Raw genomic sequence first — 239,575 nt, 5'->3', positions numbered from 1 at the left:
TCAAGGGCATAGGAACAGATCTGCTGTCAGCTGGATCCTCTGTTCACATACTCCTTCCCCATGGCACATATTACCCTGTCAGCTCAAGAAAGGTGCAGAACTGCTGGGCTACAGACCCAGCTGTACAGCTGCCCCATGGCCATTCTGTCATAGGGCAGGACTGACCGGAAAGCTGCTCCATTGGAAAATGGCACCCTGTTGAAATTTAAATGTCTCATCTGCAATTCTGGCTTGTCCCTGGACTCTCACTGGCATGTCCCTCTGAATGCACATTGTATAAGTACCAAGCTATGGAGAGAGAAGTTGCCTGGGGGAGATGGAGCAGGGAAGGCAGCGAAGGACATGGCCTGCTCTAGCCTCACTTACTTTTTTTGGAGCGTGGCTGCTGTGGCTGTGGGAAGAAGGAGCAGTGGGGAGTCCCACGAAGGGTCAGGACTTGGTGTACACAGCAGAGCAGAAGATTAGTGTGACAGATGTCATTACACCATCATTTCTCCAAAGACTTGTGGTGTTGGTTGTCACTGTCAAATTTTCTGAAAATCCCTTCATCAGGATTTCTTCCCCTGGGAAGTTGAGAAGCCTCAGAGAAAAATGTAAATAATAATTATCTGATTCACTTCTCCTGTGTTTGGCTGCTTTGGAATGTGGTTTGGAGGCTGTTTACCAACTGGTCATTGCTTGATTGGTTTCATGTGAATTGTTTTAACTTAATGACCAATCACGGTCCAGCTGTGTCAGGACTCTGGAAGCAGTCACGAGTTTTTATTATCATTCTTTGTAGCCTTCTATCTGTATCCTTTCTCTATTCTTTAGTATAGTTTTAGAATAGCATTCTCTTATATAATATAATATCATAAAATAAAAAATTAGCCTTCTAAGAACTTGGAGTCAGATTCCCTCCTTCCTTCCAACGTTGGGGCACCTCACAGTTATAACAGTTGGTGTAGCACAAATTCAGAGTCACAGCAAGGCTGTGTTACTGGTGCATCATCTTTTGGTGTCCTTACAAGAACACAGCTCTAAACAAGGCAGGAGCCAGCATGAGCTCCCCAAAATCTCTCTGTCCTCCCTACAACTAATGCTCAATTCCCAGGAATGCAGACATGTCAGTATACCTCTCAGTCTAGCTGCAAACATCTCATTGCTCAGATACAATCATTTTCTAGAATTAACCAAGGTACAGGGTAATCTGGGGATTGTGCAGCACTGCCTGGGTCACAGAACCACAATCAACTATATAGGACAGTGAGGATGCTCCAAAAAGGAGGGCAAGCATGGAAAAATAGCATTTGTGAAGCTTTACAGGGGCTGAGATGCTGTGGTTTTCCATGCAGGGTGCAACTAAAAGAGCTCTCAGAGGAGTTCACTGTTTGTACAAGCCCAGGCTGAGCTCTGTGGGAAGGACAGATCAAGAGGATGGAGTTCCAGCAGCCTTGCTGGACTTCAACCGATGGGCATCATTTTCACCCTTTCTTTGGTGTAGCCCAGAGATGGTGGTAACTCTGGAGCAAGATTTGAACCAGTCCAGCTAATACTTCTCAAATGTTAGCAGGACTGAGGCTTAAAATTGCTTCAGGCAGACTGGGGCTTGAAATTGCCATCCAAAGCAGCCCCTAGGTGGCAGCTTTTACCAGAGGTGAGAAACTTACATTTATTTTAGCTAGATTAGATCCTCCAGATTTGTGCACCAGTTTCAGATGGAGGTATAGTGATGTGAGTCTGTCATGGTACTCCTGATGTGGCTGGGCAGAACTGACAGAAAAGCCAAATGCACATTTCATTACAGAAAAGATCAAGCAGAAAAAGATCAGCACAGGCAGAATCAGCCTGTCCCTGAGAGTGTGACTGTTGGATACTGCTGCTGGGTTACAGCCAGCTGATTTTAACACATCCCGCTCTTTTATTTTCATTAATTTTTCAGTGTCTTTTAAAGATGGGTCTTTTTCACTTTGTCTCTTGCTTTCCCCAAACTGAAGCATGCTATAGCTCAAAGCAAATAGGCAATCCCCCAATCATATTTTATCCTACAAGATGTAGTATATGAAGTTTCCTACATTCTCGCAAGGAGATCCTCTCACTGCAATCAGACTGGACATCTCTTCGGGACTAATCCAAAGACAGTCTATGAATTGCCTCCTGAACAAGGCACAGGTGAAGGATATGTCCTAGTGAAGCACCGGAAGACTTTCAGGAGAAGAACCTCTGTCACTGGAGATGTCTAAGAACAGGCTGAACCTGGGCTTCCTAAACCCACGCATGTGGATGCCACCATCAACACTGACAGCAGTATCGGGTGACACAGAGACAACCTCCTGCCCCTTGATGATCCTCTTTAATTACATGGAGCTATTTTTACTAACACAGCACACCATTTGAGGAGGAAGGTGCTCCCACAATAAATTCATCACTATCCTCTTTCCTGTCTTATTCACTCCCCTCAATTTTTTAGCCGCAAACCTTTTGCCTATAACAACATCCACCAAATAGCTTCACCCCTCTGAACAAGGACCCCACAGGACCCCATCACACTCCCCCACTGCCAATAACCACTGCAGTCACCAGCCTATTCCCACTGCAGCAACAGCCCCTGTCCCTTTGCTTAAAGAAACACCCTCTGTAGGGTAAAGCAGAGATGGCCACAGAGCAACATCTCCCAGCTCTTGAGCAGCCTGGCACCGTCACAGTGCTGTGGTGCAGCTGTGACCAGCACATGTGCTGGAGGGGCAGGTGCAGGCACCATTGCCATATCACCCCTGAGACCTAGTCCCTTTTAGAGGTGGGTTGGCAAACCTCTGGGATAGGTTTTTGGGCATATGTATCTCAGGGTTGATTTTGACAGAGATTTTAAACAGGGAGGAATAACAGACACCCTCCTGAGAACCTTTGTAGTTCCATTTTCCTTCAGATTAATGTCCAGTACAGGCTTCTGTAGGCTGTTTTCACTAGAAACCAGGGTTTCTCTCAGGCACCTTTATGGACCAGGTTAAATCTGTGCCAGGGCTTTAGGTATTTGTTTTACTTTTTAACCTTTGCAATGAATTCGTGTAGTTGCCTCTGTGAGCATGGCAGCTATCACCTCCTTTGACTCTGCCAGGAAAATCAACAGGCCTTTTTTTCCCAGTTAAAAGAAATAAATCCATTACTGAAGATGCTGCAAAAGACATTTCAGTGTTTTCTTTTAGTTAGGTTAAGAAAAGAAGGTGAGAAAGAAGCTTCAGGGATAATGTTCACATGAAGAAGTTTGATTTAAACTATTGCATGGACTCAAAAGTTGACTTTGCCAGGGATGGTAAGAATTAACTTCTCCAACATTGAGCATGCAGTCACAGAGGCTGCTGCAGTCCTGTCTGTTTAAGCAGCCATTTCAGCAGGTAGTCAGCAGGCAATGGGATGGGAAGGATCTAAGGAACAACACAAACTGCCCATACAGCACATAGACACATCCCAGACAGGTCTGAAAAATGGGCCGTGTGTTTGTTTGCCGCTTTTTTTTTTCTGAACCACTGTGTACACAATCCATCACAAAAGCAAAACACTAGCTTGAATAGTCCCAAAGTCAAGACACAGAAACTAACAGATAGTTTTCAGGATATTTGTAAATAAACGCATCAACCCACCTCCACACACTGAGACATTTAATTAAATTACTTGTTTTTTTTTATTTTTCATATCACAGGGAAAAAAATCTCCCTTTGGCAGAGAGTCCTTCCTCCTTAGATCTCAATCTCTACCTAACAGGATTTTTATGCACACAAACCTTGAATTGTCTTGGCGCACACAAATCACGACAGATTTGGCTGCCTGATGATAGGAGCTGCAGTAACTTATTCTCATAAACCAGACATTTCAATGTGTGTAGAGCAACCCTGCGACTGTGATTGGCATGTGGTTACTTCAACCAGCTTGTTTCTCCCATGGCTGGCACAATGCCAAGAGAAGCATTTTAATATTAAGGTGGTTGTGGAAAAGCAGCAGATGCAAAAGCTGAGAAACAAAAAAAATATTGCTTTATGAAGTGTTTTGGCTCATTTACCTGCAGTAACTAATTATTGATGACTAAGTGCCTGAGTTCAGGAAACAAAGGTTGTTTGTCTTGTACAGTTTCATTTGTCCGGTTTGGGATGGATCCACTACACCAAATCCACTACACCAACACCCACATGTAAGGTAGGATACAGAAGTAGTTTTCTTCATATCAGCTAAATGAGGACCAATATGTTTTAACTCTTTTGCCCTACAGTTGCGATTTATTTCTTAAGCCACACTATGTAAGAGGATGAGGAACATCAGCTTCACTCAGGTTGATCAGAGCCCTCCTACCTTCCCCAGATGTTGGTACAGCCAGAGCCCAGTATTGTGCACAGCCTCACTATTCAGTTTTGGGGCTTCTACCATAACTTGGCCATCTATTGCAACAAAAATGCACAAACAATTACTATGGATTATCCCCTTTAACAGGATCCATTCAGCTGCACAGTGATAGCTTTTAAGCTGGAGTAGTTACACGGCATATATTTTTACTGCAGAGGTAGCAGAAGCTTAAAGCCATGGGTGGATGCTTCACCACATGTATTCTCCTTGGCTGGCCTCTCATATCCACAAAGTTGGACCTTTTCTCAAGCACTCAGACTGCCCTTTCCATAAATCTTGTGTCTCAGACTTAGGATGAAGTTATTGCCATTTAAGAAGTTTGTCCTATCCTCCCGAGTCATTAGGGCTGCCAAGGTGAAGGTTCTTCATCCACCTCTTTTTCTCCAAAATGTTTCACCTTTCAGTTGTGACAAGTCAAGAATTGAGCTCCCTGCTGCCAACCCTCACTCAGCTGATGCACTCTGAATTGATGTAGCAGAGCATTTTGCTCAGGACCTTAATGCACTGATTTATCAAGTGTGACATGCTACTGATGGCTTCTTCTTGTGCCTGGGAATCTGGGTGTACTTGTGGCATAAAAAACAATAAAGTATTGCTTGTCTTTGTAATGATTTTGGTCTTAAGAATAAATTATTTCAGGGTAGATGAATTAGGAAAGAGTATTTGCTATTGGTACCCTTCATAGCTGAATGATCTCTGAATTTAAATTAAATTACCATTTTTAAAAGGCAGAACATCAACTTACAAGACCATTGGATAACATATATGTAGTGTTTAAAAATACCTGAACATTTTGCGGGAGAAAAAAAAATAAATCCTTTATCATACAGGATTTATCATATTTTTATCTGCAGAAGGAATGCTGCTTCCAAGTTTATGGCAGTGGAGTTTTAGATGAAAGTCCTGAGTAAAGAAAAGGGAATTGCATCTGATCAGTTACAGCATGAGAGAGAATGAACCCCCACATCTTGCACTTCTCTGAGAGATATGAGAACATCTGCAAGTACGTTTACTGAAATCAACCATCTCCACCCATCCTATTAATGCATCAATTGCAAGAAACTGTCAGATACCTTAAACCAAATTTATAGTAAAGACTCGGGAATGAGCCAAAACTGAAAAATCAAGGCAAAGAGCAGCCTTAAGTTGCATCATTTATCTCTTGAAAATATAATAAAACTGAAACTCTGATATAAAAGCCATCCCAAACCTGGTCCCAAAGGCTGTCCTGGGAGGGTGTGGCAGGTGACTCCTGTGACACTACACCAGACAGACTGGGTCACTCATCAGACTTACGATGAGATGTCCAGGCTTGAGCATGATCTTGCTGGGACAATTTGTATTGGTGAGGGGCTTGGCACATGGCCTGGCCTCTGAGGAAGGGACCTGCCAGTGCACTCCTCTGAGCCACCCTTCTCCTGAAAAACGGGACGTGAGGGAGAAGGGAGTTATTTCATGTGTAGCCTGATTTGTGGGTACTGTGTCAATTCTTACTGGAGATTTGGGAGAGCTGCTGCACTCTGCACTGGGACCAAATGGAGCCTGGCAAGGGACAGGTGCCACGGCATTACCAGAGCGACAGAGCACTGATATATCCTGAGTTCCATAACCCAGCTCAACCTGCTCAGTGGGAGCCTTCCTAGAGCAGCACAGGATTTCCCCCGCCAGGAAACCGCATTACAGAGCGGGACACCATCTCCCCTTTCCCTCTCACTCCCGGCGCTTTTCATCTTCTGGTTGCTATGCCGCTGAAACAGAATGTTCCTCCTGACAGCAGCGCCAAGCAAAGCTCAGTTTCTGCAAGATCATTATTCCAACTCTCATCTTGTCCTCAAACTTCCCGTGGATCTCCCGGTGAGCGCCGGCACTGAGAGCGCACCGGCGCTTGGAGGCAGGCAGGCAGAAGGCAGAAAGGACACGCTGCTCTCCGAGCGCCCCGCTGGCACCCTCAGATCCTCCTGCTCTTTGTCTCGGCCCCAGGCTCCATCTGTGACCCTCAGCACGTCCCTCGCTCCCCGTGCTCCTCGGGCGGCAGCTCGGAGCTGGGTCGGGAGCAGGGCTCTATTCTTAGCCGGCTCCGGCGGCAGCTGCGGCCGTGGGTGCAAAGGCGCCCGTGGGAAGGAGGCCGAGCGCGGCCGCCGCGTCCCGCCCAGCAGGCCCGGGCCTAGGGGGAGCTGGGCGTGCTCAGGCATGAGAGGATGATTAAAAATAAGCTACCTCAGGCCCGGGGGACTGAAACGGTTCGGAAAAAAATCCTATCTGGAAGTGTAGAGGAATAGTCAGTGATAAGCAGCAGCGGAGTAAGCAGTGATAAGCCATGTGGGAAGCCTTCGCCACCAGAAGCCATGCTGCCGGTGGCAGCTGTAGCTCTGGCTGTGCTCGTTTTCCTTCTAGAGCCACAGAAGTGTCAGGAATGAAAAGTGGAAGTTTTATCTTTCTTTGCTTTATTTCCTCTCTATGAAAAGGGCTGCCACACACTTGGTTGGCTCAATAAATCCGGTTCAACTTCTGTATGAAGCAATTCATGAAAACACACATTAGAGGGAAAGCAAGGCAAAAGTCACTAAGATTCACCCATAACCCTAAAGAGATCCCAACTCATGACCAAAGCTTTTCCTAGGAAATCTGTCGCACGCCAAATATGAAACTTCTGTCTGGTATAATTGGCTTCAAATCCAGGTAAAATTGGTGCATAAGCTGTAGGGCAAAAAAGACACTAAAAAGAAGCAAGAGAAAATGCTGGAAAGGTCTCAAAATTTTTTACTGGAATATGTTAACAAATGATGTATTTTTAATTCTTCAGCATCTCTTTTCAATTTCAAACAAAAACTGTATATACAAAAACCAACAGACAGTGACAGATGTTTTCCTTTTACGTATTTGTGCTTCTGAGAAGAAAACCACTATGGAAAATAGTGAGCAAAACAACATTTTATTTTTTGTCAGAAATCACTATTTGTTCCACATGGATTTTAAGCCTGTGCTTTCCTGAGTTCATAGAAGCTGTTCTGTGCCTGAGCAGTGCCACTGGACAGCAAGCAGTGCTGAGGATAACACATTTTTCCTGTTCTGGAAATTTTTCTTGCTTAATAGAGGGAAAATCCATTTAAATGAGAATTTCCACCAGAGGATCTAATAACTTAAGGCACTAGCAGAAGTTTTTTCTGAACTCACTCAGTGCAGAGATCCAACAACTGAGGACACTGCAGGCTGGAGTATATGGCTGAATCCAAAATAATAATTTTACTGTCCTTTGAGTGGACAAGTAAGGCTGCAGTACTCAGTCTCAGAGCTACCTCTGCCTCTTGCCATCCCCTCAGGCAGCTTCCTGAGAAATCTTATTTATTTTATAGGGTTTCATATGGCTCTTTGCTTGTATGAATTTTGTCTCACCTAGTATCTGCTGAGGTACTGCGTTTACATGCTGTACATGCAAAACTAAATTCCCAACACATCTGCAAAACCACTGCCTGCATCTGATTTCCATATAGCACTAGGGCTGCAGGGAAGCCACCTGGCTCATGTAGCAGTGTGACCTGCAAGTCGCTCTTCAAACCTGTCACCCCAAAAGACCTTTTGACTTGTAGGCCATTCCTTGGGGCACTGCTGTTTGGTGTTGAGGGGGGTGAGTCAACCCTCTAGCTGCTACCTCCTGTTGGATAACTCTTGGGCTCAGAAAAATTGGAACATCCTCAAGAAAAAGCAGGGGGAAAAGAAATCCATATGGAGGAGATTAATAATAAATAGCTGCAGCAGAAATGCCTGATTAGTTGCAACTGCAAGGTCCCCCAGTTCTTGAGCACCTGGCTGTGATGTGGAGGGGCCTATAACTACCTCAGAGTCAGTTTTAGTCTTTTCTTTTTCTTTTTCTCTTTTTCTTTCTCTTTTTCTTTTTCTTTCTCTTTTTCTTTTTTTTTTTTTTTTTTTTTTTTAGTTCTCTAAGAATATTAGGCAAATAAGTTTTAGATGTCTTTGTGATGTTATTGCTCATCTGTAACAATTTTTGCCACTTCACTGACTGTTCTTCTATATTTGCATAGTGTCTGGGGGTTTTTAGCATAGCAGGTAGACTGCTCTACCTGTGCAGAAGACAGGCTTCCCATGACAGCATGGTACACAGAGGTGCAGAGCAAAGCTGCTGTGCTCCCCACCTCACATCCAAGCTCTTCATTGAGTTCACCCTCTTTCAGGTTTACATTCTTTGAGCAGGATGAGAAAATAATTGGTTCTCTTCCTTAGTAGTCGTTATCAACACCATTCTCATTCCAAATTCAAAACACAGCTACTGCAACAGGCTACCGAGAAGAAATTAACTCTACCCTAGCTGAAACCAGGACAGGAGCCCAGAAAAATCACATCCATAGGAAACAGACATTTGCTGTAGTCTGACTCAGCAGGAAAAGCAGTAACTCACTGAACATTGGCAGAATACTTAAGACAAGCCATAAAAGTAACAAAAGGTTTGGGTGAGTGTACACGCTTCTTTTTGCCCTGTATTTGGCTGGTGAGTGGAGAATTCAGTCTCTAGTATGGCCAAACCAGCATATTCTACAACTTTAAATTGCTTGGATAAACATCGTCGTCAAAAGAATTAAAAGTTTGCAATAAATTTCAATGTGGTCATGCATTTCAGTTCTTTTCTTTTTGGTCATTAGGTCAAAAGAGGTTTCAAATATTTTGGTGTGAAATTCTGAGAAATATATTTGCAAATTGTAGGCTCAAAAATTCCTAGGAACCTGTACAGGATGCAACCAATCAATTTCTTCAGACAAGCAGAGCATAATTTGCTAACTGCATTCACTAGATCTGATTCTGTCAAACTTGCCTAATTTTTAAACTAAAGATTGCTTGCCTTAAGTAATGTTTACTGCTTTTTGACACTGTTTGAGAGACTCACCAAAAAAAATGAGGGGAAATTACCATTATACAAAACTCCAATCAAATTCTCAAAATAGTCTGATCAAAAATAGGAATAATTTTCTCTAAGTACCACAAGATTAAATAATAATACCACTAGGTTGTTGTCTAATTGCATTCTGCTTCTTTGAACAATTAGATGCTCTTATGTTTTCAAGCACTTCTCTGCAAACATGAGGATTAGAAATGAATGCTTTACTTTTTAAATGCAATTAAGACAAGCAAACAAACAATCTTAGCTTCAGTTGGCATAAATCAGCATAGTCATACTGATGGAATTAGTCTATGCTGAACTGTTTCAGTTAATAATCACAGGTTCTTCCCATACATCTTTTTCCCACTTCATTTATCTCACATGCTGCTTCTTTCCCAGTCCTGTTAAGAATTCTAAAGAATTAAGGTATGAATTGTTGCAAAGAAACACATTTTGCCTCGCACAGCCTGAACCCTTTGCCTTGAACAATAACTGATGCAGCTGCAGGCTAAAATGTTTGTTCCTGCAAGAGGTCTTCTCCTAGTGTCTATAACTACTTGTAGCAAATATTCTCAAAACCTTAAGCCCTTAGGCAGTTAAGTTAGGGTCTCACTGCGGTCTTGCAACACACCAAAGTGATTGCAGTGTAACAGCAGTGTCATAAGACCTCAGGTTAGGTCAAAATTAGCCCTACAAGCTCCAGTGATGTGATGTGATCATTGATATGTTTGCACCTACACAGGGCAACCAACACAGCTGTAGGACCGCAAACACACCCATTTCTACCTCTCTGCTAATTCTGCCTTGGCTTTGGTTGTCTCGCTCTACTTGCTACTTTTCTTTTATGGGTTACTTGGGAGGTCAAGGGGGTGGGGACAGTGCTGGATCCCAGCCTGGGAAAGCTGTGGTTCCTTTTGTGTTTACCTGTTTGGACCCAATGATTCTCAACAGATTTTGAGGACTCTGTGTGCACTTTCCTTGCTGGAGTCCGGACCTGTTCCTTCTTCACTCAGAAAACAATCAAGCGCAGACCTAAAATTGGAAGAACTGAAGATAATTTGTGGCCTTGGCACTCTACCTTTCCCCCATTTTAGGGAGTTTGTTTTTATTTTCATTTCTCTATCACATTTGTTGGGGCAGGAGCAAGTCTGACTGGTATAAGCAGACTCCTCACAAGGTTTGATTTGTTGGTTTGATAGTCCTGTAACATGACTTTATTGCTCATAGCATTTTATAGCCACAAATAATGTAACTGTCTCTTGGTGCCTAGTTGCCAGAATAGCAAAGAAGTGCTAAGTGAAAGGCCTATTTTGCATTAGCCATAATCCCTTTTAAACTGAGTGCTTCAATTTGTAATTTCCTGCCCTAAACTACTGATGTTTCTTTGTGTTTAACTTCTATGTGGAAAATACCTCATTTCAGGTATTTTAACACAGTAATGCTCCTACATAAGTTTAAAAATTCCAATTTTAATATCATTTTAGAGTCCAAAACTGCTTTATGGGCTGCTCACTGCATCTTTTCTTTTCTTCTTCTTTTATTCTTTTATAAAAAGCAAATTCCAGTTGTAAGTTCATGAGCTGTAATAGAAAGAACATGCATATCTGGGCTCAATAGACTACAAGTAAAATTTACAGTTTATAAAGGGGAATTCTTTCCATAGAATTTTTTTCTTCTATTTCACCAGACAGAAGCAATTTTCTGGTTTATTCTTCATCCCATTCCAGAGGTTCTGTTTCAGCAATAGACCAGGTTCCCCTCACTGTCACCCAAGGATCGCAAAATGCTGGCAGCACTTCAGCTCCTGATAATGCTTTTCAAACATGTGCAGCACATTCCAGTATAGAACTGGATGTTATTTATGGGAAGAGCATGGAGGAGAAATAAAAATCTCCTATAAAAATAAAAGAGACGAGAGAGAAGGTGACCATCACTTCATGGTACTGCCAGCCAGAGTAAACAGTGTCTCTTCTACTGTGGCTTTTCATATGCAGAGCGTGGTCTAGGGAGAACCTAGAAATTCTCTGTCTCTGAGGGTAGATATGACTCTTTGATGTCACCTTTCCACCCAACACTGTGGAGGGACTACTACAGAGGGGAGGGGAAAGCTGGGGTTTTTCTAGAAGACAGCCCTGAGTGAGGACTGAGGTCCTGGAGTGGTCGGTCCCTCCCACATCCCTTTTCCTTTCACCATCAGTGCTGATGTATAAAGGCCACAACCTTTGGTGTGGTGTGGTGTATGACAAATTGACAGCATCAGACTGAGAGGCCCTGAACAAGGCACTGATGATTATGTTTTTCACTCTTGCCCTCCAGAGAACCTTGATCTTCCTCAAACACAGAAAAGAACTTCCTAAAGCAGCAAGGGAATATAATAAATACAACTGCAATACAGCATCTGTAGAGCAACACATTAGAGTACTGTGAGGGAAAAAAAAAGACTAAGAGAAAAGGTTAAAGCTTCATATTTGCATAAATAAAATATAATCATTTATGCTAGATTTAGCCACGCCAGTATTAAAATTAATTTCTTGTCCAAAACATAATATTTCGCCTATGTTTCACAAGTTCAGAAGTGAATTCTAAAGAGACTTAAACCATTATTTTTTTGTCTTATGTAAAACAGAAGCATTAAAGTATTTATATATGCTTCTATTCCAAATCTTATTACCTTTGCAACATATCTGAGTTTCCTCTGATTTTTTGATTGCCTTAAGTAAGATACAAGAGAAAGATACAATTATATGTATTGGCCTGTGTTTATATGTATTGTCAGTATTACAGTAGCCATGGTTCAAACATTTTAAGATTAAATTCACCAGTGCAGAGGGATTAAGAAAGCAGAAAACATTTAAAGTGGCTTCATGAATTCTGCATCTCTTCCCAATTTTTCCATTAAAATTTCTAATCACAACAAAATGCCAGACTGACAATTCATCCATCTGTTGTCTGGCCGACAGAAGATATGTACAGGTACTTTGGGAAAAAGAATATAAAACAAGCCATATCAGAAGTGAGTGCTGGTATCCCCCTCCTCCCCATACCCTCTGTGCAATAATCTACATTATATTTAATCTATAATTTTATTCCTCTGTTGCCCCATACTGTGATATCACACTCCAGTTTCCTACTGTCATCTTTCCCCTGAGCATCCCAAATCACCTTCAGGCTTCACCACCTCTGTTGAGCTCACAAATCTTGTATGGGTATATTTAACAGTACAGCCTGCAGTAATGTGTCTGTCATGGGGCTGCATTAGTAACCTCATTCCATTGCTAAAAGTTTTCATTCTCTATCTTTTAGCAGTTATTTCCCCCAAAGGGCCTTCTTTCCTAGTTGGAGGGAGTTTTAAGAGTTTTTGGGGTTTTTAACTTGGCTAATGATCTTGCTTGAAAGCTTGTAGAAAGTCCATATATACTACATGGATCCACATATATTGCTTATTAAGGACTCTGACATCTCTGTGAGGCATAACTGCCTTGATAATATGCATACTGTCTTTTCCTTTTTGTAATGTATTATCAAAATAATGTATTTATTATCAAATATCTGTTTGAAGCTTTTTTACTGATTTTCCAGAATGAAAAATTAGACATGCTTGTCTGCACATTCCAAGACCACTCTTCAGTGACTGAAGTTATCTTTGTCAGCTTTCCTTTCTTTGGCATTTCAGAAGATTTAAACTACGCGATATTCCCATGTGCAATAGTTTAGTAATGTTATGTTTGAGATTCTTCAGAATTCATGGCACCATCAGTATCTAGTCCTGGTGATCTGTGAAGTCTGTCCTTCTTCACTCAAAAGCCTGAAATGGAAATACCTCCAAGACATTCTGTTATGATTTGCATAGTAGCCTGACCTGAAAGATATGTGGAGTTTTCTGCTTTTACGGTCTTTCTTATTGTTTGTGTCTAAGGCATTCTCCAGCCAATGAAAGCAAAAGGCATCATGTCTTTTTCTAGGATCCTCCCTTCCTTCAGGCTGTGCCTCAGTGCACAGACAACATCACCCAGCAAGCAGCTGGCTGCAATGGTTGCACAGCAGCAGTCCATCTCTGGGCCCCTCACCATGTCTGGCCAGCCTTCTCTCCCATGGCTGTTACCTCATGGCATCAGGGGAAAAAGGGTTTAATGATCTCTATTCTAATCTAATTGCTTTTTGTTTGTGGCTACAAGGTACCCCAGGCAGAGCCAGCCATTTAGCATCACACCCCTAAAAATCTATATATAATCTGCACATGCTGCTACTCTAGCCTCAGCATTATCTGTAATGTCAATGAAGTCTGTGCCCATCAAGGTCTGCTACTGGTGCTGCCCCATAGGTGTCCCACAGCTGATTGGGTACTGAAGGAGTCATGCAACAGCCTATCTGAAAAAAAACCCATGATCTTGGCATGTTTTATGGAGTATTTAAGGTAAGAGATATTGAAAAATGAAGACATTTGAGAAGCAGGAGGAAAAAAACGCTTCATTTTTAAATGACAAAGGAAAAGGGAGAATTCTGCTGGAGCTGAACTATGCATTCAGATGCAATGAATTTCCATTTCTTAGCAATTAAGCCTGGATTCCCACTTTCCATTATTATGATTACTAAAAAGCAAGAGGAAGTAATAGCCTCATATATATGAATTTAAGTGAGGCTAGATGAGTCACTAGAAATATCATGAGAGAGCCCTCCTGGAGTGAAAAGTCTGAATTAGATGGATGAACAGGATCATTCTAGCTCCAGCTTCTATGCTTTAACTAAGATTTTCCATAGTTTACTAAGAGTGCTAATTCACAACTTTCCCCCACATGCACACTCTTCTTTAGAAAATCTAATATTGGCTATGCTGGGAGAATGGATGCAGGTTTTCCTGAGTCTTTATCCTCATTCAGGTTCATCCCCTCCCTCCTCCTCAGAGGTGTGTGTAGAGCAGTCTCTAGCTTGACTATAAATGACAAAAAATGCATAATTTTGAACAACACAGGGGAGCTTTTTCTGGACTTTCCTCAGCTCTTTTTAGTGTTTTCCTCAACTTCCTTATCATCCCCAGTCCACGATAATTCGGCTTTATTTTTTACTGCCCTGAAATCCCCCTTACTTGGGGAGAAGAAATAATTCACAGCTGGTATGTTCCTTAGTGCTTTTGCCAATCAAAACGTAGAGCTTGCCTTTTACTGGCAACATGGTAATCATGATTCAAGCCACTTGGCTCTCCTGTTACCTCTCTGGCATGTAAAGGAAAATTCACACCAGTGAAGAAGAGAACCATCCAGTCATTAAATATATTTATTTGAATATTTAAGTCTTTGGCTGCAGAGAAGTGTCTAAGGAGAGCTCCATATTTAACAAGGGGGTTTACTGAAACCATGCCCACTGACAGGACTTTTTCAATTTGCTGACACCTTTGCTGATCACCCTTCTGTAAAAGAAAGGGGCAACTCTGGATTGCAAGAGACACCAAAGAATAAAACCAATCCTTTCTAAGGTGGGACTGCAAGGTGTTACTGGCAGAACGGGAAATCCTATTCCCAGTGATACCACATGTAAGGAAATTATTCTCCTGTTAGTCAAAGAGACTCCAGGTAATAAGCTGGAAGTCAAGCACAATGATCCAGGGCTTGACTGGAAGTAGCGTGTGACCTGTCCTGTCTCACACATCAAGCCTTTTCAGACTTAGACAATCCATCCTCTTTGGGATCTTTAGGCTTGAGCTGAACCTTGCCCGTTCTCAAAGAAACTGTGTTTGGAGTACAGACTCAGCAGCTGAAAGACCACTTGCCCAGAGTGTTCTAAGAGTTACAGCACAAACTAGGAGCTCTACTTGTCACAGATGCAGATGCTCCTGGTAGCATGGTTCCTCCTCATTCCTCCTCCTTCCTGTAACTGCCATGAGCCAAGGCAGCATCCCTTATGTGCCCTCTTAGGACACTTTCCTGTCATGAAACAGAAGAAACCTTACAGGTCTGTAAGTGAGATAAAAATGAGAAAGATGAAAATCAAGATCATTCACTAGACATGCAGAGCAAAGAAAACATTTTTTTATTCTGTTTCTTCTTCCCAATGAAATCAACTGTACTATAAGAATTATTGCACCATTAAAATGAGAACTTAGATAAAATCAAAAGCCAGACAGGAAATACAGTAGAGGAATAATTTTTGATGCTTCCAAAAGATTTCACTTTGAATGAGATTTTAAACACAAAAGAGTAGGCAAAACCCCAATAGTTTTACAGCTGTAATTTTTTAGCAAATCAAGTGGAAAAAACTCCTAAAAATATTATTTTCCTAAGAGATGGTTAAATAAATCAGTCAAATACCTGGAAAAGGAGGTAGTTTATTAAGAATTGGGAAAGTCCTCTGAGAAAGACTTCACAGGATTATCTAGATGAGAAAGAACAGTACTGGGCTGACATAAAATCCTTTATTTTTTCCTTCTGTACACATGTAAATTCTGAGGGAAAAATGTGTTTCTTCTATGACAATGTTATAAATTCATCTATACAAATCTGAACTGACATGAGTGACAGCTGTCAAGGCTCAAATTCATTTTCCTAATAAACCTTATTAATCACAAAGAAACAAGTCTAACAGGAGAGACCTATTCACTAAAACCATCCATCATGATTGGTTAAATTGCTTAGTTGTTCTTAGAAAATTAATCCTGATTTTCTAAGAAAATACTCAAGATGTTGGTCACTGGCACCACTGAGTTGTGGTGACCACCGGCCTCCGAGATGACATTGCCCACAGGAACTGTCAGTTTTGTGCTGCACTAACTGGTCAAAAAAACCCCAAATGCATTATGTTCAAGGACTCATTACCCACACACTTTTTCATATTTATAAGGCCATCTCTATACTAATGCAAATAATGCCTTTTGAAAACTAAGTTAAAAGTAAAATATCCCTAACTCAACAGAAGAAGTATTTTTTTTTTTAATTTGCTTTATCCTCAGCCAAGGTCTAGCCTTTAGCAGGCCAGCAAATAAGTAAGTTTATGTAAGTTAAATAAGCTTTCAGGATCCACCTATTTTCTTCATCATTAAAGGGAAAAACATATTAAATTTGGAAATATTCCCCCATGCCCTAAAACATCTCATCAATCACAGACTTGTGTTTGTGCTGACATCTTTTTCTTTTCCCTCCAAAGAAAGGAAGTTGGCTAAGCAGAGCATCTGCCTAGAGCCAGTCTTTTCCCTGAAGGAATCTGGTGCTTATTTGAGTGAAATGAAACTACCAGTTTCCAGCAAATATTTTTGAGAGGAGAATAGGAATAAAGACATTAAAAGTAATTGCTTGGTCAATTTAAATATTTGCATAAGTAGAGCTTCTTTTTTGCCAAAATGGCAAAATATTAACTTTAGCCCTTTGATAGTAAATCTTTCTTTTTGATGCCTCACAGTTCAATGTAGGGCTGTAGATATGTTTGCTACATGTTCAACGTACATCATGAAAAATTCCATCCCTGAAAAGAATTTTCAAACACTGAGGGACCCAACTTGAAGAAAAATATTGAGAAAAATAGACAGGAAGGAGACATATTTGTGCCATTTCTGTTACCCATTACACATAAAAGAGAAGTAAACACCATTGGAGAAGGGAAAGAAAGGCTTAGGCTAGACTGTATAACAGCATTTAGCTGATTTGAAGGACCAAACCCTTCTTTGTGACTTAGAATCCTAAACATTACTGTCTTCTTCTACAGTGTGTTTTTAGAGTTAATAACAAAATATAAAGTAAAATTTTAGATACGAACAAATCAGGAACGCCTCTGTTTTTGTGCAGGAAAATGCTAAACCATTAAAAATCTTTTTCCATGAAAAATCTTTTTCAGTTGCCTCTGAGAAAAGATAAGAAGTATTTGCAGGTAGCACTGAGCACAGGTGAGACGCATAGAAAAAAACAGAGGCTCAGTCTGTCGTGTTGCATTTCCTTAGCTTTTGCCAGTTACCACCACAACCTCTAAATATCTGCCTCTGGGCAATGCCATGCTCCCAAATCCCTGGTCATATTTAGCTTCCCAGCTCCCAACCCATCCCCAGGTCTCCTAAGGCCCACAAAAGGCTACTTCTGGCCATGAGTAAAAGCAAATTCAGTTTGGCGGTTTAAGCACATGGGAAACATGAAGCTGTTCTTCAAGGTTCTCTTGGCTTGGACAAAGTGAAGACCATTTTTCTTCATCTGAATTCAGCTTCCTTGTGAGCTGTCCTCCTGTTGGCCCGGGCTGGGTAGTTCAAGGGTTCTGTATCTAATCCTACACCCTCCCTATCCAATCTGTCAAAGTGGTTCATGTGCCACTGCCTCCATACTTTTTTCTTTTTCTCAAATCTGTTCCCTTGCTCCATTTGCCTTCTCTCAGTCTCTGGCTACTGTCATGGCTTGCAGCTCCACTCATGACCACTGGTTTAGTTTCAGCACAGGGAGCTGAGGATTGACAGGGAATGAGGAGGGACAGAGATGTACTCTGCTGCTGCTATCAGCAGTCTGGTCCATGCTTTCTTCTCACTCTGTATTACCACTGTCACCTCCACTCCCCTAGGCCTTCTCCTGGAAATCCACTCCAATGGAATGACTGCCAGGGAGCTGAGATAATATTCAGGCTTTCACTTACAAACTGAGGGTCCCATGACCATCTTTCAAACTCTGTAACGGCCATAGAGTCCCAGTGAAAGCTTTGCCTCATGCTTGATGTTGGAGCTGAGCTCTCAGCTGCAGTTAGATGCAAGGAAAACTTTCTTAAGGGGCAGGGAGGGAAGGCTGTGTGACAGGACTGTAATGAAAGCATGAAAAGATGTGATATAATGATTTTGAAGTCTCTGATGCATCAGAATGCAAAGCATATGTCAAACAAGTTTCAAATTAAAAAAACTTAAGGATATTCAGTACTTAAAAAAAAAGTTTGTCTTTTCTAGAAAAAGAAATGTTTTTCCTTCTGCCATCAGTAAAGAACATGCTAATGAAAACAAATTTCCCGTGGACCTTTGATGTCATCTGAAAGCAAGATGAAAAATTGCTGTTCCTCTTTAGACTTTGGTTTTCGTGATGCAAGATGTCGCTAGCAATGATGTCATACCACCACTTCCATGGTCTATATTTATCCAGCACTCATATCCTGACTAGGTTGTACAATTTGATTAATTCCTTCTGCATCCCCCACAAAAATGTCAGTGCCACTTGAGTCATGAGAACACAATGACAATTTCTTGCACAATATTTGTACTTTTATAAATGAAATGCAGTTCCCCACCTCACTTCTCAAATTGTCCACCAAGACATTGGATAGTAAATTCATACACTTAATACAATATTTACAATATTCCAGAATGTCTTATCTAATTCTTATGTTTCAATGAATTACTTACAATATATATTTAATCACAAGCAGTGATGATCACCATTGCAATGGACAGCAGCAAATTAACCCTATGTTATGCCTTATAATAAGGAAAAAATTTGGTGAGCAATGTACTACAGAAGTTAAGTCAGCTTTCAAAATGACATTTTAAAGTAATTCATATAACTTCATGCTCATTGCAGTAGCATGAAAGCTGAGAAAATTTGATAAAATATACTTTGATTAAAAATCACTCTATTTCCCCACTGTATTTTTTTTTCTTATCTACTATTTTTAATGGCTCTGGAAAATATTTCCCTTCTATTTATTTGCATCCTCAACCGTAAACCCGAATTGCTTCTGATATCAGGACAGACTTTGGAACAGAGCTCATTAAATAGTTAGCCTAACTCTGCAGTCCCTAAATGGCTAAAGTTTCTTTTAAAATTATGTGAGGTTGATCTGTGAGAGAACTTAGCATTATTATTTTACTGCACTATGCTTCATTGTTCCAGACATCATTAAGCATGGTGCACTAACGTATGGCAAAAAAAAAAAACTTGAATGAGGAGCAAGTTCCTGGAAAGCCGCAAAAATACTTATTGCTAGCAATGCATAGCTATGCAACTCTAATAATCATCATAATGATAGGTACTTGTTAGAAATTTTGGGTTATAACTTTTATTGCTAGGTTTAGCACACATGTGATGAAGAGTAATTTCTTTCCTTTTTAGAGGAATGACAAAACAAAAAGATAACAAAAATAAGAAGGAAATGCTGTGATTTTAGCTAAAGAGAGAAATTGTCCTTCGCTGCACCATAGCACACAATGGATAGATGAGACTGACCCTGCACAGTGCTGTTAAAGGTTGGAAATATGCAAGTATGACGGGCATGGATATCTTTGACCTGGAGTGTTCACAGTCTGCAGCTTTCCTTCTCCAGTGAAGCAGAAACAGAACTTTTGGTAAGCTTCCAGAGATAAGATGCAGACATTTACACAAACATCCCATGCATTGCCTTACATAGGATAAGCTTTAAAACCAGATAGTCCTGATGTGCCAGAGTTTAAACTCTTTGGATGCTATTTAGGCCTGGAGAATCTGGACCACTTTAGCCAGCCATAAGTTATATGATAAGCAGTGCATAATAAGAAACCAGAATTATTGATGAAAATAACAGCTTGAAGTTTGTTTTATTTGATGATGCTTTTATAAAATGGCAGGTTTTCATGATTTAAATAATTAGAAGTATTTCAGGTGAAGAAATTACAGGACCTACTTCTTCAATAAATAGTCCTGGAACATCTGTTCTAAAATGAGGATGGGTTGAAAACATCTCTAATCTAGAGTGGGCTTGTCAGTTCCAGGCATCACACATTGAAAACTAATTCTAAACCAAAGGAATTTGTACCCCCAGTCATAAACTAAATTTCCATGTATGATTGCACAACTCTGGAATTCCTGAATGCCAGACTTCAAGTTACACAGAAACACTAGTTTCTGAATCACAATCTTAGTTGACTGTGAGGTGTCACAGTGTCACAAAATGTCATATCATAATTAGACTTGGTTTATCTCAACATATTCTTTTCTATGTAAATGTCTAAAGAATCAACAGACACAGGAATCCATGCCAGTTTTGATAAGAAAATCTTCTATTTTAAAATATTGGCTTTTTAAATTATTAGTTGTCCTATGTACCACCACTAAACAGAGAAATCTTCTAGTGACTTGTGTATTAAATTTTGTCTGGCAAACAGTGTTGTTTTGTCTGCATTGTCCTTCATATTCTACTGATTAATTAACATTAATTAACATTAATTGGATAATAAAATCAAGGGGAGTGTGTTTCTAGAAATTATGTTTGCCATGGAATATGGCTGATTCAATAGGTCTAATATGCAGTAAAAAATCTCACCAATCTACACCAAAGTAATCCTTAAAAGTAATCTTCAAACAAGGATAATTTAAAGATAAAATCCTTAAAATTACATAATCCTTAAACTAAAGTCAAGAAAGATGAATAACTTTCTGGTTAATCATTTGAGCTTCTGCGTAGTTCAATATTACCATAGGTGCTGCTTTATAGTATAGGCCACGATGGATTTCCAGCCCTGTTGGAAAGTAATAAAGGTTTATTCTGAAATGTCCTACTGATATATAAAGGGTCCAAGGCACAAGAGAGGAATTTGGCATTCAATATTTTTCCTAGTAAAATTTTTTGGAAACTCATCCAGAGTTGGTGAAGGCATTTGATGTTCTTCCACTGACTGCGTAGGAGATTAGCTTTTAAGAGTGTCATAGAGGTCCTCAGAGCTAAGATTTCTTTCAACTGAAAAATAACAGACTGAGGATTTAAAAGCCTACAATAATTTGGTTCTGCTGGGATTTTTAAAATATGAAAATAGGAAAATTCTATTAATAAATATTTGCTTTTGCATCATATTTTCACATCATATTAGCTTTCTATAATTCTTTTCACTTGGAAATTTTGAACTGCTAGAAATATATTAATCAATATTAAAAGAATAAACAATACAGAGTCTCACTATCTGAACTGGAGTCAAAGATCTGATTGCAAAAAATTGAAAGAAAGAGTTGCAAGCAATTTTCTTCTTTAAGAACAGATGTCTGTCACATTTTGAACATTGACATTACAATTTTGGACAGGTTCAGGGTTATGGTTACATAAGTATGCTAAAAGAAAGGAAAATGCCCACTGTGCTAAAAAGACTGTAGACAGATTGAAAAATTGGTTGTAAAGTAGCCAAATAATAAAATCTTCGACCTTTTCTGGTTTGCAAGCTCACACGTAATGTAAATTGATTTTCATCTGTTTGGAATAATTTTAATTATTGTCAGTTTGAATAGTTACTTTACTACACAGATCAATTTACCAGTACCGAAACCCACCTGTGCGTTTGTGCACAGAACATTTATTTGACCTCGCTTCCAAAGATCTCCTTCTGGGAGAGTGTCTTCTTCTGGGAAGACACTAATGAAAGTCATCATATTATGCAGGTACCCCACAGCTGGACCTGATGGGGAAGCAAAGAGAATTTCCAGGGCCTGTGGCACTAGGATAACCAGCAGTGCCAGGGTCCTCAGGCACTCTGCCATGGAGATAGGTACTTGCAAGCCCACAGAGTTTCCCACTAGCTGGAAAAAAATACCCACATTTGGAAAAAAAACAACCCTCTCCTTTTGGCCAACTACTTAAAATAATGATGAGCCACAAGAGAAAGTTTTCTAGAGGAAATTTCTCCTTAGAGGAATAAAATTTTGGCAGAATGTGAGTGAAAAGGACCAGGCCTAAAGACCCAGAAAAACAAATTTCATTCATCCCCTCAAACTTAGAAAATATGACATTACATCTTTACCTGTGCATGTATTTGGTCTTGTACATCACAATCTGCCATGTGATTCCTGATCTGTGGTTTGAGGGAAAATTGATTTGATAAATAAATCAGTGTATGATTCAGTGGTTTTGGGGTGGTCTTGGTTTGGGGGTTTTGAAGTGATTACTGTCACGACATCAATGCCTATTTGAAGGAGCTGTTTTGAAAATTCTTTAGTAAATCTAAGACTTCCAAGATAATGGATCCGCATGTCTCTCTTTTCTTCCCAGAAATTAAGAGACTGGTAAGGAGTGATATGAAAATTACTGATTAGCCAGCAGTAGCATCAAATGATGGCACAGTCATAGAAGCCATATGGGACACATAAATGTGATAAAATAATATTTAACAACCATGTACCGCTGCAATTTCCCCTCCAAACAACTTTCTGAGTGAGCTGGCTCAGTGGAAGGGAATGCAAAGAAACTGAGCACAGGTTTCTAAAAAAACACTTGTGACTGCCAATGGAAAACCTGGATGGTGGGAACTTCCCCTGGCTGAACCTCTCTGGGTGTACTCTACCAAACAGTATCTCCGGATAGCAGAGCTTCCTGTCTAACTTCACTGTGTAAAATCCTACTCACTACAAAGTGCCTCTTCTGATTTCACTGGAGTTACTGCAGATTTTAAAAAAATGTAAATGCTAGAAGCCATCTGAGCCTACTGGCATGATGCTTCAGAGAGATAATTTTGTGATTTAAGATGTTTGTTCCAGAAGGCAAATGTGTATGAAAAATTGTTTTGCATTTTAATCTCCTGAGCAATTCCCATGAGATTATTGATTGCTGCGTCTCACCGAGCATTGTAAAAAAAAAAAAAAAACAAAAACAAAAAACAACGCCAGAAGGAAGTGGAATTTGCCCTGAGAAAACATAATGCAGACCAAGCGGTGATTAGAAAATGACCAAGGGATGATTAGAAAATAACCAAGGGATGATTAGAAAATACAGCTGGGTTCTAATATCTGTCAAAAGCAAGAGAAATCTAAGTAACAGGTGATTCTTTGGTCTTCCAGCACATGTAAATGTGGAGTGTTGAGTCAGAGAAAAGAAAACAGAAATGCAGAAATGCATTTTCTGCTGCCTCATCTGTAATAAGTTAGATGGGCAGCCTAAATCATTAAATAACTCAACATGATGAGAATTTATGCAATGGGCAGTTGATGTGGGTCTTGAACAGCCACTGCACCAAGCAACATGTTTTGAGCTGGAACAAAACAAACTGTTCTCAAGCACTTTCTTGCGTTCACCTGCCACACTTTTGTGTTCTCTTTACTCCAGGCAAGCTTCCCAATAAATTTCTTTCATAAATGTAGATACTAGTGGCAGAATTCCGTCTATCAAATGCAAGCAAAGTTATAACCTTCACTTCAAAGTAATTGTGATTTTTTTCCTAGAAGTGATGTTGGATTACTGCTGAAGTTTGCCTTTTTTTGCGCTTAGTTGGTTGCTCCTTCTTTTTTTATGCCCAGGGAAAATATTTGCATTTAAAAATTCTTTCATTTTTATTGAAAGTGCATCCTGCATTATTGCTTGCTAAAATCGGTTTTTACCATTTTTGCATAGCCAATTGAAAAAGTGCATGAGCAAACAGAGCTACATAAAACCAGGCTACCAATGCAGAATTTTGGCCTGGCCATGGTAATACACACAGCAGGTCACTGTGCAGATGCTCTGATTTACAGTGCTGAACTGAATGGGGCAAGAAAATGTCACATGTTCACAAGGCAATTATTTGTGCCCAACTGATTCCAGCTGACTGCAAAGTGTCTCTGTCAAGCTCTTTGTCAAGGCTGAGCACTGGTGCTGAAAAATAAAGGACAATATGTGAATAACAACAAGAAGCTTGGTTAAGAATAAACACAGAAATAAGAGATGAAAACTCCTAATTCCCATTTGGCATTGGATTACTGTATAATTTTTGGCAGATATCTTCATTCCAGGCCTTGACTTTTCTATTTGCAATGCTGAGGAAACAATTTTCACCTATTCTATTCCCTTGCTTGTACCAAGGAATGCTTGATGTTTGTATCACACTTGGGAGGCATACTTGTTTTCTTCTTCTTCTTTCTTATTCTCTTTTTCTAATAAATCTTGTGCTCAGCCACGCTGTGCAGTCTAGAATTTTTGAGCACCTTTTTGCTGTAACATGAAATACATAGAGAAGACATCAGGCAGACCCCAGAATCCGGCCCAAATTTGGTCATAAAATCAGCTCTCAAGAGCCGACTGCGCTACGCGGGAGGCAGCCTGGAGAGGAATGACTGTGTTGCACTGCAAAGCTGGACAAGGTGAACGGGCCACTTCTCCCAGGGTGTCCCAATTTCTGTGGCTAGGAGAATGCCATGGGAACTGAGCAAGGAGATTGGTGCCTCTGCCTTGCACAAACCTTATAAAGATGTGAAGATCACAGCACACATCTTACAATTCTTACAAATGCTCTTACCTGACTGCATGTCTGACTGCGTGCAAGAGAGAGATCCACCAGTCTTTCTGAGGCACTGATTTTCTTAAGCACATGTAGCAGAAATCTACCAGGAAATGTATAGTCTGACATTAAGATTGTGTCTTCATGAGCTTTGCACACACTTTAGCAGAGGGAGAACAATCTTAGGTACTTACTAGGATTCCATTGCAGAGCACATCAATGGGAAAATCCTATATGAAATTCTGACAACCTTCTAAAGCAACCATAACATGTCAGATATTAGGGACTTGAATTGAAGCTGCATGGTTCATCTTAGTTCTACCATTTCCTAAATTTTGCATGCTTGGCACGGCAGTCTTACTGTTCCTAATGAAGTTTTCTCATTTGAAATAAATTATTTGCTTAGATAATGTTATCTAGATGATTCATAGCAGCAGAGCCATCATCCATACTAGCACTCAACATTTTGCCACAAGTGCTAGTAACAGGCAACCCTCACTGCCTTAGACACTGAAAGGTCAGAACAAAAGGAAGAGCATTGTAATGGTCTTGCTGGCTGAAGCCAGATTTTATACTTTGCAGCTTCATTAGCTGGAATTACCTCACAGGATACAGACAAGCAAAGCCTGAATTGATCCTACTTGACTGAATTCTAAATGAATAGAAAATGACTGCATGGTTTTGCTAAGAAGCAGCAATAATGGCAGGAGAAAGTTATGATTTCTATGAAGATTTATATCTTTATAGCTCTTTTCAGTTTATGTGTTTCAGCTGTGGTCATGGGACTTGAAAAATGAAGACCCTTTTGCAAGATGTTTTTTCAAGCAAAGCAAAACAATATATTGATTTTTCAGTGTGTAATTTTAGAGTTCTTTCATTTCACTTAAAGAATCTTGCACAGAAACCTCATATATTTTGGAAGCTTATCACTGCACTGATAGCTTTCATTGCACTGATAATTGCCATTTATCAAAACATCCTCATCCATCCCCCTCCTGAAAGAGATTGGAGCAGGAAAAAAAAATGGGCCTATATGTTGTAGGAATGTATCTAGAGATTATGAATCCTTTACTGAGCTGATATTCAGTACAAAGGGTTGGTAATCTAGTCTTGTGGACTTCTCTAATTTTGAGGAATTCATCTCACCTCACTGATTTTACACTTCCCCAGAAATACTCATAAGAAGGATACACTTACAGAAAATGTCTCCAGTAAACTAAAAAAACCCAGTTTATTCCAAGGATGTAGAGAAAATATGACATCTCTGTCTTTTCCATTTCCTGCCATTTTACAGTAGGCGGATTCTGATCATACAAAGTGAAAACAGTGCCCTGAAACCAGGAATGTTCACTTGCAGAGAGTCATCTAAATACTTAGGTCTGGCCACAGAAGAGCAAAATGACCCCCTCTTTTAACAATACTCATTGTCAGATAAAATCCCATCTTTTTGTTTCAAAGCGAAGAATAATTTGTTTTGGAATTCAGGAAGCAATAATTCTCAACCACCTGACATGGCAGAGGATGGTTTGGTAAGAATAAGGCATTAAGGAACCCCTCCACTGCCAAGGTGGGAATGTGCCTTCATGAGCTGAGATTTGAAATTCTACATTTTCTTTGCTGATCTCTCTTCAAATATGTTTTGATTGGACAGGGTGAAAAGAAGGAACAAAATGTCATTTTGTCATGTCCTGTGGGTGTGTTGTGAGTACTGTAGGTTTTGTTAATAGAAAGTTAATGTTATCTCCTGTATTAAACTTTCCTCCTTTTTCTATTTGAGATTTTGTCCATCTCAAGAGCACTACTCAATTAGCCAGATAAGTCTAAGTAGATCAAATAAGAATCTGAGTGCACAAATCTGACTCTGACTTACAAAGTTTATGTCCAAGAATATGTAAGAGTAGGAGTAACATACTAGTAGGGGTTCACACGAGGATGAAGGAATAGGCTTTTCTTGTAGAGTAATTTTGATTAAAAAACAGATTACACATTTCAGACTGATCATATTATTTATTCTGGCCCTCTTTTTCAGCACTCTTCTGGTATTCTAATTCAATTACATGCATTACCAGGGCCTATTTCTGTGGCATTTGGCTGTCTGTTTGTCAATATGCATTTGCAGCAAAGAAGTCTTGAAAGGTTTGGGGACTGAATTTGCTTCAAGCAACCATCCAAGCAGCTGAAAGATTATCCAATTTTCCTGCATATTTCATTTCTTGAAAAAGAGAAAAAGCATTAGAAATTTCAGAAAGACAACCCTTTGATGAGATTTCTACCACTTCTGATTCTACTCACAAATGAAAAACTGGAGGAAGAAACATTTCATGTCAAACACATCAGAAATATATAAAAGTTTGTTTCTTTACTTTTTCTGTAATTAATTCAAGTGAGTGAACTCATTTTCAGTATTGAAGACATGAGCAGATGAAATAGAAAAAAATAACTGTAGGAATGAGGCTGGGCTTTTTGCTGTTTGTCCCCCACTGACAGCAAAGAAGTTCTGCCTCACAAAGACAGCTCTGCTAAACCATTTCCTGATAGAGAAGCCTCTGGCCACCCCCTCCCCTCCTTCTCCCTCCATGAGTGATTCTTCTGTGTTCCCTATCCCAGCTCAGATTCTCCTTTCTGCTTTCTGAATATACCTCAAAACCCTGATTACCAGACATCTCCTTTTACTCCACTGCATAGATACCAGATGGGCCTTTGGACGTCATAATGCTGACATCCAGGTATCCTGCTGATCTTTCTTTCTGTCCAGCCTCTCTATAACCTATCATCTACAGCCATTTGTTTTTATAAAAAAAATCTTTGTGTGATATCCATTTTTTATGTCTGTGACTGGGATGAAAAAAATTCTTGGCTGTTTATCTATAAGAAACATTTCTCCTGAGCTGCCCTGTAATGTCCTGCTGGGTATTAACCATGTATCCCTTCAGTGAGCTCCTGCAAAGCCCATGGAAACAAAGAATGGGGTGAAGAAAGAGTCTGCACCTCACCCTCTGTCACTCTGTACTCTGCATCTTCTGAAATCATGTGCCCTTTCCTTGTGCAGGATTCATTGCACTTGTCTCTGAGCACAAAGATGAAGTACAACTCAGCACGAAGCAAGAATCCTTATGGAGTACTAAAAATATCTGGCATTACAGTATGAGTCTGTAAGATACATGAACTAGTTTTTTAATTATTTCATTTCTGAATCTATGGTGATGTCAAAACTAAGAGTCAGTCTTTTGGGAATTTTCATCTAAAATATCTTTTTTCTTTTGAAGATAATGTTTCCTTGACAGTGACCAGGATTCCTGCCAGAATAAACATGGCCTTTCTTTTTCATTGAACCATCTGTGTGTGATTCAGGGAAATGGATGCTGTAGTCCAAAGAGATGTTTAATACTTCAGCTATTATGCTTTTGGTATTTTACTCTTTTTTCAAACGGAGCTATCTGGGACTTAGGAGGCTATGGCCTAATTGCAAATTCTGGGCAGAAAATAATGCAGAAATTTCTTGCTGGTTTTTGAAAGAATTTTTCAAGTTACAAGTCCTTAAATTTTGAAGGAAATAAGAAATATTAAGTACAATCAAATGTCAGCTTCAAAGGCAGATGGCTCAAGGTGATTCCAGTTCCACCCAAATCAAAATTTTCTGCTGATTCTGGTAGAATAACAAGATTCACAGAACTCAGTTCAGTAAAAGACTGTCTATATAATGTGTAACAGCAGCAAAGTCAATAGGGTAATGATCAATATTGACTGAGCCAATGATTACTGCTTCTTTCCTGTTCAGGGGAGGGAGAAAAAAACATATACATACATACACACACACACACATACACACACACACACACACACACACACACACACACACACACACACATATATATATATATATATATATATATATATATTCAAAACCTCTGCTATGTAATAGAACTTACCACACTATCTGGTAGGAATGCAGCCAGGGACTATCTCACTGAGCAAAATGCAGTAAATACAGACCAAAATAATTACTAAGGGCATGCATCTGGAAAATAAAACCAACAGGAGTGCAAGAGGGAGAACTAAGGTAACTGTTTATTGAAATATAACCTGATCCATATAGTTTAAAAAGTGCTTTACTCTTCCCATGCTTTATAGCACTTATTGATTCACTGATTCAGGTCAGAAAAGATATCGTTAGTTAAAATTTTTCTTCTTCAGTTTGTATCACATTAAAGATCATGTTTGTATTTCTTCTAGCTAACGTTTTTTGTCTGATTAGAGATTTTTTTTTTGTGTCACATTAATTTATGAACAAAGCTCCCATCCAATTTAAAAATAAAGCACTTACAATAATTGGCTTAACCTTTGTGTGACCTTTGAGCTTATAAAGCATTTCTTGAAAAAAATTAGCAGCCTTTCTTTGGATTTGTCAGAGATGATTTATACATTTTGCACTTTCACACATCTGCTTTTAAAATTTTCCAGACAAATACTGATTATGAAGGTCTCTGTGTGTCCTGGTTCCAGCTGGGATAGATTTAATTCCTTCTTATAGTAGATGGTACATGCTGTGTCTTGGATTTAGAATGAGAATAATGTCAATAACATGCTGAAGTTTTGGTTTTGTCTAAGTTGTGTTTATCCTAAGTCAAGGAATTTTTTTTTTTTATGTCTTATGCTCATGACAGTGAGGAGGTACAAAAACTAAAAAACTGGGAGAGGCCATAGCCAGGACAGGTGACCAGAACTGGCCAAAAGCATATTGCACATCACAGAATGTCATGCCCATTACACAAACTGGGGGAGTTACCTGGAAGAGGGTCTGATTTGGGTTTTGGAATAGGACATGGCATTAGATGGTGAGCAATTGTATGGTTTTGTCCTTTCCAATACTTTTTTTTACTTTGTTTTCAATTATCTCAACCTACAAGTTTTACCGTTGACTCTACACCCAATTTCACTGCAGGGGGAGGGGGGAGAGGGGAGCATTGAGACTGTGTGACTCTTATTTGACAGGTGGGCTTAAGCCATGACTATGTATCTGATATTTCAGTACTTCTTCATATAAGATGAGCAAATGAGATTAGCTCCTGTTTTTAATGTGCTATAAACAAGTATGAATATAAACAAACACATATAAATGCTAACCTTGCTGAGTTACTAACAACCTGTAAGTCCAGAGAAAGACTTGCCAATATATACTTAATGGGTTATGGACTTCAGGGACAATCAATAATGCAATTGAATTGCACAAGTTTAATTTTCTGGGATTTTTCTCATACTAGAAATGACAGCCCATGTTACAGTGATCATTTGACTGTTGCATACCCAGGTTGTAAGAGGTTTTCCAACTGCTGGACAGAGATGTCTTCCTGAAAATAATTATTTAAAAAGCTTTAAAACCTATTTTAAATACTATTATAATGGAAGACAAATTTATCAACTGCCTTGCTAAAGCATCCAACAGTTTAATCATCTCCACCGATGGGACACACATCTTATTTCAAGACCAAATATATTTTTGGATTATGATATTTGTATGTCGCTAATAGTTTGTGGTGACAGTGGTACCCAAGGGGAAACTCATCCATCTCCCAAACTCAGACCTGTTTTCTGTGAATAAATTTCCAAAACTTCCTTTTTCAGTTTTCATGCAAAGAAGTATAATGACACCCATGGCTCCAACTCTGTGATTAAACTAAACCAAGAACAGGATGGTGACATGCAAATACAGATTCGGAGTCTGAAACTCAGTCACCCTCTTCAGTGTTTCATTTTTCTGCCTTTTCTGCCTGTAAAATAGAGAAAGAATTTTACAATTGATAATGACCTGTAAGGTGAGATCCACTACAGAGCATCAGTTGTTCAGTACCACAGTAGAAGCAGTAATTTAAATTCCGAGAGGAAAAGGGGAAAAGCAGTAGAATAATTGTATTTACTGAGGGTTCATTGTTCTGGCACAGAGATTTGTATAATCATGCAAACCAAGACACTGGACACAAACCAAACATGTTGGGCAGCTCTTCAGTAAGGCAGACTCATATCATCCCTTAGCTAAAGCAGCTGTGAGAGATTGGGTACCTGGATACACAGTACTAGATGCTCCCAGGTACATATAGCTCAGAGCTCATTTGAATAGCTATAGTTTGTTTGTAGCTTAATTAATCTAGTGGAGAGAACAAATGGTATTTTATTTACCCAAGAAGCTATGTCTACTGAAATAAATCACTTTGTCCTGTTAAACCATTTCACAGTGAATATGCTCAAAGGGGAGTAGCATTGATTCCAAAGGACTCAGCAGTCAGCCAAAGTGACGTCTCTGGCTGGTGACACATTCCTACTTGCAGGTTTAGGAAATTTAACACAGTGCGTAGAATGTTGTTTGATGGTTATGTAATGCTCACAGCTCCTAAGGGAAAAACTAGAATATCACACAGAAGGAAAAGTTCTTCTACACATGAAATAAGCCAATATTCAGATTCTGTCAATATAAATGAGTTAATGTCTGTTTCTTATTCTGTTGTAGGAAAGAAACATTTTGCACACAGCCTCTTCTCTGTCATTTCTAGCCCTCTCTTTTCAGCCAGTCGGCAAACCAGTACCATGCACAGTGACCTGGACTAATTATTTATTTATGGCAATTGTTCATATATTAAGCGGTCAGAATGTTTAAATGGCAATGTTGCTGCTTTTCACAACATATTTACCATCTGAATTAAATGGATTGTAAAAGGAAAGGATAAAGTAAAAAAAAAAAAGAAGCAAGCTTACATAATTTCCCAATGAAGCTCTGATTCTGAAAGACATTTAAGCATCTAACTCCCAGTGAACTAAGTGTCTTCCACTATGTACAGATACAAACCAAAGCTTTGGTCCCAGAATCCACACATACCTTTTTGTTCCCTCACAATATCTTGTTTTTTAATGTTTTAGTCAATGGCAAGAGAGTAGAGGAACTCCGAAGAACAGTTTGGATGAATCAAAGAGGGGTGTTGGTTAAAATAAGCTCAGCAATTCCTGCTGGAGAAAAGCAAGTTAAGAATGAATACATTGGAACATTATGTCCTAAAAAATTGCTTTCCATATATGGTCAAATGTTCTCCTTAAGCTCCAGTTTGTTTCCCATTTCTCACTTCAGCATGGACATTGGATCACTCACTGCTGTCAGGAGGAAGAGCTAGAGCTCGGTTTTCTCTTATTGCAGCTATGGCTACAAGCATATGGTCAATATGAAATGGGGTAGGACTGCTTAGAAATTGTGGCTGACCTTCAGAATAAGTCACCAAGGTTCAGCTGGCCTCTTATAGTTAGGAAATCAGAGAAGTCACCCTGGAAAGGACAACAGCCTCTGTCTTCCTTTTCCTAGTTATGTTAGATATTTTCCATATATCCACACACCACAGTGACGCTAGATTTCTTAGCATCTCACTGAATGAATCATAGAATCATCAGGGTTGGAAGAGAACTTTAAGATCAAGTCCAAACATCCACCCAGCACTTCCACTGAAGTCCCTAAACCACTAAACCATAATCACCCTGGGCCAGATGCAGACACCCCTTAAACACTTCCAGGGATGGTGACTCCACCACCGCCCTGGGTAACCTATTCCAGTGCTTCACCACCTCAACAGTGAAAAAAAAATAGTCTAATATCTAATCTGAATGTCCCCTGCCTCAGTTTAAGGCTATTTCCTCCAGTTCTCTCACTGCAGGTGCAGAAGAAGAGACCAGTCCTGATCTGGCTTTCAGGGAGCCTCAGAGAGTGATGAGGTCCCCCTGAGCCTTCTCTTCTAGTGATTAAACAAACCCAGCTCCCTCAGACATGTTTTCTAGTCCCTTCACAGAGATCCACAGCCAGTCCAGCCCAGCCTAAGGACCGCTGACCAGGACAGTAGCCCAGCTGGTGGGATCCCAGACCACTGGGATCATCCAGGGCTCAAACTGCCCAGATTTAGGCTGTGACAAATATGCTGAATTTACAAGGAGAGGTTCTCCAGGTCAAAATAGTGAGTTCTTAGGCAAAAATAAGGACTGAGATTTTCAGTGATCGAACCAAGTGGATAAATAAGAGAATCATAGAAAGTGGGTCACTCAGCTCATCCTCTTGACAGCCCAGGACATTTGGGACAAGACTGTTGATGTCAATCTCAAAGTACACTGGAATTAACGCAGTACAGGGCAGGCAGATAAGCAGGGAACTAGACTTGGAAGAGTTAAACCTCAGGAACAGCCAGGCACTCAGAAGATTTACTGTAGGTGGAATTTCATTACACAGAGAAGCTCATGGCTAGAATAAGCTGCCAAAGGAAACAATAGAAGCTACTACCTTACTTTAAAGACTTAAGAAAATATTTAAAAGAAATAAATATTTGGTAGTACATCTGCCATCTCAAAGGATACCTAGCTTCCTTTAATCCTTGCAGTGTTCTCTGTTCCAGCTGCAGTATATTTTCCTCATTGCACAACTAATTTTCCTTTTTTTTTCTTTTTAAGACTTAAAAGCAGCATCTGCTACATTTTAAGCTAGTTCTCTCTGCTCACCCAAGCTACTGCCATCCCTATCTCAGCAAAATGGACATAAAAGCAGCTTTATTCTGCCTTTTGGCCTCTCGTCATCTTGAGGATGAAAAAATGGCTGTGTCACTCCTAAGATTATATCTCAGCCAGCTCAGATCTTCTCTACTGACTGCCTGGAAGCCATGGAATATAGGGCACCCCAGCATCTGCTCCAGGCTGGAGAACACTCTAACACAGCCATTTCTTTCTGCTTGCAATTTTGACATGTAACACTGGAGTCTGGCTTATTTGTTCTGCTGTCAGGCAGAACATAAGGCACTTCATGGGACCTGGAAGGAAGACTCTCCAAATCTCTAAACTCAGCTGCAACAGCAAATCAAGAGTTAAAAAAAAAAAAAAAGTTCTGAATTTGGAAGTTATGATTAATTCTGAGTGGGGAAGGAGAATTAGATATGTATTAGTTTCACCATGTGAGGAACATATTTTTGCCATTACCTAAGTAATGAAGCTCCAAGGACAAGGAAAAGGAACTTGGAAGCCCTATTTTTCCCATTTAAATCCAGCTGCAGCGGGGGTCGGTGCCTCCCATGTCAGCTTGTTATGATGATGAGTTACTAAGACGTTTTTCTGCTTGTCAGCTTTCTGACAACTCTTGAATGTGGTAAAGGTGAGCTAAGAGATGATTAGTCACCACCTGCCTCTAACAAACAAGTTCTCTTGAGTAATTCATGTGAAATGTTTAACTATGAATAAACTCATTTAAAGCACCAGATTCTTTAAAGAGCATCTGATGGCCATCAGGCTCTCTTCCTCTTCCCAGGACGTGTCTTGAGCACTGCCCCACGATGCAGCTCCACAGCCACATGCTCCAATTCCGAGTTCCTCTGGGTGCCAGTGGGGAGAAAGCTGGGGAAGAGGCACATGCAGCAGTTTATACTTCATGCATGAAAAGCATTTTGCATTTTGCTCTGTGTCTCACTAGGCATATTTAGACAACACAAGAACATCAGGTGTAAGGTCCTGCACACCATTCCTTGACCCCCAGCTGCTTCCCCAGCAAGGCCAGTGTGTGCACCGTGACAATGATGTGACAGCCACAGCTGGGGCACTGCTGTGTCGGTCGTTTGGTACATCTTGCTCCTTGAATGGTGCAAGGACCTTCAAGTGCCCTTTCTGCATGTTTTTGTGCCAGATAAGTTTCACATAGACATACTCTGTGTAGGAACAACAAACACAATAATATATATTGGTTTATTACTTACTGATTCCATTTTACTTACCCTCACTTGTGTCATTTTAATTGAGTTCCCAGCCTTGTGCTTTGAATCCACTACACTTCTAACCTACTTCTTTCTCTCATCTCCTTTATTTATGCTTTCCAGCCGCACTTTATGTGGCACATATATTCTTCCCAAACCTTAACATTAAAGCCACAGAGCACCTGCTCATCTACCCTCTCACTCACATGGAAAACATGGAAAGACATAATAAAAAGAAATCTTATGTCAGAAGAAGTCAATGCATGTCTTTAAACTTCACACTGTTTTGGCAAAAAATGTTTCCTAATTTGTTACAATACTTGTCTAACAGTAGCACACAGTTCAAAAGCCAACCCACACATAACACCACAGTCTGAGCTGTTGGTACCTGAACTAATCCTTTTGCGTTTTGTGCCTTGGGCTGTAATCAAAACAAGTTTGGCATAATCCTTTTGTCATTTAACTTGGCAGTGTCTCACTGCTTTTCTCTGCTGGACTTCTAAAACACTTCATAAATACTCTGGACACAAGGGGAAGTTGGCAACATTCATTCAAAAGGCCTGCTTGAAAACAAAGTGGAAGACGATAATTGATACCTATGTAAGACGATGAAGAAAAGGCTTGAAGAAAAAACATCATAAGCACAGGAGTAAATGGACCTAGGTGAGGATGCCCGACAGAAAATTGTCTTTGAGGTGTTTACAATTCCCAAGGATTTCATGGTTTCGTTTAGATAAAAAGGCTAGGTGATTTTAAAAGGACAAGTGAGTACAAAACATGATCATTGCACCAATGCCAATTCCTTTTGAAGCATAAAATCCCACAGCTGGTGTTCTAAGTTTTCACACCTGCTCCGGGCTGGGAGAGTGTTCTCAGATCATAAAGGCAAGTGAAACTGCTAAAGAAGAGCAAGTTACATCCTTTGGCAAAGACTACAGGTGCAGGGTGGGTGGAAGCGGGGGCAAGGAGCAGAAAGTGCCATGCAAATTTCACTATCAAGCCTGGGGAGATGCCTGTTTCTCTGCCAGACCAGTCCCTGGAACATTTCCCCATGAAACAGTTTGTCACCCATTTTTTGAGGAGCACAATTATTTGATTCCCACCAAAGTATAGCTAAAAACTTGATGATATAATTTTGCCTTTGTGTAAATTGTCATTGCTCCATATAAAAAATATTTTCAGCATTTTCTGTATTCATTTCTACTATGGAGTGAAGTTTCTGGACTTTGCTGTCAGTGTTTTAATTCTGCAGGATAATTTATTTGTGAATAATCCGTGTTGTATCTGTTTTATAACATGTTGGGGCAGTTATTTATTTAAAAGTCTTTGGTTCCAGTTTTTCTCCCAGAAGAAGATGCAGATGCCATTGAACTATAAAAGCACGTGAAGATCAAATGATCCTGACACCTACTCCTCTGTAATCCATCCCCATCATCAAATACAGGACAGTCAAATAAGTGTTGAGTCTGCTCTCAGATTATTCCTTTCTTGTTCTAATAGGCAAAGTAGCCCAAGTAGCTTTTTCCTGAGACTGGATTACATATTTTCAAATTAAAAAAAAATTCCTTCTGTTCATAGGAAGTGGATCAAAGAGATGAAGAAATCTTTGCATTGATTAAAGAAGAAAACTTCATTGCACCAATCAGATCCCTTTAATTTGCTGTTTATCTGAAAGATTCACAGATAAACTAGATAACATCCAGGATCCTAGTGAGGGTCCACAGAAACATCTCTAAAAGATTCCTTTAACAAAAATATTAGTAACTTTCAGTGCAGGTAAGGGGGAATTACTTTTTGCTTCTGAAAGGATGAATACCTTGCAGAGTGAATGAAAAGGGTAAAGACAGGAAAGAAGAAGCAAACCAAGAAAATCTCAGCTACACTGAATCCAGAAATGCTGTGCAGTTTATGGACATGTGGTGATTGCTGCAGAACTTAAAATTATATTCACTTACCAATCATACTTTCAACTGTAAAGCCCTCACCTTAGTCCTGGTGTCAGTGAACTCTTTATGACAGAAGGCAGAGAATTTGTCCAGCACAAATATAAACCATCACTTTTTCCTTTTCTGTCAATACTTCTAAAGAAAAGAAGATACCCCAACAATCTGGATAATGTCTTCAGTCTCCTCTGTCACCAAAAGTGAAAACTTTATGGAAGACATAACAAGTGCCCAGGAAGACTTGAAAAAGAAATAAAATTTAGAATTTGGGAAGAAAAATGCCATCAGTCCCAATTTCCTCCCCTTCCTCCTTCTTCCCCACACTTTATATACTGAACATGATGTCATATGGTATGGAATATTGGTCAGCTGGGGTCAGATGTCCCAGCTGAGTCTGCTTTCAACTTCCCATGCACTTCCAGCCTCCTCACCAGTGCGGCAGTACTAAAAAAAGAAAAGGCCTTGGCACTGTTTAAGCCCTGCTCAGCAGTAACTAAAACAACTCTATATTGTCAACCATGCCTTCAGCACAAATCCAAAACCCAGCCCCATACCTGCCGCTGGGAAGAAAATTAACTCTAACCAGCCAAAATCAGAACAATATTCCATACATAAATTGAACTACCTGAAGAATAAGAAAAGAGTTGCTTTTATTGAAGGTGAAGGGAGGAAAATCTCTTGCTCTACGGTAATTACACTGTATAGATCTGAAGTAATTTTTGGATGAATTAAAGTAATTTTGGTGTTTCTGACCTAAATTGATACATCTCGTCTGGTTAGCTAAAACCAATACTACCTCAAACAGAGCTAAAATCTACTATTATTGCTGCTGTTAATTGCCAACTGCTTGTTTTAAAAGAATGTAAAGTATTTTTTCTCTTTCTTTACAGTTAGAATATCCAAGGGGATTTCTTGTTTCTGTTAGAAATTTAATTACCTTCAAATGCTCTTCATATCTTGAAAAGTATTGCTGGAATGTAAGAGTAGTCACTAGATGAGTCCAGGTGTCACAGCTGATATGTGTGAGCATAACTCAAAGCCACAGACTTCAGCAATGTTCACATCGGGCCATATAAAAGGACAGATCAGGATACAAAAACTCTGATCTAAACTAAGAGCTGAAGTTCAATGGGCATAACTGCATCTACAGTCTTACATGCAGACTTGTGTTGCCATACTGAAAAAATATAAATACCAATAAATATACTAGAATTCAAATGTCTCTTTTATCTTCAGTGTGCCAAAATGCTGCATGCAGTACACAAAGGTAATGAATCCCTGGTCCTTGATGCTGAATATTTTCCTAGCATGTTCTTGTGGTTTAGGAATGGTACTCCCCAGTTCAGTGCTACCAGTTTGGAGTACTCCAAACCATGTGCCACACACTCACAGCCCCCTCTGCCCTCCCTGTCCCCCTGAAGTAGGAGGGAAAGAGGAATTGGAGTCACAAAAGCTAAGGATCACAGGTTGAAATAATAACAATTACTGGAAAGAGCAATGAGATTTTAAAAAAACCCAAACAATAACAGCAAAAATACTAATTAAAAAGTGTCAAAGAAACAAATCATTCACACATGAGTTCTCATGCCTGACAACACCTGACCACTCCTGTCACCATCCTGAGTGCCCAGGAAGGGACCCCTTCTCCCAGGAAGAGACTTTCTTTACCTCATCCCCCAAAAACATTTTGAGGGGGTATAGAATAACCTCCAAGTGCTAGCCATGACCCCTTCTGGCTAGTGCAAAAATTAACCATGTCCTGGTTGGGACCAAGACACATGACTACATTAAAAGTGTGCTATTCACCTCAGTACTTCTGAAAACTACCAGAAAAGTCCCAAAGTTGGCAAACATGTAAATGAGTTCATTTTATTTCTTCTTGCAGAAAATCACTATAAAGACGATTCAAAGTGATATCCTTCTCCACAAGGCCAGCTTGAACAATGAAGTGATCCAAATTACATATGGTGCAATTTCTAAAGTAGCCACATTCCAAAAGAAGTTACTTTTGGTCCTTTCTGCTAGTTTGCAGATATGTTCAGGATGATGAGGGAAAGATTTCTTTTGCTAGGAGTAAGTAGATCTGAGATACAAGATGATGTGTCTCTGCTATGATAAGACATTTCCATGCTGTTTCTTTCACTGAATAAAAAGGAAGATGGATAATTTTTCATTAAAAATCAAAAGAGTCAAATCCAAGCCAGGTAAGTGGTGATGGACCAAAATTCAATTAATTATTGTGGACACAGTCTATGCAATTGTGGCATGGGAGGCACTGTCAGATCAAAATCCAGTTTAATGACCCACAAGAGAAGCTCTTTTAGAGGTGAGTTGCTGGCTGGAGGGAACTGGGGAAAGGGGATTAGCAGGGACCTGTGTTCTTCCTTCTTCCTTGCTATAACTGTTTTGTGGATCAATGGAAAACCTGTTTCCAGTTTTGTCAGTTTGTAATTTTTCAACCTAAGTAAACAGATGATTTAAAGAAATGTCATTGCATCGCAGGAGCCCAGGACTCATTCTGCTCTGCTAGCTCGCTCCAATGCCAAGATTAACACCTGTGGTAGGAAAAGTAACATAACCACTAACACTGCCTGTTGGCACCCTCACCAGACCGGAACAGGCTTTCACTTGGTATAGCCAAGTGCTCTTTCTTTCCCCTCATCTCCTTCCCCCCAGGAAGGAGAGATTTTTGAAGATTCAGAGATGGATAAGGACCTTCAGCTAAGTGCAAACTGGTGCAGCTTCTCTGACTTTACATAAGAGGCTGATGCCAGAAGCAAAGAATGGTTTTATGTAGGGAAGCAGGACAATATAAATGTAATCCTTACACTGTGTTCCACTGAAACTGGCATGAGCAGCCACTGCTGAGTGACTGCTGTTTATATGTCCCACTTCCAGCTGGTTTTATGAGCATATGTTATACCTACAGGAGATATGTGTAGGGAGCAGAAACAAAGATTCTATGAAGGAATCTGTCTTCATCAATGGGAGAAATGCTTAAGAAAAAAGACTTTTTACACATGAAATCAGAACTGTGCCTGTGCTGAAGTATGAGTCTTACTGGCAAATTTGAAGACCAAGGGGGCACCACTAGCAGTGAAACTAAAGCAGTTCTGCTCAGGGTGATGCAGCAGGGCAGGGATGTGCCAGCTCTGGCCTGTCAGGAGCCTAGGTCCCTCTGTGGAAATGTCCTCCCCATCACTTCACTGAAGGCAGAAAGGACACAGAAGCATGCAGGAGACCTTGAAAGTGCAGGGTCTGCCAGGGTGGAGACCATTTTCACCCTGCAGCTTGCTGTGGGAGTGTGCAGCCCCCAGAGCCTATGCAAGCACCAGAGCTCAGGCTCTAAGTAACCTCCCCGCAGCGCTGCAGAGGAGCCTGGAACAAAAAGCAGTTTCACAGTCTCTGGGGTTGTGAGCAGCCAGCAAAGAGGAAGGTATTCTGCCTCTTTCCAAGGTCAAACCTTGTCTACAGAAAAATCTTATTGAAACCAACACTCATAAATTGTAACGATCATTTTACTTTCCCAAGAATTTTGTTACCCTTACTAGTAACAAGATCATTTAAGGTTTCAAAATGTTTCATGGAGAAACAAAACCTAAGATTTTCAGTGTTATTTGTCATCTGGCAACCAGTTACTCCTTACAATGAGCATTTGATTTATATTGTGACATCATGAAATACTCAATGGAAAATAAGTGAATCACTCAGGATAGTTAATTTTAGATACAAGGGTTCCAGCATACCTTGATAAACCTACATCAACAGTTTCCATATTTCTTTGGTTCTTACTCCAATAAATCAGCTTCACAAGGACACAGAGATAAAGCTTAAAGCAAAAAATTGTATTTATGTTGCAGTCAAACAGTGGAAGACCACCACTGTGAAGCTTTACTAGAATAAGGGCTAAATCCTGCTATCTGATATCCAGCAGAATTTAGGAAGGAGCTTAACTGAACTTACTGACCCAATGAGCAGCTTTAACATTTTTGAGCAGGCACATAAAGCACATTTTCACCTCTTCTTGTCCCCCCTGCCCCCACCAGTGCAAATGCTTTCAAATCTTTTCTCACACAGAGCTAATTCAAGATTTTGGGGAGAGCTACTGAAATGATTCATTGGACAAAAACCTGAACATAAATGCCTTAGTTTAGGACAGATTTATAAATGTAGCCAGGCAACAGCATCCAAATTCCCAAATCAGCGCAGGAAAAGAGTGCAAAGCAAGGAAAAGAGGCAGTTTCTTCTTTCTGACCTTGTTTTCCACTTGGAGGAAAAAAATCAATGCTTCTAAAAGACACAGAACTCCCACTCTCTCGTCAAACAATTAACATAAGAACAGATCTGACATATGTAGAAAAAACTTGCCAGATTATCTCCTGTACCTTTCTAGTAACTGCTTCCAGTTATGTAGCATGGCTGCTGTATCTGGTAAATTAAGTCAAAAGTACTCTCAATTCAACCAAAAACCTTCTCTATTCAAAATGGCTTGTTACATAATCCTCTCGTAGGAAAATTCACATGTCATTTAGTATCAACTCAGATAACTGAAAACCCTGATCCAGGACTTGAAATCCTATAGTCAGACCCTTTCAGTCTGAAATACATACCCATATTCAGCATATTTTCCTTCTTCATAGGAACAACTCCAATATTTCTGTCTACACCTACAATTAACTGAAATAAAGTTCAACATGGAAAACTCATCTAGAAGGGAAGTACGTCTTTAAAATATTCAACTGATTGCCAAATTTCTATTCTCTAATATTATTACATAGTCACAAGGGATGAGACTTTTAAGCTACTTTTAGGTATTTACAGATCAAAAGATCTTTTGGAAAACGTTATTTGGCATTAAAATGCCTCTGAAACTGAATTTTAGAATCTACTTTTCTGTGAGCATGGAGGTGATGCTTTTGCAGGAGGTGGACTAAGCAGCGTCCAAGATCTTGATTTTCTAGTGCACATGACTGACTTTTTCCAATGGAATCCATCTGAGCCAGAGATTTGCAGTGGCAAAAACCAGCTATCAGCCTCTGATACATCAGCATTAGACTGTAGCTCAGAGGAGCTTAACTCTGAAAGACTATACATCTGTTAAACATATTGGCATTCTGAAAAGCTGGCTGAGATTGCATTCCTTGTATCAGTTTCTAGGGACTTGTCTTGAGGCTCATTTAACCCAATCTGGCCAGTGCTCTGAATAGAGCTAATCTTAATAAGGTATGCTCAGATATTTAGGAACCTGATGGCAAGATGTGGGCCAAAGGAAAATAACTTAACCTGCATTTCTCAGTAATTGCTAGGAGGGAAAACAAAATACATTGGAACTCTGTGGTGTTCATGTACTTCCCTTTTGATTCTTTTTCACATGCAACTTGCGTGCAAAAGTGTCAGCTGACATTCTCTAGTGCTTCACAATATGAATCACCTGCTGACTGACTTGGAAAATTTCTCTAACAATTATATGTGAATGATCTCTGTCAGGTTTCTTGTGCTGGGATTCGAATGGTCTTATTAAAAGCAGGTGGAGGGAAAACTTCCTGCTGGCACGACTGGGGCTGGTGCAAGTGTATATAATGTATTGGCTGGTGATGCATCTTTGCAGACCCCTTGTAGATCCACTTATGGTGGTGGTAGGGCTCTATTCAGTGCATTTTTCATCAAATTTTTAAGCACAAACTTGTAATTTCTTTCCCTCAAGGGAGAAAATACAAGTTCCCCAGTAGGTGGACACACGGCTTGTTCAGTTTAACACTCACATTTTGCTGCTCAGCTGATAGCTCTCTGGCCCAGCAATGCCCTTCTTTGCACCCCCTTCCACATTCTGATGAAAAACTAGTTTTACTCAGTCCTGCAGAGCTATCAATATTGAAACCTTCCTCCATTCCAAGTATTTTTCTGGTGCTTCGTTAAAACACATAAGTGGGTAAAAACGTTCTGGCATAAAAACATGGGAAATTCATTAGGTTATGACCTTCAACCCATTCAGTTTTCCAGGTATAAAATACTCTGTTGTTCATTTCTCCAGACCAGAACTTGAGTTGAAAGCCCTTGGATAAGCAACTTTGAGAAAACAGGTGAAATTGTGGTCCTGCAACCTAAGCAGGTCTTCCCTGTCAGGGTAGCCAGAAAATTACCTATTATCTCAGCTTCCATAAAGACACCAGTCAACAAGTCCTTCTTTTTGCTCTGCATTGGAGATTTTTAGCCTGATTTTCGGTACTCTGCCTTTAGAATTCAGGGCAGAAAATTACAGAGAGTGAACTAAGGGGAATTTACACTAGGATAAAGACTCTATTTCCCAGTGTCACCACTCTCAAAAACCTGGCCTAGGAAGAATTAGATACCACCTAATCACAAATCTCCAGTCTGTTGAAAAAGCCAAGAACCCCAGAAGGATGTGTCAAAGAAACTGCACAGACACCACAAAGGGACTTACCTAGGTTCAGTCAGTAGGAAGCGCCAGCCAAGCCTGCCGGTGGAATTTAGAATATCTGAATGTGGCCTAAGCTAGAAGTTGCCTACTCGACTTTCAAAGGGAGTAAGCAAGAGGCATCTAGACTCTGATTCACAGATCAGCTTGTTGATGTGAATTTTGTGACAGAAACAGGCCCTCAGTCTTTGAGAGCTGGGATTGGTGAAAGCTCAGTTACCCACACAGCCACTCTACTCCTGTCTGCAGCATCTGCTCTGGAACTGATGGTGGGTCTGTCCCCAGTGGGACTACTGCTGGTGCACTGCACATGCTTTTCAGAGGCAACAAAACTGCAGATAGGTTGAGGAGGTGTTAAAGAGACTTTTAAACACAAATGTATAAATCAGAAATGGAAGAATCATAGCTGTTTCAAACTAAGTATCTCAAAACTTTGGAGAAGGCCATCCACTGAGCATCTCCTGTGCACAAAAGGGTTATTTTGGTTGAATCCTTCACACAGAACTAACATCTGAACTCCTGCTGGTGTGCTGGTTGACTCTGTTGCCACAACCATAGCTCCTTTGCAGAACCACACACGTGCCTTGCTTCTGCCAGGTTGGAGGGAGAGCATGCTGTGCAGTACCACCTGTACTACCCAGTGACTGCCCTGCCATGCATGGAGATTGGATTAGCAACTGGGGACCTGAGCTAATAAACTGCAGCTAATGTTCCCCTGTGAGCCCACTAATTTGAGTTAAAAATGCCACCTTGCTCGCATTAAGGGCCTTGTGTGCAGAAGGGATTTGCAATGATATCAATACACAGGTTATAACAGCAAGAAATTCTCTGACAGGTATTACAACCTTTGAAGCTCTGAGATAAAAATTTTATTAATAAATTATATAAGCCTATAACATAAATATATTATTATAACAAATAAATTATATTAGCCTATAACACATCTGAAGTAAAAGAGACGATGTGGTACACTTCTGTGTGTCACTCAGAATCAAGGAGAACAAAGCAGAAAATGTCTTCAAGCTCTCATTAGACCTCTCCAGATAAAATGTCTGGTTGGGAAAGAAAGGGGACTGTATAACCTCTGTCAGAGAAGCAGCAGCCCACCTGTACCAGCCTTTCTGTGCCAAACACTGCAGAGCCATGGTGACAGCCACCACTTCTTTCTTACATGCCTGGGACATGAGAAGCCTGAAGATGAGATCCACAGGATTACCCTTCTGGTCTTTTCCTGCCCTGGAAACTCTACACTTGTACACAAGCACAAAGAGGCTTTTTAAAAAGCCTGTTTCAATGTCTAAGTTTCTTTGTATGCAGAAAAGCCAATTTTTAATACTGTTCTCTTTAACTGGGACCAGAAATACTTCTGCCTTCCAGGACCAGAAGTGGATGCCAGAAGACACTAAAAGTTGCACTTCTGGAATGCATTCACAATTCAAATTTTGCTTTAAATTAAACCAGCAGACATGGTCCTATAGGACTGTTCAAGTCTACACAGCACAATAATACACAATATATAGAGCCCTGAGTTGATGCCAACTGAGTCCACAACAGAAGCAAGCAGGGAACCTGTAGAGGCCAGCCCCAGCTCCCCTCTGGCAGCACAGTGCTGCCCTTGCACAGCAGCTTCTAGACCCAACCTGGCACCAACTCACCCCTTTGGGCCAGCATCAGGATGCAAAGATGCAAAAGGTGCAAAGGATGCAGGGTCAAGCCCACTGTGTAGGCCACTTATGGATCACCTATACCTGAAATCTTCCTAAATATTTCTGAACAGATTGATACTGTATTTTCCTGCACCTGGAATTGATATTGCGTCTGTTTGCGATTAGACGATATTGTACAAAATTACAGTTTTTATAGAACTAGGCCATGTAGGGAAGGTGTTTACGATCTTGAGTGAGGCCTATGCTGTTTCTAGGTTGTGATTAAAGCACAGAACTGTTAAAGAACAGGAAAAAGTCCAGCTATCTTGGCATGTCTATCCTTCTTTTACTGAATTTCTCCTACTCTTTCTTGCTTTTCATCATATCCCTCACCTCATATTTTGTTCATAAATAAGCCAGGGTCACTCCTAAGATTATTTATGCTTCTTGCTTCACTTTCATTTCTTAGCAATTTATTCCAAATGTCAATTGAAATAAACCTCTTGGATTTTTGAGACAATTTATAAGATCTAGGTGTTGGCACAGTAGTGGAAGTCTCACCTGAAAAGGGAAAGCAGGATTTGACAGAACCCAAATTATTTTCAATTTGACCTGCCTTCCTTTTGTTCTCCAAGATAAGAAACTTTTTGCAATAGCTATTGTCTATGATGGGCCTATGGCTTTTTCTACATGACTGGTCAGACAGAAAAATACCAATTTGGTAATGAGAGATGCTATGTGGAGACCAGGCTCACATTTTTCATTGCAAACAGTCTTGGGATACCATTCGTGCTTCCTAAAGTGTAACACTGCTAACACTTTCTCATGGAACTATTTATTGTCCAATCAATGTTATTTAGAGGCAGATTCCTCCAAAGGGAACGTAAGATTAGGATTTGAAGATCTCTTAACTTTCCATTCCTCCAGGTCTGATTTCTTAAAGTTGGCTCTTGGACTCTCAAGACAGCTAATCCAAGTACTTGGAGTGATATTTTTATTTCCAGAATTGACATTCTGCCAAACACAGAATGTTTTGTGAATCAGAAAGATTTCCTAGAGGCTATCAGAGAAGAATGCAAAATAGCTGAAAGTGTAATTTATAAGGTCCTCACCTTAGCAGGAGATGTACCAGCTGTTGTTTTCCCATATGTCAGATTAATGCCAGATTCATCTTTTTGTTGTTTTCTCTCTCTTGATTCTTCTCTTAGCAATTTGTTATTCCCAAAAAAACTCTGAAATTGCAATTTTTATTCCACCACATGTGGACCAAAATCAAATTTCAAAACCTCAGAAGTACTCACCAAAAGAAAATGCTGTTTTCTTGCTGGGGTAATCACCAGTCTTAACTACAAATACTCTTAGCACAATAACCCAGTAGGAAAGAAGGGGAAAGCTCACATGGAGCGTAAACAATCTGATGCTTGCAAAACAGTCCCAAATGTATTTTCAAATATATTCCTTCGTCATTGCTCAGGATGCTGCCTAATGAGTTGACAGTAAGCCAGTGACAGTCTCACACAGCAAAAGTTTAGTGCTTCCTTTTTTGTACATTCGAGTATTCCCTATTGTTTTGAAACTGTTAGTAATGCTGCTGCTTTGCCTTTGCCATCAAACAAGCCCTTCTCCAGCAGTGACTCATTCAAGTTCTGGCACTGCGTAGGATAAAGGAGAAGTGTTAATAGGAAACGCTTGGTGACATAGATAGGAGGAGAAGGGGAGGAAATATGCAAAGCAGAGTTCTGGCTCTGTCATGTTTTCTCTAATTTGCAGAGTTTTCCACTCTTTTTGGAAACTAGATGCTGGGGGTCACCACACTGCATTCCCTGGATGTGCAGAATGCTGAAATCCCAAGGAGCATAAGTTAGTGAACACCACATGCTTCCATGCTGTTCCTATTAAAAAGATTGTTTATTTCAATGCTCTGTGTTACTTTTGTTCTCCACAGTGCATGTTGGTTTACTTCACTCTCTCCTGAAGCTTCACAGCCATGGAACACTATGGCTGCTAAGTAACACTGCTCTTCCAGGGATCTATTGGTTATTAGACTGTGATGGCTTCACCTGATGGGGATGGGCAAGAACAATAACATTGGTCTTCAAATGCAACATGACTGTTGCAACCCACAGCATCTACACTTTGCTTAAATCCTCTGACACAAGAAGAAGAGATAACTCCCACTGCATTCATCTGTGCCAGTATTTCACTCCAAAAATGTTATTTCTTTAGAGCTTCATAGAGTAACTGGCATCTGCCCCCTGCAACTTCAGAGTCTTCAGCAAGATAAAGGGGTGTGACTAGGAACACGAACTGACCTCATGAGTTTGCCTTCTTTTCTTCTCATATATTCTCCATGTAGTTTTAAAACTTAGTCCATCATTTCCTGTTCCCATTTCAATTTCACGCAGGACTAACACTTCTGTGTTAAAGAGATACATCTAACCTGCACATTGAAGGGGTTCCCAAAATACCAGAAGGACAGAATTCTTCAGGTAGCATGGACATGGTTCTCCTTCTTGATGTAGTGCCGACATTTTAATGGAGCTCTGTAGGTAATGGAGTACAATAACCCTGACATTGCCAATCTAAAATTTATGCAAGAGGAGAGCCAGGTTCTGTATTTTTTATTAGCTCTTAAAAGTAAAACAGTAAAAGTAGTTTTGAAAACAGACAGAGAGGTGAAGAGTCAATCTCCTCCTGAGAGGAAACTAAGTTCAGTTCATTTGCAATGTATTTCTTGACTGTATGTCACCTTGAACTCCTGTGAAAAGCATGCTTTTCTGTGCAATTGTAGTTTTTCTCATTTCTGCTTTGCAGTCTCTTGGGAGACCCACTAAAAGCATGCCAAAGGGGTGGTGGGGGGGTGGGGACTTAAATATTTTAAATCTATTAAATAAAATAACACTTTTGAAATACCCCAAAACATATGAAAATATGTTTCCCCTCATGTGGGAATTCAGCTGTTCCCAGGAACAGCCTGGGTGTCAGGAGACCAGAGTAGCATATGAGGAATGTATTAAACAAATGATGGAAGAAGGATTGAATAGCTCGGGGAGCTGGAAAAATAATACATAACTTTTCATCTTGAGTCTACCCTGGACTGACAGAGCAAATGAAAATCATTAGACTCTGAAGACAGTTTGGTGGTCCATGTGGAATCACTTGGTGGTTTCTCTGGAGTTACTAATAGACAGCTTTCTACATCACAGAAACTTCCATGCATTTATCACCCTTTTCAGCAGTCCTAGTGGAAGCCAAGAATAAGGGTTTAAGAGAGAAAAGCATTTAAGCATATGCTTAAAATTAAGCACCTGCTCAAGTACTTTTCTGGATGAGAACCTTAAAAACTGCACAGCCAATACATGTGGTAAAAATATGAAGAACAGAAAGGAAAAGGGGCTGTTCATGTGGTACCTGTTCTGGAGAAGATTTTATTTTCATTAAATAGCTTTTAGCAACATCACATTGTATTTTTTTAAAAAAGGAAAAAATAAAAAGTCTCAAGGCTATATTACAAAGGCCATCTGTAATGGTCAATCAGAAGGGAGCAAGTGTATCAGTATCCTGCGCTCTCTCACCAGAGGCTGAGAATGTTAAGTCTTCTCATGTGTTTGCATTTCAATGTGGAATTAATTAACAGAAGCCATCATATTTTCCATTTCTCTGCAGTAGGCAATGTTAGAAATACTGAGGCAACTTCCAGGTAAGTCAGTAAAAGTACCAAACAAAGTACAATACCAAAAATCTCGCTGGAGTCCTGCCAATCCACACAGTTGTGTTAGTACAGTGCAGGCACATCTATGTGGCTTCCAGTTTTGAAGGCAGCTGAAGGATCCCAGATTAGTGTGGCATTGCATGGGACCAACAACCTTCCTTTGTTCCCAGGGCAGACAGTGAGGAGTAGGGGATGACTGTGCAGGGCGTCGCTGCGAGTGTCAGAAGCAAAGTCTCATTGTACAGAGATAACTTTTTTCATTTGTTGACCACATAAATGTAAGGGAGGCTGAATCCATCCTCAGCAGGCTGATCCTACTTGCTCCAAGTGCAGACCCTAGACTAACAGCAAGCTGAGAGAAAAAAACCAAGCAATAAATCAAAATGAAGTTTTGTCCTTATCTCACCCAAAGACTGCACTTAATTACACTCCTTAAATAAAACCGAAGAAAAATAATTACTTAGCTCATGATTATTTTTGACTGCACTGAAGCTTCATCAGGAATACTCGAAAAATGTAAAAACTTCTTTGTAGTAAAATGTTTTTCATTTTGAAATTAGATGCAAACTTTGTACTTGCAATGTTAATTGTGGCAGGGTATTCCTCTGCCTGAACTCTTTCTTTCCACAAATTAACTAGAAACTGAGGAGGTATATTTGCTTCCACAGGACGAAGTTGATGCACTACATTGCACTGCTAAATACTTGTGATAAGACAACTTTAGATCATGTTTCCTTTCATTACCTGACAAAAAGATTTAAAAATCACAGGGACAACCACATTTTATCATTGTGAAATGCATGGAAATATTGAAGCATGTCTTGATCGACTGTTTTTATCTGTGCCAGCTCCTAGAAATTTCAATAAGAAAAAAAATCTGCTACAATTTTAAAATTGTTTAAGAATAGTAAAAAATTGATAAGATAAAGCAAGAGAGCATGTTTAAGTTTATTAAATAATGTGCCATTTCTATATTATATCTTTCTAAAATTAATCTACTCAAATATTTGATGAAATCTATAGACTAATGGTTTAATTATATGGCAAACTAAGGAATTGATGACAAATATTTTGGGCATAAAATGTGATTTTTACTTTAAAATGCATCATGACAAAGCAGGAAAAAACCCCACAAATTTGTTTGCATACATCATGGCTCACCTTTCTGACTTCACTTTTCACCCTACCTAGCAAAGTTATTTTACACCATTTCAGCCAAATTCTCCAAAAGTACACAAAAGAAGCTGAAAACATGTTCCTGAATCTTGCCTCAAAGAATAGGTCTGAAAGGTATTTCCAGACAGTGGTGGGGTCTGCACACAATCCTCTTGGGTCCCATTCCAGCTCAGGAGGCTAGAGCTCACGTGGGTGGGTGCAGAGTTTTCTGTCTCTGTTCATCCCAGTACAACGCCCTTCAACTTTTTTCCTCCTGCTCTGTTTCCTGATCCCTTTCCTGACCAGTGCCATGATCCATTTGCCAGGTTTCTGGATCCTTGTCCTCTTCCCTAACCTGAGACAAGCCCAACCCCAGAATAAGACTTTCTCTCTGGTCCCCATCTCATCTCAGCCTCTCCACACCCTCTCTTCCTGGCTTCCCCTCCCAGTTTCTTTGCCAAGTCCACATGTCCCCACCCCTCCGTCCCCAATGACATTCCTCAGTCCTTAGGTCAGCTTCCCGCTTCCCCTGACTCCAGCCACTCATTTCATTACTCTGTGTCCTTATCTGCTCCCTTCCTCTCAACTTAACTCGCACGGCTCCCTCCTGTCCTGCTGCCCGGACTGCCCGCAGCAGGGGAATACAGGGGCAAAGGGCCAGCGCTCAGGGTTACTCGGTGCAGCCTCCTTGGCAGGGAGCCGTGGGAAGCTGAAGCTGCCTTCCAGAGGAAAGCCCAGTTTCTCTGCTCAGCTGTAGGCGAGGCCTTTCCCTGCTGCAGCCACGATGTGAGCAGCCACAGGCGCTGAGAGGCTCACACCTGCTTCCTGCAGCTGTGGTTTTCAAAGCACTTGCTTGGGTTGGGGAGGTCTGTAATGATCAGGTGTACAGAACATTTCTTCCCCCCAAACCTGTAACTCCATTGGTGTTCATGGGGGTTCTGCTTAGCACTGGGAATGAGCACATCATGACAGGTTACCCACCACAGACATGAGTCATGTCATCATGCAGGTGATGCTGCTGCGAACCCATGGCTGTTCCAGGTTGGCTGGTTATACTTCCTGCTTGAAAAATATTTCCTGAGTTTAAGGGAACTCTGTCAACTTGTCTCCTGCTACACGTGGACCATGTGTCCAAGTGTTCACATAGGTACACAGCCCCCCGTCCTCATCATTCTGCAAAGAGATTCCATAAACACTGCAACAGAGGCTTTATAGATTCAATTATAAAGCATGAAACAAACCAAGTAAAGCTAAGCCATTGCAGAACATTGTGGAGGGGCAAGCTGAAAATGGGAAGTTGCAAAGTTAGGGTAGCATGAGAAAAAGTGTAAGAAATCTAAAAACTCCTTAGAATTATCAACCCTCAGTTCTCTTGCTTCACTGAAATTACTCCCCATTTACTCGTGGCAGGAACAATGGAGCACACAACTGTGCTATTGACCTGGCAGGAGACCCAGGAATTTGCAGCACTGCCCTCTGTGCTACAGGTGCATGAGACCAATACACCTTCCATCTCCAAGGGTTAATATATGCCACTCACCAGCTGATCATACACTCATTTCTATTGGGATTTTGTTCAGCACAGGGAGGTATATATCCCAACTCTTGCCTTCTCTATTCTTCCTCTATTTAATATTAATCTTTGCTGACCTGAACCTGCAGTCCTCCCTCAAAGTGGACTACAGTTCTCAGGAGGAAGATGTTGAAAACAGTAGGGAAAGGATTTTTATTTACACGCAGATGTTTACAGCACTTTAGCTGACAATCATACCAGTTTGCCTACCCTTTCTTTCCTTGCTCCAGGTTTTGCCTAAGGGAACAAAGAGCAGGGCAAGCCTCAGGTGGATAGTTATGAAATACCTTCCACCAATCCAGGATTTGCCTCAAGGACAGCAGCCTTGGTAGGGATTAGCAGCTTCTGCAGGGACCTAATGAGGATGCTGAGAACTTGGTCTCCAAGCCCCCTCCCACTTCCCCACCTCCCCGAGCAAAGCCCTTGAAGACCCCAAATCTTCAGCAGCAAAAAGACACATTCTGAGAAAGACAGAAATGCAGCCCTGGCTTCAGACAAATACAGGATGGTAATTACAGGCCATTCAGGAAAGAGTTAAGCACCAAATACACGAGTGCCCCTACTTTCAGCCTGGACACTGTGATTTTATTACATTCTTCTCTGAAAGTTGTCAGGCTGCATGCCAAGCACTTTTTGATTTGATTTTGTCTTTGCTTTACTTTCTCACACGCAGAAACTGTCCTCAAAACCTCTTACTTTTAAGCTAAGTGCCAAAAAATGCTCAAGTGCCAGCCAATGACTCATCTTTTAAAAGCCTGGCTTTTGGAAGGTGGTTTTCATTTCAGGAACTTAGGATTGCTTCCTGGATACTAAACATTGTGGGATCAATAATTATACTAGAAAAATGTTGAAAAAGAAGTATTTTAAATATTTAAACATCACTCATGTTTGGGGGTTCTGTTAACTAGAGATATGTGGGAGTTCCAAGCAAAGGAAAGAACAGGAAGGCCAAGACTTTGGCTGATTACTCAAAATGGACAATATCCACCTCTTTTTTCTTTTTTAACCCTGAAACATATTTCAAATCATTTTAATATTTTTTTAAATAATGGAACCAGACACATACATCACTTTGCCTTGGAAAGAGTAGAAACACTATCCTTTTTTTATGTTGGTACAAATAGAAAGCACATGATGACATTCCATCTCTTCCTCCCCTGTGCTGTGTTTCACCCATTTCTCAACACACAACAGACATGCAGCCCTTATCAGTGCTGTGGTTACATGTCATCATTTTGCCATCATGCAACCCGAACTTCTGAAGTGCTCTTTTGCTTCTAGGGATTTCCTTGTTTACACACCACATAAAACCTTACTTGCACCACAGTAAAGGCATGTGGGAACACAGAAGCCTGTACAATCAATGTCAGGTGAGGGCATCTAGCAGGAGTCAAGATGGAAGAAAGGGACAGATCTCCTCTTAAGCCTGGATCCTTTCTTTTAGAGGCAGTAGTGTTTATTAAGTCCAGCAAGGTAGTGACTGGATGAGTCAAACAGCTATTTTTCTAGAGGGAATAAACAAAGTGATAAAATAAAAACTAGAAAGCTGAGAAAAACAATTATATATTTATTAGATCCAAAACTAAACATGAACTACCTCTTCCTATGCTTGATGCAGGCTCCAGCACAGTTATTCAAGGTAACTGTCTTTTTTTAAATCCTGCTGAGATCATTCATTCTTTGTATATCAAGGCTAGCAACTATGACTCTCAAAACTTGCTTATAAACACACTTCACATCTTATGCGTAGGACAGTCAGCCAGCACGCAGGTGCCCTTGTCCATGGATGTTGGGTGAAATAAATATATTTATATATAGCTATCTGGTTATTCTGGGATTGGTACCATCCTGGACTGACACTGCAATCTGTTAAGAAGCAGTTTTGAACAAGCCTAATGAGATGGTATAGATTTTTTGGGAACATCAAAGGCTATCAAAATTTTCTCCCACCTAATCTGCTCTTCTGCGTCAAAGACAAACCAGCACTGAATGTTTCAAAGTAAGGTCAAGAGTCCTTGGTTTAGCCTTTAGTCTTTTCATTACACCAGTAGCTAGCACTAGAGAAAAGTATTCCTAACCACTCAGCTGAAGCACATCTATGTTTAGAAATTAGACAGCTCACCACAACTTTGGGCCCTTATTTATCCATTGGCATGTTTTGGAGCAACTGTTAATGGAAACAAAATGGTTTTTCGCCTTACTCAAGTCAGCCAAAACCCAGAAATTTCTCTATCCTGTTGAAAACAAACAAACAAACAAGCATAACAAAACAAATCAAAAAACAAAACCAAACATCCAACTTTACCTAATATCCACTTACCGAATGTACAGTTTTAATCACAGAAATTAAGACTCAAACCACCTTACTGAGAGCCAGAATGAAAATATCCCATGCTATCTTTATCTTCTTAGTGTGTCAAGAGCTGCAAGTTGGGTAGCCTTACTCTTTTTCACTTAAAACATGTGAAAACACAAGCTATGCCATTCTCTCTAAAACCTTTGAGTGTGCCACAATGCAAACAGCCAAGCAACCATCATCACTCAGTGCCATGGTACTCTGGGAGCAGGTTTTTACCCTCATTGGCGGGATGGTTCATACAGAGGCAGATTCTGTTCCTCACCTAATTTCCTGTTTATCACCCTGGCTTGCAGAGCCAAGCCTGGCTAGATGCACAGGTCCTGGAGCTGCTGCCAAGAGCAGGGAGCTGCTCAGCTTCCTACACTAGATGGCATGGAAGGACCAAGTTTCGCCACCCCCAGCACTGCCCGATGGAGAATGACGCTGTAATGTGTCTTGCAATCTCTTTTCCTTGGGCTCTGCAGAAATATCTATTTATTTAATCACCTGGCAGAATTTTATCTGGATGAATGCTGAAGTTCTTCTTGGAGGGGTTCGCTTGTGACTTTTCCATTCCAACAGAGGGGGACCTCTTCAATGTCCTTGGTGACCTTTCCCTCTCAACTTTCCCTTATTGACTTTCAGCACTTTTATAGACCCTTACTCTGTACCTTACTCAGTTAAGTCTCGGGTTTCTCATTAATTCTCGTCATTTCCCCATTACTCTAGATGAAAAAAAAAAAAAAACAGCATTTTGAATCTTGCAGTTCACAGGGCGGCACCCTATGTCTGAACATATTTTTAGCGCTGCAGAATCAGACTGCTTTTGATGTCTGAAATAATCAGGATTCTTGAAGAGGTCAGTTTGGTTCTTACCTTGCTCAACTACTGAGCTGATTACTGCAAATTATTGACCCTATAAAGCAACCAAGCTGGATCCATCAGTGGTGTCGCTGGGAAGGGCAGCATTGCTCAACACTATAATTGCACTAACAGCACAGCATGTGCAGCTACAGTCCTGCTGCAGCCCTCCTAATCCTTACTCCTATCCCACCACGGATACAGCTGTGCAATGAAGAATGTCCCAGTCAGTTCAGGATGCCTACGTGGCCCTAAATCATGTGGATGAGAACACTTGGAGCATAGTCATTAACCTGTATTGTTGCCTCTCCGCCCACTACAAAGTTCCTCATTTCTACCTGGCAGTTTCCAATACCACCTGGACACAACGCCATTCCCATTACTTCACCGTTCTCCCAGCATGTTTCTTCACAGCTTTCCAGCAAATAAACCCTGCCCATGCACCCATCTCCCCACGCCCCAGCCCATACATGTAATTTGCCTTCCATTGCCCGGGGCAACAACAGGGGGTAGATTATCTCTTGAGGTGTTTTCCATCTGTGTTTTCTATGATTCCCTGGGGACAGGCTTATCTCTAAAGTAACATCTTGCAGGATTCCAGGGTAACACCGGTGAACATGTTAAGGCCAGAAACGGGGAGGGAGATGCCTGGTATTAATGGCAGAGGCATGGCTTTTCAAAGTGGAAGATTTTCCCATTATGTGAATGAGGCTGAATAACTCAGGGTTTTTTCAGCTTGGGAATCAGAATTTAGGTCTCAAGACTATTTGCTGTATTTTTTTAAATCTGATTCTGCAGTCCCAGCTATTTAACTCTGTCTTGCCCTGCTTTCTGCTCTCATGTCCATACTGAGGTGATTTTTCTACCCTCTTTTTCTCTCATGTACTGACCTGGCACCCTCCCCCTTCCTCTCTGCCTGTCCTGACCTTCCACGGCCCTTGCCAGGATACCAGAGAGGTATTGCCAGGAGAACCAGAGAGGCCACCTGTATCAGGAGCAGAATAATACAACAATAAAAAACAAAAAAAGCAAACCAACCCTGGAAGCAGGTTGAAACCAAGGAAATTTAGGGTCAGGCACAAAGCTCAAAAGTATGTTTAAACCTAGTTTTGGTTCAAGGAGGTGTCCAACAAATATACCCTCTGGCCATTAGAAACATCTGTATTTCATCTCTTGTTATGCAGTGCTAAGTACCACCAATATATTTCAGTTTCCGTGGCATCTACAAAGTATACTTCCTGAAGGATAAGAGTTCCTATGAGCAGCTATAGACTGTCAGTACTTGGCACAGAGCAGCTCACTGTGCAGCACTGAAGGAAGAAGGCAATACCACCACACAGTTCCTTCCTGGCTGCATACCTGCCTGTGTTTCAAAATAACGCATAAAACCTCCAGGTAGCTTCAAGGAAGACCCATGAACAAACAAAATGAAGCCATGCCTTTTGGGTGACTGTACAGCAACATGTACTATCCTCAGTTTTACCAGTGCAGGTGTAAACAAGAGATAAAAATTACACACAGGGCACAAACACATGACAATGTGAAACACTATAAAGTTTTAATTGCCACTTATTTGGTTAAGCCTTTCATAGCTCTGCTGGTGAGTCTTGAGCAATGTGGTCATTTCATTCTCAGGCTCATAAAAATTTACTGCACGCCTTCACGTGTTCTCCCTATATAGCTCCACTTTATTTCACTGGCAAAATAAGGCCAGCTGGAGCTGCAGCTCTGATTAGCTGAATGCTTGGGATGCAGAATGCAGTCCCCAGAATACATCATATTCATGGTAATATTCTGACTGTAAAAAAGGCTTGACTTTTTAAGCTTCTCCAGAGATGCAGATAAATGTAATGTGTCAGAAATAGGGACCACCTACACATCAGATCACACTTACAAGGATAATGTATGCAGGCATATAAAACTGCCAAGGAACGCGAAGCCACACAGAAAGGGGTACTTCCCCAGGCTACTGACTGGTTTATTCCACATTTCACTGACTTTATTGGGCAGCTGAGTGACCTTTGGTATCATCAGAACCACCTGAAGGGATGAAATTGCACTGTTTTTAGACAGCCAGCACCAGGGACATTATGATTTTAAAATATGCCAGAAGACAAAGTCACAAGCAAGCAGCATCACACATTCATACCTGCTTATTTCCAAATCATAATCAAAACCAGTGAATATAATTTTCCTGGTAAATACACTGGAACAGCTCCATTAATTGTTAAGATTCCAGTTCTTATTATTGCCAAAGCACTTTTACAGGGAGGGATTTGAAACATTTTTCTAAAGGGAAAGAAAAGAAGGAAGAAATGCGGCTCTGTGACTCAGAGGTGCAATTGAAATAAAAATCTAAACATTGTCACAAGTGGCACCACTGAAGCCCAAAGCAAAACACTACATCTTGGAAATTTCCAGAGGATCTTGGAAAAATTCTGTGCATTTAAACAAAGAGCAACAAAATGAAAAGAATGTCAAAAAAAGAACTTGAGAAAAAATTGAGTACTTAAAGCTAAATCATTACTATTTCTACAGCCCAGAGAGCAGCAGAAAATGATTGATACACAGCTTGGTATTGCAAGCTTGTATTTCATTCATACTGCAATTATTCTACACAGCTAAAGAGCAGGATAAAGGAAGAGTGTGGGGCTCTACTATCATCAGCATTCCTAGCAATTTCTCGCTTTCCTCAATAAACCTGAGCAAGATTCTTGTTTGGGTTCCTAGAGTTCATCTGAAGACCCCTTTAAACAAAAGTAGCCATCTTTGCTTAATGGTGCTATGATCCTGTTTTGTAAGCCCTGGGAAGAAAGAGCCTTGGGAATGGAAAAGGTGTAGTTGCACCCCAGCTCCACCTCAGGCGCATCTGTCCACAAGCATGGACTGTTCTGTTCAGATGCAAACCTTGGAGAGTGCAACATATCAAGCTTCAGCCCTGCACGCTCTGCAGTGTGGCTGCACTTCCCAGGTTAGTGTTCCAGTTCCCTGGGCATTATTCTCACTCTTGCTCTCAGCACCTGGAGATGCTCCCAAGGTGCTACCTGGGACTCAAGATTTCCTAATGGTTCGGACACTTTGCTGGTGTGTCGAAGCTCTTTGCTGGTGTGCTGGTGTGTCAAAGCTCTGGTGCATGCCTTAGAAGCAGATCAACCTTGCAGATGAATGTCCTACAAATCCCTATCCAGTTGCTGAATCTCCTTAGGTATTCCATTTAAAGCCATTCTACTTGGAATAAAGTACTTTTAACAGGAGCTGAAGCAGAAAACAAATGTGAAAATGATTCATGCTTCTGGGAAGTGGCTGTCTGGCTTCTAGAGCATGTGGCAGTGAATGTAAAATGCTGCACACGGAGTGGCTGTCTCATCAGGAGAGACCAAGGAGCAATGCTTCAAGGCTTGCATATGCACAATCAGCTTGCAGGCTGCTAGTGAAAACACTGTTCTATTGCTCTCAAATTTCTTCAGAGATGGAAACTGAACTAGTTCTCCTAAAGCTTGATGCATGCTGGTGGCTACTGGGTAATATATCCTCCCATAGCAGCTTTTGTGAATCTAGCATTTCTTTTTTTGGTCTGCAAGGACCTCAATCAAAATCTTTTGAACACTTTAGATGTTCTGATCTTTTGCTTCACCAAAAAATGAAGGTTTTACAATTTTTCAAAAGTTTTTTTTTTGTCTTAGAATGAGGGTGTGAGTTGGTATCTGAGCCAAAAAAATCAGTGAAATGCACAGCTCTTCTGGTGGCAGATTGTTCCCTGTAGGAGGGCTCTGGTTGTTCTTCACATCTCATGGGTGTTACAAAAGTAGTTCTCAGGGAACTATAAAAAAGGAGAAAGGAAGGTTGTTTGGCATATTCAGAATAGCGTGCTAATGTAATCAGAAGAAAATATTGCATAGAGTTCTGTGAATGGTACACAGATACTATGGGCAATTGGAGCTTTATACATTTATGTAACTTGTAATTAATTAATTCAATTATTCAAAGAAAATTACTTCACACCCCCACAAAATACCCTGTATCTTACTAAGGAGACAGATATGCCTGGTTTTACACTCAAGTAATGTCACTTCCAGCAGAAGCTCATTTATTAGAATACCAGAATACTGCTGTATGATGCCTATCGTAACACCCACCTCCCACACAAGCAGGGCCGCATGCCTTGTAACAAAGGAGGCATTCATAGCTATTATCTTGAAAGGTAGTAGGGGCGATGAATGCATTAAAGTGACCTGAGAAGTGTTCACTTCACCGAAGAAAAGCTGAAATAGCTTAGGGGTGTTTGCACTGGAAGTTGTGGTGCCTCCACATTTGCTATCCCAGGACCAACTTTCCCTCCCATTGCCAAGAACTTCATTGAGCTTTGAACTTCTTCAGATTTGCAGCTACCAAGAGCTCCGAGCCTAAACACTTCACTCTGTGCTTTCAAAAGGTCCAAAACGAAATTTGGATCTCAGGTCTTAGGCTACAGTGTTGTGACTAAATTTCTTTGACGCTTCAGCTGGACCGGTTACCCATGGGGCGTCTGCGGCTGGTTTGAGTTCTGTTGCAGGCAGGAGCAGGAGAGGGCTCCTGAGAGCCCCTTTGGTTTGGTTAGACAGGTTTGGGGACTGGATTCACTGCTCCTCTGCAGCAGGGTGCTAGCTGCACTGCATTTTTGTTTTATTATCACTATAACAGCCCCGAGTCTATTAGTACGTATTTTGTGCAAAAAACAGTCTGGCACTTTCAAAAAGGGAAAGGTGGTAATGAAGAGAATCTTAAGCTTCTAAACACACTGCAAACTATTACAAAAATTACACTAAGAGCTGCAAATTCTTGAGACAGAATTAAATGTAAAAAAAATTAAAAAGCAAAACTCAACCTGAGTGCTGTCAGATCACTCTAGGCAAAGTGAAATCTCCAATCTTACCCTCCTCTATTGCTGTTGTTGAATACTCTAAAAAGATTTTCAGTGAAGTGATGTGACAAATGATGCTTTGGTTCAGGGGTCAGCCCTCCACAGTGGCCACCTGAAGTTGGCAACAACCTGTTTGCCCAGCTGGTAGTTGAGGGTGCTCAACAGGTTTAGCTGCAAAGTGGACAGCTCTGCTTTCTTAGCTCAGACAGTGTTATTCAGAGCAACCAGCCCTGCCTCTGGTGTTGAAACTCACCAAGTCCCCTGGGACCCAGCCCGGGCACAAGTGGCTTCCAAGCCGGAACAGCCAGACTGGGGGTTTTTCCATTAGTCACAGGACAGAGATCAGCAGTCATGGGGTTTGTGAAGGTTACACCTTCACCTTTCCTTCGGCGAGTTTAACTCCTGAAGCACAGCCGACGCTTGCTTCATCTCAACGCCTTGTCCCAGCCAGCGCCTGCAGGAAGCAGGAAAACTTAACGCAGGCTATATAAAGCAGCAGAAAGACACACATTGTGTAACAGATGTCTGTTGAAAGGAGATAAAGAGACAGCCTGATTTCTTCCCTTTTTTTTTTGGGGGGGGGGAGGGTTGGGTTTTTTTGTTGCTGTTGTTGTTGGTTTTGGGTTTTTTGGGTTTTTGTTGGGTTTTGTTGTTGTTGTTGTTGTTGTTGGGTTTTTGGTTTGTTTTTTTTTTTTTTGTTTGCCTGTGTCCTCATTCCCCTCCGCCTGTCTGGGGGAGGTTTCAGATTGCATTAGCGTTACCTCCCATGCCTTGGCCGCCCGTCGCAGAGGCTGCGCTGCCAAGCCACCGCCGCTGGCCGCCTGCAGCTGGTGCAGGGCCAGCCTCCGACAGGCAGGACAGGGACAGACCCCCTCAGTGACAGACCTGAGCCTGAGGGGTGCCAAAGGGTCTAGAGGCAGAACTGCTGGGCAGCAGAGCAGCTACACAGCATCGCAGCTCTTCCCATCTCTCGCTGCCACTTGCAGTTCCATAGGTAGGGTAGCTTCAGTAGCTCCCAAAGCCGACTGTTTTAACACTGCTTACCCCCAGTTAGACCTCAGTTCTCAGCAGGGAAAAGGTATCCTTCTATTTTTTTCCCCTCAGGGAACTTCACAGTACTGCGCAATGCCTCTGGTATCTAACCTCATTAAAGGAGCTCATCTAATTCCACCATACTGAGGAAACTCTCACCTCCCTCAAAGGCAATGACTCAAGATACTAATCAGTGCAACGAGGATGTCTGAGGGTTTTTCTATCTACTGCTTCAGTCTGGGCTATATTTTTCCTTCCCCCTTTACTGTAGCCACAAACACTGTGTTCGCCTTGCCGAGCAAAGCATCCAGTCTCTTCTTGCATACAATGCCTCGGGTATATTTAAATTTAAGCCAAGTGCCAAATAATTAAAAGAGGCCCTGAGCACACCCAGAAGAGACTATTTTCTGCTTTTTCATACTCTTCCCTCTTCACTGCTCTCTGTTATTGCTTTCTCTGGTTTCTGTCATCATTTTCCTTCGCAGCTTTTTGGGGTCTGGGCAGAGGAGGACGCCTCTTCTGAAGAAGAACCTTAAAAGAGATATGTTTGGCCATGAAACCTAGTTATAGCTGCTGACCATCACATCTTTTCCCCTGGCTGTTAAAAAGATGAGATAGGATCACCCTCAGGATTCAGGGTATGCCTTAATAAGGTCTGACCTAATACGACACTGGCTAAAGTCTCTCTGTTCACATCTCTGGAGATAAAGTTAGGAAGCTCTGATCTTGAAATTATGAGTCATGAAAGGACTGACAGCAACCACACACAGAATATGGAGATTTTCTGAAAAACTGAGGACACTCCCACTTACTTTCCCTGATGGTGCCTGTCCCCATCCTTCAGGCTGGCACAGCAAACCCTCATCAGGACCAGTGAAAGATCTAGAGAGTCAGTCCTATGAAGAGTGGCTGAGAGAGCTGGGGTTGTTTAGCCTGGGTAAAAGGAAGCTCAGGGGAGACCTTATCACTCTCCACAACCACCTGAAAGGAAGCTGTAGCCAGGTGGGGATTGATCACTTCTCCCAGGTGACCAGAGACAGGATAAGATGTAATGGCCTCAAGATGCTCTAGAGGAGGTTCAGGTTGGACATCAGGAAGATCCTTCTCTGAAAGGGTGGTGAGGTACTGGAATGGGCTGCCCAGGAAGGTTGTGGAGTCACCATCCCTGGAGGTTTCAAGAAGCAATTGGACATGGCACTGAGTGCTATGGTTTAGTTGACATGGTGGTGTTTGGTCAAAGGTTGGACTTGATGATCTTGAAGGTCTTTTCCAACCTTAATGACTCTGTGATTCCATGAGTTATTGCTAACAACACTGAACCACCTCCAAAAGGTTATTATTAAAAGTCATTCATTACATTAATTTGCAACCCTCATTTAACGTCAGCAGACCTTTATCTTTCAGCCTAGGGGGTTATGCTAGCTCCTGCAAGCCAAAGCCCAATCACAACAAGTGTTTCAGGTTGTAATTACAGGGTGATTTCCAATTATACCAACTGCCTATTTTGCCTTCCATACATTTTCAAGTCCAAAGGTTACTTCACACTTTCAATTCCTGTATAGTCTGCACAGGGGAAAAAAAATCTAATAAACAGATAAATTAATGGAAAGAAAATAATAAATTTTGAATAATAAATAAACTAGACAGCCTTTGTGTGTACTCAATGCAGAGGAAAAAATGGGAGCTGAGATGGGCCCAGAGTGCTCTTGACAGGCAAGGAGATCTCTGAGCAGCGGGATGCTCTCTCTTTTGTTATGAGGGGAAAGAAGCGGCACAATTTCAGACTTCATTCCTCATTTCTTTGGGGCTGATAAGTTGAAATCAGTTCATATTCCTCCCACATTTCTCCTCCTCCACAGTGTGTTAAAATTTCTTGACTCAAAAAATTATGCCTGCTACTCCCCCGGCTCCATCCAACACCCTTCAGAGGAGGGGGAAGATAGCTCAGTGAGCCACTTAGGCAGAGGCTTAAAGCTAAATAAGCAGCTAAGTGCTTGGGTTCCTGGGTCAGGAACCTCTTCGTTTGGATAAACATGCTTTTGCAGGAGGTGTTTTAAGAGATTTCAGATTATGTCCTCGCCAAGTTCCTTCACAATTCCTGAGCACATAGCTAGAATCTCTGAAAATGAAATTAGGTTCTTTTTTTAATACTATTTCTAAAAACAAATTGAGGTGAAATTATATTTCAAGAAACAAGCACAGGAACTGAGATATATTTATATTCTTATTTACACAACAGTTAATGAGAAGCAACATAATGAAATGCTAGGTTAATGGAGGAGGACACCATTATGAATATAAACACTGCTGAAACATTTTTATGTATGTTTTCTGATCAGTATGAACAGTTACATTTAACCCAAGACAAATTTCAAGAATGCAATAACTACCATTGAAAATTACATAATGTTTCACATGATTTTTTTATGATTATGTCCTTTTTTGATAAACACACTGCCAAAGGACTACCAGAAAAAAAAATTTTACCTAGAGAAGGAGTGTTGACTCTAAGCCACAAAAGAGACAATGAATTATTATGTCAGAGAATAATTACTTTCCTTGGTTATAAATCAAGAATGATCATTTTTTCTAAAACCTATCCCATATGCTCCTGTACTTGTATCAACTACAAGATAAATAACCTTTTTTTAAACCCAAGCTCTAAGAAAAAAAATTAAATTACCTAGAAAGTGGAAATAATTGCAAGAAATTTTTATTAACTATAGGCCTAAGGAATGTGGTCAGATGTAGGAAACACATCTGACAAGATGGTCCCAGCCTATTTAAAGGTTGTGGAATGCATCTCTCCCTTAGAGAAAATGTTGACAAGCAGCCAAAACTCTGAATTGCAAATCCTCCAGCCATGAATAAATCAAAGGAAATTCCAAGAAATAACTTAAGGCAGCTTAAGTGACATATTTTGCTATAGTAATTGCAAATTCCCTATGAAGATATATGGGATCTGCCACAAGTCAAAGGTATTTAAGCCACCCTCAGTGAGTATTATGGCTCTGCTGGTAAAAACATGTTGTATTGAAACCAAGCATGTCTGCATGGCTCTGATGAGGTTCCCGTTGGAGACTTAATTTTGCTGGAAACTCAATGAGCCAATTAGAGTGTAATGGCCAGTAGGCTGCACTGTTGGTCTGGGAACACCAGGTAATTGTATTTCAGGGGTATTTATGTGGCTGGGGAAAATCTTTTCCTCTTAGGGAAGGGATCTTGGGAGTGCATTCAAGGAAATGCATTCCTTGGAGTAGCACACTTATTAAGCAGGCTTTAGCAAGCTACCACCCTGTAGGGGCTCTGCTTTGCCCTGAGCAGTTAGTGCCTGGAGCCAGGCAGGGAGCTCCGGCTGGGATGACTGGCTGGCAAAAGCCAAGCGTTTCTTGAGCATTGACTGCTTCCTTCACAAAGAAGGTGCAAAGATCTGTTTCACTGAATGGGGAGGGAACAATCCAGAAAGCCTTGTAACTTATGAGAAGAAGTGGGATGTGCCCAGTCCCAAAACCACAGTGGTTCACCCTGAAGACAGATAAGCCTCAATAAACTCTTCCCCCATCTGGTGAGATGCTGCAGTGGGTAGGCTGACAATTCCTTGCAAACTCATGGAATAACTGTAGGTTCAAAACCATCTCTGCAAATGCTTTTATCAGATCTGGTCAAAAATTTTATTACTCTCAGAGTCTCCTGTCTCCTTCTTGGAAAAACTTCCAACCACTTTGTAAGTAGTTGGCTGCTGACAGCAAATACGGATTGCCTACTTCTGCCTCAAGCAAAGGTTTACACACATCAAAACCAAAACAAAACAAAGCCAACCCATGATCCATTGATGATCCCATGAGATATGGCTGCACAAGGGCCACTCTTGTTTTACGTGTATCCTTTTCTGTAACACAAATATCACCTCTGCTGTGCCAATGCTCTTTACCCTGCCTGCATTTTACACAGTTCTTTATGTCAGGGCAAATCATTAAGTGACTGCATCGAGGTCGTGGTCACTGGGGACTTTTTAACCAGAATGCTGAGGGAAGCTGTGGGACAGGGTGAAGTTAGGCCACTTCCTATTTTGAAGGGAGACATTTTTATCTCTTTGAACTTTGTGGCTGTCTTATAAATGGTGATCTATCAAATCTACTGACTCACTTTTTCTTTTGGGTTTGTCATAGTTTTCTTTTATAAAACACATAAAATGTTTGTGTGGATCCAAGATTTGCAGAAACAAGCGGGAATCCATAACCAGTGAGACCCTCTGATAGTTAAAATTTAAAATTCATCCTAACCTAGACTTCAAATCAGATTCAGTTGATGACTGCTTTTTTTTCTTTTTCCACTCTTTGCTAGAACACTATTTCAATATACAATTAATCATATCTTTTGCTTTCTGAAGTAAAGCCATTTTACCACAGCAGGCCATTTGCCTGCAAACTATTTGCTTGATGTTTTCACATAGAAGTCCTCTTTCCTGGCATTTAGGACATGAATAAACAGCAAAGGAATGTGCTGTCCCAGTTATTTAGACATTGTTTTTCTAACTTCAAAACTTCACTTTCTAAATTTCCCCATATCTTAACAGCTGCCCAACTCCATGTGGCATTCTGCACCTAAGACTAATACGAGGCTTTTTCTGGGTCTTTTATCTTCCACTATTGCTCTGCAGGACACTTGTCACTATAGTTATGTCATAGGTAAGCCAATACTCATATTCCTGTGCAATTCCCAGGTGTTACCACTGCATTTCAGTCCTCAAATTCTCATTCTCAGAGTATCACACATCTTACTTCTTTGCCCATTGTATTGGGGTATAATTCCCTCAAGCATCCTTCACTAAACTTTTGGGATCTTTGTTGGAATCTCTGTTGCAAACATCCTCAACCTTATGGAAGTCCTTTTATGATCTTTTTTTCCCTCATTGCACCCAATTGATCCACTTGCTTCAAGTTTCTGAAGTATTGTGTATTTCTGTGGGTTTACTGAGCAAATATAGATTCAAAAATAAAGTCTTCACAACATGACAGCCTAATTTTTGATCCTTCTTCCCCTGATGTTTATTTGATTGAAAGTTGCCAAGTTTGCGATGATGAGCTGCTGTCTGAGCAGGGGCTCCTTCCACTTCCACTGGGCCACTGCAGGGATCCACTGCTGCATTGCACATATGCATGGCAACTCCCCTCATCCCATTCTCACTGCCTTTGCTCTGAAAGGTAAAATCTAGCTCCATACCTAAAAGTCATCCAGAAACTGTTTATCCTGCAAATCCACACTAAAATGGATAGTATTTCGCCCAGCACTGTTTCATGAGAAGTGAGACCCACAGGAAAGCTACATCTTCCTGGCGTCCAGACAGACCTCACAGACTTTCACTTTCCCAGAGTTTTAGGGGAGAAACAAACATTCTGGTTTATGTATTACCTCTTTTTGGACACAGATATGGTGTGTAACCAAACATGCAAAAAGTAGCAGATACATACACATAATTTCTCTGGGCTTTTGTTTACCTTTTATTTTGATCTTCAATTAAGTTCCAAGGACAAACATCTTCACTAAACAGCTTTTGTCTCTAGCCTCTTGTCTCATTCACTCTCTTGGGTGTCCTCAGTAATTCACACACATTTAACAGTGCTGGGATTTCCCTGTCTTAAGGATTTCCTCGTGCAGGCTGTTCCTCAGCTGTATGAGCTGATCGAGCATATGATTCAAGAGGGTAGATTCTCCCTCCTTTGTCAGATTGGTTTCTGATTCAGCTCGTTTGATGACAACAGTCCCTTGCCAGGTGACAGCATTGCCAAACTGAGTTATGCAGCGATGAACCAGTCTGACTTGCCATTGCTCAGCATGTGTGCATTGCAAGGCATCACTAATTATCAGTGCAAGCCCTGTGCCAGCTCCTCCTAGGAACACTAGCTAGTCCGAGTCAGAGGGTGAAAGGTAGAAGTGACACAAGGATCAGCCTTCTATGCAACGGAGTTTTCCATATCATACAAATTTACAAAATCCATACCCCGTAAACTTTTCTTAGACAAACCCCCCAAATCATCGCATCTGCCTCGAGATACCAGCTGACTCCAGCATAACAAAATATTACAGTACTTAATTTCTTGTATGTCCTGACCAATATACCTCACTTGATTCATTAGAGTGTACTGTATATTAATGTGCCACAAGTACAATGCAGAGATGAATCCAACAAAATAAATATTCTGTGGAAGCAACCTATCCTCCCATGATATCAAGAATTCCATGGGAGAGCAAAGACTTACACCTGTTCCCCATGACGTGGATACTTTAGGATATTCTTTTAAATTAATTAATCCTCTCACCCAGAATACATAAAAGGCTGAATTTTCTAGTTTGCTCCTGTTGCACAAATCTCATTTTAATCCTTGAAATTTTAATTCTTCCACAAGTGAGTAAGAGTCTTAAATTAAACATTCTAAACATAGGCTTGGATGTTTTCTTGCTTTTGAGAGTTGAGTTCCTTCAGGAGCATTCAATATACCCATGGATTCCAAAAAAGCAATTCATTACAAGTTAGAAGTTGGTTTCAAATGTCCTTCCTGGCCTCATTCTCAGCAGCAGCCAGGTGCTCACATACAGCTTTTTATTAAAATACCTCTTTGAAAGTTTGGCTGTTTGAACTTGGTCTCCACAAAGACCTGCTGTAATTTCATTGTTCCTGAGAGGGACAGATATCTGAATGTGAACATCACAAACTGATCATGTAATAGGAAGTGTAACCTGCTATAAGAAAAGATACTTCCAGCCTTTTTAGGGCTGTTTGCAGTTTCCTTCACTATTGTCTCTCCCTCTTTTGGTTATTAATTTGCACTTTAAAAAAAAAACAAAGGACCTACCCCTGAGTCTTGGGGAACTGTGAACTTCATCCTTTTTTTGAGCCTTCCTCTGGCCTGGGAGTTTGTTGCCTGGGGCTCTGTCCCCTCAAGCCACCTGGAACAGCTTCCAGATTTCTGTGCTGTTGGGAACAAACAGGTCACAGCTGGTGGATTTTCCTTCCCTGTTGTTGTCAGCTGTCAATAAGCTGTCACTAGACTGGTGATGAAGGGCAACTGTGAAAAATTGTACCACTAAGGCGACAGGAAACTTTTTAAAAGCTGAAGCTTGCTGTGGCACTGTGAGTGTGCAGCAATGAGGGTTACGATAGCAACTCGTCATCACGAGTGCACATTCAGTGAGGTGGAACAAATAGATTTCTAAATACAACTGTCTATGGTTTATTGTAGCCACGTACAATCTAAGGACACATATATTTGGTCTGCAAAAGTACAGTCTGGTTTTGATTGCTGTTAATACATTTTGTACTCACCTGGAAACCTCAGAAAGTCAAAGCAAAACTCAACTCCAGGCATTTCTTTTTCCATGCAGCTGCTCATGAAAATCATGCAAAATTAAAAGCCAAATCCTCTGTAGAATTAAATCAGGGTATCTCTGTTATTGGATCTACATCAGCAGAGATGAGGCACTCTAGGGAGCTGCCTGTGTACTAGGGACAGGCTCAGTCTCCCCAGGGGCTAGGACACATGCTCCATGGGGAAATTTGAACTCCAGTGCATGCTAAAGGGTTATCTAACCTTCAAGCACAGAAAAACTGCTAGGTTTCCTGTGCTTAAGAAATAGGGTTACCCATTACACTGCCACAAGTGTTGTGCTTGGAAGGATGCTCTGTCTGAAACAAAATCTTGGCCAAAGATGCAGACAAAATTTGTGACTAAAAGAGCTTACAAGTTAAGGCAGAGACCATGTGATGATTTTAAATATATTGAATCAATGGAGCCTCTCTGGGTGTGTTAAGCACATACCTCTCTCTTAGTTGGACCAACCCCCTTGATATTTCTGTCTGTGAGAGACTGCTATAGACACAGACTTTTTTCCATTCTCTTGGTCTTTTCTTCTTATGGAGCATTTGCACACAAAACCTCCCACAGCTCTTCCTGAGGTAGGAAGCCTTTGGAGGGTATGATAGAGAGCTCAGTTTTTCCTTCACAATGAGCAAGACTAATAGAATTAATGCACAGAAAGTAAAGCCTTTCCCCTCAGGAGCTGGAAGCTCCTTTGCTGGCACTCTCACCTCTTCTTAGCAAGCACCAAGAATTAGTCATGAACATGAACTCCCAAACCTCCAACCAACTGGGGTGCATTTAATGCTACATAGCACAGCTCTTGTTCATGTTTAATAAACACCCATTCACTTAAGTAATCCCATTGATGTCATCAGCATGAGAAAGAGTTGCAAAATCTATCTGCTTTTAAGTAGTGTTTTGTCTCATGAGGTTGGTTTTAGCACAGGTTTAAATTTTTGTCCATTCATCTTACACAGCCTCTTTCATTGGGTCCCCAGCCAAGGTTACGGGTTCTTGTTCTTCCCAGAGGCCAATGCAGTCTTCTGAAATTCCCTCTACCTTCCCAGAGGATTTCTTTGAATACAAAGCAACAGACTTACAAGTAATTTTCTCCTCAGCTTCACTCCCTGATACCACTTTAAAAATTATTGACACCCAATTCTTCTCTGTCATGATCCCAAACATCAACAGAAACAAGGTACAAAAGAAGGAAATAATATTTCCAACTCAGATAGGCAATCTGAATTCCTAAAGTGCAAAGAGTTACACATATGCTGTAATGCAAACTCTGGGAGGTAATGTCTGCCTGTAGTTTGACTTTTTGCTAAGATAAGAGAGAGCAAGCACACACCTGAGTTATGAGTTGAGCCAGTTCCCCCTCTTCAGCTCAGCCAGCCTGCTCATATGTCAGATTATGCTGTAGCTGGGCAGTAGTTTGAGCTGCAGTGAGAGAGGCTGAAGCTGGCATGATTGTGACTGGACATTTTGAGCAGGCTACAGCCACTGACACCAAACACATTTCCACTCAGAGAAGCAGGTGACTCACCAACCTTGCAGATCAAATGAGGTGAGATGCTGTAGTATCAGATAGCCACTGAGTCAATACAATAGCCTTTTTACTAAGGACAAAGAATGCCTGCCAAGAAAAGTGCAGTGGTTCAAGCTGTGGTTTAAGCACTGACTTCTGAGGTGGGGGATATGAACAAGGCTCAGGGCAGCTCTTGTAAATCCTTCTGGAAGAGGCCACAGCACAAAGCAGGTGCCTCACAAGTTCTTCAAGGGCCTTGTTCACTACTACACAGTACGATACCTCTGAAGAGATATGTCAGGACTGAGCCACAGGACATCTTTGTGTTGCCCTGTTGTTGGAGCAGCTGTGCAAACAGGCCCACACTGGAGGAGCATTGGCAGTGGGATGCAGGAAGAGCCAGGGCTGGGAGAACACATGCAACAGGACAGCATGTTCCAGTGGGGTGTTCACAGTCATCATCTGGTGTCCACCACTGAGTGAAGGAGACTGATTTACAGCCTACCTTACCACCTGGTGTTTGCACCTGCACTGCCTGCACCATGTGAATTGTGTCACTGTTCAAGGGTACGTGGCCATTTTCTTCTACAGGACTTGAGCATGTAAGACATTACTTCCTGTTCTTCCTTCCATGGCTAGTTAGGCTTTGCCCAGCAGGGAGACACAGAGAATCTGTTTTACCTGTAGTATGAGAGGATTTTATGTAGGAACGAAGGGGATCTTGATGAGTTAAATTTGGACAAAGTTCTTGACATACTTCATCAGAAATGGGGAGTGAAGGGCTGGAGAAATCAGGGAAAAAAACAACAGGACTATGTGCAATATGACTGGCAAAAAGAAAATGGTATTTAGGGCTCAAGAGTGAAACTCTTAGAAACTTATGGGCCCCTGTGCTAGAGGCATACCTTCACTCTGGGTACTCAACACATCAATGAGTGTACAGGCAGGTAGTTCTTTTTGTGTTTTCAGAAAGTCCTTGACAGCAGTCCTACAGCAGCAGCCACCAGGCAAAGCTGGGAGGCCTACTAATGGTGCCAAAATGCACCCAGGCTGCCCACCCCCCATCTCTGCTCTGGTCGTCCCCATGTTTACCTGCTGCCTTGCTGCTGGCAGTCAAAGCTCTTGGCAGAAGACAGCCCCGATGGCTCCCCTCTCCTGTTGGTTGTCATTTTCTTGGCACTTGGGTTGGCTGTGTGTGTACAGGCATATGCACACACGCCCTCCCCACAGATATGCACAGGGTGTGGTTACAAAGCATCCGTAGGGTTTCTTCCTAGGCAAGGACATACTTCTATTAGCCTGTATTTACACAGGACTTGGAGAACAAACTAAAGGCCAACCCTGCATATGTTAAGAAACACCCTGAAACCAGGAGAAGAAACCAACAGTGCTGGGAACTGTGTTTTAATAACTCGCAAGAAGAAAACAGCTTGTGTAAGGTATGAAGTAGCTGCATGAGCAGACTCAGTGGACCTGTGCCACTGAAGAGCTTTGAAACAGGCAGCAACCCATAGTGAAAAAAAAAAAAATTGCTCACCAATATGCATGTGAACATTTTTCACAATGAGGTGGAAACATCAGAAATAACAATAGTAGCATCTGTCTGAGGACAGTTCCTACCTTCTTATAACTTTTTTTTTTTTTTTTGCATCTGGTTCCATTTATGACTCATACTTCCCAAACAAGCCATATGTTGCTGCAGAAGGCCTTTAAATTTGCTTGATTTGTATTGAGCTGTATTCCTGGCTGTCAGCCAAGTAAATGTAACAAAACCACTTTTTCCATCAAAAAATAAAAATGAAATCCTATTTGCAGTGAGATTTAATTAGCAGCCAGTAAGTCATTTTGGTGTTGAAAGCATGCACACTCATGTTTTGTTATAGCCTGATTTGCACCTTGAAACTCTATGGTAGCATTTTATTTGTTATAATGCAAAAAGCTTTCCTCTTCCCCTGCCTCAGCCTTCATTCCAACTGCAGATGCTATAGCATTTGAATGATGGCAATTTTTTGGAAAATGTGGTACCCTCTGAGCTCTTCTTTTCAGACGTCACATTGTGCATCATTTATTTAGAACACTGGGGCACTGCAAGGCAAGATTTGGTAGCAGGAGGGCCAACAGGGCTGCCTTCTGTAAGAAGCTGCTGGAAGCTTCCCCTGTGTCTAATGGAGCCAATGCCAGTGGGCTCCAAGACAGAGGTGCTGCTGGTCAAGGCTGAACCCATCAGCAACAGTGGTAGTGCCTCTGGGAAGCTGGAGAAGGGCAGAGTTAGAATCTGTGAGAGAAACAGCTCTGCAGACACCAGGGCCAGTGAGGAAGGAGGGGCAGGAGGTGCTCCAGGTGCCTGAGCTCAGATTCCCCTGCAGCCCCTGGTGTAGACTATGGGGAAGCAGCTGTGCCCCTGCAGCCCATGGAGGTCCATGGTGGAGCAGAGATCCACCTGTTCCATGGAGGTCCATGGAGGACCCCATTCTGGAGCCGGAGGAGGCCTGAAGGTGGCTATGACCCTTTGGGAGGCACACTGTGGAGCAAGCTCCACAGGTAGGACCCATGGAGAGAGGAGCCCATGCTGGAGCAGATTTGCTGGCTGGACCTGTGACCCCACAGAGCATGAGCACTGAAGCTGCCTATTCCTGAGGGACTGCAGCCTGTGGACCCACACTGGAGCTGGGGAAGAGTGTGAGGAGTGCTCCCCATGAGGAGCAAGGAGCAGCAGAGATAGTGTGTGATGAACTGATCACAGCCCCCATTTCCCATCCCCCTGCACCACTGGGGGAGAGTAAATGAGGAGTAGGTGGGGAGTAAATTAAGCCTGGTGAAAAGGGAGGGGTGGGGAGAGGTGTTTTTAGGATCCAATTTTATTTCTCAGTATCTTACTCTGATTTTATTGGTAATGAAAACTGTTTCCCCAAGTTGAGTCTCTTTTGCCCACAACTGGTGAGTGATCTCTCCCTGTCCTTCTCTCAACCCACAACCTTCCATCATAACTTCTCTCCCCTGCCCAGCTAAGGAGGAGAGTGACAGAGTGGCCTGGTGTCCAGCCAGGGTCAACCCACCTCAGACACTGGTAATTTCAGCACCCCAAGCACCAAGCTGAAAACAGTAATTTCTGCTGAAATAGACAGTCTATCACAAAACTTGCGTGTAAAATCAGGAGCTGGCATCCCATTAAACATGCAGAATACAGATGACTAAATTGTCGTCACAGCCGAAGTTTCTGGAGCAAGCAGACTAAAGTTAGAGAAGGAAAGAGACTCTATCCTGTCTATTTAAAACAGTCAGGGAATTTCTTATTCACTGCTCTTTTTAATTTGATGAAATTCTCAGGTAGTATGCATTGTGACAACGTATTTTTGGTTCCTGTCTCATATTCCCCCAGGGAAGAGCAATATTTGACACCACCAGCATTATTTTGAATACCTTAAATTTGAAAAAAACAGAAACCAAACCATCAGAGGGTTTAGCTTGTCCCCTTTCCTGGAAAATAAAGACTGCAGGAGCCAGGAAACTTTGCAAGCTCCAGGATACAGAATTTCCATGCACTTTTTGGGAGCTCCTGGGACACTGACCAGCCAGAGCAGCCTCAAGCAGAGGATTGGCTGCGAAGGCCAGCATCTCTGGAGCCTCCACCAGCTCCCTGACCTGCCCCACGCAGGGGGGCACCCAGCCAGCACTGCTCCACCAGTGGCTTTCACAGCAGTGGCCAAGGCAGCCCACAGCTGTGCAGCAGCAGCTAGAGAGCAAACAAGCCAAAGTTTAGGCTGCCCAGCGCAGCCTTAACTCTCACTTGGACTTCTGCATGGAAATGCAGCAGGTTAGTGCAAGGCAACGCTCTAGACAGTGGCTGATCCTTTGCTCCTGTGGTCTGGCAGGAATCCAGCTCTGCAGAGAGCCAGCAGAAACGTTTCACAGGATCCTGCAGAGCAGGGGCAACACCACAGGGGCGTTATCCCCCTCAGCTTCTTCCTACTTCCTGTGTTAATGATGGACTAGGCAGCAGGACTTGGCTTATAATATCACCCAGTTCCCTTCACCCCCCACCCTGACAGATCAGCTGGATCAGAATCCCTTTTGCTCACAGTAGGGCCAGAGGAAATGCAGATGGAAAAAAACTATTAGACTATTTAGCTCATCTTCTGCCAGAGAAGGACTGCTCCCTGCAGTACTCCATCCCTTTGACTTTCTGATTTTTACCTTTTTTTCTCAGAGTTAAAAGACCCTCTCTCTTCTGTATGTCCAAGGGAAATTTCTGAAAGATTAAAAATTAGTCCAAGATGTGGTGCTGTGCCAGCCCCATGTGTTAAAATGTCATCAAGAAATATGAAATGGAGGGGAAAAACTTTGTCACAAAACTGGTCTGCTTTATCATTTACATTTTACTTGGCAGTAAAAAGGAACAGGGTATTTCAGCCATGAATATTGGTTTATTGTTTCATTAATTTGTTTTTTTCCTCCTTTTTTTTCTGGCTAAATAAAGATGTTGTGGTGGAAAGAAAGATTGTGGAAAATAACAAATGGAGGTGAAGTGCCAGGCATCATTAGGTTAGTCATTAAGTTTTTAAGCCAGATTTTCACATGTGGCCAGAAACCAGCAGTTTCTGCTGATAACAAATGCTCAGCACTTCTGAAAACTCTGACCGCTTAATCTAAGTGCCTCAGTCAAAGTCCAGCTCTTCAGAAAACCTGGCTTTTCTAAGTCGCTCTTTTGAAGTAACCCCTTAGAGATTTTAAGTGTGTATCTGTTAAGGAAAAATAAGCACACAGGTTCTTCCCAAGCCTTCCTTTGCCTTGCAGACTACTGCTAATGGTCTAACGTGCTCAGAGGATTCAGGGTGTTTATACCAGAAACAAAGACATTCAGGGACCACCTCCTCCCATGGCCCAGAGCTGCCCCCCAAAGCCCTGGCAGAGCACAGCTGAACTAGGCAAAGACCTTTGCTTCTCCAGGAACAGATGGGAACGAAAGAGGTTGAAATGGCAAAATGCCAAGTACTCTGACATTCCTCTGCAACTTTAGCAGCAAGATTTCTCATCACCTCATGGAAACAAGCCTTCAGAGACTACAGCTCCTGCTGTTAAAATGAATGTGGAAACTCCATTAGTTTCTATAGCAGGGTGTCAGCCCCTTCTTATATTCTGGCAGGAGATGGGGAAAAAGAAATGCTGTTCTTCAGTACAGAGCTGGATCTGCCGCCACTGGCTTTCTCCAGCTCACTGGGTGCTCATGGGGCTGTGTGCTGCCATGCATATTCATCCCGGCTGTTTCGCTTTGCAGTGCTCCTGTCAGTTCAGAGATGTCACTCATCAGGAAGGTATCCGAAAAAGGCAGTTTATAAAGTAATATTGTTTGGCTTTTTCTTTTATTAAGCCTCCTGCTGACCAAGCTCCCCTCGACATGTCAGCTTCAGAATGAATATTCATACAATGCAAAAAAGCAAGGAAACTCACTAGAGCAGAAAATTTTTCTGGTTTTCAGAAAGCTGTTGTTTTCTTCTTCCACTGTTCCCACCAGCCTGCAGTCCAGCCTACAAGCAGGTCTTGTAGGCTATTTACATGCTTGAACAGACCTTGGAGGTGTTAGGCTCCCAGAGTCCCTTGGCTGCCCTGCAGCAGAGGTGCACTGGTGCCTGATGTGCCATGGGCGAGAGCCTTGCCTATAGGACACGATTTTGCAACATATACAGTGTGGTCTTTGCAGGGCAGCCAGGACAAGGGAAGAGAGGAGAATCTTGATTCCATTTTTCAGAAGGCTGATTTATTATATTATGATATATATTATATTAAAAATGCTATATTAAAACTACACTAAAAGAATAGAGAGAAAGGAATCATCAGAAGGCTAGACAAGAATAGAAAGGAATGAATAACAAAGTCTTGTGACTGACCAGAGAGTCTGACCCAGCTGCATCCTTGATTGGTTATTAAGTAGAAACACCTAACATGGACCAATCAAAGAAGCACCTGTTGCATTCTACAGCAGCAGATAGTAATTGTTTACATTTTTTTCCTGAGGCTCCTCAACTTCTCAGGAGAAGAAAATCATTGCAAAAGGATTTTCATAAAATATGTCTGTGACAATACAGCAATGCACAGTGCAATGAAAGACCATCCATATTTATTAAAGCTCAGGGAAAATGACACCAAGGCACCTTGTGCAGACACTTGCCAATATGGAGAGACAGCAGTCCTGAATGCCAGTTTGTCCTTTATGGGGATTCTTGTGGTTCATGGTCTTTGCTCCCAAGGATGAGTTTCATTCAGTTCTGCCTCCACTTAAGATTATCTTGTATGAAAAGATAATACTTCCTTAACGTCTATCATATGCCTACTAAAGCCCTACACATACGCACAGGCCACCTCTATATATTAAAGAAACTCTCTTAGAAAGAGTTTTTGTCACCAAGCGCAATCACTTGGAAAAGACTTCTGTACGCACAACAAATCAGCTTATTATATCTCATGCAGGCATCATCACAGGGGCAAAAGCCAAACATTTCACAATCAAAGCTGTCTCCCACATTCCTGATGCTATCAGTGGTTCCAAAGCCAGTTAAAAGCAGGCATATTAAAGATAGTTGCAAACACATGTGACAGATGTAGCATATGCAAAGACTCCAAGAATAATTGCAGAACAAGTCAAGCTATCCAGCATTTTCATCCTAAATTGGCCTTACTGTAAGCATATGTTCAGGGTCTGTGTTTAGTGCATGTAATCTGTGTTTGAGAAAAGGGCACAGGAACATTGTCACTGTCATAAACTCAATTAGTACACAGATTGCTGATTTTTTCATGCAGGCATCTTAACTGAGAAAAAACCTCCCACCAAAATAGTGATTAGACTAAAATATATGATGTGGTGTGCAGGTTTTGCATTGAATATCCTGGATTTACTTTAAGGACCTTCTGTAGAGAATATCGATTGAGATTTTTAGGGGTGGCTGGATGACTTAAAAGGATAACTTCCATTGACTTGTTCCACTGGACAATGAAATAAATCATTAAGGCTTGTTGTCCCTGAGCTATTTAGGGCAAAACCCAATAAAGGATTCAGGCACTGTAACACCTAAATTTTGGGATTTGTTCCTCACTCTGAAGCTCAGAATTTTAAGTTTTGGCCCACCTCCATTGGACACAGGAGAGTTGGCCACCTCAGACAGGAGCTGGATGCTAAGTAGAAACATGTTTGGAAAATGTGCTCTCCAAGCTGTCTAGAAGTCTTCAGGCAGGGAGCTGCTTGAACTCAGTCCTTGTCATTCTAAGTTTCTGTCACACCACTCTACTCACCAGCTTTCCAGGCAGCTCTCTTCTGACTGAGCAGGGAACAGCTCTTCCTCTTGGGGACAATAGCCTACAGTATGATGATCCAGTGAATCCTGAATATTTTGTTTCACAGTAGGAGAACTTCAGCAGAAAACAAAAAACTACTTGTGGGGCATTTTAGGGCACTCTCCTAGGAGAGTGGAGGTGTTGATCTAGCCAGTTTCAGCACAGATTTGGGGTGGCTTGGGCTTTTTAGATACCCATAAATGGGGACCAAATCATGAAACTAATCTGTAAGAGGTGGTGACAGCACTTGCCAAAAGTATAATTCTAGAGAGAAGCATATTTCATAATATGTCAGGTATTTTCAAAGACCCATTCAGTAGGACAGGTCCCTTGGAGGACCTAGGCAAGAAATACATACCTTCTGGTGTCCAGGTCAGTGTGGGAGGGGAAGAGGTGTGAAGCAGTTCCAAGAAGAGGAGTTCACCTCATGCCCAAAAGCAGGAAACAACTTCAAGCAAGGCAGGGCACGTTGTAAATTGAGGTGCCTCTAGGGTTAAATGGGAGTTGATCGCAGATTTCTTGAATTGAAATGTTTGTACTTAAGTCCCTTGACTCCATTTGGGTCTGCTATAGTTAACGATGCCCTTTATTGGTGCTTAATTATTATCCACTGCTGGCAGTGTGTCCTGCAGTGGAGAAGTCCACATAGAAGTATTTAACATGCCATAGAGTTACTGTCCTGAGTCAGAATCTAAAGCTTTGTGAGAGGATTGTGCAGGCAGTTATATGAGACTGATACACCCTCTGTCTTGCTGACGTGAGAGTAAGTCCTGAAGTGACTCTAGTGGCAGCATTCTGAGAGAAGAAAATAGAGTTTGCCAGAGCATCTGTATTTCCCTTGTGCTTTACAGAAAAGACATATGGATCTTCATAGTAAATTATAACCTCCTTGAACAATATAATAGGTAATTATATTCCTGATGTAGAATTTTTTTAGCACATTGCATGTAAGGATCCTTGTTTGGTTCTGCAGTTTCTTCTAGAGTGCCCTGTTAAATCTCTTCTTTTCATCCCTTTTAAAAACAGAGCGTTTACATCAGAGAGCTCAGGGTTACACTTTTTGGTCTGAAGAGCCCTCCCTGCATCCACTGCACCGGCTATTGTGGAGAATCCCCCTCACCCCCATCATCACCCTCAGAGGGGCTGCCTCACACTGGCAACTCCAGTCCTGCCCGGAGACCGACATTCCCGGCAGGGAGCCATGCAGCTGCGTTCTCCCAGCACGGAGGCTGAAGCCGTGGGCTCAGCACAGCGGGGCACAAACAGCCCCACACCATCATCTCCGCAGGCAGCTTGGGGAGGGCTGCGCTGGGAAGTGCAGGCAGAGCGCTCAGGGAATTATTTGCCTCCCCAGTCCCCGCTGCTGTGCTTGCACAGTTGATTCTGAAAATTGCTCATGCCCGGGAAATTTTTGTCAGACATGTTTGCCATTTCTACTCCACACCCTCGACAAAGCATGAAAAGTCATCATTGATGTCTATGCCTTGCATGAGGATATGTTTTTTTTCAAAGCACTGTATACACATTATCTCATTAAGAAAATACAATTAAGATTGTAAGTACCTGAAACCTCTTCAGTGTTGCTCCATTGTAACCCAAAAATATCACATGTAATTTCAGTGATACTTGCTCACTGATTATAAAAAAAAATGCCCCAAGGCTCAGAAGGTGGATGGCAAATTGCAGCTGCAAATTAATTAAAATAATCAAACAAGTCAGAGGTAACTCCCACAGTAAGAGGGTTGCTTACAAAGGCAATGTTAATAGAGCATTTACCATCAGGGGTTGCTTGGTTCCCTTTTAATAAAATATCTATGATTACCTGATTAGCTGATCATTGTGCAGAGCATTTTGTTCTCAATACAGCCATGAAGCCCAGGAGGAGAGAGGCTTTTATCAGATGGAGCTTGTTTATTTAAAATGTATAATTGAGTTCTCCTTTTTTTATGGAAGCATGATCCAACAGGCTGCTCATCTCCAACTACATATACTGTTTCTCCTCTCTCCAGTCTGAGATGAGCCAGTTTTCTGGCACATGCTTTTCTTGGCAAGGTTACCACAATGATCTGGAATAAAGGCAGAACATTGCAATGGGTATGAGAAGCTAAGCTTTAATGTTTAGAAATGGTCACCGTCCATTATGGAATTACACTAATCATATGCCATCATGCTAGAATTATGACAACATGCCACCTGTGGCTCTGCCCCCACACAGTATTAGCGGAGAAATAAACTGGTTTAATTTGATAATATGTGAGAAAGCCAATATATGGTCCACATTTTTCAGTACCACTCACATTTTTAAGCGTGCTTCTTGTGCAGAATGCTGGAACACCAATAAACTTGGAAAATTCAAAGAACACATGAAAACTAGACACCTCATGCATGTAACTGTATATTTATTTCTTTTTAAAGAACACTCCTTAGATGTATTTTCAATATACAAACTTGTTTTCACAGATTTATAATCCACTAAATAGCACAAAATATAATCCAGGTCGTTGGTTTCTTTCATCTGTGCGTATGCATGCGTGTGTTTGAGTGTGTGTGTGTGTGCGTGCGTGCAGGCACGCATGCTGCTGGTGGTAGTGGTAACCCACCACACGTGTTCAAACACAAGCCCGGGCTCCTCCTCCCTTCCCTCTGGAGCAAACCTTGCCCAGGTGGAGACCCTACACTGGAAGACTGTGACTTTCTTGCCCATGAAACCCAATTTCAGAAGAGGCCAGGGTGGCGGTGCTCTCTGCCTTGCTGGCAGGGCCACACACCTCCATCCACAGGACAGGACGGAACAGGACAGAACGGGAGCCTCCCCCGAAGCTGGCACAGGTATTGCAGTAGGGAGTGGCCAGCTGTGGAGTTCAAGTGCAAGGAAACACCTTTTTCTCCTCTCCAAACCCCTCTTTGACACTCCAGGGCATTTCTTCATGACACCTACAGCCCCTTGGTCAGCCCTCAGGAGCAGGGGACTGCCAGGCTCGGCAGGGCGCCGTGTGTCCAGCCAGCAGGCCAGCTCCCCGCCCAGCCCCAAGCGGCCGTAGGGGCCTTGCCACCCTGCTGCTGGAGGCCAGGTCACAGGTCAGGACGCTGCTGGACTCTGCCCTCTGGCAGTCAGCAGTGCCCCGGTCCCGTTCCTGGAAGCACCAGCATAGCAAATCCTGCTGGTCCCGGTGAGCTACACAGATGGCACCAGTGATGCACGTATTTACATGGGGTGGAATGTTTTCCCATAGCTTTTTAAGGAGTATATAGATCAACATGTTCACATAAGACCAAATACTTTTAATATATTTATAACTGTTTTATAAAGCTTTGAAAAAACTCACAATAGCACATTGTTTTACTTTAATGCTTTACGGTACTATCAGTTTAAAATCACAATCAGCACTTAAGTTATAGTCAATCCGGCAAACAAGAGACAAAAAAAATTACAAGAGTTAAGAACTGACTGATACATCTTTTATCTTTTTTTTTAACTAATGCATAAGTGCAGAATAATATAAGATACTCTAGTTTAAATATCTTGTTTTACAATATACATTTTGTTCTAATTACGCAACAGTAAATCCCATGCTTCACATAGAAAAGCAATCCACAACATTAAGAAAAAAATTTACAATTTATGAAACAAAGTAAATAAATATTAGTATTACAGAATCAGAGCTGTACATAAAAGCTGTTCAGTTTTAATCATATAAAAATATGTTTTAGTGCAACCTCACATATATTGATGCTGTTCTGTTTTACATCATTTAGATCCAAGTGTCCAAAAAAGGAAAGAAATTACATTTATTACAAAGCAGATACACAAATTCTAAAATATGTACAAATTACTGCTAAAAAAATGCTTATAAGAATATAAGCAAAGTAAAGAAAAGGCACAAACATCTGTACAATTTAAAAGTACCAGACCCAATAAGAATTTCAAATTTAGTTTTGGTCAGGCTCATGATGACTTGTTACTTTATCTAATTCTTTTGATATAACAAAAGTATATATAATAGCAAACTACTGTAACTTAGAACAGGCATGCTGTAAATTTGAATACTTTTTCTATCTCTAGAAAAAAAAAAAAAGTGGGGTAAATGTATGGGTGAAAGTCTCCATGCATCTCAGATCAATGCGGCTTGCTCTTCTCAGATGACGGATCTTTCCTTTCCTGTGTGCTTGATGGGGGGTCGCTCCTGCTGTGAAAGCCCAGCTGCTGGACATCCACAAAGCTCTTGCTGTAAAAGGTGGGATGGGCTGGCGCAGTCTGTGATGTACCAAAACTGTCCTGTTCACCACCGTGCAAGTCAGGATGGGTGGCTGAGGCACAGGGCTGGCCCGGCTCAGATCCACTAAAGTGTTTAATGCTAAAATGTGCACTTTCTAAGGGTTTCTGGTGAGGCTCAGAAGGCCTCTGCAGCTGCTCCGCCCCGTGCAGAACGGCTTCTTCTGTGGCGATTCGCAGAGAGGCTATGGCTTTTGTACAAGTCTGTATGTTCTCCTCCTGCTCCCTCTCGGTAGCCACGACACTGTCCTCGGATGTGCTCTGAGCCAGCAACAGCAGCGGCGAGGAGGGGGCGCTGGGGGGAGCAGCGGGGTGCAAGCTGTGCGGAGAGGTACGTTTCTCATGGTGCTTAGAAATGCTATACGGCTCTTTCGCGAGGGCTTCCGCAGTTCCTCTTTGCTTCTCCTCAGAGACCTCCCTCTGCAGGGCCAGAGCGGACGGAGAATGTAAACCTGAAAGGGCCACGGGGACTGAATGGACCATCTGGATACCCCCAATAGGCATCATGGGGATAGGCGCTCGGATCTGTTGCTGGGAGTGTAGTGGAAGATGACTGAAGACGTAGTCGCTCGGACCTTCAGGGAACAGGCTAGACCTGCGGTGCTCCATGCCTCCTTTTTCTCCATATATGTTGAAATAAGGTGCCTGAGACAACCCCCTCCTCTGTAACCAGAAGAAAAAAAAAGAGATGTCAGCACTGCTACTATCAGAATTCTTGTCTGGCTGCCAAACCACCTATCTGCTTTCCTGTCTAACACAACCTCCCATTCACGAAGAACCTTTCATCCAGATGGATCCCAAAGCATTTGGAAAACTCCACTAATTGCATATCCAACAACAGAGGAGGTTTTGCTTAGCTCAGCCCTACAGGGCTCATGTCTCTGAGGTGAAAGGCAGTGGCTAGTTAAGAGAGTTCAGCAACACAATGCAGCAATTTAGGTCAGGAAGTGGAGGGTATTATATTCAACTGAAACTTTGAACAGAATTTGGGGTAGATAGATTTTCATTCCCCAGGAGAAGTTTGGCCAGGAGATCCATCTTACCCTCTCTTTTGGAAAATTATGCTGGTATTTAAACTTTATTGCAGAGAAGTACACGCCTGAACATCCCCTGCTCAGCACCACTGCTTGGTGTAACAGGGAATATCTATGACATGCATGTATTCACTGCCTTCTGAAAAATCTGCTCTTGAACCCCACAGAAGACACTTGCTGCCTGAGAGCTTTACCCAATCCTTGGTGAAAGCGCAGATGGGTATTTCCATGCAAGTTCAAGTGTCTCTGTGTGATGAAGACACAAATTTTTTTAGTCATTGAGATAATGGAGCATCCCTCTGGCTTATCTGCAGTGTAAACAATAAATAATAACAAAAGCACAGGCATCAGCTGTGAGCAGAAGTGATGATTCTGTCCCAGGGAGACTCACCCACTCATAATGGGATTGAGAAGAATGGAGGATTTTGTGACGGCTAATAAAAGCCAATCTCACAATATTGACATTTTCACTGCCTTCCCATTAGTTCTTGCCTTGAAAGAATAAATAATTCCATCTCCACTCAGTATTAAATATGCCCTGGGCTTTAGGGTTCCTTTTTATTTTCATTCCTAAGTTTTAAAATTTGTTTGCCATCTGATGATTAAGTATCATTTCTTGCTGACCAGAGGAGTAATGATGACAGAAGTGCAGGATGACATTTTCATAATTATATGTGGGATTTGGCCACACAGCTCTCAGGGACTCTCAGATGAAATTAAATGAATGAAAACGCTCATCTCTGCTCTGTAAATTGACCAAACATGGATCGATTGCCCCAGAGCTGTAATGCTACCACAGCCTTGGTGTGGCAGCCCCAGGACTGTGCTGCTAAATGCCAATGCATTGAAGTGGCAGCGCTTCAGTGCTGGGAAATCCTAGCTCTCAAGGCATTAAGCAACCTCTTGATCCCATCCTAGGGAGCTGGTTTAGAGGGCAATTAAAGATTCAGTTTCTGTTCTACCCAAGGGCTCAATCTCACTGTGCTCAGATGCTTTGTCCTGTTTAATATAAATCAATGTCGAGACAGGAAAGGGTGACCCATAATCATCAGAGTCAAACTTCAGAGATATTATTCAGAGACTAATCTATGTTGGGAATTTTCCTATTCAGAAAGTGAGACACTTGAGTCTCATAAAAGAGAAACTGTCATAAGAAACCACAGTGGCAGCACATTATATCGCTGAATGGGGAAAACTATACAAAATAAACTGCAACTGCCAAGCCACAAGACAGTTCACCTACCCTGTCAGTCCTTCCTGTCACTAACTTCACCTCTGTACAGCTGCTTGCCCCCTATTTTTTTCCATCTTTGGTCTGTCAACCAGTTTCTCAGTCATTTTGTCCTTTTGGACATTTCCTACACCATGACATTTCTTACTATTACATCTGATGTGAACTTGGGCTAAGGGAAATTGAGCAAAAAAAAGAGTAAAACTCATCAAAGAATAAACCCAGTCACACACAAATCTCTAATTGAGAAAGACATTGGCTTCATGTTTTACCCTGACAGAGTTTCATAAGGGAATAGAGCACGAGTCTCTCCTTGCTGGATAGAGGTGGCTAACATGACAGAAACTGCTGTGTGCTTCAAGATCCACAGCATCATCCAATATATGTCTTGTATGCCCAATTTTAACACTGACAGCGATAGTGTGTGCATGTCACTGGATACCTTCCAAGCCTGGCTTATTTTTCTCTAGCCCTGGCAGGTGAGTTTGGAAACAGAAAACATGAATGGTTACAATCGCTAGTAAGTGTTCCTACCTCTTACCCAGCTTTTATTTCCTTTACCAATATCTAGCATTTTCATTCCTTCAAGCAGACACACACATTCACAGAGAAAGACTGTCTTTTTTCAACAAGCATCCTGAAAATCTAAAGACTTTCTGCAGTTGACAGGGCAAGTATTAGATCACAGAGCACAGAGCAGGAAGCCACAGCACCTTTTTGCAGTGCAGTCAGAATGGTTTGCTGCCAGTGCTGTGAGCTGAGCTCTTCATCAGGTGATAGGAATCCAGTGTGTTTCCTATTAATTTTCATTTGTGCCAGTTTAGCATATTTCTCTTCAACTCCAGGTAACATATAATTTCCCAAGCAACAGTATTATGTAGCAGCTCTTCACTAAATGCTCTGACCTGGTCACAAAGCTAGACTGCCACATCACACCCCTGAGCAAAGCCATATCCAGATTCACAAGTCCCCCGGAATGCCTCAGGGATGAGATAGGGTTTACCCTGTACCTGCTACATCACTCAAATCAGGCTGTGCGAGATTAAGAGGAAGATCACATTTCAAAGCCAAACACCCTTCACAGACATCCTCTGGGCAGCCCCAGACCACAGCTTGCAAAAACATGTTGGGTGGAAAACAGTCTCTTTGATTAGCAAGTCATAATGCACTTGAGGTTTTTTAAAAGTTAAAAACCAGAAAACACTGAACTCTATAGTGAAAATCAGTAACAGAGCTCCTGTTGGAGCTCCTGTTGGAGCTCTGTTCTTTCTATACTGAAATCAGTAACCAATGTGCCTCCTGAAAGACATGATGCCCAACAAAGTGACTGTAACTCTGTGTGGCCCTCACTTTCAGGATCAGCTCAATTTGCAGCCCAACACAGAATGCACCACAGTAGCCCAGATGCACCAGTGAACCTATTTACACTTTACCTGGAACTCAGAAGTTTCTGGCTCTCTGTACAAGAATGCGCATCACTCAAGATGATAAAGTAGTGTGTGTTTGGAAAGTGATTTAATCCATGTTTGGGATGATCAAAGGACCTTAAGTCCCATCAACTTTCAAGTGGTCATAGAGGTGCCCAATTCCCTTCAGCCCTTCTGAATATACCAAGACAGGCTTCAGACTTCAAAATTAATTAGATGAGCAACAAGATGACAACAGAAGCAAAATCCACTACTGCCTAGAAGCTAAAATAGTTGTGAGACACAAGTCTGTACCACTCACAGCAAGGCACCTTCTTGGTCTCTTTGTGTCTATCCTGGCACTGGAAGAAGAGGCAAAGATTCTGGTCTGCACTAGGAAGTAGCAGGGTGTACTAAGGGTTGGGACAAGCAGGAATAGAGTGAAAACTGTTTGTGCTGGATCCCATACCCCATTGGAAGGGAAGGCTGCTTCAGATTAGCCCTATGTGGCCTCTTTGCAGTCACTTGGATGGCCTCTCACAGTTCAAGGGCACCTGCTGCCCTCCTGGTGCACATTTTCAGTTTAATTCCATCTGACAACAATCCAGGCCACTTGCTCCAAGACTGAGCTGAAAAAGTGAGTCAAAACACAAAAAATGTGACAACAGAGATATATGCCTCATCCAAACTAAAATGCTAGAGGAGATTCACTCAGGGCAAAGAAATGAAGCCTTCCTATTCCTTCTCTTTCTCTCAGAACTGGCAGATGACTTGGAAGAAGAATCTGAGCCCTTTGATAATGGCATCAGCCTCCTCAGTAAGGAAAGAAACCTCTGCCATTGACAGAAGAGATGATCCCGAATGTATTCAGAGAGCAGAAGATACCTGGCATTAATTTTAAAGACACTAACTTAACTAGTCAAAGCCAAGTGTGACCCAGCACACACTACAGACTTAGGCTACTTTAGATAGAGTATTCTGTTGGAAGAGTGTATGCTGCTATTTCTTGCCAAAGGAGGAAAAAAAGTGTGTATTTTCCTGTATTTTTATACAATCTAGAAAATATTTACTTTCACCATGCTCTTTTCCACTTCCCAAACAAATTATTTTAACTGCTTTCTATGTGTGCTTTCAATGCCTGAGCACTTTGCAAGCCTTTTGCACAAGACCATCAAAGTGCATGGACATTCAACAGGAAGCAAGATGAAGAGCAACTAGACCAGCACTGGCCAAAGAGACTAAAGCAAATACATCATTTTCAGTTTAGGAGAAAGAAAAACTGGCCTCTTCTGAGAACTGCAGACACTAGAAGCACAGAACTGCCCTTACTCCTGCAAGGACTGATAACCCAATGCAGCTCTTAAAGTACTTTAAGGATTGTAAGCTGGCATGAGCATCACCAATGCATCTGCTAATGATGCTCTGGTTTGCTGGATTTCACTAATCTAAAAAGTGAAAAACAACCTTTATTCTTTTTTCTTCTCTGACAGCTTTCATTTATAGCAAGCTCAGGTGCTATTTGTCTTCCCACATGCTGAGTATAACAACTTGTGTTTCACTTAAGCTTGTCTAATGTTTGGCTAAAGTACATTTTCCAGAAAGGCATCAAGAGACAAGGAACGCATCTTTCCTTCCTTGCAGTCATTTGTTGCAATGGGCAACCATCCTCACTTGTCATTTTTTTTCATTTAAGTTTGCCTGGGCTCAGCTTCCAGTGATGCCTCCTGTATTCAGGTTGTAGTGACTCTACTGAGGTCTGGCCCTCTCTCTCAAACACTCAACATGCCATCAAGTTACTGATGCTTTCTGTAAGACAACTGATCTTTTACATTGTGTTTTTCACTGCCACATGCCTGACTCTACCTCAATAACATGGTAAGCATTAGAAGTCCATCTGGCGTGGTGGACTTTTCAAAAGAAGGAGTGAGAAGTGCTAAAAGAGTCCTTACAATGTGCTAAATGCCTTGCTGAAAGGTGTGCATAATGCATAAGAAAAATATTACAGCAAGAACTGTCAGGTTCTCAAGGATTACTGCTTTTGCTAGCATCATTACACATCTAAAATCTTTACTACAGGATGCCAGTGTGGGGCATGAGGGACTGGGGCACCCTGCACAATGTCAGCTGTAGAATTCCCATATGATCCCATTCATTTGATACTAAGACATCATGACTAGTTAAACTGGTGACTCTTCACCCACTTGTGCTTCCTCACGTAGTCAGTGGAACTGCTGGTGGGATTTGTATCCTCTCTCAGCTGTGCAGCAATCGGGCCTGTCAGAGTGCAGCAGGGTTTCAGCATGCCCTTTCTCAAGGACCATTTAATCAATCCGTCACCCCTCTCCATGACTTACTAGGTCATGGGGCAATGTCTAAAATGTAGGAGAAGCACCTGTGTTGCTCTCTCCTATAAATACAGCCACTCAAGTTGCAGCTTTCCCTTATATCCCTGAAATTCTGGGAAATCACTTTTGGATCTGCCAGGCTGGCAGCATCTCAGCTTTTTTTGGTCCACCCCTGCTACAACCATCTTTGCCCAGGTGCATCCCTCACTCCATTCCTGGGAGCAGATAACACATCAGCCTGACTCTACAGAGAAAATCACACCAGAGCTGAGAAATGCTGACTGTATGAGCTCAGGGTTCAATTCTTATCCTCCACACTCCTCCACAGAGGTACACTGCAAAGACTACATGGAGAGCCAAGAAGACTGGGAATGGGGAAGCAGATAGAAGAGGCCAGCCAGAAGAAGAGCAGGGAGCAAGGAGCTCTGAGGTAACCTGAGACTGTCACAGCGTGCCCAGGTTGAACCTACACACAGGCACGCAGTGAGAGGGCAGCCACAACAGCAACATGGCGAGGAAAGCATAGTAAATAAGTAAGTAAATTCACTCCTCGCAAGGCCATTCCTTACCTCTGAAGATGTAACCTATTTGTGGAGGGAGTGCGTTGTGAATGCTAGGGTTGGTCAAAAGTGCCAATCAGTTTCTGAGAACTGATTTACCAAAAGGGAAGAGCACAGACAGCAGCTGCGCAAATTTTGCATATTTCCACCCAAACAGTTGCGGCACTTTCTGTGGGGCACACAGCTGCCTGCTCCTCTCACACAATAATATCGTTTAAAATACAGACACAGATCATGATTTCAGTGTGCACTCTGCTTTTCTAAGAAGTTCCATTATCTTAGGATTTTTATTCCATTAAACAATACTCAGTGATGGGCACCATACCACAAGAAGAGGGCTTTAAGCCTTGATTTTGGCTGGATCTTACCTGAGAGTCCAGGAAGTACAAGATTTTTTACAGTGCAGAAGCAAGCCTCACAAACCATGTAAGCTTTCTGGACCATTTAAAAATTATACACACACACACACACACACACACACACACACATATATATATGTATATATATATATAAAAATATATATATATATGTATGTTTGTATGTATGTATATGTAATGAATATGGAGGCAGAAAATGCAAACCAGCCTAATTTCATTGAAGTTCATGGAGCTACTCAGGGTTCTACCAAGTGAACACTTGCCCCTTAGGCTGACTCTAGTGCATCTAAATGAATCAACATCCTGACTTGGTCTCTTGTCTATTCCAAATTTCTTGCATTTGTTCCAGGACTTCCCACCAAGACTCAAAGTTTATGCCTTCTTCTACAAAGCTGCAAAGATTTTTGAAATGCTCAAATTCAATAAGAGCACAGTTTTCGACTAGAGGAATGAAAATATTCTTTCATACTTACTGAATGTCCCACTGGAATAGATTCAGACTGTAAATATTGACCCATGGACAATGCTGGATTATGGTACAAGCCCCTCCGGGGAGATGCCGCTCTAACGGAGGCCATATATCGCCTCTCTCGCCTGGGAGACAAATCTCTTCGAACAGACACATCTTTCCCTGGTGACATTGGTCTCCTTGGCGATAGGTGACGTCTTGGTGACACGTCCCGTCTTGGTGATAACTCCCTCCTCAGCACAGCCTCCTTCCGCGGGGAAAGGTGCCTCATGGGTGAAATATCTCGTCGGGGTGACAGATGTCTTCTGGGTGACAAATCCCCTTTTGGCATTAAATACCTCTTTGGTGAGTTATCTCTGTAGGGTGAAGAATCGTAGCCAGGTGACGATTGTCGACTGGAAGGTGAGAGGTCCCTCGGAGAAGAACTGGGATCTAACGAAAGCGTGTAATCCTCATCCATGCTGCTGGGTATGTCCAATCTGTCTTTATCAGGCTCTGAATCCGTACTCTTACTCTGGAAAAACCTCTGATATTCTGTCATTTGTGTGTCATCACAGGAGTCGCTTGGTGTTATAAGCTGAGTAACCTGAATGCTAGGTAAGGTGACCAAGTAACTGATGAGGGAAGAGTGTCCCACTGAAAGGGAGCCCTCTGGGGAAGCCCCCTGCGATGCCCCAGCCGAGTTCACTGACAGGGAGGAGAACCGAGGGGGCTGCGGGCTGGTGCTCCTTGATCTGGTTTTTGGTGTCGAGTCTCCCTGAGTATCATCAAAATCATCCTCATCTTCATCATCGTCATCATTATCATCGCCATCCTCGCCATCCGATTCCTCCGCGTCAGAAAACTGGTGCTCTGCTGACAGCCCTGCCAGGCTGCTGCTCTTCTCTGCTTCCTGCTGCATGTCCTCCATATTTTCTGAAACAACCACAGCAAGCCCAAGTGATTAGCATATATCGCACCTCTCATGCCACAACCATTCCCCACCCAGCACACTCAGTGCCATGACTGGATGCTCTTCATCTGGAATGGCTGCATAAAGCCATTCCTCATTGACTAACACCATATTTTTTTCAAAATAATACCTAAAATTCTATACTTGAGGTATGAAAGCAAATTCATCCTATACTACCTTGCAACTTCACTATTGTGAACCTCGTATGAGACAGATGACAACAGGTCACACTTTTATTCCTAGCATCTCTTCATGTAAAAAAGTATAACCCAGACAACTGGATAGGACTTTTTTTTTTTTTACTTCCTGTTTGTTAAAACATTGTCTCAATTAAAAAATGCCCCAAATACCCATAATACATTTTCCCATGCCCATCACTGTGCTAAAGTGCAATGAGTCATTTGCAGACTCCATACTTTCTGTACTTTTGTTGGAATGAGGCCATTCCAACTAAATTAAACCATTTTGACATACCTGCTTCTTCAGTTTCAGCATCATCTACAGATGTCATTGATACTCCAAGCTCCAAGCATTTTTTCATGTGTGCTTTAGACTTCATATGTTTTGTCAGGTTTCCTACAGATCAGATTAATGTAATTAATGGACAACAACAAAGATCACTCTTCAAGTAATATTTTGGTGTATCTTAACTCCATTATGCTGCAGATAATGGGATTTAGCTTTAGAAAACACCACAACAGACAGGGCTGACTCATCAAGACCACTGGTCTCAGAGCCTGTTTTAATGAGAGTGGGTTTTTATATCTTTAGAAAATAAAAAATTAAATAAACTCAGGGCCTGAGAGGTACATAGGCATCTCTCCAATTTTCCTCATGATATTTAGGCACCCCTACAAAACTCACTTTTGGATGTTATCTGTTCCTGGACTCACTGTTCATAATATGTACAGACTGCCTAGACATCAGAGTAAGTCCACAGCACAGCAGCCATTCTGGGCTCATGCTCCCATTTACACAGGGACACTTTCCAGGTAAAGGCTCTCCCATTTACTTCGCACATGGTTTCCAAATGCTCCATGTATTTGAAGCATTTGGAAGCAAAAATACCCCACCAAAAAAAAAAAAAAAAAAAAAAAAAAGACAGTTATAGGAGACTTTCTGTGCAAGAAGTCTAGTACCATTTAGCTGCAGTCTCTGAGCTGAGAGGAGCTGTGCTTACAGCACCCACCTGGGATGGGGGTATTCAGGTTCAGCTCCCAGATTTAGAGTACGGATCTAAACCAGACACAGCAGAGATTTGAAAGCATATCTCCCATTCCCCTGAGGGAGCAATCTAACACTAGACTATTGACTTTCTGGAGCGCCTGTCTTGGTCTGTTATTTCATAGATTAAAAAACTGGGTTGAGATTGGCCCCAAGAGACATTTCATGACAAAGAATCTTGAGCACAAAGCACAAGCTGGAGAATATCGCTCTAATCCATTTGCCACTTCAGCCTCATTTGCAACACCCAAAAGGGAAAGCATAGCACAAGCAAACCCAACCCACTACCAAGACATGGTGCCTCTTAGCTCAAGGAAAGCCCTTTGGAAATGCATTTATGCTGCTTCTAGGACGCCAACCAGCATCTCCAGATGGTGTTGTGGTACATGCCATCTTGGGTCAGGAACACTGCACTCCTCTGCTGGATAGCGCAGGAGTGCTTAGAAACTCACAACACTCTTCTTCTCTGACTTTCAGCTCCAGCTAGTTTAAATAATTCCCTTCTCACTAGGAGTTTCTTGATCCCATGCACTGCATGAAAAATCTGACTTGGCCATTGATGCTCCTGGATGGCTAAATGCTCAGAAAAACTGAAAACCTAAGTACTTCTGAAAGTTTGTCCCCTACTGCTCTCAGCAAAGTAGCAACAGTAGTTATGAGGCTGACAACTGCTTGTAATCAGTAATGCATCAGTTAAACACTTTGTGTACTTCAAAGGCTAACCTAGTCTCTTGCTACTCATGCTCTTTCTGTGCAATAGCAAACCACCTCACCCATGTTTCTTATTCTTTGTCAGAAATGCCAGCCACAGCAAGCAATTTCTCTTTTTTTTTTTTTTTCCACGCCACCTCTTCTTCCTGGAATGTCCTCTCTGAGCACAGCTATAAAACCACAATCCTGTCATGTACTTCAAGTCCCTACTCAAGACCCATTCCTCCAGCAATGTCAAATGTAAGCAACGATATGAGAGCAGCTCACCAGATGGTCTACTGGGACTACAAACAAGCAGCTCCTTGTCTTTGTCTCTACATGCCCATGAATGTTCCCATCTTAAATTAGGCTGATGGGTCTACTACCATCCATCAGCTGTTCCCATCTTTGGCACAGGAAGAACTGCTGGAGTCATGGAAACTATTACAATTCTCAATCCTCAAAACAACCATAAAGCTGCACGGGGATCTTGGGAGAAATTTCCTTCAGATTCCTTTCTCCCCCTTTGAGTTAAGTTTCACTGCACTGGGACTAGAATCCATTCTTATGTCTGCAAAAGGGAAGCTAAGAAACTGAGAATGTAAGGCTCATTTAGGCTGTACTACAAAGAAATTATACCAAGGAAAGGATTTTTTTTCAAGGAGATGGTTGCATCACGAATCTGAATTCCAAAGAATACCATTATCTGTGGCCAGAGGGTGACAAATGGAAGCTTTTTTCTGTGCTGATAAATACATGTGAACAGAAGCTCTCAGATCTCTATTCATAATTAATGCCACAGTGGATGGACTGGCCCATCTAGAAGACATATATTATTTATAAACTTGAAACTGACCCACTGTAAAGCCTGTGAAGGCATGTATTCCTCAGCAGCTGATGCTCTGCTTCTACATTATGTCATAAGAAATATGGTCTCCTGGTAGCATTTAAGTGTTGCTGCAATTAAAATTTGCACCATGTAACAATGTTAGCAGAGTATTATTTTTCAGGGTGGCTCTTATGCTACTACATTTTTTTCTGCAGACAGAAGGACCATCCAAGAGCCTCTTGGTCTTAATGAAGCTATCCAAAGAGTCTCAGAGTCTTACAAAATCCCTGGATCAACTGAACAGAAGAGAACAAACTCTCTTATACAGTCCTGTATATATAAACACAGCAATTTTAGCCTGAAGAAAATACTCCCCTTGATTGCAATGGGTGATTGGATCCCAGAGGGTAAAATAGCTCCAGAAGTGGCAAGAGCTCAAATAAAAAGGTCAAGTACCTTTAGTTTTGAAGGCAAAATTGCACAGCTTGCATACATAAGGCCGGACATCAGTGTGAGTGCGGATATGTTTTTTGAGCATGCTTGGCTTTTTACAGCGAATGCCACATTCTTCACAAATGTACTTTCCTCGGCCACGACCTCTGACATAGACATAATCCTCATTTGATTTATACCTGTTGGAAGAGAGCAAGTATTTAAGTCACACAGTGACTGATACATGTACAAACATCACTTCTATGCACCTGATCCTCATAATCAATGCAAACTCACAGAAATCCAAAGGAACTACTGAATTTTCAGTATGGAACTCATAAAGTATTTGGCTTTCAGAGAATGTACTGGTCCCAATGTATTTAAACAATATGAAACCAACAGGCTGCAGTATGAGAACAGTATAAACACCTTGTCAGGAAACCAATGAACAACCATTCCTATAGACACAACTCCAAATATAAGCCTGCTGGTTGGATTTCAGCTCACCGTAGTCTTGTACAGCACAGACATTTACCACCACTGAAAACAGCATTCTTTTGCAGCACGGTTCATTTAACTATTTTAGTGTATTTATCCCTTGGGATCAGATAAATCACATTCTGGAAATGCCCGTTTCTTCCCATTAAGCATAAAGGGAACACGGATGACGAGCAAGGATATATTCATTCACATTACACATGCCTGACACTCCCAAAGATAAATTGTTCCCCAAAGAGACACAGAGTTGATTTCACTCAGGTATGTGATGCTTTAGAAATAAAATGGTATATGTTAAACATGGATACTTTGAAGAAAGCTATGACTGATATTTTTCTTATCATGGCGTAGAACCAACACACAGACATAAGCTTTCTATTTTATTTTTTTTTTTGCTGATCACATAGTGTGAAGTTAGAAAAGAAATAAGATATGAAAATCTATGTAAAGCTGCACATTGTCTTTAATATCACGCTAAATTGTTAACACTGAAATCTAAAGGAGCCTAGGGAATCTACACAAGCTGTTCTGAGGTTTGAAGACTGCTGGGCATTCCTTTGGGGAAGAATTCCATCCTCATTCATTCAAAGTAAAATCCAGGAAGTGCAAGGACTGAGACATAATATTTCTTCTGCCGTCTGTCCTCCATTGCCCTCATCCTAAGCAGCACAAAGCATTTTCAGTCATTCTGTGGATGCACAACCCACAAAATATCGCTGGTACTGACATCCAGTACTTCAAATAAAAAAGGGACTGTGTGAAAGATTCTGTTAATGTGATGACAACTCTACAAGAAAAAAGTGGCAATTTTTGGGTTACAGAGCTGGAACATTTTTCAAGTGTACTGTTCTTAGATGAACACTTTCCCATATGTTTAGCTATATCATGGGCAATATAAATTCTGAAGTTAATATTTTAGAAAAACATAAAACAGTGTCCTGTTCTCAAGTCCATCTTCTCATCTTTTAAACACATTAGCTCCTCTTTCAAATGTGGATGCCTAAATTCAGTTTTTTTTCATCTCATTTCCAACAAGTTGTACCTCTCCCATATCCTTCATTGTCTCTGGCAGCATGGACAAATCTGGAATAATCTAATGTAATATTTAGTCATCCCTCTAGCAGGTTTTCTGCACAATATTTTTGGGATCTTGGCTGCCCCGTTTCCCAGGTTCTCCTTCATATGCACATGCCAATGACTGCTAGTCACCTCTCTATCCACTGCTTCATCAACTTCCTCCAAGCTTTCTCCCACAGACAAAAAGAAAAAGCCCATTGTTATGTGAAGTACTGCTATTTTATCTTCTCTTCATCTCTCCTTACAGTCTGATTTTGCTGGGATGGAGTCTACTGTACCACCCCTGATTGATACTGGTAAGATAAATGCTGTTCTATAACATGTGTTTTTCTGTTGCTCCATCTCTGTTCTTCTTCTGCTTGACCTCATTCCACTGGCTTCTGTCACCTGTCAGATCCCATTGGACATAAAGACAATGATAAAACATGTGTCTCTTCATCATTCATACAGATGGTTTTTGGCCACAACTGACCTTGACTCTTTAAGTATGCTTCATCGTAACAATGACTGTAAGAGAAATGACACACAGAAACTTGACATTTAAAGAAGGGCTGGTGCAAAAACTAAAAGACCAGAAGTCAGAGTCATAGTGATTACCTTTTAGACCTCAGGAATATTTGATCTTACTGCTAACTTGGGCCCCTCTCAAAGCTTTGAGTAATTTCCCCCTTCCTACTATGTAATGTCCATGTAAGGACTCTGGCCACTGCTGCTCTGAGTTTGACGAGGATGGGACTCTTGAGTTAAAAAGCATTAACAAGTCTCAGAGTCCTGCAATTTCTATTCAAAATGTTATTTTATTTGGGTTATTCAATTAGAGTCTATTACTGATAGATATGAAAGTACAAACATAAGCAAACTGTGAATTCTTGCTGTCAGCTGATAATGTCATTAAACTAGGCGTCAGACGAGCAGGCATACTTGTCCTGTCCTTTCTTTCTTTGCACACCATTAGCAGCTAACTGTACTGCAGCAAGGACTGAACTTGAAATTACTGCTTTTCTTTGAGAAATACTACTTCATAGCCCATCAGTCACATCTGCAGTCAGATGATGGAAAGCAGATTTTGTGATTCAGATAATTTCACTTCAATCAAGCCACCTCCCAGTGGTAATAATGTAGTGTTTCGTTTCTTCCTTCCAAACTCCCTCTGCTACTATGCTTATTACAAAAAGCTCTTGATGGGCTTTCAGCAGTGAGGTGGTGATGTGCTATGACATCTGGTGGTACTGGCTGACATTTGGACTCGGTCTTAGAGGTCTCTTCCAACTGTAACAACTCTATGATTCTATGATCTACTTTTTGCCTCAATTCTGATTCTCCTCCTTCAGCCTCTTACTCATCCCCAGCCCCAGCTATCTGCTTTTTGCCCAGCTGCCATACAAATGCCCCACCCCACTGGCACAAGGCAGCTCCAGAGCTCCACTTGCCTGTCAGGAAGACAGGCTTTCACACAAATCAAAATCAGACAACCACAGATCTTTCTCAGCTAATTACCTTCTTTACACCTATGAAACAAAACCAATCACAAAGCCTAAGAAAACCCATTCCCCGTGAAAACCAAAAACCAAAATGAAAATATCCTGCTGAAACAAGATATGACCATCCATGCTTGTCTGTCCAGGGGAGAAAATGTGACACGAAGACAACAGATATTTGCTATTGCACTATGTGCTGAGTGGAGAAGAAGGTGTGCTTGAAGAGAGAAGAACAAAGTAGCTCAACAAACAGCCAAGAAGAAGCAAGCATAGAAACCCACCCATGTCAAAAACTAGCTTTAAGAAGGGATAGACAATAGCTAGCTTTAAAACAATAACTTGAAAAGAAGGAAAAATTCAATAACCAGGACAGAAAGCAGTGCAAGACATGACAATAATATCTAAGGTATATTACCTCAATTTAAAAAATAGCCAAATGAATGCCTAGAATTGAAACAATGAATCTATTCTTCCACAAATAATTCTTGTAAAATGTACCATGAAGTTATGATACATGAGTAAAGAGTGGACCTACTGACACTGCATCACCTCATTTGCTGCAGTTTTGCAGTTTATATGTTTCTATTGAGGAAGTCCCAGTCTATTGCACAGACTATTTGTTCTCCCCACTCCAGAAACTGATGTGCATATCAAGGTTTCTTATGTGTTGTTTTACTCAAAGGGTATCTAAACATAGCCAAGTATTATTAGGAGACATTCCTAAGTGAAGTGTGAATTATATGATTTTACTCAAATAGTTTCATAAACCTTATTGGTGTACAGGAAAACTTAAGGTAGTGCAAGTAACACACAAAATTTATTGACGTAAGCATCAGATAGTAGAAGTTTTTTATAGAGTGATCTGCTGCAGCTCACACTCATCTGAATCCACCTTTAAGTTGCTTTTCTTAACACACTTTTACTCTTCTGACCTCTCGTCATGTAGCTTACTACAAGGCAGACTATCCTCAGCTGGGTCATCCAAATTCAGAAATGGTGCATAGGGGGAAGCAATTTTATACTTCAAAGTGGGAGTGAGTTGAAGCACCAGGTCTTTAAATTTCTTGTTAACTTAGGCTTACCACTGAATTTGGGTCGCTCCTGTAAAGCCAGTCTACTGGCTTAGGTACTAGAACAAGGTACAACTACACAAAACAGTCAGGATAAGGGTGTCTGGGCTAGCACACCTATAAAAACCTCCAAAATAACTTTTTCAGTCATTCAGGCAAGATGTGGGCTATACTCCTTCAGTTTTGCAGACTACAGAGAAATGGCAATGGTAAATTCCTGGAGATTATTCAACCGTAGACAAAAACACAACATCAATGAAGGACAATTGAGATTTTAAAGGGTACAAACTAACAGGAGAAGGAAGTGGACGTATGAATTTCTCACATCTCCCTCCTGACCTATTTAGTTACCCCAATAAAACAGTGCTGTGGGAGCATCTGAGTTTGGTAAGACTGAAAACCACATCTTGTTTAGCCACCTGACTATGCACAACTAAAAACTGGCAAACTAATTGCATTGCGTCAATTCTGTAAACTCAACAGAAACTCAACAATATCTTCCATTTTAGAGAATACTGCAAAGACAAACAAGTGTCTATTTAATTTTCTTTTCTTAACAAGTTTCTTAAGCCTCAAAACAATGTTAATTTGTTTTCCCCTCTTTGTTATTTGTTTCTGTTATCACTTGAGTGATAGATTGCCATAGTAAAATTAAACAATATTTTATCAACCATACATGGCAGATCTATGGATTAGCCTTAGCTACCATAGGTTTCATTTGCATCTTACATTTTATCTCCAAAATCCAAACTCAGTAAATAATTACAATATTACCAGAATAATACTAAGCACACCTGGTCAACTGAGTGGAAGTACACAGTGCCTAAAAATGGAAACACATCCTCATGGAAGTCATTAAATACAAAGAAATGACACAGAAAATATTAAAATGTTGACAGTTCATCCACTTCCTTATGACTTAAGGAATTAAAGTAACAATTTCAAGTGAGTGCTCTCACACAGATGGAAAACAATTGTCTTAATAGCAAAGTAGAGCCCAAAGTGAGTATACAAGTACCCTGTGGTGCATTTTAAGACTGACAAATACACAAAAAAGAAGAAATTTGGGAGCTACAAGACATGGCAAGAATACAGGAGACTGTTCACATTTTAATTCATTCGTATTCACTTTCAAATGTCTTTAAAATGACAGGCTGAGCTTGAAATTTCCAGTTATATTTTCTTACCCTCCTTCAAAGATTTTAATTCGTATCGGCTCAGTTTGTTTGGATGTAATGTCTTTATCTCCATGAATGTCTCCTTTTACTCTTTCTTTTATAATATTCCCCACTACTTTCTTTTCAAGCTTGCTGCCAAACAAGAAGAATGGCTCGTGTTTCATCTGTAGAACAAAGTCAAGCAAGGGTGTTACTTCTGGAGCATACAATAAACACACACTTCATTTCAAATACTTTTAACATACCAGGTCAAAGCCAAACTCTCATTTTGATCCAACTCTGTATGATGAATTAATCTGTCCCATTTAATTTGACAGAGAATAAAAGAGGAGGCAACATGGACAAATTTTTAAGAGAGTCTTGACAGAAAAGACAATACTGTATCTTTCCTCAGGAAAAAAAAAATCATGGAAAATAGATATGGAAAAGCCTCAGAAGGTAGTTTATTGCCATTACAGAATTTCCCCTGGCACCATTAGCAAATGCTTAATCTGTGAGGAAGAGTCAATATGTAAAAGACATTAAATGGATCTGAAGATCCTTACTCAATTTTATCTTAATCTTTTCATACAAACACATGTGGATGTTTGTGTCTGACATGGTTTATCAGGAAAAACAAAGGGCAAAATAAAAGGAGATAATGTGCCAGGCTCTGACACACATGAATGGAGGGCTTTAAAAGCCTCGCTTTTTACATCTGATTTTGAAAATAGAAACAGAGACAGAGACAGTAGCAGTAGCAGAGCTTGCAGAAGGATAAACTGAGTCTCCAAAGTTGTCTTGGGAAGGTGTCACTGGTTGACTTCCCAATACGGAAACTTTAAAAAAGGAAAACTAACTCAAGTTTTATAGTTCACTAGAAATTTTTCACATAAACATATATGAATTTAATTTTTTAAAAATTTCTTATTTACCTGAGCAAACTGCTTCCATGCACTTGATGATGTCAGTTTACCAGTTCCAGGTCTGTGCATAGCAGCCAAGGTGTAGATTTCTGTGGTGTTTTTTTGCTTGGACCTTAAAAGTGCTAAAGTGGTCTTTGTACTTAGCCCAGATGGGTTTGGGTTACATGAACTTATACACCATGAAGCATAAACAGAAGCTTTGAGGGTTGGTTGCTGAGTGTAATTGGGTTTCGTATAGTTTAAGAAACACCAGCTCACAGTAGTCGTAGTACGCAGACTTGGGAACTGAAGGATCTGTTGAAAATCTGCTACGTCTGTCAGGAGAATGGTTGAGGCTGTGACTTTCCCAATAGTATTAGATGACATCTGGACTAACATCCCAAGAGGTAATTTTTGATGTTTCAGCTGGTCTTCTGCCTGAATTTCTCCTGGTGGCAATGAAGACCTCTGTGGACTCATGCTCATATCTGAGGCTGTTTCGTCCACATCCAACTCTTCTGGTGAGTCTCTTCCTTCAGATGGGCCACTGGACTTCTGTCCCGGGGATGCGGAATCAAAACTGGAAAGTTTCTCTCTGCTCAGTGGGAATGCATCAGCTCCCGCCATGCTGACAGGTGGGAAATCTTGAGATGTTGAGGATGACAGCGATGAAGAAGATGACATGGATGGCAGACTTTCTTTTGGCTCAGTAGCACAGCTCTGCCTTACTAATTGAGGCTTCTGCATTCTTGGAAAATCTTTCTTTATATCTGAGTTAGTCAACTCAACTGCACTTAGTTCCTCAACTATCTGCCCATACATTTTTTCTTCTTTGACTCGTTTCTGCTGCTTGGTCTCCATGAAGAGGTCCAAGCTGCTGGCAGGGGAAAGCATTCGTTTGCTACCTCCCAAGGTAGAAGCCATGTCAGAAGTGGAAGGCAAACACAAGGGAATTGGTGGCTCCAGTCCAAGTGGAAGTGTCTGTGGCACTTTCCACAAGGGATATTTTTCTAGTCCTCCATGATGACCCAACATCTGAGCTATGTTAAATCCAATTCCTTGCATGGTTGCATTAGTTGCCAATGTTCTTTGAGAAACTGTCTCATCAACTTTACATATTACAATTGCAGGACTGTTGCTCTGTCCAAGGATCTGGGAAATGCTTGTGTACATGACACTACCATAAGATGGCACGTGGGTTTGTATCCTGACGGGAACAACTGTTCCTGGCAAAGACTGTACAGATCCATCACTTGGGGAGTCAAAATCTGTCTGAAGATGCTGCTCAGAGGAGGTATCTGTTGGTTTAATGCTATGGTCTGACTGGTACTTAGCAAGAGTATTTTTTGAATATGACCCAGATGTTCCTGAGTAATGCTGGTATGCTTGCTCTTTAGCGTGCACATAATCAGCTGCTTTCTTTCCAATAAGCTCAGGTGCATGTTCCAGGTGATAACTTGGAGGTACGTCTATTTGGAAAGCCTGTTTGACATAAGATTTCTGCAGCTGTTGTACAAATGGATGCTGGAAGTGCAGAGGTTCTGTGCAGGACTGCCACAAGATAGGCTGAGATGGTGGTAAGTGAACCATGCAGACAGCTGGATAGGGGAACTGAAACAAGGTGCTATGAATAGGGGGAAACGGTACTTTTTCCTGATGTGCAAATAGCTGCTGCTGCTCTGATGGATGTTTGTTAGGAATATAAGGTGCTTGTTGGATTAAGGGAGTCCTTAACATTTCCGGGCTGTCTGCGACAAGAGCCTGTTGCTGGGCAAGGTGGGATGAGCTATTACTAAGTTGAGCACAAGAGCCAATAGCCTGTTTTCCAGAGTCATCTACCTGAATGGGCTGGAGTACAGAGGAAGGGGAATGATGCCAGACAAGCTGGGAAGAGCGAAGACCAACCTGCGAATGTTCCATCTGCTCCTGTTTTATACTTTGTTCTGTGCTCTGATCAGTCTGAGAAATCTCTGGAAAACCACTGAAGGAAGCTTGGCGAACCAAGAAGCATTTCTTCCTTTCTCGGGATGGAGACAATGCCACAGTAGGTGTTCCAGCTGAAGAGGCATGAGACAGGTTCCCATAATCAAAGGATTTACTTCGGATCTCTGGGATTTCAGCAGCATGAGGACAGGGCATCTGTTCAGATGAGCAGCGTCTCATTTCCCTCTGATGGTGATGCCCAGGGACGGAAAGTGAGTAAGCACCTGCTGGAACTGTTAAAAACTCAGACTGTTTTCCAAATTCATCTTGTTTGGAAGGTGTGATGAACTTCATATTCTCTTCTCTTTCAAAGGACATTGAAAAACTTGAACTGTGGGACAAATTACTTTCTTGGCTAGGGCTGCGAGAGAGACTTGTACCTGTAGACTCAAAGCTAGATTCCCCAGAGGAGTGTTCCATGTCAGCCAGTCTTAAACGCTTCTTTTTGGGTGGTAGCTTTTCAGCTGGAAGTTGAGAAAGGGTTTCACTTCTCTGGGGCCACTGGAATTCTTCAGTGGGTCTCTCCTGCTCTTTACTCTGCACCTCTTTATCTTTTTCAGGCTTATCTGGCTCCTCCGTGACACGAATTTCAGGTACCTGTATGTTGTGCTGGCGAACCAGCCTGGGCTGGATATGACACGGCTGAGGCTGCTGGGATGGGGATGGCTTACTGGTGTCAACATTTTCCATTTGTGGAGCTCGGTCTGGGCTCATCGGGGACTCACAAATCTCACTCTCGCATGTTTCAGATGGTGAATACATCTTTTCCTGCTGGCATGCAATGTGTTCTGTAGATTCCGACCTTTCAAATGAGTTTGGCCGACTCAATGAATTTGTGTGCTGAATGACAGAGATGACATTTCCGGGGGGCTTTCTAACCAGTGATTCTGCAGTCTTTTCTTGCTCTGCAGTAAGGGACGAATCTTCCAAAGAAGCCGCTGGGCTTCCAGACTGCAAGTAAGGCCTGCACATTTCAAAACGTTCCGCATGGCAATGGGGAGCATTCTCCAGGCCTTGAAGGGCAAATCCACTTCTTGGCACTTCCTGAATTTGGGATTTGGGATCAAAGTCCGAAGGTTGAATTCCCCCAGGGGTGCCAGTTGTACTGCTACAAATCATAGGACTGTCTTCCTCATCTCCAACGCTCTCCTCTTTCCTGCGCTTTCTGTTTTCAAAAGTTGTTCCAAGCATGGATGGCACTGACTGAGATTGTCCAAGTGCATCAATAAAAAACTCTCCCCCTTTGTTCATCCCACTTAAGGATGGTGAGTCCCTGTAGTTCTGCTTCTGAGCTTCAAATTCTTCCCACTTTCTGTAGTGCTTTCCACTGGCATCATAGTCATAAAAGGTCTTGTCTCCTTTCTTCTCTTTTAGGGGTGGTCCTTTGTCACCTGCTGTCTGTCTGCTCGAAGCAATAATAATATTTTTCCCTTGTCTTCCATGATAATCTGAATCTGAGTGTCCCTCCTGTACAGATGGCAGTTCAAAGGCAGCCTGCCTTCTCAACATTCTTTGGTGGGATATTCCCACTGTCCCGGGATAAAATACATCATCAGAGCCAGTCATCTTCTCATCGAATGAATGGCTTCCTCTCAGAGATGGGGGAATACTTAGGCTGTTTGCAGAAGAGGTTGGCATGGAGTTACTCCTAATAAGAGGAGAAGAATCTACTGGGGGCTCTAGAAGGACAGGCACATCACCCTGCTGACTGACTTGGTACAAGTTGGATTCACTTTTGATGGATGATGTGGTCTGGGATTGTCTACATTCTGTATTGCTGCCTGGATAAACTTGTGTAGATTTAATAGTGCTCAAACTATTGGAGTCAATGAGTTCCTCTTTATTTGGAGTCAGGTGAGAAATATGTTCCTCAAGCATCTTGATATCTAATCTGTTATTTAAAAGAGGTGATGGGTCTGTTTTGCCCTTTCTACCCATTAAACTGTGTTCCTGATTTGCTGTGGCTACAGTTAGTGCTGTTCTTTGATTAATCCTATAGAACTTCCCAAAAATTATTTCTTCGTAAGACTTTGCGTTAGTATTTGGTGGGCTAATTTGCTGCTCAGCGCTTTCTGAGCGGGAAAAATAGCCAGAGTCAGTGCTTCCCTTACTGTGTGGGCTCAGGAGGTTTAATGACTGCTCAGAGTCTTGTCCTTTTTTCTCTGACAGTCTTAGTGCAAGTCGCTGTTTAACTGTATGAGAGTCATCAGACTTGGTACTTAAGGATGGGGTTTGCAACATATCAGAGCTAATATACGGTGAACTCTCACTGGGTAACTGAATCCCACTCTTAGGGATAATCAAAATGGGGACTTTCATCGGCCCCACCAAGGACTCCTCCATGGAGGAGTGAAAGCCACTCCTGCTAGCAATGTCCAGTGGGAGCTGTGAGACGGGGCTCAGTTTGTCAGACCCTTCCACTAGGAGTGAGGTCTCCTCATCAGTGTCTGTGCTCTGCTCTCCATCTGAATGTATTTCAGCTTCCACATCGATGTAACTGGCATCAAGGTCCAATTTAGAGACTGCTGACTCTGTGAAAGGTACCAACCCTGCCTTAATTGCATGGGCATGTGACTTCCTGTGTTTGTAAAGGTTGCTTTTCGTCTTGAAGGAGAAACCACAAGGGACACAAGGGTATGGTCGCTCACCAGTATGAGACCTAATATGCTTTTTAAGTACACTAGGTTTGGCACAGGCCCGATTACAGTAAGGACAAATGTACTTGCCAGGCTTTTTGGGTTTGTGCTCTTTTTTGTGAGCATCTTCTGATTGTTCTAAAGATTTCTGTGAATATTGGCTGTATGCAGGGTTCAAACTTGAAATCTTCTTCCTGGAGAAACCTCCACTATGGCTATGCATATGAAAAGGAAACAAGTCCTCTGAGGCAACTGATTGCAAGTGGCTAGGAAACTGCCATGGAGGGCCTTCCAAGCTCTGATGTGGCTTTATGTTGTGCAAGAAGCCTTGTGGCAACGAATGCTGTGGAAAGGAAAGTGAATGTTGACATGAGTAAGGGCTTGGACGATGCTGCGGATATTGCTTCTCTGTGACTTGCTGTGCAGCTTCATTTGATGATACCAGTTTCCCAGAACTAAAAAGTTGTGCTGCTGCCGTGTTTCCTACTTGCTCGTGATCTATTTGTGGTTGCCGCTGTACTTCTTGACTGCCGAAAGTGCTCATCTTAATAACAGCTGAATGTTCTTGCCTCCATCTACTTGGTACTTTAGCAGTTTCTCCAGACCTTGAGGTAGCTTTTTGCCCTATAGCTGTGTCCCCAGAGTCCATTTTGTTACGCAAGGTCTTAAGTGCTAGTTCACTTGAAAGCTGTGCAGACACATGGAGTGTGCCCAAATCTGTGCTTTTCAAAGTCTTGTTGCTCCCATTTTTCCAGGGCTGTTGCAAGTTCACAGACTTTTCTTTCTCTTTGGAACTTTCCACGCAGTAGTCTATAGGCATTAGATTTGTGTCTGTACACTAATGAGAGTATTACACAGTTCTGTTCATGGCATGAACTTTCCTAAACAGTTTATTGTACATTTGCAAAGAATTGTTATAGCATTTGGACATGTTCCATTGTTATTAAATACTGAGATGCAGAATGATCCAGAGATTGTGATCTCCTAGAGCAAAGTTCTCGTCATCTCTTCCATGGTGACACAGCTATCTGTACAGAAATATAAAAGAAAAAGAAAACAAACCCGCACACACCAGTTAGTACAGCCATACTAAACAACACCAGTGCAGTCAGTTGCACTTCTATTTAGCCTTACATGGAAATTACTGAGGGATTTCAGCAAAAGTAACTATATTTCACTAAACTCCCTTTTGTGAGAAGACACAGTAAAGACTAGCTCCAGAGACTGCACACAAGCATAATCACTACTCAATAGCAGCTCTATGATTGGAAAATAAAGACCTACACTTTCCAAATTAAACAGTAGTTTTGGAAGGCTTTCAGGGGACAGTTTAAAGGCTTGATCTCAAAAAGTCCACCACATACTTTCAAAGCTCTTTCAGCAAATCACTGCTGAAAATAGAAGCCTAACACTGTGAGTGGGAATTACCTTATCCAGTATTACTCACTTAGGGTTCAGACATGCACTTTAGTCACCTGGGCTTCCTCTCAAGTCAAAGTAGGTTGATCAGAGAAGAAATCTTTCCATATCAGGACAGGTGCTTCTGACATAGAGGCTGTCCATGCACAAGGCCCTCCACTACGGAGATGCTTGTTTCTAACTAGTCAACTTGGGGTATATACTGACTATTGCTTAAAAACTGCTGAAGTGAGGTACTTCTTACCTTAGATCATCTAACTGGTACAAGAAGGTGTTGCTCGCCATTCTAAACTACTTTTAAGCAGTCAAAAAAGAGACATCAAAGAAGCATTTCAAACACAGCACTACTGGTGCCTTTTCCCAACTCCATCTTCAAATCACTGTGTTAAATTCCAGTGAGAATGTCTTGCTAGATGTAAAGGATGTATTAGAGACTGTGTTTATGTGACTTTAGCATTTTAGATTTCACTGTTGAAACAATTCCATCCAGGTATGCATGCATTTTTAATGCTTAAACACAATAGGTTTCCACAGTTCCATTAAAAAGCCCAAAAGCTCAGAGGTATGATTTCCATAGAAAAGTACAGCATTTGAATTTGAAGTAAAATTTCCCCTCTCTGTTTTCATGTTATCCAAACACAAGACATTTTCTCGATAAAATAGTGAGAATTATACAGACAGCCATGATTTAACTATAGCAAGGAAAAGAGTAAAAAAATCAGTATTACAGATACTGGAATACTTTTCATTCCTACAGTGGAGAAAATGAATTTGGCTTAAGGAAACAATAGCAAAGTGCAGGAAAACATACAGGTAATAGGCACATCAGATTTTTTTTTTCAGTGTAATTACCTGCATCTTCTAAACATCTAATAGGCATGACTATCTTCAAATTCCCTGTGGGGAAAAAACACAATTATAAGAAATTTTTGATATTAGGTATCGATGATGATGAACATCTTCTATTCTTTACAGTAGAGGTCTGAAAATTTCATTTACCCTTTCACTAGAAAATTTAATATTATGTCTTAGAGGTCTGAGTAATTACATTTGAAGACTCTAAGCATGAACAGTTTAAAAGGACTTAGGTTTCCAATGTGTAGATGAATAACAGCAAGTCTAAACTAATAAAGTCTCACCTTCCCGAATCAGTGAAAAGAGAGCTGCCAATGTACCTCTTCATTTCTATGCCTTTGTTAAGCCTGGATTATCCCTGAATCCCCTTGGCAAATCCCCTTTCAATGCCTCTCTCCAGCTAATACTTTTAGACTCCAGGCCTCTCATTAAATGTTTCAGGGACCAGCACACCTCCTGGTCAGGGTGTCACCACTCAGAGACAAGAAAATGTAGTAAAACAGGAATAGGTGTCCAAATTAGTTAACACCTGTGTGATAGTACTACAGAATATATGGCTGCTTTCTCAGAGAAGAAACTTACAGAAGAAAATTACAGAATACATGGTTAAGTCATTCTGTGACTGCCATGATTTGCCACCTCTCTGACTGTCACCACCTCTGTACTGTTGAAAAGACCAGCTCAGAGAAGAGGGAGCCTGAGCATCATCTCATTGCCTTAAGACCACTTCTCCCATGAAAGGAGGACTTTCAGTTTTCAACAAATCTTTCTTCAAAAAGATTTCTGCTTTTGTTTCATTAAAAAGGATATATGTTCAATTGTGACAACAAAAACAACAATGACAGCGTTTTTTAATTGTTTTTATTTATGCCAAAAGTCAGAGCATCTCTAAAGAACAGATCTTTAGAAACAGCTGGAACATTAGTTTCAGAGTAGGGATACAGACTATTGTAATGATCCTCAATTAGCAACTATCACAAAGAAGCTAGAGTACTCATGGTTTTTTTCCATTGAATGACACCAAAAAAATTATAAAAACCTAACATCTATAAAGGAAAAAAATCAATAAAAAATTGAAAAATATTTTTTGGTTCTTTGTAATTAATAACACTTTCCAAGAACAAATGGACATTAGCAAAGCCTAATAACTTGACACAAATAGAATCAGTACCATGCCACCTGTTATGAATTAATCATTAGTAGTACAAATAATATATCAGTAGTTAGGCCAGCAATAACTGATGGAATGTTGTAGTCAACTATTTTTTTTTAACTATAGAGAAATCCACCACAGTACAAAATAACAGCAAGTTATCAAATGCAAACCAGAATGTTTTAGATCATAATGTCATTTAGCTTTGATGTGCTAACGGCTTCTTTAAATAAGTCTGTTGTCTTATTCTCAAAAAAAAAAAGAAAAATGCAATCCAAGTATATAGATATATTTTTTAAATTTCCTAATCCACTTCCTCAAATAAAAAAGTGTCAGTCCAAATGGAAAAAGAAATCCTTGTGCACAAGTTACATTATACCAGAAGTGGTTACTGCAGAGCAGCTCAGCAGGGGCTCATGAAGAAATGGCAGGTAAGTGGCCCAGCAGCTCCAGCAGCTGAGCTACACTGACTCCCAGGTGGCTAATAATGCCAATATATGAGCACAGATGTAAAGAAAAATGTAAAGGAAAATGTGTGGCTTAAAAAAGCAGAAACAGGGACAGGAGTGAATGAATGGTCCTCACTGAGAGAGCAAAAAGGTATTTTCCATCTTCAAAGAAAAACACTTTTCTCCTTATTAAGCAATTTTGCAAATGGTGAAGGAGAAATTTCTAGAAGATGGGAGTATCCTTTCTTTCCATATTCCTTTTACTGAGAGCACCTTTATAGAAGAAATCTGCCAGTCGCAGCAATGGCTTTATTTCAGCAAAAGATGATGCTAATATACATCGAAAACTTTTCTGTTCTGGACTGAGAACTCTGTTACAGAGTTAAAGCCCTTCTTCAGTCCTGCAACTTCAGAACATTCTATACAATTTTTCAACCTTCACAATGAAACAGGTAGAGACTAATTACAGGGATTATTGATGGCTTAAGTATGGCAAGAGCCACTCTCCTGGGAAAAATAAATCCCTTTCCAGAACGAACATAATAATTTCTGATTTAGTTTGAGCTGCCATCCATCCTGTGTCAAAGATGGCTTTAATATTACTTCTCTTGTTCTTTTTCCCCTCCCTAATGGGAGACTGGCCTAACTGGAGAAATGTAAGACACTGCAAAGCTAGTTGGCATGGTGTCTGTTTTATCCAGTCAAAACTCTATCTCATCTGGCAGCATCCACAGCCTAGCTTAAACCACCAAAATACTTCAATTTTTCCAAGTGATCAATGTTTCTCCTTTAGAAAAAATTGTAAATACACTTTAAAATATTGCTTTTCATCAAATACATCCTATTTGATAGGCAGAAACTCATTATATTTCAAGTACTACCCATTTAAAACCAAGGCACTAAGGATGATAAAAGGACACAATTTTTTTAATATCTTTGGCACAGCTCAGCTCTGCTGGAGTGAGTAAGAGTAGCCCACCTACCCGGATCAGAAGCTGTATGGGAGTTGCACGGAGCACATTGTTTGACAGGAGCTGCAAAGTCCTTCCTGGCTGGTGGCCAAGCCAGGTTTCCTGGCAGGAATGTGGCCCGAGAGCCAGCTCCCCTAGTCACATTAGCTGTGCTATCTGCCTGCTTCAAAACAGGACATTTCACTTCTATGAAAACTTTGAACATGAGAAGATTACTTGGAAACCAGGAGCTGTATTTATGTCAGATGCACCTACTAAATCAAGACTTTGAAAACTTTCTAGAAAGGAAGATTATCCTTCTGCTCCTTTTATAACGAGAGTGCCTTTGTGAGCTGTATGCAGGGGATGTATATCTGATTGACTGCAGAGCTCCAAGATTATTCCTTCTTTTCTTTTTTTTTCTCTTTTTTTCTCAGACCATTAAAATGGTTACACTCAACAGCTTTAAAATAAAATTTGGCAAAATATTACTTTTACTGCTGCTCAATTTGTAGCTCATATTACACTTCTTGCAAGTGAACAAATTGGAAGCTTATGTCTTCCAGGCTAAATCCTGAGTGCACCATACAGAATAAATATTGACTCTAGCATAAGGACTAAGGGTCAGATCCAGCCTTGTTTTAAATCTTTTCTGTCCAGCTCTGCCAGCACAAAGCTGGCCTAAAACCACAGTAACTGGCCCCTGAAGAATGTGTATTCTATAGGGCAAGTGTTAGCACAGACAAACTGCAGTGGCTCCTATGAAATCCTTACATTCATGCACAGACCTCTGCCAAGACCCTTATTAGGCAAGTCTAGTTTATGTCTGGGATAAGCCCAGCAGCCTTACTAGAGAGGCCACCTCTGAAATCTTCCCCACCTGCAACTGAGAAGAAAATTGCCTTGGCCTTTCAGGAAGAAAGGAAGCATACTTTCAGCTTGCTGTCCTACATGTTTTCCTCTGTCCTACTAATGAGATTCCACAAAGAACTGCTTGGTGTTGATATCCCAGTGAAAAATTAAAAACGACTGAGATCCCTAGTAAAACATGGATTTATAGTTTCTCCTGCATAGTCAAAGTCCTAGGTGGGCAAAGTCTGATGAAGACCTCTCAACCAGCATCCAGTGTGCACCTCTGAACTGAAGGATTTAACTGGTATGAAGACAGATAAGCATTGGTTCCTCCTTCTTTCCAAGGTTATATATTCATTCATGGGCTGAGGATGTTATGTAGCAACATAACAAAAAGAATGCGGTCCTTGGGGTGTATAGTTTTGGCATTTTACACAAATGAAAAAAATGATGACCAACTGAAACTTGGCAAAGTCTGAATTACTGGGGAATGGGAGCATGCTTGTGCTTTTGCTCCAGTTTGGCAGGAGTTGTAAGACATCATTTTACACATCTGAGTCAAAGAAGGCAGCTCTTTTAAAATAGGTTAGATGTATTTATTTCAATCTACCACTTTCTATGGTATAACTGCTGTTGTTACCTCATCAGATTTGAAGATTCTACCCTAATTTGTTAATTTAATTCCACCCCATATGTTCTGCCTGTCCTCTGGATTTCAGTATTGTCACTCTCCAAAATCAGCCACAGAACCACAGTTTTGGAAAAACTCTGAAATATTTAGATTGATACTTATGGGTTTGGTTGGATTTTCATGTGGTTTTTTTGGGGGGTGGTTTTTTGGTGGATTTTTTTTTTTTTTTTAATTTGAGCAGCTGAACTAATTATTACAATATACTTTCTAAAATGTCATTTAAAAGTACCATCCAATACAAACCCAAACACTGCTCAGCAAGTGCACGCAGTACACAATGATCTAACAAACTGTACTGAGTTTACTTGAGGTCAAGCTCCAGGGCAGGATCTGTTCTCCATTGCTATATTGTGCTCACACGGATTCCCCAAGAAGCCAGGAACTGAGGGGACTCACTGAGAGGATCCAGTTACAGATACACCAAGGGCAGACTGCAACCTCACTGTGACCAAACAACAGCTTCAGGTTTTTGTCCTCATGAGGGCACATTTGTGTCCCTGGTAGTTGCTGGTTTCAAGGGACAGATTCTGTGCATGTAAAACTAGAATTGATGTATAACCTGGAATTTTGATTTGTGCACTTTTTATTTCAGTGCTTGAACTGTTTCTGGCATATACTTTGAGAACTGTTCTAGAATCTCAGCCATTGTGAATTGGCATCTAAAAATTTTAGACAAGTGTAGTAGTATTGAGTATTTAATTAATTTTATGCTTTTACCAAATTCACCTTAATCCTAATTATTTAATATAATTCAAAATATTACCTGAGACCATTGTGAGAATATGTTGAAGAACATACTTTAAAAGCACAACTAAGAACACAATCAAGTTGACACCAACTAAGAAAACAATCAAGTAAACAAATCTGTTGCATCCTAACACCTGATAACCTGAACTGTATGATCTTAGACCTGTTCAGACATTTCATATAAATGTCTATGTGTACTTGCTGTGATGAAGACCTAGACTCTGAATGTGACCCTACTGAGTCAGAGGTCAGGCACACACCAAGAGAAAAATCAGTTATGAAACAAGAGCATCACATTACAATATTTGACTCAGAGAGATTGATAGGAGAAAAATTATTCCAACAAGAAGGAGAGCCAAATTTTGCTCTACATTTACCTGGTACAAATCTGAAGCAATGAGCTGCAAATCCAAGGACATCATTCCAGATTTATTCCTCATAAAAACAAACAGAATCAGACCACTTAGGTTTAGGCTTTTATATCCTACATATGAAATACCTGAAGTTATTTGCCACAAGGTGAAAATAAACTAATCCAACACCTCTAAGATGTCTACAAAGAGAATTGTAACATATATTGCAAGAAATGCTCAATTACACAGTAGTAAGAGAACATGGCTGATTTTCATTAAGAGATGCTGGTTTGTATCATAAATGCTTTCAGTATAGCTGCAGCAAAACACTCAGTTTTTGCTATGTTAAGTATCTCAAATATAATTTTAAACTGCTGCTCTCTGTAGAAAAACAGCACCAACCAAAACCCTTAACTTCATATTGAGTGTATTTAAAGAAGCCATATAGGAAATCTAGAGGAGAAATGCTTTAACACAGACCTTTTAACTATAATGACTAGGATTTCTCACTTAAAAGTATATCACTATTTCCTTTTTCAGCATTATACACAATGTACACATTACTATCAGATGGAAAAAAATGTATAAAAAAAGCTTTAACGTTGCCAAAGACCCATTGAACAGTTATTTCCACAGGATGAGTATTAAAAGGAAAAAAAAAAGAGAGAAAAAACTATGCAGGAGCCAAATTAATCTTAAATGCTTCCTTTATAGGTAGGAATTGGAAAACAAATCTCAATTCTTCTCCTTGAACTGAACAAAACCCTACTATCAAAGAGATGCCAAAACAGCCAACAAGTCAAACAATCTTGTCAACCAATTAGCACTTAATTGATCCCTCTGATCCCACTGCTTTTAATGGATCAGGCAAATATTTTGTTTCTGGTTGCCTAATCTTGCTGTGAACCTCAGGAGTCTGACAGAGCATGTCGGATAACACAAAATCTACCTGTTCTGTCTGACTGCCTTCTGACATGGACATTCTGAATCTGCCTCTATACAAAAGCAAAGGATTGGGATTTTTTAGATATGAAACTAAACAAGAGAACTATACAAACTGCTAATCATTTCACACTGATACTTATTTCCCTGGGGAACAAGTTAAAAATGAAAACAGTTTAATAAAATACCAATCATCTCCCATGTGGACCTTAAAATGTAATGGCAGAGCAACGGCAGATCTGACAGGCAGTACTTCCAGGATTATTAAAATTTCAGAAGGCAACAAAAATACCACAATTGTTTTGCCCTGCCCATCACCCCACCCCCACTCCCAATCTTCTTTTGAACTGTAGTACACAGTGATTTATAAGAGTGAGAACAGCTCCCATGCAGAGAACAGTCAGAAACCAATGCCCACCAAGGTCCTCTTTAAACACCATTTTGATGGCTGAAACAAGGTTTATGTGATGCCTAATCCCATTGGTGCTATCTGCAGAACAATGAGTGTCTCTCAAGGGTGAATTAAGTAGTAAGCAACAGCATTTACTAAATACACATTAACAATGTACAGGAGTACCCAAAACACTGCTGAGATACAAATGAGCTCTAAATTCTTGGACTACACTCTGTCAGCAGAAACTCAAATTTATCTTGTTTTCTTCTGAGCCCCAGCAGTTAAACATAAGGATACTGTGCCAAACACCAGAAGTGTCAAATAGTTTCTAATCACCATTTGTAGAATTACTTTTCACCACGTAGAAACGAAATTGAGCTTTGGCCCTGCCCAAAAAGGGCTAAAAACCTCTGCAAAGCAAATGCTTGGACACTAACCAATGATGCTATGTGATGCCACTGGTATTGCAATGGAAGTCTTGCATTTGGAAGAACTGGTGAAAATTACTGAGATTAAAGAATTTTTTTCTCAATCCAACACAAAGGAGCATGTTATTTGGAAAGGGAAATGTCCTCCCAATAAAGGACAGATTAAGTAAACTATGAATTTAGCAGCACTTCGTAAGGATAAAGTGTATGCAAAAAACAAGATTCCCCATGTGGATGTGGTTTGTAGTCATTTACGGACTTATAAAACATCGTCTACAGTAGGAAGGGTAAGAACATTTTCACTGGAAAGTTCAAACTGTTAAAGTTGTCAGATATAAGAATTTTCCTAACTGAAAGATATGCAAAGGCTGAAATGCCTCATCATTTTCACACAAGGATTGCAAATGGGCAGCCACTGGGGAGAATGCAGCTGTACTGGTAAATCCCTGTTAAGATATCATACAGCTTTCCCCCATGTTTTCCCAGAAAAAAAAAAATCAAAATTTGAGTAAATATTGCAACATTTTTAGGTACAAAGTAATTATTCTTCTCATGCCAAAAGGAAATACTAGGCAAATATCAGGCCTTAGCCTAGCATTTTCACCTCAGAGGGAAAATATAACTGAATTTTCTGGGAAGTGAGGTTTTTTAAGTTAAAAAGTTACACAATCCTAATTATGCAACTGCGGCAGATTTTGTGAACAGTCATGCCTCCTTTCACACCATGTCAGAAGAAACCACTTTCATTTCACATGAAAATATCAGTGTCTTTCAAACACCTTTTTGAATGAGCAAATGCACTGCCTCAGACTGAAACTCTCGCCCTGGGAAGAATTACATATGAAGACATTTATAGTACCTGAGCTTGCATTTGTTTTTCACTCACACCAATTATTATACAAGCTTATTTTAAAACCTGTCACTGTTTACTAAGGTCTGTGGTCATCACATGTCAAAACAAAAAAAGACACATACTAAACATCAGCAGTATGTTCTTACTATTTTTTTCCACTTTTTGCCCCTAAAGTAGAATGGGTCTTCACAGCAGTTTTATTTCAATTCATCCTGAATACTATGTAAGAGTTCAGCTGAGATCAGCTATTAAGCCTCAAATCCTAAATATCGCATAGATGTCCCAACAGTCACTACTCAGCAGCCAAAATGCTTCATTTTGACTAATGACTCAATACAGGCATTTTGGTGTAGCAAATCCAGTCACTGAGCATTGCCAAAAGATTCTGATCACTATAGTGGTAATGTAGGATACATTAATTAGACTGCATATTTAAGAATGCTGCTTTCTTTACAACCCTTAGGATGGCCAGCAGAGGAAAAGAGCAATAAAAAACCTCTTTAAAATTATTCTGGTCATATTTTCATTACTGTATGAACCACTGAAGTCACTCCCATCCATGAGAAGCTGAAGTAAGGGCAGCAAAGAATCCTAATTTCAGCCACCAGGCAAGAGCTCAACAGGCTCAAGAGGACATTCTCGCTTAAAGATCCATCAAAAGGGAAAGCAAGTGTAGCTCAGCTTTAAAAAAACTCCAGACAACTTCATAAAGGGTTCTCCTTCTCCTGCATCCTGCCTGGCTCATTCCATCAAGTTTAGTTTTTCTTTCCATCATCAGAAGTGGAAGAGAAATCACCTAACAGTCTGGCCCAAAAGTACCTTAGGTGCTTGCGATACACCAATGACACTTGCACACAACAAACAAAAGAAAGCATCGCCAACATGCAACCCAGTGTTTTGAGTTGGAAGAGACCTTTAAACATCAAGTTCAACTCCCAAACATCCCATGTCTAGCCCTCAACATTCCCTTTATAGACAGGAAAATGATCACGTAGAGTATATGTACAAGCATGCACGTTTGCAAAGCTAGACTTGAACTAATTATTACTGAATGCTCCTTAGGATAGCTCCTAACAATCTGAAATGTTGCACTGCCAGCCAAAAACATATAGGGCTATTTTCCTTAAGACCACATTGCAATGTTTTATCACTCAGACCACCTAAGATAAATAATCCACTTAATCGACTTGCTCACTCAATTGAACTCTTCCCCCCACTTTTCCCTTCCTCCCCCACCGTCAGGGTTTGAGGACAGCCTGTTCGCCTGGAGATGGTGAATCACTACAAGCCAGCAGGCCCACTCGGTTCCTCAAAAGTCACAAAAGGTGTAAAAATAGCTCATACTAATGAAGCAAGTACAGCGTCAGCAGCCAGATGAGCGTGGGTGATCTGATAAGGGTCTGCTGTTGCAAAGGGTAAATTATTAAGAGAATGCTTCTGCCTCTCTCTCTTTTTATTAAGCTTTGTTCTTCCTTTGCTGAAACCAGCCCTCTGCAACGCCTGATAAATGACACCTGACAAGGCTGGCTGTAATTGCCAGTTTCATACCAGTGCAGGAAGTGGTGCCTCTCTACGAGCTGAAGGTACAGTGGAGATGTCACTAAAAAAAAAAGCCAACAAATAAAGAGAGGCACAAATAAAGCCTAAAAATAGCCAGGACTACCCACTGAGTATGACTGTGTGGGTATATTTAGTCTGTCTAACACCAACTCTTCTTGTTAAAAACACAATCTTACCTTCATGCAAAACAGCTTCCTGTTTCTAACTTGAGAAACTTGAGAACACAAGGGGGTAAAAGTCAGATTATGAAATCATCCCCTTTTCACTGACATTATGAGAAGAGTAAAGGTGAGAAGACCAGGCAAATCTTCCATGTGGCTTTTGCATCCTGACATCCCATAACAATTAGTCGGAAGCTATCTATTAAGACCTCCCAATAAACAACCCATCCAACTACGGGAATAGATTCAGAGGCAAACCAGAGCTGTACCAGCAAACTCAGGGGAGCAGCAGGAGCTGAAGGCAGGGGGCAGGTCCCACGCCCTGGAGCGTGGCTGTGCCCGGCCAGCGGCAGTGGGACACAGTGGCTCTCTCACAGCCCAGTCCTGCATGCCGCCCCTGCCCCGGGCTGGTGCACAGCCCCTCCCCGGCACGAAGGCCCTGCCAGGAAGGGAGACATCAGTTACTGCCATTTCAGGCTGCTGCCAAAGGGTCCCCCCTCGGCCAAGAACAGGAGGGCTTGGCCTACTGCCAGTGCTGGCCAGCTTTGGTTGGGCTGCCACACAAAGCATCCCACTGCTCCTCCTGACAGGAGCCCCGAGCCTCCTGTGGGCTTGACTGCAACAGGACGAGCCACAGCTGCACTCAGAGGTGTTCAGCCAAGGCTCTGGAGGAAAACTTGGTGCTCCTGCAGTCCATGCGCTACGCTCCCGGCTTCCCAAAAGGAAGGCACGGACGGTTCCCCCAATCCCCCTCAGAACATCTGCAACTATTTAAAGCCTGTGACTGGAATACCACTACTGGAAGCAACACTCATGCCAAATTCCTAGTGCCGACTAGTGCTCTGCATGCGCTGTGCAAGGAAATGGTCTCTCCCACAATTTTGCTTTTTCTATTTGATATCATGACTCGTTTGGCTGACACGCACAAGAGGGGTTTGTTTCATTATTATGCAGCCTTCCTGTGTGCCTCCAAATACCACCCATCACTTCTACTAGGCTAAACAAAAACACAGCTTTTTACGAGACTTTTTCTCTCATTTACAACAGGGGAAAAAAACCACTGTAACATATTGCCAACTTCACATGGAAGATCCAATCCAAATGATTATTCTGAAATTAGAATTTTTATTTTCCTCTGATTAAACATTAAACAAAAAGTAATTGAAGTTAATAAGATTAAATTTTTAACATTAACTACAGTGAGAAATTGAGACCATGTTCTTTTCTTGATATGCTGTGATTAATTGCAATTGATGCAAGAGCACTCTTTGTGCAGCATCATAGTTTTGTCTTTTCATTCTTTGCCTTAGCAGTAAATTTAATAATCACTGATTTTTTTTTACTAGAATAGATAAACATGATGATGTAAGGCAAATCAGTTGATTATACTATTCTTCAGACAATTTAATTTTCATCTGAAATAAAGAATAGATGTTATTATATTAGAGGAAATACGGATGTAAAAATAATTATTAGTAGGCTTAAATACTGAAGACCATATTCTGGGAGTATATTTCCATAAAGTTAATAAATTTAATAGGAAACAGGACCACATATTCTCAATCACTTTGGGGATCTTAAGTTATAAAGTTAAAAGTACAGTGATCACAGCCTCAGAGTACCTCCCCACTCAGATTTGGAACAGAAATTCTCTCTAAGCAACAGTAGTATATTACTTATCTTTTTAAGATTGCACCTATTTTCAGAAACGTACAAAGGACAAGATTAAACTAAGAAAACCACAGAAAAGTGTATTAAGAAAACATAACATTTACTATTACATTGTGTTTTCTAAAATTCTGTAAAATAGACTGAAATCCCAAAATCAGGGAACCAAATCTTCTTTTTTGGTAAGTTCCTGCCATGGGCTTTCTCCTTTGGCCAGTGTTTAAACAATGGGTGCTGGAACCTTCTTGTCCTAAATATGGAATCACGGAATCATTTAGATTGGAAAAGACTGTTAATATCATTGAGCCCAACCATTAACTCAACACTGTTAAATCCACCACTAAACCACGTCCCTAAGTGCCACATCCACAAAACTTTAAATACTTCCAGGAATGGTGACTCTACCGCTCCCCTGTTCCAGCAGCCTGTTCCAGTGCTATGAAGAAAGTCTTCCTCATACCCAAACTAAACCTCCCCTGGTGCAACTTAAGGCCATTTCACCTTCCCCTAAATTAAGTCTCTAACTCACACCTTCACAGACAGATGGATATAGTGGAGTCCTGCATTTTAGATGGGACAGTAGTACCACAATGGCATTTCCCACAGAAAGAAAGCCTACCATGGGTAGGTGAAAGCACACCATGGGCACATGGAAGCAGTGGACACCTGCACAGGACAGCAGAGGAAGCTGCAACAGGAGCTACGGGAGGCAGTAAGGAAATACGGCATTAAGTAGAGTCTGCACTATCTCACATCATCCTACATCCTGCTGCAGGTTGCTTTTCCTGCCACAGCCTTCTCCCTCCCACCCCTGCACGGTGTCATTTTCCCCAGTGTGCACTCCCCTCCCACTCACCAACATGTAAGGCACACCATGATTTATGTCACCTCTCCAATCTGGCCCAGCATCTCACAGGTGCAAGCAGAGATGCAGTCTACACAGGGTTAGGATTAATGCTTTATTGCCAATTGCAGCATGCAATTGGCTAGGCTCATAATGCAATTTTGTCCTCAGGAAGACCTGTAGGAGGTGGGAGCAGGTTGCCATGAGCCTGCTGCCTTCTGTGCACTGACATATGTCCTTGTTGCTGGGCAAAAGGGCACATCCAATTAGGTGTCTTTTATTATTAACGTTCTGTTGTTTCATCTCTTGATCATGTATCCTCCTCTTGGCCCCTCTGCACCCCAGCTTGTGTAACACACCAACACCTGCAGATACACTGCTCTACGTGGGAAAGCTCAAGTGGAAATCTGGTGGAGACCAGGTATCTTCCTCTTGTAGACCCAAGCAGTATCACAGTAACTAGGACCCTCAAGCTAAAAAGATGAGAAATATGAGGTATCTGCCTTGCTGGGAGTAATAATCACAATGTATTATTAACAAAACTCAGGTTTCATCATTAACTCAACTCAGGTTTCAAGAGCTGATCTCACCCTAATGATCCTCCAAATTACATCCAGTCTTTCCTTCAGACTGGAACCAGTACCAGCAAGGAAGTCTGCTGCTAACTGTTACACTGAAAAGGAAGCACTGGAAAAAATGAGCTATAAATACCACAATCAAACAGGTGTAAAAAATTACAGACATTTTAAGTTGCCCAAACTCAGGGCCATCTCACCACTTGGATCTGATCCTGCCAAAAAGATAGACCGTAACTTCAAAGCAGCTGAGAGGAAAGGGCTCACTGTCAGTGCACGCTGCATATGGCACAGCTGACCTGACCCTCCTTCTGCAAAGGATTGACTCCACTCCCCTCAAAGATGTCAGTCAAGTCAGAACTCCTCTCTTGAATCTCAAAACATGAGAAAGGCCACCTACGTTTTTGCTATAATGAAGTAGCCAACTGTCTCAGTCACAACCCAACTCCTGCCACAAAAAAATCTTGTTTGATTTTGTTCCTCTCCCAAGCTCATCAGAGGAACAAAGACCTTCAAAAGCGTTTTCTCAACCCCTAAGTGAGAGATGAAAATGCGACTTTAATTGTGGATTGGTGAGGTCTCCTCGAGTAAAATAAAACAAATTGCTCAGATGCAACTGCGTAACAGGGAGCCTAATTGCTTTGCTAGCATCAACAAAGAGCTGCTGGTTCATTAGAGCAAGCTGGAGGAGCTGCTCTTTGCATCTTCATGAGCTGGGAGTATTTGATTGCAAAATCACTACGGCTGTTTGATCCAAAATTCAGCCTCTGAGTTCTGATCAGGAAAACTTAAAAGCAAAAAGCCATCACTCTGATATTTTTCTTCACAACTTTCTTCAGGGTAACAATTCATTTTTCTCCTTGATCTGTTCAAGGATGTCAAATCTAATCATAAAATAGGATATAACTTCTATATTCTGTATATACTGCTTAGAGAAAGAACAGAACTGATGTGAACCAAATTGCTGTTTCACATGACAGCTGGAAGATGCTGGCACTTAGGCTGCTATCCTGAGGTCTAACTGCAACAGGACCCCGTCAGAAAGAGCAAAGGGCAGAGGAAGGCCAGGAAAAGAGCCAGTGGAGGTCAAAGGCACTCACATTTTCTGCTGACTGGTCAGAGCAGGTTTGGACAGCAGGCAATCAGGCAGACGGCAAAGGAAGCTTACTTCCATCTTATCCAACAGGGAAATAATTTGCTAAATCACAGTAAAGGGGAATGTGGCAGCTAGTGCCATCAAAATGTTCAGGAGCATTCTCTGCCTGGGGCAGTTCTACACCCCTTTTGGGAGACCACACTGCTCTGCTTAAGTTTGCCTGTCTACCCTCTCCTCATCATAAAGCTCAGATAAACCATGGCCTTGCTTTATACTTTTTCCATCACAACCATCTTCAGACTTAAAACTTGCTGGATGAAAAACACAAACGTAATCTCAGGCAGACAACTGCCTCATCAAGCCTTTTAAGAGCACCTTATTTTCTCCAACTACAACTCCACATGTGAATAGGTCCACATACAGGCTCAGACATATCTGCATAAAGAGGTCCATTTGCCTGAATGTTTACTAATGAATGCTTGGCAGTCAGAGGGACACCAGAAGTGCATCCAGTTGTTTTTTGTTTTTTAAAGAAAAGGTTGTTTACATGTCTAGGAAGAAAGCATTGATGAAGTTGCTTATAAAATGCACCCCCCATGGATTCAAATCTGAATCTTTTCTTTTTTCCCCCTTTTATGCAGTCTGAATCAGCTTGTGGGAAAGTTAATAGAAATATTCCACCAATGAATTGACAAGTGGATCAAACCAGGACAACACAAACCTTTAATAAAGCAGAAGACTCCACATGGGGTGCTCTCAGGAAAATCACTCAAATGCAGAACTACCCATTGTGCTGAGGGCTCAGGTAGGTCAGCTCTTTGCATGCTCTGCTTTTCACTCAAGTTGCCCATCAGGAGTGGAAACTAAAACCTTCTTTTCTGACAGGTTATGAATTAAATAACTACAGCTGGTTTCCAGGATCTCTTACCTGCTGCTAGCAATTTCACATAGAAATAATAAAAGTCCTCCTAGAGTAAATTATTTCTAGAGGTATCCTTTTAATCACAGACTGCTCTAAGATACTTTTCCAGTAGCAGTAAGTCGAGGAAGCACAGAGCATCAGCCAGCATTGAAAGAAGATCACATCTAAAACCACAGCTCCAAGTTGTTAAAATACTGCTTGTTGCAGGAATTTCATCTATGCTAACACTCTGCTAGAGCAGTCCAGATAATAACAGCAATAACAAACAACAAGGAAAAAGTTATAGGCATGCTAATATAAATGGGGCAGCATTGCTCACAGATATTTTTAAGTCCCAGTGGTGTTGATCCACCCATAAGGAGGTCTGGATTTATAGAAAAAGAAAGAGTAAGCGGATGACTACCCCACAGGAAGTTTCTATTTAAAAAAGTGTCTGCCTTGACTGAAAATCAAGATAACACCTCTGAAATTCCCACCTGTCAAATACATTCTGTTTCCTCCTTGGTTTTCTTTTTCTTTCTACAGTGAACTGAACTACTCTAAATTTTTTTCTGTGATTTTCATCTAAAGTAGATACGGAAGGAACTGGAGACAAGTAGTGAGGGCATTAAGCCTACAAGAGACTTAGCCTTTGTCCCCCTTGAGAAATCAATACAACGCCAGCTTGAGTGGACTCTGAATCCAGGTTTTAATTAGACAGAAGGTGAAATCAGTGAAACCTACCTCTTGCTCAAATATTATTCTTTCCTTAGCATCCCACTGTTCTCCAGAAAAAATGCTCTTCTGACCTGTTGGTCGCCTGTTGGTCACCACTTATGCAGGCACAGAATCCAAACTCTGTCCCAGTGTGTCCTCACCATCTGCATGTTGTCTACCTCTCCATCAAGAGCCTCCAATAAAAACTTCCTATAATAGAATTGTCCTGACTCACAGGTGGGGGGGGGGAGGGAAGCTGACCTCGCTGCAGCATCAAGAGTCTCTGACGCATTTTGGGAGGCTGTGGTTTCAGGTCTGAAAGAATTCAGCCTTGTTTTCAATGAGGTTTCATACAATTAACTTCCAAAATATCACCCTATAGCTCCATGTCCATTTGAAACTTGATATTGTTTAGTGGTTCAACTGAGCACTATTCAGGGCTTTAGGCGTGCGCTTGGCGAATTAGCAGTACTCACCAGCAGAAGAGAGTTTCTCAGAAACGCAGCCACCCAGGCTCCTGACTGGCTCCACCTCTTGTCTGCCCACTCCCAGTTTCAGACATTTCACATTCCAAAACTGGAAGTGTCTGTGCAACGTAAGGTCAGATTATTGCACAACATGCTCTTTTCCTTCTAAGAGCCACTGCATCTTCAAAAGTACATCTACTCTAACAGCAAGAGAGCTGTTTACAGCGAATTTCTATCTGAGTGGGAGTATTTTCTCCATGAATCTTATAACAAGGACATGACGTGTAAGACTCTTCCCTACATTTGATAAAATTGTTACTGAGATGGCATTTTTTCAATACTTCCATATCAGCATGCCTTCTCCTTTAAGCTGCCTTTTGAGAAATTGAGAATTCATTTTTACACTTCCTTAAAGTATTTCTGTGCTGGATAATTTTAGGACACACTAAACAGAACAATTTCTGCCTATCTTATATTTAGAACCAAGGCCTTTGCAATGCAACCGTGAAATACAACTGATTGTCACAAATGCAGGTTTTGCCAATTGTTTTTTTCCTTGCCAAACAGTGTGAATAATTGCTGTGATCATTCCTTCAGTTAGTCTTCGAATTGTAACAGGTGAATGAAAACTCCAGTTTCAATTATACTTGAAGAAAACCTCCCTTTTTAGTATAGGGGACTACAAGTGAGGTGGGCTTTATTGTTTTTCCCAAAGAACAACACATGGGTGGAAATGATAGTGATATATTGTGTTCTTTGAAACTGTGTTCAGCTTTCGGTACAATTAAGTCTTTAGGACAAATAGGACAGAAGGCCTATTTGGTGTTTCCTTGAATGCCAGCAGCTTAGGTTGGTATCACCTAAAGGCAACTGTTGACATATTTAAATAAAGATTTAACGACCAGTCCTTATGTGTCCCTTCTTCTTTCTATTCAAATCAGTCACCTTTGTCTTCAGCACCACTGGGGAAGCTAAGCAGTGGGGAAGTGGCTGGGAGGGTTCCCAGCACCACCTGGTATGAATGGGGATGCTGGCAGGATAAATGACTAAGGCAGCTCTCAAAAACCCTTTCTGATTTCACAGTCAAACAAGTTCTCCATAAGCTGTCAGTCCTATCCTCCCAGAAGGAAGAAGGTTCAGATCCAACAGTCAGCACTCAGAAATCTAACTCAGGCTACCCAGCAAAAATTATGAGGGTCAAAACAAACCAGTGAGAGAGTAAGGGGGAATAGGAACTTGAGACAATCCTATGAGAGGGGCAGAAAAAGGGACAGAGGAGGATGCTTTAGATGTGTGCTGGCACCATGCTTTCCTGCAGGTAAAGGTAGCCCAGGATTTCACTCCAAGTCATTAATTTGGAAGATATGATTGAGAGTCAACTGCCCTTCATCCAGTGGAAGAGATACCTAAAATGGAGCTAATGGCCTAAAGTTACTTAGCTCCTGTTCAGTCTGTGAGCAAGTAAAAGGTTAGACTGTAATATTTAACCACAACTCCCATGCCTTTCTGAGAAGCACAGGGGAGGCTGCCTGAAGGAAAGTCAGACATTGGCCATGCTGCTTCCTGTGTGCACCAGGTGAAAAGATCTGCACCTGCCTTCAGGCTCAAGTAGATAGCGAGCTTCCTCTGGTGTAGTGGCTGTCACACTTTCTGGTACAGCCCATTTCCTCCTGGGGCACATTTCCCTCGGGGACAACAGGGGCTAGTACTCTGTGCGTGCCACCGGTCACGATCACCAAAACTGCCAGCCGGTCGCCATGCAATATAACCAAAGTTTTAGTGCTGTGACTAGAACTTGCTCCATGTGTCAATGAGAACAGAATGAAGAATGGATGAGAGACAGCAAGACAAAGATTCACAGAAATCTGGAGGCACAGTACCATAAGGAGAACCCAGCACCTACTCCAAATACTGGTACTATTCAAACCATTAGTTTAAAGAATAAAAGTGGCATTCACACTTTTTTAATGTTCATCCATAAGAGGTCACCGTGTGATATGATGAACACCTTGGTGTCAGCAGCATTCTTCTCCCTTCCCATATGCTCAGCACTAGGTGTCCAGTCACCTACAGTAATGTCTCAGCCATTACCCAGCTGCCCTCAGTAGGGGCTGCAGGGCAGGAATTAAAACAAGTGGAAATCCTTCATCTTGATTGTGTGATCTTAGTCAATATTACAATCACATAAACATACTTTTTATTCCCATTAATCTCAAATGGAGTCCAAGAGTTTTATAACCCCCACAGACATGTTAAATAACCAGTATAATACACTCAAAATTTTGGGAAACTGAGTTTAAACAGCAAAGATATAGGCTCATGAATGAATGAAGCTCCTTTGGTTTCCCAGGGTTTGGGGCCTCTATTTTAGAATTTGTTTCACTTTGACATTGTTTTTTCGGTAGTGAGTAGACTTTTTCACACAAGTTGACTACAACCCTGTGTGGGACACGAAGACTCTCAAGGTGATCTGCCCACAGGAACTTCTTAAGCATAAAATTTTCGTACTACCATTCATAATGAGATGAGAAACATAATAGGCAACTTAACGGCAACTGAAACCATTTCAGCTCAGATCAGCTAAACAAAGATCTTCTTCATGGAGTAAAGCCACTTAAAGGGAAGTATTTAATTCAGAGATTTCCATGGGAAAACAAAAAAATAAAAATAGCAATATGGAAATTTTCCAGTGGAAAACTTGTTCTTGTGGAAATTCCGCTTTCAATTGACAAATTGTTTTTATGGGAAATTCCTAAGCAGCTGTAGGCACAGCCCTCATGCTGAGAAGTTTAAAAGCAGCTCATGTTTGACCCAGCACCCTCAGATTTCCCACATCAGATAAAGTGCAAAAGCAAAGCCCTCATTTTTCCCTTACTCCTGAGCACACCCTGCAGCACACAAGCAGTCTCACTGCGGGCATGAGAGTATACTGACCGCAGTGGCAGCATGCACGTGGTTACAGATGGGGTGCTTTCAGGACTAACCTTTTAATGTCCCAAATCAAGACTAACTAGAGGGTCTTATAGGAGCTGTCTTTAATGCTCTGATAACTCTGATAGAGGTAAAGCTGTCACTGACTCCAGCAACAGGTTTACCTGCACTAGGGATTGCAGGCTTGGGAGAATCTAAAATGAAGCTTCTCACAGTGAACTGCATCAGTGAGAGAGAACTTGGTGCTGACTTTTATGTGCTTATGTGAACAGTCACAAATCACGGATACAAGTCTGACATTATTAAGTGTCTTACACTGGCTTAAACTTGTCAATAAGGACCATGCACCCTACAGATACCACTACAGAGAGCAAGACAAACATTTTTAGCAAGCTTGCTATGGGTCTTCTAAATTTGCAGGTGGAGCATTGAGTAAGTGTCACCTTTACAGAATGATATTAGGAAAGCATAAACCATTCATTATAATGCATCTTCTATCCACCACTTTAGCATGACTCATCATACCGTGTAAACAGGCTAGAAATCATATTTATGTAGGGCACAAAGTATCTCAGAACGTCAGAGGAAGAAAAAAGCTACTACAGGAGGCAGGCATGTACAAAACTTCACAGTCCAGAAAGGTATTAGAAAGGTACTGAACACCTAAATCATTCACCTAAACATTTGCAGTGATTTACAGTGTTTCTGTACCAGACCTGGACATTTCACAGTAATGCATTTTTCACAAAAAATAAAATTTAGAAACCTTTGAGTAAAAAAGTTAATTCTACTGGCTGTACGGGACTGGTCTTAGTAATTTATTCTCAAGAGTGAAACTGTCTCCTTCCCAATCACCTGCTGCCCCATACAGCCTATTCAAGAGCAGAGAGGATCCAGCATACCCCAAACTGAGCTGGGCTGGAGGAGCTCAAGCACAGTTGAGCTTTGGCAGCGGGAACCCCAAGGTGCCATTGGAGGAGGCTTTTGGCAGCTGGCTGCCTGCCAGGGGCTGCGGGCTACAAGGTGAAGGAGTGGGCAAAGGCCACTGCTCAGCTGCTACAGTGACCTTCAGCTATGCTGATCTGCAACAGGAATGCACCCTCTGGCCATGCTCGTGTTTCCACATGCCTTCTTGGCTATCTGCAACACCACATGCACACGCATGACACTGAGCTGGCACGCACAGCTCACGTCCGCACGGCACACGAGGCCAGTGAGTTCCCCTCTAGCTGCACTGCTGCTCTGCACCCACGCAGCACCCAGATGTGCTCACCAAGGCCCGCTGGTGAGCTGCATGCATGGTGAGCACGCAAAGCCCGCTGCATGGCTACGACAACCAGACACACCGAGGCTGAATTGCAAGTAACGTGAATTTCAGAGATGGGCAAAAAAATCACGTGTCTCTCCACCTGAAGGAAGTAAGTCTTTTCTGATGTCACAGTAATAAAATTGCAATGAAAGCCTTATTAATGCAAGCTTTGTTGCTGAAGTGACAAGAAGGGAAGAAGGGCATTTATTTTCAGAGCCAGACACTCAAAGGAATACCCCACATGGTAGATAGCATAAGTATCCCGTATTTCCAGTTTATAACAGAGCTACTTCTACTGCACTGAAGCACACGTGATAAGAGAAGAGGGCCCGGGCCCTTCTCCATATTCTCTGCATACCTGTTACTATCACACAGCTGCTCTCAAGTCTACAGTTTCCTGTGCAGTACAAACTGCATACCACTTCCCCTACGGAAAAAAAAAGGCCTTGCTTGTTCTTAATTGACGATGGAAATACTGTCATATTTTCCACTAGCCAAGCTCGAAACCATTACTGAACAAACCTTCATTAATTTTTCCACAACATTTTGCAGAAATGTCAGGAAACAGCTGCACCAGAATGATTAACTGTCCTTATCACTAAGACTTCATCAGCCAACTTCAAATTATATAGGTTTTCTTCTTTCAAAACTCTACATTTAGTGATATTTTTTGCTATTCTTCAGTTGACTGTTTCAGTACAACACTTTCTCTTCAAAAGTATCTGATTGCACAGGTTCAGTGGCAGACAGACATTTTACGACCAGTGGAAGAATTTGTACAGTTTGGAGCGGCATACTTCTAGGAAAAGATTGCTTCCTGCAGATTGCTCAGCTGTGTCTTTCTTGGATCAAATTCAATGAAATTCACAACTTGCAGTCAGATTGTATTTGCCAGTCAGGCTGAATTCATTAAATTGACATAAACTTCTCTTGCTGCATTTTCTTACTCCTTTCTTTTACTGTCCTCGTCTTTTCCTTGTCCCTTCTCTCTCCCCACACTCTCTTTCTCACCTCTTCTTTGAGCTATACCATGTGTCAAAACTTATCATACAATGCCCTGTATATTTTCTGGCAAAAACAAGTGGAACAGTACACATCACCATCCCAAACATGTAAATGCTGAGATGCTAGAAGGCTTAGTACCAAATGAAAGTGCAGCCATCTGGAGGTAACTGCTAGTGCGGATCTGAGCTTCCCAACTGTCTGAAACTTTGCAGCCTTAGAACTTTTTAGCAAAGTGTCAGTGAGCAAGAGACTCCACTCACACTGATTTGCACGGGGCACTGGACTGTAGTTTTTAAAAAATGTAAATTCTTCAATTTTTGTTTAGACTACAGCCAGGTTCATAGGATTACTTTTAAAGACTGACACTGTAGTATAGCATTCTGCTTATATTTTGAAATTATTTAGGGTTACTGTAGCACGGTGTGTAACAATAATTCTGCATATATGTCATTGAAAATTTAATTTAAAATTGCAGTTGTTCACTCCATGTCTTAATTGAAGCTGCAAGCCTCAAATCTATAACCTTAAGATATTTTTAGACAGAAAGAAATACAGATGCAAATAGGTATATATACATCTTGGAAGTTAAATAAAATTAATGCTATCAAGTGGAGGGTTCAGTGATTCAAGTGTTCATGCTGTTATGACCCCCTATCCCTTAGCAAAAAGTAGGGTACTTGCAGGATTATAAAGAAATTAAACATATAGAGGTTTATCTAGGTCTTATAAAGAATCCATTTGCATGTCTTGCTTTTTAAAAGTGTCTCTCGCACAGCAGTGCGCATTGCAGCACACCATCCCCACACAGCTCTGCTCAGGGAGAGCCAGCCACTGATGCCCTCACCCCGTGCTGGGTCAACTTCTGAACTCCTCCATGGCATTCAGCAGGTATATGGACACCTGGGAGCCCCTGGGCCAGGATGCCCAACACAGAATGCTGGCCTTGTTATTGGTGCAGTGCTGGCTTTGAAAAAAAAAAAAAAAAACAACAAAAAACCAAAAACCCAGCTATGTTTTTAAATTACTCTACCAAGATATCTGCTTAGATGGCAGAAATTGCAGTACACTATATTCTGCTTAAAATACGCATGAATATATATGGGTTCTATTTACGAGGTATGAAATACTGCCAAAAGTACGCAGGTTCTTTAAGGATTCGGTTTTATAATATGCAACGCCAAATTTCTCCTTCACAATATCCTTATCTGTCCCTGCTCTGGTTCGAAAGCAGCAGCTCGCGGTGCCAGAGCATTTCAAGGACCGTGTCCTTCCAGTCGGCGGGATGTCAGCGCACTGCCGTCTGCGGCTGCACGGGCCACGTGTTGTGTGCGGGGGAAAACGAAGCTGTTAGATTTCATTAAGCAAGCGCTGATTTCTATGGCTCTGGGGGTTGGTTCCGGTTCTTTGGGGGTGGGGACGCTGTGAAATGAAGACGAACGCCGCCCCGCCGCCGGCAGCAGGGTGCCGAGGCGGAGGGGCCGAGGCTGGCAGCGGCAGCTGCGCCGGGCGCGGCTTTTCCTTCCACATCCCGCCCGACCCCGCCGGGGCCGCCGGAGCCCCGGCCCGCTGCTCGCCGGTGCGGCCTTTCGTGCCCGGCAGCTGTGAGGATGGAGAGCGCAGTGCCCATTTCTGCCTCCTCTGGACCTTCTCGTGTCTCATCCCCCCCACCCCGGCACAGGCTGACGCATGGATTTGCTGTCCAGCCTCCGGGACGGGAAAGAAGAAACGTGTTTTGGCCCTCTCTGGATACTAGCGGGACCAGAAGCAAGTGCTCTCACTTGCCCGAGTCTGCACATCTTGAGCTCAAACCTACAGGAAGATTCAGCCTCATTCTAGTCACACTGTCAGCAATGAGCAGCAGGATCCAGGGGCAATGTCACAACAAAAAGAGAGACCTTGAACTTGCTTCACCCTTTGCATAGTCATTTATATTTGGGCAAAGTGGATAACAGCTCCTTTAGCACCAGCGTAGTGGTATTTTATGCTCGCTCGGCATTCACTTTACCCAGGTATAAATAGCCAAAGGTTTCAGGCAGTAGAGAATCGGGACCAGTATCTTCAAAGGATTCCTAGCCAAAATAAAGCAGCTAGTCCTCCACACCACAGCTTGCAATCTTGCTCAGCTTCAGGAAACATTCCCTGAAGGATGCCTGAGACTGCTGGTTTGGCAGCGTTGCATGCTCTGGTCGCTGGAGAAAATGTGCCTTCCTACCATCCCGTGCCTAGAGGTGGAATCAGACTGCAAGATTTCACCTGTAAAGTAGGCAGTAATAGGGTTCCATTTCTGTATGGGAGCCTTTTATTAGCTCACACAGCATATTTACTACCCTACCAGTATTAAGTGCTTGCCTTATTACCCTTAGCACACAAGGAAGTGGTACATATCATCATAGTTACAATAACACCGGTTTGAACTACGTTAATTGAGAGCGTCTATTCTAAAATTTAATTGTTCCAAACAAAAAGTGAAGTGTGCTATTTTTCGGCTGACACATTATCGGGGAGAGTTCTCCGTGTACAAGAGCCACAGCAAAAAGGGCCCAATGCACACAAGTGCCATTAAGTTACATGCTAACAAAACCTGAAAGCTGTATGCTAAAACCCCATTTCAGAGGATGGCCGCCATACTCTTGTGTGCCAAAGTTCTGTTTTCCACTTAAATGCTGCCTGGTGAGTCAGGACATGGCCAGGTTTCCATACTCCAGCAGTGTTCCATTACTCCTCCTTATAAATTTCACACGCTGTTAATGCTTTCCAAACTGGCAACACAGCTCAGGGGTGCATGAGGACAGTTTATTTTCCTGCTGAACTTTAAACAGAAATTCCACAGGACCTCTGGCGGGGGTAACAGTCCTGCTGACAGCCATCAGTTCACACCCTCTCGCCCACCCAACTTTGATCCCAGGCTGCGCAGAAACAACTCGGCTGCTCTCAGAGACTGCAGAGGGGAAAGAGAGCAACGCAGATACCCACGACTCCCATTGCAGGGACCTTGAGAGGGATCCGTAAGAAGAGATATCCCATATAGCACCATCCTGGACTGCAAAATATTTGGGATCAGTTCCAGGGTTGAGCAAAGGTTCAAGGAATTGCCCTTCTCAATTTAACCCCTTCTTTCACTGAATTCACATACAGAATGAAGCATAGGTCCAAAACTATAACACTATTTACATAATCCTGAAAAATCTGGAGGGGTTATCTCAAAATATGTTCTGTGCTTTCTTTGAACATCTTCTCCTGTGCTCATGATATCACATGAGAATCTTCAGGGTGTTCCTTATACACCTAGCTTCTATGGCTGAAGATAAATATTGGATAATTTAAAAAAAAACAAAAAGCAAACAAAAAAAAAACCCCAAAAGAAACTCAATGAGAGAGATCAAACTTTTCTTAACCTTTCACTCTTTCAAGCTTGTCTTATTAAATCTAAGGGCTAACAATTCTTTGACTATCAAGGATGTGCCTGTAGAGAGAAGATGCTCAGTGCTTCAGGTCTCCTATGGCAAGAAAAGTTACTTTGTGTACTGCACACAGGCACAGTTTTTGAGACTGTGAATTTGAAAACAGCTTGGGACTACCAACCCTAATAAACCTGGTGTTGCAATCAGTAGCTGAAAATGGACCTTTTCTTGACAAGATAAATTTTCTTCTGAACTATCTGATGCCACTATCCCCCACTGTCTGTTGGGGATTCACTAACTTTAAGCTTGGGTGTTATTGCATACAACAACATTAGCACTTTTATAACTGCAATTTCTACATGCCCAAGTGTTCAAGACCCAGATAAAAAATTAAATCTTGAACAGTACTGTCCATGTTTCACTTGAAATGGCAAGATTGTCAAGCATAAATCACCAACTTATATTTTAAGACAAAGTAAATAAAAACCCCCAGACATTTCAGATATAAAAACCTCACCCACCAAATCTTCTTGTATTTTTACAAGCCCACTTTTCTGCTTGTTTAGTTCAAGAAGTGGAGTCCTTGGATATTTGATACAAGAATTGCATAGGAGATGGGAAAGTGGAAAACCAAATATGCGGAGGACAAAGCAAAGACATCACTTCTAAATTAAAAAAAACCTGCCCCAGAACAGAAATGTCTCTAATTTTGGCAAAAGCTGGTTTCAGTTGTAACAAAAGGACACATAATGAGGAGTTAAATGTGGGTGACTTCCACATGAAGCCTTTTCAGAATTAAAAACTGTGCTCTCAGACCCACTCCCTCAGCTCATGCAAAACCACCCTTCCTTCACTCTCTTACCTGGCTGCTGCCATCAAAGGTGCAAGTGAGTAATGGTTCCAGTCAAAGCAATTTGGTTCACTACTCCAGCAAATATGGCTGCTGACTCTCTCTTCCACCTATTTGGAAAACAAATATTAAAGATTTTTAAAGACTGTGATCAATTCAGCCTGATGTTTGATTTTATAACCTGACTGACTTTATGGTGTTGGCTACATCAATACATGTAAGAACTTCAGAGACTGTCACAGTCCTTCTTGCTGCCTTCAGAGCAATGTGGCACCAGCAATCAGTAGCTCTCCTGTGGTTTCCAACTTGCCGTGGGCTAGAACACACATCAACTAATGCATGTCAAAGTGAAAGCAATAGACATACAAGGCCAGTCGGTGCATACAATGACATATTTTCAAATATGATATATTCAAAAAGCAGGGTAAACACAAATCATGAATTGTCTTTACGTTTAAGCCTTGTCATTCCAAATGTTCTGCCTAATTTCTGTCCAATTTTGAAAACATCATGCCCAAGTCCTAACTTAAGAGCACATAATTTTCAATTAAATGCAAATACTTTCCTTTTATTGAACCAGAGTAATGTGATTATCTTTCATCCTGCTTCTTTCCTATTTAGCACTGTGCTTTAAAAGTGAGGTCACCTCTAGGAATTCCCTTTTCCATATGATGCTAGTATGTTTTAGAAAGTAAGTTATTAGCATACACTGTGAAAAGCAGTCATAATCCTTACATTTCTCCTCACATGTGACAGCACTCTGGGAAAGACCACAAAGAAAGCACTTTCTGCATGCAAAGGATCTGCTGTAGGCATGTGTGCAGGAGTGTATGTGCATCCAAGGCACAGAGCACCAGGAGATCTGTTCATTAATGTGTTAGACACGTTAGACAGCCACAGGCTGCTGTGCTTACACCTTGCAGGGAGTGGGTTATTGAATACCCCTAACTGGGACACACAGACAAGGCACCAGGAACTGGAGACTCAGGTCTAGTTTGTACACAGCCGAGCTGACTGAAATGCCCACCTTGTGAATACCCAGGCAACAGACCTTCAGTGATCTTGTGTTCAGTGAACAACGTACTCCAACAGGCCTGGCTGTTCTGATTTTGCAAATACCACTGTGAACACACAGACAACCACATGCATGCATTTTGCTCAGGGCACTTTCTTTCAGGCTTCCCTGTGTCCCTGAATACCCACATGTGAGATCCCAGGCGATGTGATGGGTAGGCAACAAGTGTGAGCATCCCAGGTGGATATGCTCCTGCACAGGGCAGCACCCCAGGGGTGCACAGGGTCCCAGCAAGAGGTGCAGCTCATGTCACCCCTTCTCCTGCTCTTTTGCTCTGGCTGTGTCACTGGGCGCTGGCTGGCTACCGTCTCAGGTGATCAGGTCACTACAGCAGAAGAAGGTACATGCTCCTCAAGGCCTTACACATCATGGTGGAGGAGCATATCAGAGGACTTAGACATGAAAATCTCAAACTTAGCCCACCTAACTTGCAGATTTGTGCCTGTGGCCTGACCATACCATACCCTGAAGCCAAAGCAAACTTCCCTCTGTTTCCGGCAGGGAACCTGTCCTCTGTAGGGTGGGCAATACATGGTGTTTCCACTGCTAGCAGAGCACAGATGTGAGCTAGTGCAAACAGAGTGCCAAAACATGAAAGGTAAAGCAGGCCTGGAACTGGCTGGCAATAAAACTGACACGCTTATGCTGTTTTTCCCTGCAATGTTTGCTACCAGCAACAAAAACAAATAGTAAATGATAATGTGTTATTGACCAGCAATATCAACAGCAGTCTATACAGGCATCTGAGTATATAAAATAACACAGGCTCTGGCTGCAGCCCCTGGCACTTTATCACACCAATCTACAGCTTTCTAGGAAATGATCTGGGTGTGAAGCCAGGAACCACTTTTGAACCTTTGAACAGACAGGGCCTAATATGGTTTTAATCCGTTGGTGAAGCCTTGGCATGGGCAAGGGCAAAAGGGCAAAACTCTGTACTTAGCAGGGCCAGCATTTCAATCGTTACTTTTACAATTGACCTGAAAAATGTCCCAGGCAAAAAAGCAAAGGAAAGCTATAAAGAAGTCATGAGTCCTTATTCTCCCATCCTTGAGTAGGATCTAGGAGTAGTCTGGATTGTAGCCTCCTCCCTCTGGTGTGGCATGGATACCCTCCAGCCCTAAAGCAGATCCCCTTGTACTTTCACAGGCTGAAGTGGTTTTAGTGCTGTTGGCTACACTTGCAGTTATTTTTAATTAATATGCATCATGAACTTGTTTATCCTATCTGCAACCTAAAGACAAGGGGTTTTATTCTCATTTATACTCAGTCCTGTCTATGGCATCCTGGCAGAAGCAGAGGAGACTTTCAAGAAAAGAGAATAAAGCCATAAGTGAAAGATGTCATTTATAGAACAAAATCACACTTCTGCTGCTCCAGCTTCACAGAGAGAGTTTAAATTGAAATCCATGAGGAACACTATATTCCATTTTGCCAGAACTTATTTTAGCTCAAAACTGATGGGATCCAATGTCTTCCCTCCTGCTGTGGTAACCTCACTGTCTTCAACGTGGTTCCTCAAAGAATAATCTAGCATCTGAACCATTCAATTCAGGCTGGATCAGTTTCTGAGTATTTAAGAAACTTAATCATTACTTACAAGGAGGCAAAATATTCTCCAAAGCAAGATCTGGTTAAGGACAGCAGGGTTTTGTCCTGGCAGTACTAGTGCATCTCCTTCCTAACTTAGCATCCTATAGCAGCACTGTTTCTAGCAAAGAGGACATGGTCTGAAGGAATAGCCAATCTGCAGATTCTCTTAAAAGTCCAGATAACATATGTGTCGTCAAACAGGATTTTGCTGCCTAATTAAAGCTCGAGAGTTATTGTTTGGATAGTAAAACCAGGAACTTTGGGTTCTATCACCGCATTAGTAAAAATTTGAGTGATCCTTTGTTCCTTCGCTGCAGAAGAAAACGAGCGTGCCTCCAATGCCTGCCCACTAAAGACAGAGAGCAATGCAGCCACCACTGCTGAGTATTTTCTAGTGTTTATAAGTTGCTAGGTCTCTTCTTACAACTAACAAATTATTGCGCAAAAGGAATTTACTTCAAGTTGCATCAGAGGAGGTTTAGATTGGAATATTAGGAAAAACTTCTTTGCAGAAGGAGTTGTCAAGCCTTGGAACAGGCTGCCCAGGGCAGTGGTTGAGTCACCATCCCTGGAGGTATTTAAAAGACATGCCGATGTGGCATTTGGGGACAAGGCTTAGTCATGGACTTGGCAGTGCTGGCTTAACAGCTGGACTTCCAACCTAAATGATTCTGTGATTCTATTTGGTCACACCTGGTCATGACTCTCCTAATCTCTTCTGCAGTTGTTTGACAGCTGTTGGGACTATGAATCGACAAGCTCATCAAAAGGGAAATGAGAATATGAAAATCACAGCATGTCTCATTGTTTGGAAGAGCTTTTTCAATTTGAACTTTGCCTCTCAAATGTTCTGGGAATAGCCTTTTACACAGGACCTGGAAACACAGGCAGAGGTGCTCTGATAATGACTATTATACCATCTGCTTTTGAAAGACTCCTAGCAGCCTTGCCAACCCCTGTAACTATTTTCTAGTCATAAAACCACACCTTCAGTGGTGACACAAAAATGCAACAGAAATATCAGCATCATCTGACTGTAAGAATTAAGTAATGTCACAGATCAACAGCAAGATCTTTGCTTTCTATCACTTCTTATATATTTGTTAAACTGACACTGTTAGGTCAGTTGATGGTAGGGGGTTGACAGGGAGATTCCTGTGCACCTTCCAAAGCAAAAAAAAAGTCAGAAATCTCATGTGTATTTTAATCAGAAACTAATTTTTTTTGAAAGCAACTGGATAATATTTTACTGCTAATTGTTCAAAGATTCTGAAATAGTACAGTAAACAGGTGAAATTGCTTCAAGAGTACAAAGGGCAAATAAAGCCACGTCCATGTTACTCCTTAACTGGCTTGCAGCAGATAGCATTCCAGCACAGTCTGTAGCTTACCATGGTTTGGGAATTTACCTAAAGCCTCACTTTGACCAGGTCTGTAAGGTACCATTAAGTTGCAGCCAGGTTCTAGGATTATACAGAATGATCTGTACTAAAGAAGAGCTAAGCAATATGGATAGAAAAATGTGCACACTTGTGCAGTGCATCAACAAACAACTTGAATTCATGGCGGGTAACTAAAAACAGTGGGGCTATATGCAGATCTCCCACTCCAAGCCATCTTGCATGAGTTATCTCTTTATAGATGTTTTCTTACTTAATGCAATGAATTGACCATAAAAACTTCTGTAATATGTAGAGAGCGTGATGCCAGTCAGAGTGGATTTTCTAATATTTGTTTTTAAATTTTCTCGTTTTTCTCTTTTTGCTCCTTTTCTCCTTTTCAAACACAGAAGGTCCATAGAACTCTGTGAATTATCATTGGTTGATAATGGGAGAAATAAGAAGTCTAAAATTTGCTTGATTGCAGCTATGATACATTAAGTTCCAGACATCAATCTCAATCGCAGCACTTCTTCCCTAAATGGGCAATTTTTTACAGTTATCGCTCTCTAAACAAAACACAATTTATTATACACACAATTTGATAGCTATGGCAGCTAGAAGCAAAAAAGTCTTCTGATGAAGAGAAGGAAGGTAAAAGCAATGTCATGCTTTAAATTGACTTCATATGATCAATGCCAGAAGACAATCATCTGTGAAATGATGTTCATGCCTTGATCAAATGCAATCATACCATATGCAATTGAATTTGGAAAAAGTGGAAGAAAATTATTCCCATTAGTTTACTGGTGTTCTTAATATGTTCACACAAATCATCTTTGAATAGATGAATTAAAATACTTAAAGCAACTCTACCTTTGCCCTCTTAATTCCAGGTCATTCTGGCAGCTCCTGATACTGCACAAATATGTTTGCCTACAACCAGTTAGATAAAATTAACGGATCAAATCTTGAACTTCTTCCAAAGTGACAGGTATATAATTCATTTTTTGAATCAAATGTTGCTATGCTGTAAACATTTTTGTCTTCATTATTAAAACAGCAAGAGATTTGAAGCCTGCTTTATTTTTCAGTATATATGCTTCTTTTGTTTTCCACGATTTTCTCAATAGGAGTGTGATAGCCCATTTAATTTTTTTTATGGACAGCTTTTCTTCATTTTGGTATCCTGCTAACACCATATTGCAGATCTCAATGCAAAGAGCACCAAGAAATATTTGTAAAATTTCAGTTTGTTAAAATTTGTACATGCATAAATTTATGTGCATATATATGTGTTAATGTACATAAATTTATGTATATATCCATATGTGCATATTTGTACATATTATATAAATAAAAATTGACATATTTACTAATGCACGTGCGTTAGCAGAGCTGGTTTTATTGTCTCTCAGATTCTGCACTCCAAACAAAATTTAACTAACAAGAACATCTATGAACTTTGTTTACTTTACACATAGGTAATTCACTTTATTAAAACCAAGAACCTAATTTCTTCTTGGGAGCCTCCCTATGTTATCTCCTTTCTGTTCAGACCCCAATCTGCACAGGAGCTTATTTAGCTGCCGCTGTTGAAACTATGATTTTGGGTTACTTTTTTTCACTTCAGCCAGGAGCTAAATTAGCAAGAGCACATCCCCCTAAGTATAGGTCCATAACCTCATTGCAAATAACGGTTTAGACACTGCCAGCTGAGACCAGCATCCTCACTAACCAGGCCTGATGCTTTTAGACAATGGTCAAGCTGACAATTGACACAGTGTCCTCAAACACACATTGCTCAACCCATTTGCCCAGCCTGCTGCTGCCAAGAGGGCTGTTTGTACAGGCAGCTGGCAGGAAGATGGGAGTACATCTGGCGATCCTCCGAGAGTAGGCAAGGAAAATGAAAACATCAGATCTCAGCCAAGCCCAAGATAGGATTCTAGGTAAAGCTCATGCTCTATGGGATCCAAACATGCTCTTTGGCACAACAGACTTTGGCAAAATCATCACAAGGAACCTCCCACACTGAGTGGCCTTGGCTTCCATTCTCTCTTTGAATGACTACCCTGCTACAACACCCATGCTCTGGGGAAAACCAATGCAGCAGGGTGCACAATGAAGAAACTGAGGCAGAGGTACTAAGCAGGTAGTATCCCACTAGACCATGGCAATCACTTGAGCTGTCAAAACCATCTCCATCTGCATGGAAGGACCATTGCAACATCAAGCCCATGGCAGAGTAACAGCCATAGTGATGGACAATCTCAGCAGTAGGTGAAAGCTAACTCGTCCCTGAGAAGCTGGCAACTGGGTCAGCTATGCAGGATAACAGGAGGGAAGTGGGATGTCTGTGAGCAAGAGAGTTTTGTCAGCAGGGAAAATAATCCAAGGACTTAGGGTCTGTTTACAGGGTTTTGGTTGTTACCTGCAAAATCTAAGACAAAGTTCCCTATGAAATTAAACTAAGAGTTCAGTGAGTCTGGTGTTAATTAAAAGTATAGACTTCACTCAAGGCACTCTGAATTTAGACCAGATAAGCTGAGATCAGTCTCGGACAGTTGCAGAGACAGCTTGTAAAGCATAGCATTACACAACTGTTGTTTCAGGTTGGCAGCCCCGGTGTAACACCATCACTGGCAGCTGATCATTTGTCTTGAAAATATGAACGGGCCACCAAACCATCTCTGAGCACACGCTTTTATAGCACTTCTGCTGGACATCATGTGACCTCTTTACAGGGAAACTACCTCACTGTCCCTTGTTATTTCCACATCTAGAGAGGGACTGTTTCAAGTGTCCTCTCTCCCAGTCCCTCCACTCTGGTCCTCCAGGTCTTAGGACTACTAAGAGAAAGGCAGCAGGGAAGACTTTGGTTCTCCTCAGTGAGGCAAGACCCCTCTGCACTGATGTCCCTCTGCTCTTGGGGTGTGCTCAGTAAGTCAGTAATTTGTCATGAGCGTGGGGCCTCTCCATACATGGCAGGCTGGAGGAGGAATGACCTCAAACTCCGCTTCTAATCCAGGGGGTGTTGCCAAAGCACAGTGTTTGAGTTTGATGCATGAAGCGCAGAGATATTTTCAGCTACTGAATCACACTTTTGGCTCCACAGCTAACTTGAACTTCTCCTTAGTTTTGTTTGCAATTTTTCGCATTTTGTGATCACCACTGACTCTCAGAAAAAGAAAAATAGGTGGTGTTTCAAAGAAAAAAACAACAACTGCATAATCATAAATGTGAAGATTTTTTTTAAATATCAATTTTATTTTAATAACTTCTGTTTTATTCTCTTGCATGTGTGGAGGAGTGGAGTTAAACAAATTACTAATAGATTATGGTGCATCACTAATGTCTGGCTTCTTTATTTCACGTTCTAAATATATGCTATTAAATGCTGCCAGTGAATGTTTTCTAATGATTTTTGTGTCCAACACAAGAATGAAAGAGTTTGAAAAACAAGGCAGTGCAACAGCAGTTAGCTTGGACACAGCTACACAAGAACTCTTAGCTATATTCCTACAGCTGACGCAAAAACATTTTACTGTACTTGCCCCATGAAACCATATTCACTTGACCACAACTCCCAACCACAATTTGAAACTGGCAGTAATGAAAAAGCAAAATGTCATTTTACAATACAAAGGGCATAATTCTTAATTGACTTATCCTGCCCGTTACAACTGCATCACCTCTCTGTCACTGTGGCCGGAGCCTACTCTCACTGATTTGGGAGGAAAGCTCCAGCAGAGAAATTATGCAACCTCATTCACAGCTAAGCAAGTCACTTAATTCCATCTCTAATCAGTAAAGTCAATTCAGCAAAGCAAAGCATGTGCCCAAGTCAAAAGTGAATAGGTAGTGTGCATCTTTTTGAATATCAGTTTTTCACAGAGTGAGGATGTTGCACAAAACTTCCCTTGATTTACCTTTGGAGCTCATCAGGCTGGAAGAAGGTAGAATTCAGATGTTAATCAAACTGTCACTCATGCATGTAAAGTACTAGGCTTTTAAACTCATCCATAGATCAGTTAAGCAAAAACAAACTTTAAAAAGGCCATGGGACATATCCTTGGAGTGGACATAGATATATATACATATACCTACTACCCATGGATTGCAAGGACCACAGAGGCAGGAGTCAACACCAAAAAAAAGTGAGGTAAGAAGCTACCATAGGAAATTCTGTACATACATTACTGATAAGCCTCACTGAGCCTTTACACAGAGTGAATTGGGAAATTATCTGCTGGAAAAAGAGTGAAAAATAATGGGCATTTTGACTCTTCATTTACATTTCCCTCACGTGGCAACAAGGAAAGAGTGGAGATAATAAACACACTACTTTGATAAGGAATGTGGGTCTTCCCTTGATGGACTGAAGCTACAGGGCAGTCTCTAACACCATCTGAAACCTATTATTTTCCTTTAAATTTCTTTCAGTCTTCGCAAGCATCATTAATCTAACAGAGACGACTTCCAGTCAAGCACAGATCCCCAGGAGCATTCCCTGACTGCAGGCGAGTGGGAAAGGAAAAGCCTGTTGCAAAGAGCAGGGCTGGAACCAGTCATGGGGAATTTATGCCCAGCAGCAGGCTGCACTATTTGCCTGTCTCTGCCCTTCTCCCCAGATGAAGGAGCCTTATCTACCTTTGCAGATATTAGAATCAATTACAAATACCATGGGGCTGCCCTAAACTATGCTCTGCTGCCTGAGGCTGCTTTCTGCCAAGCTCCCAAGCAACTCCCCGTAGAAAAGGCTGTGGGGAATGTGGGGAAGGGAGCACTTGAGGGCCAGGCTCTACCTGTTCTTCCGCTCCTCCAGCTGCTGTCAACACACTGACTTGTTCTGTGTTTGAGATTGCAATCTGTCCCTACCCCAAAGGTGCTGCCAACTGTACAAATGTTTTCAGAAATTAACTCCAGAAAAATACACATTATGCAAACATGATCTCTCTTCCCAGATGACACAACGTGGAGCACCAAGCATGAACAAAAATGGACCAAAGAAAGCACAGAGGTATTGTGGAAAAAAACTCATTTAGTGAAGGGCTTCTCTGCCCTCTTTACAGCCATTGGGACAGTGATAATGCTGGACTGGCTGGTCGGCCACAAATATTGGATAAATTGAGACACAGAAGAGACAATTGAAAGCAAGGAGACAAACAGCAAAAAGAAGTGAGAAAAGAGATGGAAAGCAGAAATGCAAAGTCTAAACTGCAGCTGCAATCCTGCTGGTAACAGTCACATTTAAGAGTAGTTCAGTTTGCTTTCCAGTTTTGGAGAGGAAAAGAGTTTTCTTATAAAAAACCCCAGCTTGTCAGCTGAACTGCTGTGGGTTTTCCCCAGGTATTTTGTGGGACAGGAAAATTATTTTTCTCCAAGCCTAGGAATGCAGAAACACTTCTAAGAGAGAGCAAAATTCTGACAACCCTCTGGTGTTGTGCTAGGACTGTTGGGAGGGGAGAGGAAGGTCACATCAATAAAATCTATAGCCACAAGTGAAATAGCTATGTTTTAGTTGCTGCTGGCCAGGGGTCAGTCCCTGGCACTGTTCAGAGTTCTCCCATGGTAGCACTACTTCCTTACTCTTTCTCCTTTACTGGCATGACTCTTACAATTAGGCAGGAAAAGGGTAGTTATTGTTGTAGCAATGTTTTTGTAGGTTTATTTGGCAGCTTTTCTAGCAGGATTTTAGTACAGTTTTGATAACGTGCAAGTATGGGAAAGAAGGATTTCCACATTGGCCAAAGAAACACTTGTGGCAAGACTACCTATTTTTAACATGGTTTATTCCTAGCACTATTTCAGACACAGTATTTTCTCTCCCATCTGTTGACACAGTTGTTTTGTTTCTCTAAAGACATAGTTGTCTGTCTCTTGGAGAAAAAATGAACATGAACACCACCGTGAATAGTTGCAGAGAAAAGCATGAGACTGAAACCCAATCAAAGAGTGATCTGGTCACAAGGTAACACTGGCAAAGCTTTATGACTGCAATGTGCAGCAATTCTTCAGATGCCTCTTAAAATTTACATCAGGTATTTCAAGTGTGACTGCGAATCTTTAAAATTCAGATCTGGTATACTCAACAACTAAGATGATTTATTGATCTAAGGGGTCTGACTGCAAAGCTTCTATTGGAGCAATGTACCAGTCTGTTCATGAGGAATGCAGACACAGAGTAAGGTGCAAACACTTTCTTTAATAATGGAAGGAAAATGCAATAAGAGCACAAAAGGGAAAAACATAAACCCCAAAGGCTGATAAAAATTAAACTGGCAAAACAGGACGAAACATTAAGCAATCCTTCTAACACTCAGGTTGCCAGGCTATTTTCTCTGATTTTTAATGATAATTGTTTTGCCTTGCTGGACTGCTGGAGTTCATGATCATAATCTAGCAGGCAATCTGAAAACCTTATCTCCTCTCAAAGGCATTTCAAGCAGCTGGAGAGCTGGTAGGTGGGAGCAAATAAAACTGAAACATGGCTAAGGTAGGACCTCTGCAGACCACTAAAGCACCTCTGTTCTTGTAGAACAGCCTATTTGCTGGAAAAGCTGCAATATGAAAACCTGATATATTAAAGGTCAAGACTCCAATACAGAGCAAACTCATCTGTATTGTGTTTTAATTTCTTTTTATGCCGAGAGGTGCCTAGGGTTCTGAAGAGGTGACAGAAAGATAAATCATGCATGACAAACTGGAGCAGAAGACGAGGCTGTATCCAGAATAGGACAGCTCTGCTGGTGCAGCTGTCCAAGCACACTGTACTGACAGTGTTCCCAGCACAGCCTTCATTCGTACCAGCAAAATTATGTTATTTGCTGGCACAGCTTTTTCCTGAGATCCATCTTCCCTCATCCAACACACTAAAAGTGTTTCAGTAAAAGCTAAGGTTTGTTCTAAGTGTATCCACAGTGAGAGCTTTTGTGTGTGTGTATGTGTGTTAGAGATCAAGTCAAGGATCATGCCTCTTTATACCTTTGGCCAAGACAGCAGAGACAGCAAAAAGCTGTAAAACAGGCATGCTCTTCATTTGACTGGAGTAAGAAGTCCTTTGTAAAGGCTTCAATATTGGCTTCTGCCCCCATTGGAAATCTTACCTACTCATGCACTTCTGCAGAAATGCAGAGATAAAATGTCTCACCACATGTGCCCTTATCAGAAAGGTTACGGTATTTCCACAAGCAAAAGAAGTTTCCAGCACTCCCATGACAGACCCCCAGCTCCTGCTCCACCCCCGTTCTGTAGAAGGCTCACCCACCTGGCCCTGTCCCATCTGTGAGGCTAAACCTGGGCTAAGTACTCTTCCCCAGAGCCATGGGAAGGGGGAAGCAGACAGTGGGCCTGGTGCTGCTGCCTGCTGCAGGCACAGCCACCTTCTCCCAGGATGGAGAAGAGAGGACCATGATGTGCAGAGACATGGGGGAAAATTATGCCAAACTAAGTGCTTGGCACTATGTGGGCAGTTTAAGTAAACCAAATTCACCAAGATGATGAAAACAACTGATTTAAGATGTATTTTTAAAATAATTTTATTAGAAGGTTTTCAGGAGCCGTGTGAAAAGTTGTTTTTCAGGTGTGCTATACGGTATGACCTACTGGTCACAATCATTTAAGTGATTTAAGATTTTAAGACTGTTGCCTGTGATTTTCATAAGTGACTTTAACAGAAAGAAGCAATTAGGACCAGCAAAGGATCTGGCAGCATACTCATACATGGTTTTCAGCCTGTTAAAAGGGCTTACTTGCCTTTGGTTTGACGATGTCTACAGCTGCAGTCATTGGCCACCCAGTATTATCTATTTTTTTTTATAAAACATACAAAACTTCCTATTTCTGGAAGGCTGGACTTACTCCAGGCTACTATGCTTTCCATAGACAGGAAGCTTGAAGGTTTGGGATTAAAACAGCAGGAGGTTGAAAAGAAAATTGAGGACCTGGAAATAACAACTGATAGTCCTGACGCAATCATCACTGAGGACACTGCAGCTCTGAAAAATGTAATCAACAGCCTGGAGAATAATCTCAGATAAAAGGCTAGGTTTTGGAGGCCAGTGGAAAGCTCCTGCAAGGACAGTTACAAGGCAGATTCTGGCATACTTTTCCATAAGAGTTTCAAGACTTTTTCCTCAGCGTCATGTAGGAAAACATGATACAAAAGCTTGTAGCTATCCAAGCTATCCCGGCACGTCTCGTTTAAAGGAAAATGTTGTTGGCTAAGAGCTATGACAGCACGTCTTGCTCTAGCTATGGAAGCTGAAGGTCCTTCTGTCCCTACTTGTTCCATGCAGGCTGAAGGCTCACATTTCTACCTCATTCACTGTGAGCCCTCCACTGACCTTCAACCAAAGCCAACCCAGATGGCTTCGCCTGGAGTAAGAAGCAGAGCTCTTCCACAGCTCTTCTGACAAGGAGGAGGGTGGTGGGGTAGTAATCTCCAGCCTGTAAGCAATGATGATCCATGGGCAGAGGGTCATCTTTAACCTGTGCAGTTCCTTGCAATTCCTGTCCACTATCTGAGATCTGAAGCATAGATGAAGAGTTATGGAAAAGGCAAGATGGAAAGTTTAACTTGCTGCATCACTAAAGTAACAGCTGAAGAAATAAGCTTACCAGAAGCACTACTGAACCTAAAGCCCCAAATAAAAATTATCTATGATGTGGTACTTGACAGAAGACTCATTTCTTCAGGGCAGACACACAGGTTTTATCCTGCATTTTCAGAGCTCATGAATGTTGGTGTAGACAAAGTACCTCTCTTGAATATCATTTTGTGATAGTCAAGACAAGAAAGAATAAAATGCAGACTCCAAATTGTGTACTAAACTCATTCGTCTCTGCCTATTTTTATTATGCCCAGAAAACCCATTAAAAAGCAATACATTTTAAGAAAAAAATTACTGACCTTTGGAACACAAAAGATAATGCAGGTGAGCAGAGCCTCCACTAAATTTGATGCCTGTGTTCCCAAAGCTAGGTGCCAGCTCAAACAGATACCATAACACTAAATGACAGAAAGAGAGTGGCTGACTTAAAGACACTCGCAGGGATTAGCTAAACCTGGTTTCTGAGTATGTTTCATATTAACATATGATATCTTCAAGGCCTGGTTGCCCCAGGAAACAGAGAAATGGAAAAACAGGTTTTTAGGCTACCTTTGCTTTCTCTGCTGCATTCAGCTGAGCTTTGGTGCAGCTGCAAGCAAAGACTAAGGAGTATAAGGTGGCAATTTCACCAAGACTCATACCGTTAAACCCTCAAGGTGTGATTTTATGTAAGGGCTCCAGCTCAAAGACTAGTAAAACCAGAAAAATGGTGAGAGGTCACTCTGACTGTAGAAGCTCCAACCAAGGAAAAACTGCCCCAGGAAAGGAGACAAGAAAAGTGCACGGGACTTAAAAAATGCTTTTGGATAATTGAATCAACATATAAGGCCCCCAAAAAAGGTTTCTACCAGGAAAACATAATGCCACTACTAAGAAACATAAGAAATCAAGCTAAAGGCTTCTCACAAAGAATAAAAGACACAACAAACCATAGTGATCACTCAGAAATTCAGATACAATGAATTGTTAGGAAAAGTGATAAGGTAGGGAAAAAAAGCACGAAACAGATCCCTACTGAATTTTACATCTCCAAAGAATTATTCAAATTCCCACTCAAGCATTTCCAGAGATTAATACCACCATTTTTGATTCAGGCAGATACAACAAATATATTAAATTTAGTCAATCATGTCTCAAACCATTATTGCATTGTTCCAGAACATTTGCGACCACCATAAACTGCTTACACTGCTTACTGCTTCTTGATAGAAGAGCAAGCACTCAAAGAAAAGAAGCTATTTTTTTTTCTGTTAGGACTACTTCATGGGAGACAAGCAGAATAACGAGATCCCAGGAGTAGACTTCAGGCAGAGCCTGATGAACCTTGCATGACCTTAGGACACTGCTCACCACTTCTCTAAGGATTGCTTACTAATACTCCAATCCTACGGCAGTTTCAAATGTGATTAAAAGAGGATAAGTAAATGGAGTCAGAATTAACTTTGCTGGGGCTACTTCATTTCTTTCATTCTGACAAGTCAAAGAAATTCTTAAGTTGAATGGCAGATGTAGGTTTTGGCACCTATGTTCCAATGCTTTTCATACCATTTCATAACAACTAGTCCTGGCAATGAGCAATGAAGTCCTCAGTGGGTTTGCAGATCATACACGGCAACATGATTGGAAAACTTGATCCAAATATCGTAAAAGTCAGTGGAACCTGGATTGAGACCAAAGAGAAATGCTCTTCTGTGCCAGGTGTGATTAACTATGCATCATGTTGCTCCTGTGGATGAAAGTCAATCTTTGCCCATGCACCGATTTTAATTAACACCAGAGCCTGCTTTTGAACAATGTAGTGTCATGCAAGAAAACATAACCTGACATAGAGGAGCCGTGTCTTCAATTAAACATTCCACTACCATCACTGCTACCATCACTGCTGGGTAAGACTATCACACCATTACTTAAGGGTATGCCCATACACACAAACACATGCAGCTTACTGATCTGTAAGTCCTCTGAACCCTTCCCTGCACCACGACAGACATTTGTAGCAGGACAGACGTAGCTCATGTGGTCATGGGGACACAGATTGTATCTCACCTACTGTGTGAGATTATTCTCTAAAATGCTAGACATTTCCTATCTTTTAAGCACAGAGAAATTCCTGTGGAAAAAAAAAAGCATAATTCTAAGGAAAAAAACCCAAATGTTTTAAGTATAGTCTAAATATTTATAAGATATTTTATTATTAATACCAATTTCCAGAGTTTATCCACAAACACACTGTATTATGTATTGTAATACATAACTTATGTAATAATTATTTGGCATTTTTCATCTGTAATGAATGCAAAGCAATATTGGTCATATTTTTATCTTACATGCAGAGTGCTTTTTTGTCAATAGGGCTGTAATGATTCATATACCAACTGGAAGAACAAGTCAGTCTGACAAGAGTTGAATCAGAAGAGAACAAAAATCACAGAAACATTTAGGATGGAAGCCATCTCTAAAGCCACTTAGGGTCATCCTAGGCCACCTATAATAGTCACTTACCTAGTCTAGCTGTGACTGACCCCACACCCTCCCATGGCAGTTTGCTCCACTGACCTAAATGCTGTATAGTAGTAACCCCTTTCCAATATTGAACAGTCTAGAGCAAAGTACTCCCTGCTGTAGTTTAACCACAGTATTTCACCCCAATTTCCCTTCAGCAACATAGGGAAAGATCTTACCCTGTTCATTCCAGCCCTTGCAGATACTTATGTACACCCAAAGCTGTCAGGCACTCTCCAGACCCATTGTACCTAGATTTGTTCTCTCAAACACATTTTCAGCTTGACTTTGGGTTTTCCATCTTCCTGAAGGGTTCTGTGAACTGAGGCTGCCCTTTGGCTCTTTGATTTTGTGACTGAAGAGGATTTTAAATATTTGCACCAAGTCCAGTTAGGAATTTAATTTATGAGGCGTTAAAAATATGTCATTGCACAATTCCCTGCTTTCTAGTGGCATTTGTTCTTTCAAATTTAATATTGTTCTCCCTAGAGATACCTCAAGAAAAGCCCACATACAAGATCGATACTCACATTAATTAGATAGCTGGAATTTAATACCACTCTTCTTCAGCATGTGCCCTGTCATTCCAGAGAACTTCCACCCAAACACCAACCAAGAGTGTTACTTCCCTCCATAAACTTAAACCTCCATTTGCCTCAGAATGAAGCCACATCAACTCCAAGGTTACCTGAACACTTGCACAGAACATCTGGAGGCTGTTGAGGCCATACTAAATTCCAGTAGCAGGAACTTAAAAGCTACTTCTGATATGCCTGGTCTGCTATCATGGTCGATATACTTTGATTTTTAAGTAACACTCTTCACCTGATATATGTGACACACCTGTGATCCAAACACAGAGGAGGTCCAGGAGCACAGGAGAAGCTGGTGACCTCCTGGTGCTTACAGAAAGTCTTTGGCTGAGCTGCCTGGAGTCACACGCTGTGTGTGCAAGGCACGTGCCACCAGACATCCACCTGTCCCACCTCTGCCAGTGCCTAACACAGATCCCTCTGAGTGATGTCTGAGCATCCCATAAAGACAGACTGGGGTGGTCAAGCTCTCCATCTTTGACAGAACACCTGTGCTGGTTTTGATACCTGAGAAAATGCAATTTCCACAACTGTGGATTTAAAAATCAACATTCATTTGGCATATTGTTTTATCATATATCTGGGACTTAAAATCAATTATCTGCCTGTAATATAAAACAAGTCCATTTTCCCAATGAAAACACATACCTAAAGTGCTAAAGACACATGAAGAGGGGACTTATTTTCCTCTGTTTAGACACAAAAATTGGCAGAGCGCATCTGAACAGCTCTGCTCCACTGTTACTTTAAAGGGCTGCAATAGAAGACTCATCCAACTTGTTTTCAGAATCAACACATGAAAGGTTTGGGTTTCCCAGTTTTTCACTGTTTCAACAAAGAGAGGACACCACTGCTGGGACTGCCTTTGCCTAGTGCCAGCATGAGAAGCTGAAAACAGATTACAATAGCATGGCATGAGCAATTTCTGTATTAAAGAGAGAGCTGTAAACTCTGATCCAAACCGACAAGCATTACGTTTTCCAACATGCAGCTCAGAAGACAGGCTTATTGACCATAAAATGAATTATATAACACAACTTGTATTATGTCATCTGAGACCTTGGTTAGGCCACTATCTTTAAGACATATATGTGTATATATATAAAATATATAATATATATAATTATTTCCCCCAGAAATCTGTCAAGTTACATTCCTTATATAACACTGCTGCAGTGCTAACCTGAAGCATAATGACTGTGCTCATTATAGGGTTATTATGAGTTCTGAGATGAAGAGCTGTCAATAATTTATTTTTTTCCATATAAGGTAAAACACTGTCTTTGTTGAAAAGGGAATCCCAGTTATATCTGTTTGAAATATTAATTCCAGTAATAAACAGGTTAAGAGCGGTAACCACAGGTCCCCCTCCAGCAAGACATGCAAACCTGTAACTCAGGGGTTGTGTGGGACAAGGAAAAGGGATGCTGCAACCTCAGCTGCTGGACCTGGCCTTAGAGTACAGTCCTCTTCATCCTTGTACTGAAGAAGATGGTACACAATCCTGCAGTGCTTATGGCCAAAGCGACTCAATATATATATATATATATATATATATATATATATATATATATATATATCAGTATATCTTCTGATAATTCAGTCTAGCCTTTTTTTGGTCATTTTTCGCTGTCAATTCATTTCAGCCTATTAAAGACTGTGAAAAGAAATAGTTTTCAGCAGGGATTTATATTCCAATCACATAATCTCAATTTGTTTCAGAAATTCTGGTTCTATTGACCTGGTTCTTCAGTTTTCAGGTAAGTGAGGTCCAACTTTCAGATGCTACCCTTATGTTTGATTAGGTTTTACCAATGACTTCCTATTTAATATACTGCAAGATAAACTATACTGTGCACTTAGGTTCCAGATGTGTTAAATTAATTTGAAAATGACAGGACAAGCAGGTAAGTCTCTACCTGTCCATTTATACAATAGTGTGTATTTTGGCCATCTTTTCTTTTAAAGACCTGTGATCTAAAGGTCTTTTAAAGGCCCCATCTCTAGTGAACCACCTTTTCTTGCTACAAGTTCTTGCAGTAAAAAAGCATAAGTGTTCCTTTCCAAGGATTCCACTGTATCCCTTAACATCAATATCCAATTGAGTTGCAAAGCATACTTTGGATTCTGTCAACCCCCTTACTGGGGCTTGTCCTGGTTTGTTACTGATGTTTGCCTGCACTGGTATTCCCAAGAACCAGCTGTTCAGTGCAGCTGATGTTGTTCAGTGCAGGCTGATGGATCTGCAGGAGATCACGGACCGCTGCAGTGCTCGCAGCAGCTGCCTCTGCCTGCTCAGTCTCTCTCTCCCCTAAAGCTTGCAGTCTGCTTCAGTGCAGCCAGGGCTCAGGGCCTGGGCTGATGGATTAGACCCCCCTGCTATCTAAAAGAAAGGTTCCCATGACCAGTGTTCATGTGTAAAGGTCACTGAGGATGAAATGAAAATCCTGGGAACAACATGGAATGCAGGCAAGTTTATTTCGGCGTGTGTGTTACCAGAGTTTTTAATTTTTCAACAAACCAGCAAAAAAGAAGAAATCCTGACTTTAGGGTTTCTGCTCCATCTAGTTCATCTCCCTGCTCCGGGCAGTTCATCTAATGCAGCAAAGTACAAACCAGCCATAGTGAGACAGCCCTGTTTCACGACTCACTGATAATGGAAGTTCCATTTCTTAGGCTCAGCCCACCGTCTGGCACCTTACAGAGCCTCCTCCTGACCCCAGCCCCGCAGGGTGAGCCAACATTTCATGCCCTCCACTGTCAGACAAGTGACACAGATTTGCAGCTGGAGGTGAGAGAACGGCTGCAAATAAAGTGCAAACCTTGTCACGTCCATGCTGTCCCTACATATCCCTGCCCTCTCCTAGTGGCACTCACAGCCTGCCCTTTTGAGCTCAGCCCCTACTTCCAGTGGCCCCCAAGCCACTGGGACCAGCGCAGGCTCCACTCCCTGCCTGAGATGCTGAGGAGTGACGACCAAGAGTCTGCTCCTGCACAATCCACCCCAAACCATAACTCTAAATGTATCTTCAATTCTACTCATGTATTTATAGGCCCTTGCATGGGGACAAATTATGCTTTCAAAAATATTACAGGAAAATGCTGCAAGTGGTTGTCATAAAAAACCCCCATCATAATTTCATTAAAAATTAACAAAAAGAAAGCATTAGTGTTGTCCTGCCAACTGGGGGTTGGGGGGTATCTCACATTATTAAATTGAGAAGGCCAGCAATGGAAAGCCTTTTTAGATTGGTGTTTCCATTCCTTCCTCTTTTGCTTGGTTCAAAAGTTCTGCATAATTAATACTGTAGTACTTAATAAATGCTTATGAACCTACTACCTCTGCTTTTTCCATTTAATTAGGTGATTGACTTCAGGCATACTATAAATTATAATGACAATTTAATTACTTTTTTAATGTGCACACTTAAAAGATTTATAAACAGAAATAGGGTAATACAGTGCACTCAAAATTAGAAATACCATGAACTGGAGAACAGCACAAAGTAATGACATCTAAAGTATCTCCTCAGCGGCTGAGCAGCTGCAGTGACTGGGAGGTAGAGTATTTAAAGTGTCTGGTACAAGTAGAGAAAACTGTATATTTCTGTCCAAATGCCCATGTACACAGCTTTTAACTTTTCCTTCCAGCATTTGTGCATCTCACTTGACTTCATGGCAGAAACATAAAGGAGTTTCAAGGGCAAGTCAGGCTGTGCACTGCAGTGTCTCTTAGGTCAAGCATTCACAAAAAGTGGAAGACCCTTTCTCTTCTTTTAAACAAATCATAAAACTTCCGCATCACTTCATCATAACACAGTCATTGTTAAAATTTGCAGGGGGCCAAAATCTCCTACGATATTCCAGCTGACACAGGCAAACTGCCAAAGAGCATGGATTCCATCATCTCATGAACAGACCCTTCCTAGTCAGGAGGGAGAAATGTCTGAGAATATTTCGCACCACATCCTACAACAATCCAAGTTAACTCTTCTGATATTGTTGTTATGCCATCTAGGACTCATTCTCCTGTCACTTACAGGAATGTAAAAGCTAAGAGGATTGCATATATCACAAATCAAGTAAGAATCAGATCCTTCAAATTAGTGCTCAAAAAAAAATCGCCAAACTAAAAATTATCTTTTTAAATGTAAATACTTTTAAGATAATAAAAGATCAAGTTAACCTATACTTCGTTGGCCTGCCTAAATGTCCAGACATTCCCAAGCCCTGGTTGGTCATTACAAAGAAAGCTATACTTTCTACAAGTTACCTATCACCAACAGAGAGAGATGATAGCATTTGTTTTAAATCCCACAGTATGCTACATTGGTGAAAATTTCTCACGTAAAAAAGTCATTAAAATTTGGTCTAGAGGAGACGCTTTCCCATCTGGGAGCTGAATCTGGTTTGGTGTGACTATTCCTGTCTGTTAATTTAGCAGTACAAAGTATAACTCTACATTCTTAGCATACTTACTGGGAATGCTGGCATCTCTGTAACCAGAACTGCTTACAGAGAGGGAAAAAAAAAAAAAGACTGGGCAATTCACAGTGTGCTAGAAAAATTATGGGCAATTCCACGTTTTAAGCATCATCTATCAACAGCGTTGAATAGTCAAAAGGGGAATAAATTTGAATGCATTGCCAAGGCAAATGCTGTGATAATTGTATCTGCTTCTCCTTTTTAATACAGAAAAAAAAATCCCAGACGCTCATCTCATTTGCGCCCAGTAGAAGCTGAGTGGAAAGCGAATCAATCCCACAGCTTCATCGTGTGGCTGCCTGTCCACCTTGGCCAGCACAGAGCAGGACCTGAAAAGGTACAGGTAAAAGAAAAAACACCAGGAGGCTGAGCAGCGCGGTGAATCACAGGGAGCCGCTTTGTCTGCAGCTTCCGTTCTCGGAGGAACTGTGCAGGCTGAAACAATGGCTCTCCTATGGAGCTGCATCTCATCTACCTCATCTACAGCCAGTGATGAATGATGGGTCAAGAGGGCAGCAGACTTTGGGTGCACAACCCTTAAATACTTTATCAAAGATGGCAAAAGGCCATGTGCTTCAATAACACAGCAAATACTTCCTTTTGCTGTATAGCAAATTCCTTCCTCTCTGCTGGCTCAATCTGAAGCTTTTTGGTTCACAGCTCAGAGTGTGTGCAAGTTTTACATTCACAAAACATACACGTAAAAAAGCTTCAGTTTTATTCCTGAGACCATTCAACTGTAAACATTCTCACAGAAATGGAAAGTCAGTCCTATCTGTGCTGAAATCCTATGCTTTCAAAAATACGTAATTCTAGGGATTTGTGGGGCTTATAGACAATAAAAGAAGGCACGTTTTACTTATTTTAAAAAGGGAAGCTGAATAGTAAGAATTGAAAAAAATTCTAAAACTGTAACTCATCCAAATTTTTTATACTGGGGTTTCCTGAAAGAAAAACATACTGATTTGATAGAAAAGTTCAATAAAATATTAAAATTTTGTCCCTGGTTTAAATGAAGATAAATGAAAATAATAGGCCTTGTGATATAACAAGATACTTCAATACTAAATTTTGACAGTATTTTGCTACTCGATGAGTTGGAATACCTTCATGACATAAAAATATGCAAAATAAAACTGAAACAGTATTTTAAATGTTCTGAAGTAAGATGTCTTACTGCTTAAGGGTTGTCAAGGTTTTGTCTCACTTAGAGGAGAGGGAAACTATTTCAGAACCTTCTGCCATCTAAATTTTCTTTCAACCACTTTTGTCTTCTGTTCCTCCTTAGCTGTTTCTTTGTCTTTTTATTCCTCTAAATATCTTTAAAATTTCATCTAACTGCTCTGAATTTGACAACAAAACTCAATGTTCCAACAGGACAGAAAGCTGTGGGCTCATGTTTGGTTTTTAAAGGAAGTGGCAGAAAGGAATCTTGGAAAAAAACTCCAAATCAGCTGTGATCATTTCAGTTCCCTTAGGAAAAACATCAGCAACAGAAGAAGCCCACCTGGCTTCCTGCCCACCCAGCACCAGAAGCCAAGGTAACCCTGTAACTTTGGGATCATTGTTTAATGGCAACAACACTTAGTACTGGATTATAACTTGCCCATTTTGGAGGCTTTGAGGAGTTGGTTGACACCAAAATGCCAATGTGAGCAGTGTCATGTGGGCAGCGAGGCAGTGAGCTGTGCCATCCCACCACCCATCCTGCAGTAGCACAGGAAACCTGAGCCTTTCACCTCCAGACACATTAGGGCAGAAGAAATGGGTGTTTTCCCTCCCAAAGATCTCACATCATTTTACACTACTGCAATGGATTTGCATAATTTCAATCAAACTATGTATTACAAATCTCACCACAGGTTTTGAATTTAAACACTTCAGAACTGAGCCAAATAAATGGTGCTCATGCTCAGAAAATGGAAGGTCTTGGAGTGGGGGTATCTCAACTTCCTTGTAGCCCTGCTGAACCGATTACAAGCAGGCTTGACATCTCTACTTCAGTCAGTGAAAATTTCAGATTAAAAAATGGATGATTTTAATTGATAGCTATAATGTGTACTGAAAACCTTCTAAAACAATAATAACTTTTACGCAACCACTGCTGCCCAGAAAGCAAATCAGCACAGACGTAACTCACCCTCGGAGTATTTTCATTCCTTTTTCAGAGTGTGAAACTAAGATTGGCACCAAACTGCATCACCTTTTTTATGCATTCTCCATCCAAACTGAGAGGCACTTGAGGAGCCACAGTGATGTCCCAGAGAAAACACATTCAATATAATTTTTCTGCTACACCCACCTTCAGTTCATGGCCCAGCACTCTGCTCCCATTTAGTCATCCAGGTGAGGAGAAGCTGACAGCTGGGGGAGGGAAGAGATTGGGAGCCATATGGAACTACAGTCAATTTTTGGTATGTATTTGTGAATAGATACAAAAGAGATAAATGCTCGCATGCATGAATTCATATTTTATCATATTATATATCATATATAATATATCATATATATCATATATATCATATATATCATATCATTTATTATATATATTTTGGTACTTATTGTCAGAGTAATTTATTCCAAAATCAGCTTTTAAAAACGAACAGCAGTCTAAGGAAAATTCCAATGCTGACTTATTTCTTGCCACAAATCCAGGATCCCAATGGCATGAAGCAGGACGCAGAATCCCACTCAGCAGGGTTTACCTCATGATGCCAAAAGGGAAAGTGGTGCAAATAACCAAGAACCCAAGACAAGCTCCCCAGGAATGGGGATGCTTGAGCAGGGGTGGGCAACCAGCTCTGGCACAAGGAAGCATTGAGGGTCCACCTCCAAGCTGCTCATGCAGAGGGCAAGGAGAGCTTACGGTTTTGCATGCAGTAATAACAAAGGTTATAAAAATTACAAGATTCAATAGATTGGCTGCCTGTAATTGCTGCACCTACAAATCTTCAGTTTCACTTCTCAGACTTATTCAAATAATCCAGCCCCCAAGGGCCTGCAAACCTGAGCTGCAAGTCTGAATACGAAAGGAGATTTATTAAAAGACTGCTGGTGCATCTGACCATGACAGAAGGCTAAAAAATGAAAAAGTAAAGAAACACACAGAACATTTCTGAGCCCCAGATTATGTTTGGCCTAGATCCCGTGGACACGTTTGATATCCACTGGCTCCCCTATTACAGACTGTTTATATCTCCAAACTTTGATCTAAGGCCACCGCAAGAGCAGAGGAGCAAAAGTATCTGTGATAGTCACTTATTCCATTAGTCAGAAATCAAAAATCAAAAGAGCCACTTGAAACACTAATAGAATGCAAAAATTCATCACTTCCTTCAGAGAAGGGGAAAAGATCTTATTTGTAATTGTTGATTGGAACATGTGCCCTGGCAGAAAATTTCTGGACTCTATTACCAGCTCTTAAATAGTTCTGTGGCTGGACTCCAGCAAATGGTTTGAATTTTTTATGCTTTTTCAAAATCGTAATAAAAAACACATACCCACCTCACAGAATAGAGGCTTCATCAATGTTCCTAACTCACTCTCAGCTTCTTAAGTAGACAGTCCTGCAAAAGTGCAGAGCACCATTATTTAGATTTGATTTGTTTTTTTTAAAAAAATAATCCTGTCTATTACTTTGTTGGGTTTTTAATAAGTATTTTTCAGGTAGGAACAATTTTGGATGCAAAATCAGCATCTCTGCCTGGAGACTGGCCTCAGGCTCCTGCCTCATGCATATGTGTACATCATATTCCTACATCTTCCACAAAACAGAAAGTGAGTCTGTGAACAGGTCAGTAGGACACAAGCCAAGAAATGTACATCAAAATCTGAATGCAGAACAAACAAAAAAAGGGGATATTTTTAAGAGCAAAACTCTTTCCTAAGAACTTAGTTTCTTTATGGTCACACAGTCTGGGTGCAATGTGTAAAAAATGGCTTTCTGAGGCACTGTGGTGTCTTCTGAATCACTGCCATTACCCGAGAAAACCCCAGGAAGTGGTTTGGATGAGAAGCTGGACCCAGCTTGCGTAGGTATCAGCTGATGTCAGAGTACACACAGCAAAAAGCCCTAACAATATGGACATTGTGAAACCAGGAATAACCTTCTCTTATCTCCTGCACTTGGGAAAATCATTTCTAACCCAGTGACTACAGAGCTTAGGAATAAGTCAAACAGTTAATTATTCACTATGCTTCCTAATTAATCTCCATTTCAGGCCAAATCTTTGTATGCCCATAAAAACACGAACATCTCCAGTGAGGGAAACAACAGCATGAGCTTTTGGACCTCCTTCTGCAAAGCAATTCGTTTTTCCATAAACAGTTACTATTAAGCAAGGACAAAGCAACAAACCAGACAGCCATCTGTGTAAACCAATTTAAAAGGATGGTGACCTCATAACATTTTTCAAACTAATGCTCTCCATTTAACTTCTGCCACCCCGTCCTGCCCCAGCAGATGCCGGGTTCGAGCAGGTCCTCGGGTGAGCGCGGTGCTTTCGCTTTAGGGAAAGCTGCTACTTTAAAGCCACAGTGATTTCAAACCCATGAGAAGAGCATGTCAATGAAAATACCTCGGCATATATGGAAGCAGGGTAACCTTAGTGGCTGCCCACGCTCCCAGAGGGTGTTGCCACAAAGATCTGTGCTATGTTTGCCGGCTGAGCTTCCTAGAGGTATGAGGTCAAGCGAGCACAAAGGTTCAGGCCACTGATGGTAACACAATCCCTGCTGAACTGTGTTCTTTCTTACGACCCAGAGAGAAGCCAGAACAAGCACAGATGGCAACCACATTAGAAAAGAAGGCAAACTTGATAGCCTTAGAGCAAAACTTAAGAATCCCCATACAGCATAGCTATCTTGGGTATGCCCAGGATGGCCACAGCATCCCCAGCTCATTCTGCCTATTTAGATTTGAATCCAATGAAGCTTCAGGTAAAATATGCAAAATACAATACCAAGTAAAACACCTGCAAAGAAGTGCAAGTAATAATCACCCAAGGACATGTCTTGCACAAGGTCACTTGCAGAACTGTCCTTTATTCCATTTACTAAAGTCAGTCACAGCCACACAAGAGCTGAGAGCAGAGTGCATCAGATGATGGTGGCATCAGACCATTTGGTAGCACAACAGAAGGAAGTGCACAAACTCATTTACAAGGGCATGTGGACTAGAAACATTTCAGTATCAAAGAAAGTAACTGAAAAAATGCATATTCTGTATAGTCTCTTTACATTTCCAAACATCAGAACAACATAGCAGCATATAAACTGTATTGCAAGTGGTGGAAGAAGTATGTGCTTCTCCATTATACAAAGATGATGTTTCTAATCTACGTAATGCAGACAGAGTAAAAATTACTTTCCACAATGCCAAGGTTTGTTCCATGGAGTCTTTTTTCTTTAACCTGCATGTTCAAAGAGTCATTACTTTACTGCCACAGCGCCTGATGTTTGTGTGCCTGGCATTTGTGTTTGCTTTAAAATAATGGCTGTGAGGTGAAGGTAACTTGCCCTTCTGACCCAGTGCGTAATTGTACAACTGTTTGTGCAGTAATAACCCATGGTACACATAAAGTGACAGTTCTCTAATTGGCATTTGCTGAACACAAGGGCACCCTCTGCAAACACAGTGGCTTTTTTTATTGGCAACCTCTTTAATTATTTCACTCTTCCTAACACAGAATCTCCTTTCTGTCGTCAGAGAAGAACAAAACGTTCCTCACCACAGCCACAGTAATACTATATATTTCTTAATATGTATCACTGAATACTATTAAAGATCAGCCTTAAAAGACAGAGTAGTATTAACAGCTGTCCTGGGAATTTGTTCCAGAAAACGGAACACTTCTGACCTTTGAGTCTATGTTTCAGTGCCTTTTTGAGATGCTTCAGAACAAAAGTTCAAGTGGCATATCCTTTCAGTTTGTCTCATCTTATTGCATGCTAAAAGTGAGGACAGAAATTCAAGAGAAGCCTGGCTGGTGCTGCTTTCCCTTGCCTTCAGTTCTGCCGTGTCAGCTGATGCTGGCACATGCAGCATATTTCTCTGCTTCCTTTGGTTTTGTCTTTCCTTGGTTGCTGCTTTGAGTCCCTACCCAGCCTTCTCCACAGCTCTCCTGTCACTGCCGTGTTACGTAAAAACTCAGAAATGGCTTAGGAAACATTTAAATCTGTGCTATCTTGGCAAGCAGCTAATCCTTGAAGCAAATGCTACTTACACAACAGAGTGCCTGCATTTCCTACCCTGTCGTGGAGATGTCATGCCTCATCTCCTAAGGCTGGAAGAAATGCACAACACTTCATAAAATAGCTCTGACTTTCCATTTCTACTATATAAGCATCTTGTTATCTGTTTTTATAGGGAGGGAAAATGGGAAAGGGAATTCCTGGAAGAGATTACAATTGTCAAACTGGCTTTTGATATCTGTTAAACAGCTGAAGCATTAATTTTTTGGCGGCACTGTTAAAAGCCTATGAGAGCTTCCTGACTGAAGTGGAGGAAATAGTACATTTAGTTCAACTGCAAGCTGTACTTTGTAAAAAATCCATATGAAAACAGACTCATTATTCATTTTTTCTGTTAATATGTGGTTTTGCCCTGCAGTTTCAGTAATATTTTTTGTAAGACCTGGCAGTCTCAAAAAAGAACTGTAACTTAGAGCTAATGTTTTAATAAACTCTTGTTTATACTACAGTCAAACCAGAACAAACAAAATACAGCTACAAATAACATTTTTATAGGAAGTCAAGAAAAAGATTCATGTGTCTGAATATTTTAGTTACAGTGTGGCAGGCATGACTATTATTTCCTGTAAAGCCAAATTGTATCTTTAAGGAAGTGGAAGAAGGCTACCATGGGAATAGAGCATGGATGTGACTTGGGCCTCTAAAGAGCAGCTGGATAAAAATACCTTACAATTTAATGCAAAACTCCCATCAAGTATTCTGAGAATTTTACAATGGAGCAGTGGCAAGATATGGCCATGAGAAATGTTTGGAGTCTTCAAAATACCACCATGCAGGATTGCTGCAAATGCTTCCCTCTGGGATAAAACTGACGAAAAATTCCACAAAGAAGGTTCACAGAGAGACAGGCAAGAAAATGACCATTTTTAAAAGGTGATCTTAGAATCCCAAAAGTTCAAAGTTCAAAAAGGAAATTACCAAAGTCTATTAGATCATATTGTATCTAAGTAAGAAAAAATCTATGTAGTATATTTTTCAGCATTTTGTCGAGTTCACTTTTTAGTTGCTCAGACTAACCAGGTCCTCTAGTTTCCATCAAAAGAACAGACTTCCACCACAATGATTTTTTTCCTAGTAGTTAAACTAATGCTCCTTTTGCTCATTTGCATCATTTTACTACTTCATACCTCTTTGAGACATTGCCTTCTAGGTGATCTTATCTCTGATACCACTGTGATATCTAATTTAATAGAAATCAAGTGATAAAATGCTAAACTAAAAAGAGCAACTGACCTTCTGATATGCAGCCCTGCTCCCTCTGTAACTAGCAGCAAGCTCCTGCTTGCATGAGACCTGAGCTCCTGGTCAAGAGTCAAGAGGGTGGAAAATCACTTCCTCGCTTCGAAAGACAGGCTGTATTTCATCAGTGCATGGCTCTGAGCTTTACGGAGGATGGAGAGCTAACAGCAAAGCAGCCTCAAAAGGCTCCTATTTTCTTTAGTCAACGTGATGCTCCATGATTTGGTTAGACTGAGAAAATTTGGTTACTATCACTTTTCCCTGCATATTAGTGAAAGGGGGTTTAATGAGTTTTCAGTTTCTTAGTTGTAATAACCCCTTTTTATTCCCAAACTGCAGACTTCCAGATTAGGATGTCTGGCTGGCCTTTGTATAAAAAATAGGATTCCTTGAAGGAGAGGAAGGAGTTTCACACTGCAGATTGTTATCCTACCTCCCAAACAAGGGACAGAAGATGTCATGACCTCATGGACTGACTTTGTATCTCCTCTGTCCCTGAACAAAGATGGTCCCAAGCAGCACACAGAGCAATCCCCAAACATTCATTCAATTCACAACCTAAAAGGATGAATACGAGTGCAAGAAGAAGAGAGTCCATCCTTGAGGATGTTGGAATAAGTTTGTGAAAACAAAATGACTACCTGCTAAGGAATTTAATTTTTTAACTTAGTTGTTATTATTTTTAACTAGCAGGGTTGCAACTGGCAATTGTACTTGAGAAAGACTGGTTGAGTTTTTAGAAAACTCTTCAATGCTAAAGGCCTGTCTGCAGAGGGACAAAGTCATGTCATGAAACTACAGACACTTGGCAAACTCCTCAGCAATCTTGAATAAGTACCTTGTACTGCCCTTGTGTTATTAGCCATTGCAGTACCATGTACCTCCTTCATGACAGTGCCACTTCTGAAGTGCCGCTGTTCCGTCAGGTGTCCTGACATTATCAGGGCTCCTGAGGATGTCTATGTGTGGTATCTCCTTCTTGCCTCCTTCATAGCAAGTTTCCAAGCCAGGATGTGCAAAAGGCCAGGATGTGACTCAGAAAAAATGTAACTTGGCTTAGAAAGAAGCTTCTTCCCTCACTGTCTCCTTGGAGTACAGGACCTCTTTATCCAGGATAACCCTGTTCATTAGCCACTCCCGTCTCAGGATTCACGCCTGGCTTTTCATCTGAGAACAGGAGGCTGGTAGGGAGTGCTGGTGGCTGCAAGCAGATGGACAGGGACGCTGGGCTGAGTCACTGGCAGCTCACCACTTGAGCTGTTTGAGGTCCTGCAGGAAAAATGCTCACTTTGTGACACTAAAGAGAAATACTTTCAAGAGCAAAAATCGCTAGAAGAACTACTGCTCCATGTAGATATAGGAAACAAGACCAAGAAAAGACTGCCACAGTTTACAGGAGTTGGTGCCAAACTACTGACATAAAGGAGGTACCTTCCTGTCTACTGCAGTACACAGCCTTCACCTGCAGTATATTCCTTCTCTCTTCTGCCCACATGCCAACAAAGAGGTGGATTTAATTCAAATTAACTGTTTGATGCCAGGGTAACATTTATAAATCTATGAAATTGATTTATAGATGACAACCTAGTCCTGTATCTCCAACAATCTATTAAAGTCACTGGCCACTTGCAGGGAGGACTGAGCTGACGACTAAAGGTCTCAGGACCAAGGTTATCAGGCATGAAACACACAGGAGGAGCTGAAGTGTATCTCACTCCATTCACTCACATTACTGTATACAGTAACATCAAAAAGATAGAAGGCTCTTCATTCAGTGGACCAAGTGGATTAAAAAAATTATGTTCACAAAAAATGAAGTAACTTTTTTCACTGTTCCAACTTTTCTTTACACATATTTTTCTTGTATTATTTCTTCCTCTTTGCTTTTGTTACTCTATCACTACAAATATGAGCAATGTTTATGAGTAACTCCTTATTTTTCCCTACAGAAAAGTAATGCCTAAATGAAGTGATGGCTAACCTTTATTTCTTCCACAATACCCAAAGGAGCAAAACCCAAGACATACCAATGAAACTATATAAGCCATTGCTCACACAAACTGACCAAAACTGCAGTTTCCAAGCATCTGGGAATTGGTTCACTGATTTCAACTGGACTTTAAGGAAACACAAAGATCACCTTGAGAGATAAAGTATTTATGACTATAATAGATGATTTTGAATGAAAACAAACAAAATATACCATGTCCCCTGAAAATGTCAAATCACACTTTGCCTCATATTTCAGAGTAGTTTTACAACCTATAGCCAGCTCACACTAATAATGTATACTTACTTGTGTTTAAGATTTCACTAATGAATGAGCAGCACTGCCTGCTCCATACAGTCACTCTTCAAACAAAATAGTACCATCATAATGGTGGGCCATGGTAAGGTGAGCTTTCTAATTTTTTTCTCTTCTTTCTATCCCAGAGCACCTCTTTATACTCAAGAGTATTTAAGCTCTGAGAGTACTTTGTGTAAAAATGATACAAGACTATTAAATACCAACTCATGACCCTCAACAAATACCCAATACTACATCACCTGTGCAGAGTATACAGTCACAGATTTAACAGGTGGGAGAGATGGAAGAGAAAAGAATTGCATTTCATCTTAAACCAGATTTCAGAATGAAGCCCCAGTATTCCTGTGTCAGATTCAGTCTCCGTTTTTGCCTCCCAGGTATGGTAATTACAGTCCTGTGCCCACTGGGAACTAGTTGCACATTGAAACACCAACACACTTCACTGGAGGAGGGAGAGCTCTGCCGATGGAGATATTACAAGATGCAGCAGTGAATACTCTGACTTTCGGTGAATGTGCAGTATCCCTTGCTCACAACACCTAATTATTTTAACTAAACAGATGAACATCTGGTTAGCCACTGTGCAGGGAGACTGTCAAGATTTTAAAGGCCGATGTTGAATAAATGAAGGCTCTTCTGGAAAAACAAGGCTTTAGTTACTGCGGTCGTCATTCCTCAATTCAAGCTGTGCCAGCAGAACTTGGTGCCTGCACTTAGTCTCTGAAGGCAACAGGGTGTAGGCATACAGACCCAGGCATCCATGGGGCGTGACTTCACTGCAGGGTCAGCGCCTAAATTAAGTTTGTCCCCAGCGCGACATCTCTGTCACAGCACACAGGGAGGTACCTACACACCCTGCCACATGCCAGTTTGGAATTCATCCCTCTGCCTTGGCCTCAGTGCCAAGCATCAGGAAACGGCAGGCAACTTGCCAACACTTTTTCTTAGAAAACGGCAACCCTTTCTGGAAATGTTCTGAAGGTTTGAAGAGTCCTTCTCGAAAGGTGGTAACGCTGAGCTTTTGCACAAATACTGTAAATGAAAGCCACCCCAAAATACTATCACTATCCTAAAACATGATACCCCTAAAAATGGGGGCAAATGAGGTCAATATTAGCCAAAAGATATTACTGTGGAGCCAGGCATTTTGATTCCTAGAAAGCTGAGGTAAATGACACATATAGTAGCATCAACCAGTTAGCAAGCTTTACATATGCAAAGCACACCCTAGGAGAATCCACTGATTTTTAATGCAAATGACTCAAGATTCATCAAACAATTTTGTGCTCAACCTTTCACAGATTTTGAATTATATAACCAGTTTGTCATGTATCCCAAATTGTTACTGAAGCGACTTAAAAAAAATAAACCCAGAAATAAAAGATTATACTTGTAAATCACAGTTCAATGAAGACCTTCCTATTCCCTCCTCCCTCCCTCTTGATTTTCCAAGCTTCTTTTTAATTGCTGCTTCTCTTCCTACTGTTTCTGCTGAATGCAATTCTTGACCAGCGCTCAACTAGCCAGAGCAGATGAGGAAATTTACTTCAGCCCCAGTGCATGTGTTGGACCAGGCACCTGTCTGAAGGCAGCAGAGAGGTACACACAGCCCGTATTGCTCAGAGCGAGGGCATCCACGCCACGGCAGCTCACACCTGTAAGCCCTGTGTCAGCAAAGGCACAGACAGGGGTTAACTGGCTTCTGCAGGAAGCCGGGTTTCATTCATTAACTACGACCTCTGGGCTAGTACATGCGGAGGAGGGAGCACACAGGCGAGTTCAAACAAAGCGACTGTTTTCCCTCTGAAACTTTTCAAGTCTCAAAATCTCGCACAAAACCCAATCCCCTGTCACCTGAATGGAAAACAATGGTAGGCGCTCAAATAAGTAAGACCCGCATGAGAGTTTGCAAGCCCAGCCTGTGCGGAAGGCCACCTGCCAACAGGAAGAAGTGGTGAGAAGGAATTTGGATCCAGCTGCTATCCTCCCTCAGCCAAACAATGCCACACAATAAACAGCATTAAGGATTTTTTCTTTTTAATCCTCAATCACATTGGGAGCATCTATATCTGTCATTTTTACTCTCTGGTTACCAGGAGAAGGGCTTGAGAGATTGCTGTGCACAAGTTCATAGACAGCCAATCTCTTGTTTCCTATCATAGCTTTATCAAAGGGATTGAGACAAGAAGAACAGGAGGGAAAGAAGAAATGACAAAGTGCCTCGCTGTAGGGCTGACTCAAGCTGCTAAATTCGTCACAGGTAACACAGAAAATCTTGTAGCTGTCTTGCAGCCCCATTTCGCATGTCAGACAGAAAGGCAGAGTGGACACAGAAAGAGGAGATAACTCAGTATCTGCAGTCCTTATTTCCTTAAAATGAAGTACTGAACGCCAGGAAATGAACTACGACGGTGTGCTCAGTGGGTCACTGTGGCAGGTGCAACTTAACCTTAAGACCACGTAGCCTACTGCACCTTCAGATTTAGCCCAGGCAGCACCTGGGTGAAGCACGCCAATAAATCCACTCGCTGCTGACGGTAATAAAAAGGGTTAAAAACCAACCAGACTGCAGCTGAAAATTCCACAGCGTTTCCCTCCACAGAGCTGCGAGCTGCGCGTCTCCCTGGTTTCAAACGAACGGGAAAAACTGCCCTAAAGATCAGCCAGCTGAACACATGGCAACGCCAGTGCCACCGGCGGGCACGGATGGCTGGAGAGCCGGGAGAGTCGGAGCATCACGGCCGCCCGGCGATCCTCCGGCGCGGCCGCTTCCCGGCGTCCGGGGACGCGCAGCTCGCCGCACGCGGCGGCGCCGGATTCACCGCCTGGCAGCCGAGGAACCCCCCTCTCCTTCCTCCCCGCCCCAGCCCCCGGTGAACACCCAGGATCTGGGTACTACCTGCGTTTATCAGCAGAGCCATCCCGTGTCTTCAGTCATTCAAGGAATTTAACAGCCTGGAAATTCCTGTCGTCCATTATTTGAGGTCACAGATAAAAGCTAAACAGCGGCCGTGACTCCCATCAATCATAAGTCACTCACTGATAGAGCGTATGGTAGGAGACCTACTGATGTAAGCTAGTCACCAGAGAAAATACCCACTGATGACGCATATCCAGGCACAAAAATAGTTACAGGGCCCCCAAAGGGATTATTCAACAGCCTACATTTAGATATTCCTTCAAGAGACCCGCAGTCAATTTGCTGCTATTAGATGGCTGGGGAACATTGAAGCTTAAGTTTCCTCAGCAGACATAACCACAAATAGCTGGTTTAAATAAGCTACTGCAATTACAAGCTGTTTTGTAAATTTTAACACTGCATTGTAGTGATTAAGTCTAAACAGAACTGGCTAAAAACGCTGTATAGCCTTTGCTCTCAATATTTACCAATTCCTCCTGCATATTAGCCAGCAATGAAAAGAACAATTTAAAATTAATTCACAAATGTTTAAACTAAGCCCCTTGGTGCTAGCCTAGAGCAATGTTTCTTTATCATAAAAAACCAAAACAATATATGCAAAATGGTACGGGGTATTTTGGAGCTGCTTAAATGCTATCTGGATCAACTTTTGCCTTAATTTTTATCCTTCTTTGGTATTTGTCTCTGTATTGCACAAAAAGAAAAGTACCCAAATAGTTAATCTTTCTTGCACAAATCAAAACCATGTAAAGGTAAGTTCTTGCAACATGCAAAACCACGTACCGTGCACCCACTTTGAGCAGGGGCTAGAAAGAGGATCCCCAGAAATCCCTTTGAGCCTAAATTATTCTGCAATTCTGTGCAGCTGGATTTTTTGGCATTAAAAACATAATCCTCTAAATTAACCAATCAACTGATAATCCTACAATACTCCTGCCCCCTCCAACAGTTTCAGGATCCTTCTCATGCCCAGACAGCAACTCAACTTACAAGGCTGTAGCTGAACCTACTAACACCACTGAGCATGAAACACTGACTGTGCATTTTTGGCAATATTAAAATCTGTATTTTTTAAAATTTTTTATTTGAACATCCAACCCCCCTTTTTGAAAGCAATTTTGGTGCTTAGGAGTCTAAAGTTTACTGACTTTTTATTGCACATTTAGACTCTAAATATAGGAAAATATTTTATGGCTCTGATGCCTATTTTATTGACATACTTTTGGAAAGCATTACCTAGCCAAACAAACACTCAAGGATTTATAGTGTTTATACTGTAAAGCAGGAGAAGGAATTGTCTCAGGCTATGAACTTCTACCTCACTTTCTTCATCTGTGATAACATTATTAAAAATAACACCAAAAATTATTTTTAGCACAACTGTTTCGTAAAGCCCTCATGTTTCTCTCATGCATCCATATGCTGCCAGTCCACATGGCCTCATTTAACGGCCCTAAGAAGAAATATTGGTGCCCTCTAGCTGATTTTCCTCACCAATTTCCTGCAGACACTGAGCAGCAGTCTCTCTTTTCTCATGACATTCCTGGGTCTTTCACTGGTGCCCCTAAAATGCAGCGCCCTGGAATAAAACAAACCACTTCCTACAGAAGATACAGGAATCAAAACACTCAAATCCCTTAGTGCTCTCATCTGCAGGAGCTCCTTAAATAGCATAAATGCTGTGAAAAACAGGGGAGGTATAACTGTGTTCAGTACCTCCTTCCAAGAACTGGTGAAGCACCTAAATATAATTTGTAGCAAGTCTGCACATTGCATGGAAAAATACAACATGCGATTTTGCATGAAACACAGGAAGCCCCTCACCCATTTGGAAGTAGTGCAATTCCCCTCTAGCTGGAGCCTTAAAAAAGCTTGTAAGTCTTTCATTGTGTTCTGCCACACATTCTGAAGTTAGTTGGTGATGGATCAGACAATTTCACAGCTCAGAGCCCAGGGCCTCCCTTTTGCCATCACACAAGCCTTGGCAAGCAGGGTGAGCTTTCCTCTTCTCTGCCTCCAGCCCCTCTCCTGGAGGCTGCATCGGGTACCACTGAGGTACAGGGCCTCATCACCTTATAGCTGCATGTCCCTGTCCAGCAGGGACACAGCTGGAGCACATCTCCAAAGCTGGGAAAGCCACGAGGCAGGGATGCTAATGCATACTTTGAACATAATCTCCAGTGTGACAGGTGACGTCAACGAAACAGTGTCCAAATCCCAAAGAGGAGACCTCTCCTGGCTGGAGGAAAACCCCTGCCGAGGAAGAGCTGTCTCAGGAAATGCTGAGCCTGTGGTGGCAGGCAGCTGCCTGGCAGCTGCCAGAACAGTTCTTCGGCACCTTTGAGCGAGTGCATCTGCTCAAAGCCACACCAGGCTGCCCAAAGGATGCAAGAGAACAGGAGTCTGTGTGGAAAGCAGGGTTAAAGCTCTGCTCTCTTCCTCCTTGTCCAGCTAAAAGAGGCAGAGGTTGGCTGGAGCTGGCTGTCTCTGTGCATTTAATTAAAGCCATAAACCTCTGTGGAGAACTCTGGATGGCCCTATTAACCATTAATCAAATTAAACACAGAAGGGAGATCAGGATTTGAAGCTCAAAATAAATACTGTGAGACAGACTAACTTTTAGGATTGCATTCATGATTCTCAGAATGTCTGTTTAAACCTTGATTGGGAAAAAAGGAAGCTGCAGCATATACTGTGTACTTCTGTGTTTGAACAGTAGTTGTAAAGCAGAAACTGCTCAAATGTGTGGGAAGCATAAGGCTAATCCTGCAACTTCCAGCTATCTTTGGAAAGTTAACTTCCCATATGCCATCTGCCTTTGGAAGACAGAATGAGTTAATTACAGTGACCAGGCATTTTGGAAGGGTCCTAGGACTCCATTTCTCCAATACCTTACTACAACATTCCAGCTAATGTTCCTTTCTCTACATACATACACCTCCAGGAAAAGGATGGTACAGACTCAGTCAATACTCATTAAGTGGTTGTAATACAAATCTCTACATCAATTAAAAGATGAAGGGCTTATTTGAGCATGGAGCAGTCAAAATCCTTTGTTCACATAAAAGAGGCATTTTACTCCATTTGGAAAGTGGAATCTTTGGCACAGTTCATTTTTCAGCTTGCTTGGTTTTTCTGGGTTTTGGTGGTGGTGGTTTGGGGTTTTTTTGTTTGTTTGGGTTTTTTGGGTTTGTTTTGGTGCGTCTTTTGGTTTGGTTGTTTTTTTGTTGTTTTTTTTTTTTTTTTTGGAGGGGGTGATTGTTCTTTTTTTTCAACCAGCTGTTGGTTTTGCCAGTTCTGACATGGGAGACCTAGAACAAGGCTGGTTTGTGCAATTTCTTTTCTGGTCGGCAACAGACTTTTCAAAACCCTGATTTCTTGAAACATAAAAGAATGCGGCAAACCCTTGAAGAGAATGGGTACAGATGTGGTAATGTGACAGATGGGCAGTGAAGATGGTATCTCCAGGACAAAAGGAGATATGGTGGAAAATTAGGATCTGGCAGGAGCAGCTTTTGCTTTTTCCAGTAGTAAAAACATGTTACTTTTCAATACAGAAAAAATATAATGAAAACAGGTGAAGGACAAAAAAGGAATCATGGTTACAGTGGTAACTATGTATACCCATTTAAGTAAGTCTTAAAGAGTCTTGAGATGTCCTGTTATACAAAACTTCGTAATAGTTTTTAAAATACTGTATTTGAAGTAGAAAGCTGATGAATTATCTCTTACTGGCCCAGGAGTGTCCAGTTTTGAATATACATTAATGTAGTGCAGGAATATTGTTTATGAAAAGTAAAGAGATTGTAATATTTCCAAACACAGTAAGAGAACACCTCCCATTAGCAAATTGTTATTTGAAATTTCTATGTTTTTGGAACAAGGGGCAGTATTAGAAAATATTGGCTCACTGAGGATGGGATGGTATGGTGCATTTAGTCACCATATCATCCAACATTAGATAAACCAGGACACAGATGTCAGAAACATAAATATAGTTCATGCTATTCTCAGTCTGTTTGCCCATCAATGTCTTAGGGCCTTTCTCTCACTGCTAGCATTGGTAAAACAGGGAATATTGATTATAATTGAAAAAAAAATTAAAATATAGAAGCACAGGCTTCTGAGACTACATATTGATTTTTCTTTATTTGGAAGCAGGACTCTCTTACCTCCCCTTGCATTCAAGTACCCCTGAAAGAAATCTAAGATGAGTAACAATGGATGATGGTGGTGGGACTTGTGCTTATTTTAGATATTTAACAAAAAACCAACATTTTTATCTGTGGAAATAAGTACACTTGAAGTTAAATTTCAAATTAACACTACCTTTCATATAGTATAAACTAGATACATTGGTAGCATAGTTAACAATAAATTACAGAGTTTATATCAAAGTTCTAAAGTAAATCAAACCATAATACTAAAGAAAGCTATTGCCTGAGCACCTGAAACTGGGGGTTCTTGAAATAAGAAACTAGCATTTGATAGCAACAGCCTTGTCTGTGTACAACCCTATCCCAATATAATAACTAAAAATACTGTAAGATCTATTCTTTACCAAAATTCCTTTAAAGTATTTCTAGAATGTGGTGATAAAAAACACTAGTCTCAGTGGTTTGTTCACATTGTATGTATGCCACTTGAGTTGAAGGGACTAAATAATGTTAATCATCCAAACATGACAGATTTATTCTATATATTATTCTACATGACTGCACTGGTGGATAAGGAAAGAGAAACTGATGTCATTGTCTTGCCTTCTTTAAGGTCTCCCTGATACAGTCTCACTCAACGTCTCTGTCTCTCTACACTGGGGAGATAAGGATTTGATGGCTGGACCTTTCAATAGAAAGGGAACTGCCTGGCTGGCCATACCCAGAGAGTTGCAGTCAACCTCTCAATGTCCAAATGGATCTGCATCAAGCAGTGTTCCTCGTGGAACCTTACTGGGACTAATTATGTTCAATGTCTTAATTAATGACAGAGTGGAATTGAGTACACCCTTAGCAAGTTGGCAGGGGACACCAAGCTCAGCGGTGCAACTGATACACTTGGTGGAAGGGATGCCATCTCTAGGGACCTTAATAGGCTTGAAAAGTGGACCAGTGTGAACCTCTCTAAATTCAACATGGCCAGGGCCAAGGAGCTGCACATGGGTTGGGGCAAACCCCAGTATGGGGACAGACAGGGAATGAATGGTTTGAGAGCAGCCCTGTGGAGGACTTGCAGGCACTCTGTGGTGGGTTGACTTGACAGGACACTAGGAGCCCACCACAGCTGCTCTGTGACTCCCTTCCTCAAATGGACAGGGGAGAAAAAACACACACACACAAAAAAATATAAGGATGGAGGAGATCACTCACCACTTACCATTACAGACAAAACAGACTCAATGTGAGCAAAGAAGTCTAATTTCTTGAAAAAAAAATAAACAAAAACAAAAAACTCACCAAAAACCAACCAACCAACCAAACAAACAAACAAAACAGAGTAGAATAATGAGAAATAAAATCAAACCTTAAAAAAAATTCCCCTCACCCTTCCTTTCTCACCAAGCTTAACTTCACTCCAGACCTTCCAGACCTTCTCTACCTCCTCTCTGCCAGTAGTGCAGGGGAATGGGGAATGGGGCTGTGGTCACTGCCACTCCTTCCTCCTCAGGGGGAGGACTCCTCACACTCATTTCCCTGCTCCAATGTGGGGTCCCTCCCATGAGGGAGAACACAAGCTTCCCATGGGAGTCACAGCCTCTTTCAGGCATCCCCATGCTCCAGTGTGGGGCCCTCCATGGGCTGCAGGTGGGTATCTGATCCACAGTGTAACTCCATGGGCTGTAGGGACACAGCTGCCTCACCATGGTCTGCATCCCAAGAATGTGCAGCCTGGAGCACCTCCTGCCCCTCCTTCCTCACAGGCCTTGGTGTCTGCAGGGCTGTTGCTCTCACATGTTTTCACCCTGCCCTTCTCCGGATGCAATTGCTGTTGTGCAGCAACTTTTTTCCTTCTTAAATCTGTTATTCCAGTGAAGTCACCTCTGTTGCTGATGGGCCCAGCCTTGGCCAGCGGCACATCCATCTAGGAGCCAGCTGACACTGGCTCCATTAAACACAGGGGAAGCTTCTGGCAGCTTCTCACAGAAGCCACAGCTGTAGTTCCCTGCTACCAAAACCTTGCTACACAAACCAAATACACTGTTAGATGAAAAATTAGATATGACCCAGCAATGTGCACTTGCAGCACAAAAAGGCAACTGCATCCTGAGCTGCATCAAAAGCAGTGTGGCCAGCAAATCAAAGGACATAATTCTGTCCCTTTACTGGGCTCCTGTGAGACCCCACCTGGATACCATATGCAGCTCTGGTGACAACAAGCCAAACACACACCTGTTGGAGTGGATCCAGAAGGGGCCACAAAGATTATTAGAGAGCTGGAGCACCTCTCCTGTGAAGCCAGGCTGTGAGACTTGAGGGTATTCAGCCTGAAGAAGAAAGAGAAAGCTCTGGGGAGACCTTACAACAGCCTTCCAGTACCTACAGGGCACCTATAAGAGAGGACTTCTTACCAAGGTCTGAGGTGATAGAACAAGGGGCAACACTTTGAACTGAAAGAGGGTAGGTTTAGATAAGATATAAAGAAGAAATTCTTTATTGTGAAGATGGTGAAGCACAGGAATAGGTTTCCCAGAGAAGATGTGGATGCCCCATCCCTGGAAGTGTTCAAGGCCAGACTGGATGGCCTGTGCAACCTGGTTTAGTGGAAGGTGCCCCTGCCCATGGCAGGGGGGTTGGAACTAGAAAATCTTTAAAGGTCCCTTTCAACCCAAACCATCCTGTGACTCTGTAATTCCAATGCACAGAATTAGGAGTACCTCAGAGATACTGTAAAGCAAAAATAAAGACAGTGACTACAAAGAGACTATTCTGAAATTACATTTATTTAAGTTTGATGTTTGATTGCAAATCAGTAAAAACAATCTTCATCCACAGGTACTGCCAAAAAAAATTAATTCAGAATGTATACCCATTTCTAACACCATCTGGAAAGGGAAACACAGAGAGAGTGACTAGGGATCACCAAAACTGGGGAGTGGGAAAGGGCAGCATAGGAAACTCCAGTGTCTTCACTTTCTCCATCCCTGAGCACTGTGATAATGTAAGATCGTATTTAGGTGTTAACGACCTCACATGCACACGATCTGACCTGCCCTTGAGGATGAAGTTTCATGCTTCAGTTAGGTCAGTCCAGTGGTAAGCTGCCACCCAAGAGGGGAGGATGCCACTTTGCTTCTTCCTCTCAATGCCAGCTGTGTGCTCCTGCCAGCTCTAGAGTTTGCCTGTGCCCATGGGAAGCCAATCCAAGGTGCTCATCCATCAGAAATCCCTGGCTATTCCAACAGCTCACTGCCCACCCAGCTGCCCAAACCAGCCCAGTGTGGGCTGCAGAGGGCAGGTAGCAAGAGTAGCCCCTCTGGGTCATGAAACCACAGTGGGAAACCTTTCCACAACCTCCAACCACCTGCCCACTCACTTCCAGCTTTGGCAGTACTGAAGAATCCAGGCCAAGGAAAAGAAAAGCTGACCTCTCAAAGTTGAGAGGCACTTCAGACACTGATGCAGACAATTTCAGCAGGGACCATCAGAGAGCCAGTAGGGCATTGAAGGAACTGCAGGGGGAAGAAAGGAGAATGTCCAAACCACTCTATGCAAGGGAGAGAGACCCATCTTGGCTGGAGCCTCCTGGCTGGTCCCTGCCACCAGTACCTGTCAAAAGGGGAGATCACCCCAGAAGGTGTGTCAAGTTCTGCGTTGATTTGCTTACTAGGCCCATTGAAACCCAACTATGCCTGATGTTTCAGAAATGCCCATTTGTGATATTTTGCAAATTTTTTCCCTTTGTGGCAAACTGCACAGTTTAAATCTGTGAGTAGGTTCCTCTAAAAGAGGTGGTTTCTTTTCTTTTTGTGAGGTTTTTTCATATTGCTCAACGATCAAGGAAGGAACGCAAGGATCAAACTCATAAAGCATTCTTAAAAATCTTTTTTATTGAAAAAAGTAAAATTACCGAATCACACTGCTTCATCTTTTATATTTCTTAAACAACACAGAAAAAAAGTATGACATCTCATAGAGACTCTTCAGGGATTTCTCCTCAAAAGACAGTTTCGCTTGTTAGTTATACCCAAATTCCTCTCTTCCTGGACTCCCTCAAACCACCAGCTCTTATCTCTCATCTCTGGAATATGTTAATCTATGAAAAAAACATTATCTTGCCAACTTGGCATAAGAAGAGGGGAGATATCTCTCCTTGCTCTTATGGGAATGCCTACTGAAATGAAAGTTTTTGGGTTGCTCCAGCTTACGCACTGATTAATATGACTCTTCTCTTACTGACATCTCCTTTTCCTATGAAAAGTTCAAAAGTTCAGTTAAGCAACAATCTGATGTTTTAGTTTGCTACACAAGCCTCTGGGTTATTTAATCAAGAAATTAGATTTCTCCAACACATACCAGTACACTCACTGCAGTCAGACTAGGAACTGTTGCTAATTAACAAAAATGCCAACATGCAATTATTTATTATATTAATTAATGAAAGCATATATAAGCAGCCTATCTGTAAGAAGTTAGATGCAATCTCTAACAGACTTCCTGCTGCTGTGCTGCCAGTTTCTCAGTGCAACTGTGGCCATTCCTAATTAAATAAATAATTTACCCTGGAAGATTTCATTGAGTGCCAGACACAAGCACCAGGGCTGGGTGAAAATAAATCACTGTCGGCAGCATGCCAGTACTCGTTCCTAGAATCTATGGAAAACGGCTACTTCCCTACAGCAAACATTTTGCATAACCATTCTGCACAGTTTAATTGATCTCTGCAATAGCATGATAGTAAAACCTCCTCCATTTCCATGTATTTTAAGACAGTACTTAATTTTCTTTTTTTTTTTCATTCTCTTCACATTTGCTGACTTTTTGCATCAGTTGTGCGGCTTATTGTACAGAATCATATTTTTTAAAATTTATTTATTTAGGGTCAAAGTCTTCCTCAATTCCAGCTCTTGGTATGATGCTGACCCAAATCCATCCCTTTAAGTCAACCTGTTAATGCTCTGAGTCTACCACCAAGCCCTGCTTTGATTTCTACCATACTCCTATCAAACTCAAGTTTCTTCCTTCTCTACCAATGTCCTCTAATCATAAACTCATAAACCCTGCTTTTAATGTTTAACATTTACTGTGCTACACTGCTATTTAGGCATTTTCATAACCACAGAAAAAATTAGGAAAATTCCCACTTTGTGCTGTGATGTCAATCTATTTTAAAACCTATTTCAAGATACCACAACAAATATTATGGTGTGACTTCAATGCCTGACAGCAGTGTAAACATCAGCAAGTTTTCCTGGGTAATCACAGGCATCTCAATTATCCAGATACTGTCTCAGCAGAAGGGCAGCCTGACTTACCGTATGGTCAATGACTTTCTATGCATTAGTAATTTTAGAAAACCTAGACAGGAAAAAGAGTCCTTGGTTGCTCCTTCACAGAAAATTTCTCCGTGCATTTTTGTGGTGAATTTATTGTTCCTGTTCAGAAGAGTTCAGGCATTCTGAGGGTGTCTGTGCTCACCACTGCCTGCCTCACACGCCCAGATCCAAAAGGTGAGCTCCTGGTCTCTCTGCCAGGTCAGGTTTCAGTTGCTATTCCCCAGTCTTTCAGAGAATTTGGTTTTTTTCTTGCAAATTTTGGCAGTCAGCATGTAACACTTCTAATATAAAAAACCCACTGGCATTTCAAGAAAAAGCCAACCACCTTGATGGGGCTGCTCCCCTGAGGAGACGATGAAGGGAACACATTCTTCTCTGCATACACTTTACCCTAAGGCACATAACTTCCCAAGTGCCTCCAGTGTTTCACAGCTCCCAAAACTCTGCTCGACCACCTACCCACCTTTTGGCCAACTGGCTGACCCAGAAAAGCAGCAGAGAAGCAGCAGCCACTGCAGGGAGGAAGAAGCAAGCAAAGCAGCACCGCGTGGGAAGGAGCTGCTCGCTGGGCACAAAGAGGGTCAGCTCCGGCTTGCCCTGGAATGAGCAATGCAACTGGAGTCGGACACAGAGGTCATGAGAAGAAAGGACAGGGAAGAAAGAGCACACCAAGGGAAAGAGCTTTCTTCTTCTACCACAGTTAACTCCCCTAAATTTCCTCCCTCCTCCTGGTTCCCCAGTTTCCAAAAATAACCTGTACAAAGGCAAAAACTGCAGAGGCAGGGAGCCTTAAAAGAGCTGCAGTCAGAAAATACAAAAAGGTGGCAAGGGAATTTATTTAAAAGAAAAAAGCCCAAGAAAAAAGAGACACGCTCTTTTTGGAAAAGAACAATGACATCTTTTACTGTGAAGCCATTTCAGCAAGGATGTAGGTCAAAAGCTGAAACCAGCACCTGTGGGGTCTCAGGTCCTGGGGCTGGTGTGGACAGCCAGAGGGGCCCAGGGGTTGTTTGGCCTCTCCCCAGGAAGCTGGAGAAGTCTTGGGCTGGTCTTGGTCCCTCCTGCCCTCATATGATGCAGCTCAGTAAATGGTTCCTCTTCAGGCAGCCACACATTTCATGTTTCTGGTACCAGAAGATGCTTGACATTTGCCCTTAAAAGTAAAGGCACCTTAATGTGGAAAACATCTTTTAATGACTAAGAGAGTCAAGAGCAAATATTTGCACCCAAAGAATTCAGTTCCTCCCACATCAAAGCAACCTCCTAGAAAACTGATTATAAACAAATTAAAAAACAACTAGCGTGCCTATCAAAAATAATTGTTTTGCTGCTGGCAAAGAATTAAAGACTCAAAGGGCCTGAAACAAACACTGGGGGGTTAAATTTGATTCCTAATTGCTAGACTGGACAACAAGATGAGAGAAGGGAAAAAAACTCCTCCTCTTGTGCGGAAATGGTTGTCCTGCTCACATGGCATCTGTGGGAAGGATGGTGCTCCTCTAACAACTGAGAAGTTAATTCAGGTACAGGTTGAAAGATTTGGGGTTACACAAACATCAGCCATCATAATTTCCACATCACACCAGCTTTGATTTCGGATGTATTGCAGCATTCCAAAGCCACATGCAATTTTTTTGTCTCTGCTTTTCAGCCCAGATCGAAATAAGCAAGTATCAGCACATCTCTGCATCACTACAGTGAGATACAGCAACATCCCCATTCACTCCACCAAAAGCAGCAAGACAGCGCTCACTGTCTGGTTTTCACCAACATCTCCTTCTTGTGCCTTTCACCACTTGCTTTCTCTAGAATAGGAAAAATTATTAAGGTCTCCAGGTCTCTCCTGTCCCCATTCTTTTAACATGAAATACTACTACATACTGCAGAGTATCTCAGAGACGAGTTCCCAGTTAACAATTCCTCTTCCTGAACAACAAACCCACTGTTTTGAATGAACATTTCTCCATCTTTACAGACATTTGTTATCTTCTGCATTTCAGTAGTGACATTCCAAAAACTCTGGAGAAAATTGGTAGCTGGCTCTGAGGAGGAATTCCAGACTGATGCCCCAAGCTCAGCCCTCAGGTGTTGCATGGCCAGTGTGGTGGTCAGCCAGGGTTTGAGCCTCAGCCTGGCACACACTGGTACCACTGCCCACAAAACAACCTATCTCAGAGAGAGAATGTTTCTCACCTTGGTGGTTCTTGAGAAAAGTTTAAAAATATAAAGCAAATACCACCTAAGTCTCTAGAAAAGAAGAAGCAGAACTGGCAGAAATTATTTGGAGGTTTGGAGCTTTGGACAGGGTTTAAATCTCATGATTTCTGATCTCTTTCTTCCCTTTTGTGCTTAAGTAACCATTTTCAAATGACACAGCTAGTGATGCCAATGAGTTGTTCCACAGCAATCTTCTTCAGCCTCCTATCAAGATGGAAGTCACCACAATCTCAGAAAACATCCCCTGGCAAGCGATGGCACTAAGTGGGCCAAGCCATGCCTCCTTCAGAGAAGCAGCAAAGCTGTTGAGAGAGCAGCATTTTTAGGAGTGAAGTTTAGGAGAGTGGGAAGAAGACAGCTTCACACAGCTTTAGCTGTTTTTCCCAGCAGAGCAGAGCTTGAGAAGGAAAAAACACCACAAGCCTCTCATCTTCTCTGGCTTGCCACAAAACAGGGGTGTATTTTTCAGCAGGATCCTCTGAGTCTGACACCGAACTTAGCTCAACTGACATGAAATGTTAATGTTTAGGAACAAGGTAGGTGGAGAGGAGGAGGAGGAAAGAAGACATTCACTATTTGATGCAGAATTCATTCAGAAGCTTCTTTGGAACAGCCAGAACTAAAATTTCCATTCAGCTCTTTATTCCTGGTAGCCTAGATAGTTTGAACAACTGGAAGAGAGATCTAGAGGGAGCCCTTACCCCTGCCTGCATGGCAACAGCCCTTCCTCAGGTACCTTCAGAGAGCAGCAGGCACATTTTTATGACTCTGAGTCTTCAGATGCAGGATGAGCAGTTTTCCCTGGGGATATTCATACAGGCTTTAGGCTTCCAGACAGGGTGCACAGAAAAGATCTGCCTCCAACCACCCATTCTGGTGCCTGCAGCAGCCTCCCAATATGGCCCTACTGCTCCTCACCAGCCCCCAAAACCTCCATAAGGAGAAGGTCACAAATTCTTGGTGCTACAAACTTAGCAACTACTATTTCAAATAGGCTGGACCATACTATGAAATTCATCCATATATTTTATATATTTTCTCCTCTTCATGTCAATCTGAATTCTCCTCCCTCTGGTACCTTCTTCCACTTTGTGTATTTTAATTTTCTTGCTCTGTTTTTTGTTTGGTTTGGTTTTGTCTGCATTACATCTGAAAACCAGCTTTTCCCTCACAGGCACCAGAGGAGCATCTCTTTCCTTTGCTGTGCTCTTCCCAACCCAGTTTTTTCTCTGATCACCCTTCTGCCTTTGCTCTGTTTCCTTACTCTTCCCATCCTTGATTTCTCTCCTCCTTTTCTTCTTTCTTTGGTGTTCCTCTTGGTGCTTTTTGCTCATCCTTCCTGCCAAGCTGACTGAGGCACTCCCCTGGGAAGGTGCTGACAAACAGCAGCTGGGCTGTTTGCAGGGCTGCATCAGGTAGGGACACCTACAAAGGAATCCTTCTGGCTCTCTTGCTACGTTGTTGACTGGAGTGATTCCTCCTCTTCATTTCAGGGCTGCATGCACAGTTCCTTTGTCAAAACTCAGGAAAATGAAGGTGTGACATAATTTGGGAAGCATGTGCCAGTATTTAATGAGCTACATCTGCTTCCTTGTTTTGGGGGGCTGTACAGAAATCAGAAGCCACAACAACAACAACAAAATTGTGAGGATGTCAAGTGCAGCATTAGCAAGGGACCCGGTCTTACTAGTGCTGCTTCCCTAAGAAAGAGAACATTTTTAAAATGACACCTTCTTACTTTGCAGCTCTACTGCCTGGAGGGTGAAATCCACCCCTTTGTGGAATGCTGAGACAGGATTATTTCAGTGCTATTTATTCCCTTAGAAAAGATTTACCCCCATTGCATGGTCTCCTGAAGAATTTGAAATTTCCTCCAAGCAGAATCTCAAACTCAAGGTTCCCACTGCAATGGAAGCAAGGTTTGTTTTTAAGAAAAAAAATATATTCCTGCTGCTATTTAATAAACAAACAGAAACTCCAAACCAAATTTTTAAAAAGGAAAAAAAGAATACAGATTAAAAGAGAGATTAATTTTATTCCTCCTCTCCTCTTGCACAGTCTAACCACAGTTGGAAGTTGGTCAACTGCTTTCTTCTTGCACAGCAACTTCCAGCTGCAGAGCTATATTCATCCCTCAGTTAGACAGAGAAACCTTGCTGAAATCTCTAGGCTAGATGCACTGGTATGTTCAGGCTGCTCTGCCTGTTTTAGCAATACAGAGCAGCTGTAAATCCAGTTTAACTTGCCATTTCTGTCAGCTTTACCATGCCAGATTAGCACTGCTGTTAGCCTCACAAATATCAACATCTGGAGGTTCTCCTATTGCCCAGTCTGACTTTAAGCCTTGCAAATCTGCAATTCATCCACCCATCAGTACAGCTGGCAGGATCAGCCTGAGGTAGTTCTTCACTCTGAGAAAAATCAATTTATCACAATCTCCCATCCTACATTCCTGCAGTCAACCAAACAGATCAAACAAAATCCACGTAATGAGCAGCTCTCAGTTATTCCCTGGAGAATTGCCCAGTTGTTCTGGGGGGTGACTCCTGACCCTCTCTGGGAGCAGGTGCCTTTCTAGTGCAGGTCTGTGAATCCAAGTCAGCTGGGAAAACAAAATACACCATTTCTTTGTACTTTTATATTTCTTTGGATGTCAGGAAACAGAGCTAAGTCTTGTTTCCCGTTTCTCAGCCAGGGGAGGTAGGGGAAACTGGAAGTAGATGCAGAGAAAGGCAGAAAGAGGGCAGATCAAAAGGATCAAGGAAAATAATATTAATATTAAAAAAACCACCAAACAAACAAAAACCAACCAACCACCCACTGCTTCACTCTGCTGTGTAAAGCAATACATCTTGGAAACAATATGTCCCTCCACCCCCATCCCAAGTCTTTCTCTCTAGGGATATACAACCATCTCAGGGATTAATATCATTTTCTTGCAACATTCAAGTGCTGCTGCACTTACAGTCTTATAAAAAAACCTCAAAAAAACCCAGCTTCTTCATTTGCTTTTTGCTTGAGAAAAATGTATGTAAAGAAGAATCAGAGAGAATTGGGGGGGGGGGGGGGGGGGGGGGAGCAGGTGTATTCATGTCACTCTGATTTTCTAAGAACAAAGGCTTTACTTTATATATAAATAAGTTAAGGGGGAAAATTTAGGTGCATTTTATTTTTGCCCAGCTCAGTCCCAACCCCTCACTCTGAATGCATTAATACATCCACCTTCAGCACAGTCGGGCCCTCCGTGTTGCCATGGAACTGAAACCTTTGCAGCTTGGATGGCGATATACTTATGCTGTATTTATGCTTTGGAAGCATACTGTTCTTACACTTCCTATAACAGAAGCAAAATCACTGCATAGCATTAACTCCCTTCGTATTTAAGGCATTCAATGTCTTACTTGCCTGCTCGTCTTCACACAGAGTTTGCTTTTTCTATCTTGCCACATGCAAATGAAACACATTTGACATAGCTATTCTCATCTTCATGAACTCAATAGCTTGCACGCTGAGCACATTATAGAAGGGCCACAAGACTACGGTCTTTCCCTCTTTAATAGGAGGTGCTGTCAGGCCTGCAGCAGCCGACACAAGGGCTGCAGAAAGCATAAATGTATGAAATATATGTGGATACAGAAAAGTATTATCTTGCAAGGTGACATTTAAGCAGACTTTTTAAACCTAATAAACCTATGTATTGCTAAGGCTCTTGATGCTCCCAAATATTCTTTTGTACCCATTTGTCTGAATAAACAAATTAAACTGTAAAGATCCTGCAGTAGGGACCTAATCTTTCAATACCTTTCTTAAACAACCTGGGCTGGTGGGATATCAGGGATGAGCACAGCTTTGGGGACTTCAGTTAGAGAAAAAACAAAGTCAGTACAATTCTGTGTCATCCTCAAGATTCAGCCTACAGTGATTATCTTCAGCAGATCTCAGCCTTCTGTCAAAGCTTCTGAAAATGCCTGTACACGAATTGCAAATACACAGATTTTTATGTTCAAAGTAAAAGCAGAGTACAAAAATATCCAAGTTCATTATAAAAAATATTACCATAGTAAATAAATAAACAAACAAACAAATAGCCATTCATGTATGTAAACATTGGATCTGTACCTGCAGAAACAACTGGAAGCCAGTCCATGGTCTGAAGCCAGCTTGAGGCTTTTTTTGTCCCAAGTTAAATATTTGCATAGTATTAAGCTTAAAATTAAAGCATTTGCTGAAGAAACTTGCTGAGTTGTGCATATGGAAAAACAAGAGGGAATTTACTGTCCCTGCACACTGGGGCAGATTCTTGGGATGCCTTCTCCTTCCCATGAATTCCTGGACAGCAGAGAGACAGACAGACTACCGACCGGGGAATTCCCCTCTTGGTTTCCGCAGGATTTTGTGCGCAGGCTGGACAGAGAGGCAATAACCCAGGTAGTGACTTTATGAAGGCACCATTTGTTGCTTTGGTGCCTGCCCCTCGACCACCTGGTAACACTCCTTCCTTTTAGCATTGTCCCCAGCTCAGAAAAGCCCCATTCACCCAGCACCTCCACCCGTGCAGCTTTGACCGGTCCCTGCGCCGCTCCCAGCTCCCCCATTTCTGGTGGCTGGGCCAGCATGCCGTGCCGCTGGCAGGCTCCGGCCACTCACTGCCCCAGGGACATGGGCTGGGGGCTGCTCACAGAGGGGCTTTCTGAGGCAGGGTTGGCTCCTGGCACCCACTTGCCAAAATAAGGCACAAAAGCACTGCTGTGTCTGTGTCTCTGTCTGTCAAGGCAGCTGATTCCCCGTCCCCAGGTGCTAGCAGTGCACACAAGACCCTGTGATTGCCTGTGTTTTCGGGTACCCCCTTCTGCCCTCCGCAGAGGCAGAGCTGTGCTGGCAGCATAAGCTCCCTCTCCTCCTTCCAGCGGCAGCACACGTCTGACAGCCACACGTCCCCATCGCTGCGTCCATTACCGCGAGTTTACGTAAGGCTCTTGCCATCACTTTTCTAGTTACAGGAAAATGTATATTGAGCTGTGATGAAAGGCCAGTGCAATGTCAAGAGAATTAAAAGGACTCCAGAGACTGATTAGACTCAAAAAGGAAAGGATTTATGATGGTTAATAAAGTTAAACCTGCCAGAGTCCTACTTATTCTTTCCAACTGCAGGTAATCAGATCTTAAAGGAAAAATTATTAAGGTGTAAAATTATTAAGGGTATTACCATCCCCTCTGAAAGAAAACCTATGTGTTGCTGTGAAGCACTTGGCCAGGAGAGAGTCAGGCTCACTGTGGCACCTACATTGACCCCAAGGAAGAGAGGAAAAGGAGATACATCACCTGCCCTGTGCCTTGGGTTAGCAGCAAGGACCTCAGTACCCATCATGAATGTCACCTGAACAGCCCCAGTGGGTCCCCTGGCACCTGCCATGCTGCAGGTAGTAGCTGGGACAGAGCTAGGACTTCCACAGACCATGGAGCACCACGCCACACCTCAGCAACAAGCATGGGCAGACAGGGAAGAAAAGCTTCCCCCTCTGCTGGCACTTCACATCCACAAGGGAAAAGGACAAAGCAAAGAAGGAAGCTCTTGTCTCTCCCAGTCTGGTGTCACATATGCACCTTCTGCTGAAGAATCCACCTGGATACCATAGGACTGCTCTGAAACTTGATTTAGATGTTTTATAATCTAATGTGCCTATAAGTTAACATAATTTTACAAGACACTGGAGCTGGTTACCCAAAGCAACTGTGGGTGTCCCAACCCGGGAAGTGTTCCAGGCCAGGCTGGATGGTGCTCTGAGCAATCTGGTCTAGTGGAAAGTGTCCCTGCCCATGGCAGGGGTGTTGGAACTAGATGGTCTTTAAAAGTCCTTTCCAACTGAAGTTATTCTATGATTCTAAGAAGTTAATGATTTTCCACATTGAAATAACAACACTGAGAGAAGGCAAATCAAAGTGGAGGGCCAAAGTTTAAAAAAACTATTGGGAATTTTCTATCCATATCTAAATTACATGCACTTTATTGGATCTCAAGTTTTCATTTTTCTACTGGTTAATAATAACAAATATGTTATATATACCCTTTCCATTTTGTCATTCTTTCACTATATTACATCAAATTTAATTTCCTGTGGAAATGTGTAATCTTTTCAGCTGTCACTGTCTCAGAAGCTTTTCTGTAATAAGCAGAGCCTCGTCCTCTGGCAGGTCAATCTTTTATGAGCTGTGCTCCTGCAGATTAGCTTCCTGAAATGTTTGCAATGCTATATGAGAACTGGCAAAAGAGGAGAACCAAAATAACACCCAAAAGGAAAAATAAACATGAAAACCTTCACTTCCTTCTGACTCCTGTGTTCACTGGTCAATTTCATTTTGATGTGTGTAGATGGCAAATCCGTGAAGGTTATTGCCAGTACCAGAAGCTTCACGAGGTGCAAGACGCAGTCTCCCTTGCCCTGCAGCTCATTAAAAGTACAGCTGTGAGATGGCTGCTCACCCTTTGTGCTGGGGAACACGGAGATCTGCAAGAAGTCACCTCTCCAACAGCTGCCTCTCCCCACCACCTGCCCTTGGCGCTCTGAGAGGTCCCCAAAAAGTCACATTCCACCAGAAAAGTGAAAATGTCAACCAAGATGCGTTCATGCTTTTCATGCTGAGATACCTGTGATGGCAGGAAAGCAGACCAGCTGGTCTGCTGGGTGCTTTCCAGACCTCTGCCCCTGCAGGACATGAAACTCATTTTCTTCAAACCAGCTTTCCATTACTAATTCTTACACACACACCAAAACAACTTATTTACAAAAACACATACCAACAAATTATTCTGAATGTTTGAAAATGAATCAACTCACAAGAAATGTAAGCAACAGAAATTCTTATTTCTGTATCCCTCCTGAAAAGGTGCTTAGGTATGGACAACAGAAGAGACATCTGAAAATACAAACAGTCTGCAAAGGGTCATGTTAACAGTGTTTGGCCAGCAGAGACTACTGAGAGTGGCTAAAGAGGCATGCTAGGAGCCCTGCCAGCAGAAGCAGGTGCAATGCTCTCTCACTTCAGTGGTAGATGTCACCTCTGAGAGCTTCTCTTTGAACTGTCCAGCCAGATGTGGAAACCTTCACCAACCAACACACAGGCTACCCAAGTTGTGAACTGCTTTCCCAAAACACACTGCATTGATCAATGAAGAATGATCTTTCTCTTCCTGCTCCCTGTAAGACTTCTGTCTTGCTTTCCCTCCCTTGCATCACTGCTGTAGCAGTGGATCATCCATATTTCTGACAGTGTCTTCAACATTACACATAAAAATACAGTGCATTAAACACAGATATATACTCTCAGAGCAAACAGTCATCTCTCCTTATCACATGTAACAAGCATTTCACTGATAGAGTTCTCATTATTTTGTCTATCCTTTTAATTCTGTTTTACGTTTGTATCTTTAATACTTAATCTCTAAGAAATGGCTAAGAAACAAAAAAATATCCAAGCAGAGAACACTGCTTTAACAGAAGGTGTTAAATGCAGTGCTATTCCACTCCCATCAGCATGAGGAAATTTTTTCAGACAGCTTTGATGGAAGTTGCATTGGGGCCATAAGTCAGATGAAGATGTTCCATGCTAACAGCTATGTGGTGTGCTCTGAACTGCCTTAGAACCTAAAACAACAATGTAATCACTCCCATAAAACCATTTTGCCATAGCCTTACAGGACCTGACTGTGTGTTAAAAATATTAAGTCAGAATCATAGAAAAGAAAAACATGCCAGCTATCAGTGACTTCAGAATTTTTGCCTTGTAGGCCATAAACTGAATAACCTCCCTTCACCAGATGTGGATCTCAGTCTCCATTTCCTTATACAGGCTGAGGAAAACAGGCTAAAATATGAATTTACTTCCTATTGAAATCTTAGTCAAAGATGGTGGGTGATGGAAAGACAAACATCAAGGGAATAACTGCCATCATCTGGTTGAGTTTGGTAAAATGGAGTTAATTTACACTTCTTTAGGGACTCACTGGTGTGTGAAATTAATCTAATTTAGACTGACCAGAAATTGAAAATGGAATGAAGAAGGCAATTAAAGACCTTTTCTAAATGCAAAAAAAAAAAAAGTACTGCTGTAAGTGCAGCAATACAGTTAAAGTACAGAACAATACCGTTAAAGTACAGAACCCTTCACGCTACTGCTACTACTCCCTCCTTCTTGAGAGAGAGAATAATCCTCTGTATATCTACATATTATCACTGTACGAGTATAATCTCATCCAAAGGAAACACTGGTAGAATGCTTCTACCAATATCTGTGAATAAATACATGTTCAAGTTAAAACAGTTCACTATTCTGCATACAGGCCAGGCCTAGCAGATAAACATCTGCTGGAACAGCTCCATGTAACTGGTTGTACATGTGGCTTAACATTCACTTCAATGACTTTTAGCACCTTCTTGTTATTGTTTCTGTGCTGTTCCAACAAGCAATGGTTAATGTAAGATGCAGACGTTCACATACCGTGTACTTGTGAATAACTGGTTCCCAGAGATGTGGCAGTGATAACATTGTCATCGTAGGAGTCAAAGTAGCTCAGGGTAGATCACATGTCAGAAGAGGGTCCCACCTGAAAGTATAACAAATCCAGATACTAAGTTCATCACATTCGCAGGTTTACAGCAAGCTCTGCCAATGCATTTGTGCATTTCACACATTCATCCTGTGCATTAACAGGTTCTGTGCTTTTTCCAGGCTCACAGAAAACATTTTGCCATTCACAGTGGCAAGCAAAAGTGCCCAACTGTAGCCAAACTGTTTTGGCCCACTGCTCCAGACCATATTTTAGGCATACTATCAAAGCATTGAAAACTAGTTTTCAATATTAAAGCAGAAGTTGTAACTGTCTGGTGGACAGCTACAGAACTTCAGATTTCCCATTTGTCAGGTCCTTGAAAAGCATGTAATTCCTTCCACCAGGACACCAATGCATTGCCAGTTTGGCTTTATCTTCCCTTTTTTTTTCCCCCAACATTGTAAACTGATGGTTTGGAAGGAAATACAATGCTGGAGCTCTCTTGTAACCTGTTTTCTTGAGATCAAGGGATCTTAACAAAGCATTTACTTCCCATTGGTCACTACAATCACCTTATTTATAATCATTTGATAATTTAAAACCACCTGATGGGTGAGTCTGGTTTTAAATATTTCGGTAGGTAACCAATGCAGAGATGAAAAATGAGCTTGCATTAGCAGTGCTGTCTATCTGCAATGACAAGACACACTGCAACAAACAAACAAACTACCCAATTTCATATTTAAGCCTCCCCAAACAGAAGCTGATCTTTCTCCTACTCAACAAGCTGCATCTCATCCTAGAGTAAGTGGTTTTCAATAAGAAAGCCTGGTAAATAACAAAGAATTTTCAAGAATTTACATTTTAGGCTTAGTTTATATTTTATAAATTACTCTAATGCTTCTTTGAGTCTTCAAGCCCCCAAAGAGGCCTTTATTACACTTCAGTGAGCAGCCTCAACACCTCACAGTTCATTAGTATCATCTAGTATCATCTAGTATCACTAGATGATACTAGATCACTTTATTACACTTCAGTGAGCAGACTCAACACCTCACATTCACTAGTATCATCTAGTATCATCACTAGTACACCTTCATTTGCTGCCACCTAAGCAAGTCAGTGTCTCCTATATTCCGCATTTGGTTTTCAATAACAAGTGTAAAACCATGTAAAGACTAGGTTGCAAAGACCATAATCCATGGGTCCCAAACAGCAACAAAAAAATTACAGGTGAAGGACACTATTACTGCCCATGGGTATGATGCTGCAATGCAATATCTAAAGTTTGCCTGCTCTGAAGCAGTATTAACACCAACAGAGTCATGCACCTATTTGAGGGCATGGGCACACTTAAATGCCAGACACCAAGCTGCAGAGCCACAGCATGGACCCAGAAGCAGTGAGGAAAATGGGGGAGCAGTGACTGCTCTGAGGCAGTGCTGGCTGGCAGATGGTGCAGAGATCTATCTGAGTCTCAGATAGATCTGTTCTATGGAACTGCTGAAATTTTCTTTCCCAATAACTCTCCTTCACATACAAAAGCAAAATTTCTCAACCTGTTGAAGCCTTAAAAACAATCTTCCTTCCCAGAGAAATCATTCATGACATATCCCCCACAGAAGCATAAACACAGCCAACTGCCTTCAACAGAATGATACAGTAAGATATGCAACACATTCTTCTTCTGCTTGCAGATTTATTTGGAGTAATTAAATAATCTGTCCCTAATGACTGCACCTAATCATTTACCTTGCAAACTACCAGGACTTTTCAGGTGAATAATTTAAACATTTTTCTTCCTTTTTCTTTATGTCTGTTAACAATAGTTCTAGAAAATGAAAACTCTCACGAATACTTTAATTTTAAAGTTCTAAATCACCACATGAATTGAAAAGAATGATCACCAGATAGCTACATCATGAACAGACATATACAGCACACATGGAACCAAGTGAAACAGTCTGTCATCTCTAGTGAATCAGTTCAAACCTTAACTCAAGTTGGTAGCTGTCACCAGCAACCTTTGGCTTTCTGCTCTCCAGTGTCCTGTAGGAATTGCATTTGTAAATTTCCATTTGATTCCCTTTTGCTCAGATTACTTCACTGAGTCTTTATCCTCTTCCTTGGCCAGGTCCAGATTTTCAAGGCCACTAGTTATGCCTCATTTCAGAGCCTCTGTCTCTCTGCTCATAGTTGAGATGGGAGGTATCCCAGAGACCTTGTAGAAGAAAGCCAAAACTGCTCAAACCAAACACTTCTAGTGGAGCCAGAGGCACTAATGAGCAACAGCTAAGAACTGATGTAATTACTCATGACCCTGACAACTTTCAAGATCTTTTACAAAGATCTTTTTGTCAGAGGCCTCCTAATTCCCTACCTGTGGCGAGAAACAAACACCAAAGTCCCAAAAATACACCTTAAAATTGCAAGTCCTAGAAGAGCCTCTTTAAGGCAAAAGCAAAGTCTTTCTAGGTGAAGCAGAAGCATGGAAGCCATTGCAAAATGAAATGGAAATGGAAATTATATGGAAGGTATTAATGAATGTGGTTCTGGCAATTATGGAAATAGTGTTGACAGAAATCCATTGGGGACCTAGCGCTTAAAATCTCAGTGGGAGGAAGCCTGGGAACTAAACATAGAAATCAATATAGTCTCCACAGAAAGACAAACTGGTAAGAAAACGAATACAGTTCTTGTCCAAACTGTTTATTTTCTATAGCTAGACAGTGATAATCTCTAGTGCTATCAATTAAAACCTTCATTTTCACAAGCAATATTTTAAGGAAATGCAATATTAGGTACAGTTAGAAAAATTAATGGAAGCTGAAATTAAATTTTTGCTTCAAACTTAATTCCAGACATGTGTGCCATCACTTCTTAAAACTGAGTCTACATGTCTTAGGACTATCCTAAAACTACATTTTTACATACTAAACTACAGATAAGTTACTCCATTGCCCCAAAGTTACTCCTTTCTTACAAAGTACAGCACCGAAGAAGCAAATATGCAATCTTTTGTATTATAAATATTCATATCAATGCGCACAGTGAAGTCACACCAACAGAGCTACAGAGGCCTAACAACCACAAATATTTAGAAAGTCCCAATAAAACCATTGTTGTGCTGTAGGACTTACCTGGTTTATAGCAATTCTTTCTCCCCATGCTAATTTGAAGAATGAATGAGGACTTAAGAAACAAAGTAGCAAAACCAATTGCTTATATTGATTACATAAAAGCCTCAAACTCTTTACTAAACCCAGGTGAGGAGGTATCAAGCCTCAAAAACTCTCCAGATACATACAATAGAATATACTTTATTATTAATTTCATTAAAAACTATAGCTTCTAATTTCAAAAATATATACCTCTTAATAGCCTTTCAGAAAAAGAAAGAGTTTAAAATTAAATAAAGAAATGTAAATAATGATCTGAAAAAAACATTTCTGTCCTTTCCTCTGAAAAAATCTAAGGCTCAAGTATTACTTTCCTGGCACCAGTTTTCTGTTTTACAGCTTCAGCATGACTTCAGTAAAGGTGAGAAAGTTGGTAGTTTGTTCTCTCTGCCATCAGAAGCCACATTACAGACACAACTGTGCTTGTATGCTTTACTATGAAATGCAAAAAATGGAGGGATGGATGGAGGGATGGAGGGATGGAGGGAGGGATGGAGTGACAGTAAAATATATCAGACTGACATCCATGCAGACTGAAGCCGTCTTCTCCATAAAGAAGAGGCACAGTGCTTGACAATGACACAGGCTTTTCCCCAAACCACGTCTCCACACACATTGCAGCTGCACTCTGGGAGGAAAACAGGAGCAGTGTAGCCAGGAATTATAGTGCTGATAACGACTATTCAGTTCTGCCTGTGTAACGTCTGTGCAAACACAAATAGGTCACATCAACAAGTGGGAGGGCAAGTGGGAAGAGAATGAGAGAAAAGAGATGCAGCTGCAGACAGGGGGTAAACTGCAGTAGGGGGTTCCATGGTGATGCACAGCAGTCTGCTGCCCAACAGTACTGGGGAATTCAGAAACCGGAAATTGGAAGCAGTCCCTGGCACAAAACTGCACAAAAGGAGTGAGGGGTGTGCCAGAGCTGTACAGAAAATAAAGCACGAAAATCTCCAGACAAATTACTTTTAATTTCTTTGATAACCTGCAGAGAAAGGTTCTAAAATTAAAAAATACTTGTTAGACTGACATGATATATTCCACAGCACTACTTAATCAAGTACATTATTCTTTGTCACTTTGTCACTCTATGACTTGCTTTGACCTTTCTCTCTTTTAGACTAATCTTTTTTTTTATTTTTTTAAATTCTGCCCCTTGTGTTCATGAATGTTTGTGATCACAAAATATATTGAGAGTGACAGACAGTAAACATTACTGGAGGCTGTTGCACTTGGACTGTGACTTGGACTGTGATGTGAATGATCATCCAGAGGCGGGTATATGAGCTCAGAGTTAGAAGGTCACTCCAATGCCCATCCCTCCAAAGATCAACACTTTTGAAAAACAACCTCTAAAATCAAGATCTAACACCAGGAGAATTTCACAGTAATTCCTATTTCTGTGCCCATTCCAGCCACAGTAATGAAACTCATTTCAGAGATCAAAAGTCATTAAACAGAGAATGTTGACAAATGAGCCAGAAGATGCTGGGGATATAAAAGCAAAAGGAAAAACACTCCATTCCACCCCATATCCCACTGAGATACAACATCCGAAGCACTGGGGAGAGACACGCAGAAAAAGACAAACAAAGTCAGTCTAGAAAAGCACAAAGAGATTTGATCACTAATCAGAGACAGAAACCCATCTGAAAGTCACAACTGTCTCTGCAGGCTCTGAAAGACAGAATTAAATTGGCTTAGTACTATATTCAAAAATGAATTTAATTAGCTGACATTAAGCAGGATAAGTTTGCGGTACCATATTGCTCTGACAAGCTGTCTCCAGAAGGGTAAGTGGAAGGTAAAATCTTATTTTTCAGGATGAGATTACGGCCATGCACTGAGATAGAAGGTAATGGCATGTCTGCTGAGGGCAGCTGAAACTTGGTGCTGGACATTTCATCTCACACTATAAAAGGATGGTATGTGATAGACGAGCCAGAAGTGTGAGTTTCAGATTATGCATGTTTATTCATATGGCTGTGCAGCTTCATCCTCCTTCTGCTGTTGCCACTTACATAAAGAAGAGAACCTTGGTGTATAACCTCTGCCAGGAGCTTTTTCTCCAGTTTCTCAGTCAGAGCTGCTCCCTGGAAAGACTATGATACCCTAGGTGCAATTAATTTATTTTTTTTTTATAAGAGAGCAGGTTGGTCCCTGCTTGGAAGGATGAGGTGTGTGCAGGAGGCAGTTTCTGTGCTCACTGGGCAGGCTGAACATCTGTCGGCTGCTGGTGTGTGTTTTATGGGGTCACCCACAGCACCCCTGCTCTGCTCTACCAGGACTTCTCTACGTGTACTGGAACCTGCACATCACAGTGCAGCCTGCAAGCAGGGTGGTGGTGTTTGACAGCAAATAAAAGTAAACACAAACTATGGCAAAAGTCTAGCAGCACATAGTGACGAATGAAGAATCAATGGTAAAATGCATACTAAATCCAAATCGTTTCCCCAAGGAACACTTGCAGGAAATAGAATGACACATTTCAAAGGAAAAGTCCCATGAATACGGGATGTAACAAGCCTTGCCTTCTCATGCCTCCTTGTATTGATAAATTTAGTTCTGGAGATAGGCATCTCACTGTCAATGCTAGAAATTCTACTCATTGTCAAAGCAGGCATGTGCATCCAAGGGTGTGACCACAAAAGCTACTGTTCACATCACTTATACTAATATCTCAGCTCTGTCACACTAGAACCAAGCCAGATTTACCAAGCAAGACCAATTTACCAAGCAAGCTTCATCCATCCCATTAACAAGTCATTAAGGAGGTGTTCTTCTATCCCCTGACAAAAGTGCACAGCAATATGAGATCTTAATTTAGGCTGGCAGTGCCCTTCTTCCTCCCGTGACTCCTCTCACCAGGACTGTACTTCGGCTGTGTGACCTTGTGTGGCAGCTCACAGATTTTAAGTGCAAGCACAACACACCGCATGCCCTTCTCTGGCACCACATTAATCACCCTACTTTAATGACTTCAGCTGATAAACCACCCTGTGTACCCAGCCATCCTCCCCAGCGCCTGCATTTAAAGTAATAAATTAAACACACCCTTTCCCAGACCCTGCCACCGTGTCATCCACCAGTAGAGAAAAAGCCACTGAGAGTCTCAGCTGGCAGCCATGGGTGAAAACCCCGGTTTTACTAGCCATTTGACAGGTGACCCCGAATTTCTGTTTTTTTCACATGGAAGAATCCTTTTCAGCTACAATGAGAACCACAGATACAAGATACCACTTATGTCTGGGGAGTATCTACACCACCTATAACTCTACATAGCTACAGATCAGAACTCCCTTCAACTAAACAAGCATAGCTACAGAGAACATATGATTTTGTAGTATTATTTCTTAATTATTTCACTCTCTTCCAGGAAACTCAAGTCCACAGCTGAGCACAAATAAAGACACAAGATCTTTATGATAAGAAAAGCAAAACAATGGCCTGACATGACCTAACGAAAGCACAGGATACTACTCCCCCAGGGTAGAAATCTCCTTATTCCAAAACTTCCTTTCAAGTGTTTTGAATATGTTACTAAACAAAGGAAACAAGACATTCACTTTTGCAAGGCAGTAACATTTTTTTAAATAATGGCATCTGACATTATTCCATAAATCATCCACAAAATCTATGGGCTTTATGTCAGATGGGACCTTTAAACTTAAGAATAAAACAAGTTTAGGACTGAATTGCAACGCAAAGATACATGTAATAAACTAGATATGTCAAAAGCTTCAGGGGAAAAAGGGCTGCTGAAGGTTTAACATGGTTTAACACAGTGCATAAAGGCACAGAGATTTACCTCTGTGATGCTAAGTGATGTATCATGCTGGGAGTGCCACAAAATCATAGGACTTGAGAAACAGACCAAGTTCTTAGCCACCAGTGATTTCTTACCTGACCATGGAGGGCATCTCACAATCTGTCTCCATCTTTGATCCCTGTGATAACATTTCTTTCCTCTCCTCATCTGTCCGGTATTATGCTGTAAATTCAGTGAGTTTGAAGATGTAAAGACAAGGAAGGCTACATCTTCATAGAAGACTTTAGATATTACCACATGGACAATAAAAGTCATGGTAATAGAAAAATCACTTACATCACACAATTCTAACATTTTACTATTTTCACATAGCTTCCTATTCAGAAAGTATTCTCAAAGGAATTAATTCAACCTTCCTCCCAACATCTCTTTTGTAACCTTGTTTCCTATGTAAAAAACCCCTGCAATCACAAACTGTGTGTGATGTCATGCCTGTGTCTGCCTCCTCTTAATAATTTCTCTAAAGACATTCAACAGAGAGACAGCAGTCTCAAAATTACTCAGTTGCCAGAAGGTCCTTCCAATTCCAACTTATGCTTAGACAGGAGAGAGATGGTCAGCATTCACGTAAAGGGAAAAATCTTCCATGTTGAGTCAGAGAGCGCAGAACTTGCAGATAAAACAGATGTACTGAGACACAAAACGGAGTCAAAAGCTGAAGTTCACAACTACAGGTGCACCCATATGGCTAAAATAAAAGTGGGAAAGGAAGCAAATTCACCCACTGGAGTACACTGGCCCAGCTACCCAACCATAGTGAGATGGACAGTTTGTATCTGTGGTCTGTGTCTCACTAGGAAAAGCCTATAAAGCTCCCACTGCCCAAGCATCTCCCATGGAGTTTTCTAGGGAGAACACTGCAGCATTTGAAAAATCCTGAAGCCCTCAGTGAGAAGATACTGCTTTAAAATGGTGAGAGGAAAGCATGGTAGCTTTTGCAGAAGAAAATACACATACATATATACACCCCTGAGTATGTATTACAGTTCAAAGACAAAATTCCAAGCCTGCAATGATACAATATTGTCTCTCTTGTTCTGTCACAATTGGTTGTTCCAGCAAAATGTAACAACAAAACCATAATAAACACTACTGATGAATTTCACTGCTGTCCTCTCAAAAAGCAGTGTCTGCCAATCATTGCATTCATGCTACTGCCACTGCAACACAGGAAAGCCAGATCAGCAGCAGGTGAATTATAAAACTATAACCAGTAGCACTGAAATTATAATCTTATTTTGCTGTAACTTAAAAAAAATAAAATTTAAAAGGCTTCATTTTGTTATATGTATTTGTGTCATGAATTATATCAAAACATATCTAGATGCTGATGATACTTCAAATACACTGTGTAATGAAAAATATGACGAAAAAACTTTTGCAGTAATTTATTGGTCATTCTCATACTTGATAAGAAAACAAATATTATAGTTAGTTATTTATTTTAGGCTATCAAAAGCATCATATTCTGAAAGCAGTCATTTCTTTCCACTACCAGTTTGTAGCATCCTGCCTCCATCTCTACAGTTTAGAAACTCAGAGTTTCATCTGCTGGTCTGAGGGAAAAGATTTGAGTAAGTGCAACTACAAGAAATGGCTTGTAGTTGAAAGACAAATGACAGCAGGATGGAACACATTACCAGAATATTTTAGAAGTCTAAAATTTTTCTTCGTATTGATATAATATGGACAACAGATGGGTTTTTAAATGCAGCTCTCAATACAACTTTGCATGTGAGAAGGAAAATAATTTGGAGTTCACGGGAACAGGAGCAGATTGTTCTGTGAATCCAGTTGGTGTCATTCTACACCCTTAAATTCTCCTGCAAAATACTGTAAGCAGAACAGCAGGAGTCCCAAAATTCCCCATGCTGGCTCCAGCTCAATAAGCCATTCCTATTCACAAAGTATATAACCATATACTTAACTTCAGGAGAATGTGTAGGACCCAGTGATTTCACTACAGCTCAGGAATCTGCCTGAAATTAAAGTTTCTCTTAGTGGCCTTGCTAATGAAACACCAGATTCATCTGGCAGATATTTGTGCTATCTCTCATGCCTTGGCTGCTGACTGCACCTAAGTTAGGCTATTTTTCCTCTTAAGTAAAGGAGATGGAAGTGGACTCCAAGGCCACATGTAGCCTGACTCTTGCAATGACTTCTATGTTCAATACCATAAATATTTTGAGCAGAGGCACCCATAGTAAACTATACAACTATCGGTCGCTCTGAAAATGGTCACTTAAAACAGACACAAACAAACAAAACAAAATAAGGTTCAAACCCCACAGTCAGTTTTAGCACAAAACCCCTACTGGCTCCCTATGGACCAATGGCAGAATACAGCATCTCTCTACAGGACTTCTCTGTAAGATAAGGAAGTGGAACTGACATGAAGAGAGCACTGTACCACAGTGACACTGCTGGGCCTCACTCATATTTACGAATTTAACTCAAAGGAAAATCAGTGTAAGGTGGTGTGAATCTTGCCCCAAAGTCATGAACTGTGTAGCAGAACCAGGAATTGAAGCTGTGGGTACTGAGTCCCCACCCAGCCTGCTAGTCACTAGAGCGTACTTCCTTAGGTAGAGGATTGCAGTAAATACATCAAGTCAGCTGTGTACTGCTGAGCTTGTGTGATCACACGTCACAGACAGTAAAACATGCCACCACCATAAACTCAAAGGTCTACTCCATGCATATGACGTTGTCATTTCTAGTTTTGATGCAAAGCATTCAAATTCCAAGTGCAAACACATGCATTTAAAGCAGTTTTTCAGATGGAATAAAGTATACATTGAAGCAGTGAGTGTTATTCTAGTTTTCAGGGTTTCCTTGCAAAATGGTTATAAAAAAACTGTCATTACCACTTTGAACCTGCAAGAATGACATGTCAGCAGAAACAAAAAAAAATTCTTTCTCACTATTGCAACCAGGCACCTTACTGCATGCAGTATGCCAGGAAAGCAGACTTGCTGCAGGAGGAATTGAACTGGCACAAGCACAACAGAAAGGATTTTAATCTACAAGCACTGCACTGTGGAAAGCAACTGCACAAGGAAGCATGCTCCATGCAGATAAACTAAATCTTGCATGATGCACTCAAAAAAACAATTCCACTCTCGAAGTAAACCTTGCAACAAACATCTCCAAAGTTTGGGAAAGTTCAAAACCAGGGCCTGCCAAGGTAAAGAAAGACAGCACATATTTTTACAGGGCGAAACCTGTTCTCTACAGTAGAGAAGGGTGTTGTATTGGTGCTTCCAAAGAAACATGCACCACGGCAACACCACTAAGGTGTTGAACTCGCCTTGGTAAGACTGATGGTGTAATCAACACAATCCCACGGCCAGCTTTGGCTACAACTCAACAAAAGCTTTTGCTTCTCATCCCCACAAACAGTGAAACCATCACGACTTGTCATCTGCCTCTCCCAAAGCAGCTAAGCTAAGACCACACACCCACTTAGGTTACATATTATACAAATTACCTAGGGTCCAATTTTACACACACAGCAGCTCTACAGAGGTTGTTCTGCAGCAACACAATGTGGAAAAAGGGTGGACTTCGCATGGCTCCAGACACCATACCAAAGCACACAGTACAGCCAGAGTGAAAAGAAACTAAGTCTGCAATAACCAGATTTGTTTAAAATTCTCATCTTAATCTATTCTTTATTTGTATCAGACTTACTGTAAATTTGTTCGAGTTTTTTTTTAAATGCTTCAATCTGCTAAGAAAAGTCTTCTTGCAGATGGACTGGTAATGAAATACAAATAGAATACTTAATATGAAACATGTAATGCACAGCATATTTTTTCCTTTACTTATTTCATCTTAATTTGCACCTGATCATTTTCATGCTGAGCATCTCATTTGGTTAAATAATTAGTGCAAATTAAATTTCACCTTTTTTAGCTGGCAAAAATGGTGAAACTGGGTTGGTAATTGTTTCAAGTTTTGCCACAACATGGAAACAACTTGATAACCTGACAACACTTAAGGGTTTGAAAGAACAAGATACACAAAAGCAAGGAAAATGAAACTGTACAGCAACTTGAAGGGCAAGAAATCCCTCTGCGCAGAGCCTTATGACCTGGAGTAGTAACCTCTGAAGATACATTCACATACCCCAGGATGAGAGAGTTTACTCCTGAGCAAGCAATTGCCTGCTCATGCACAGAGATACACCCCCTCCTTGTCCGTGCATCAGTGCCACTCGTGGCAATTTACTTTCTTCCATCAGCAGCCACATGCTTACCCTACTCTGCTCACTCACAGATTTAAACAGAAATTGCACCAGATTCAAGGCCAGCCCACACCTCCCACAGTACACGGTGAACAACCCTCACTCCTCACAGGCACTGAACCCAGCTATGCTCATCTGCCATGGCACCACCCTGTGCCTGCACAGCCCAGCTCACCTGCCAGCTCACCCCCCCATCAGCCCTCAGCCCACCCCTGGCTGCCCCCAGCAAAAGCCAGCAGGCACAGGCTCTCACCTGACAAGATAAGGCAGCAGAGAGCCACAACAACCCCCTCTGCAGCAATTCTCATCTCATGGATCCTACTAAAACACAAGATGGAAACTCCCATGGGTCCTGTGATGCTCCCTCTGACCCTCCTGGCTTTACAAGTCACAGCTCTTAACAAAGCCACAAGGACTTCTCATCCAAAAGAGTAAGGGAAACTCAAGTAAAGTACACCCAAGTTAAGGACACTCAAACCCTCCTAAGTAGCCATAACAGCAAAGTGTACCAACAAAAATTTCAGGAATTTTATACCATGTCTCCACACAATGTTCATCTGTATCAAGTAAATCATAGAGTTACAGAAAGGATATAACCATTAGTCAGACAAAACCCACTACAAAGTCCAAAGGAATGAATACTGGAGTTGATAGAAACAGAAAGCATTTGATGAACTCTAATTTTGGTTTCCATCATGCAGGCTCAGGAAAATGTCTTTCTCCACCTACAAAGTTGTGGTGTCCTCATGTGCCACTGTTTAGATTCCCAGCTCTAAGCTTCTGCTGCTCTAACAGTAACGTGACTATACAAAACTAAGTCAATTCAGTACAACAAATGAAAATTCTCCAGAAGACTGAAATTTTTTTTAAGTTTTCATAAAAAAAGTATGTTTCTTCTGAAAGATGTTGTACTGACAGTCCAGGAGAAATCCTTCAATTTTTTGGAAAAAAAGGACATACCAAGAGCAACATGGTTCACTTCCTTATAGCGCCTTTTCGACATCCCTTGGCCATGACCTGGATGGCTCCTGTGTGAGAAAACACTCATTTCCATCTGTGCTTGTTCATCCCCTCGTCTCCGTGCTGATGTTATCTGTGCTGGTGCTGGCTACAACAGCAGCTTACAGAGGCTGCTTGCCACTGTAACATCTCAGCTGCCACCTGTGCCAAGGCGCCATCAGCCACTGTGTTCATGTACACATGGCAGTGCAGGAGACCATCCATATCAGCACTCATGTTTGGCCACCTGTTGTTAATAACAATAAAATTTAAAAGTACAGGAGTTTATACTCCTGTGCCACACTTTACAGCTGTTTCGTTTATAGATAAGACATAGGAAAAATACATCATTATTTGGTCAAAATGAGAGGGAGCAGGACAGTTTGAAAGGGAATTCAGGAGCACTAAACCATTCCTTTCCAAAATTGTCACTATTACTAATCCTTACCTAAAGACCTGATATTCTTGCGCCTTCATCTCCTGACATTATTATTTAACATCTGTATATATGCCACTGAAGCAGGAAGTCATCCCAGGCTTAACAACTCAGCATGACTTTGAATATCAAGCCTAAGTAACAGCAGAGAAAATTGTCAAGGAAATATTATTAAAGGAAAAATTAGTTTAAAATCAATTGCTTTTATTCTAATGCATTCATATAATCACTTGCCTCTCCTTTCTATAAACTGTTTGTAAAGTCTCTTGAGAGAGAGGACTGTTGTGTTGCACACATGCCTAATGATACTATAAGGGCATATTAAAAAAAGGAAGCAAAAGATTTATATAACACTTTGCAGGGGCAATCACAGCTCATCAAGATGTTTTCTTTTACATGTGAAATCAGGCCCATTTAAGGGAATTTTCCCACTTATTATCCCAGAGGAAAAAGATGGCAGGGGGGTGGGGTGGGGGAACTTGGTGTGCACATATACAAAACCCTCCAAGAACTACAGATGCTTGAGCAAATTCACTCTTCTGTCTGTTAAACATTCCCATCCCTAGACTTTGTTTCAAGACGCATCCTCCTAATGGATAGCTGGATCTTGTCTGTACAGCTGGGAGAACCAACACACAGCATGTCATCTCAAAACCCAGTCATATCCTATTCTGCAAAGGGTTGAGTGCTGTTACTTCTTTGCCTATCTTGCTATTTCCTGCTAGCAAGCATCTCACCAGGCATGATTCATGTTACATAACTCCAGCTTGTTAAAAACAACAGTTATGCAGCTAGGTAGTACAGAAGATTAATGAGATAAATCCAGAAGTCGCTTATTACAGAACCCAGACAAAAGCTGCTCCTTAAATAATATGCCTATGCAACTTTAAACAAATGAATAAGCCACTGCACCAGCACTGTTTACATTCAAAGTTAATTAAATCTTTCAAATCTTTCAAATCCTGTACTCTAGACTACTCAGTGCCACTTCTCACACCACTATATGCAAACTCCCTAATGCATGGGTGTTTTATTTTTCAAAAGTGACCCACTCCCCTCCCCAATCATTAGAGAATAACAGCTGAATACTGAATCAGTCAATTTCAATCACAAAAACACTGTATTGCTTTAATGTTCTGGATGACTATGCTGAGATAAAATCCTCCTCCCTGAGTTAGCAGCAAAATGCTTGTGTTTTGCAAATAACCATTTTTACACGTATCCTGGCTTTGGTTATGAAGTGTAAAAGCAGCAGCAAGAGAGGGTTAAACAGGCTTCCTGTCAATGCTCTGCAAGAAGCCAGCCTCTGTACTGCAGCAAGGGAAAGAAATCTGTTCAGGCCCAGTATATTCAGCATTATTCAGCACTATTGGGACCATATTCCAGGACCTCTCAATGCCCACCTGACAGTGTGTCCTCTGCATTAAGGCAGTGGACAAGGCAGTCTCCCCAAGGCAATCCATCACCTGACCATGCTGGTCTTTGCAGCTCAGCTGTGTCCACTGACACGCTCTGTGGAGCAAGCCATTGCCACATAACTGTATTCTCTTCTCAGTGACTTCTCCAGGAGGTAAAAAAACAAAAAGGAAAAATAAAAAGAAAATTACGAAGCTCGTGTTTCTGGCATCACCACCCCAGCAGAGCAATAGGGAGGTGACCAGCTGCCCCTGGGAGGAGGCAGCAGCAGTGGGGGCCTGTGTGAGCACCAGCTGGCTGCCAAGCCCAGACCTGAAACTAGGTCTCAGCCCATTCGACTGCAGGGGAAGGGAAGGGGAAAAAAAAAAAAAAAAAAGAAGAAGAAAAAAAAAAAAAAAGGCAGCAGCACTTTCTCAGAGCAGGAAGAAGGGGAGGCCACGAGCGTTTCCTGTTGTGCAGCTGAAACAAGCAAAGACGTCATTACACTTGCGCTCCCTCAGGGTGTCAGCAGATTGAGGGCCAAAGTTCAGTCATTTCCAATGCACCGCAAGGAGGGAGGTTTGGGAGGAGAAACCAGCAGTGGCTTTATTGCTAACAGTGTTCTCTGCACTTGCATAGCAAAACAGCTAAGCAGTCAGCTGCAAAGTATCGTATGTGACTAGAAACAATATTTGCTCAGGAGCCGTGCTGCTCTTGTTTTCCTTGTACAGCTTGTTATATTGAATATTACCGCAATATAGAAGTAGAATGAAATATTACTACAATACCAAAATGTACTAAGCTTTTTTTCTGCAGCCCGTACTTTTGCAAGCATCTGGAAATCAAGCCTTACGTTGATTTGGATCCCGTGAAGTAAAATATGTTTTTTAAATGCATCAGAGGCACAACTAGTGGGTAAAACTCCAGGATTCCCTTGTCAGATATGGCCAACATCCTGGCAGAGTGAATACAGAGGCTTCTTTTCAAATTTGCCTCTGTCTTTCTGAAGCAGGTAAGGTCCCACCTTAAGGAAAATAGTGAGGATGCAGGAATTGGATAGTAGCATATGGATGTCCAACATTTGGTAACTGATTGTCAGCCAGGGTGTCCATCTAAATGTAAGAAAATCAGTATAGCTGGCAAGCACAGGGGGAATCAGGACTGCAGTCCTACCCACCATTACTACCTTCTTATGCTAAATATTAGAAAGACTTTTTAAATGGAAAGCACTGACAAGAATCCAAATGAGATTCTTGTCAGAATTTCAGGAGGTTTCAGAGTCTCCACCAACCACTGGAAGGTTTAAAGTGCAGTCGAAACAACTACCTGTAGGAAATGCTTCGATTATAGCAGATCCTCCCCTGGGGCAGAGGGATGCACAGGCTTACAGTACACTCTCACTCATGAGACACATTCTAGACCCATTTTTGATAGTCTCTGAACAACATCTTAAAACACAGTCATTTCACAATAAGCATGTCCCAGCATACATCGAATGTGACAGATTGGGTAGCAGTGCTCCACTTGATAGAAGTTGTTTTTCAAATAGAGCTACTTAACAAACCTCAGTGAAAAAGGTTATAAGGAGTTTGGAAAATGCTCTTCTGAATTCTCATACCATCATCACTAGCTGAAGAGAGTATTTTTTCCTTATTTCTGCAATAACCACCCTGTGGTCACACTGGGAACTGAAGCCAGTTTTCAGCCCTAGTAATTCAGCATAATGGAGCTGAAACTAGGGAATCACCAGACTGTATCTTGGATATACTGTATCTTTCATGGGACATAAGCAGTGTCACTAGCTAACCAAAATTTATCATTTTACTAAAATAAGGTCAGATATAGTATTTTAATTATTTATAAACTAAACATTTTGGATATATTTTCAAATACCTTATCCTACAAGGATACGGAGTTTGGTTTTCTACCCTTTCCTTTAGAGGTAAATTTTTCAGAGGTAACTTATCTCTAGGATTCATTGCCAGGTAGCATGGAAAAACCTCTACTGCTTTTTGTGACATTAGCTTGAAAACCTAATCCTGAAGGTTGTCAATCTGGCGCTAATAATCAGAACTCTTTTCAATATAAAAAAAAAAAGCAGAGAAATTAGTCTTTGGTGTTGACAGCAATTTGCAGTACACAGGCATCAACTGCAGTGAAGACAGATTGGATTAGCCCAGTCACAGTAAAGTGATCAGAATCTCACCCTTAAAACTGTGATTGCTGAAACAGAATCCAGGCCATACTATACAGAGCAGTGGGTATAACTAGTGACTTACAGAGAGTGGGAACAAGAGGGTGAACCTTCAAAGGTACTGTAAGAAAGTTTCCACTAGGCACAGCATCCTAAACAACACAAATAAAAGCCATTCGACTTTCTGAAATCCAACCACTTGGTACCACGCTCACTCAGAACAAACTTGGCCAACTATTTTTTGACCCATGTCCAAGAATGAAGGAAATGCACCACCAATTTGTACTTCTGACCGTACTGAGACAGCTGGTGCATGGCACAGCAGCAGCACAGGGCCAGGCTGTGTAACCACCAGGCACCACCATGTCGTATCACAACAGGCTTTTGCCACACATCTATGGCTGCCTGTGGCAAGAGAGTGTCTGCTAAAGAACACAGAATATAACAAGGAATAGCAGTGGATTTGCACACCAATCCATGTCCTGAGAGTTAATTTTCATGTAATTACATCTTACTGTCCCATTAGTTGGCAAAGAGTATTAAGCCATCTCTACCATGGTTTGAAGTGAGAAAGTGGAATGTGCTCTCTGCGATCCAAATAGGAGCCAAATATTTTTTAAAGAGCTGTACATGTTGTTTTGGGTTTTATTCATGAAACAGTTGAAACTTACAGCAAAGAGACAGATGCAAACCGTGACCTGGTCTCACTAACAATGCCCTGGCTGTGCTGATGAAAACACTTGCCTTTTCACTCCAGAACAGATACTGGCTGTGGAAAGTACAAATACATGTGGACAACAACTCTTAAAGTAGGCTATTTACAAAGTATCTAACACCTTTACTGATTCCCACAAATTCAGTTACACTTTTACCCTTTACAACCCATCTGCACAATACTTCTAACAAAGCCACTATAGTGTATCACTTGGGAATTCAAATTATGTACAAGGTTTTTATAATTCTTTCACTTCCATTTGAAGAGAATTGCAAGTGGAAAAGCCATTACCTTGAATTTTTTTTGTTGTTGAATTGTCACATCACCAAGTGAATTCTCTCAAACAATCCTACAAGCAGACAATTAAAATATCCTGCACCAATTTTATAACAAAAACAAGGCAAACAAAGATGGAAGAGTCCAAGCTGCCAAAACACCTGATAGCAGGTCATTATTTTTCTTCAAAATATGTGTGACAAAAAACACAAGTGGGGGCAGGGAGGGCATGTTTTTCACTGTGAACCTGGTGTTCAGCCTAAATAAGCAGTACAGAATGCAGGAGAGTCTGCCCATTGGTGAAGGGCACGACCCAACCACCAACGCAGCGGCAGCAACTGGAAATTCCCAAAGTATTCCCCACCATTTTGTCTCCTCATTTACTGCACCCAGCTGCCCCATGCCATGCTCTCCTGCCCCAGCAGGACACTGCCACCAGCACTGGTCTCTTATGCCAGGTACCTGAGGGGGTCTTCAGGCAGAGGGACGAGCAGCCTCCCTGCCATTCAGAAGCAACTGGGAAAATGCTACATTGCCAAGAAGAACATTCCATTTATATGGTAAGGATTTGGTTTAGGATGAAAACATTAAACTTGAAATGGGATGATCCCATATGGTGCAGATGTGTGTGAGTGTCCCTAGAGACAAAGTGTGAGAGTGTATTTGTGTCTGTGGTGTGTCTATACACATTTACATACACACTTGTGCACATGTGAGTGTATCGATACAAAACAATATGTAGACAGCTAAATATATAATATATCTATATTCACATTAGAAGTTCATACATAAAGTGATTTGGCTAAGTGGTACCAAAACCCTGTGATTGTAACTATCTTTTATAAGCAATGGCTTATGGAGATTCATTAGGCAAAACACATTAAGTCCTGGAAACTAAGTGGGGGGAAAGGCAAGCCCTTATTTTGTTATACCAAGTATTTATATTTTATTTCATATGTCTAATCAAGACAAAGCAGATCTGAAGCCCATATTTAGGAATCTGAAGCTTTCAACAATAAGTATCCAGAAACCAAAAGCAATTGCTAAAATACTTATTTAAACTGCCTTAAACAGTCTCTCCAGAAACAAAGAGAAAACACTTTAAAAATCTTAAAAATATCAAACCAACTTGACTGCTTCTGTATCCCATTAATTCAACAAGATCCTAGGCAACAATAATACTTAGAATAAATATTTTTCTTATGGGAATAGCATTTTCACTCAAATTGACCAGATGATATCAATTAAAAAACAAAGATTAGATACAGAAAACACATACTGACTTAAAAACTAAACCGTACTTCAGTTAGTACAAAGCTTGTTTAAGAAGATACTGACTTTTTCTTTTAAAGGTCTTCTTACTTCTAAGGGGAAAATGCTTTTTTCCCCTTGCAGTGTTTTGAACTAATTTCCATCCAAATGATGAAAATCTGTCCCCTAAAACTTCAGAGAGCACACCCTACTCAGTGTAAAACACTGCACTCCTACACAAATGTAAAGCTGAATATACCCAAGGCAAACCCAGTACTGATTCCAACTTCTGCTCTTGGCCTATATGCACACCTTAAAAAAAAAAGAGAGGAAGATGAAGAGCAATATAAATAAATACAAACCAGTGATACAAAAATACAGTAACTTTCTACGCAATATACCATCTGTTCCTCCAGAAAAGCATGCTGCATCAAGCCACAGGGGCTACAGCTAAGAAAAGCCCTTGTAGAAGAGCCAAGTTCTGTAATGAGCAGTTTCAGAAGCTGTGGAAAACTGTACCAGCCACCACAGTAAGGAGGCAGCCTGTGATACGCTCAGTGGGAATCGCCATCCCCCCGTGCTGTGGGCTGGGGTTACCCGAGCTGCCACAAGGTCGGCAGAGAGCTCCCCAAATGTTGCAAACCCAGGGTCAGAGGTTCACAGTGTACCAGGAAAGCTGTGCCGCGCTGCGGAGCAAGCGCTAGCTGTTTGAGGATGTGGTGTTTCGCTATGGGTTTTACGGGAAAGTTTTGTCTCCAGAGTTACAGACACAGTAAACTGGATTTCCCCGTCTACTCCACAGACCACACCTCCACTGCCGCTGCTCCCTTCTCTTGTACTGTGGATCTAGGATCAGCAAACAGAAATAGCTTCCAGAACATGGGAACAGGCACCCTAGTACGCCTGCTGCCCCTGAGGCACATGAAAAGCAGGAGCTGCTGCTGCATGCCAGGTGCTTGCTCACTGTTGTGTGCCTTACAGCAAATAAAGTGTGCGTCTTCCAGCCACTTGGGCAAAGAGGCAGGCAGGAGAGACCCAGATCAAAGAAGTGCTAAGGGGTGCTCTGTTATGGTTAAGAAGGCCAAGTAAGGTGCGCAGCCCTCTCCTTCCAGCTGGCAAAGTCTCAGGTACTCAGGATTATGTAGTAAGAATTTCCTTCTGCCGCTTCTATTGTTATTCATTATGTGTGTGTGTGTGTGTGTGTGTGTGTGTGTTAAAAAACGTATCCGGCCTTTCCAGACTTTGGTTGCATTATCACACCAAACACAGGCTTTAGGGCAAGGTCTGAGTTTTGTAAACCATGCTTATAGAGCATCTGCTTGTGTTCCCTGTCACCAACCCCAGAACAAACAACGGAATCACGGAACCCTGGGCAATTAGGAGACCGTACCCAGACTGGAGGGAATTTGTGAGCCAACACATTATCACAGCTCTCATTATTAAATAATAAACTGTGCAATTACAGTGGGTTGTACACATACCTTAGGGTATGCAAGAAGGCACAAACTTAGAAATGGAATATTTCCAACAACCAACAACAACTTAAACAGGCAAGGATCCTTATCAAACAATTAAGTTACTCAAGAACTACTCCAATAACTGGCCCTTTTTGCCCAGGGTTATGCATTCTAGAACCATGTCATAAGCTTTCGTTGAACTAGGCTTTTTCCTCATCCTTTTTTATTTTGTTTGTACTGTTTAAAAAAAAAAACAACAACTCATCTCCCCTCTAATCCACCCATCAGATGAGGTGCAAGATTTTATTTTAAATTACATCCAAAAATGGGGAACTGCAAAGAAAAACTCCATCATCAAGGATAACCTAATTCAGTTTGGGGCTACTGGGCTACAGATGGAGAAGCAGCTACACAGGCCATGTGATATACATCAAAATGAAACATGACACTAGAACCATGCAAATCTTCTGTATATATTGCTTTATCTTTCTTTTTATGCTGAACCATACCAGAAACAGACCAAAAAAAACCCCAAAAAACCTTAGAAATTATGCCACTTGAAAAAAGCAGGCATCAGACCTCGTTAAAAAAATAAAAATAAAACAGGTCATCATACACAAACTGAAATTAAATGCAAGCTTCTCACACCTTAATCATTCCAAAACCAAATAATGGGATTTCACTGGGGAGACAAGCACACAGGACAAGATACAGCCCTGGCCCGAAGCAAGTTTCTTTTTCAGCTGGGTTATAACTACAAATAATAACCAAAAAAAAGCTAAAATCACAGTTCTAAGCCAGTCAGTTGCAACACTTTCACCTCCAACTTCATGAACTTTATATTCAAATCACAATGAAAGCACCTTGGGGTACATAATGTGTAATTTTTTTTTTTCTAAAATACCTTATACCATCTGGCAATGTAAAGATCATTTCTGTTGAGAGTGCCTTTCGTTGTAGGTCTTCTCTGCCTGAAGTATTCAGAGGCTGATTCTGTGCAGACAGTTTTTCCAACAGTCTCACCTAGTGTTACTATATTCAATGAAAAGCAAACCTTGCATGCCAAAGGTTTCCATTTATAGGCTGGGACAGTCACAAGGAGCACTATTTCAGCAGTACAAGTCCTATCTACAGCTGATGGCAAAATCCTGACCTCATGAAAAAAAAAATCAAAATCAATAACTTCCCATTCTGCACTTTTATTGGTCAGGACACAATCCCAAGTGACAGAATTTTCATTATATTCACAAGAGATGGGGCAGTTCACATGGTGTCACAAGCTGTGCCAGGCACAGTTTGGTGTCATCTTCTCAGATATGGGGCACTGAATAGAAAACTGTGAGATGAGGGCAAGACAGTTTCGTGTTGGCTCCAGAGAAAGTGAAGCTCCAGCAACAAGATCAGTGTTGGCACAATGCAAGTGCTTTTTAGGATAGCTTTAATTTCCACCATCTATTTGCATGGTTAGCCTGCTCATGGATTGGCTTTCTGGTCACTTTCCTACAACCAAGAGAGCTGGCAGCACCAGTTCAGCCACAGTGAGGAGGTGGGCGTCCCAGCAGAGCAGCAAGGCTCAGTGAGCACCCTGCTCAAGGCAAGTGTCAGGCACCACTGATGACAGGGCCTGGGGAATAACCCTTTCACCTTCTGAGCAGACAGAGGGATGTGACTATGTCCTTCAGAAACATGAGGATGTAAAAGGAATTCAAAGTGCTTCAGTTTAAAGGCAAACATCTTTATGGGGTCCAACAAGACATGACCTTGGCTAAGTCAGACACAGGCAGCTAAATAGGGCCATGCTCACTTACTGATCCTGCTGCATCCTCCTAGCAGCAGAGCACCAGAAATGGTGGATGACATTTTAGAAATGCATCTGTATAAACATTTGTGAAATAAATGCCAACAGTCATACATAAATAATTCAAATAAATTTATTTATTTAAAATATTTTCTTTGATAGTTAACCAACAGCAGAAGTTGAACCTACATGGAATCCAGGACAAATCTTCCTTCCAATGACAAACAAGCCAGATCTCCAACCATGAGCTCTCGTGAAATTATTTCAGGTATATTCTATGAAGGAGACGGGACATGACTAGAGGTAAAAGCTATGGTCACATATCCGTACATGAGTCTAGATATATATATTTAGACAGGCATTCTTAAATATTTATTCACACAATGTGGCAAACCCTCTCCATTTTCTGCTGTAATATGTTCATTTTTATGGGAAAGCATCAAAGCAGGAGCCAAAAAAGTGCATTTTTGGCTGAGATAAAAAGCCAAGTATAATCCCATCACCTGCATGTGACACTGAATTAGGCAAGGAAACTGAAACACGGCTGTTTTCTAGTGTGTGAATCTGTAAACAGCCATCAAATGTATTTATTACACTTTTGGCTCACCAGACAACCCACTTGACTGAGAAAAAGAAAATCAAAATTAGTTTCATTTATTCCCCTGCTTGCTAGTTAAGTGGGTTGAACTACTGATGGGGACTAAATGATACTGCAAAGAAATTAAATCAAAACCATGCATAAGCAAATATAAAAATAAATACCTTCAAGCACTGAGCAAGATAAGAAGCATCATATTCTGTGTGCAAGCTACCTGTGGAGATGTCAAAGTTGGAAGTTAGAAGATGTTACCACCGTATCCTTGAATGTGCCTTCCATAGGATCTTAGTTACTCAGCGACACATGCTTGTATGACTTGAGATGGGACAGGGATTCTGAAGACTGTATTACTAAAATTCTGTAGGTTAGAGGGACACTTGACCTGATAAAAATAACTTCCAGTAAGCAATTATAATCCACTGTCAATCACATTCAAACCTCCCATCCCCACCTTATTGATCTTCCCCTCAAAGCCTCATCCTCAACCAGCATACATCCAAAATTGTGTATTTAACATCCCTGTTTTCTTCTATAATTAATAAGATTGTGAGTGAGAAAGAGAAAGAAAATTAAAAGGTTTCTCTCCTACTCACTTCATTTGTACAAAATAACCTACACTGAAGTTTTGAGGAGGTGTGCATAAAGGAACTCCATCGTCCCATGTGTCTTTCTCTTTCCTGCCATGCACAGGGTGATCTGGGGAGCACGGGAAGGGAAGTCAGGGTACATCTACTGCAAACTACTTCACTGTTCCTACAGAAGAATAAGCAAAGAACCCAGACACACCACTATAACGCATCATACAGAGGACATACACCAAAACTAAAGCAAAGGTTCTTTCTGTACTCATCTTTTACAAGTGAATGTGTCCAGGCCAGCCTCCCATCATGGAGGGTTTGGGTCTATCAGCCTTGCATGAGGAAATCTGTACAACCCAGAAGCATAACAAGCATTTCCAAGGTGATATGTAAACACATCCTGTCCTTGCTCCAAAAGAAAAATTTGGAAGACCTGATATATTTCCATTCCCTTTATTACTTTCTCACCTCTCCTTCAAGCCTGTTCATAGGTAATAGACAGAGAGGTTGAATTTTTTCCATGAAGAGATCACTAGTTTAATAGAATCACTGAACAGCTATATGAGCTGAGCTAAAAAACAAAGCAGAGCGAATGAATGTTTTGTATGTCATCCTTCTGCCTCCCTATATTTCACAGACCAAAGTCCTGTCAGACCAAAGAAAGGTGCTGTCATACTACTGTATATCAGCCCCAATTTACAACCTTACTTGTTTAGAAAAAAAATAGCTGACTCAAAATTGCCCTACTAATTACTCCAAATCATGTAGTAGTTTTACTAATGCATGGCTGACTATAAAGTTCTTCACCAATAATTAACATGACTCACTACAATAAATTAGGTCAAAGATGAGCACAATTTGTGTATTTAATTAGTAATTAGGTAAATCAGAGATTAAAAATATATGACATATCAAACATGACTGGACCAACTTCACTATCCTCTTGATCCCAACATTTTCCACCATAAAAACCAACTGCAGAGGTAGCAACACTGTATTTGGTATCACTCTAAAACAAATACCTTTCTGTCAGTTCTTATTTCACTAACATCATTTCTTCCTCAGCATATTATATAAACGACTCCTACCCTTACACTTACCACAAATTTCTTCAGATGTATCAGTAACATCTTGCTAAGCCTGTATCAAAATTCATCTGTACCTCACAAATTAAATACATGTAGCTTATCCATTATTTAAACCTTAAGAAATCAAATATTCCAGCCAAGCAGCTCTGTGAAAATATTCACTAACTTTTAAAGGGATTTTGTTACTATTGCAGGACCAAGCATAAAATAATGGAACAGACTGCAAGTTTTGTTTGACATGAATTTACTAAGAATGTTGGAAGAAATTAAATTCACATAGCTTTGAAGAAATTTTAAAGCAAAATCTCTTGACTCAAAGAGCCTAGTATTACAGCCTCACCTGGTGATCAAAACAGATTATCATATCAAGACAGCAGGAAGATGTCCAAGTTTATAGTCTCATAGTCAATAGTTTAATCCTATTTTTACCAAACTGTAGAAACTTTTATTGACTTACACAGGACGGGGAATTTGGCTGTAGGAGTCTATGAATGTCCTGCCAAAGATAAATGCCTTTTTCACTAAAGAACTATTTTACTTCAGACAAATGCATTTTAAAGGCTTTTCATAAACAGTTTCAGAAATTGCATTCATAGACATAACTGATTTTAAACGGGAAAAAGTCAAAATTTGTCCATTTCTATTGTTACAGAAGACCATGAATTGTACTTTATTTCCTTTTCTAAAACATTAACAAAGCAGTTTTAGAAATGCAACTCTCCAGATGAATCAGTGTTTCACAGGTGTCACACAGGACTCAGTTGAACACTGTCAGCGTGCAGAGGTGCCAGTGAACCACAGGCCCGCACGACGCTCTAGGGAGTCTCTTTCATTACTAAGGCTGGTGCACAAAGAAGGAAAATCACATCCAGTCCTCAGGAAAATGGACAACAGTTAAGAGCAAATAAGGACATTATTTTTCAGTTAACTGAATTATTTATTTTAGCCATCTTTGAGAGACAAGCAACACAAAACTCCACAAACTTCTAGAACTTTTGTAAGCACACTACACACAAAATGAACTACACTGACCTGTGAGACTGGTAATAGATGCCAGCAACTTCCGTCTCTGTTGAATACTGACTTTGGTCTAAACTGAATAGTTTTTGCTCTAACTAAACAGTGTCACGTCTTGTTGTCAAGGAAGGGTAACCTCGGTTATTATTTCATACTATTCTTTCTTGACACACTACACATGTTTTGTTTTAATGCAAGCCACAAACACAAAATACATAAATACAGAGAACTGGGACTTCTATCTTAATTAAATAAACAAAAACGACAAAAAAAAACCCCACACCAACACATAACAAAACCCCACTGTCTAATAAGACTAATTTTGATAACCCTGATCCTGAGCCATTAGATTTTTTAAACTTAGAGCTCCTTTCTGCCTAAGCACAGATGTTGGTCTATGAAAAATCTGCTCAATAAATAATATTATTTCAACAAAATTCTCTGATGTTTCATATCTTACACTGTGCAGTTAGACTTTTCTTTCAGCTTTTTACATTTCTTTAGCAATACTATTCTCTGTAGCCATAAAAGTCTAAACTTCACCATAAATTATAGAAAACAACTTGGAATTTTCTCTGCTTCATTTTTTTTGAGTATTTTCTTATGAAGAGGGTCAAACTCTACTGTATTGCATTACTTTTAGAATGTCACCTGACACTGTAATTTCAATTCGCATTCCCTCCTCTAGTTTTCACTGTTCAATTAAACGGAACTATACATGCAAATTACCTAACTGCTTTTCTTTGTATGGAATTTCCAACAGACTACTACCTGAAAGAGAAACTTTCTGTAGCAATCAAACCTTGAATTTCTCCTGTATGACCCAACAGCAATTAAGCCAAGCCTTTTAAAAAATACTGTACATTCTTTTCCCCGCCTTTTTTTGCAACTTACATAAATCAAAGATTTTAGCTAGAGCTGCAGCAGTTTCTTATGAGTTACTTTAGTTACAATTAAGTGAACTTCCACATTTAAGAACAGATGCATTCTTTACTACTCTTTTTTTGGGTGTGCAGGATCAAATTTCTTGTACATGAGTTGCATTTTTCAGTCTCTGTAAGTGTATTAGGGCAGAGCTATCAACTAACAGGAAAAAACCAACAAAAAAGAAGAAAATAATTTTCTTTAAAACACAAATTGAGGTGCAACAAAACAAACCCATCTGTACATAAAGTGGCCATAAACTCATTACCTACTACATTATTATATTACTTGCGGTTACCATGTCATACTTAAAAGGAACTTTTCTGCTGAGACCAAGTTTGCACTGACAGCGATAGAATGTGCATAAACAAACTCAGAAAAGGGGGATATTATCACTATACAAACTGGTCATATCAGTATAACCATGTACCAGGGGAATTTATATCAGATAATTAAATCCATATTTATGCACTGCACTACTTTCAGAAAACCACTCAAGTGGTACACTTTTGGGTAGGCATGCCCTGAGACTCCCGTCCAGAGAAAGTGAAGAGGGAAAAATCATGCACAGGTTTTTGCTTATTCAAGTAAAAGGTGATATCCAGGTTCAAAAAACAGTAAAAGAGACACATCCAGGGCAGAACAAGGAAATACAGAAACATAAGCAATACTGTGACCAAAACCAGAGTGCTCCACACCCCACTGCTGTTACCCTGGCATACAGAGAACAGTGACCATTTTGCAGGTGTACAGAATGTGCCTGAAAGACAAATGAAAACAAGCACCCAAAATTCACGATACTTCCTCAGAGCAAGAAGATTTTATGTTTAGACCGTATCAATGATGGCAAGAATTCAATCACAAGACAATAAAAAAAGGCAAGCAATTCCTGACAGACAAAACTGCATATGGTACTTTAAGGTCTTATTCTGAGGATTTTGAAACACTGTATAAGATTGTTCCCCCTGCATATATCCTCCCTCACCTTTTCCAGGCTCATAGCTTTGGGAAAGAGAGTTCTCAGGGACAAACCTTACTGGGGACAACCTACTACAAATGAGTAGGGAGGGTAAAGCCAATTGTTTAATCTATGAACAAAGCAGAATGGTGAAATAAGTCATCCATGGTACGTCCCACTTGCTATTTTAGTAAAAAGAAAAAAAGATTTAAAAAACCCCAGATGTTCCAAGACATTAACATATTCTTTAATTTCACTAATGATTTCTTGAAGTCTAAACAGGGGCTTGCTACTCAGTTGTCATGGAAAACTTTCTAATATTTCTATTTCCAGTGGATTTTTTTCTCTCAGGCTGTCAGACCAGCATTTTCACAAGTCCTAATTTCACTTGAGAATTAAAAAAAAATGGCTGAAATGAACTGCTTTTTAATATTTCCTGCTGAAATAGGGGAGTCGTTGCAAAGTCTTACAAAAATTTTTAAGCACCCAGAAGATAAACAAGGCTGTACAAAGCTGCAATTTCGTATCAGAATAGCAGCTTGAAATTTTCATTGTTCTATCATAATTCTGTGCTGCTTAATTTAAATGTAGCATCCCAAATTACTGACTGAATGTATGAAAAATACCATTCTCTATTTTCCATCTAGCTTACACTTCCCCTTGCTGTTTCTTCACTTTTTAGCAACTGCTAGATATTCTACTGAAAGGGGAAAAATAAAAGGAAAAACAAAAAAACAAAACACCCAACCAAACAAAAAAATCTCCAACAAATGGTTATACTACAGAAGAAAGTCCAAAACTTAAAAAATATTTAATCTGTAATATACTACTTCAGAGATGCAGTTTAAGAAATCTTGAGAAAATTAACCTGTCTCAAAATAAAAAAAGAATTTTTAAAGCAGTTTCCTCGTAACTTATCAGATCTTTTTCAAATAACAAAGGTATGCAGCCTCTGCACTCAACACTCCTGTTCAACTCCCAAAAGTATTAACAATTAACTCTTCCTGAAGCCTTTAACCCCTAAGAATAATAATAATTATGCATTCCTCCTGCTTGGAGGACCAATAATTTAAAACCACATACTGACAATCTGAGGTAAAACAGATAAAACAATTTCTCTTTACCCTGTGTGAAGGCCATTGACATGAAGAACCAACTTTTCATGGGCCTGATTCATGGTGGGACAGAGGAAGCCCGTACTGAGCCCTGGAAATTTACTTGCAATCCTTAGGCAGAATCAACTATAAGCAGGTAGTACTTGCTGAGCTGTACAGATAACTATCAATATAAGCAACCACAGCTTATTATAAACCCCTCCACACTCAAATGTGAAGGATGGCAAGCCATATTTCATAACCCAAGTCATATTCCTGTGACTTATACATTACTATGACTTGTATACAGGAATACTCTTAAATAGCAAGCATTTTTCTCTTTGATGGTTAAGTATTGCTGTATTTCACTAAGTAAACCACTTCTGCAAGGCACACAGCTCCCATACTCCCACTACCTTACCCAATATGGTTAAATTACAAAAGCAGTAACAGTAACTGACCCTGCTGTTGACCAAAAATTATGAGCAGAGGGACATACAAAATGGTACTTACTACTTTCACTTCAGTTTAAATCCAATTCACCTTTATTCTTTTTTAAAAAGCACCTAAATAAATGAATAAGCAAAGAAATTTGGCAAAATGCTCAACAATAAATGTCCTGCTTTAAAAATGTCCAGCTTAGTTACAAACATGCAGAACAGGGTCATAAATTTGCTCACACAACTAAGTACAGCCAATGGTATTAGAAATAGTTAAAAGTCAAAAAAGAATAGCCTTGTAGGGTGCCACCACATAAACTAAACATGATATACTGCCAAACACTCAAGCAGACACATGTACCATTATTCAGCAAGGACCACATGAATGCATATGGCTCTCTGTTTTGTCTTCATAGTAACAAGAAGGTTTGTAAACAGATCTCACATATGAGGCAATCTAGTCACTTGAGAATCTAATAATCTGCCTTTATAAAGAAGCATTCTGCACTCTTGCAACACAACTGGACTTAGATACACAACTAAAAGTCCTCTACATTTGTGCTTTGGGACAAGTGCTACTCAATTCTATCCTAAGCCATAGCAGTGAGGTTTTATGAAGTCACCTCAGTCAGGATGTATAGAACTGCTATGCCCAACAGCCATTGGAAAATAACATCAACACAACAGATACAAAACATTAAAAATGTGGATTGTTCAATCAACAAAAGTAATGACATGCTGATTTTGTACCGTATCACTGCCGCCTTTGCACAGCTGAAAACCACAGTAATCTTCAACAAGTTTTCAGATGACAGTAGTAACTTCTTAAAACTCGCATGAAAAAACCCTCTCAGCCTATTCAACAAGACTTAATTTTCTGAGAAATGAGACAAAACAAAAAAAATAATGAAGAAAGTTTCAGATAATCCATACCTGAAGTTTCAGAAATATCTCCTGAGTGGAAGGATCAGGAAAGATTTAACATCTAAGTGTAAATAAATATAAACCCCAGGATATACTGCATCTATCTTAATATGTCCACATGCTGCAAATGCAACAGGCAGAGACTCTCCTATCTTTGAAAAACAGATGCACTTTTTCAGCATGTCTGTATATCATCTTCACTATCAAAATATTGAGGATTCCACACCGTGTCCTGATAACCTGAGGATCGAATTCCTCTGGTAGTCAGTGGTAATCCACAACAACAACAGAACTTAAAACTGGGCCCACTGAATTTGTACCTCGTTGGACCAGTAGTTCCTTTAATCTAGTAATTACTCCAATTACCCGGTGTCCCCAGAACTCCTGACCACGATGATCGGAGCCCCCTTGCGCTGGGAGCTGCACGAACACACGCCTGCACCCGCAGCTCCGGGAAGCAGAGAAATAAGAGACCTAGCCAGCAATGCTTCTCTTCTGCCACCCTGACCACTTTGTTTACTTCTTTCGTAATAGCTCTCAGTATAAATTCATTAGAAGAAAAAAATAAAGAAAAAGTGACACCCTTGACTAAGTCAGCAAAAAACGTTTAGTGTCCCCTCTACTATTTAATAATGCACAAACCCAGACAGATTTAATATTAAAGTAGGCTTCACATTAAAATGAGACAAGAGAAACTATTTAGCTAAATATTTCTGCTGAAACTCATTAGTATTTCGATTACTTTAGTTTAAAAAGGTTTTTAAGAATTATTGCCTCAAAAAACCCAACTCTTCAGTGTTTCAGCAGAAGTTTCATTTCTGCAACTATCATATAAAAAAAAAACCCTAAAAAAAAAAAAAAAAAGTTTGACCATTAGTGCCAACTAATAAGAAAAACAGAACCCTTTTCCGGGAAATTAAGCTCTGAGGAGGTTTATCGTTGTCCCGGGGCGAGCCCCGGCCGCCTGCCCACGGAGACAAGATGTGCTGGCCGGCGGCCGGCCGGGACCCCGGGCCAGGCGTGCTGGGGCGGCGGGGCCTCCCATCGGCTTCCCCACCCGCGGGCCGGACTTCTTGGGGACACCCACCAGCAGGAGCCCGGACATCACCACCCTCCGTCCCCTCCGCCTCGGGCTCCCTCTCACGAGGGGAAGGCCGTGCGGCGCGCCAGCCCCCGGCAGGAAGGTCGGGGCGGGCTGCGGGGCATGACCCGGGATAACCCGGGGCTTTCCCCCGCCTCCCCCCCGCCGCTTGACCCCGACGGCGGGGACACGGCGGGGACGCGGCGGGGCAGCTCGCCGCCCCTGCCCGCCTCCCGGCGCGGAGCCGGCGTGCGGTGGTGTATCCTATGCGATATCCTATGCGACAGGCGCGGATGTGCCGCTTACATAATCGCCGCCGGCCGCACACGTACCCCGCATTACATAAGGGATCGTGCCCCCGCCGGCCCCCGCGGCAGCCCCGCCGGCGGGCGGGGGGACGGAGGGAGGGAGAAAGGGAGGGACCCGGCGGCGGCCCCGGCCGAGCCCCTCGTTAACCCCCTTCCTGTGGCGTTTACACGTCATGGAACATTCCCGGAACGGGCCAACGTCCCACCCACTTCAGGGAACAGTCACCGCGGCGCAGCGCGCACACGCACTCTCGCACACGCACCCCGGCGCGGTGCCGGGTGTCCCCGCACACACACGCACTTCCCCCGTGTCCGGCACCCCCGCGGGGACGCGCTGGCAGCTGGGGCACATCCCCTCCCTCCGCTACCTCCAGCGCCCTGCCATCCGCCGCGCCGGGTGGCCCCGGGCGCCCCCCCGCCTTGGTGCCCCCCCCATCCGCTCCCGGGGCGCCGGAGGCCGCGATGAGTGCCCCGTCGGGTCGGCCCCCCCGCGGGCGCCTCTCCCCGGCGGTGACCATGCCCATTCCCCGCCGCAGGAGGGGATTACGCAAGGCAACCTTCTCCTCATCTGCATACACTTACAAGCCGGGTATTCCCCACATTTCCTAACGGCGTGTCACCGACAAAGGCCTGTCCCCGCCGTGTCCCCCTCCTGCGCCGGCTCAGCGGGAAGGGCCGCCGGCCGTGGTGCCCCGGGGACGGTGCCGGTGCCTGCCAGCGCCCGGAGCCGCCGCCACAGAGGTGACTTACCGGTCCGGCGGTTTTACAGCCCCGCCGGCTTCCCCCGCCGGCGCCCTCCCGCCGCCTTGCCCTCCATTTACCCCCGCAGCCCCGGGCGGCACTCGGAGCGCCGGCCGCAGACCCCCCCCGCTCGGCTGAGCGCCCTGCCGGCCGCGGCCCGACCCCTGCCCCGCGGCGCCCCGCACCCGAGCCCCGCCGCCCCGGCGCGGCTGTCAGCTGGTGCCGGTGACAGGGAATGAGCGGCGGGCAGGGAGGAGGGGGCTGCCCGCAGCAGCCGGTGCTGCTCACCTGGGAAATCACCGAGGAGGAAGGAGGGAAGTCCTCCCGGTGCCCTTGTTGTTGTTGCCGCTGCTGCTGCTGCTCCCGCCGGGCGCTCGTGTTGCTCCTTTGCTAAGGGCTCGCCCGGAGTGAGGCGGCTCGCGGTGCTTCTTTATATATAAAGACAGACAGAGATATTCCAGCGGCCAAGGGGCGCCCGCTTCACGCGTTTATCTTAAGGCAGGTCATTCCTCTCCCTCTTTTTGGAAAGGCTCATCACCATCTCCCTGACAGTGGCGGAGGGGCTGGTGTTGCACGGGGGAGAGGCGGAGGCCCGGGAGCCGCAGCCCGCCCTGGCCGCGGCGGGAGGGAGCGCTCCGCGCTGCAGGCGGCTCCGCCGGGCTATTCCTGGCACCACTTCCCAGAACAGAAGTTACAGGGCGGCGAGCGCGGAGCGAGCGCGGGGAGCGCGCCGCCCGTGACGTCACCGGGTCCCCCCGCGCGGCGGCGGGAGCGCTCCCGGGCGCGGTGCTGGGCGCTGCCCGCCCTGGGAGCTGCGCGGGGCGGGAGCCGCGGGATCTCCGCGCCGGGGAGGGCGCGCACCGAGGACGCAGGGCCTCGCAGGGCGAAGCCGCGGCCTCTCCCCGCCGGCGGAGATCGCCGCTCCCCTCCCCCTCCCCGCCGAGGGAACTCCCAGGAGAGCCAGTCCCGACTTGCCGTGCGCAAGCCGCGCGTCCTCCCGGCCTGAGAATTTCCTCCGAGGACGCGGGATCCTCCTGCCCCCTCCCCTCCCTCCGCTTCCTTTCTCTCCCTCCCCCGGCCCCTCCACCCCCTCGCTCTCGCCTGGCCGAGATCACGTTATCTGTCAAGGAGAACAATACACCGCCGGGGCTCCCCGTGCCGGCCGCCGGCCCCGGCTTCACAGCCGCGCCCGGGGCTCCCCCGGGCGGGGACCACCCCGACCCTCGCTCACCCCTCAGCACGTGGCCCCGGAGGAGGGGCGCGCATCAGGCCGGCCCGGCGGGGCTCGCCGCCGCCCCGGAGGGCAGGGAGCCCGCCGCGCCGCCCCGGGCTGTGCCGCAGACATACGCATTTATTGCAACACCCGCTCGCCGGCTGCGCCGCGGCCGAGCGGAGCGAAGCGCCGGCCCCGGGAGCGACCCGCGCCGCCGGGAGGGCGGGCGGGGGACGCGGGCGGTCGCCGCGCCGGGTAACGGGGCTCGCACGCCCCGCCGCCGCTCGCGGGGCTGCCCGCCGCCAATGGGGGCCCGCAGCGCCCGGGGCGGCGGGGCGGGGTTCGGCCGGGCCGGGGCCGGCGGCGGGGTCGCTCTCCCGCGGCAGCCCCCGGCCCCGGGGCAGAGAGGCGCTGCGGGGGAAATACCCTCCCGGCGGGCGAGGCGGTGCCCGTGCTTCCCTGAGACATCCCACCGCCCTTCCGCGGTGGTCGGGAACCCACCACGGCTTTTCGGAACCTTCGCCGTAGCAGGACCCAGCCCTGGTCCTGCCGCTCACACTGTCTTTGAGATAGTTAAGCCTGAGCGCGATTCCAGGGAACAGCGTTTCCTTGGCGTGTTCCTGAGATTTGCCACAGCTGCTCGGAGATTGAAGCTCAACCGGCTGGTTCCCTCTCCCGGCCGCTCCGGCAGTGCGGGGGTCCCTTGCCTGGCCTCGCCTGGTTTGGCTTTGCCGTGGCACCGGCGCTCGCTGGGTTTTTGACAGCAGGTCTTCACTTACTTTTCAGAGTAAATTTTCTTTTGGGGAATCCATTCAGCCGCGTTTACAGTTTACTGGAAGTTGATTCGAAGTGATGCCAACTCGCAGCACCATCACGATGACATCGAAAGTCATACTTGGTATCTGAGATTATTCTTTTGACTGAAATCAAGAAAAAAAATTGGTCTCGTGGATGAAAAGAAAAAAAGTTTATACATAAATCCTGAAAACAATGGTTCCTATGGTAGATGCCAGAGTAAATAAAACCATTATTTCATAATTTTAGCTAAGAATTTTAAGTTGTTCCTGCATCTTTTAGGGACTAATAACAATTCAGTGCTCAGAGCTGGCAATACAGGGACATAAAAGGGCATAGAATCAATAAATAAAAATCTTCTCATGCTACTGTGGTCTTTGCCCCTGTTAATTTTGGTGATCTCTGAGTCAGGTTCCTAGTGCTTCATTTTGCTCAATTCAGGAGGTGCAGGAGAGTCTTGGAATTTCTTGGGGTTTCCCTCAAGTTTATTGGCACAAGATCATGTGACCCTAATTTAATGATAAATTATGACTTCTTTTACAAATAAGGCTTGCTCCTACAAGCATGTTCAATACTGAGAGGGCTGAACAAAGAGGTTTTAGCTCCTTGTTAGGTCCGTGAGCATGTCTGTCTTTGTTTTCCTGATTTTGGTGTGATACTGTCATTCCTGACACTGAGTATTGTTTGACTGGAATGATTCTGTCTGAGCAAACATATTGACTTTGGGCTTGTGATCTTTATTTGATGTCATGATAGAATAAGTCAAAGGGAAATGGGAGTGCTTAGGATTTGTTTCAAATTGAGGTTTTCCCATCCTGCTGTTTTCTACAACAGCAGCATTTATCTCTGTCCCCAGATGATGGTTGCCAGTATCTTCCCCTCTGGGAGGCTGCAGATTTCTGACCAGCACCTTTGACTTCTTTGTGTATGCCCAGCATTGTCATCTTCTCTCCTCCCTCTTACAAGACTTCAGAAGTTCATTTTTACTGTCACAGAGACCAGCCCACAGAAAGTACTGCCGCAAGGTTCAGTGTTCAAAATAGGAGTTTATTTACAGTCAGTCTCAAAGCAAAGTAAAAAAATGCTTCTCCATAATGCCTTTCAAAATAAGGGTCTTTTTCCAATTACATTGGTTACCTGAAGAAGCTACACTGTGTGTGTTTTCCCACATTCCCTTAGTATTGCACCATTTGAGCCACTGCCATTTCCTTCACTGAGGTATGTGCTGGGGCTACAACTCTTCGGCACTTTGGTGCTTCCAGGGGAGAGACTGCAGCTATACCTGTGCTCAGAGACCCTCACCGTTCTACAAAATTTGTTTGGCTCAAGCCCCAGAGCAGGTTTTGACAAGCTGCACAACTTGCAGCTGCAAGGGTCCTTAGCTTGGAGGAGACCTCCCCTGTCAAAGAGGCACAGAGGTCCTCACAGGGTTCCTTCAGCCCTCTCCCTCTTTGTGCACAGTTGTAGGGGAGTGGGTGTAACTGAGTACAGACTGACCTTCACCCCCAACCGATGCCCCTTTCCCCTCCCACGGGGAGCATGAGGCAGGAGCACTGTCCCACAGGGGGCTGCAGTTGGGATGCCAGGATAGTTTTCTTCCAGACTCCTGCCAGTGACTCTGCAGGGAGGCATCAGACATCTGAATCACTTTCTCTCGCCTACTCGTGGCAACAACATAACTTAACAATGATGTCCTTGCTTCATACCATCCTATCATTTCCCTCTAGATTTTTTTTCTATGTTTACACCCAGCATTTAATAAAACTATCACTCTAACAAAGAAGATAACTAAGGGAGCTCTCAGATGTAAGACTTAAAGCTGTTATTTAAATATAGATTTTGCAGATTCATCAAAAAATAAGTAATTCTTGATGCTGGAAAGCACCTTGGCCATCACAGCTGCAGCTTACAGCAAACACAACATACAATGATAATATTCAGCAATGATGTTCACAGATTATTAAATGCTATAAATTATTCTGAAAATTTGGTTTGATCTCAGAGCACACAGAATCCATCAGTTTTGTAAACTGTGCTGCTCTCAAAGTAGATAATAGAAAGCATTACATAATTTTTCTATAATAGTGCAGTTGAATTGAAATGTTAAACAACCATTCATTTCTAAAATAGCTAATGATTTTAAAAGAATTCATCCTTTCTTAAGAAAAAATTACCTTGTCCCCAAACCTGTACCTACAAGCTCATTACTATTCTTCACAAAGTTGTTACAGATAGAACTGCAGCAAAAGGGAGAATTCCTTTATATAAGGCATTGATACCTCTTTACTGATTTCAGTGTGAGCAGTGTAAAGCAAAATGGACCAAATGTATCCAATTTTCTGAAAGTCTCGGAGGGTAAGAGTGTAAAACAAAATTAGTGGTGATATTTTGCTGTTTAGATCATCTTTCTTAAGGTTTGATTAAATTAGAAAATCTATGGGAAACTGCCTGTGAATGGCTTTCCTCATCAATAAATACTAGAAGTTTCCTACCAATGATGTTTAAAACACATTCTCCTTATTTATACAGGAGCTTCCTCCCATATTCCTTCTCTCATTTTTCTGGCCTGCTGTTTCTCTGCTCATCAGAGAGAGAAGGGCCCTGAGCTGGGTGCTGGGCGATGAACGGCCGGTGAGAGTCCCAGCCACCAGTCCCTCCCAAGGACGCCTGAGAGGACACACCCAGTGGCTCTGGGGCCAGCAAGGAGGGTCAGAAGGGAGACCCAGATGGATCAGAAGAGTTGGCAAGAGTACTAAAAGGGCTGCATTTGCCTCTAACTTTACTTAGGATGTCAAATACATCACAAAATCCATTTGAAGAGCAGTGCTAATTCAGGTAACTGATTTTTTTATTTTAAGAGATACCTACCTTCTACTGACCATCTCAAGCTCTTGTCAGAGATAACTAGCAGCTATGAGTTTCACATATCATTTAAACCATAAAATGCATTTCCAGCCACAGCATTCCACTTTCTCATTTGTACATATTGCTATCCTTTTGCTCAAGTGCCACCTGATCATATGAGAAAAGAGAAAAAGACACTGCCATTTCACTCTCTCAACACCTCTTCCTATGTGTTCCTTGAATCCAGGCTGCTGTATCTTGTTTGTCTACTCTCCTACGTAAACAAGGGTAATCTTTCCTCATAGGGGAGTGTGCCCATGACTCCTCCACAGAGCACAAAGGAGTCACAGTGAAGCACTTCTTTATCCACAACAGAGCCAATCTCATACAGTATCAAATGGTGTGAAGGAGCACAAAGCCAAGGTGGTTAGCTTGAACAAGCCTGTGTGTAAATAACTCTGGCAGAGGGCCCAAAGGAAGGGGAGTCCTGTTTGCCTGGTAATGAACAAATGGCTGTATTTCCTGAAGGAAAAATACTTTTCTGCTATCTTGAGATTTCCTTAAAAAAAAAAAAAAGTGATTTTCTCCACATAAAGTATTTCCAGATGCAGAACTAACATGCTGTGTGCATCAACAACTTGATAATAACATGTCATCACTTGACCTTGGAAGAGGGTGAAAAAATGAAAAAGGCAGAATTTTCTGAAATTATGCCCTTTCATGGGAACATTTTTTTTAAGCCCATGAATCATGGGAAAATGTTTTTTAAATAAAATTTGATTACTTTTACTCATTTTAATTTTTTTTCATAGCTAATTGACTAGCTGAATAGGAAAATCTACACTGCTGACTCGAAACTCAGACAAGGGATTATGTGCACTTTTCATGTGAGATAAATAAAGCTTGTAAGTTCTATAGACAGGTTCTCTTTGCTTGTCCTTTTTAACATCACAACCCAATTAAGTTTTTGAAAGACTTTTAGGCATTTGGAAAAACTACTTTGCCTTGCTTACAAGTGAAACATGTTACCAAGCACTGGTTATTCCTCTTTAAATATAAAGTATTAGCTCCTGCAGATTTTGTATACTGGACTCAGTTCTCCCCCTCACCCTGCCCCATTTTTTTATAGGAACAACTGAAGTAAGAGCCTGCCAAAAGCATGGCATGATTTAGCAACTTCTGAGTTATATATAACCTGAACTATTAAGTGATTTAATTTTCTAAAAGCTTACCTATTTTTATTCCTATTAGCCCTGATAGCCTTTCATTTAGCATTCTTCTCAAACAGGCAACTCTTTTGCATCATCTTCCAATTCAAAGAAACCTCCAGTTCTTCATGCGTAGAGAATTTCATTTAAGGGCTGGAGAGAGCAGTGGGGCAGGCCACTCTTAACAATGAGTTAAGTTCTCAACAACTTGAAAACAGACGAAAGAAGATATCTCAAAATGGCAAGGGGCACTTTGGATAAGAAAAATTGCATTAACTAAGTTGCAGCTATCTAGAATTTCACCACATTATCCTATCTCCATAACTCCTCTGGCACATGTCATGGGAACCTTCCTAACCACATTGGTTGCCTTCCTGGTTTTGCATCCCTGGAATCTTCCCACAGGCAAGCGCCCCAAGCATCCTGCAAATGCTTTTCTTCTCAACTGACTGAGAGGGAAGTGTGCCACCTACTGAAGGACCTCAGCCACTTTCTATATGTCCTGGACTTTCTTAAGTTCTTTCCCATTTCTGAACTTTCCAGGCCTTCACACTACTGATTTGAATTGGAAATTAGTCTTTGGTTTATGAAAGTTTGTAAACTCAGCAACTGGAAGGTGATGAATATGGACATGAGCAAATGTAATCCAGGCTGGTTCCATCTAATTAATGTGTAAGCAGCATAATTTGATAAATCATCTGAAAGCAGTTACTCCTACACTGCCACTTTTTGCCAGAAATTAGATAAATATCAAGAATTATCTCTACAAATGTAAGAAAATACTGGATTTGTAGATAATTAGTAAAACACGCAGATGAGTTGGCAGTACTGACATACATGGTATTTGCAGTTTAGGTGTTAGTTAGGCATTTTTAACAAATGAGGGAACAGCTTCACTGCCAGGCAGTAGCTGCCTCTGATGGTGGGTGCACTTTGTTCAAATAATGATTTGGTTGAACAAGCTCAAAGCAAACTTTACACAGCTGTTGTCATAACTTGCTGTTTGACACACATAGAGAGTGTCCTTTGGTTACCTGAGCCTTACACCACTGAGTTATTCATGCACAGTAATGCATTGTTTTGGCTACCAAAAAAGTTGTCAGTGTTGTTTCAAGTGTTGTAATAGTGGATCATAAATAAATAATTTAAGACAAATTTATTTTTTTAATATCTATGGAACTGCTTAACTGAAAAAAAAATCAGCACTGAGGTTCATTAGAGCCTTTCACTTTTGAATCAGCAATATACATTCTGTTATGTGCATTACAGTAGATGATCAAAACTTCTAAAATTGTGATTCACTGAAATTAACAGATAATATATGCCTTTAAAGTTTCTCACACTTCTGTATTGGACTGTTTTGTTCCTAAGAAATATTGTTCTCAATAATTCTCAGTAAGAATGTCATCAAAACTTCTGCTGGAATGTAAGAAATAAAATAATGCAGTTTAGAATAAATATCTTAATGGATTAACAGTTTGAGGACATGTAAAATAAAAGTTTGAAGTGTTTCTACCAGTTTTGTCAGTCTTAACTGATTTGTCATACAGTACATTAAAATCTCTGTAGTACCTGAAACTGTTAATTTCAAGGTTTCACATGTGTAGGACATAAAAAGGAAATAAAATTCATTGTCAGCAAGCACAAAACAGGGAGAAATCTAACTCTAGACTCACCATCATGTCTATACCTACTGTCAGTTAAGAAAGTTCTGCAAGTCATTGCAGACAGTCTGGCAAAACTATCAGCCCAGTGACGAATGAAAGCACCATTATCAGGAGTAATTCAGAAACAAAAGGGATAAAAAAGTGTTGCACCTGTATAGATGCAGGTGGCACACACCAAATACTCTTCTGCTCAGGCACAATCTGAAAAATAACATGGTGCCATCTTTCCCATCTTTCTTCTTTTCCACCAAGAAAATGAGAAGGTTCAGCAGATTTAACAGCAAAACCCCCCCACTTACCTAACACAGCACATGGCAGAAGTGTAGACCTGAGGCAGAAGAATGCTGTGGGATGCCTGACTATGAATGTCTTGAAAACAAGATTGGCCTCATTAGCTGTGAGATATTCCCTTCCTGGCTATTAAAAAAAGCTCATATATGTGCAGATGCTTAGGGGTCAGTCCCTAAACCACTCACTGACTGGCAGAAGTGGGTGTATCATGGAAAAACTATAGGAGACAAAAGGAGGAAATTCTTTCCCTAAGTGGTGTAACTGGCCACACTTTGAGGACAACGAATTACATGAAGTTCTCATCTGGCTGAAATAATGGCAGCTCTTACCTTCTTACTAATTTATGGTGGGTTGTTTCAGGGGGCTTTTTCCAGTCACAACTGGCCTCTCTTTCTGCAAATGTCTGACAACTTTTGGGCTTTTAAAATTATTTTCTGTTTCAAAGACTGGAGGAGCATTCAATGAAAATTTCAGTTCATCCTTGAATTATTTTTCTTCTTCATAATGGAAGAGACATTGCAGAGCGTGTTGTATTTTCTGCTTTAAAAGCCAAAATGCATTAAAGATCTCCAACAAATTACTGATTTGTCATAATGTAACCAATTCTAATAGCTAAAATATCAATATAAACTCTACTTCCTGAATACCCCAGGTTTGTAAATGGGAAATACCCAGGCAGCAAACTTTGTATTACCTGAGTTTTTGAACTTACAATATTTTTGAGCCATTGGCAGCCCAATTAGGTGTTCAGCATGTCTTGCATTTCAGAATCCATACACCATTCATCTGGAATAAAGAGATATGAAGGGGATGTGAGTCATTAATCATATTCAGGAAACAGGTTTCAGAAAATTAATACATGACCAGTTGCCAGTAAGTAGCCATCTGCTACATATATGAAAAAAAAGTATGTTCTAAAACTACATATTTTAATGATAGTTTTAAAATGTTCAAATTGTAAATGGTAATGAAAACAATGTTTCTCTAATGGGATGTTTAGTATCACTTAAGACCCACTAAGGCTGCGCAATGATTCTGATCAATGGGAGCTGGGTAAAATTGCATGGTCAGTATAGTACAGACAAGTCTGAAGTCAAGCTGGTGTGTAAAGGCATAATTACTGTTAAGTGCAGGAATAAACCTAGTGATTTCAGTGATGTTCTCTTGGGCTGAAAGTTAAACAAATGCTTAAGTGTCCTAGACTTCACAATCCTGTGCCCTCCATCCTTACTCACAGACATTGCCAATTCTTGCACACCTCTAGGAGAAGACATACAATTTGGCCCCATGCCTGATTGACTATGAGTATACCAGTACATGGTTTCCTTACATTTTGAAAATTTTTGGATTTTTCAAACAGGTGGACACTATTAAATTCAAACAGGTTACATTCAGTGGACGTTGTTTGATAACAATTTGAGTTGTAATCTCAGTATGTGTCATCACTGCATCACTGCTGGGAGTGGGGAGGGGGTAGAGTCAAATTGTGCTCTTGGTCAGTAAGAACATTGTCTGACTGTTTAAGAAGCATATTTACCCGAAAACTAAGAATGGAAATTGCCAGTGCAATTACAATTTTTTGGCAAGGAACAAGCATGAAGCCTGGGAAAAGTATGTTGGTGGATACCAACATGTATAAAAAGAGATTCACTCCTGGGCTTACAGCATGGCCAGCAGTGTTCCTGCCTCAAGGTCTGTGGACTGTAGAAATTATTAAAACAGCAAATTCAAAGTTCTGTTCTAATCTTCACTTAAACTGTAATTATATTTCAACAATCCAGAAACTTTTGAAACTGCAGGAAAGTTGGCAGCAGATAACCCTGTGTGCTATGAGCAATAGGCACTCACAGCCATATAATAAATTAAAAACAAACTTCTCTGCTGCAGGTAAGTGTAAAGGTCTGTTAAATATTTTTGGTGAAATTCTTTTTTTTTTCAAAAAGATCAAAATTGCATCTTCAGCTTCTGTACACAAACCAAAATATGACTGAAGATAGTTGATGATTGTAGGCAACAGATATTCTGAAGTATAATTTAAATCTGATTTTGGTCAAAAGATACAAGGTAAAAAATATTCTAGCAGCCAGATACAACGAGAAGTAGGACATCTCATGGGGGGAAAAAACCACTGAAACCAACTGAACAGATTGGCCAGTCCTCTTCAGTGCCAGTCATCTATTATCATCCCATCAGAACTTTGGAGATTGATAGGTATTAGCCATTTACATTATTATAATAAGATATTGCCTACATACCCTGTTCTGTTCAAGGTCCCACAACTGAAGAAGAAGGTTTGTGGAATGCCTGACAAACTTGTAAGTACTGAGAAAAAGGAAAGTTTCAAGTTTTGCTTCAGTGAAATGCTTTTAGTGAAATCATGAATAAAATCTTCTGGTTAAAGAAATATTTGGGGCCAACAAATCAGGTAGCTGGTGAACTCAACTTCTCTGCAGTTTGGGATCTTCACTTACACTGTCTCGGACCTACTATCTGACTTACAGTGCAGCACTCACAAGCTATTTTATATCCCTTATCTACTCTCCAAGGCCACAGGAGACAGGACAGCAATGAGAAATGGTGCAAAACTAGATTTTTCCTCCATACCCTGGGTTCTGCTAACAGAAGAGGTTGGTATGGAAATCTGAATCCAAACTTATTTATTTAAAGCTATTTAGGCTTTTTAATTAGGTTCTCTTTAATTTTCTACGGGACTCGTACAACACAGAAGACAACAAAGCTATAGCTATAGTAGTCAATGAACCAGGGCCCATCCCTAAGGATTTGTATCCTTATTGCCCTGTATCTTTAATGCCTTCCCAAAATAGTGCAGCACCACACACACACTCTACCTAAGAGAATGAAAAGATGCCAACCAGCAAGTTGAGGGCTGGCTGGCAGTGTGCAGAGGGAAATGAAGTACATATTGGCAGGAAGTGAAAAAATGAAGTTATGCTGGATGGGAAGAGAAATACTGAAAAGGAAATTATCTCAATTCAGGAAGCTCTTAATAATATGTTTAAAAATAAAGCATATGCTTCAGTATCTTCTTATCAATAGCCTGTGTGCCTCAAGTTAGGCACATATGTGAGCATCTTGCTGAGCTGGGCCTCTGCAGTGAAGTTTCACAAGCTGCTTAAAGTGACATAAGTCTGTGGTGTCACTGAGAGAGGTGAACCTCCCCTTTCTGATGTCCGTAGCCCCGTTGTTCCACCACCTCTCCTCTCCTGGCACTAGAACTTGTGGGAGCTGCACTGTCAGCAGCATCAGCAATGCACTTGCAATGGGAGCTGGAGGAAAAGAGCAGGTAGGGAGAGGTCAAGACTGGCTTTTTCTGCACATGCAGGTGAACTGGACACAAACTGAAGACACTTGTCAAACCATACTCTGTGTGTCCTCAGTCACTCCACTCCTCTTTTAGCAAAGCTAACAGAGAATTCAAACTCATCTTGGATTGCCTGCCTGGGCCTTTGCAACCTTTTCCTGAAGTGGTTAAATAGGCACCATATCTCCATGCAGATATGTTGCAAGATACATATCCTTCTACATGATTTGAAAGACATTAAGAAGTATTAATTTGCATTTGCAGAACAAACATTTCTAAAAATTGTGGTTTTTTGTTTTGTTTTTTTTTTACTGGAGAAGTGCCTGACAGATGGTTTGAGTGAGGAGTGGTGAGACACTTAAACCAATTTCCCAGTGTTCTGTCAGCTATTTACAGTTTCTGTTGCACACATTCATCGTTCATAATCTTTCATAAAATTCAACGTTACCTTTCACTGTATAAGGAAAAAAATGTTCTGATGTCCCATACTGATACCACTGGTACTGATATTGTTCAAGTTATTGGTCTCCATCATTCAATGTACAGTGCAGATATAGACTAGTTCATTAGTCAGGATGAGACAGTAAAACAGCTCTAACCATTTAAAACCAATTAATCTGGATAGCACCATTATCATAAGCAATAATTTATTATTACCGAATTAAATCCATTATAAGTATCTTGAGTGTCCAATCAGGTTAGTAATAAACTGACTAAATCTATCTACCCAAATGACTGTACTCTTTGATGGAATGCTTTTGGGATTGCTATGCATTAATCTGACTTTTAGTGGGCTGTCCTGTTATTTATAACTCTGATAAACTGACCTTCATAACATGTAGAACAGCTAAACATTTTAGAATAGTTAGAATGGTTTCATAGGCTCTGTGATCAATATTTTTTTTCTCTCTTTAGAGTGTAAAAGGCATTTTCTACCACATCACAGTTCCATCAGTTAGATAATCCCTGATCAATATGAAACCTGACTATGTATTTTTTCCTTCAGATTTCACAGGACTTATGTTAAAGGAAACAGCAAGGAAGACAAAACTTAAAATACTTGAAAAAAAGCAGAATGCTAAATGGATGTTCCAGATAACAAGGCTGACGTGTTCTCATTGCTCCTAAGGAGCACTGGCTGAGCACAGCACACTGGGTGTGCTAGTATGTTGGGACAGACTGGGATTGAGACTGCCCCTCAAAAAATACTTCAGCTATTTAGAAGTGACAGAATAAAGTCACAGATTTACTAAGAAGAATTTTAAGAAGAGAGGCAGGGAGTTTTAACGATTTAATAGAAACATGTAATTTTTCTTGCTAAGGACATGGTTGTGTTTTTTTTGTCCATTAATTTTAAATTATTTGTCCAATTATTTTAAAAGACTGCTATTTCTTGTAAATGCTAAATATTGTGTATATGTAATGCATGGTAAAACATAGGGGTCAGTTAAAAGGAACTCTAGGCTTCCCCAAAGGCTTTGCCAATGGAGGCTGTCTCTTTTTTGCAGTTACTCATGCTGTAACATGTGACTGCTTCTAAAACTTTTACTTTTCCCAGTCTCCTGTATAAGCAAGAAAATAGACCTCTTTTATAGATGGGAAGCTGAAGGTAAAAGATTACTTCGCTTTGCACTGGCAGGCAAGAAAATCAGCAAGAGCAGACCTCCCTGGTGCTCTCTGTGACCTTTTTTATAGAGTAGATACAATGTCTTCCCTTTTGATGTGCTTCCCCTAAACAGTTTGATGGGGTTGGTAAATAGGACAGCAAGTAGAACTATGAACTTGATTCTATTTATCAGAAGTCAGATGTTAAGCAATTGCTGTCATTGTCAGAGATTGCATCCCATATATATTCTGAGATATACAGATTAAAAAAATATATTTCCCAGAGCTCTTCCTCATGCAGTGGAGCTATGCTTTCACAGGGACAAATGTGGGATAAGCTGTTTGAATCCCACTGACGGGAGATTTTTATCACTGCTTTGAACTTTTTTAATGCCATTGGAAATGAATGTGGTAGGATCAGCATCAAGTTTAACTGGTCCCCAGTCTCAGTCCAGTAACTTACTCCATTGGTGGGATTATGGGCAAGGAACCAGAACAAATACCCAGGTTCACAGGATATCAGGAGTCAACTGGGGTAAACTAAATTGCAGCACTGATGGACTGGCACGGGAAGAAGGGGACTGCGTTGCTTTCGTTTTCCTGTTGCTTCCATTTTTTTGTTATCTGACACATCTTGGTACTCAGCACAAGATTGTTCTTGAGGCTGTTGTGATTTTACCCTGAAGTAAGAAAATGTATGACTGGGTCTCTTCTGACAAACTGACAGGGCAATAACTTACATGCACGAATCAGATTAGTTGACAGTAAAGATACATGGGATGTGTTATTTGAAGGACACGAATAGTTGTTGTTATTTTTCAGCCTGAAACAACTTTGCTCTCCTGAATGCAAAAACCTGCCAAGAAAAGTAGAGTGAACGTAGCTCAGTGTCATAAAGCTGACAATAAGATACACCTAGTATTTTAAGCTGGCCTCTTACTCCTTTTTCCAAGGCTCAGCCATAACAATCATTCTTCTGAAAGTCAGATTGTTTTGTGGGATTTTCCAATGTAGCATGACTCAGTTGCTTAAAAGTCTTTGAAATTCAAGCAGGAAATAACCTAATGGAATCAGAAGCAAAATCTACTGAATTTTAAACCACAGGGCATCTCAGGCTCACTGTTTCTCCCTTATGCATGGGTAAATAAATTTAATTTGAGGAAAGAGATGTAGCTTTGTCCCACAAAATTAATAGATTAAACAGAAGTGAATCCTTTTCTGACAGTCCTTCGAAGAAAGTTTTTGTTGGTTAAACTGAACAGGCTTGCACTCTGATCTTTTTTGGCTGTTTTCACTACAGTCAAAGCAGTTTATGCATCTATAAATACAGAGACATGCCTACTTAATTTACTGTTCCTCTTTTAGTCTTCTTTTAAAGCAAAAGCATGTTCAGTGAGCAACTGGATTACATTATTTAAATATGCTTTATGATCTATGCAGCAAAGCTAAATATGTTCCCTGGTTTCCTTCAGTGAGGTTTCTGTGAAGCTAAGCAGGAATCCTGTAAGCTGTGTGTCCTGTACCTCTTCCCTCCTGAAAGGGAGAAAGCTGAGGGGACAGCGGGACCACTGGCTTTCTCCTGATTTACTGCAGGCAGGATCTTGGCTCCTGTGACTTACTCTGAGGCTCACTTCAAGCCCAGACTCCCACGGAAGAGGAGCTGCTCTGGGGGAAGCCAGGCTTTCAGCCAGGCATGCAGGACCACAGTTGAGGGAGAAGCAATCTAGGCTGGGGCAGACACAGCCAGTTGGACACAGGCCTGACCTGATGGTGAGGAAACATCTTTTGCAGAACTTTGCTGCAACCAGACCAGGGACCTTCTGGCTCATCTGAAAAGACAGAAATTTTGCTCTTGGTGGTGTCAGCAGCCTTGGTGTGGAATATTTTCCAGTTAATCCAGTCTATATTTTCATAAGAAGAGAAACTTTCTCTGGACAAGGAGGTTTTTGTTACTGAGGGAAGAGATAGTGTCACCTATCAATTCCTCTGGCCATGTCTGGGGTCTCCTCTTAACCAAGGAAGAAAATTATTATTAATGGGAACCCAAATCTTTGCTTCTTGGCTTAATGCAAGTAATGAGCATGACTAACATGAGTGGCAGAGAGTAGAATCAAACGTGCTCACCCACCATCATCTCATGAGTGCCTTAAAGGCTAAGCTATAGAACAGTCAAATTTTCTACAAATGACATTGTTTCCTTTGCATAAAACAAGCTGTCAGCAGCCAAGATCACAATAAACCCTCAGTCCTGCTTCAGAGATGAAACCTGAATGTTAATCTCCAAAAGAAATTATTTTATTATTTATGCAAAATATATAGTCCCCAAAAATAATTAGAATCCTTCCCCACCCAAGCATATCCTCTAAGATGCAAGAGAGAACAAGAAGTGGAAGTTGCAGATTATAGTCTGTTCTTCTATGCAGCAGAACTAAAACAAACTTTCTCACATACTTCATGATTCCTTTAACTCCTGGATTATGTGGAGGAAAATGTTACCTTTTCAGTTTCTTGCGTCCGTTCCTTCTCTGCTCTCTCTCACCCATCTTTCCCACAGTATAGTGTTTCAGGTCACGTAAAAAAGGTTTTTCACATTTAAGTTATTTGCATATGCCCTTGCAGACCAACAGTTTGATGGCAATTTGTTATCCACTTGCAGCTACAGACCTCTCACTTTGAACACCAGGAACTGAGGGAACCATGCAAAACAGGATAGCAGTACTTGAAAATTGTATTACCCATATAAAGATTAAATGCAATGGGCTATCAAAAGTTAGAAGGCTCTTAGGAGCATCAAAGTAAAAACAAAGGCATTATGTAAGGACAAATAAATCATTCATTATAGATTAATAGAATCATTCATTATAGATTGATAGAACCTACAACGGAAGAATTTTATTTCACTGAGCTATAGACATATATTTGTCAAATCTAAATGTAAACTATAGACACATATTTGAAAACAAATCTATATGTAAACTGTTGATCAGTACATAATCTTCCTTATGTACTGATGAATTACAATCACAAATTTCTACCTGTGAGTGGAAGTTTCACTGGCAGTCTGGCATAGTGGCTGTTTCTACAGATTTGTGAGACAACTTGGCCAGCAGTTCTGCAATTTCACATTTGAGTTCCTTCAAAATCTTGGTTGAATGCCAACCTGCCCTGGTGACTTACGGATATCTGTCCATTTGATTTAACTCCATTTGGATCCATGTTCCTATAGCTGAAGGAAATGGGAGCAGGGACTTGAAGTAAACTGTCTTTGTCTCAGCCACATAGCCAAAGCAGTGGTGATATGTTAAAATGGAATATATTTAACATTAAATGGAATATACTAAAATCTATGGAAAGAAACTGATTCTATCCAGTCACCCTCATGCAATCAGCATTGTGCTAAAACCATTGGGCAGGGTAATGACAATGATCATAAAGGCAGTAGTGAGGTACCTTTTGATTTGCACATCTGTCAGAGCAATGCAAGCCTACTTATGAGATTATAAAATGAGCTAAATTAAGAATGATCAGGGAACCCCATTCACATTATTGAAGCATCATACAGTAAGTGCAAGAGACAGGTGGCATAAGTGCTAAAACAAGGATGGAGAGTGTGTGCTGCAGGGAATCAATCTACTGCATTAACGGATAATGGCACACTCAGTATTTATCCATTATTTATCACATAAATGAGTATGTACTGTCTAGACTGCAGAGGTGCTTTCATAACTAGAATGACACTGATTACTGAAAATTAAAAAATGAGAGATGATCTTAATAAGTGAATCGAAAATTAGCAAACGGTAACAAACTCCACATGGTATATGTGCTCAAACTAATAACAGTGGGGTTTGGTTTGGTTTTATGAAAATTATTTGATCCATTGCTATAATTTTAGACTTTAAAGAATAATGCAAAATCTGGAAAAAAAGGTAGAGGACTTAGGATGCAAGTCACTCACTTTCTGCCACTATCACTTCCTGCCACTATCACATACTTTCATTTGCATGCCTACTTTTCATTCTAGATGCTTTTTGCTTTGCTTTAATATTCTGCTCATTTATTTCTTTTCCCTTTAAACTTACTGGTACATTAGTGATAACTAAGAATATCTGCTCACATTGAGAAAAGAATTCTGTTACCATGTACTGTGTTCCAGTTGTGGCATAGAAACCCCACTCTGTGCATTGTTTTTAATGTTTTAATGATACCAGAACGCTGGCCTTGAGTAAGTTAGTTACATGAGCTCAGGCTTGATCATGTATCATTATCAGTGGAAGCTGCATCATTACATTCAGAAGAAGCATAAAATTTTCATCTGAGACCCACTGATGGTGTTAAAATTGGAAGAAAAAAAATTAGATGGTTGGTTGAATCAGGAAACTTAGAGATTAATTCTAATAAAAATAGCTCAAGGTTTTTTAGGCATGCTAATTTGTTAATGAGGGATAGAAGAATTATATCAAAAAAGTGAAAAGGAAGCCCTTAAGTGTTCCCACTATATTAAAAATCTTAAAAAGATGACTTCTACATTAAGAGAATTTTGTTCCTAGAGACTTAGGTAACTATTTAAAATTTATACTAATGCTAAATGTTAGCTATTTGCATTCATCCACATTACACTCCATCCTCACCACAGACCAGGAATTCACAAGAGACAAATCATTATATCTTGCAGTTCCAAAGGTTTTTAACTAGGTATGCTGGCCCTGAAAGAAACCTGTGTACTTCTCCCATGTGAATCCATCACAGCTGGTCAGTTCTTTCATAAGCACCAAACTGTTGTCCTGCAGTGAATCCCTTACAAGGAAAATAGACACACTTGGATATGTTTTCTGTGACAAAGTGAAAAGCATAAAATTTCCTCAGCTGCCATCAGAAATGCCTGAAATTTTAAAAATCCCTATCTCAAATCATTTCTGGAAATATCCATTGTATAATTTGCTCTGATAAGAAGGATATATGTTATATTAAGATGCCAACAACAAACAAACAAACAAACAAAACCAAAATAAAAAACTCTCTCAAACCTTGAATTGCCTAGGTTAAGAAAACATAGAGGACAGTTTTGTGATTAATCTAAATCACCCAAAATTAAATGGAGTCTTACAAAGATTTAGATTGTGTTCTGAATCATAGTGTGCCATCTGGGCTGCTCATAAATTATAAAGCTGCTAGGCCAGTGGCTGCCTAAGTTCATGCAAGGCTTGAAGATGCTTGAAAATAGATCATATTTTTTGCAAAATGTTCATGAACAGGATTTCTTCCACCCTCATTCACATGAATATTTTGGTTAAAGAATTGCAGTCCTGAGCATTTTCAATTATCCCTAGCAGTTGTATATTACTAGCATAGCTAGTCATATTTACCAGTTAATATACTCCAAAAAGGCACCTAAAGGCTTTCAAAGGTATCTTAATTATCATATTTACAGTCTCCAGGGTTACTTCCAGCAAAGACATCTTAATTCAACCTCTCCTGGTTCATTCAATTGCACTTTATTATCTGGTAACTATACTGCTAAGACTTACGGTAATGCTGCTCTGCATCTGCTTAAACTGCTGTCTCTTCATGATGCATATGTGGAATGAACACAATTGTGTTCCTTCTATAAACAGAAAAAAAAAAGGCAAAGTGACTTGTGGCTAGTCCGTTCAGTTAGTGAATCTGATATTCATGGGCAGGAGCTCTGGCAGCCAAACATTTCCCATGGATATTAAGTACTAGTTTTTCTTTGCAAACACCCATTTTTCCAGTGTGTTCTCTGCAATGGTTATGAACATTGTGCAACACTGCTGTCATCCAGGAAAACAAGGATTATGATTATCTCATTCACTTGTAGAGAAATTCCCATGATTTAGCTTGAATAGTTTTAAACTGTTCTAATTTTTATTTTTGTTTTAGCAAGTGGGTAGCAATAATCATAGCACAAAAAATATATTTTTAAGAAAGTCTGAAGTAATTTCAGTGTGTTCATCTATTCCCATTGGCATTTGTGACAATTTACCTAAGAGCTCAAATATGCAATTACTGGTTTCTTTCTGCAGGTTGGTCTCAACCTCCTGCCTCTCCCTTCATTTTCTCCTTTAACACACATTATCTTTCCATCCTCTGCAATTAATCTCAAATGACCATCAGACTATAAAAACATACAAAGCTGAACAAACAGTGGAGAAAGTTATTCATTGTTGTTTCCCTAAACCCAGTTTGCAATTCACTTTTTGTGTCACATCAATATGTGTGTTTCCTTCCCTTTTTACTTCCATTTTGAGGTTTCTACTGTGGATTTTTTAAGCTCATTTTAAGACAGGCTTTTAGTTATAGAGATGCAGACACATGGCAGATTATTAAGTGAGGAAATTTCAGGAATAGTTTTTTGTCTACCATTTCCACAGTGGCTTTGTATGTCTAAGAACAAGATTTGAAAGAAGGCTGGAAAAGTGTAAATTAGCGAACATGGAAGGAGTTTAATCCATCAGCATAGCCATGGACTGAACTAAAAAGGCAGGAAAAAAAAAGATGCTCCAGAGGCATGAAGATACCTTACCCAAAGATTCCTTGATTATGTTCTTATTTTCCAGAATATGAAATGTTTTTGACACATAGACAAGAAAAATAAAACAAAACAAAACAAAACAAAAAAAGCATCAGTATCCAGGAAAATCAGCCTACGGAACCATCTGTAGTGCAATATCATCACAGTAAGATGGAGACCCCCTGCCATTGTTAGCCCAGAGAAGTGTGAGCCTTCAGCAGCAGATTGTATCAATGGGAAGGACATACACTGAAAAATGACAGAGTTTCCACAAGTTGTGTGAAAGACATTTTGAGGATAAGCACTAGAATAAAAAATTAGATAGAAAAAGAGCTTCCAGCGGGTGACAGAAAGAGCTTGGTTGCTGCTGTATTGTCTGTCAGATAGCAAAAAGCCAGAAGTGTGGCATTCTGCTGAGAGTCATTCCTACCAACAGAGGAGGAATTGGCAACGATCAGCATTCCCTACAGGGGGGCTAGCAGATGATGGGAGGCACCTCCAGGTTTGCTTGGCAGCCCAAACACTATACAAGCTTCTGCAAAAGCATCAAAGCAAAACTAGTTGAAAAAACTGGCCATGCCAAGTCTTTGAGAGGCGTATTCAGTCATTCCTGTCCTTGCTAGCCACTGCTGTCTCTCTGCTACTGAATGAAACACGCTCTCTCTGTCCTGGCTGTTGTGTTAGATGTGTATTACTGCTCTCCCTTGATCAGCTAAATCTTAACTGCAGCTGAAGCAGACAATTTTGTCATTCATAATAGAAGATATTTTATGTTTACTCTATTTTCCAGTACTGCTTATGAGTTGGTTGTCACAGAAAAAAATGTCGTTGTTTGTTTAAGAAAATTCTGTATTTTTTAGTATTTCATGTTTTCTCAGAAGTCCAGGATGTAACTGAGTGAAGTACGGTTACATATTTATAATTTCAAAATAAATTAAGAACTAGCTCTTGCTGAGATGAACTTTCAGTCAGGACAAAGACATAAAGTTTTACTAGTCCAGAATTATAAATATGATTTTAGGGTACAGACATGGTGTGAACAAATAAAACTACAACTTCTAATGGGCAATTTCAGGGTAGACATTTGTTCCAGCTCAATTAATAAAACACACATGTAAAGTCTCCAGCACAACTTAACAATTAAATAACTTTTTTTATGCAAGCAGTGCTACAAAAGTGGTGTGGAGCACCACTCCCATTCCTTCTTATCCTACTAACTTCTTTGCCAAGGTGTTCAGAGGAGGTAGCATGGTGATGAACTCAGGGGATTTAAGCCATCAGAGAAATTATTTTAACAATCAACAATTTAATTTATTGTAAATTGTTAAATCTAAGAATTTTAATAATTAAAGTTAGCAATTTTAATTAGTTGTTAAAATTACAAATTAACAACTTTTAATCTAGAAAGCTCAGGCAGACTTGGCGAGCCATGCGTTAGTTACCAAGTATGAATACAAATGTATCTCCGTTTACACTAACACATCACATCAACCTGTTGAGGTTGGAAGGGACCTTTTGAGAACATATTGTTGAATCCCCCTGCTCAGATGGGGTCAGGTACACCAGTTTGCCCAGGACCATGTCTAGATGGGTTTTGAATACCACCACAGATGTAGAATCCACAGTCTTTCCATGCAACCTGTTCCCATGCTCAACCACTCTGAGAGTAAACAGCATTTTCTTACGTTCAGATGGGATTTCATGTGGTTCAATGGTAACTAGTAAAAATTCTTATGCCAGGATTGTCTTCTATCAAAAGAAGAGAAGGCAGATCCTTAGTGTGCAGTTCCACACAGGGTTAATTTTTCTGGCTTTAGAACTATTTGTGGAAAATTGGTTTGTCTTCATTTGTACATTTTTAATGAATAAGAAGCCGACTCATATTTCCCCATGGCAAACAGTTCTGCTTTTTTTCTCTTCACTGATATTCCTTAACAACAACGCATATCCACCAAGGTTAATTAACACCAAGGTTATGGGTTCAACCCCTGTATGAGCCATTTACTTAAGAGCTGAACTTGATGACCCTTGTGAGTACCTTCCAACTCAGAATATTCTGTGAATCTTTTGACTCCAAGATCAGCTCAGTTGGCTAGAGCATGGTGCTAATATCCAGCTCATTCCAAGAACTTGACAATAGCTAGATGCAGTGTAAGGGATAAGCTCTTAAAACATGACAGCAGATAATTTATAACTGTGCACTGCATGTTCCTAAACCGTTTCCCAAAAGCTACATCCTTCTGTGAGACTGCATGCTACAGCAGGAGAATATTTGCTCTGGTTTACAGAGGGCCATATGATCTGTGGGCAGGTGGAATACTCCCAGTCAGTAGCACACTTCTGTGCCTCACGGCCTGGTACCTGCCTTCCCTTCCTGCCCTAACACTGTCTGATGTACTCAACAGAAAGTATATGAAACTGTGATATTAAATCCTAACCAAGAAACAGCCTTGTTACACACAAACTATCTGATCCAAATGTGGAGAAAAGCTAATCTGCTTACCCAGTCCTTGCATCACTTAGACATTCAAAATTCCTGCTCTGTACAATAAGGCTTTTTCTTTATAAAAATCATTCCTTTGGGGCACTATAATTTAGGAGGGAAGATGAACATAGCGAGTTTTTTCACTCATTTCATCTTTACAGCAAGAAAGTTCATGTTTTTTCAGGATAAAGCCAAGTTTAACTTGCAGAGAGGATAACTCAATTTCCATCTGCCCCAAGCTTTATTTCACTGATCTCCTGGTCATCTCTGCTCCAGCTTTCTTCTCCATTGTTAAATACATATAGATAGATATACAGTACAATATGCAGTACAAAATATGCCAAATTAGTAACTTCACTGTAATTCTTAAACCTAAATGTGAAGGTAAATTGGCAATAATAAGTCATCGAAAAAATGAAGTAGTTCCATAAATCTAGACACTTTGCTCTTTATACCAGGTATGAATGCAGTCTTTTAATTTTTATTATCTTTTTTTCCTCCATCCTTCAATCTTTATTATATAGGTAATTTATACCTATTCAAAGTAAATGAAGAAATAAAAAGTTGCCTAAACTTTATTAGTACTTTTAATAACAGGCCTAGTTACAGCATCTGTCTTTACCAAACATTTTGAGTTGAATCCTCCCCTGAAACATGAGGCCATTTCCTACCCTAGTGGTACTTTATTCGACTGAAGAGCTACATATTAAACACATACATATTAACTGAGAACATTTCTAAAAACTCTTCTCTTAGGCACTGAGAAGGTTTTTCAACAATTTCCTGTTGGTTTTTAACTTGCATTGTTTCAGTAATTTCATTTATGTTCCTCATAAGAAAGCTTAATTTTCACATGTCCGCTTATGTGAGAGTCACACTCCCACACATCCAAGTACTTACCTACCTTGGCACAGTTTGTACTCTATGCCTCAGATAGTAGAAATTGCAGTATCAGGTGCATCATCATGAGCACATTGTGTTGAGCCAGTATTTCCAATTTCCTACAAGTACAATCATTAATTATTATTATTATCATCATCATCATCATCATCATCATCATCATCATAGCTTTGGAGTGAAGTGTTTGTGGCATAATTCCTTGTAGAGAACTAATCTGCATTTAAAGCAATTAAAGAAAGGCCCATTGCGGGTCTCAAAATCTCTCTCACAGATAATTCACCAATATCTTTTGATATTCACAAAATAAAATGCTGTTCAGAAATTCAAAAGTCATTTGTTTAAAAAAAATAGAAAACAAACAAAACCCAAAGCCATTTAAAAAAAAAAAACAAGAAAAACAAAGAATAAAACAAAACAAACTACCTCCCCTCACCCCCCCAAAAAAAAAAATTCCACCAAATATTCCTTCAACATTCTTATTTGCTAGCCTACCTAGAAAAGATCAAAACCTGGACTCCAAGATGTTATGTTTTATTCTGTCAAGGTGCCAAGTAGAAAGAACACCATGCTACTCATTTCATATAATTTGTATAATTTTATATAAATTTATATTTATATAATTTATTGGATGGGAATCCTCCCCACCCTTCGCTCTCTGACAGATTTTTAGGCATCTTCCTTCCTCCCCTACAGCAGACAGCCCTTACTAGCATCTCCCATCCCCGACACACCAGTGCTTTGAACTCTTTTGCCTTTCTAATGCCATCTCTCATCTCAACTGAATGACAACTATGACCTGTGTCAAAATCCCACTTTCAAGTAAATTTACAGTGTGTGGCTTATGAAAATTGAGTCTTTTCCCAATTTACATAGAAACAAGAATTTAATCATTGGAATCTGAAAAAATGACAGGGTAGCCCTGGATATCTGACTTTACATGGTTAAAATCTACTTAACAATGATTTAAGCATTTAATCCAAAACCTGAAATATAAACATTTTACCAAAGTACAAAAACGTTTCATTCATACAGCAATGTAAAGGTCAAAGCAGTAAACGTCTAAATTTGACTTTGCTGGAAAATATTTAAGACCAAATCCAAAGGAAAATAAAATCCATTGCAGACCAACTCCAGCAACAGTCATATAAAACTTTGCTGCTTGTCTCTCAATAAACAGAGTATGAAATCCACAGCAGCACATACAGACTAATGGCAGCCTCCAGTCTAATCTAGTCCTTATTAGAATACGGTACAGAGTCAACAGATCCTCCTTTAGAAAGGACACAGGCCCAAAGAACCCACCCACAATGTACTTGTGCTTCCTTTCAAAGGTAGAAATTAGAAATGCATAATAAAGAAGAGTTTTTGGCTGAGCCTGGCACGATAGTTAGCCTGCCTTGAGATTTTCTTCACTGAAAGAAAAAAAAAAAAGAGGAAGAAGAGTGTTATAATGTACAACATTCTGCTTCATTTAGACTTTCACCTTGACTTACAAGGCTTAAGGAAAGCTTTTCTAATGAGGTTAAGATTTTCTGTGAGCCTTGCTGAGATAGCGAAGAGTGGAGAGTAAAACTGAAGAATGTTCAGATGGGGCTCCAAAATGCCTGGGTGATTTTTCAGTTTTAAAAAAGTTTTGAGGGTGCTGTATTCTTGGAGATTGTTTAACCTACACACAACTAAAATGCAAACTGCTAAAGGTAGCTATCATGTAATGTTCAGGGAGTGTTAGTGCCTTATTATTGACAGAGAAATGACCAAAGGAGTGAGTTCCTGTATATTGTAGGAGGTGGTGCTGGAGAAAACT

The 239,575-nt window shown here is 41.4% G+C and overlaps 1 protein-coding gene across 18 annotated transcripts; it reads right to left on the bottom strand.

Annotated features, from left to right (window-relative positions):
* Positions 1-79,234: 79,234 nt before the first annotated feature.
* Positions 79,235-215,709, bottom strand: HIVEP2 (HIVEP zinc finger 2). 18 transcript variants are annotated; one of them, XM_038132892.1, is made up of 13 exons: positions 215,198-215,709; positions 190,463-190,550; positions 183,329-183,434; positions 153,911-153,972; positions 152,709-152,770; positions 130,177-130,274; positions 104,865-104,909; positions 98,005-103,621; positions 97,100-97,254; positions 91,814-91,989; positions 89,089-89,190; positions 87,667-88,577; positions 80,085-80,903 (listed from the first exon to the last, which is right to left on the bottom strand). In XM_038132892.1, exons 8-13 carry the CDS (start codon positions 103,411-103,413, stop codon positions 80,085-80,087), a joined length of 7,572 nt encoding a protein of 2,523 aa, XP_037988820.1. In that variant the 5' UTR covers positions 103,414-103,621; positions 104,865-104,909; positions 130,177-130,274; positions 152,709-152,770; positions 153,911-153,972; positions 183,329-183,434; positions 190,463-190,550; positions 215,198-215,709. The 18 variants fall into 18 exon arrangements, with proteins under 18 accessions (XP_037988821.1, XP_037988820.1, XP_037988826.1 ...); XM_038132898.1 differs by lacking the exons at positions 190,463-190,550; positions 215,198-215,709 and adding exons at positions 211,929-211,981; positions 212,789-213,093; XM_038132896.1 differs by lacking the exon at positions 215,198-215,709 and adding an exon at positions 212,789-213,093.
* Positions 215,710-239,575: the final 23,866 nt, after the last annotated feature.

This window comes from Motacilla alba, chromosome 3, assembly GCF_015832195.1.
Source record: "Motacilla alba alba isolate MOTALB_02 chromosome 3, Motacilla_alba_V1.0_pri, whole genome shotgun sequence".
Taxonomy (NCBI): domain Eukaryota; kingdom Metazoa; phylum Chordata; class Aves; order Passeriformes; family Motacillidae; genus Motacilla; species Motacilla alba.
Note: the sequence above shows the minus strand (reverse complement) of the source record. Positions and strands in the feature narration are given on the sequence as shown.

Bases quoted from the DNA above. Each gene is read 5' to 3' on its own strand.
- HIVEP2 (XM_038132893.1), bottom strand. From the start codon at position 103,413: ATGCCTATAGACTACTGCGTGGAAAGTTCCAAAGAGAAAGAAAAGTCT. The intron at 91,990-97,099 runs GTAAGAAAATAT...CTCTTCCAACAG, and splicing joins ATTAAAATCTTTGAAGGAGG to GTATAAATCAAATGAGGATT. The intron at 89,191-91,813 runs GTACTTGACCTT...TCTGATCTGTAG, and splicing joins TTTTGCCTTCAAAACTAAAG to GAAACCTGACAAAACATATG.